Here is a 228,385-nt window from a genome sequence, read left to right as displayed (position 1 = left end):
ATAATTTTGAACCCTGTCATTGGGTGTCCTCTTATCTTTTTATCACTACTGATGATTTGACTCTGCTCTTTAAGTTGTCTGGAAACTCTCCATTTTTAAAAAATATTTATTTATTTATTATGTATACAATATTCTGTCTGTGTGTTTGCCTGCAGGCCATAAGAGGGCACCAGACCTCATCACAGATGGTTGTGAGCCACCATGTGGTTGCCGGGAACTGAACTCAGGACCTTTGGAAGAGCAGACAATGCTCTTAACCACTGAGCCATCTCTCCAGCCCCGAAACTCTCCATTAAATTCTATAAAAATGTAACACGTGAAACAGAATCAGGTTATTAGCTTATTAAATAATGCGACTGCTAGATCGGTGGCTCATAGAAATAATCTATTACTGATTAAAAAAAACTAATAATTATTTTTCCAGTAAGTTATTAGTTCCACGTTGTTATTAATTGACAGGTCAAATTAACATATTACTTGGGATCTGAAATATTCTATTTTTAAGAATTTATGGGTCCGGAAGTGGTGGCACATGCCTTTAATCCCAGCACTCAAGGGGCAGAGACAGGCTGATCTCTCTGAGCTCGAGGTGAGCCTGGTCTTTGGAGTGAATTCCAGGAGAGGCTCCAAAGCTGCACAGAAAAGCCCTGCCTCGAGAAAAACAAAAACAAACAAACAAACAGATTTTGAGTGACTGGACTGATGACTCAGGTTAAGAATACTGGCTGATCTTGAAGAGGATCTGAATTCTATTCCCCGCACCCACATGACTGTTTACAATTGACTATGACTCCAGGTCTGGGGGATCTGACACCCTCATCTCACACTGCATGCAAATCCCCAATGTATGTAAAAAATAAATAACTCTTTAAAAAAAGAATTTTTAAAAATATCCTCTGGTTATTGCCTAAAATTACATCTAGAAATCCTATGGAGATTGCTTTTAATGCTTTGATAGATGACTCTTCAAAAGGACAAAGAGCTTATGTCTTATGTATGATTTCCTCAGGCTCCACACACACAAAAGATTGTATTCACTCTGGGTTATACACATCCGCCATCTAAACTGGCCGTCATCAATCAGCTGTTATTATTTTAACTGACTCTGCTATTTATTTCAATTCGAATGACAGTTTATGGGAGGGACAAAGGAAGGAGTATCAGAGCCTTCCAGTCATGGTGGGTCGCTTTGGAACCCCGGTTTGCAAAATGAGCATTCTTAAGGAAAGTTAAGATTCAACATTAACTGACCTCATATATAAATTAGCACATGATGGATAGAGGTGCCCTGAGAAGGGAAAGGGATCTAATGAGAGAAACAAAAATATTGCAGAACGATTGTGATCGTAGAAAGGATACAGTGAAAGGAAACATTTGGAATGAGATTCTTGGGAATGGAATCTAGCTAACAGAAAGTTAGGATGGATGGGGTGTGAGTGGTTTGGAGATAGAATCCTTCAACTCAGTTTCCTTGCTTAGAAAAATCCAGTTTTATTGAAACAATAAGATTGCTGGTTCTTCTATCTCTAGAAAACACTAGCAGGAAAAACCTGCCCAGGAGAAAAGTCAGGAACAGCTGTGGCTGTTATTGGCAAATGCAGCAACCTATAAGATACTGAGCTTTCTCTCGCTCTCTCTCGCTCTCTCTCTCTCTCTCTCTCTGTGTGTGTGTGTGTGTGTGTGTGTGTGTGTATAAAGTTGTTATAAACTTTTTATTTATTTATTTATTTATTTATTTATTTATTATGTATACAATATTCTTGTCTGTGTGTCTGCCTGCAGGCCAGAAGAGGGCATCAGATCTCATTTCAGATGGTTGTGAGCCACCATGTGTTTGCTGGGAATTGAACTCAGGGACCTTTGGAAGAGCAGGCAATGCTCTTAACCTCTGAGCCATCTCTCCAGCCCTGTTATAAACTTTTGAAAGATAATTAAGACTTAAAAATTAGATCCTGGAGAGATGGCTCAGAGGTTAAGAACACTGGCACTGACTGCTTTTCCAGAGGTCCTGAGTTCAGTTCCCGTCAATAACATGGTAGTTCACAACCGTCTGTAATGAGATCTGGTGCCCTCTTCTGGCCTGCAGGCATACATGCAGACAGAATACTATATACATAATAAATAAATCTTTAAAAAAAGAAAAGATGGCAAGATAATATGGCCATTCACCTTATTGTTCAAAATCTTTTTTGTTATTTCGAGACTGGTTTGTTTTTTCTCTGTGTAACAATCCTAACTGTCCTGGAACTCACTCTGTAGACTAGGCTGGCCTTGAACTCACAGAGATCTGCCTGCCACCTGCCTGCCTGCCTCTGCCTCCCAAGTATATGTGCCAACACTGTGCCAACACCACGCTGCTGATCAAAATCTTAAATGTTCTAAAAACTGTTCGTAGTCATACTAAGTACAAATATGATTCATTTGAAAAAGGCAAGCTTTGGCCTTCTATATATGTTTTCAAGATTAAACCCAAAGCAAGTAACTAAAAACAAAGTTTGTTTAAAACCAGGTATACTTACTTAACAGGTTGCCTGGTCAAATTATGCATCCATCCAGTAATAGCAACATTGGCAAAATATTTTTTTTTTTTTGAGACAAGGTGTCTCTGTGTAGCCTTAGCTGTCCTGGAACTCCATCTGTAGACTGGGCTGGCCTTGAACTCAGAGATTCACCTGCCTCTGTCTCTCTAGTGCTGGGATTAAAAGTGGGGACCACCACTTTCTGTCTACAAAATAAGAAATTTTATCTTGTCTTTTATTGCTAAAACTTCATTTTTAAATTTATATTTTTGTATCATAATAAAATTAAAATAATAGCTTAAACAAGCTTGAGATGGATTTAAAAAGCAAAATGGGAATAACTTGGAATCAAAGTATTTCTAAAATATTTTTTCTGGATAATATGGTGGCAAAAAAAAAAAAAAAAGGAAACCTTGCCAGACATAATGGTACATGCCTCCCAGTATTTGAGAGGCAGATCTCTGAATTCAAGGTCAGCCTGATTTACAAACTTAGTGCCAAGATAGCTTGGGCTACACAGAGAAACCTTTTTTGAAAAACGAAACAAACAAACAAACAAACAAAAAAGCAAACAGAACTGTATGCTTTTTAAATCCCCTTGGAGGCAAAAGAAGAGTTTAACCCTTGAGAGGCAGAGACAAGTGGATCTCTGTGAGTTCGAGGCCAGACTGCTGCTGTACAGAGTGAGTTCCAGGTCAGCCAGGGCTACAGAGAAACCGTCTCAAAAAAACAAAAACAACAACAAAAAGAGGAGTTTAACCAAAAATATAATCAATAAAAATTAGGTTATTTTGAAGTTTTCACCCAAAATTATTATTGGTTTGGTTTTTCGAGACTTGGGGGAAACAAGGACTAACCAAAAAAGAAAAAGCTAGTTTGTTGTTGTTTTTTAAAAAAAAGATTTATTTATTATAGTGTTCTGCCTGCATGTATGCCTTCATGTCAGAAGAGGGCACTATATCTCATTACAGATGGTTGTGAGACCCACCATATGGTTGCTGGGAATTGAACTCAGAACCTCTGGAAGAGCAACCAGTGCTCTTAACCACTGAACTATCTCTCCAGCCCAAGACAGTTATTTTTAATGACTGTATGACATGTTAATTCTTCTCAGTGCAGAATCCAAATGTTTTCTGTTGGGGGGGGATAAAATGCACACCTCCGATAGGACATAGTATGATATTGTTTTGCCATGCTAAGGATTATTTATCCTTATTTAGGTGGAACAGGTCATATTATGCCCATTTTGCTCACAGCATAAATATTAGCAGAAATTAATCAAGAACTGGTTGCATGGAGGATGACTTTCCCCTTTCCTCTCCTCTGTTAGCTATTCTTACGGTTGGTTTGCTCACACTTGCCTGCATTAATTAGTCTAGCTATAGAGGCAATGCATTCAATCTTGGCCTCTATTACAGCCACTAGTTTTTCTTAAAAAAAAAAAAATTAGAAGGGAGAAGATGTTGGGGGCACAGAGGTCCTTGCACTCACTGAGAGAACCAGGAAGGCTCATCACACAGGGGTGTCTCCTCAATGGAGGAGATAAAACTCAAATACCTGCATTCCATCCAGAAAGCTGAAAGAGGATTTTGTTAATGAGCTGGTGACCTTTCGTTATCTGTGGTGGCACACCTCGCCCTAATTTCACAGGATGGTTATTACAGACTCTTTTCTCCCTGGACCATTACCCAACCTCAGGGTAGATGTCACATGTGCTTTATGGCCTGTTGACCTGTACGCGATTGGTCAGAGACCACACCAGATTCTAGTTACAGAACCCACCTCCATGGTCACACGAACTTTGTAAAAGACTCTCCATGTAGTTACACCTTAAGCTTTATTGCGCACCTGGAATTGGACTGATTGTTGTTTGAAAACCTTCTCCCAAACTGTGTTTTAAATATGCTGACAGTGAACCACTTGGCATTAGACTTCCCAAAGTCTAATCCAGGTTGGCAAAGTCAATCTGGACTGTGATTTCATTCTTGTCTCTTTGCGAACTATTGCCTGCATTGACACTTGTAGGGTTCCCCTCACTCCCGGCCCCCAGCTTTGAACACCTCCATGCCTGCAGGTGGGCCCTTCTGTAGGGCGTGTGACTCTGAGCCTCGCTCTACACAGATGATTTTCCACATCTCTCTCTCTCTTTTCCAAGACAGGGTTTCTCTGTGTAGCTCTAGCTGTTCTGGAACTCACTCTGTAGATCATGCTGGCCTCTAACTCACAGAGATCCCGCTTGCCTCTGCCTCCTGAGTCCTGAGTGCTGGGACTGAAGCTGTGTGCCACTGCCACCTAACTGGTCCCCCACATCTTCTCCCAGGAAGAAAAACTTGATGAAGGGCATCTATGAGTAGAAGAAATTATTGTAGGCTGGGGATGCAGCTAAGTGATTAGTGCTTGCTTAGCATATACCAAGCATGTACCTAGGTTCAACCCCACTACTGCAAAAAATGAGGGGCAAGGGAGGGAGTGGATCATCCTTGTTAAAATAACAAGACTTGAAGACTTTATTTAAGGCTGTCACAAAAGGGGAGTGAGATCAAATGCAATCGAGACAGGAGGAAATTTACCGCTAATGGTTGCAGTGGCCAGAGTAGGAAGTCACAGAGACATTAGGCTTGGGAGAGTGCTTACAGAGATGACTTCACTGGGTTCTTGCTGGAGGCAGGCAGGTGGAAGAGAGGCCTCTCCACGAGCTGATTTACAGACTTTGTTTTGCAGTGGTGGGTACTAAACCAAGGGCTTCATATAAGCTAGGCAAATGTTCCACCATTATCTCAAGGCAACCTGAGTCTGGTTAAGAGGGCTGGTCAGCTTCTGGGCAAGGGGCTCACATGGGCCAGGATTTAAAACACTTGGATTTTTTGTTTGTTTGTTTTTCAAGACAGGGTCTCTCTGTGTAGCTTTGGAACCTGTCCTGAAACTTGCTCCGTAGACCAGGCTGGCCTCAAACTCACAGGGATCCATCTGCCTCTGCCTCTTGAGTGCTGGAATTAAAGGCACGTGCTATCACCTTGGATACTCTTATAATGAGGATCCAGCAGACAAAAGCAATTTGCCTGGGCAGTGATAACTTGGAGCAGGGAATAGGACAGCAGACATGTAGGTACAGTGAGGACTGAGGGCGAGAGTCCTAGGTTAGAAGCCAATAGAATTGATACTGCATTCAATGGGTTCCCTATGCAGCTGTGCTGAACCACCAGCAACCCCGGTACTACTTAAAAGGTAAGCTGCAACAAGCCTTTTCTTAGCTACCTTTCTGATGTGTTTTTCCCTCTCTCTCTTCCCAGGGAAAGTCAGCTCTAGGAGACTGCACACTCTCTCCAGTGTGTCCTGCGTGCTACTTGCTCAGATGAGGGTGAAGGTTCCCTGGAGAAGGCTAGAGTCATGACCTTCAAAGCCATCAAGGGTGGGTACTGGTGCCTGGCTGGGTTCTGGAGGAGAGAACGATTTTTAAGTGTAAAAACAGCTAGAAAGGGGTGGACTGGGGAGGGCTGCACTGCCCCTGAACCTCTGCATGGGGGCATTGCGAGGTAGTCGAGTGTAGCCAAGCGCAGTGTGAGGCTGGCATCACACCAGATACAAGGGTCATAACTGGCAACCTCCTGACACGGCACAAAGATGCCAGTGGTCCTCCCCCTTCATGGCAAAGTTCTAAGGCTCAGGGGCCTTGACTACCCATGGAATTCTAGAGATCAACCTGCAGGAGGTCTGGGAGTCCACGCTGGAAGAACGCAGAGTGTTGGTGGAAAGAGGTACGGGGGCGACGGCAGGTGCTCCTGGGAGAGAAGACCTCTTGTGCTGAAGACCACAAGGGCTCAAGAGAAGTGGCAGGTTGGACCTTGCCAAGGATCCAGGGTACCAAGAAGGGTCCTGGCAAGTTTGGGTCTGACTCCTCATCTTTACTCCAGATCCCATGGTTTGTCTTCACCGCCCACCTACCTTTCCCATTGCCTTTCAGGGGTCACAGGACACATGATTCAGGGGTTTGCATCAGGGGCCTCTCTAGTTCCCATTCACATGCCTGCCAGCTGCTGTTGACCACCACAGCCCATTCCTTCTATGAACACAGGGACTTGGTGCTTCTAAGTCCTGACCCTGGCGAGCCCCTGCTGTGCCCAGACCAATCGATCCTGGACCTGCTTGGTTTCTTCCAGGCAGCCTGCCTTTCTGTCTTGCTAGGCTCCTATTATACCACCTCCTATCACAGTTCCTGTTTTGGCCTCTCTATGCACGAAGGTCTCTATTCTAGCAGTGAAGGGACTGAGCCAAACGGTGTCCACTGGGTTCATCTTGGAAAGAAGATAGTTGCCTGAATTATACAAACCCTGAGTAAGGACAAGGATGGGGGCCCAGAGGGGCACTTTCAGGATGCTGCTAACTGGGGATCACCTCTGATCACTCAACAGGTGACTCTGAGCATTCATACTGTAGTCACTGGGGCGTGTCGCTGACCCCTGTGTGAATGCCTATACATCTGGAGTAATGAAGCGTGCGTTCCTCCGGGGCGGTAGGAGGGTGGTGCTGGAAAGCACATGTGAGAGCGCTGTGAACAGTTGCCAAGGGACAAACAACTCTTTTGGAACCCTGTGTTCTGACCGGACAATTGCAAGGTTTGGGCGAAATCACATGTGTGAAGAACCTGTACCAAGTACCTATTTCCAGATTGTGATTGATGCCCACTCTACTCCCCCCCCCTTTTTTTTTCAGAGTCTCTGTAGCAAAGGCTGGTCTTGAACTTGTAATTCTGGTCGGTTCAGTTCTCCTTGTCATTTGTGGTCCCTCTCCCCTTCTTGGACTCTTGGCTAAGAACAAAGGAATAAGTCTGTCAGACTCCACTGTCCCTACTTCTGATCCTGCTGGGTGTCCTTCAGGGACTGGGAATGGGTAGGATGTGGAGACACCTTTGTTTAAATAATGCCTCCAGCTTTCCTGAGATAGGCTTGGGTCCCCTTTTCCCCCCCTAATTTGGGGTAGTTTTGTTGTCTGAGACAGGGTCTTGCTATATTGGCTAAGCTGGTCATGATTGTCATCCCCCTGCCTCATTCTTCTGGGACAGCAGGTATGTGCCACCCACCACCTCTTGCTCAGTGGTAGAGCATACTAAGACTTTTGGAGATGGGACACTTTGCCTTATCCCCTGCCCTGGCCTGAGGATGAGAAGGGTTGCTCTGTTGTACTTTATTTCAGAATGTTCCAGGAGTCTCCATCACCACCGTGGCCTGGGCTCCAGGTTGGCAACAGCCGCGGGAGGTCTTTTTTCTCTACCCCAGTATATAGCCCCTCTTTCTGCCCCTCCTGCCTCAGGATGCAAACAAGGAAAAGTCACAATTCCAGGTCAGTCACAGAAGAGCAAACTGTACAACAGAGTGACCACGGCTTCAGCCCACAGAGAGGCTTTAATTCCCAGTTGGGTGGGGGGATCCAGGGGCCACTCTAGCCTTTCTCCTGCTTGGTCATAGATGGGGCCGTGTTTAAGGCTCTGGCTTTTGCTCTATTTCTTTAGGCACACTCCTTTCGAGTTCTTTGTGGCGTGTGATACTGCCAACACTTCTGCCAAGCACCTGTTCCCCGAGTGTGCACAGTTCTGGGATGCACAGGTCCCTGGCGGTGCAGCTTCTATAGCCTGGATCCACATATCCTCATAGGTTTAGGTTTACAGTCTCCAAAGCCATGAGGACTTGCTGCCCGCAGGACCTCCAGAGAACTGGGCCAGGGTGTGGAGCTCAGCTGCAGCTCTGGGATGAGAGTACAGCACTCCAGTGGTCCAGTTAGGACCCACCTCAGCCGTAACTGTGGGGGCTGCTGGGATCGATGGGAGCTGAGTCTCGCTGGCCCGCAGGTCTGACGAGTTGCCACAGGCGGTGGCTGAGATTCTGCACTTGGCAAGTGCCCAGGACACAGCCCACCCGCAGAAGCTGGGCATGGGGTCTTCGGGGTCCCAAGAGTCTCTGGGGACCTGGGTGTCGTGAGCCACCATTCTGAAGCAGATGAACCATAGCAAGGGTCGGGTTGCCCCTTCCCTGTGGCTGGGGAGCGCGATGAGACTTCCAGGCTGCAGACCGGAGGGAAGAGTGTCCAGGCTGCAGGTTACTGGATGGAGCCTTTGCTGGGGAGTCTCTGCGGAAGGGAAAGAAAGATGCAAATTCAGTGGACTGGCATAGCCTTCCAAAGGTCCTTAATCCCATCTACTTCTTTATACAGTCTTAGGGCACTGACAGGGGAAGCCCACAGCTTCCCTAAAAGCCTGGCCTCGGACCAGGGGAAGCCCAAAGCCTGACCCTGTCTCCGACCTGAAGACTAGAAGGGGAAGCCAATTAGCCCGCTGAGCTTACTGGCAGCCTGGCCATCAACGTAGCCCAAGTCACATGTACCATTATCAGCACCACTCTGGGCAAAGGTCTCCAAGTCACATAGGCTCTGTGGGCCACTGCTCTTAGAATTCAAGAGACCTCCCCAGGTTCTTCTCTGAGAATGCTTCTAGTCTCCCTTGCTCCAGGAGACCTTTTGTGTAAGAGCTTGTTCTCGCTCCCTGCCCTTCTCTCCTCTCCCTCTCTCTTCTCTTCCTCCCTCTCTCTCCCCCCACCTCTGTCGTGCGTGTGTGTGTGTGTGTGTGTGTGTGTGTGTGTGTGTGTGTGTAGGGTCAGAATAACTATGCCAAGTAGAAAGATTCAAAGAAGAAAAAGTCCTCGTGCCTTTCTCAGGCAACACTGAAGATGGGAAGGTGGCCCTTGATCTGGTAGATGTGCTCTAGAAAACTTTTGTTCCCATGAGGAGGCTGGTCCAAACTTTGTACTCACTTGGGTCTCAAAAGCTTCAGTCCTTTGCCTAGGCCGCCAGACTGCGTGCCCGGGAGCAGGTAGAGGAGGCTGATGCAACCGAGGGTTACCGTGACCATCAGGAACTGGGCCATGGCGGGCTGGGCTGTGGAAAAATGCGGAGAAGTCGGCAAATGGGGTGGAGGAGGGCAATTCTGGCCTGGAGCCAACCCTCTTCACCCACCAGTTGGGGAGTCCTCCTCAGCCGGGGGTCGCGGGACGTGGGAAAATTGGTACCTGTGTCTGTTGTCTGTCGGGTCACTGGTTTCGGGTCTAGAGACAGCAGGCGGGGCTGGGGTCTGTTGCGAGTTCCGAGAGCACTCAGTTGGCCTTGTGGGTCAGGTCGTTGTCTCCTGGGTTAGTTCGCCTTCTGGGGTCCAGCGGAAGATCAGTTTGGGAGGCACTTCCAACGCTAAGTAGTCTTTGGAGCTGAAGGCGGGGCCCGCCGCTGACGGGGCGGGGCGTTCTCCACCCGGGTGGGCTGATGGAGCCGAGCTCTCCTGGTAGCCGCTCCTGCCCAGCAAGAAGCGGTAAAGCCACAGGGGGTCACTTCTAGGGGTCCAGCCCTCCTGGGAAATGCTTAAGAGCAGGCCAGGAACGCGCCCCCACCCCACCCCCGGCAGAGGAGGTGTCTACCACCCTCACTTCTGTTACCTAATTCTGCTGTGCGACCAAGTCTAAGAGACTAGTGGAGCCCAATCGACCCACCAGGCTGAACGGTGAGTGCTGGGGGTAGAATTGTGTTCTGGCCTCAAAGGCAATGACCTGTCACCTCTTCGTGAAAAGTAGGCGCATGACTTGATCGCCCAGCATCCCCAGGAAGTAATGGTAGATTCTCGATGACTGCTTACCTGTTTTCCAGACTGGTGGCTTCTCATTACCAAATACTGTAGTACAAGTACGAACTGAGCCCCCACCACAGCAGTGTTCTGGGTGAGAGACACATTCCTCTTCTCTGCATATAATAATCTCTGTACAAGTTATACACACATGCACGAACGAGTAATATATATAAATATGTGTGACCATAAAGGCACTCATGGGTGGGCATACTTGAATATGCAGGTACTCTATGAATTGCTTTTTTTTTTAAAATCAGCCCCTCCCCCTCCCCACCCCCCATTGTGGTACTGGGAAGCGAACCAGGCAAGCACCTACCACTGAGCTACATCCTCAAATCCTCAATTACCTTGCTTGCCTTTGAGTGTTGACAGAGGTAGGGTCTCCCTAAGCTGCCCAGTACCCTCTGTAGCCTAGGGAGGACTTCAACTTGAAGTCTTCCTGTCCCTGTCTCTTGAACAGCTGGGATTACAAGTCTGTGTCGTAGCCCAGCAATTGGTCCCCCCTTTTTTATTTTGTGTATCTTCTATTACTTATTTGTATTAGACTTTAGCGTACAAAATCATGGATTTCATTATAACATGTTCACAGACTTACTGTATTTTGCCCCTCTTCACCCCATCAGTCCTTCATTAATCTAAATTTCAGTGATTTTCAGGCTTTCCACAGCTAAAAGCCCCGCCCCTGAGCTCATTTACATGCTGTATATACCGAGTTGCTCTTTGCAATGCTTGTGCTAGTTCACCATCCACCTATGGATTCTGTGCCACTGGTTCTTAGCCTTTGCCGGCCTGATGGCCTTTTCCCCCCTTAAACACCCCATCACTGCCATAAGCATTTCTCTTACTGCAAGAATATTTCCGTATCCATCTGTGTTTCTTCTTCTACCTCATCCTGTCCCTCTGTGGGACTCCCCGGACTTGGTCACTCTGACCCTCCTGCTGAACACTCGTGGGTGCTCAGGTAAGCATTTGCCAGATGAGTCCATCGAAGAGTGTTGAATGTAGGCCATGCTGAAGAGCTTGCTTTACCTCCTGAGGGAAATTTTAGCAGATAATCACTCATTTGCCTGTTTGCAGATGCAGGGAAAGTGGTTTTGTTTATGTTACAAAAGAAACAGGTAGGGGGAATCACTAGCTTAGGACCAACCTGGGCTACATAGCAAGACTCTGCCCCCACCAAAAAAGGAAACAGAGACCTGGAAATGTACCTTAGTGTGCAAGGCCATGGGTTTCATCTACAACCCCTTCAAAAATAAAATAAAAGGGTGGCCAGGTGGTGGTGGCACACGTCTTTAATCCCAGCACTCTGGAAGCAGAGGCAGGTGGATCTCTGAGTTTGAGGCCAGCCTGGTCTACATAGTGAGTTCCCTGTCTTGGAAAAAAATAAAATAAAATAAAAAGGTGACTCTGAAAGCTAGTGAACATGGGGCTGAAGCAGGCACTAGAGCATCTAGAAGGACCAGGTGCTGGGTTAACAGAATAGCAGGTCAGAGGAGGGAGAGCAGGTCAGTAAGCAGGAGGGAAAGGGACCAGAAGGTTGGAGGTCTGTACACAGTCTGGTGCAGGCCGCTGTTGAAGAGCACGTGGAGGAGGCTGCAGCATGGGCATGCCCAGGACACGCCGGTGGCTAGAGGTGTCTGGCCAGGATCAATGCTGGAGGGCAGGCTGGAACAGTTTCGGGCCTTCAGGGATCATTAGGTTCTGAGAACTATTGTAAGCATCATCTAAGAGGATGAAGAGACAATGTGGTAGAGTTCAGAATCACTACGCCAGCTCCAAAGGACAGGGGAGAGGAGGGTGGAGGATGCTGAGACAGGCTCAGTTCTTCAGCTGTGCCCCCTTTCTCTAGCCCACCTCCACCTTTGTTATGTCTCCACACTGCTGCTGGCACTGCCTTTCAAAATACAAATGCCATCATGTTATTCACCCACCAGTAAGTACAATATACATTCGGTGAGCTGGCAAGATGACTTAATAGATAAAGGTACTTGCCACCAAGCCTACTAACTTGAGTTTAATCGCCTTAAACTGTTCTTCCAGAGGTCCTGAGTTCAGTTCCCAGCAACCACATGGTGGCTTACAACCATCTATAATGAGATCTGGTGCCCTCTCTGGTATGCAGGCAGAACAATGTATACACAGTAAATAAATAAATCTTTAAAAAAAATTAAAAAATTATATATTCTTCCAGGCCTCTGACCTAGAGTAATACATGTGTTGTAAACATTTGCTGAAAAACAGTCAATAGTTAAAAGCAACATTATACTATAAACACCTAATATAAAACAGTCAATAGTTAAGTTATACTGTAAACACCTAATACAATTGTTGCAAATATCATGGGTGTAGGCTGATAGCATCTGTTTGCAGTTTTTGTTTACCATCCTGGGCTAGTTGGGAGCAGTAGTTTCCTCCTTGTAAAAACTCTTTTACAGTTTTTGTAAAGAGACCTCATTCCTTCCCCACTGATTCTTTCTGTGCTCTTCAGTAAATACGGAGCAAAGCCTTTTTTAGGGACAGGTGGAAGACAGGAAGAGAAGTAGAGATTTCAAATTTGAGTTCACTCTTGGTCAAACTAATCCAAGAGGAAGTTTGCTTTCTCATTCCTTAATGCATTAACTAGTACACTTAAAAAAGAAAAATGTATTTAAATTGTCTATTTTTATCAATGTTTTATTTTTTCCGGTTGGCTTTATTGTTTTGGGACAGAATCTCATTCTGGAGTCCCAGAACTCCTGACATAGCATAGATTAAGATGTCCTCCAACTCATAGAGATCCACCTGCCTCTGATTCCCATGTGCTGGGCATAAAGGAGTACACACCATCATGCCCAGCCTGTCTTACCAGGTTTTGTGTGTGTGCGTGTGTGTAATACTTAAAGTTTTTTTTTTTTATTACAGATAGATAGGTGTATATGTTGAACCACATTGCACATGTGGAGGCCAGAAGGACAACTGGCAGGAATCAGCTTAGCTCTCTCCTTCTACCATGTAGGTCCTGGGATCAAACTCAGGTCATAAGGTTTGTGAGCAAGTATTTTTACCTGCTGAACCAACTCACAAACATTTTATCAATTTTTTGTTTTGTTTTGCTTTGTTTTTGTTTTTTTGAGACAGGGTTTCTCTGTGTAACAGTCCTGGCTGTCTTGGAACTTGCTTTATAGACCAGATTGGCCTTAAACTCACTGAGCTCCACCACCTGCTTCTGCCTACCAGGTGCTGGTACTAAAGGTGTACACTACCACCATCGCCTGGCTGCTCTTTACCAGTTTTGAAAAATTATTTTATATATAGAGATTTTTGCCTGCATGTGTATCAATACAGTGTATGTATACAGCCGGTGCCCTCTGAGGACAGAAGAGAGCATCAGATCCCCTGGAGTTTGAGTTACAGGGGGCTGTAAGGTACCTTGCAGATGCTAGGAAGCGAGCCTGAGTACCTGTAGGCACTAGGAATCAAATCCTCTGGAAGAGCAGCCAGTGCCTTAACCACTGAAGCATCTTTCCACCTCAATCAGTTTTAAAATTTAGAAACATGACATTTATTTATGTGCTGGTTTGTGGGTATGAGCATCCCAAAGTCAGAAACTAACTTGTAGGAATGAGCTATCTCCTTTACCATGTGGGTCCCAGGAACTGAACTTCAAGAACTCAGGGAATTGTGCTTGGTGGGGAGCACCTTTGTCCGCTGAGCCATCTCACTTGTCCCAGATTTCCTTTCTTTTTCTTTTCTGAAATACGGTCTCAGTATGTTATGTACCCCAAACTGGCTTTACTATGAAATCCTTCTGCCTCGGTTTCCCAAGGGCTGGGATTCCTGCAGTGCACCGAGACACCTAGCTTCATGTGGCTTTTCGGTTGGATAGCTGGAAGTGAGCCTTGGAGAAAGCGATGGAACCAAAGCTCCCTATGTTTTTCCTTTCAAACAATCGCTGCCCCCTTGAGCTTATCCCATCTTTCCCCAAACCCATGGCAGTAGGTGAGAATGGGGTATTCGCTGACCCTTGAGCTTAGGCCTATGTGCTTATTTTGCCCCTTTTCCTCCCACTGTGGTCCCACCTATATCATTTGGCACCTATTGTATACAACTGCCCATGTTAACTCAAGGAGAGACACTAGGACCTTTTAAATTTACCGTTAGCTGGAGAAGTTGCCTTTGGGAGAATGTGCGTTCTGGCAGGAGCGGGGAAAGCAGACAAGAATTTGCTGGGGGAGTCGGCATTGGGCTCATAGAGTTGAGAGATGGCTCAGTGGTTAAGAGCATTGCCTGCTCTTCCAAAGATCCTGAGTTCAATTCCCAGCAACCACATGGTGTCTCACAACCATCTGTAATGAGGTCTGGTGCCCTCTTCTGGCCTGCAGTCATACACACAGACAGAATATTGTATACATAATAAGTAAATAAATAAATATTTTAAAAAAAGAGTTGATTGGTGTTGGTGTCCTTGGGGAAGACTTTAGACCAATGGTTCCCAACCTTTCTAATGCTGCAGCCCTTTAATACAGTTCCCTATGTTGTGGTGACTCCCAACCAAAAAATTATTTTCCTTGCTACTTCATAACTGTAATTTTGCTACTGCTATAAATCTTAAAAACTCACGGTTTTGATGGTTTTAGGTGATCTCTGCAAAAGGGTCATTCAACCCCTAAAGGGGTTGCAACCCACAGGTTGAGAATTTCTGCTTTAGAGAAATTTTCTTGGGGCCAAAAGGATGGCAACTTCATCAAAAGATATTGTTTTAAGGAATAAATTTGAGGTTTGATTCCAATGGCAAGGGTTTTGAAGATAGGGAAAGACTGGGTATGGCAGGGGAACTCATAGGGAGCAGTGGGGCATGGGTAGATAGGTAGGAGGGGCAGGTGTCTCTGGAAGGAGGGGGGTGTAGACTGGCAGGTTTGGGGGTCTATCATATGATGGGTACGCTTTTTTCTAGGAAAAGTCAACTCAAGCAGTGACCATCCAATGAGATAAAAGTAGACTCAGAAGATAAAGACTAAAAGACAACTGTATATATCAGCAGGCCAGGTAGTATATTTGGGGAGTGCCCATTCATCACAGACTAGGACATTGTGTCCCTGTGGGTCACTCTGCTCTATAGGGGCATCTATCCTTTTCAAGCTGAGGCAGTGGTGTCACCATGGGTCACTCTGCCTTCTTAGGTCTGTCTGCAGGATACAGAGGGTTAAGATAGTACATGGCTGGGTTAGCCATGACTAGTGAAACGCTGAGGCAGCAGTTTGCAGGAAGGCAGGCATTTGGAGACGTGCATAAGTGTAGAGGTTAGGTAAAAGAACAGACAGAGGGAGCCCAGGAGCCCAAGGAAAGAGTGTCTTCTTGAAGGAGGCCGAACTGGTTGGAGAAGGGAGCATCTGAGGAGACTACAGGTCCTTGAGAAGAGGCCAACAACAGGTAGGTGACAGGGGAAATGCGATGGTCAGGGTATTCAACTTAGTGGCAAGGCACTTGAGGATAGATTGGAAATGACCTTGCTAGGATCAGGGTTCTTTTCGGTAAGGACACTGAGCCTGTGATCATGGCCATGGGTGGCAGGGCCCCACTAGTTTCTAAGAGAGTCAGCCTAGGGTTCAAGCACCAAGTCAAACGTGCCAGTCACCACTTCTTCACTCAGTGGTGTAGAGAGAAGTTTTGGTGACTGACAGAAACCAGCTCAAGCAAGTTCTGACATGTTAAGAAGAAAGGAAGACGCCACAGCCCATATCACCTGGAAGTGGCAAGGGAGAGCCAGGGCTATGTCTCCGTTTCTGGGAAAGTCTTTCCCTCATCCCTCTCTTTTAAAAAAGACATTTTCATTTTATGTGTGTGGGTGTTTCCCCATGTACGGCTGAGCACAAGCAGTGTTCCTGGTTGCCAGAAGAGGGCGACGGGTCCTCTGGAATCAGAGATTACAGATGGTTGCATGCTGGAAACTCAACACAGGTTCTCTGCAAGAACAAGTGCCCTTATCTGCTAAGTTAATTCTCCAGCAGGCCTTCATGCCCCCTGTTTTTTTGTTTTGACAGAAGGTTTCCCAGTGAAGCCTAGGTGGCTGGATTGGAAGCAATGATCTACCTGCTTCAGCCTCCCAAGGGTTAGATTATACACCACCAATTGAACTTCTCTCTTCTTAAATTTGGTTTCATTCATTCTCAGATCCTGCAGTTAGAGGGAACAGGATGCTAGGCGGCAGCTTGTCTTTCAGTTCCCACAGAAACTAAATTCATCTACAAAAAAAAAAAAAAAAAAAAAAAGCCCCGTCTTTGATCCTCCCTGGTCAAGGACTTTGTCTCCCTAGTGTCCAGATCTTTACCCATTTCTGTGTCACTGCTAGAGGCCCGGTTAACCCCCGACCTCCAGGGTGGTCTGACCTCCCAGGAAGGTGACCCACGTTGGGAAGGGAGCAAATGTTGTTTTATTTTGTTTTAATGCAGGTATTGGACATTCCACTCATCAAAAAGTGAAGCTTTTCCCTTGGCTGTCGCAAGTTTGGCAGCGTTTGAGGCGAAGCCCTGGTCCTCTGACTTGAACCTCTAGTTTGAGAGACTCACAGCACAAGGCCTGGTCTCCAGCGGTTTACCGAGCTGAAGCCTCGGGACCACGCCCCTGACCCCGGGGATTAGGATCTTCCAAGGGTGAGGTCCAGGCCTCTCTTCATTCCGGGGCTTCAGTTTCGACGGGGGAAATACGCTCTGGTCCTAACCAGTGTCTCAGGTCGAAATGTCGGCCGCGGAATAAGGGTAGCTGACCCGCCCCGGCCGCCGTCCGCTTCACCCGCCCAAAGGGTTGAGCTGGTCCTTGAGCGTGAAGTAGTGGGCGGAGCAGCGCCCTCGGGACCCGCCCTACGCCGAGTGGACCAATGGATGCGTGTTTCACAAGACCCCGCCTACACGGGAGGGGCAGAACTGCGCAGGCTCACCGAGCGCCCGGGCGGGCCGGCTGGCTGGGAAGATGGCGGCGGAAGCCCTGGTCAGCGGCGCTGCAGAGAAGCGGGCCGGGGGCGTCCCAAGTGTGCAGCTTAGGGCCAGCGCCGGGCCATGAGCGCGCCGCCATCGAATCCTCGAGCCGTGGAGCCCGCCTGCGCCCCTTGCCATGGCGCGGCTCGCGGACTACTTCGTGCTGGTGGCGTTCGGGCCGCACCCGCGCGGTGAGTGTCGCGGCTGAGCGCCTAGGGACGAGCTGGGGGCTGAGGGATGGGGTCTAAGGGCTCGAGGCTGAGAAGACCCCACCGGAAGCAGGATTAGGACTTGGGGCCGAGCTCTCCGGGCCTGCGAGAAGAGGTCTCAGAGGTTATTGGCCACCGTGACGTCCGGGGTAACCCGCGAGGACCCCGGACTGTTTGGTTTGTGTAAGGGCCGTCTTCCCACACCTGGGCACCTGTGTCGGTCTGCCTAGGTGAGCAGGGGCGTGTGGCCCGGGCGTGGGAGGTGGGTGGGCCCTGCTGTAGTTCAATCTCCCCGATTGCAAGTTGGGTGGGATGGGCGCACCCCGCCTTGGCCGACTGCCGGTGGCTGTGTCTGGGAATTTCAGAGAGGGGGGCGGAACGTTGGTTTTCCAGCTTCTCTGATCCAGTGCTAGTTCTGAAACCTGAAGCACGCTTGATGGGGGGCAGTGAAGGGGGAGGGGTTCAGAAACTGCCCGAATGGATAGGTGGTATTGAGTTGGACTTCAGAAGAAAGTATCAGACTTGGAGAAGAGCATTCCTGGTGCTCGCCCTGCCGTCCAAGCCTGCAAGCCAGGCCCTCAGTGGGGGATCAGTGTGTGGTGATTGGTGCTCATGTCTAGGAGGCCCTGATCTGGGGTGAGCACCTGTGTCTGAGAGCCCTTCAGCCCAGGGGGTAGGAGAAAACGGAGCCTGACAGTGACATCAGCAACAGCCATGGAGACAACAGTGTTGGGGTGTTGGCTAGAGTCCTCAGTGTGCCAGGCCCTGCACAACCCTTTGTGTGTATGATCTCATTCCTCCCAATAGCCCACTGAGGTTGCTTTGCTGCTGCCCCTATCTTTAGAGAGAATCGGGCACAGAGAAGTCGAGTGCGGTTCTGGGACCGAGGCTGAGGATTTGCACTCTGGCAGTCCGCTTCCACCTGCAGAGGGACAGTGTCTTAGGGACAGCTGTGTGGCCAGACTAGGCAGCCCTGAATTCCTAGAGGTCATGCCTCCTAGCATGTTCCAGTTATCTCTTCCACGCAGTTATCCTGCCGCTTCTCAGTCCAGCTGTCACTGTCACCGTTTAGGACCTAAACTTTCCTCTTTGCCTTTCTTCTTGCTAAGCCCTCACTAGGACAGTGCCTCTGTTTAATGTCCACATGCTGGACCCTACACCCACCGGAAAACCTCTTCACCACCATCATCTCTGCCTCCAGACCTTTTCAGGACCCTCTCGCTGAGCACCCATTGCTCTCTGTTCTCATGTATTCCAGTATATCTCTTTTGGCACTCAGTCATGAGCAGATGTCTTCCCTCCAGAGAGGGAGTTCTACAAGCAGAGACCACACTGTCTTCATCCCCCTTCTTCTTTGAGCAGGAGGCTTGCCACCAGTGTTGTACTGGCTCACAGAGGGAGAGCCTGTGCTGCTGGAGAACAGGGAACCAAAGCTGGCTGAGGGCTGCTTTACTCTTGAGGGTCTAGTGCTGTATACTGGGCCCAGGCTGGAGGAACAAAATGGACTTCAATGGTGGTGAAAACAGTGTGAAAAATGTCCCACGAGGCAGGGATTGCAGCCAGAGACCAGGTCAGATAAGTGTGGTGGTGGGGTGAAAGTTGAGAGTGATATAAGGAGGGTTAGGTGGTCTCTGTGAGACACTTTCTGTGAACATTTGGGCTTGCTCATAGAACCACACATGAGATAGGTACTTCTGTCCTCTGAGCAGGACAGCATAGAAGGCTCAAGCCAAAGGTGTCTGTTTTTCCTGAATGGTGTGAAGGAGTCATTCTCAAATTACCCATCACTGTGGACACAAAAGGCCATGGAACCCTCTAAGCATTGCCTTCTAGGGTCAGAATTGGTAACCACCGAGCCTTGAGGCATTTCTTTGAGGAACCAGTCCAGAATTGGGTCCCTGGGTGTGGGCTGAAGTCAAGGGTTATGTGTATTGGGAGCTAAAGACTTAAAGCTGAGGAGCACACTGAAAATTAGTTTGCTGTGAAATACTACTTTGGCGATGTAAAGATGTGTTGCGTTTGTTTATGTAGTGGAATACTTGTTTAACTATGTAAAGATATGCTATATTTGTTTATACTGCATTTGTTTAATGATGTAAAGATGTCTTGCTTTGCCTGCCTAAGGCACCTGATTGGTCTAATAAAAAGCTGAACAGCCAATAGCTAGGCAGTAGGGGGATATGTGGGGCTGGTGGGCAGAGAAAATAAATAGGAGGAGGAATCTGGGGGAAGGGAGCAGGGCCGGCCAACCAGGCAGCTGCCAGCCAGACATGGAGTAGGACATACAAAATGAAAGAAAGGTAAAAAGCACCGAGGCAAAGTGTACATGAACAGACTAATTTAAGTTATAAGAGCTGGTGGGACAAGCCTAAGATAAGGCCGAGCGTTCATAACTAATAAGAGGTCTTGGTGTCATGATTTGGGAGCTGGTTGATGTGTCAAAAGAAAGCCTGCTGCATTAGTTGTCACTCTGTTGCCAGTCACTGTGCTCTCTCTGCCTCAGTTTCCTCTTCTTGAGATGGGATGAATCCCACTAATCTAAGCTACTACAAGGCTGTCAGGAGCATCCACATGTGATGCTATAGCACGGGACAGGCCCAAGGAAGCAGTTTAGTCTACCTAGACTCTGGGTAGCAGATGTGTGGACATTGCTAGATAGTGCCTCTGAAGAAGGTAAAGGACCTGCTGTACTAATTGCCCAAGGACATTGGGGCGGGCATGCAGGGGCCTTTGGGTTGAGGAGTATGAGTGAAAAGATACCTTATTTTTGTTCTGAAGGAGAACTTTTTCTTTGGAGCTGCTTGGTGTAGGACCTGGGTGCTGGATACCTTTTTTAAGTTGCTGGTTGTGTTCAGAGTCCTACCTGAGGTAGCATCATGGTTGCTAATGGTTACAGTTGGTGACCTCTCAGGGAAAGTAGGCAAGATTACAGACAGTAAATGACTGGACTGTGTGTGACCTTTTCACTTTATACTCTAAAGTTTAGAGGATGCCAGCTGGTACAGCATAGGCCCCTCACCAGGTGAGTCACAGTGCATCCTGTATATGCCTTGTCTTGTCACTGAACTAGACACCTTCCTTAGCATAAGGACCAGTCAGCTTAACTTGAGACTCCTTTCTCAGCTTCCAAAAGTGGTCAGTTAATTATGTGACGCTTGGCTAGTGCTCAGTATGAGACACTTTACCTGGCCTAAACCTGGCAGGTACCCTCCTGCTACTGCTGGGGAGGAAAGAGCTAGATCTCCATCACCCAAGAAAACTACTTCTGTTCCATGACCTGGCCTCCTTCAGCCCTGATGGTAATGAGGTGGCCACATTCTTGGGCCCCATCTATTGTCCCCACCCATGGCCCTGCCCTCTCTCTAGAGCAGGTTGGAGCTGTTTGGGATGGCTGCAGTTCCCTCCCAGTCCCCCACCCTGGGAGCTTAAGGGTCCAAGGTTTTGGATTAAAGCTTCTGTTTATGGACTGGGGACAGGTCAGAGAGAAAAACTGAAAAAGCTGTAGGCTCCCTCTGCACGTGTCCTCTACTGCAGCTTGCCTGGGGCATTGTCTTCCTGTTGAGGTCTGATAGTTAGAAAAGTAGGAAGGTAGTACTCTTTTGTTCCCTCCCTTTTCCTATAGCTGGGCTCCCTAGATGCAGCAGCTAGCTACCTGGTGCTGTCCAGCATGTAATGTGGTGGGTCAGTCAAGGGAAGCTGCTGTTCTTTCGTTGCCTTCCCACAGTCCACACTATCTGTGGCTAGCCCTCCAGGCATCGGAGCCTGGCACTGGTGATGGGGTGCTGCCAGCAGATGACAGAATACATGGTCTGTGTTCTGCCTCCCAGCCTGCCACTTAGGCCCCCAGTCTGCATAAGCCTGGTTTCTGGAGGACGCTCTTGCTGAGGTTCTTTGAGTACAGGGATCGCAGTGTGTTTTCCTAGTATGGGCCTACCTAACCTGTGGAATCAAGAGTGGGCCAGGGACTTCCCATTCCTGCTTCAGCGGACCTTGGTTTCTCTCCCCCATAGGCTCCCCCAAAGAGTAGTGCTTTGCAGTGTATGGCTGTGCTGTTGGAATTAGTCCTAGCTCTGTTGGGACAGGGAGGCAGGGTGCTCATTTTCTTCTCTACCCAAGGTGGGCAGTACTTTGGTGGGTCAGGTACAGCCATTGCAGGTTCCTCTTGTTGCCAAAAGGTTTTAGTGGATGACTGAGATAGAGGGAGCATGGGAAAACCCCTCACCAAAATGCAAGCCAGCAGTCTGGGGTCTTAGAGAAGGAGAGTGAGAGTTACAAAGGAGAGAGTTACAAGGCTGTTTCATGGTCTTATTGGGAGGGCCTGCTGTGCCTTAGGGCTCCGGAAGTTGTTCTGCACTTCTGACTGAGGAACCTGTTTGTTTATGAGGTTTGAGTTGGGTTGGGTGTGGGGAAAGATGGTTATGTAGCTGACTACATGCATTCAACAAGCCCTAATTAGGCTGTAGTCTGTGCCATGCACGGGAACTTGTTGTCTGGTCAGGCTACTGACAAGTATACCAGTTTCCTGGAGAGGGGGTTATACTTTTTAGGTGGAAGACTTGAGGGTCCTGCTGCAGGCCCCAGATCTAGGTAGAGAGTGGAGAGCAAGCTTCTTAGAGGAGGAGGCACCAGACTGAAACCTGGAGGTCTGATCCTGGGTTGTTGAAGGTCCAGAGAAGGTGCTCAAGAGAGATGCCCCCTGGCTGTCTACCCATCTACCTTTATGAGGCAATTGGAAGTCTCAGGAAAGAAGCTCTTTAGAGTGTAGAACCCTCAGAAGACTTGAAGGCTAGTAGGAAGTGGAAATTAACCTTTCACAGGATGAGGGATGCTGGTAATGGATGATGACCGTCCTCTCTGTACCCGTTCCCCTGGGAGGAGAGGCTGCTAAAAACAACCCTCAGAAGGCTACTAGCCTTTCTGGCCTTGAGGGAAGGCTGCAGAGCAGAGGCTGCTTTCCCTGCCTGCACACCTCCCTTCCTTCCTCCGCCTGCTGCCTCGTGGCAAGAACTGGGTGAGCCCTGGGTGCCAGCCAGGGCTGGGCCCAGATGGTGGTTTAGGGCCGAGCACAAGGAGGCTCTTGCCTGAGTGGGTGGGGGGAGGAGCCACGGCTGGAGGAGTAGTTTGTGTGTGTGTGTGTGTGTGTGTGTGTGTGTACACACGTGTGCATGTCTTTGTGCATACACTGCCCAGGCTTGTTAAGGGTTGGACCTTAGGGACCCCCTGGGGGGTTTTGTCTTGGTGGACAAGTGCGTGGGTGTGTGTAGGTAGGCATGACACCAGCAGACACCTGTCCCTTCCTTGTCTGTTGCCTGTCGCCTGCAGGGTGTTAGTGGTGGGAGGAGGGGAGCAGGAAGCTGAGGTTTTGTGAGTCATAATCGGCCCCTGCACCCCACCACCTCCAGCTTAGCAGCGACCTTCGTAGTAGTCACATCCTTGATATTTTCTCCATGATTCTAGAGGGATGGGTGTTCTCCTGTGGTTGCAGCTCTTTTGCTTTTAGGGAACCTGGGGATTGTGTATTGTTGTTGGGCTTAGGGGTTCAGCACAACTGTCCAAGTGGACCAGGATTGGTGGTTGTGAGATCATATCCTAGCAGGCCCATTGCACATTGAAGTTTTCTAGGACTTAGACTGAGGTGGGGAGGATCCATGAGAAAACTTCTTTTCTTCTTTTCTTTTCCTTTTTTTTTCTTTCTTTTTTCTTTTTTTTTGAGACAGGGTTTCTTTATAGCTTTGGCTGTCCTGGAACTCTCTATGTAGACCAGGCTGGCCTTAAACTCAGAGATCTGCCTGTTTCTGCCTCCTGAGTGCTGGTCCTTGTAAAGGGTGGGAGAGCACTATGTCCTAGGGATCTTGAAGTTGTATATGTAAGAGGCAAAAGTGAGGGGGCTTGACTTTCTTTCCATACCACAGAGGTTCTCAACCTATAGGTTGTGACCCCTTTGGGGACCACACGTCAGATATCCTGCATATCAGATATTTATATTATGATTCATAACAGTAGCAAAGTAGCAAAGTAGTTACAGTTATGAAGTAGCAATGAAATAATTTTATGGTTGGAGAGTCACTATAATGTATTAAAGAGTTGCAGCATTAGGAGGTTGAGAACCATGCCATCCCATATTTCATCTTCAAATGAAGTCATCATATGTCATCATTGTTACCATCGCTTTGCTTCCTGATTTGGTGATATAGGGGTGAGCCCAGGCAGGAACCTTCACTCCACCTACATAGGCTGTAGTTAGAAGTACATCCCTGTTGGTACAGACAGAGGGAGCCTGGGAACACCAGTGTTCAAAAGGGCAGGTACCTGCTAAACTCTTGAATTCTGAGACTTGTGCTCTAGGAGGAACTGTCTCTAAGGTACGGTGCATAGGTAGCAATTTGGAGCCCTGGTTGGTGTTTCCACCCCTAGCATAAGAGAAGCTGAGGCTTGAATTGCACACAGATAACAGGCATGAGCATGGACCCAGAGCAGACAGGTGACAGGGATCACCGAAGTACCCAGTGTGTATTCAGACATGCCCACTGTCTGCATGGTGCTCACTGTCTGAGAGGGGCTGAGGGCTAAAGCTGCAGGTTGACAGTCAGGGAAGATGGTGAATTAACTGGAAGTACTCTGCTCCTCCTTGAGAGGATCCTATACAATGAAAGGTTAGGCTGGACTGTAGTTGGGAGGAGGGATCTAGGGGCTTCTCTATTTTCCTTATGGTGGCCTTGAGGTCTGTAGTTATCCAATGGCTTATCTGTGTAAAAGTTTGTTTAGAGAAATGGTAGATCTGGGAACCTAGGCTTGTCTGGTGCCAAAAGAGAAGGAGATGTTTCCATCCTGGGCCAGTCTTGATAGTATGAGGGATGGGGAGTGGGAAGTGGGAAGGTGCTCTGACCACCTGCTCTTGTTCTCAGGGAGTGGGGAAGGCCAGGGCCAGATCCTACAGCGCTTCCCGGAGAAGGACTGGGAGGACAACCCTTTCCCCCAGGGCATTGAGCTGGTGAGTGTGGAGGCATAGCATAAGGGTTATCAGGTCTACTATTGGGGTAGCTGGCCTCACAGGCAGGGTGTCTTGCTCATGTCACTGTGTCCCTTGTAAGCTTCACCCTTGATAGTGAGGCCAGAGTCCTCCTTCAAGAGGGCTAAGGCTAGGAGGTTAAGGTATTCCCTGGGTAATAAAAAGGTACTTCATATGCCCCGCAACTCCAGGCCCTGGCAGTGCAGATGCTTGAGGGCAGGTGGTGGGGAAAAGGGGGCTAATTCTTACTGTAGGTATGGGTGCAGGCACTAACTACTGATCCCTCCCTGCAGTTTTGCCAGCCCAGTGGGTGGCAGCTATGTCCCGAGAGGAATCCACCAACTTTTTTTGTGGCTGTCCTTACTGACATCAACTCTGAGAGGCACTACTGCGCCTGCTTGACCTTCTGGGAGCCAGTGGAGTCTACACAGGTCAGCGTAAGCTCTGGTGTGCAACATGTGAAGCTGAGCCTTGAGCCATGGCCAGCTTGCTCTACCTCTGGGGGTATGTTCCTGTTGGGGAAGGCTGGGTCTGAGTCACCTCTGTCTTCCACTTGGGCTCATGGAATGACTCTGATGAGAGCCAGGAGAATGGGTTTCTGTCTGCAGGAAGTGGTGTGCGCTGAAGATGCCACAGAGAAGGAGGAAGAGGCAGATGAAGGAGGCCAGGCACGGCTGTCATCCACAGCACCAGCCCATCCTGGCCAGCTTTTTGCTCCAAAGACTCTGGTGCTGGTGTCTCGATTGGACCATACAGAAGTGTTCAGGGTGAGGAGGGCCACCATAGCAGCAAGGCAGTGCATGGGGTAGCCCTGTCAGCTGTACCACTGTTTCCTATCTGGTTGCAGAATAGCCTTGGTCTCATCTATGCTATCCATGTGGAGGGCCTGAATGTGTGCCTCGAGAATGTGATTGGGAACCTGCTCACATGTACCGTCCCTTTAGCTGGGGGATCTCAGGTAGGTCTTGGAGACAGCTGGATGGCCACAGGCCCTCCTGGTACAGCCATAGGAGGCAGAAGGGGGTGTGGTGGGGAACCTGTTGTGCACTCAGTCTGACTGGTCGAGTACGCATAGCCCAAGGCCTTAGATACTCCCTTCTGCTTTTGGTGCCATCCTTTGTCATCTCCTTTTAGCCCTGTCTACTTATTTGGGCTTGCCTTTTCTCTCTCTGTTCTCTTGATCATTGGGTGTATGCCTGTCTCTGGATGCTGTTGTCCATGTATCTGTTTCCTACTCTGTGCCCTTGTGTCTAATGGTGTCTCTCTGTCTGTCTGTCCTGTGCAGCTGGACTCTGTTGAGGAAGGAGCGGTATGAATTCTTTGTTTCTTCTGCCCACTCAGGCCCTGCCCCATTCAGATCAGAGGCAGACCCCACCCCTTACCTTGAGTTTTCTCTGCAGCACCGCTCAGCCAACAGAGGCAGGGTGTGACCTTTCCCTCCAGACGTCTAAGGCAGTCCCATCTCAAGATTTGTCAGCTTACCTGGGGCCAAGCGCTCAGATCTGACACAAGACCATACTCTAAGCTCTGGTCATTTTTTTTTTTTTTCTGCAGAGAACCATCTCTTTGGGGGCTGGTGACCGGCAGGTCATTCAGACTCCACTGGTAGACTCCCTGCCTGTCAGCCGCTGTAGTGTGGCCCTGCTCTTCCGCCAGCTGGGTGAGACTACCTCTTAGCCCACTCCCAATTTCCTGTTTTGGGACTGATGCTCAGAGGTGAGGGTGCTCCCTGTGTACTGGAGTAGGAACACAGGCCCTCCCTCACCAAGCTTGTCTTTCTTCAGGCATCACCAATGTGCTGTCTTTGTTTTGTGCTGCCCTTACTGAGCACAAAGTCCTCTTCTTGTCCAGGAGCTACCAACGTCTTGCAGATGCTTGCAGGGGCCTCTTGGCACTGCTCTTCCCTCTCAGATACAGGTACTTTTCTGCCTAGCCTTTCATCCTGGCCTCCCCTGATCCCTCTGTGCACCCTGTATTCTCTGGAGCTTACAGTGTCTTCTGGGCCTGTTGCAGTTTCACCTATGTGCCCATCCTGCCGGCACAGCTTCTGGAAGTCCTTAGCACACCGACGCCGTTCATTATCGGGGTCAATGCAGCCTTCCAGGCAGAGACTCAGGAGCTGGTAAGGACTTGGCCGTGTGTTGACATCACTGCCTAGGCTTGCTGCTCTCTCACCACTTGCTTCCTTTGGTGCACAGCTGGACGTGATTATTGCTGATCTTGATGGAGGGACGGTGACTGTCCCTGAGTGTGTGCACATTCCACCCCTGCCAGAGCCACTACAAAGCCAGACCCACAATGTTCTGAGCATGGTGAGGGTTGGGGCCAGGGTGGGGCTGGTGCCTTGGTCTTGTGGGAGCCATCACCTGACAACCAGGGAACCAAGAGCCTAAGGTCACCATACAGTTGTCCCTGCTCCTCTCTGCTTCCACAGGTCCTGGATCCAGAGCTGGAGTTGGCTGACCTTGCCTTCCCACCCCCTACAACATCTGCTTCCTCCCTGAAGATGCAGGTGGGGGTCACTACTGTTTTGGTGTAGAGATTCAGTGCCTCTAATGGCCAGGCTGATGGTGCTCAAACACTCAGCCTCCCTCCAAGCTGACCTTGGGCTTCTCTAGCCTAGGCAGGAAGGAGATCTACAGATAGTTGTGGTGATTGTGCCTGAGTCAACGGTAGACAAGAGCTGTTTGTTCAGTACTTGTAGGACTCACTTGACTAAAGAGCACTGTAGGGAAAGGCAAAAGGGGGCAAGAGAGGTGCCTGGGAAACCCTGTGTCTGGCTATAAATGGGTGTGGAGAAAAGTACCCAAGGTCCTTTAATGGACTTGATACTCACTTTCATTGACTTGTTCTTTCAGGACAAGGAGCTTCGTGCTGTCTTTTTGCGGCTTTTTGCTCAGCTCCTACAAGGTTACCGCTGGTGCCTGCATATTGTGCGCATCCACCCAGAACCCGTCATTCGCTTCCATAAGGTAGGCTGTGAGGCTGGAATTTGAGCTGGCTCCATGTGTCTGTGAGGAGCTAACTTGTTGGTGTTCTCCAGGCAGCATTCTTAGGCCAGCGTGGGCTGGTGGAGGATGATTTCCTGATGAAGGTGTTGGAGGGCATGGCCTTTGCAGGCTTCGTATCAGAGCGAGGGGTCCCTTACCGTTCCACAGACCTGTTTGATGAGGTACATCCCTGGCCCTGCCTGTCTACTTGTCCCTCCCTAAACCCACTCAACTGACCCTCATCATCTTGCCTCCTTCCCCCTTAGCTGGTGGCTCATGAGGTAGCACGGATGCGTGCAGATGAGAACCATCCCCACCGTGTCCTGCGTCATGTCCAGGAACTGGCAGAGCAACTCTATAAGAATGTATGGTGGGTGAGATAGAGGGCATGCTTCCACTTTGGTCCTGGCCCAGTAGCCAATGCCTGCCTATGTTCCCTCAGGAAAACCCATACCCAGCTGTGGCAATGCACAAAGTGCAGAGGCCAGGTGAGGCCAGTCACCTGCGGCGGACCCACCGGCCTTTCCCCCGGCTAGATGAGGGCACAGTTCAGTGGATTGTGGACCAGGCTGCGGCCAAGATGCAGGGTGCACCCCCAGCTGTCAAAGCTGAGAGGAGGACCACAGTGCCTTCAGGGCCCCCCATGAGTATGTAACTTGAAGGGGAAGACACGCTGGTTTAGGATGAGTACAAGGCCAGGAGTTAAAGTAAGCATGTCCTGTCTCTTTAGCGGCCATACTAGAGCGATGCAGTGGGCCTCATATCAACAGTGCGCGTCGCCTGGAGGTAGTGCGGAATTGCATCTCCTATGTGTTTGAAGGGAAAATGCTTGAAGCAAAGAAGGTAAGACTTGTCAGATGGAACCTCTAATCTGGGCTTGGGGAGACTTTAGGAGACTCAGTTCTTCCTTTAGTGTGGTAAATGCTGAGCCTGTGGATAGGAGGATGCTTCTTCATCTGCGTGGACAGCAGTCTAATGTACGCTTTTTATACAGTGTAGACCTGTACGTGCCATGGTGTTTTGGAGTGTTTGTTTGTTTGTTGTTTGTGTGTGGGAGGAGTTTTTCAGATAGGATCTTTGTAGCACAGTTGGCTTTGCTCTTACTCTGTCTCGGCCTCTTTCATGCTGAGATTACAGGCATAAGTGACCATGCCTGACTTGGTTACTTTAATAATTTTTTTGCATCCCATCTTCCCTTATTGTGTTCATGTACACGTCTGGGATTTTAATAAGAGTTGTGTGGTGTTCTTGTGGGGCCTCCCTCCAGAGCACATGTCCACACTTGCATGTCCACTATGCACACCTTCTGTCTCTGTCCTCGTGAACTGTCTCTATGGAGCTCCTGGGTCTGCTGGATGATTTAGTCTGCACTAGTCAGTGAAAACCAGAACCTGAGCACACCTGTTACATTGGCTTTCAGTCTTTTCTGTGCTTGAAGCCTGTGCTTGGCTGCCTACGCTTTTGATGCTGGGTACTGCCTCCTCTTCTCCATTTCCCCTATCTCTGCTTCCAGCTGCTTCCAGCTGTACTCAGGGCCCTGAAGGGGCGAGCTGCCCGTCGCTGCCTCGCCCATGAGCTTCACCTGCATGTACAACAGAACCGTGCAGTTCTAGACCATCAGCAGTTTGACTTTGTCGTCCGCATGATGAATTGCTGCCTGCAGGTGAGGCTGACCTTCATCCACCAGTGATGTCATATGGTGGGTAGACATGGGTTCTCTAGTGGCTCTGTGACTCTGACAGTTATGAGACTCTGATCATGATGTGAGAGTGAAAAGGGGGTGCAGGGATCTCCCGTGTGATGCGAGGGAGGTCAGTAGTCTATGGAGAATGGGAGCTGAAGGGAGTCCTTGTTGCAACTGACTTTGAAGCCTGAGGCAGCAGTGGTAGGAAATCCTAGTCTGTGATGGCCAGAGAGGTAGGACTGACGTGGACGCCCTCTAAGAGGGGCTCCCTATCACTCACGGCTCTGCTCACAGGACTGTACTTCCCTGGATGAGCATGGCATTGCGGCTGCACTGCTGCCACTGGTCACAGCCTTTTGCCGGGTAAGTGTTGGGAGTGTGGTGGGGCTAGGCTTCCTCTCTAGTCTGCTCCTGCCTATGTGCACATAACCTTTCCCAACTTCATTTCTGCAGAAGCTGAGCCCAGGGGTGACACAGTTTGCATACAGCTGTGTGCAGGAGCATGTAGTGTGGAGCACACCACAGTTCTGGGAGGCCATGTTCTATGGGGATGTGCAGACCCATATCCGGGCCCTATACCTGGAGCCTTCTGATGATCATGTGAGCCCCTCCCAGGTGTGCAGGACTTCTTGGGCCTGGGCTGGGTTGGGGGCAGATACTTTGGTCCCAGCTTACTCATATGGTACTGTGACAGGAGGTTGGGGAAACACAGTCTCAGGATGATGAACGATCTGCCCTGGATGTGGCTTCAGAGCAGCGGCGCTTATGGCCGACCCTAAGCCGTGAGAAGCAGCAGGAGCTGGTACAGAAGGAGGAAAGCACTGTGTTCAGCCAGGCCATCCACTATGCCAACCGCATGAGCTACCTTCTGCTGCCTCTGGACAGCAGCAAGAGCCGACTGCTGCGGGAGCGGGCAGGGTTGGGAGACCTGGAGAGTGCCAGCAACAGCCTGGTCACCAACAGGTGGGGTGGGGCCAGTGGTGAGGCCTGGGCCAGGGATAAGGCTTCTGGTGGGGGTGTGGTGGTGCTGGTGCCCACACACCCCCTCTTGGCCCAGCATGGCGGGCAGTGTCGCTGAGAGCTATGACACAGAGAGTGGCTTTGAAGATGCAGAGACATGTGATGTAGCTGGGGCTGTGGTCCGCTTCATCAACCGCTTTGTGGACAAGGTCTGCACGGAGAGTGGGGTCACTAGCGACCACCTCAAGGGATTGCATGTCATGGTACCAGGTATGGTGGAACTGGGCTTGGGAGTACTCCTCAGATGGGTGGCTGTAGGGGCCCAGGGTATGAGACCTGCTCTCCCCTAGACATTGTCCAGATGCACATTGAGACCTTGGAGGCTGTACACCGAGAGAGCAAGAGGTTACCCCCCATACAGAAGGTGAGTGGTGGCTGACAGGCTGTGGGTACTTGAGGCCTGGATTATGCTCTAAGTTTTACTATTTCCTGAACAGCCCAAGCTTCTGAGGCCACGCCTGTTGCCTGGTGAGGAGTGTGTCTTAGACGGCCTTCGAGTGTACCTGCTGCCAGATGGGCGTGAGGAGGGTGTAGGAGGCAGTGGAGGGGGCCCTGCACTACTCCCAGCCGAGGGTGCTGTCTTCCTTACCACGTACCGCGTCATCTTCACAGGGATGCCTACTGACCCCCTGGGTAAGCCTTATTTCTGTGCCTCCCTAGCTCTTGCAGTAGATAAAACTCCCTTTTCCCTTCCCTTTTCTCAAAGAATCAAAGCCCTATAGGAGACAGACCAATGTGCTCCTTTCCTACCCACCCAAAACGTCCATATCTGGTACCCTGAGATTATGTATCCTTTTCTTCTCCTTTCTCCTCCTGACTGCTTAACCTGTTTAAGTGGGGGAGCAAGTGGTAGTCCGCTCCTTTCCCGTGGCTGCATTGACCAAGGAGAAGCGCATTAGTGTCCAGACCCCTGTGGACCAGCTTCTGCAGGACGGTCTGCAGCTCCGTTCCTGCACATTCCAGGTGAGTAGACTTTTGTCCCCTGCAGCTAGTGTGGTTTCCTGCCAGTGGGTTGTTGACGTGGGGCTGTCACATTGGCTCTCAGCTTGGTATCATGTGACCTTTTGAAATAGTGGCTTCTGCGTATTTGTCTTTATCCTGGGGGCATTGACCTTTGAGTCCAAGTTTTGCGTGAACTGTCTAAGCTGAGACCTCATCAAGTAGCCACTGAAATTTTCAGTGTCTATGCATTGGACCCTGAGTTGCATGGACATGATGTCTTTCCTTAAAAGGCACAGTTTGCCTGCCTTGTGGTATATGTACATGCCATAGGAAGGGAGTTTGTGAAATGAATGATGTCTGATGGCCACTTAGAGCCCTGAGGGTTTATTTGTCTGACCCAGCTGCTGAAAATGGCCTTTGATGAGGAGGTGGGATCTGACAGTGCCGAGCTCTTCCGCAAGCAGCTACACAAGCTTCGGTACCCACCAGATATCAGGGGTACCTTTGCATTCACACTTGGCTCAGCCCACACACCTGGCCGGCCGCCACGGGTTGCTAAGGACAAGGGTCCTTCACTCAGGTATGGAGTTGGGTCCCAGAGCCAGAGCAGCAAGGTGCTCGCTGTGCACCTAGTATAGTCTTCTGGACTTCCTGCCTTCTCATTGCTCTTGGACTTTTATACCCCAGAACCCTGTCCCGGAACCTAGTGAAGAATGCTAAGAAGACCATTGGGCGGCAGTATGTTACTAGGAAGAAATATAACCCCCCTGGCTGGGAGAATCGGGGCCAGCCACCCCCTGAGGACCAGGAGGACGAGATCTCAGGTGGGAGCAGGGTCAGGGAAATCTGTGTGTTCTCTATCAGAAATGATCCCCTGGAGGCTGGGCTGGGCTGGGGGGGTCTTTAGAGATGGTCTCATGGAGGCTAGGCTGGGCTGGGGCCGGGGGGGTCTTTAGAGATGGTCCCATGGAGGCTAGGCTGGGTTGAGGGTCTTTAGAGGAGATGACTCCTAACTATACTGTTTGTAGTGTCAGAGGAGCTGGAGCCCAGCACACTGACCCCGTCCTCAGCCCTGAAGCCCTCTGACCGCATGACCATGAGCAGCCTGGTGGAGCGGGCATGTTGCCGTGACTACCAGCGCCTTGGACTAGGTACCCTGAGCAGCAGTCTGAGCCGGGCCAAGTCTGAGCCCTTTCGCATCTCTCCTGTTAATCGCATGTATGCCATTTGTCGCAGGTGAGGGCTGGCTAGGACACGCCAGGAAGATTTTTCCAGGGCTGACTAGGGTGGTAGGCAGTGCTTGGATATCTTCCCTGCTTGCTATGGGTCCTAGCCATGGATCCTGGAGAAACAAGGAGCATGGGCAGGAGGTGGATAGAGGGTTGGGTTGTAGGTTTGTTGGAGGCACCCGGATAAGTATAAAGTACCTTTGGCCTTCAGATTCTGAGAGCCATGGATCTGTTCCATTGTGCTTACCCTGTTGACTCTTCTTACATACTGTATGTAAGGCTCTGTGGGTGGGCAAAGGGGCAGGTCCTTAGAACTACCCTCATGATACCTCCCACTCCTGCAGCTATCCAGGACTGCTGATTGTTCCCCAGAGCATCCAGGACAATGCCCTGCAGCGTGTGTCCCGCTGCTACCGCCAAAACCGCTTCCCTGTGGTCTGCTGGCGCAGTGGGCGCTCCAAGGCTGTGTTGCTACGCTCTGGGGGCCTGCATGGCAAGGGTGTTGTTGGTCTCTTCAAGACCCAGAATACACCTTCTCCAGGTACTCCTCCTTTGTTCTGCCTGTGTCTGCCTACCCTGCCTGTCCATCTCCATCTCCTTCAGCTGCAACTTCAACTTCACCTTCTCCTTTTTCAGGCCAGGCCCAGACAGATTCCAGCAGCTTGGAGCAAGAGAAGTACCTGCAGGCTGTGGTCAGCTCCATGCCCCGTTATGCTGACTCATCAGGACGAAACACACTTAGTAGCTTCTCCTCCGCCCACATGGGTGGTCACGGTGAGAGGGCGCTTTTGGGTGGATGGTGGCCATAGAGCAAAGAGGACTTTGAGGCTGTGGCAGTGTTCATGGTGGGCTAACCAGGAGGGGCAGAATTGTCTTGATTGTGGATGTTGGGTATGGGACAAAGAGAGGGACCCTTCTCCGTGTTCTGGGACAGGGCAGGAATACTGCCCAGACCAGGTGAGTGTCCTGAGGCCCTCTCTCCTCTGACCATAAGCCTGTCCATTCCCTCTCCTTCCTTAGACCAGGATATCTACCAGAGGCCTCTAGGTCCAACAGATGCTCCCTCCATACCTTGCTATGTTTGCTTCTGCCTACAGCCTTTGGAACATCCTTAAAGTCATTTTCTTATCCTTGGTCTATCCTGTCCCCTTACAACTGTTCCTCTGTCCATTAGTTGGCCTTCATGTTTTTCTGTCCTGGCTCTTTGGGTCTTGTCTCCACTGCTCTAACTGTCCTTGCCATCCCCTCTCCAATATATTCCTCCATGGCAACCTGAAAGCACTTAAAGGGGTACCAGGCTAACCTTCTTCCCATGCTGACCTCTGCTTGTGAGGCACCCACACAATTCCATGCCTGAGAACTGCTGTCATCATAATTGTGTGCAGTGTCTTCTGTCATTATGAGTTGGGTCTGTTGTCTGAAGGAAGCCCAGAGATCAGGTGTGTGCCTCTGGCTACTAGTTGAGCCCTTTCTTTTGCTGCCTGGGACCTGCTGCCCAGCACTAGCTTTGGGCTGGACTGTGTTTGCATAGTGGGTCTGGGTGCCAGCACTAAAAGAGTGGCGTCCTGTGTATGCTCTTGATGCTAATCTATGAGGGCAGATGACCTGCATCCAGTACTGGTTGACATGTGAGTTGTGGGTTATGGGCACTGATTCTCACGGCCTGGCTGGTAGATGTTGGGGTCCTTAGCAGTTGATTATTTGATGTACAACTCTAGCCACTAACTTGCATACTAAGCCTAACGTGTGTCAAGCTGGGTCTTTTTGCTTAGAAATCTCTTAGCACTAGGTCTGCCAGGCTCTTGAACCATAAGCTACAGAGTCCATCTTACCAAGCTAATGCGACATTATCACTTGGGAGTAAGTTGCCCCAATCCATCTTGTATGCTCAACAGATGGTAGCTGTATGCCAGGCCTTAACCTCAAGTCCCCTGTATCCCCCTCCCCCTTGAAGTTTTGGGGCTTCATATTCTCTTTCGGGATTAGTTCCTGAAAGCATAGTGGTTCTGATGGCTTTTAGGCTAGTAGCACCTCACATGAACACAGCCATCTTGTAGCCCAGGTCCTAAGTCTGTCTGTCTTGTCCATCTGGTTCCTATAAGCTGACTTCCCAGGTCTGTTGTTCTTTTGTTGTTATTTTGAGACAGAGTTTCTTTGTGTAGCTCTGGCTGTCTTGGAACTCACTCTTTCTTTAGACCAGGCTGGCCTTGAGCAGAGACCCACCTTCCTCTGCCTCCCAAGTGATGAGATTAAAAGTGTGAGCCAGGCTCAGTCTATCATTGCCTGCAGCTGTCTGCCCTTAACTCTGTCTGTACCCACTCTGCCCCAGGCTTCTTCACTCCCTGTTGAACCCATGCTTCTCATCTGTTTTCATCAGTGTTTGTTAACATTTGCTGGCTACCAGTGCTGAGGACACCAGTCTGAGGACAGGCCAGATTGACCCATGGTGCAGTTCCCTGGAATATCTGATTTCTGTGTGGTTAAATGTGTCCTACAGTCTGCTTTTCTGCCAGAAATCCTGAGTGGCACCTTCAGGCAGCATCTTCCTCTCAGAAAGTGTCAGCCTGCACCTTCCCTAGTGTCCCCCTGGACATCTCTAGCCTTCTCCAATGCTACTGTTGCTAGCTCTGGTGTAAATTCAGGGTATAGGGCCGCCCTCCCTGACTGTCCTGTGATGATCAGGAGTCTGGCTTCCCTCAACCCTATGTGGGTTTCCAGCTTGCAACCTAAGAAGTCTGTTGCTGTCTGCACTGCAAGCTGGGTAATTGTCATCTGTAGTGTGGGGTTGTCAGAGAGGTCACGGTGTGGAAGACTGGCCTTGAGTTTGGCCATAGTGATCCTTGCATTGGATGGGGTAATGTTGTCTTGCCTCACACCTTTTTCTGTGTCCTGCATGAGGCCTCTACATACTTAAACCTGAGGTGTGACTCAGACTCCTCCCAGACATTGCCACATTGTCCTAGCCTGTAACTGTGCCTGGTGCAGTCCTAGGACTCAGATCTGCTCGTGTTGTAGGTTAAATTGTTCTCCTAGCCCTCTGGCCTTTCTTTCTTCCTCTTCCAGTTGCTTCTAGGTCTCCTCCAGGCTGAGGCTCTCAGGTACTTCTTGTGATTTTTTGAGGGTGGGCAAGGCTGAACACTTCTGTCAAGAATTGTCTATCAAACAGTCCCTGGCTTAAACTAAAGGAAGAGGGTCTAGGAAAAATCTGAAGATAAGGTTGCTTGGAGCTGTTTGAAGAAGAGCCCTGCATTGCAAAGCCTGACCCTTCCCAGCATCACAGACCCTCTATGCCTAGCTGCCCCTGGTGGGAAGAACCCTTGCCTGGACCAGACAAGGGGCCATCCTGCTGCTGACCCTTCGGAGTGGGGCTTGGTGGGAGCTTCTGGCAACCTGGGCCTGGGACCAAACCTGAGCCTTCTCTCTGCTGTGCCCTCAGTGCCCAGCCCCCGAGCCAGGGTCACCACGCTGTCCAACCCTATGGCGGCCTCGGCCTCCAGATGGACTGTGTCCCGAGGTACCGTAATGGGGCTCTCCTCTTACCTGGCACTGATGGCTCCCTAGTATGAATATGTCTTAGGCACTAATATCTCCCTCCACACCCAGCACTAACGCCCCTTTGTGACAGACTAGCACAGCTGCCTCCTCCTAGCCCTAGTTACTTACTTGCCCAGCACCTGAGCCCACTCCAGACACTAACATAGGCCACACCCCATGTGCCTTAGCATCTGTGTGTTCCAGCCCTGCTCCCTCTCATGACCTGCTGACCACACTGCCCTGCCTGGAAACTCAGTCCCCTCCCTGGAGGCCAGGCCCAGCCAGCCCCAGGTAAGTGGTGCCCGGACCTCAATCTAGTGCTTACTTGTTATCTCCTTTGCAGGTAAATGGAGCAGTGTCCGAGCCAGTGGTCGCAGCACTGGGCTTGGTGCTGACGTGGGCTCTAGGCTAGCTGGCAGAGATCTCCTCAGCACTCCCCACACCAACGGAGCCCCACCTGATTCTGGCTTCCTGCGACCACAGCGGGCAGCCCTCTACATCATTGGTGACAAAGCTCAGCTCAAGGTAACTGGGATAGGGGCACAGAGCTAGGCAAGGGAACCCAGGGCTAGGTTTGGCTTACAGCTTTTCATTGGCCTTCTTCCAGGGTGTGCGCCCAGATCCCTTGCAACAGTGGGAGCTAGTTCCTATTGAGGTGTTTGAGGCAAGGCAGGTAAAAGCCAGCTTCAAGAAATTGCTGAAGGCCTGTGTACCTGGTTGCCCTGTCGTTGAGTCCAGCTCAGCCTCCTTTCTGCGCTCACTGGAGGACTCGGAATGGCTGATTCAGGTCTCTGCACTGTCTCTGCCTCTCTGCCCACCTGAGTGCTAGGTCTACCTTTAGGTCTGAGTTTGCTTATTTGATATGTTGGGTACTAGGAGGAGGGGGAGGTGATGGGCATTTCCTATGTAGTATTATGGTGTCTGGGAGGCAGCTGACAGTCTGGGCCTATAGGAAATTGGGCAGACCAACAGTGAAAGGGATGTTGGAGCGCCAGTTTGCTGTGTTCAGGTGGGGGGTTGATGTGGAACTCAACTTGTGAGACAGGGCCCTCTGCTGCTTTGTCCTTTTTAGAGAATGGAGATGAGTATCGTGTCACTGGTGCCCTGTGACAACTAGAGCACTGAGGGAGGACTTCTGGGCACTGAAGGGCAGGGACTTATTCTTATGTAGCACTGGCTGACCTAGAACTGTGGCAATCAGTCCTCGTAGGTGTTGGGATTATAGGTATCTTCTACCACACCCAGCAAGGACAGGGACGTCTGAATCTGTCTTCCTTGTCACTGGGATTCTGGAAGGGATGGACAGACTGGGGGAACGATGCAAGCATGAGCCGAGCAGAGCGGGTTGTTTGTCCCTGCAGATACACAAGCTGCTGCAGATATCGGTGCTGGTAGTAGAGTTGCTAGACTCAGGCTCCTCTGTCCTGGTGAGCCTGGAGGATGGCTGGGACATCACCACTCAGGTATGTGGCAGATGCCGGGAAGAGGGTGGGGGAGGGTCCTCAGATGTCCTCCTGATATCTGGTGGTGCTGGCAGGTGGTGTCCTTGGTGCAGCTGCTCTCAGACCCCTTCTATCGCACTCTGGAGGGCTTCCGCCTGCTGGTGGAAAAGGAGTGGCTATCCTTTGGTCATCGTTTCAGCCACCGTGGGGCCCACACCCTAGCTGGGCAGAGCAGTGGCTTCACACCCGTCTTCCTCCAGTTCCTAGACTGTGTACACCAGGTGGGTAGGTAGCCTTGAGGTAGGCAGGTTTCCATGTGGGTAGGCTTGAGCAGTGCTTCCCTGACCTGACCTCTGACCCGCTGCTTCAAACAGGTCCATTTGCAGTTCCCCATGGAGTTTGAGTTCAGTCAGTTCTACCTCAAGTTCCTCGGTTACCACCATGCATCCCGCCGTTTTCGGACCTTCTTGCTGGACTCTGACTATGAGCGTATTGAGCTGGGTATGTAGGAAGAAGGAAATCTGGGGCAACCCTGGCTTAGAGGGGCCTAAGCTCAGTGCTGCTCTTGTGCAGGGCTGCTGTATGAGGAGAAAGGTGAACGCAGGGGCCAGCTGGCATGCAGGTCTGTGTGGGAGTATGTGGACCGGTTGAGCAAGAGGACCCCCATGTTCTACAACTACACATATGCACCCGAGGACACAGAGGTGAATGGGGGCCTGGCTGGGGCAGCAGCTCCTGCATGGCCCAGCTTCTGAACATAAGGCTTGCTCCCAGGTGCTGCGACCCTACAGCAACGTGTCCAATCTGAAAGTGTGGGATTTCTACACTGAGGAGACGCTGGCTGAGGGCCCCCCGTATGACTGGGAGCTGGCCCAGGGGCCCCCTGAGCCTCCAGAAGAGGAACGGCCTGATGGAGGTGCTCCTCAGAGCAGGCGCCGTGTGGTATGGCCGTGCTATGACAGCCGCCCTCGAGTCCAGCCTGATGCCATCTCACGCCTGCTGGAGGTACGTGCTGCTCCAGAGCGGGGCCTGGTCTTCTTTTTCCTCCTTCCACTTGTTCAGACACCAAGGCCATGCCTGTACGTATGTGCATATGTCCCTTAGGGACTAGAGTGGCTCTGACTCTGCCACCATATGAACTGCTTGCTTTCTTGGGGTAGTTGTGGTTCCTAGGTCTCTGTCCCATGCTAACAGATGTTTGCAGATAGCAGTGATGAGAAAGCATGTGTCAGATACTCTCAAGACCCAGGACCTGGTTTTTGGTGTTTGGCATATGTATATCCCTTGACCTGGTATATTAGTCAGCTTTGATCACTATAAGGAAATACTGGAGATAGGCTAATTTACAAGGTAGAGGAATTTATTTAGCTTGCAGTTTTGGAGGCTCAAGGGCATATACTCAGTTCTGATAAGTCTCTGGGCTGGGTCATATCATGGCAGAGTCTCCCAAGTTCTCTATGTGACCCAAGGACCTTCCACCAGACCCCACCCCTTAAGATTGCATCACTTCCTATTCTGTTACCCAGGGACAAATCTTACTTTTCCATGGACCTTTGTGGTATAGACCACATCTACACTCTAGTACCTTGCTTTAAGTAACTTAGGCAGCACCAGGGCATTAGTGCGGGCAGGGTTTCTCCAGGAACCATTCTATGTCTGCTTAGTTGTTAGTGAGTAGCAACTGAATTCCAGCCCTGGACCTTAGAGAGTCACTGTCACCTCCCACTTGCCACCTTTTCTGGGCATATCTGCTCAGGAATCAGAATCAAACAAGGACAGAGAACTTTTGAAAGGAATAAGGGCCAAATGAATTGTTAGTAGTTGGTGTGTGGTAGTTGGGACAGTGTACAGGGTGGCAGGTCCTGTCTGTGGCATGGCCTCCCTCATTGGGTCATTGGGCTGAGTAAGAAGGGTGTGGGCCTCAGATCCTAAGCAGGAGAGAGTTTACACTCCTCTGTGCTGGCTGTGTTTCCTTCATGACTACGTGAGTACCTTAGAGGGACCTGGTCCAAAGGGCTTATTACTGGAAGAGACATGGAGGGACGGGAGGGAGGGGGAGAGGGAGAGAGAAAAGAGGGAAGAGGAGAAAGAGAGAGAGAGTGTTTTGTGAATGAAGGTACAGAGAATGATAGTACAGAGATCAGCAGAGTCCTTTATTTTTGTTGTCACCTCAATCAGCTCGACCTGCTGTGCCAATCCAAATTCCCACTCCCTCCCCTCCCCATTCCTTCTACACACCCTCCCATCCCACCACCATCTAATCCTAAGAGAGGGCAAGGCACTTTGCTTTGTGGAAGGTCCAAGGTCCTCCCTACTACATCTAGGCTGAGCAAGGTATCCATCCAAAGAGAATAAGATCCCAAAAAGCCAGTACATGCAGCAGAGATAAATCCCAGTGCCACTGCCAGTGGCCCCTCAGTCTGCCCCAGCCATACAACTGTCAGCCACATTCAGAGGGACTAGCTTGGTCCTATGCTTGTTCCTTCCCAGTCCAGCTGGAGTTGGTGAGCTCCCAGCCACTTAACTTTTCTATGGTATCAATGCACATAATACTTTATTTTGTTAACTTTGTTTTTAAAATGAGAGAAAAGCTATTTTTTTGACATTCTCAGTATCTTTTCTCTCCTCTCCTCTCTTCTTTTCCAGTGCTGAGATTTGAACTCAGAACCTTATATATGCTAGACAAGTGCTCTACCAACTGAGGTATAACTATAACTTGAGTCTTTTTTTTTTTTAAATTTAGAGACAAGGTCTCTCCAAGTTGTTCTAGCTGGCTACAATTTGATATTCTTCTGCCTCAGTCTCCTCAGTAGCTAGAAGAGCAGGCATATTCCAGTCTAGCTTCTAATAATCACTTTTTTTTCCTGTTTATATCTAGCCTAATACCAGTTTCTTTCAGTCTTAAAAACTTTCAGTATCCTGTAATAAAGATTTGCTGGTCATACATTCCCTGAAACTTCTATTTTTGTCTGAAAATGTCCCCCTGCCCCTCCTTTCCTTTTGGTGGTGTTGTAGATGAGTGAATCAGGTCCAGTATCCTGTAAGTATGTACATGGGAAGTGCTCTGTCACTGAGCCATGTGCATGCATACAAGGTACATGGCTGTTTACATATCTTATCCTGTCTGTCCGTCCGTCCATCCATCCATCCATCCATCCATCCATCTGTCCGTCTATCCATCCATCCATCCATCCATCCATCCATCCATCCATCCATCCATCCATCTATCTATCTATCTATCTATCTATCTATCTATCATCTATCTACCTATCATCTATCTAGAGTGTTTGTTGTTATTTTGGTTTGTTGGTTTTGAGTCAGGGTCTCATTCTAGCCCAAGTTGACCTGGAACTCACACTTTATTCCAGGCTGGCTTCGAGGTATGGGACTAAAGGCAAATGCCACTGTGCTCTGCTATTTTTATTCTTTCAGACAGGTCTGGTAGCTAAAGAGGGCCTGATCCTTTTGCTTCAGCCTCTCCAGTTTAAGGGTTGCATTTGTAAACTAACACCTCAACTCTCATTGGTTTTTAAGAGGGGGCACTGCTGTGTTTCCCTAGGCTGACCTTGAACTCCTGGGCTCAAGTGATCCCTATTTTATTTTAACCTCTCAGGTAGCTAGAAACATGGGAAAGAAACACAATGCCTGGTTTTGCCTACCTGCTTCTCACTCCTTTCTCCTTTTAGTTATGTAGTGGTGCTGGATATTGAGTCCAGGACTTTGTGTGTGAGAAGCAAGTGCTCTCCCACTGAACTGTACTACACTTAGCCCAAATGTTGCTGTTTTTAAAGGGTATTTTCTCTAAATACACAATTCAGATGTGGCAATTTTTTACATTCAAGCTCCCACTCTACCCCCCACCCCCACTGAGAGAATACTGATTAAACCTACACACTACACTCTGTTTTAAGATATCATTATATTGTTTTCTGGCGTGCGTTACTTAAACTAAAATCAGTGTTTATTCATATCCTTATGAACTATATAATGCCATTTTTATTTTTATCTTTTGAGATAGGATCTTGCTGTAGAGCCCTGGTTGGCCTGTAACTCACAGAGATTAGCCTTTATCTGCCTCCTGCTTGCTGGCATTAAAGGTGTGCGCTACCACTGCCCGGCTTACATTTACTTATTTAGTGTGTCTGTGTATGTGTGCGGGTAGAAGGTCAGAGTCAGCTTTCAGGAGTCAATTCTCATAGTCCATCATGTGGGTCCTAAGGTTGCACTTTAGTCGACAGGCTTGGTGGCAAACACCTCTACTGGGTAAGCCATTGTGCCCTCCCAGTCTGGAGTTTTTTTTACTGTCATTTGTTTCATTTTTAAATATTTTTTAGATTTAAAAAAATTCTTAATGTGTATGATTGTTTTACCTGCGTGCATATATATGTACCGTACGTATGCCTAGTACCTACAAAGGTCAGAAGAGGGTGTCGAATCTCCTAGAGCTACTTATTGGATCCCTGAGACTACAGAGAGTTGTGACCACCATATAGATACTGGGCATCAAACCCAGCTCCTTATTAAGAACAAGTGTTCTAAACTGCTAAACTATCTTTTCAGCTCCTGGATGTTCTTTTTGTCCACTAATTCTCCCCAGGAGCTGCAGCGGTTGGAGACAGAGCTAGGCCGACCTTCTGAACGCTGGAAAGATACCTGGGACCGGGTGAAGGCTGCGCAGCGCCTTGAGAGCCGGCAAGATGGACGTGTGAGTGCGGTGGGGATGGTAGGCTGGGCCGAGGAACACCAAGTATGTGTGTTGCCAGGAGGCTGGTCAGCCTTGATGAAACTCCATTCTTGCTTCCTCCAGGGAACCCCTAGCTCACTATTGGTGTCAACTGTGCCCCACCACCGCCGGTCATTAGGTGTGTATCTACAGGAGGGACCTGTGGGCTCTACTCTGAGCCTCAGCCTGGACAGTGACCAGAGTAGCGGCTCAACCACATCCAGCTCTCGTCAGGCCGCCCGACGGAGCACCAGCACCCTGTACAGCCAATTCCAGACGGCTGAGAGCGAGAACAGGTGCGAGAGGCAGCTCCTGCTGCTGCATAGCTACTTCTGGACTGGGGCCTATGCATGACTTTCTAGCGGGGCTAGGCTCTTTGGGGAACTTTAGTATTTTCTTTAGGTAGAAGGACTTGTAGAAGCTATGACAGTTGCCTAAGCAGAGGTCAGCATCAGAAGTTTGGTGACTGTAGCAGGGCTAAGACAGAGCTAAGGGGTACCCATGAGACTGCCACCAGAGGAAACCGGGGCCAGGCAGGATCCATTCTACTCTGAGCCTGGAAGGGTCATTTTACTCTGGTGGCCTTCATAGATTTGACTGTTTCTTCTCCCTCTCTTTGGGGATGGGGAGTGTATGTGTCTCATGGGGCTGCTTCTCCAACACCATTAAAGTTCTGGTGTTTGGGGCCAGCGTCTGTCACATGATGACTATAGAGGGACTGACCCATCATCTAATTTTTAGACGTAGCCCCCCACCTGACAGTTAATTCAGCCCTGATTCTGATATAAATGCAGGTCCTATGAGGGCACTCTCTACAAGAAAGGAGCCTTCATGAAGCCCTGGAAGGCCCGTTGGTTTGTCCTAGACAAGACCAAGCACCAGGTGAGTAATGAGTGGCAGGGACAACGGAAACAATGGAAGATAAGCCTGTGCTAACTCTGTGCCTCTTACTCCTCACCCCAGCTGCGTTATTATGACCACCGAGTGGACACAGAATGCAAGGGTGTCATTGACCTGGCAGAGGTGGAAGCTGTGGCACCTGGCACACCCACCATAGGTGCACCTAAGACTGTTGATGAGAAGGCCTTCTTTGATGTGAGCCTCTGCCAAGGGGTGGGGAACACCTGGGGCAAGGGGCTTGGCATTGTAGGGTCCGTGGAGTCAGTAACCTGCTCTTCCCAGGTGAGGACAACACGTCGCGTTTACAACTTCTGTGCCCAGGATGTACCCTCGGCCCAGCAGTGGGTGGACCGGATCCAGAGCTGCCTGTCGGATGCCTGACCCCTCCCGGCCCTGCCCGGGCTGCTCTGCTTCCAGTCGTTACAGACCACTAGGGGTGGGCAGGGCCGCCCCGGCCATGTTTACAGCCCCGGCCCTCGACAGTATTTGAGGCCCTGAGCCCCCCAGCACTTGTGTGTACAGCCCCCACCCCGCCCCACCTGGCCAGCTCTAACTTATTGTGGTGTCATGGCTGAGCCGTTTAGGGACGCGGCCATGGTACAGCCCTGCATTGGGTTTGTAAATAGTCCACCCCACCCGGCCCATCAGTGTGCTGGCCCTGGCCGGCTGGCTGTGCTGTTGTTTCTAGAACCAGAGTCTATATAAAGAGAGAACTAACGACACACTCCCGTACCTGCATCAGCCAGTGTGTCGTGAGTCTGCCCACAGAGGCTCCTCTGTCCCAACCTTGGGGTTTTCTGAATGGGCAAAGGGTTGCTGAGTGGGCAGAGGGTTGCCATCTTCCTTGGATGCCTCTTCTGGAGCCTAAGTCCATCTTCCTCCAAGATCCTGTAGTCATGAGCAGCTTTGCTGCAAGAGGGGACTTCATGACACCCTTGCTAGTGCATGGCCACCCAATTTCTGCAGGCCTCCATGCCAGAGAAGAAAGCTGTCTTTCCTACCCAAATAGCTCTGGAGCATCAGTTGACATCAAGGAGGCTCCGGCGTATTGTAGAGGAAGAGTGAAAGACTTTGGAAAACTTTGAAGCCTAAGGAGAAAGGCCATACACCCTGGGCAGAAAGGAACATGGGCTCATAGGGAGAAAAGGTCTTCAAGGCAGCTAGGAAAACAGAAATGTGGCTAAGAGGCAACACCCATAGTGATCTATAGGTCACAGATCATGGGTCTTATGCCGTCTACACCTACTCCTCTTCCTCCCCTGGGGTTACCATGGAGGTCCCTGACCGTTCCATCTCAGGTCATTGTGTTGTTGATTTTTATTGCTGGGCTTGTTACTACTCTCCTTTCCTACTTGCCTGTGACCCCCACCAAAACTAGACATCATTAGACATGTACTTGCAGCCAGGGCTGGGGAAGAACATGGGCAGAGAGGTATGGGTACTGCAGAGATTGGAGAAATGTCCCAGGATTGGCTGTTGGTGTTGAGGGCTAAACACTGGTGATCTGGACCCAGCCTGTCTGTAAGGGTGAGCAGCAGGTGCAAAAGGGGAAGACCCAGTGAAAATGCCAGAAGTGTGACCCTTCTGTGGTGGGAGGTTGAAGCCACCAGTGACTTTGAACCCCCATGAGCTCTGGTGCTATATCATCACTACTTCTGTTCCCCACAGCTGGGCATGGGATGATCTTAGTTCTTCCCTGGAACCGAGTTGGACCAGGATTCAGGACATCCATCAGTAGGACACATTCTGGGGAGGAAAGGCCCTGCTTTTTTGCACATTTCAGGTTTCAAAACAGAAATGGGGGTGCAGCGGAAGTACTACTACTACCTGAGCAGGTGAATGCTGGCGGAGAGAGCCACAGGGCCCACTGAAGACAGATGTAAAGGTGCTGCTGAGAGGGAGGAATGTGACCCTTGGGACTGAGTCACTTTACTTCCAGGATGAGCCTGGGGTTGGGTTGGGGAAGCCTTCAGAAAATGGATGTCACAAGTCTGACTGTTCAGGTAGAGCTTTTCATTTCTGTTTCAACATGAGACCCAACTACTGTGAATGAACGTGGGATAGCAAAGGTGTCCACAGAGGTGTGCTGAACATCTGCAGCTTAACAATACACAGTTTTTCAGTAAGAATGATACTTTTTATTGGGGGTTGGATGCCCTGTCAGAAGGTCAGAACATTTAAAAAAAAAAAAAAGTCAACATAGACTTTGAGACTCTTCCTGGACAATCTGGGCCTGCTCTGTCTCAGCCTCCCAGATCCCTGTTGTGTCCACTCTTACAAGGCTGATGTTGGCTACTACCAGGCACCTCTAACCACCCACTCCAGTGTGCCAGTCCGCCCTGCTGATCACAGAGACAACCTATCTGGTCCAGAGGGTCTTTTGTTTTTAAGGCAGTCAAAATTTGCAGCCTGATTCAGTGCCAGCTCCCAGGAACCCCTGGGCAGCTAGAACTGGGGTTTGACCTTATGTGGCCAAACTAGTGCCAGACCCCCATGCATTTGTGGGGATCAGGTCTCTCCAACTCAGGCCTTTGCATCTGCCCTGAGCCAAGGGAGACCCTGTACTATATAGCTGGGTACAAAGTGCAAAAAGACGGCTTTTCCTCCATGCGTTCATTAAAAAATACAGGTGAAACCAGAGCCTGTAGATTCACACCCTTCCTGCCCATCTGATCGTGCTGGCACCTCAGGATCTTGTTCCCTTCCCAACTCCTGCAGGTGGAAGCTGCATGTCAGGGACTTCATTGCCGTACCAAGTGCTGGACTTAGGGGTGGCCAGGAGCACCCTGTCTTCCAGTGGGACCAAGGGCAGGCAGGAGAGATGTGAGTTGGGTCATCCAACTGGTTCCAACTGCCAGCTTTACCAAATGCAGCATTTATTTTAAATTAAAAAAAAATTGCATCACCAGGTAGTTTTCTTGATAAAGGAAGCAGCCTGACCAGGGCGGGCCATAGCTGGTGGCAGCAGTTACACAGGACCATTTAAGGCAGCTCCTTCTGGCAGGGCATCTGTCTTCCTGCATAAATGGGGAAGGGCAGAGTTGGAAGCATGTGGGCTCTTGGGGTTCATCCAATCCCACCCTACCCTCTTTGACCAACCTACTCACCTGTCCTTTGTTACTGTCCCCAGGGTGGTAACTATGGCTGGGGCTGCTGTGGTTACCACCATGACCGGCCCTGGGGGCACTGCAATAGCCACTGAAGAAGAGACAACTACAGTGGCTGCGGGAGGACCTGCTTTGCTTGGTGCTGTGGTGGCCACAGCAGGACTGACGGTCACTTCTGGAGATGCAGGGCAGGCAGGGGCTAATACGGTGCTGTCCGTACACTCAGTCCTGTATGGCAGATAGGCTTTAGTTATGGATGTCCCAACTTCATTGCTGCCTATGTCATATACCCAATGACTACTTGATCTGGCAAAGGGTATGGGAGCAGCACAGCTCCTTTCTGCCCCTTTCCTCTGGGGTGACTCAGGAGCTACAGCCAGGTGGCTCTGGGGCTCTGAGTCCCAACAGTGGGACAAGGTACATGACTACTGTGACCTCAGTCCTCCCTACAAGTAGCACTCAAATCCTGACAGGTGTGGAGCTTTGTTTACTGAAGTCCCCAATGTTTCTGCTTAAATTCAACTCCACTGTTACTCTATTGAAAGGGTCCCAGAGGGCTGGACATGGTGGTACATGACTTTAGCCCTGCACTTAGGAGGCACAGGCAAGCAGGTCACTGAATTTGAGAGGCCAGCCAAAACTATTAAGTAAGACTTCTTTAGAAAGTGGGGGTGGAGTTCGGGGAGGGACTTAAAGGCACTAAGGGTCTTCATACTCAAGGCCAGGCTAGTCTAGCCACAAGTAGCAGATGGATCCACTGGCCTGCAGAACAAAGATCTCTAGTTCTGTCCCAGGCAGGGGAGGGGGAGGGAGCTCTCTTGTAAAGGCTGAATAAAACCTGGCAGTGATGCAGTCATCTAACAAGAATGGCCTTGGAAAGGGTTTACTTTGCAGAATAACCCTGTCTTTTTCAGCAGGTTTAAAGTAGTTCCCTAGGAAGGATTCAGAAAAACAGAGCTATGGTTTTACAAATCTCAGTAATCCTAAGCTTTTAAGTCAGGCTATTAGTTGGGCATGGTGGTACACTTCTGTGATCTGCACTACAAAGATGGAGACAGGAAGGTTGTGAATTGGTGAGGCCATTCTAGGCAACATAGCAAGACTGTCACAAACAAGCCTGTGTGTACTCTCAACCCAAGGAGCTCTAGACTAGGTTGTCCTTTTGGTTAGTTTCATCACATTTGACCGTGTGAGCCCCTCTCCAAGTCTTGGCTCTACTTTTCTGCAAATCTTAGTATAGTGTTAGCTTTAGGGCTATGTCTTGCCTGGGGTTTCTAGAACATTGGGTCAGGGGCTCAATGAGCTTTGGACATACACAGCCAAGGGGCTGTGGGCACAGAGTATGTGACTATGAACTCAACCTGGACACAATGGTTCTCAACCTGTTGGTCGTGACCCCTTTAGAATTATACTTCATAACAGTAGCAAAATTATAGTTATGAAAATATTGTGTGGTGGACATGAGAAACTATACTAAAGGATCACAGCAGTAGGAAGGTTGAGAACCACTGTGTTATACCAACCACGGATTCCAGCTGGTTGAGCTTCCAGCTTTCCTGAGGGAAACATTTAAGTCCCAATATCACAGAGGGCCCTCCAGAACCACACAGGATGGTGGGCAGGGCCCTCTGTGCTTATGGAGGAGGAGTAGGCAGGGCTGGTGAGATCTACGGCTTGAATGCATCATGGTGGACTTGTGCTAGGTAGGCAGTCTGGCTGGTGCCCAACTGTCAGGTACAAGCCAACCTTAGAAGTGTAAACAGTACACAGGTAATATTCAGAGCAGATACAAAATCCTTCCACATACGGGGCTAAGGTCAAGATTCTTGTGAGTACCTTGTCTCCCGGTAGGGTTCAAAATGGGGGCTTCCTCCACTGCACCCTGAACTTAGGTGGAGGTCCTGCCTCAGGGTCTTTGTATAGCTGCAAGGTATTTCCAGTATCCTGGTCAATAGGCAGCTCCTATGCTCCCGTTCCTCAACGCTCACACTCTAGCCCCTTAATGCCAGGAGGCACATCAGTTCATTGGTGGACCCCAGTGACTCAAGGGGCATTCCCTGGAGCCAACTCCTGGGACACCTTGGTCCTATCTTCTCATCTTAACCACTCAAAACGGGGGGGGGGGGGGTAGAATGGTCAGAGATTAAGAGCACTGGCTGCTCTTCAGAGGACCTGAGTTTAATTCCCAGCAACCACATGGTAGCTCACAGCCATCTGTAATGAGATCTGGTGCCCTCTTCTGACCTAAAGGCATACATGCAGACAGAATACTGTACACATAATAAATAAATCTTTAAAAAACAAAAACCCCTACACTGGGTTTGCTGGAGGGGCTGGCCTCTTTGTAAGGAGGCTATGACAGTCTCTTCTTCATACACTTCAAGGAAACTTTGGCTTGACACCTGCTTCTACCTTCTAGCCAGGGCTCAGACTACAGACCCAACCCCCAACCCTAAGAAATGCTTTATCCTACTATGTGAGTGTACAGGGCACCTGACTGGAGTCCACACATGTCCTACCACAAAGGAGCAGCAGAGGAGGGCTGGCCAGCTCCAGAGTCATGAGCTTGCCATATAGAAAGCGAAGGGCTGCAGGCCTTTCCTCCACTGTCTGGAACAACCCAGAGCCTGAAAACCAGCTTTTTTCTAACTGGCCTCTGTAGTGGAGGCTGTCCTTTCAAGTTTTTGGCGAGCTCTTCTATTATTCTGAATCACTTAAAGCAGGAAACATGCACTATGTCCAGCCTTCCCCTTAGTAAAGAGACATTGTCTTTTCTAGAGATGGCTTCACAGGATCATTAGCCACTGGTACAGCAGCAAGGGATTCCAGCTTGGCCGCCACTTGTTCTCAGAGAGCTGAGATCTGGTGACTGAGCCTAGCTCTTAGTAGTTACAGGAGCAGAGTATAAGCCACACAGTATTCACTGGGCCCCCAGGCTAACTTGCCATTCCGTTCACACCTGCTGGTAGTAGCTTCCTCTGTCCTGGGTAGTGGGGGGGCTTTCCCACCATGACCTGTGCGCACGGCTTCCACAGTACCAGCTGCCTTCTCATCGTCTTCACTGTCAGATCCCCCAGAGGAGCTGCTGTCAGAGGCTACCAGTGGGGCCTTCCGAGTGACACACACATTCCAGGTACAAGGCGAGGTAGGACCAACTGCAAAAGAAGGAACCCTGCGATATTTGTGAGGGCAGAGGGGCCAGAGCACACAGCTACCATGGCTTGAAGGATCCCAAATTTGCATGTACCAGGTGAAATGAGAGGCAGAAACGGCTCATGTTGGCCTCATGAGTGTTACACATGTGCATCTGAATGTTCACAGGAACCACACGAATTGTTGTGTACCCTCTATGTGTACCCCCCCTCCATAAGATAGGGTATATGTGTGCTGTTCTCAGAGGCGGAAGGCATTTCAGGAGACTGCCATCACTCTCCCTCTCTAACCTGGTCTAGTTGCTAGGAAGAAGGGGATGGAGGCCAAGGACTTTTTGATTAGGTTTCATATTGGCTTTCCAACAATGACTCATCTACATACTTGGCAATATGCCTCAAGGATGCAGATGGGTTCAGACCTGGGTGGTGCAGCCTGATCAGACCAGGCTCTGAGGGCAGTATAATGGCCATGTTGCCCTGTCCTAGAAGACCTCCATTTAGAAATGACAATTCAAATCCCGCAAGTATATATGGACCCCAGTACCACAAAGGCATGGTCACACCTGGGACCTTGACCACTTCCTATTTTCCCAAGGTGATCTGGCCTTGCATTAGGCCTGGGAACTACACAAGGCAAGTGCTGCTACTCACAGGCTTTCTCTGGGCCTGGACTCTGGCCACCCTCAGCATGGCTGTGGTCCATATCCACAGGAGAGCTGCACCGGGGCCCTGACTCAGAGCTACAAAAGAAGAAAGGGACAAACTGAACCCATGGGGCAACATTGGTCCTGACACCAAACAGGCATAGCTCTACATGCTGATGTGTTTGTTACCAGCAGAAAGGCTGGAAGTCGGTGAATTTGGCCCAGCCTTTCTCCTCTGGAGCTGAGGGACCAGCTGCCCATATACTAGAACCCACATCCCTCGCAGCTCCTGGGGCTGCAGACATCGGGTTCACTGGCTCATCAAAAACTGCTGTCCATGTAGTACCTGCCAGGGGAAGAGACAACAGTCAAAAACAGGCAAGGCTAGTATATGATAGACAAGGGAGAAGCAGCATCATATGGAGGTGGGTAGAGGGATCAACAGAGCTCAGCAGGAATACAAGATGCTCCCAGTTAAGAAACTCCAGAGGAGCCCTCTCTGAAGTATCAGAGAGGACAGGACTCCCTAGCTGGTGCCTACTGGCCCTTTGCAGAGGGTACTATGGCCTCAGACCCTGGGACACTGGGTGTAAGGGCCTCTGGGGTCCTGATACATCATCCACTGCAATAGAGCACATGTATAGGCATCAGTGCTTGCTGATGCCGTGCTTCACAGGTACCTGTGAGGTCTCATCTGGCCTCCAGGAAAGCTGATGGTACAAAGAAGGTACTGTCCCACCTGTCCCAACCAAGGTCACGTGCACTCTGCTCTCTCCTTAACCTTGGATTGGGTGAGGTGTTCTTGCCCTTGGCCTTGCAGCTTCTTGTCAGCCCCAGCTTTTCCAGCTGGCTTCAGAAAGCTGGTTCTTGCCCATGTCCTGAGTATCTCAGCACCCCAAAGCAGAAGCAATAAAAAGGATATCTCTCTCTCTCTCTTTCTCTCTTTGGTTTTTCAAGACAGGGTTTCTCTGTATAATCTTGGCTGTCCTGGAACTCACTCTGTAGACCAGGCTGGCCTCAAACTCACAAAGATCTGCCTGCCTCTGCCTCCTGAGTGCTTTAATTAAAGGCACACACCATCATCACCCAGCAAGGGGTCTCTTAAGAGGTAGTTCATGGGATAGGTTATGCTACTGAGTACATCCAAGGGGTGGCAAGCAACAGCATACAGATTACATAGGGTATGCCTTCCCTAACAATGACAATAGATACCAGCTGTGCAAATGCAGATGCAGGGACCACAACAGAACAGAGTAAGAACACTTTGCTCTTGATTCATTGTAGAGCAGAACCCCACCGATGATGATCAGACCTCCCAGAACATTTAATGAAACCACGTGTAAATGGGGAAGTAGGTCAAGACACACAATGACTCCAAAGGGAGCTCATAAGATATACAAGTCAAATCATGTCCCCAATACCCATGTCCCTTGCTGGATACTACCTTCTGAATCACTCTCTGAGCGAGGACCTTCTTTCTGTGTAGGAGATGAAGGAGTGGCCAATCCAGGAACATTCCTAGCTGCTGCTAAGCCAGCCTTCCTGTCCTGGCCTCCATGCTCCAGGGCATTCTTTGAGTAATTTTCTAAGACATGAGGGGCTCCAAACCTGGGCAGACACAAAGGTAGTAGATACATGGTGAGCCTTGGTTAGACACTGGAGAGCCCGTGGTAACTCAGGAATTGGGGCCAGGGAAGGTTGGGCACAAGCTATACAGATAAGCACTGCTTGGCTCCCACCAGCTTCTGGTCTCTGCAAGAACGGCCCCTGCCTCTCTGGGTGTCCAAGAACTTTAACAGAAGCTGGATATCTAGTGTTTAATCTTGTGCCTGCTCCCTACTGGTGGAGGCTTTGGGAGAACGGGTGAACCCCACACCTGGCTCTGGCCATCACCCGGGCAGTGCATCGAGTCTCCTCATCCTCCCAGATGTCTTCTTCCTCCTCATCATCGAAGGGCTGGATTCGATCACTGCAGCAGGCTTCAAACAGAGCTGCACTAGGCTGTAAGATGGAATAAAGAGCTGGTTTCTAGAGAACCTGGGGAAGCCTGGGTTCCAAATAACTCCCAGAGGGGCTTAGCTCACAGAACAAGGCTGACAGACAGTATGGGAGGAGAAAGGAGGAAGCTCTGCTCTCAGCTCCCATGGAGGGATGCCTCCCAGTCCTGACACACAAATATACTGGCCAGGGCCCCCATGGTCCCATCCATCTGTGACAAGGACCAAGTTGTGGGCATAGTCTGAGCTATCTGAGCAAAGGGAATAAAATGATGCTCTTCCTCCCTGCAGGAGCCCATCACTCACACTGTCCTCATCGGCTTCAACGTTGAAGTTGATCTCTGCAATCCGGTCAAATGGGGCACTGCAAGAACAAGGTCCCTCAGTACCTCCTCTGGTCCAGTGGGCCTGGTTGCCCTCAGACAGTAGGTGGAACATTCATTATCTCCTCAGGGACAGTGGACCCCATTGCTGGCAAGATCACTGGGAACTTAGGGAAGAGGAATCACTAGCCTTCGTGACGTCTGCACTCACTTGATGTTGTCATCCTGCTCTGCAAATTCCTCATCATTGAAGCCAAACTGATCCACAAAGTTGGCTGTCATCTGCTGGATCTGGTACTCAGAGAAGGCCTGGGAGGAGAGGATGCTGTTACAGAGCAAGCTGAGCCCTGGAGGCTGCTCCTTGGAACCCAGAGCTCTAGTGCTCAGGAGCTCTGGCAAAGCAGGCAGTGAATTTTCCCTAGGTTGAACATTCAGAGTGATTGAGCAGTTGTGTACAGAAGAACACCTCCTTACTCAACTCTCAAGCTCAGTGTCCCCAGGAGTCTCACCAAAGTGATGTGACTTTGGGGGTGTCCCCCCAGGCCTCCCTCTCCCCCAGATATGCTTGGGGATGAGTTACTTTTCTCTTTTTGCTATGCAATGTCATGGGAACTAAGCACTACCAAGGACACAGGCTCCAGAAGGGCCTGGCAGGGTGCAGAGTGCCGGCCATCCCTCACCTGCTGAAGGGACAGCTCGTTAGGGAAAGTACCCTCAATGTCCTCGTCCTCACTTGAGGAGTGAAGGTGGTGAGTGCTCACCTAAAACACAGGCCAGATGGGGTGGGCATGTGAGCTAGCCAGACCCCACCCTGTCCAGTCCAGCCAGAGCCCCAGGCCCCCCCCCCCGGCACCCTCCCACACCACCAGCCCCCTGGTACTTGTGGGCCTGTGCAGCTTACTGCAGAGATGCCAAGTGAGGTCAAAGCCCCATGAAAGAAAGCCCATTCTCCCTGAACCAGGCAATAGCCCGGGTCCTGAGAATAAAGAGGACTTCACAAATAAGCTATAGCTGTGGGAGGGAGCAGATGAAGAGATAACACCAGCTTTGCAAAGAGATCCTCAGGGAGCCAGCTCTGGTGTGACCTGCAGGCCGAAGGCTGGACTGAATGCGCCGTTCAGTACTACCCTTGTGCTTTCCTCCCCACCTGTGCTGCAGAGTGGGGCGCATGGGATTGTCAGTGGTCTTAGCTGCACCTGTGCCATGGAAGTAGCCCCAGCTTCCTCACCAGGTCCACAGTGTTCCTGCGGTTGGTCTCCATCAGTGTCTCTTCCACAAAGCTCTCCCAGCGCCCACGGCAATCTGCAGGGAGCCCTGCAAGGTAAGCGCTACCTTGTAAGTCTTTGGGATCTGTAGACCGGGGAGGGCACTCAGGAGCCCTATCAGGCAAAGGCTGGTCCAGGGAAGGACAAGCTACACTTCTATGATCAGCCCACTTGAGGCAAACAGTGGCTGCGGATGGGAAGTAAACCTAATACATACAGCAAAGGAGAAGGCAAATGTCCTGCAGGGCCTGAGACTACAGCAACCCTGAGCAAGGCAATGTTCACCTTGTTTTTACAGAGGTTTCAGTGGCAGGAGAGTTCTGTCACTTTATTTATTTACTTGCAATTCATAAAAATAAATTTAGTATATTGACAATATCTTGTTTGTCTGGTTAGTTGGTTGGTTGCTTTTTCTTTTTTTTTTCTTTTTACATTTTTTTTTTTTTTATTGGTTGGTTGCTTTTTCAAGACAGGGTTTTTTCTCTGTGTAGTTAGTCCTGGCTGTCCTGGAACTCAATTTGTAGACCAGGCTGGCCTTGAACTCAGAGATCTACCTGCCTTTACCTCCCTAGTGCTGAGATTAAAGGCGTGAGTCACCACTGCCCAGTTTATTTTGTTTTTTTGAGACAGGGTTTCATCATATAATTCTGGCTGTCCTAGAGATCTACCTGTCTCTGCCTCCCAAGTATTGGGATTAAAAGCATATGCCATCACACCTGGTGGCATGAAAATTTTGAGTCTGCTTGCTGGTGTATGTTTACCTAAAGATTTAAAGAAACAGCCTTCCTAGTAGCCCTGAATCAGTCACAAGTCTACAGCCTATGCCTGATCTGGAAACAAGAACTTTCCGCTCACTCCTCACCTCCCTAAACTGCTCTGTCTACAAGGGAGACACCTTCTACTTACAAGGGAGCCACCCCTGGCTTGCTCACTCTTCTGTCTTGCTGCTTCTCATCATGTGTGATGATGGACCAGCAAATTCAGTTTCACCAGGGACTACTGAAGTATAACTAGGAAGAAGGTGCACTGGCAGGTGGCCTGAAATACCACAGAGAAAGAAATTCCTCTGGTTCTGGGTCATGGGGAGGACCACCTGGAGCCTCCTTACCCAATACTTGGTGGGGAGATACAGCACAAAGCGACCATGAGGCTGAACAAGGTCCTCAACCACAAATGTGCACAGGACCCATAGTTATCTCTAGTACAGTAAAAATATCTTTTCACTTTCCTAAGACAACTCCCCACCAGCCAGCTCAGGGCCCTGATCAAGAATTAACTCAAGTCTGTGCACAAACTAGTTCCTAGACATCTCAGAGGCTCCCTGCGTGTCAGTTCTGGCCAGGCTGCAGAGGATCTGGTATACCCTATTCAGGCTTGCCCGCAATCTCTCCTTCCCTCACCCAGTTCTCCCCTCACTCATGCACTTACGTCAAATAACAAAGCATATGGCATAAGGGTGAGAGTGTGGTCACAGAGCCACACTGTGTTCAGGACATGAAAGGGTTGGGAAGAAGCGCCCTGTTTGAGAGTTATGCATGAGGGGCACAGAGCAGTGAACACCATGGCTGAGGGCAGGGGCTCTGTTGTTCTGATTGGGTCCAGAATGGTACTGCCCATCCTGTAGGGCTCAGGGTTCCAATCTTGGTGCCCACAACCTGCTTCTAGCGGCAGGATATCACCTACACTGATGGCTTCTAGATATGTATACTAGGAAGGTCCTCCAAATTGCCTAAGTTAAAAACAAAAGCAGGAAGGTGGGCCAGGACCTCTAATGAAGGTACAGCTCTGGGCAGCTCATGAGAAAAGAGAGCCTGGTGATTGGTTCTTGGCTTCTAAGTTTAGCACTGGAGCCATGAACTGTCCGTGACGGCTGCATCTCCAATGCCTGTTTCATGAAGAGAGCACAGCTCACACTGAGAAGATGACAAAGAAGGCTGCATGGTTTGTTCCCTATCAGTGTAGTTCTCACTGCTAGGGACAGAGGGCAGAGGGAGAGGAAAGTAGTGGGCTCACCTCGGATGACTTCACTGATATGGGTCTGCACTGGGCCCTGCTCCAGGTTCTGTACAACTGCATTGGCGATCCGTGTGAGGTGACCCATATTCCCACGTCTCATGCCACCTGCTGCCCTGAAAGTGAAATGAACTATCAAGGTGGTCACTCAGTCCAGCTCTGCCCAACTTCTTGCTGGGAGGGCCAAGTAACAGGATTTCTGAAGCTCACCTCTAGTGTCACCTGTAGCTTAAGCATTTGGCTTCTTTGTGGCTGTCACTCCAGGTTAACTTCAGGGGTAACAATCTGACCAGTCAGTGCCTGAGCGACAGCCTTGCCTCTAGGATACTGCTGATTACTGAGCATTAAGTTCAGCCCCACCTCCCCCATCAGACCAAGAAACAGTAACGAGACTGCTTACTTCATGGCCCATTTATGGATATCAAGATGGAGGCACAAAAATCACAGTGTTGGCCCAAGTTCCACCAGTGGTAGTGAAAGAGGAACTGAATCAGGACCGAAGACAGTACAGCACTGGGCACACTGTTTCCAGGATAATGCCCACTGCTGGAGTTGGGATGGAGTAGGCCTCCACACCAAGTGAGCTGCTCTAACTTCTACTTGTGCACCACACAGATCTTGGGTGACAGTTCCACAACTCTTCTCAGAGCCCTCTGGGCTTCCATGAGCCCTACCCAACACTGCCTGGAGCCCACCTGTCCTCAGCAGGGCAATAAATGAATGAGTGGCCACTGACTCCTGGAAACATTGTTTCTGAGTGGAGGGTGGGCTCAGACAGGAGTTGCAGAAAAGCTAAAGTGCATCACTGTGCATGATTCCAACAAAGTATGATCTGACTTTAGTAAGATCCGGAGTGGTTATAGAGATGGCTCAGTAGTTAAAGAGTACTGGCTGCTCTTCCAGAGGACCCGGGTTTGATTCCCACCACACGGCAGCTCCAGTCACCATCACTCTGGTTCTAGGGGATCCAATGCCATCATCTAGCCTCTGAGGGTACCAGGCATTCGCCCATAGTGCACAAACATGAGGCAAAACCCTCACACATAAAATAATAATTTTAAAATAAAAGAGATAAGAATGGCTGCAGCCAGCACATGGGAAGCTGAGGTAGCAGTATTAGAAGTTCCAGACCAACCTGGGCTATATAACAAGACCCTGTTTCAAAAAACCAAGACAGTGACTAGTTGTGGTGGTACACGCCTTTAATCCCAGCCCTTGGGAGGCAACAGCAGGTGGATCTCTGAGTTGTAGGCTAGTTTGGTTATGTGGTGAATTCCAGGATAGTCAGAGCTATATAATGAGGCCCAGGTATTGGAAAAAAAATTAGAGAAAAAAATCTTCAAAAAAAATGAGATAATAAATGCACAAGGTCCAAGCAAGCCTGGGTGGTGGTGGCACAAACTTTAATTCCAGCACTCAGTGGCAGAAGCAGGCAGATCTCTGTGAGTTCAAGGTCAGTGTGGTCTACATAGACAGTTCCAGGACAGACAGGTACACAAGAAAAACCTGTCTCAAAAAACCATACCAAAATAAAACAGAGTCCAAGCAAGATAGGTTGGGAAGGGTCACCTACCTACAGTGTGTGGCCCAGCCATCCATCTCTCAACATGCGACTCTCCATGCCTCCCTGCATCCTCCTTCCTGAGCAGCCCTTATTGCTGTTTACCCAGTAGCAGGATCCCTTCCAGAACAATCCCAGACACATATCTAGGTTACACACTGCTGATGCCTGACTTGGAACATGGAGTCTTGCAGTGTCCAACATCCCGGTGAGAAGCATGTCTACATCCCTAACTGACCAAGAGGGTTCCTCAGGGTCCTTACTGTGTGTGGTCGTTGGCTTCCCAGGCTTCCAGGATCCTTTGTACCAGGCAGCACTTCTGGAACAGCTGTGAGAGCAGAGCGGCAAGCAGTGTGAGTGGGAGCCCAAGGTTCACACTGCCTCCTAGGTGCTGTAGGTAGTGAGCAGGCAAATCAGCACTGAAGACCCTGTGGCCATGACATCACTGATGCTCAAGGGCTCCAAGTCTCATGCTATTGAATGCCCTGAGAATGAAGACCAGTAAATATAGTAAAGGACAGTCTATGCTCCTCCATTATGCTAGAATGTCTTCTGCCTCCCCTCCTGTGGGCCTCCGTCTACCTCTGGCCACTCTCCCATCAGCTCTCTGGGGCCCTTAGCATTTTCTTTTCCCAGACACAGGCAGTTTTCTTGTATATGTGATGTGTTATAGATCCCAACTCACACCTTCTCTGTCACTATCTGGGGGGTCCCTGTTGGTCTATATGCCCCCCCATGAATAGTATTCTCGGTTCCCCAGAAGCTCTGGCCATTGCAGGCACCTGTCTCATGGCTCTTTATTCACTAGGCCATAAACTGTGGACCACAATGAATACATCTTACCCAGTATTGGCTCCTGCTAGGTTTGTTTGCACACAGGTTGCCAGGATACCTTCCCAAGCAAGTAGCACTGAGACCTTCTAAACCCAATCAAACACTGTTGTCTATGAGGCCTCTGAATAGAGACCTAGGAACCCTGTCCCAAACTTCTGCCCTCTGGTCAGCCCTGTAGCATGGTCCAGAATGTCCTGTACCACTGTAAAAGAGGGTAGCAGTCACGGTGGGTCTCAGCTCAGGTACAGCTTATGATCCCAAGCTATTTTCTCCCTTTCTTCCCTGGCAAACATCCACTGGGGCTGCTCTCTACCAGGGACGATATTAAATGCTGCTATCAAAAACGGGTTGAGCTGCAGACTCTTAACTCTAGGGTGACCGACCCAGATGAAGTGTTAGGGTGACCACTGTATAGTTATCCTATGGAGAATAAGGGAAGTCACAGAGAAAGCTGGTGCACTTGGCTCTAGAAGGTCCAAAGTTCCAGAAAGCTCTCTCCTGAGAATTCAACACTTGTGTTTAGTTATAAAGGTGGACTGAACAGAGCAGCGGGATGCTTGTGAGCACAGTAGGGAGAGCATGTCCAGATAGCTGCCTTTCTAGAGCCAATACCCACAACCACAAGATCATCTTTGCAAATGCTGGCTTGCCTTCTATGTCACCAACTATGATCCTGTCAAACCTGAACGTTTCTTCACAATGTTGTGTTCCTGTGAGTAGCCCCTCTGACCCATGAGGGTTAGGAGGTAACACACCAGAGTCTGGGAAGTGTTGGCCTGGGTCTGCTTCAGCTGGCAGTGATGAACAAGGGCACTGGACTTACATGGGTCACCATCGTGTTCTCAGGAAGGCTGGTGATGGATTGGGGGTTCTCTGGCTTCCCAGTTCCATCTCCACTCCCCTGAAGAGGCTCCACCTTGCCATCTGATCCACTAGCTTCTGCCTGCTCCTCCCGGGCAGCATGGGAAAGAATAGCGGCTATGCATAGTTCCACTTGGAAGTGTAAAAAGTTATTCCAGGTGTACTTAAAAAACAAGTCCTGGGTAAACAAAGGACAGAAAAAAAGTCTTTAGATAGGTCTTCTCCAACAGCTGAACTACAAGGTGAAGGGGAATCAGTCTCAAAACTTCATCTACTGATCTTACAAGCATGCAGCTGTTGTGCTTGGGCACATCCCTGAGGCCCACTTCTCACTAAGGAAGTTCTGTGAGGATCTGCCCTGCCCACTGCCCTCTTGCTTGTTACTTTGTGTACATCTCACTGACCTCAGACCTTATCCAAATAACTGTTGTCTACTTTCTGTTTCTTTGTTCCTTAAATTAGAAACTTAAGTAATTTGGAGTATTTTTCTTTTATGGTGTCTTTAAAGGGCTATGTATTTTCCTATAAAGTCTACTTTATATATTTTATTACACACTATTTTTAAATTACTATTTAACTCCAAGAATTTAAAATCTCCCTCTACTATTTTGTCTCTCACCAGTGTGTAACCAGAGTATGCTAAACTTGGAACTCCACCAGGATGAGTGACATACATCTTTCTCATGAACATGCGACTGAAGCATGCCAGGCATCCTGCAAAAAGTTGGCACTGAGGCATCATTGGTAAAGCCTAGACAAGGAGACTCAGACATCCCGTCTCCAAAGAGCCTTTTCCAGCTCCAGATCTTCTCCACTACTGCCATCTCACACAGGCCAGGGTCGCAGCAGCCCACGGCCGCAGACCCAGCTGAGCAAACAGGTGTGTGCTAGGTAGAGGGATGGGATATAATTTTGGGTACCTCCTTTATAACAAAGATTACATCAAGCAGAGAAGTCATATGTCTGACATACTTCTTCAAAAGAAACACATTCCTTTTGTGTGTGTGGCACACACCTTTAATCTTAGTACTTGGGAGGCAGAGGCAGGCAGATCTGCATGTGTTCGAGGCCAGCCTGGTCTACATAGCAAGTTCCAACATCTAAGGCTACATAGTGAGATCCCATCTCAAAGATAAAACAAACAAACAAACAACCCCAAATCTTAGCTTTACATTTTTTGGGTATGTGACCTTAAGTTATGCAGCAGACTATGCTACCTAGATCACCTTTCAACAACAAAAAGTGAGAACACATGACCTAAATGGTGAATGCTACCAAACATTTAATTAAAATTTTTAATTTTTATTTCACATGCACTCGTGTTTTGCCTGCATGTATGTCTGTGTGAAAGTGTCAGATTCCCTGAACTAGAAGCTACAGGCAATTATGAGTTGCCATGTGGGTGCTGGGAATTGAACCTGGGTCTTCTAAAGGAACAGCCAGTGTTCTTAACTGCTGAACCATCTCTCCAGACCCTTAAAAATTTTTTATGTCCATAGATATCTTGCCTGCATATTGTCTATATACCATCTGTGCCTGATGCTTGTGAAGGCCAGAAGGTGGTGTCAGCTCTCCTACAACTGGAGCTATAGATGGTTGTTAGCCACTGTGTGGGTGCTAGGAACCAAACCTGTGTCCCCTGCAAAAGTAGCAAGTGTTCTTAACTGCTGAGCTGTCTCTCAGCCCCTCTACCAAACACTTAAAGAAGAACCAATACATATTCTCAAACTCCTCCAAAGTGGAAGAGGCAGCAGTATTATGTGACTTGTCCCATGAGGCTAGCATCGAACTGATACTAAAACGAGACAAGGATATGATATGGATATGCCTTATACATACTGATGCAAAATACTAACAAAATGAATCCAGCTTCTCATTAAAATAATCATTCATGCCTGATGGTGGTGGCACACACCTTTAATCCCAGCACTCGGGAGGCAGAGGCAAATCTCTGTGAGTTTGAGGCCAGTCTGGTCTACAAGAGCTAGTTCCAGGACAGGCTCCAAAGCTACAGAGAAACCCTGTCTCAAAAAACCAACCAACCAACCAACCAAACAAACAAACAAACAAAAGAATAAAATCCTTGAGAATAAACTAAAACCAAAGAGTCAAAAAACAGTGAAGCTAAAACTACAAAACAGGCTAGGCAGTGGTGGCACACGTCTTTAGTCCAGCACTCCAGAGGCAGAGGCAGAGGCAGGCGGATCTCTGTGAGTTTGAGAGCAGCCTGATCTACAGAGTGAGTTCCAGGGTTACACAGTGAAACCCTGCCTTGAAAAACCAAATAAGAAAAAAGAAGAGAAGAGAAAAGAAGAGAAGAAAAGAAAAAAGAAGAGAAAGAAGCATCAGAAATCCGACAGTGATGATCTGGGAATTCGATCCCTGGGACCGACGTGATAGAAGAGAACCTACTCCCACAAGCTGTACTCTGACCATGACATGCACCTGGTGGCACCTGGGACCACACACATGGGCGCATGCGCACACACACACCCACACACAGATAAATAAATCAATATAATATATAACATGCTAAAAGAACTCAAAACACCAGATTTATATATTTATTATTTATGTCACTAGGAGTTGAACACAGGGCTTTATTGGATTTTGTTTTCTTTGTTTCATTTTATTTTACTTTTTTTTTTAAATGAATAGGTGTTTTGCTTACATATATGACCTTGAAGCCAGAGAGGGCATAAGATTTCCTGGGCCTGGAGTTATTATGAATAGTTATGAGCTGCCATATGGGGCTGAGAATTGAACTTGAGTATTCTGGAAGAGCAGTCAGTGCTCTAAACCCTGAGTCATCTCTCTAGTGCAAATAGGGCTTTGTATATTATATAAGTGCTCTGCCACTGAGCTATATATCCCTAGTCTCCCCAAAATCTATTTAAACAAATGGAAAACCCACCAATATTCTCTTAATTAATATTATATTACATGATAAAAATAGAGGAAAGAAAACACAAACATCTATACAAACACAATCTTAACAAAACATGATAGAAACACTCATTCCAACTATAATCCTCATTTCTGCAAGTGGTCACATGGCCTTAGCTGGTATTTGGATCCACCTTCCTCTACTACCCATTTCACATTTCCTCTACCATCAGTAAGAACCTCAGCAGGTCTTGACTCTGAAGGGTCTGTACTTTTTGTCATCCTGCCTGGATTAGATTGTTGTAGTCTCCCATTGGCTTTAATCACAGGACATGGTAGCACTAAGATATGCCCTAAAGAGTCTCTTATACTCCATAATCTTTCTTACCTCCATTGTGGATAAATAATTCAAATTCCCCTTGGTAATCTGGATCAATTTCCCCCTCATAACACCGTTATTCCTTCCTTAGCCTGTTGGCTTAAGGACATTAGAAGCCAAAGTGACAAGGGGCAAGTCTGAGCTTCCAGTTTAATGCAATGTTTGTTGCGGCTCCTAGCAGGAGCACTTCCAAATCTGGAATTAAAACTTCCAGCTCATCAGAATTTATAAAGTTGCAGAAACAGGAAGCCAGCAATTTTCTAAAGTATCACTGGCAGTGATAATGAGTTGAACTATTCTTTTGCCACCCCTTGACTCCTGGGCCCATGGATCCTTGCCATATATTGGACACTGATTCCAAGCATATACCATTTTCTGAAGAACCCTGTCCCAGTCCTCCAGCCACCTAATTGGTGCTGTAACTTGGTCATTCCGTCTTTTTACCAAGCCAGCTGCTTCAGAACAGTTGGAACATGGTAAGACCAGTGGATTCCATGATCATGGGCTCACTGTTACACTTCTCTGGCTGTGAAGCGAGTTCCTTGGTCAGAAATAATACTATGTGGAGTTCTATGATGGCAGATAAGGCATTCTGTTAAGTTCATGGATGATAGTTTTGGCAGAGGCACAACCAGAATAAGTATCTATTCTAGTAAGGACAAAGTATTGTCTTTTCCAGAGGAAGTAGTCCAACTAGTCAACCTGCCACCAGGTCACTGGCTGGACACTCCAGGGAATGGTGCCCTAACTGGAGCTCAGTGTTAGTCTCTATTATTGGCAGATTTGGCTCTCAGCAGCAGTTGTAGCCAAGTCATCCCTGGTGAGTGACAGACCATGTTGTCAAGCCATCTCTGCCACCATGGCCACTTTGTTCATGGTACACTGGGCAATGACAGGAATGGCTGGGGAAAAGGGATGACAGAATAAGTCATCCTATCTACTTGATTACTCCTCCTCAGCTGAAGTCACCTTTTGATAAGCATTTACTATCTTCACACCCTTTGCCCATTTGGTAAGGTCTATCCACATACTTCTTTCCAAATACCTTTTTTGCCAATTTTCTAATCATGCTCTGACCATCAGCTAATCCATTGGCTACAGTCACGAATCAGTGACTGAGTATCTGGCCATGTCTCCTTCCAGGCAATATGTATGACCATGTGTGCTGCCCACAGTTCTGCCCCCGTGAAGATTTCCCTTCACCAGTGTCTTTCAGTGTTGTCTCAGAAAGGGGTTATAATGCTGCAGCTGAGCACTTCTGGGTGGTGCTTGCATAATGAACGGAACTGTAAGTAAGGTCCTAGTCTTTTCTCCCTCAGTCAACCAGTCACATGGCACAACCATGAGGCTATAGGTTCATGCTTGGCAGTAGATAACATTGTAACAGGAATAGAAACCGTAAGCATTTGGGCAACTTCTTTATATAAACTGCTTGTGCCTTCAGGACCTGTTTGGGCCTGATAAAATATACACCACTTCCATTTGATAACAGATTGCTGTTGTGCACCCAGCTCATGATGGACAGCTCAGGTAATATGGTAACTTGGTAGCCCATTGTCAAATGTTCAGCTTCACTTTGATCTAGTAGCAAGCTGAGAGCTGTTTCTCAAAGGGAGAATAGTTGTCTGTAGATGATGGAAGAGCCTTGCTCCAAAAATTCTAAAAGTCTCTTCTGTGATTTACCTATAGGGCCTGCCAAAGGCTACAGACAGCATCCCTATCTGCTACTGACACCTTAAATACCATCGGGTCTACTTGATCAAATGTTCAAGTGGTAGAACAGCCTGCACAGAGGTCTGGACCTGTTGAAAAGCTTCCTCCTGTTTCCAAGCTCCCTCCACAAAGCTAGCAGCTTTCTGAGTCACTTGGTATATGGGCCAGAGTAACACCCAAGTGGGGAATGTGCTGTCTCCAGAATCTAAATAGGGCACTAACAGTTGTGCTTCTTGCTGATGGGAGGGGCCGGTTGTAATAATTTATCCTTCACCTTAGAAGGGATATCTCTGCATGCTCCTCACCACTGGATTCCTAAGGGTTTCACTGAGGTAAAAGGAATTTTGACTGGATTTTTTTCTCATTCTCTGGTACACATGTGTGTTACCAATAAGTCCAAAGTGGCTGCTACCTCCTGCTCACCTGGTCCAGTCTGCATATTGTCATTAACACATTGAACCAATGTATATTTTATGGAAGAGACAATCAAGATCCCTTAAAAATAAGCTGTAACACAGGGCTGAAGAGTTAATAAATCCTTGAGGTGAAATTGTAAAGGTATACTGCTGGCCTTGCTAACTGAAAGCAACTTGCTTCTGGTGGTCCTTATGGACAGATACACAGAAAAAGGCATTTGCTAGCATGTACCAGGAGATGTGTTAATTTGCTCAAGTAAGGATACCACATCTGGTACAGCAGCTGCAATCAGTCACTACCTGACTGAGTTTTTGATAGTCAACCCTTATTCTCCACAATCCATCTGTCTTCTACACTGGCCAAATAGGAGAATGAAAGGGAGATGTGGTGGGAACCACCACCCTGCATCTTTGATGTCCTTGATGGTGGCACTGATTTCTACAGTTCCTCCAGGGATGGGAAACTGGTTTTAAAAAACTATGTTCTCTGGAAGAAGCAACTCTGAAGGCTTCCATTAGCCTTTCTAACCAAAGGAGCCCTCAGCCCAAGGTCAAGGAACCACTGTGAGAACTGTCAACCCCTAAGTATATCTATCCCAGTTATACATTCTGGAACTAGGGAAATAGCCACAGGATGAGTCAGGACCCACTGGATGTATTATAAATCAGGTATCAGACAAAACTATAAATTACCTGACCTCTCTAAGCCCCCTACTTTAACTAGAGGGCACAATGTTTTTTTTTGGGTCTCCCAGAATTAATGTCAATTCAGAACCAATATCCAGTAGGTCCAGGAAAGTCTGATTGTTTCCTGTCCCCCAGTGTACAGTTACTCTTGTGAAAAGCTGTAGATTCCCCTAGAGATGGGCTGGGGAAAGGCTAATAGTAAAACTTTTAAGAGCCTTCATCAGGAAAATCTGGCTGTTCCTTCATTCAAGGAGTTCTGTGCTGTGAAATAATCCTTCCGTACACTGGTAAATTATGCTGTGATTTGTTTAATAAAGAAGCTGACTGGCCAATAGCTGGACAGAATAAGATCAGGAGGGAAAAACCGGAATAAAGACATTGTAAAGAAGAAGGGTGGAGTCAAAGGAGTCACGAGAGATGCAGAAAGAAGCAAGATGAATGTCCTGTGTTGAAAAAACATACGCCGCCGGGCGGTGGTGGCGCACACCTTTAATCCCAGCACTCGGGAAGGCAGATCTCTGTGACTTCGAGACTAGCCTGGTCTACAAGAGCTAGTTCCAGGACAGGCTCCAAAGCTACACAGAAACCCTGTCTCGAACCCCCCCCCCCCAAAAAAAAAAATAAAAAAGAAAGAAAGAAAGAAAGAAAGAAAGAAAGAAAGAAAGAAAGAAAGAAAGAAAGAAAGAAAAAACGTACAGCCATGTGACAGAGGGTAGATAAGAAATATGGATTAGTCAGGAGGTGGTGATGCACGCCTTTAATCCCAGCACTTGGGAGGCAGAAACAGGTGGATCTCTGTGAGTTTGAGACCAGCCTGCTACAGAGCGAGTTTCAGGAATGGCTCCATAGCTTCAAAGAAACCCTGTCTCAAAAAAACAAAATAAATTATATATATATAAAAATTTAAAATGTAAGAATTAGCTAGTAACCAGCCTGAGCTATTGATCAAGGATTTTTTTCTTTTTTTTTTAATTTTAACTTTATTTTATGTACATTGGTGTGAAGGTGTCAGATCCCATGGAACTGGAGTTACAGACAGTTGTGAGCTGTCATGTGGGTGCTGGGAATTGAACCCAGGTCCTCTGGAAGAGCAGCCAGTACTCTTAACCATTAAGACATCTCTTCAGCCCCATAATCAAGCATTTATAATTAATATTGAGTCTCCATGTTGGTTATTTGGGAACTGGAGGGCAGGAAAGAAAAGTCCACCTACAGTTCTGGGTCTTCAAATTGGTTCAAGTCTGGAAATTAGTTCACAAACTGAGATTCCCTTTTGCCACTATACAATGGAGCCTTTCTTTCATTTGGTTAAGAATTTTTCCACAGATTTTATCTAGATCAAACAAAACTGCAGGAGACTTTTTATCTGTTTTGTGCCTGGAGACACCCAGTACCAGTATGAGTGACATCATCATAAAGATCACTTTGCCCATTATGGGTTAGACCATTATGGACATTGTTTTGTCTGTGCTACCCATTAGCCTCCCAAGTACTGGGACGACAGGCATACACACCGACCTAACTCTCATCTTAACTGTTTTTACATGTACAATTTAGTGGCATTAGGATGTTGCAACTATCTATCTCCAGCACTTTCTCCCCATCCCAAACAGAACTATACCAATACTAACCCCCCAGACCCATGGCAACTTCCATTCTTTCTGTCTTTGCATTTGACTATTCTAGGATATTATGTATAAGTGGAACCATAGATTGCTTTTATTGTGACCGGCATATTTCACTAAGCACAGTGGCCTCAAGGTTCATTTCCTTTGCAGCATGTGTCAAGACTTCCTTTCTTTTTAAGGTTGAAACATTTATAATCATATGTATATATTTTATTTAATCACTTTTCTACCAGCAGATGCTAGGACTGTTTACATTTTTTTGCTGTAGTGAAAAGTGTGCTGTGACCTTGAGAGATATCTGTTTAAGGTCTTTAGATGTATACCTAGGAGTGGATGTACAATATCTCATGGCAGTTTTACAGCTAACATTTTGAGGAACCACCAAATTTTTCCAAAGCAGCTATATTGCTTTGCAGACCCACTAACAGTGTATAGTATTCATGCTTTCTAATTTCTCTGCTTAATGATTTCCTTAAAGTGGGGCAAGTAGATAGTCCAATGGGTAAAACTGCTTATTAGCAAAACTGAAAAATCACAGTTTGATCCTAGGACTCACATGGCAGAAGAGAAACCTATTCTTGCAAGTTGTCCTGACTTCCACATGCACACCATGGCATTTGTAAGTGCACATGCAAACACATACACACACACACACCCACTCCCCACAATAAATACAAGATGAATGTGAAAGGAAAAAGCCAGGCATAGAGGCACATGCCTTTAATCCCAGCACTCAGGAGGCAGAAGCCCCCTATATGCCCCCCAAAAAACTATGATTTGGTATATAGTTCAGTGGTAGAGTGCTTGTCCAACATACGCAAGTCTCTGGATTCAGTTCCTAGAATTGTGTAGTAGATGAATGAATGAGTATACATGTCTATAGGGTAGATTAATGACGGACTACTCACTTGGGTTCTAGTCCAAGGACTGAGACACAAACAGTAAGTAAGCAAGGACTGGGAAATGGATAAGTCAGTAAAGTACTTGCCATACAAGCACTAGAGACCGGAATTCAATCCCCAGTGTCTATGTACAAGTCATGCTCAACAGCACACATCTGTAATCTCGGCACTCAGGAGATGAAGATGACAATCCCCTTGCTAGTCAGCAAGTTCCAGACTCAGTAAGAGACTGTCTCAAAAAGTAATGTGGAGCCAAGTGTGGTAGCACAACCTGTATTCCCAGCACTTGGAAGGCAGAGGGAGAAGAATCTCTATGAGTCCAAGGCCAACTTGGTGTACTTAATAAGTTCCAGGCCATCCACGGCTACATAGTGAAACCCTGTCTTAAAAAACAAGCAAGCAGGATCAGGGTGAGGGGTGGTAGTGGTAAAAATTAAGATAGATTTGTTTTAGAAAGAAAAGGGAAATGAGTCTTTTATTAACAAGATACAAGCTGGAATCTATCTTAGCAGATTTAAAGTAACTTTTGGTGGTGGTGAGTGAGTGACAGAGAGAGGGAGTCTCATGTAGACCACTATCTCCAGAGTCTATTGGACACCACACTTAACATAGACATATTTGAGGGCACTTCCTGCTTTCTGGGAGTAGAGGCTGAAGACATGCCAACAGTACCCAACAGGGCATCTCAATCTATATCTTCCTGCTCAAGAAAACAGCCACCAGCTCTCTGAGATGGCACCTGCTGCTCAGAGCCAGTACAGGCAGGTTACCACTGCCAGCTCATCTCTCTTATTAGAAATCAGCAGAATTCTGGCCAGACATGGAAACACATGCCTTTAATCCTAAGCACTTGGGAGGCCAGTCCGGTCTACATAGCAAGTCCCAGGCCAGCCAAGGCTACATAGAGATATCCCATCTCAAAAGCAACAAACAAACAAAAAACAAACACCAAAATACTAAAATACTAAAATACTACTACTACTACTAGAATAACCTCCAGGCCACTGGTGGTTCCTACTGACGGAGGCACATATCCTACTGGATTTGACAAGAGTCACAAGGATGACAACTATGAAAGATAAAAGACAAGGGCCTTCTCCCTTTTGTTTTGCTATTTATTTCCTTCCTTCCTTTTTTTTTTTTTTTTTTTTTTTTGACAGGGTCTTACTATGTATCTCTGATTGTCCTGGAATTCACAATGTAGACCAGTCTGGCCTCGAACTCACTCAGAGATCTATCTCTTAGGATACTATGACTTAAGAGACAAGATCAGATACCTGCCCTCTGCCATCAGGAAGTTCCTAGGATGTCAGGTTACTGTGAGCCTAAGACTGACTCACATCCCTATATTGCTCAGTGTGCTACATTAGAGACCCATGATCTGGATATCAGCACCTCTTCTTGGTAGGTCTTTTTACCCCAAGTGCCTGTCCTGATGAACCCTGTCCAGTGCTCCTGACCCATCTCCATGTTCAACTGAAGACTGTGCTTGGCTCATACAGTCAAGCAGAGCTGCTATGGGCGCTGACTCACCAGCAGTAAGTCCATGGTGTTGAGTCGGCAGAGCTCCTGGTTGATGCTGGGCGTGTTTGTGTGCAGCAGTGCAGCCATGAGGCGTGCACCATGAAGACGAGCATTCCCCAGGGGCTCCTCTAGCACGCCAATAGTGGTCAGGATTGCTTTTTTCTGCAAACACAGGAGGCACCACCCAGTTGGAGTCTTATAACAAACGGCCACTCACCTATGATATGCCTGGCCTGGAGAGAGTAGGGTGTGATCAAGACAGGGCTTCCTGCAAGAAGAAGTGAAGAAATCCACAGGATGAAGGACCCTTTTCTCCCCTCATGGCTAAAAAGAGTGGATAAAGGGACCAAAGGCTCCTAGGAAGCCCAGGGACTCTTGCCTGCGCCTACCAGGCCAAAGGATCACTACTATGGCACATAAAATGTATCCAGTATCCATGATGAAGCTGGTAGTAGCAATCTGAAGGCAAGTAGCAAGACCCAACTGTGGGCTGAAGCCCTGGCTCTGTATCCCATAGAATTCTTTAAAGGATTCTGAGCTAAGAGCTTGCCTCATTAGTGAAATAGCTTTTTCCCAGTTTAAAAAAAAAAGGTTCATGTGTGTATATTTATTGTATATGCTTATGTGTGTACTGTATGTGTCACAATACATGTATGAAGGTCAGAGGGCAACTTTGTGGAGTTGATTCTTTCCTTTCACCTTTATATAACCCAGGAATCAAACTCAGGTCATGAGGCTTGCATAGAAAGCATTTTACCCAATTAGCCATCTCACTGGCCCAAGCTTGCTTCATTAGATTGGATTCGGGAATTTTCTGATCCATCTGTGTCCACTTTTCCACAAACTGAATGTTTAAGGCTGATAAAACAGTTCTTGCCTCTATAAATCCTTCCTTATTAGTGGGGGAGACAAAACAAAAAACAAGCAGTAAGTAAGGTAGGTGTACTAGGAAGAACTGTGTATGGGAAAGGACTATAATTGTGGAGTCAGAGTGCCAGAGAAGACCTGGTGGGCAGGAGGCAGTTGAGGACCTTTGTGAAGGTCACCCTCTTCAGCCTAACCCAATAACTACCCTGAGCTGTTGACTCAACAAAGAGCTTCTCTGGGATCTTGGCCTCCAGGAGCTGAGCCACCCTTGGCTAGGAGTGCTCTGACCCAGAGACTAGTTAACCTGATGCTTAGTTACCTGTGGAGTCTGCAAATGTCCTGCCCCCAGGCCTCTCCTAGTAGAGCGACATGGGTATTCCTAACTAGTAGTATATCTTTTTTTTTAAATATTTATTTATTATGTATACAATATTCTGTCTGTGTGTATGCCTGCAGGCCAGAAGAGGACACCAGAACTACCATGTAGCTGCTGGGAATTGAACTCAGGACCTTTGGAAGAGCAGGCAATGCTCTTAACCGCTGAGCCATCTCTCTAGCCCACTAGCAGCATATCTTAACATCTGCTCAGAGGTTGGTTCTCCAGTCAGTATCTCAAAGGGTAGGTCAAAGCACACTTAACTCCATACTCTGCCTTATCCTGTATATTATATCATCATATGTCTCTCAAGATCCCTAATAATCTCTCCGGCCATTTACCTTTGGCGGGTGGAGCAGGAGCTGATGGAAGTTCTTTAGCCATGGCTCGATGCCACGCAGGATGCTGCTGTTGACAGAGTATGACTTTTCCAGTCCCTGAGAAAAGGAGTCCACCAAGCCTTCTGTTCTGTGGATAAAGACAGCAGGCAGTCTTGGTATTTGCACCATGCCTTGTGCACTCCCCATTCTCCCAGTCCCTCTCCCCCTACCTCTCCCATTCACCCCTCCTCCATTTCATTTCCTCCAGAGACAGGGCTGGAGAGATGGTTCAGAAGTTAAGAGCCTGTTCAATTCCCAGCACCTACGTAGCAGTTCACAACTGTCTGTAACTCCAGTTCCAGGGGATCTGACACCCTCACACAGACATACTTGCAGGCAAAATACCAATGCACATAAAATAAGAATAAATAAATCACTAAGAAATGATTAAAAGTCAGGTGGTGGTGGTACATGCCTTTAATTCCAGCACTTGGGAGGCAGAGACAGGCAAATTTTTGTGAGTTTGAGGCCAGCCTGGTCTACAGAGCAAGTTCCAGGACAGGCTCCAAAGTTACAGAGAAACCCTGTGTCTCAAAAAACCAAGAGAAAGACTGCTCCCATTGTTAGGAGTCCCACAAGAAAACTAAGCTACACAAAACTGTCACATATATGCAGAGGACCTAGGTCAGTCCCATGCAGGCTCCCTGGTTGTCAGTTCTGTCTCTGTGAGCCCCTATGAGCCCATGTTGGTTTATTCGATGGGTTCCTTTCCTCTTTAAAAAAAAAAAAAAAAAAGAGTTGAAATAGGATCCCTTGGTTGGCCTGAAACCCACCTCTCTTGCCTAACTAGTGCTGCAATTAAAGGCATTGGGCCACCATGCCTGGTCCTATTTCTGTTTTTCTAAATTTCACATTGTTCCCTCCATCACATGCAGGGCTGAGTTTGGCTTTCAGAAGTAGTCTAGGCTTGCTGGATTTGTAATCATCATCATCATCATCATCATCATCTAGTTATATAAGTAGAGAAAATGACTAGTTATTTTTAGGCAATACACCAATATTAAAGTATTGAGGTAGTTTTGTGTAACATGAGAAGGGCCTGCTTGTTGGGGTTTTTGTCCTGCCCGGCCCCCCAGCTGTTTAGTCCCAGAGAAAAATCACACACAGATTGGCCCATTAGGTCAGGCTACTTATTAGCTAACTCTTACATCTTGATTAACCCATTTTTCTGATCTATTTTAGCCATGTGGCTCAGTACCTTTTTCAGTGGGGCAGCTTCCACGGTGTTCTGGGCAGGAGTGGAAGGAATCAACTTCCTCCTCCCCAGAATTCTCCTGCTCTCCTTGCATCATTTCCACTTCCTGTCTGGTTTTCCCACCTACACCTCTTGCCTGGCCAATCAGCATTTATTTAAATCATGATTGACAGACTACAGACAATTCTCCCACACCAGTTTTGGAAAGAGATTTACCAAATTTCTTGTATTTTCTTGTGTATGTGTGTGTTTAAAAGCACAAGGCTATCAGTACCAGAGATAATGAAGTACTCCCCAGCATGGGGAAACATGACAACTGCCTTGAGGGAAAGTTGGAACATCACCCCCAACATGTAATAGAACAGTTCAGAAACATCCTGGGGATGGTTTGCTGGCTGCAGAGAACCTTCATCTACCTGATGGAGCTTGTAGGCCCATTGAAAAGACTGAGTGGAGGGGTCAGTGCTTAGCAATATCAAGAATTCTCCTCCATTATGCCTTCCAGGGGACTTCTTAGCCAAGAAACTGCTACTGACTCTCCACATCTTGTCTCCTCTGTGGCTCATAAGGTAAAATCAGATCATCTTTGTTTAAATGGCTGTGGCTGCATCTATCCTGATGGGATCTCAGGGCCAGCCTGGGCCCCAAAGAAAGTTTCACTTTCTAGAATTTATATTTGGGGTCCTAGAAAGTTCTCAATCACTTGCATTCCCAAACAAATTCAACCTTTCACACCAACTATGTCTCCTGTTTTCTCCTGTCTTAGGAAATGGTATTTTGCCTCAGAAGGCTTCCAAGAGCAATACTGAGGATAACCAGTGTGGTGACTTTCCAGCTTTGCACCTTTCAATCCATATATCAGTAACTATGCTTCTGCTTAAAATGGGATCCTCTTCTTATCAGAAATTATCTTTGACTAAATGGGGCCTCTCAGAGGAAACCTCCCTGACCAGCATAGCACGTCTCTATCTTCCAGGCCTATATGGACTTTTTTTTTTAAAGGATCATGCATTTTCCATACTGAACCTGTCCCCATAATGATCTCCTGGGACAGAGAGGAACATTGTAGGAAAGGAGGCTATGTTTTGGTTGTCTTTGTCTCTTAGGACTCCATGCTAGGTATTCCAATAGCACCTGATGGATGAAAAAGTGGTGAAGTATAGGGGCTGGAGAAATGGTGCAGTGGTTAAGAGCACTTATTGCTCTTGCAGAGAATTTGGGATTGGTTTCTAATGCATATATGGCAGCTCATAATCATCTGTAACTTGGGTTCTAGGAAAATGTTGCCCTCTTCTGGCTTCCACAGGCACTGCACCCATTTGGTGCACATACATACATGCAGGCAAACATTCATATACATAAAAATAAATACATCTAAAGGAGGGGAAAGGGAGGTGGGGAGGATGTGGAAATTTTTTATAAATAAATTAATTAATTAAAAAAATAAATACATCTAAAAAAAGAAGTAGCTGGGCAGTAGTGGTGTATGCCTTTAATCCCAGCATTCAGAAAAGAGAGACAAGTGGAACTCTGTGAGTTCGAGGCCAGCCTGGTCTACACAGAATGAGTTCCAGAAAAGACTCCAAAGCTACAGAGAAACCCTGTCTGGGGGGAGGGGGGAGTGAAGGACAGCCCCAAAACAAACTGTCTTACTGAACACTTAGCAGAGAAATTAGCACCTGTGGACAACAGATAAGACAGCATCCTTCCTTCTCTACCATGTGAGATAGACATGTAAATAGCAAGCAGCTACATGGTAGCCCTGCAGGAGATATACATGCATACACACCCATACATTGTGGATAATGGCCAGAGCATTCCTAGAGAAAACAACACATATTCCATATGCATCTATAAACATATTGCAAACTGACAACAGTTGAGTGCCATCAGGCTAGGGTGAAACTATGCCTGCTAATGAGGATCAAAGAGGACCTAGCTACAGCCTGCAAAGGAGACCTTTCAATCAGGATGTCTACCTATATTATAACTTGTATAACCAAAACTTAATTAAAAATAGAGCATTTTCTGGTCCCTCCTAGATACCCATATCCTGTGGCACAGGGGCAATGTATACTGCTTTTCAAGGATGTTTAATGTATGCTCACCCAACACGCCTTGGCTCCAGTAAGGCAAGCAGCACCTGCATCCCACTGACCAGGCAGCTCTCCATCTGATCTCCATCAAACATGTTCTTCAGAAGCTGCTCCACACAGTCCTGCCTGTAGGGCACATACAGAGGTCACTGCCTGGCAGAGCAGACACACAGACATAATTCAAAGACACTCTCTTCTCCAGAGGACACCACAGCACCATAGGACAGGTGTGGCCTCATTTTTACTTTGTTCAGGTTCAAAGCCAGGTACTCAAAGCTTGCATAATACATAACCCCATTGGCCCCAACTGTCTGAACCACCAAGGCTTCTAGTGGTATCCCTTTCTGGGCTCTGAACCTGAGATTCTGAATTACAGATGGCAGCAACATCTCTTGTGTTCAAAACAAGTTCCAAACCATGCCTATGATTCAGGGAAACCCACCATTCCATGGCCCACTATCACTCACGACTCCAATGTTATGAGGAGGGGGTCTGGCTCCACAGCCTCCTGCAGCTGACTGCCCTGGTCTCTGCCCAGTCTGATGATGTCACAGAGTGCCTGAGAAGCATTTGACTGCCTCTGAAAAGACAAGGGAAACAGGTTCCCCTCAGCAAAAGACAGTCATCAGTCAAGAAAACCCAGATAATATATTTGGACTTTTTAAAAAAGATTTATATATTATGTATACAGTGTTCTGCCTGCACATATGTTTGCCTGCAGGCCAGAAGAGGGCACCAGATCTCCTTACAGATGGTTGTAAACCACCATGTGTTTGCTGGGAACTATACTCAGGACCTCTGGAAGAACAGCCAATGCCTTTAACCTCTGAGCCATCTTTCCAGCCCCATATATAGACTTTTTATGAGCCAGTTTCCTATAAAGATTTCTGAAATGGCTCATTTGAAAGTAGTGTGTGTCTGCTTTGTTCATTATCAAGATGTGGATCCAGTTATATTTTTTTTAAAGATATACTGAATTCATTCCCAGGAATTAAAAATGGGGCCCAAGATAGCAAAGTATGTTATATGCCTTTGTAGCTATTCTATACCTTTGATTCACATTCTAAAATTATTGAATATGTAACCATGTTATTTTATATTTTAAAGTTAATATTAGGTAGTTACTATTATTTACAATTAGTCCCATGGGCAGGATAAGCCACTTGAGAAAAAAATAGAGAACTCAACATTCCTAGAGAACATCAGTTCTGACCCCACAATCCCAACTAGAACATGTGCTTGCTAAGAACACTTGTGGACGGAGATGAGAGTAATCTAGAAAGAAACAGCTTGATCTTTACAATATCATACACACACAGTAAAAAAAAAAAAACTGAGATTTTTTTTTAAAGCTACTTGCAAGGCTTTCAAGGAAAATGAAAGCAAGCAGGCTGGTTCTGTGGCCTTAAGCTTACCTTTAGGACCAGGGTTAGGCCAGTCACCCTACAACACTCACACCACTGGTAGGCTCTACCTTTTGGGACACTAACACAAGAAAACTTCTACACTTCAACATTTTTTCCTCCCAGCTGTTTGGTAGGCTCAATGGGCAGACAGCAGCCAAAACAGAATGGTCAGGCAGCAGTGAAGACTTGTCAAGTATTGGCTGAAGACAGTGTATGTGTGTACAAATATTTACACTGCATAGCAAAGCCCTTATAAGAATATGACTCAAGCTCTCACCAGTGATTACTGTAGGGAGGACAAAGATGGCTCAAGACATCTGCGATATGTTAACATATATTTTTTTGCTCTTTGTCCACAGTTCCTGGCTCATGGTCTACTCTGATAGTAGATTATAATACCCTCAACATCCTAGAGAGCTCCTGCTCCATGACCTGGATTGGGTAATGTTTCACACAGTCCAAGAAGAAACTGAACAGACAGGTCTTACTGGGTTTGCCTCAACCAAATCTATTATCAGAAATGCCTATGCATTTATTATATTTAGGTATGATCCTCGTATACCCAATCTCTCCAACACCTTTATCATAAAGGGGTGTTGAATTTTGTCAAATGCTTTTTCAGCATCCAATGAAATGATCATATGGTTTTTTTTCTTTCAATTTATTTATATGAGGGATTACATTGATAGATTTGCGTATGTTGAACCAGCCCTGCATCTCTGGGATGAAGCCCACTTGATCATAATGGATAATTTTTCTAATGTATTCTTGGATTCGGTTTGTCAGTATTTTATTGAGTATTTTGGCGTCAATGTTCATGAGTGAGATTGGTCTGTAATTCTCTTTCTTGGTTGTGTCTTTGTGTGGTTTTGGTATCAGGGTAACTGTAGCTTCATAAAAAGAGTTTGGCAATGATTCTTCTGTTTCTATATTGTGAAATACATTAAGGAGTATAGGTATTAGCTCTTCCTGGAAGTTCTGGTAGAATTCTGCATTGAAACCATCTGGACCTGGGCTTTTTTTGGTGGGGAGGTTTTTGATAACAGCTTCTAATTCTTCGCGACTAACAGGTCTATTTAGATTGTTCACTTGCTCTTGATTTAACTTTGGTAAATGGTATTTATCTAAAAACCAATCCATTTCTTGTACATTTTCCAACTTTGTGGCATATAAACTCTCGTAGTAAGATCTAATGATTCTCTGAATTTCCACTGTGTCTGTTGTTATGTCCCCCTTTTCATTTCTGATCTTATTAATTTGAGTGTTCTCTCTCTGCCGTTTGATTAGTTTGGCTAGGGGTTTGTCAATCTTGTTGATTTTCTCCAAGAACCAACTTTTTGTTTCGTTGATTTTTTGGATTGTTTTCTGTGTTTCTATTTTGTTGATTTCAGCCCTCAGTTTGATTATTTCCAATCTTCTACTCCTCCTGGGAGAGTCTGCTTCTTTTTTTTCCAGAGCTTTAGGGCAGCATACCTGGAAAAGAAGGGAAGCTCCACACCCATTCTTCCACACATTACACTATGCACCTCTTCATACTCATATGTATCATAATAAACCAGTAAAAGCAACAAATTATTTGTATCTAAGGAGGAGTGTATAGAGAATCCAATGTCTATCTGGCCAGTCAGAAGCACAGATGTAAGGCAGCAGCAGGTGGGACAGTCTTGGTAACTAAGTCCTGAGACCTGTGCCATCTGCTACTACATAACAAGGGTCAGAGGTGAACTGAATTCTAGGATGTCTGGATGGAGACCTTACTCCTCACATGCATCAGAAAACAGTCTTGTACAGTAAAAGTTTAGTAGGAGATAATGAGTGGAAGTTGGCTTTTCTTTCTATGATTACATTATATGCTTCTAGGGAAGCTTCCAAAAAGGGCCCTAATTAACCCTTCCTGGTATTCATGCCCTTATAAGTCCACGTCCTTGAATATAGGCTAGACCTAGATGTTCAAGTCTAACGGGCAGAATTCATTAGAGCAGTGGTTCTCCACCTGTGGGTCATGACCCCTTGGGGGATCACATATTCTGCATATCAGAATCACATTACAATCCATAACAATTGTAGCAAAATTTCAGTTTTTGAAGTTTATGAAGTGGCAAAAAAAATAATTTTATGGTTGTGGGTCACCACAGCATGAGGAACTGTATCAAAGTGCCATAGCATTAGGAAGGTTAAGAACCACTGCATTAGAGGGAAGGCCATCATTTCCGAGCTAAATTTATAAAGTCTGGTATGAGTCCAAATCACTCCTCAAAGTCAGCTACCTTAGTGTCAGCCCTACTGTCCACTCTGAAACCCACCTCACACACAGCTGAGGGGTTACCTGGATTAGCAGCCTCTGAGGAACTGAATGCTGTTAAGTCACGTGACTATGAAAGTGGATATTCTTCAGTAGGGTCCTGAAATGACTGAGACCTTGTGAGAGACCCTGAGCAGAGGAACCAACAAACCATGGCCAGATCCCTGACCAGAGAAACCAATACTGACAGAGATAAAAGGTACTTGTTACAGACAACTCAGCTACAGGGTGACTTGTCATTTAGCCACGGTTAACTAATACAACCCTGTTAGAACTGTTTCATAGCCGGGTGGTGGTGGCGCACGCCTTTAATCCCAGCACTTGGGAGGCAGAGGCAGGCAGATCTCTGGGAGTTTGAGGCCAGTCTGGTCTACAAGAGCTAGTTCCAGGACAGGCTCCAAAGCCACAGAGAACCCCTGTCTCGAAAAACCAACCAACCAAACAAACAAAAGAACTGTTTCATTATACACATTTATGAAGTAATAAGTGCATATATAAGTGTGTAGATATATACATGTACACACACATATGCATGTGTATGATAGATACATAGATATTTTTTTAACTGTTTTGGAGGCAAGTTCTCACTATGTAGCCCTGGCTGTCCTAGAACTCACTATGTAGACCAGGCAGGCCTTGAACTCACAGAGATTCACTTACCTCTGCCTCCCAGGAGTTGGGACTAAAGGCGTGCACTACAATGCCTGGCCTGTATTAATTTTCAGTAAGAACAAAATTGCCTAGACATTAGAGAAAGAAAGTATCTAACGGTCCTCTTCAAAGGAGAGAAGTGCCTTGCCCCTCCCCACAGCACAGGAGCGGGACTTCTCGTGAAAGAAGGTGGGCTTTGTGAGCACCACACTCACATCTTCATCCTGATGAGGATGGATCAATTCCACAAGTCTCTGGATGATCTTCTCCTCATTAAGCCACTAAAAAGAGAGAAAATAAGTCCAGTTCAGTATCTGCTCATATCTAACTAAATGGAAGAAAGTCCTTTGGTATAGCAGAAACTCATATGTCCCCGTCTTCTGGATACTCTGACATGCCTATCTAGACCCAGGAAGAACCAAAATGATGCAATGAGCCCTGGGAATGGCTCAAAGAGTTTAAATGGGCAGGCCACTGACCATCTGTCTTAATAGCACAGGATACATCATTTCTGCAACCTAAAGTACACCATGAACAGAATGGAGTCCAGAGGCCAACCTGATGTAAAATGAGACAAATTTCAGCCCCCTGTGGCATGAGGGCCTTCCTAGGATCTGGAAGGCAGAAGGGCTGTGGTGTGGCAGTAGGAGCACTGTGAAGGCTGAAGTCAACACTTTTCAAGGTCAAGGGCAATGGAGACCCAGCAAAGTGATGCCAGGCCACAGCAGAGCTGGCAGGTAGGTTCTACTAGTGCACTTTGTACCCTGCACTTCAGATTCCTCATGCAGAGATGAAATGCCCCAACAGGGATGCTTTACAGTGTGAATGAGGAGCACAGTGAAAGGTGAAAGGCAAAAGGCTGTGAAGTCCTCTGTGGTAGTTTGAAAGAGAATGGCCTCCATAGGATCTTATGTTTGAATACTTGGTCCCCAGTTGATGGAACTGTTTGGAAAGGATTAGGAGGTGTGGCCTTGTTGGAGGAGGTGTGTTATTGGGAGTGGGCTTGAGATTTCAAAAGATTTTTGCCATCCCCAGTGTGCCCTCTCACTGCTGTCTACTGATGGTTCAAGATGTGAGCTCTGGCTGTTTCTGCCACCATTCTTTGCTCCACCATCATGGACTCTAACCCTCTAGAACCATAAGTCAAATTAAATACTTTCTTTTAAATTGTCTTGGTCACACCAGGTGTGGTGGTGCATGCCCTTAATCCTAGCACTCCAGAGGCAGAGACAGGTGGATCCCTGTCTGGTTTACAGAGCAAGTTCTAGGATATCCAGGACTACACACAGATAAACAAACTTCAATAAATAAAAACAAACAAAAAAGAAAGAAAAGAAAAAAATTGCCTTGGTCATAGGGTTTGTGATGGTTAGTCTTGGTTGTCAACTTGATTATATCTGGCATTAACTAAAACCGAAAACTGGGGCACACCCGTGAAGATATTTTGCTTAGTTTGAAGTGGGAAGATTCACTTCTAGTCTGTATGTATCTGAGTTGGGAAGACACACCTTTAATCCAAAGCTTCTGAGATGGGAAGACCCACCTCTAATGTTGGGCCACACCTACTGCTGGCAGTCTACATAAAGGACATGAAAGAAAGAAGCTCTCTCTGTTTGCCTGCTTGTTCTCACCTCCCTACCAAGTCCATTCCTTCTCTAGCATTAGAGCCCACTTCTTCAGGATTCCAGCATATACTGAAGACCAGCTGAGACATGGATTGCACAGTTACTGGATTCTTGGACCTTCTGTTCACAGGCATCCATTGTAGCAGCCCTCGCTGTCTTGGAACTAGCTCTGTAGACCAGGCTGACCTCATACTCACAAGAGATCTGCCTGCCTCTGCCTCCCAAGTGCTGGGATTAAAGGCATGTGCCACCGTAGTCCTGTTTTTTTAAAGGAAAGAAGAGGAGGAGTTGATCTGGGAGAGGGGAGGTGGGGGAAGGGACTGGGAGGAGTAGAGGCAGGTAGCCCTTAGTAGCCTGAAACTCACAATTCTACCTCTGCCTCTCAGTTGCTGGGATTACTGTCTTGTAGCACCATGCTCAGTGAGAAGGGGTGAGAAGGGCCATCTAAGTGACACTTGATTCTCAGAGTGAGAAAACGGACAAAGGTTCAATTGCTTGGCTTGCCCACAGCAGGCAGAAGCTCACACTGCAGGCTGGGTACCTGCTTTTCTCAGGAACTAACTACCACAGTGTATTTCCCAGCAGCATCCACACTCCATATTAAGAGACACACCCCAGCCTGAGCTAGTCCAGTCAGCTTGTACTTTCCTCGCAGTAGACCTGAGTCTGGAGCCCACACCTCTAAGGCCTGTGTAGGTGCCTGGGTGAGGTAAAGGGCAGGAGGGAGCAAGGGGCCATGTTTTGGAAGAAGGCACCAATGCTCTTTGCCTCTGAATGGGCTAGAGCAGGACAAGAGTACAGATAAACAGGCCATGTTGAGAGACTGAGTGAAGAGCTTGGGGACGCGCATCTGATGCTCCCCGACACAAGTGGCCTGGCCTGGTGCGCCTTCCCATGGAGAATGAGATGGGGTTCCCACACATTCACACACAGTCCCTGACACTCACATGTAGGACCTCTTGCCGGAGACCAACTGGTTCCACACAGCTGACCAGGCGCAGCAGCAGGTCCATGAGAGCTGAGGTGCCTATGTGCTTCAGCATCAGGCTGATAAACTTCTCCTTCTTCTTCAAAAACATGATCACCTGAAGTCAAACACACCTGTTAAGTAAACAGGCCCCTGACAGGAAGGAACACTCCTTTAAGAACTCTGATGAGAAAGATAATTAACTTTCAATGATACTGAGAAGAAATGATAGAAAGACCATGTAAAGGCTATATGAAAAAACGCCCTCCCAAGACAGGCAAGAGGCCAGTGATGCAAGTGCAAACTGGCAGTGCTTCTAACTGGACATCATGTCTGGAGAACAGTACACACTACCATGCAGTCACCACTGAAAGAACTAAGCCGGGAGAAGAGAGACATTGCTTCAGCGCTACACAGAGTGACCCTGTCTGAAAAACATGTTGTCCTCCCACCTCTACATGCTGTGGTGTGCACCCTGTCTCACACCACACATATAATGATAACAATAAATAAGTAAGTGTGTAAAGCTGTCATGCCGTTAACATAAATAGTTTTATATCAATCTGTATGTATCTCAAAAAGATAAAGAATTTTCTGGGTGGTGGTGGCACACACCTTTAATTCCAGCACTCAGGAGGCAGAGCCAGGAGGCCAGCTTGTGAGTTCGAGGCCAGCTTGGTTTACAGAGTGAGTTCCAGAACAGTCAGGCCTATGACACAGAGAATCTGTCTCAAAAAACAAACTCAAAACAAAACAAAGAAACAAAGAAACCAAACCAAAACAACAACAACAAAAAAAAAAAAAAAAGAAAATTAAAATTAAAAAAATTCAATTAGCCAGGACAGTGGCCCATGGCTTTAATCCCAGCATTTGTGAGGTAGAGACTGGTATCACTGTGAGTTCAAGGCCATCCTGGTCTACAGGTCTACATAATAAGTTCCAGGACAACCAGAGCCACTACATAAAAGAGACTCTGTCTTACAAAAAAAAAAAAAAAAAAAAAAAAGAAAAAATGGGGGAGGGGCAATGACAAACAAATAAATCTAATTAACCAGGGTACATGACAGCAATCTCAGTACTTGGGAGGAAGAGGCAGGAAGATCAGAAGTTCAAAATCAACCTCAATTATATAGCAAGTTCAAGCCCAGCCTGGACTACATGAGACATAATAAATAAGGAACACTGTCAAAAGGGGATGACTTCAGGGCTCAGTGGATAAAGGCACTTGTTGCCCAGCCTGACAGCCTAAGTTTGATCCCTAAAACCACATAAAGGTAGAAAAAGAAAAATGACTTCACAAGTTGTCTTCTGACCTCCATACATATATCACAGCACATTGTATACCCCTCCCTCAGCATCACACGCACACACAAAAACATACATTTAAAAACATTTTTAATCTTTATTTTTATTTACATGTATAGGTGTTTTGCATGCATGAATGTATGTATACCATATTTATGTAGTGTCTGTGGAGACCAGAACAGAGTGCTATACCTCCTGGGACTAGAGTTACAGTTCTGAGCCACCATGTGGGTGCTGAAATTTGAACTTGGATTCTCTGGAAGAATAACCAGTGCTCTTAACCCCTAAGCCATCTCTCTAGCCCCTTTAAAAAAATTTAAAGATTATCTAAACTGGCAAGAAAAAATATGAATTCAGGTGAACATCAAAAGAAATACAACTCACTGGGTGTGGAGGCGCACACCTTTAATCCCAGCACTCAGGAGGCAGAGGAAGGTGGATCTCAGTAAATTTAAGGCCAGCCTGGTCTACGGAGTGAGTTCCAGGACAGCTAGGGCTACATATGTCTCAAAAAACAAAAACAAACAAAAAAGAATAGGAAATTAAAAGTCATTTCACTATAGATCATAGCATAAAACTCAAGGCCAGCTGGACTGGGACTGAACGAGCATGTGATCAAACCGGAGTCTTTAAATGTGACTGACATGGGGGCTGACTGAGAAGCCATTGTCAATGGCACTGGGTCTTGTTTTGTCTTCATGTACTAGCTTTCTGGGATCCTAGTCTGTTTGGATGCTCACCTTCCTAGACCTGGAGGGAGAGGGGAGGAACTTGAACTTCCCACAGGACAGGAAACCCTGACTGCTCTTAGGACTGGAGAGGAAGGAGGGGAGGGAGGGGGGGGAGGAGAGGGAGTGGGGAGAATAGGAGGGTATGGGGAGGAGGGGAGGAAGTGGAAATTTTTATAAACAAATAAATTAATTAATAAAAAAATAAAAAAAACAAAAAAAAATAGAAAAGAAAAATAAAGCCAGGCATGGTGGTACACGCCTTTAATACCAGTGCTTAGGAAGCAGAGGTAGGCAGGCAGATTTCTGAATTCTGAATTCTAACATTGAGGCTAGCCTGGTCTACAGAGTGAATTCCAGGACAGCCAAGTGTACACATAGAAACTCGGTCTCAAAAAAAAAAAAAAGAAAGAAAGAAAGAAAGAAAGAAAGAAAGAAAGAAAGAAAGAAAGAAAGAAAAAGAAAGAAAGGAAAGAAAAACATACAATAATCAAGTTCAGTGCATTCCAGGAATATAAAGTCAGTTTAACATTATAAGAAGAGCATTTCATTAATTTAAACAGTCATTGCTACTATATACACTTTTAAAAACCTAGGGCTCAAGAAAATGCCTTTAACTTGTTTTTTGTTTGTTTGTTTCTGTGTTAATGATTAAACCCAGGACCTTGTACATGTTAAGCAATACTCTACCATTGAGATATAACTAACAGGTCCTTAGGGTTAACTTTTAAAAATTTATTATATTTATTTATTGTATGTAGCAGGGTATGAGTGTGCCACAGCACATTTGGTGGTCATATGGGTTCCAGGGATTGAACTCAGATTGTCAGGCTTGCCAGAAAGCGTCTTCACCCACTAAGCCATCTCTCTGGCTCCTTAGGTTTAGAACCGCAGACATAGATCAGGTGGTACAGTACTTGCCTAGCATGCATGTAGCCCTGAGCTTGATTCCAGGCAACACAAACAGCATGCAATGGGACACGCCTATAATCCCAGCATGGATAATATAATCCATGGTGGAGTTAGGAATTCAGGGTTATCCTCAGATACACAGTGGGTCTGAGCTCAGCCTGAGAAACAGGAGAGAGAACTTGTGGTTATGATCAAAAAAATGCTTTATATATGTATGAAATTCTCAATGAATAAATAAACAAATTAAAAATTAGATCAAGCCGGGAGGTGGTAGCACACACCTTAATCCCAGCACTCGGGAGGCAGAGACAGGTGGATCTCTGTAAACTCAAAGTCACCCTAGTCTACAAAGTGAATTCCAGGACAGCCAGGGCTGTTACACAGAGAAACTCTGACCTGAAGAAACAAAAATAAATAAAAAATTTAAATTAAAACCCCAATAACCTTATAATAAACATCTTACTTAAACATGAAACTTTTCTTCTAAGGTAACACAAGGATATTCACAATTAGCACCTCTAGTCAATATTGTACTAAAGGCTCCAGTCAATTCAGTAAGACATGAAAAATAAAAGGCATATAAATTATAAAGCACAAAATAAAACTGTCAGAAATTTGGGGCTGGAGAGATGGTTCAAAAGTTAAGATTACTTGCTCTTGCAGAGGACCCAAGTTCAGTTCCCAGCATCCACATGGCAGCTCACAACCGTCTACACTTGATCTTAGCCAAAAGGCCAAGAAGCAAAACAACTGTCTATAACTCTAATCCTGGGGGATCCAACACCCTCTTTGGACTTCCATGCCTGTGGTGCACATACATGCATGCAAGCAAAACACTCATATACTTAAAAAAATGAGATCACCATTAATTACAAATGATAAGATCTTGTAAATAAATAAAACAAAAAGATATAAATTATCAGAATTAATAGCCATTTTATTTCTCATCAATAAAAAGGGAAAGCAGAGTGGATGCTCTCCAACACATGAATGGTTAAACTGTGGTTCACCCACACCATGCAATATTACATAGTAATTTTAAAAAAGGAACAAATCAACTGGGTGGTAGTGGCACACACCTTTAACCCCAGCATTTGGGAGGCAGAGGCAGGAGGATCTCTGCGAGTTCGAGGCCAGCCTGCTCTACAAGAGCTAGTTCCAGGACAGAGTCCAAAGCTACAGAGAAACCCTGTCTCAAAAAACAAACAGGAACAAACCATTGATACACAACCTGGATGACTCTATTTTAACTTGGATGAAATTATACTCAGTAAAAATGCTGAGTCCTCCAGTCCACAAAGCACAAGGCTGGAGATAGAGTTTAGTGGTTCAGCTCTTGCCCTGAGTTCAGTCTCTAGCATCATAAAATAAAAATGTGCAATTTAAGTTTGACATCAGCCTGGTTTATACTGCAAGTTCCAGGGCAGCCAGGGATATATAAAGAAACCAAAACAACAAAATGTACAGTTTATGTATTAGTGTAACTCCTAAAATATATTTTAGGATTTGTGTATATATATATATACACATATATATACATATATATGTATATGTATATGTATAAAGTATATGTATTTCCTAAAGAATAAGGAAAAAGCAACAGTATACCAGAAGAGGCTCAGCCAATCTATCTTATAACCAAAAGCAGATACTGTACTGGCTAGTTTTTTGCTTGTTTGTTTTTCAACTTGACATAGAATCATTTGAGAGTCAGAACCTCAACTGAGAAAATGCCTCCGTAAGATCAGCCTGTAGGCAAACTGATAAGCCATTATTTTCTTAACTGATGATTATTGTGGGAGGGCCCAGTGCATTCTGGGTGGTGTCATCTCTAGGTAGGTGGTTCTAAGATACATAATAATAAAAATAAAACAAGAAAAAAAAAAACCCTGAGTAATCCAAGAGGGTGCAAGCCAGTAAGAAGTGTTCCTCCACAGCTTCTGCTTCAGCTTCTGCCCTGATTTCCTTTGTAATGGACTGTGATATGGAACTATAAACTGAAATAACCACTTTCCTTCCCCAAGCTGCTTTTGGTGTTTTATCACAGCAACAGAAACCCTAAGACAGAAATTAGTATGAGGTTTGTGGGACATTGCTGATAGACCAGACCGTGTTTTGAAAGAACTTTGGGTGAGAAAAGCCAAGGAGTGTTCAAAGCTTGATGAGCTGTTTTGTGGGGACTTAAAAGAGAATGTTGAGAGCAGTGCAAACAATGGAGGCCTGCCTTGTGAAGTTTAGGAGGAGCTTTGAGAGTTCCTTTAACATTCAACAGGGGTGCTTGCTTCAGCAGCACATACACTAAAACTGGACCAATATAGAGAAGATTAGCATGGCCTCTGCGCAAGCATGACATGCGAATTTGTGAAACATTCCATATTTTTTTTAAAAACTTTTTTTAAGATTTATTTATTTATTATATACACAGTGTTCAGCCTCCATGTATGCCTGCAGGCCAGAAGAGGGCGCCAGATCTCATTATAGATGGCTGTGAGCCATCATGTGGTTGCTGGGATTTGAACTCAGGACCTCTGGAAGAGCAGTCAGTGCTTTTAACCTCTGAGCCATCTCTCAAGCCCCAACATTCCATATTTTTAGGATGCTGAAAGGTAGCTCTCCACAACTGATGGCTTCTGGCAGCAGTGGGGGTGGAGAAGGACTCACTTTTTTTTAAGGGGCAGGGAGTTTGAACACGCTCCAGTGAGTATATGGACAACACAAATTGGACCTTCTTTCTTTCTTTTTTCTTTGGAGGGGGGAAGTAGTGTCACAAGGGTAGGGGGTGGGCCTTGGAGAACTAGGAAGTGTGATCAGGGCTCATGATGTGAAATTCCCAAATCATCAATATTAAAATTAGGGAAAAAAAGCTCCATCAGAGTTATCAAATATATTAAGAATCTGTGGTTCTGATCAGATGGAGCTGAAAAATAAAAAAACATAACCACTGACTAAAGCAAAACCTTTGCTTCAGGGAGGTGGAGAGATGGCTCAGAGGTTAGGAGCACTGGTTGTTCTTCTGGAGAACCCAGGTTCAATTCCCAGCATTCACATGGCAGTTCACAACTGTCTATAACTCCAGTAGGCAAAATACCAATGCATATAAAATAAAAACAAATTTAAAAAAACCCTTTGCTTCACTGAAATAATTGGTGCTGGTTAGCTAGAGCTAAGAAGTCAGTTGTGATTAAGGGAAGAGCAGGGGCTGGAGAGGTGGCTCAGCGGTTAAGAGCACTCACTGCTCTTCCAGAGGACCTGGGATCAACTCCCAGCACCCACATGGCAGTTCATAGCTGTCTGTAACCCCAGTTCCAGGAGACCTAAAACCCATGGCAAAAAACACCAATGCACATTAAATCAAACAAACAAACAAACAGCAGCATCACTGAGGCAGAGTTCTGGGAAATATTTCCTCACGGTCAGTGTGCAGAGAGCTTTGTGCTATAGGTAAGACTTTCCTAGGTGGTACTATTTTTTTTTTTGGTTTTCTATTGTATATGGATGTTTTTGTGTACCCGTGATGTGAGTTCAGTTTCCATAGAGCTGAGAAGAGGCCATCAGACCTCCTGGGACTTCAGTTACAGATGGTTGTGAGCCTCCAAGTAAGTGCCAGAAACCAAACCCAGATCCTCTGGTGGAGCAGCCGGTGCTCATAACCTCTGAGCCATCTCTCCAGTCCCTGAAACTGGGTTTAAAGCCATGAAGGAGTCACAGAGACACAATAAGGCTTTAAGCATCATGTAGCAAGGTCAAATCCCTGAGAAAGCCCGAAGGAGGCTACTGATGAAGGTGTAGTCAACTGCAGTAAAGATCCCAACATTTTGGAGATGCTAGTACCATAAGATGACCACCGAGGACAGCAGCAGGTGTGGAGACAGCCTGAGACTGTGTGTTGCATTATGTGTGCTGTGGCTTGCCCTTTGGAGTCCAGAAGATTATGAGTCCCAGAAATCTGACACTGAGCTTTATACAGTTGGACTCTGGTTTGATCTGACTCTAACTGTGCTCTGGCTCTTCCCTTTTTAAGTAGGAAAAGATGTAACTTATTTTTTATTTATAGGAGTGCAAAGTCCAGGGGGTGGTGGTGCACGCCTTTAATCCCAGCACTCAGGAGGCAGAGGCAGGCGGATCTCTGTGAGTTTGAGGACAGCCTGGTCTACAGGAGCTAGTTCCAGGACAGGCTCCAAAGCTGAGAGAAACCCTGTCTCGAAAAATTTTTAAAAAAAATGTGGGGGGAGTGCAAAAGTTGAGAGACTTTGAAAGTATAATGATGGGGAATCTCTCAGCCAAAGAACTTTAAGGGGTGGGACCATGTTAGGGCATGACTTTTCAGGTATCCAGAGAAAAATGCCAGGCAGCCTGGGGTTTGCTCTCTCTCGCTCTGTGGTTCCTGCACTACACAGCTGAGCTTGGACTTCTCATTCCTGTTTCATGAGTTTGCCCCTTATAATAAAGAAAAATATAATTGGTCTATTTTTTTAATATTTATTTATTAAGTATACAATATTCTGTCTGTGTGTATGTCTGCAGGCCAGAAGAGGGTACCAGACCCCATTACAGATGGTTGTGAGCCACCATGTGGTTGCTGGGAATTGAACTCAGGACCTTTGGAAGAGCAGGCAATGTTCTTAACCTCTGAGCCATCTCTCCAGCCCCCATACTTGGTCTATCTTGTAGCTAGCCTGGTATTTCTCGACCTGCGATAATTCAACAGTAGCGCCCAACGTGGGGCTCAGGTACCCCGTGGCTCCAGTCAGCCACTGCCAAGCTCCCCATGGTGCATTTGGGTAGGATCCCTATGCGACAGCAGTGTCTCAGAGTTGCTTTGGGTCCCCAGACACCTGCAGCACAGTTGGCTTGTGGGTCCAGCTTTCCCAGCACGCCCTGGAAGCTCAGGCGGGGTACAGGCATTAAATTCTTGGGACAGAATTGAGGAACCAGGAAAGAGAATTAAATCATATATTAGGGTTAAACAGGGTCAGAGAGAATCCTTTAGTGACATTTTACAAAGATTAACTAAGGCTGTACAAATAGGAGTAACAGACCGAGAAGCTAGACATGTATTAATTGAATCTTTGGCTTTTGAGAATGCCAACTTAGAATTCAAAAAGATTCTTGGGCCTTTAAAGGTCAAATCAATACCAATAGATGAATTGATCTTATATATAATAAATGTTGAGACATTTGACTATAGTACTGAAGTTTGGGCAGGAGAAGCAATTTCCAATAGTAAGGGAAACACCAAAATGCCAAATGTTTTAATTGTGGTAGAACAGGACATCTGAGAAGGGATTGTAGACTAGGAATTCCTAGGAATAATATCTCCTCTGGGAAAGATATTATAAGGTATTACAGACAAAGGTCGCCAGCCATTCAGGCTGCACAAGAACATAAAGCAACTGACAAACCTTCAAAGGTACTAACGGCCTTGCCTTTAAAATGGTTAACTGTGTCCATCAAAATCCCAGCAAAATTTTTCAAAGACCTCAAAACAATGGTTGGTACTCAACTTCATTTGGAAAAGCAAAAAACCCAGGATAGCCAAAACAATCCTGGGCAATAAAAGAACTTCTGGAGGCATCACAATCCCTGACTGCAAATTCAACTACAGAGCTACAGTACTGAAAACAGCCTGGTACTGGCATAAAAACAGAGAGGAGGACCAATGGAACCAAATAGAAGACCCAGATATCAATCCACACATCTTTGAACACCTGACTTTTGATAAAGAAGCAAAAAATATAAAATGGAAAAAAGAAAGCATATTAAACAAGTGATGCTGGCATAACTGGATATCAACATGTAGAAAAATGAAAATAGACCCATATCTATCACCATGCACAAAACTCAAGTCCAAATGGATCAAAGACCTCAACATAAAGCCAGCCACACTGAACCTTATAGAAGAGAAAGTGGGAAGCACATTTGAATGCATTGGCACAGGGAACCACTTCCTTAATATAACCCCAGCAGCACAGACACTGAGAGAAACAATTAATACATGGGACCTCCTGAAACTGAAAGACTTTTGTAAAGCAAAGGACACGGTCAACAAGACAAAGACAGCCTACAGAATGGGAAACGATCTTCACTAACCCCACATCAGACAGAGGTCTAATCTCCAGAATATACAAAGAACTCAAGAAATTGGACACCAAAAGATCATATAATCCAATAAAAAAAATGGAGTACAGACCTAAACAGATAACTCTCCACAAAGGAATCTAAAATGGCTGAAAGACACTTAAGGAAATGTTCAACATCCTTAGTCATCAGAGAAATGCAAATCAAAACAACTCTGAGATTTCATCTTACACCTGTAAGAATGGCCAAGATCTACCAAAGAACTCCTACAGCTGATAAACACCTTTAGTAACGTGGCACCTTTAGTAACTCCAAAAAATCAGTGGCCCTCCTATACACAAAGGATAAAGAAGCTGAGAGGGAAATCAGAGAAACATCACCTTTCACGATAGCCACAAATAGCATAAAATATCTTGGGGTTACTCTAACCAAGGAAGTGAAAGACCTATTTGACAAGAACTTTAAGTCTTTGAAGAAAGAAATTGAGGAGGATATCAGAAAATGGAAAGATCTCCCTTGTTCTTGGATTAGGAGGATCAACATAGTAAAAATGGCAATTCTACCAAAAGCAATCTATAGATTCAATGCAATCCCCATCAAAATCCCATCAAACTTCTTCACAGACCTTGAGAAAACAATAATCAAGTTTATATGGCAAAACAAAAAACCCAGGATAGCCAAAACAATCTTATACAATAAAGGAACTTCAGGAGGCATTACCATCCCTGACTTCAAACTCTATTACAGAGCTACAGTATTGAAAACAGCTTGGTATTGGCATAAGAACAGAGAAATCGACCTTTGGAATCGAATAGAAGACCCGGATATTAACCCACAAACCTATGAGCACCTAATTTTTGACAAGGGAGCTAAAGGTATACAATGGAAGAAGGAAAGCATCTTTAACAAATGATGCTGGCATAACTGGATGTCAACCTGTAGAAGGATGAAAGTAGATCCATACCTATCACCATGCACAAAACTCAGGTCCAAATGGATTAAAGACATCAACATTAATCCGTCCACTTTGAACCTGATAGAAGAGAAAGTGGGAAGTAGTCTACAAGATATAGGCACAGGAGGCCTCTTCCTAAGCAGGACCCCAGCTGCACAGACAATAAGAGAAACAATGAATAAATGGGATCTACTGAAACTGAGAAGCTTCTGTAAAGCAAAGGACACTGTCAGTAAGGCAAAAAGGCTGCCTTCTGACTGGGAGAAGATCTTCACCAACCCCTCATCAGACAAAGGTCTGATCTCCAAAATATACAAAGAACTCAAGAAACTAGGCACTAAAACTCTAATTAACCCAATTAAAAAATGGGGTACTGAACTGAACAGAGAATTCACAACAGATGAACTTCGAATGGCCAGAAGACACTTAAGGTCATGCTCAACCTCCTTAGCGATCAGGGAAATGCAAATCAAAACCACTTTGAGATACCATCTTACACCTGTCAGAATAGCCAAACTCAAAAACACCAATGATAGCCTATGCTGGAGAGGATGTGGGGTGAGGGGAACACTCATCCATTGTTGGTGGGAATGCAAACTTGTGCAGTCACTGTGGAAATCAGTGTGGTGGTTTCTCAGGAAACTGGGAGTCAATCTCCCTCAGGACCCAGCAATTCCACTCTTGGGAATATACCCTAGAGATTCCCTAGCATACTACAAAAGCATTTGTTCAACTATGTTCATAGCAGCACTATTTGTAATAGCCAGAACCTGGAAACAGCCTAGGTGCCCCTCAATAGAAGAATGGTTAAAAAAGGTGTGGAACATATACACATTAGAGTTTTACTCAGCGGTAAAAAATAATGACATCTTGAATTTTGCATGCAAATGGATGGACATAGAAAACGCTTTACTGAGTGAGGTAAGCCAGACCCAAAAAGAGGAACACGGTATGTATTCACTCATAAGTGGATTCTAACCATAATTTAAAGGTCTTTGAGCCTATTATTCGTGATCCTAGAGAAGCTAAATAAGAAGACGAACCTGATGAAGATTATTTAGCTATCCGCCAGGAGGTAGGAAATAGTCAAGAGTCCCAGGTAACCTTGGGTGCATGGGGGGGGGAGGGTTGTTGGAAGGGGAGAGGGTTAGAGAGAAGGGAGTAGGGGAGGAATGGAGAAAGCTTGGTTGACCGGGATGGGGGGAAGGGAGGAAGGATGAATATGGGATCAGGGAAGAATATATTTCAACTAAGGGAGTCATTTTAGGGTTTATAGGAAACTTGATTATATATGGGATCCCAGGTCCAAGGAGAGATCCCCAGATTGTTCTCTGGACAGAGGAGAGGGTGCCTGAACCGGCCTTGGCCCATAACCATACTGATGAATATTTTGCTTATCACCATAGATCCTTCATCTGGTGATGGATGGCGATACAGACGGAGACCCACATTGGAGCACCGGACTGAGCCCCCCAAGGTCCAAATGAGGAGCAGAAGGACGAAGAAAATGACGAAGGACTGTGAGGGACGCTATCACCCACTGATACAAGGGGTCGGATCTAATGAGAGTTTACCAAGGGCAGTTGGACTGCAACTGAACGAGCACGTGATCCAACCAGATTCTCTGAATGTCACCGGATTTTCTGAATGTGGCTGGCCCGGAGTCTTTCTGAGAAGCCATTGACAATGTCACTGGGACTAGTTTCCTCTGCATATACTGGATTTTTGGGATCCAGTCCGTTTGGATACTCACATTCCTGGACCTGGAGGGAGGGGGGACGATCTTGAACTTCCCACAGGGCTTGAAACCCTGACTGCCCTTAGGGACAAAGAGGGAGGAGGAGAGGGAGGAGGAGAGGGAGGGGGGGAGTGGGAGGGTGTTGGGAAGAGGGGCGTAAATGGAAACTTTTATAATTTAATAAAATTACTTAAAAAAAAAAAAGAATGGCCAAGATCAAAAACACTGATGACAACTTATGCTGGAGAGGTTGTAGGGAAAAGGGAACACTTCTGAATTGCTGGTGGAATGCAAGCTGATACAACCCCTCTGGATGTCAGCGATTTCTCAGAAAATTAGGAAACAACTTTCCTCAAGACCCAGTAATACCACTTTGGGGTATATATCCAAAGGATGTTCAATGATGCCACAAGGACATATGCTCAACTATGTTCATAGCAGCTTTGTTTGTCATAGCCAGAACCCAGAAACAACCTAAATGCCCCTCGATCGAAGAATGGATAAGAACAATGTGGTACATTTACACAATGGAGTATTACACAGCAGAAAAAATAATGACATCTTGAATTTTGCAGGAAAATGGATGGAGCTAGAAAACATTATTTTGAGTGAGGTAACCCAGACCCAGAAAGATAATTATCACATGTACTCACTCATAGGTGGTTTTTAAACACAAAGCAAAGAAAACCAGTCTACAAACCACAATCCCAGAGAACTTAGACAACACTGCGGACATTAAGAGAGACTTACACAGATCTAATCTATAGAAAGTAGAAAGTATAGGAAGTAGAAAGTAGAAAAAAAACAAGATCTCCTGAGTAAATTGGGAGCATGGGGACCTTGGGGAAGGGTTGAAGTGGGGAGAGGAGAGGCGGTTAGGGGAGCAGAGAAAAATGTAGAGCTCAATAAATATCAATAAAAAAAAGGAAAAAAATGATTAACTGAAGAACCAATATGGGTTAAACAATGGCCTTTAACAGAAGAAAAGCTGCAGGCTTTAGAACAGCTGGTACAGGAGCAACTAGATGCTCACCATATTAAAAAAATCTACCAGCCCTTGGAATTCTCCTATATTTGTTGTTAAAAAGAAATCTGGGAGCCTGGTTTGTTTGGATGCTCACCTTTATAGAACTGTATGGAGGGGGGGAGGACCTTGGACTTCCCACAGGACAGGGAACCCTGACTGCTCTTAAGACTAGAGACGGAGAGGGAGGGGGGGTGGGGGGAGTGGGAGGGAAATGGGAGGAGGGGAAGAGGTGGAAATTTTTAATAAATAAATAAATAAATAAAAGAATAAAAAAAAGAAATCTGAAAAATGGAAAATGGTTACAGATCTTAGAGCTATCAACAAGATTCTTCAACCTATGGGCCCTCTACAATCGGGAATTACTCTGCCTTCTCTGTTACCAAAGAGATGGCCTCTCATAGTTACTGATTTAAAGGATTGTTTCTTCACTATACCTTTACAAGAAAAGGATAGAGAAAAATTTGCCTTCAAAGTGCCCACTTATAATAATTCTCAGCCTACTAGGAGATTCCAATGGATTATCCTCCCATAGGGGATGCTCAACAGCCCAATCCTGTGCCAATACTTTGTCAGTCACCCATTAAAATTAATATGTAAGCAATTTCCTAAGTCTATAATCTACCACTACATGGATGATATTTTGTTATCCGATTCAAATGCAGATACTTTAAAAAGAATTTTTTTTTTGATTTTTCAAGACAGGGTTCCTCTGTAACTTTGGAGCCTGTCCTGGAACTAGCTCTTGTAGACCAGGCTGGTCTCGAACTCACAGAGATCCGCCTGCCTCTGCCTCTATAGTGCTGGGATTAAAGGTGTGTGCCACCACCACCCGGCAAAAAGAATGTTAAAAAGTAAAAAAAAAAAAGTTTTGCCTAAATGGGGATTAGAAAATGCTCCTAAAAAGATTCAGAGAGGAGATTCTGTCAATTACTTAGGTTACAAAATAGGTTAAGAAAAACTAGAACACAAAAGGCACAAATTAGGAGAGATCGATTGTGGACTCTTGACTTTCAAAGATTGTTAGGAGACATTTCCAGTCTACAACTGGCTGTTGGGATAACACCTGATATAATAATTCATTTAAACAAAACCTTAAATGGTGACAAAGACTTAAATAGTCCCAGAATGACAGCTGGAAGTAATTCTAGAAGATGATGTCCCCTTTTCCAACGAAGTTATCCTCAGGGTTGGGGACACCATTTGGGGTTGATTATTACTTGTATAAGGTAGAGTTGGGGTGAAAACTATGTAGACCCAGAGATAAAAAAAAAGAGGAAAAATTCAATGAGATAATAGATAATTTAGTGTGAACTTACTAACACTAATAATAATAATAGTGGGTAATATAGTAAATACCTTGTGAGCTATTATTTATGGACAATTTACACTGGTATAGTTTTTTGTATATTGATACAAGTTCAAATTATATCTGTTATTTCTGTTTACAATATTTGTCCATTTATGCAAAGTTATTTTGTCAGATTGTATGCACGCATGTTTCTATCTCTGTTTAAGACTTTTTGTATATTAATAAAATTTTAATATATATTCATATTGCATTATATACTCCTACCTCTGATCAAGACACTTATACATTGTTTACATTTTGAGGTCATTTTCCTCATTTACTGCACAGCTGTTTACAGATTATTTAATATTCTGATATGAATATATGAATGTCTTTAAGTTATACAGGTATTATAGGTCACTAGAACTCAGGACCTCTGGCAGCCTAGGGTTCGCTCTCTCCCTCTGTGGTTTCACAGCTGAGCTTGGACTTCTTGTTCCTGTTTCGTGAGTCTGCCCCTTATAATAAAGAAAAATATAATTGGTCTATCTTGTAGTTAGCCTGGTATTTCTCGACCTGAGATAATTCAACAGTATAGTGGCCATGGATTTTTTTCCTTTCCTTTTTTTTTTTTTTTTTTTTTTGTTTGTTTTTTTGTTTTTCAAGATAGGGTTTCTCTGCAGCTTTGGAGCCTGTCCTGGAACTAGCTCTTGTAGATCAGGGTGGCCTCAAACTCACAGAGATTCGCCTGCCTCTGCCTCGCCAGTGCTGGGATTAAAGGCATGCGCCACCACCACCACCCAAATGGCTTTGGACATTTTAAAGCAGCTTTGAACTTTTGAACTTTGAAAGAAACTTCATACATTTTAACTGAACTTTTTGTTTTGTTTTTTCAAGACAGGGTTTCTCTATGTAACATCTTTGGCTGTCATGGAACTCACGCTGTAGACCAGGCTAGCCTCAAACTCACACAGATCTGCCTGCCTGGGGTTAAAGGCGTGCACCACCATCGCCCGGCTGAGACTAAATTTTTAAAGTGTTTGAATGGTTTTTATTGATTTTTTTTTTTAGCTCTACATTTTTCTCTGTTCCCCTCCCTGCCTCTCCCCTCCCCTCCCTCTCTCAAGGTCCCCATGCTCCCAATTTACTCAGGAGATTTTGTCTTTTCCTACTTTCTACTTCCCATGTAGATTAGATCTATGTAAATCTCTCTTAGTGTTCTCATTATTGTCTAAATTCTCTGGGATTGTGGTTTGTAGGCTGGTTTTCTTTGCTTTGTCTTTAAAAACCACCTATGAGTGAGTACATGTGATAATTATCTTTCTGGGTCTGGGTTACCTCACTCAAAATAATGTTTTCTAGCTCCATCCATTTTCCTGCAAAATTCAAGATGTCATTATTTTTTCTGCTGTGTAATACTCCATTGTGTAAATGTACCACATTGTTCTTATCCATTCTTCGATCGAGGGGCATTTAGGTTGTTTCTGGGTTCTGGCTATGACAAACAAAGCTGCTATGAACATAGTTGAGCACATGTCCTTGTGGCACCAATGAGCATCTTTTGGATATATACCTCAAAGGTCTTGAGAAAGATTGTTTCCTAATTTTTTGAGAAATCGTCACACTGACATCCAGAGGGGTTGTACTAGCTTGCATTCCCACCAGCAATGCAGAAGTGCTCCCTTTTCCCCACAACCTCTCCAGCATAAGTTGAAAGTGTTCGAATTTTTAAGACTTGGACTTTTAAAAAGTTGGAATGTTATAGCCAGGCATGATGGCAGATCTCTGAGTTCAAGGCCAGCCTTGTTTCCAAAATGAGTTCCAGAATAGCCAGGACTGTTAGACAGAGAAACCCTGTTTCAAGAAAACAAAAACAAAAGCAAAAACAAATACAAGCAAACAAAGTTGGGATGTTTTATACTGTGGTATTAATATGAAATCTTAGGGATGAACAAGATAGAAAAGGTTATAGTTTAATAGTAATGTGTTTATGTGTCAAGTTGACAAAGGATCAATAATTAGGTTTAGGTTTTTTTGTCTACTTGACACAAGTTAGAGTCACCTGAGAGGTGAGAACCTCAATTGAGAAAATGCCTCTATAAGGTCAGCAAACCTATAGGGCATTTTCTTTTCTCTTCTTTTCTTTTTTAAGATTTATTTATTTATTATGTATACAATGTTCTGCCTGCAAGTATGCCTGCAGGTCAGAAGAGGGCACCAGATTTCATTACAGATGGTTGTGAGCCACCACACGGTTGATAGGAATTAAACTCATGACCTTTGGAAGAGCAGGCAGTACTCTTAACCACTGAACTATCTCTCTAGCCCAAGGGCATTTTCTTAATTGATTATTGAAATTCATTTGTGGATAGTGCCACTTCTGGTATGTGGTCCTGGGTATATAAGAAAACAAACTGAGCAAGCCAGGAGGGAGCAAACTAATAAGAAGTGTTCCTCCATGGCTTTTGCTACAATTCCTGCCTCTAGGATTATACCTTGAGTTCTGACCCTGACTACATTTTATGATGGACTGTGATAAGGAACTTTAAGATAAAATAAACCCTACTTACCAGTTGCTTTTGGTCGAGGTGTTTTGGCTGAGCACTAGACAGCTGAACTGAGACACAGACCATTTTGAGATATCAAAGGCAAATTTGTATACTGTTTGAACATTTAACAAAATTAAGGCATTATTGTTCATATTTTATGTGTGATAATGGTATTGTTATAACTATAAAAGACGTTTCATTTTTCATCTGTATATCTCATCTGACATCTGTAATTTTCTTCAAAATAATCTGATGAGATTGAAAATAAGAAGATTCAAGCCAGGTGGTGGTGGAACCCACCTTCAATTCCAGCCCTCACTCTACAAGTTTGAGGCCAGCCTGGTATATAGAGCAAATTCCAGGACAGCTAAAGCAACACAGAGAAACTCATCTCAAAAAAACAAAAAACAAACAAAAAAAAAAGAAAAAGAAAAAAAAAGGAAGAAAAAAAGAAAAGGAGAACCAGAAAAAATACTGGCCTCTAACAGTCCTGTCTCTGGGTCAGTCTATTCTTTCAGGAAAGCTCAACCTGCTTGCCAACCCTAGGAACAGATCAACTCCTGGGTGACTGGTATAGCAATACAAGGGACTGTCTAAATGAAGCAGGTATTTCTATAAGAAAAGACGAACACGACTTATGTATATATGAGAAAAGCAATTTGTAGTACTCAGTATGATACTGTTATATGAAAATTAACAACTATGTGCTATCTACTGAAAAAGTAATTATTGCAAAGAGTACAGAACCTAAATATTTCAGTCTTAACTTGAATTCCACATAAATGTGTTACATATTTGTCAGCACAATACAAACTTTTAAGAAGTTCATTTCATTTTACTCTAATGTACTAGGCACTAGAAAGGAAGAAAAGGGAAAGTAAAATTTTAAAGAAAATCTGAAAGTGGCAAAAGAATACGATCAGGTTACAGTAGTAAATTAAGAGATTCACAAATCCATCCATTGGGCTGCAAGGTCTAGGCACAAAGGGTCTCTCTGAAACCCACAGTGAAGGGGCTGGAGAGATGGCTCAGTGGTTAAGAGCATTGCCTGCTCTTCCAAAGGTCCTGAGTTCAATTCCCAGCAACCACATGGTGGCTCACAACCATCTGTAATGGGGTCTGGTGCCCTCTTCTGGTTTGCAGATAGAATATTGTATACATAATAAGTAAATAAATAAATATAAAAGAAAAAACAAGTTAAAAAAAAAAAAGAAAGAAACCCACAGTGAAGACCCAACACGGTACCTTTCTTGTAGTAGGGCATCTGCTCACATTCCTTCCCTACATTACTGCCACCCCCATTATACACAGAAGTGGGAAGAGGGTATGTACGTACACACATCCACATATACACACATATACACGTACATATACACACATATACACGTACATATACACACATATACACGTACATATACATATGGCACTGTCACTCTTCATTTCTGCTGTTTGACAAACAAGAGACAAGACAATCCTCTGGAGTCCCAGGACTCAAGATATAGACAACATATAGGTCTGTTTGCTAAATGGATAGTTGATGGGATTAAACAATTATGGTTAATATTAAAAAGAAAAAAGTCCTTATTAACTTAGACACACTAGACTATTTACACAAAGAATTATGACATCTGAGGTGTATGTTTAAATTATCCAATGGTAATGGGTAAATGAGGTGAGGAAATAGATGCTGAACACAGCAGGAGGGACAAGCCACCATTATACTTCCCCTATTCATATCCACACTTTATTCTATTTATTTATTTTGATTTTTTGAGACAGGGTTTCTCAGTGTAGCCCTAACTGTCCTGGAACTCGCTCTGTAAACTAGACTGGCCTTAAATTCACTCCTGAGTGCTGGGATTAAAGATGTATGCCACTACCACCTGGTTTCACATCAACACTTTAAATATAAGGTTAAACATAAATGTTGTGGAATATTATTTTAAGGTGTGTTATGTTTGTTTATGCTGTGGAATATTTGTTTAATGATGCAAAAATGTGTTGCATTCTTTTATGTTGCATTTGTTTAACTCTGTAAAGCTGTGTTATTTTGCCTGTCTAAAACATCTGATTAGTCTAATAAAGATTTAAACAGCCAATAGCAAGTCAGGAGAAAGGATAGGCGGGCGGGGCTGGCAGGCAGAGAGAATAAATAGGAGGAGAGAGCAAGAAAAGAGGGGGAGAGAGGACACTGGGAGGCCAACCATTCAGCTACACAGCACGTCACAGAGTAAGAAGTAAAGAAAGGTATGAAGAATAAAGATAAAAGCCCAGAGGCAAAAGGTAGATGGGGTAAGTTAAGAAAAACTGGTCAGAAGCAAGCCAAGCTAAGTTTGGGCAATCATAAGTAAGAATACGCCTCTGTGTGATTTATTTGGGAGCTGGGTGGCGGATCCCCAAAGAGCCAAAAGATTAAAACAACTAACCACAATAAGGTAGGAGAAGGGCAGCGTTACAGCTGAAATGCTAGCTTGTTTTCCCACAAAAGTCCAATTCTAATTAATTAGTTAATTAATTAATCAGTGAGCTGAACATTATCTTTTGTTTACTTTGAAGCAATCACTATTCTGACCACACAGACAGGCTACTTATAAAGACCTCAAAATGTAGATGTCTCCGGCCCCTCCACAGTGAAGGCATGTTATAGGACCTCACGTTTATGCCTGATCTGGGGCTCGCAAAGCACCCAGAAAGGACAAGAAGTACTGCTTATTCCAGAGCTGGCTACGAAAACCTCTTTGGAAAGGCACTTTGCTTAAACAACAGTTCACATATCAGCCACTTATACTGTTCATCTGTGTTCTGTTAAGCAAACAAAATGCTGTCTCAAGAGCCTGGTGACAGTTTCACAGTGGCAGCAGTGATTGTCCAATGCATTTAGCTTCACATATCATTACCTGTTCAGTTTTCCTCGCAATAAGATTGCCAATGGTCTTGCTGAAAAAACTGGCAAGCAGTGGGTTGAGTGGTGGCTCCTGATCCAGGAAGTCATACAGAAGGTTCAGCAGACTCTCGTCCTCGCCTAGTCTGTCGCTGATCTGCGGCACATCACAAGTCAGAAGCTCACAGGCTGTGTTTGGATATCTAAAAGGGCACAGTTCAAGCACTGGAGGTGAAATTAGACTTCTCCAACTTTTAGAAAGCAGACACGTCATGGCTGGAGAGAGAGCTCAATGGTTAAGAGTATGGATTGCTCTTTCAGAAAACCTGAGTTCAACTCCCAGTGCCCATATCTGGGGGTGGAGTCACCTGGAACTAGCCTCTAGGCACCCAAAAACATGGCACACTCTCCTACAGACACACACATACACACAACTAAAAATAAACACACTTTTAAAGAAACAAAGCAGACCCATGTGATAAGAGCAAATTACTAAACAGGCCTCTGAACAGAATGTAGCAACTGGAATTTGACTACTGGAACTCAAAGTTCTTAACAAATCTTTTATAGGCTCCATATATCCTGTTCTCTAATATTCTAAATTTTCTGACTCTACTTCCATTCTGTAAATAACTTTTAATTTTTTTTTAAACAGGATTTCACATAGCCTGGACTGGCCTCAAATTCACTATGTAGATGAGGATGACTTTATCCTCCTGCCTTTACTTCCTAAACCTGGGATTACAAGTGTGCACCAGCAGAACAGACTTAAATAATCTTTCTTTTTCTCCTGGATTCTTTCTTCATGATCATCTGCCAAGCTTCTCCCTGTTGACTATCAGTAAGGCTAAGTCCCAGTCATGTTCATGTTTCTCCTTAGGAAACTGCCTTTCCTCTTCTTCTCGCTTCCTGTGCCTTCGAATCAGTAAGCAAAGACCAAAACTGTTCTACACTAAGACATATCATGTCTGCAGCTATGAAACAGTATCAGTGAGACATCATATAAGTAATTTACTATTAAGAAATGCTAGTATGGGGGCTGGAGAGGTGGCTCAGAGGTTAGGAGCACTAGCTGCTCTTCCAGAGATCCTGAGTTCAATTCCCAGCAACCACACAGTGGGCTCACAAGCATCTATAATGAGATTTGGTACCCTCTTCTAGTGTGTAGGCATACACACCAGCACACTGTATAAAGAATAAATAAATCTTCAAAAAAAAGAAAGAAATGCTAGTATGTGAAAATATACTTTTCATTTAATGAAAATGACTACAGACAAGATAACCCTTCCTAGCCCATTATGTGTGATTCCATGTTCACTGATTCTTCTTTAGAAGCTGGCCCACACAGGATAGAAGACAACCAATGCCCCCAGAAACAGTTCTGCACTGATTGTGGGTGCTCTCTCTCTCAGCCCGACAAAAAGGAACAACCTTCAGAGCCATGACGAGCTGTCAGTCATACAGATCCAGCAAGAGTGGGCCTTTGGACAGGAGAACAGTATAGGCAGTGTTCAGGGCACCATAGGCTGAGTGTGGGAGGAGCCTAAGGGTTAAGTCAGTTCTGGCATTGCTCCTTCCTGGCTAACTCTCTGGTCTTCATTGTCTTTGTCTGTGATGTGGGACAGTCAGAGCCCCACCTCATGGGATGGCTGTAATCCCACACAAGTGTTTAGTGGAGGGGATCATACATGACCAATGAGGGCAGGGAGACCAAAGAGAGCAGAAGAAGAGGGTTAGGTCAGCAGCAGTGAAAGCCACAGTGATGCTCTACCAGACACAACATGCTGGGGCAGTGCAAGAAGTCAAATCCTACGGGGGAGGAAGCAAAGGAAAGACTGCACTTTGAGGACATTTTCACAGCAGGGAATAACCAACTTGTCCAACAGAGCAGATGGAGCTAAAAGTCCTGGCTGTACTAGAACTTACCATGAAGACCAGTCTAGCCTGAAACTCACAGAGATCCTCCTGTCTCTGCCTCTAAAGTGCTGAGAATAAAGGTGTGGCTACCACATCTATCCAAAAGAAAACAATTCTACATCTAGGTAGGGCTAGGGTTTTTTCTTTATGCATACTTACTTTTTTATAATTACTTACTGACAAATAGGCACTGCTCTAATAGTTTAAAAAGCTTACAAAAAGAATAAGAACTCTACTTAAACATGACAAACGGCTCATGTGACCTTGTGGATATTCCCTCCTCAGATCTTATTCCAGTCATAGAGAATTAAGAAGGCAAGAAGAGCAGCTGGCTGAAGAAACACTGTAGTAGAGTGCCTGCCTAGTATCCAGCATGCAAGAGGCTCTGAAATTAATCCCCAGTATCACATATCAGGCATGGGATGGGGGAGAAGAAAAGAGAAGAGGAAATGATACTGCCTTAGACTAAGCCCAGGGAAAACGAACTCTCAGGTGCTCACAGAGAGAAGTGAGGGAAGGGTTCAAGCTACACAATTCCAGAGAGGTATGACCAGTGTCCTGATTGCTGAGGGCAGGGTGGTCTGGAAACATCTTAGGCTTGAGTTAATTCGTTCTCAGGAAAAGTGAACAAGTCCTGCTATTAATTTAGGAATACTAAATAAAATGGAGTGATGATGAGATGCTAGCTAGAAATAGGAAACTTGGCATGCTTACAGGCCTACATCCCACAGGTAAGAACTAGAAGGAGGGAGGTGTTGGTGCATGCCTTTAATCTCAGCACTCGGGAGGCAGAGGCAGGTGGATCTTTATGAGTTCAAGGCCAGCCTGGTCTACAAGAGCTAGTTCCAGGACAGGCTCCAAAGCTACTGAGAAACCCTGTCTCAACCCCCCCCCCAACACACACACACACAAAAAGATCTAGAAGGATTCTTTTCTAAATGGAATGCTGAGGTAGCAAAGGCATAGATAAAACAGTAAGAGCAAAACCAAAAAAAATGAGGCCAGCAGGGTGGCTGAGCAGTGAGGGTGCTTGCTATACAAGCACATCAACCTGAGCTCTGTCTAAGTGAGGATGGAGAGAACTGACTCCACAAAGTTGCCTGTGGTATGCACACAGCCACATTCACATATACCATGCACATACACAAACATTTTGAAGATTTAAAAAACAGGTATTAATTTTCAAAAGTTAATGCTCAATTAGATGCCCAGAAAGAAAACAGGAAAAACTAGAGGGGAAAAGAAATAATGTAAAAAAATATTCTACTACACTAAGATCTTTTCATTTTTAATTGAATAGATCCATGAAATGCTTGGCACAATAAATGGGGAGAAAAACCTGGTGGGCTGGAGAGATGACTCGGTAGTTAGAAGCATTGGCTGCTCATGTAGAGGATCCAGGCTCAGTTCCTAGTATTCACATGATAGTCTCAGAGAATCATGGCCCTCTTTTGATCTCTATAGGTATTTCACATACATGGTGCACAGTCATACATACAGGTAAAACAGCCATATACATTAAAAAAAATCTTTAAAGAAATATACCTGGGGCCAGGTGGTGGTGGCACAAGCACTTGGAAGGTAGAGAGAGGTGGGTGGGTCTCTGGGTTCAAGGCCAGTCTGGTCTACAGAGTTCCAGGGCAGCCAAGGCTACACAGATAAACTCAGTCTTAGAAAACAAAATAAAAACAACAACAACAACAACAATCTGGTGTGAATATGTATGTGTAACCCACAACTGAACTGTTGAGTCTGCTCTGTCCCATTTGCTTGTTTCTATGTATCTGGCTCCCGAGAGCCATTTGTTTTCTCATTGCTTTCTTTGCTTTAACTTGGTACCTGTACATTACTAATCTCTCTCAGACTCTAACTCTGCCAGTCTGAAGTCATTAATGCTATTCTGAGAATCCCTGTTTTGGCCCAAAATCCCCGTACCTGTCATTTTGTTCTAATTGGTCACCCAAACTGGGAGACACTTGTAGAGAAGATGACAGGCAGTATAGTGATATTGAGAACACAACAGCCTCCAGTTGTTGTCACCCTATCCATAAAGCCGTGGCCTCTAACAACAGTTCTTCCTAGAACTGTTTCTCATCATGGGACCCTTGTCAGACTGACTGACTGCCCAGAGGAAGCACTGACAGCCCACCACTCAGACAGACAGACTGACTGCCCAGAGGAAGCACTGACAGCCCACTACTGGTTGCTTCATTTTCCAGGCCTGCTCTGTTTTCTTCCAAAGGACAAAGATCAGCAAATATTTGTTGTGAAGGGCCAGGTTAAAAACACTTTTGTTAGTCTCTTTTGTGACTGGACTGTGATTGCATATGGATTAGTGTGACATGTCCACCACCAAAAAGGTCATCAACATGGGTAACAAAGTACTCTCCCTTTAACTTTTTTCAAGCATTTAAAAATGTAAAAGCTGCCAGGCGTGGAGTCTATCTGAGATCCTAGCACTTAGAAGATTTTGGGAGGAGTACTGGAAGTAGATTAGTATGTGCTACACAGTAAGTCTTTGTGTCAGAAGGAAGGAAAGAAGGGAGGGAGGAAGGGAAGGAGGGAGGGAGGGAGGGAGAGAGGAAGGGAGGGAAGGAGAGAGGGACAAAGAGCAAATCATGACTTACCCTATGCCAAGACCTTCCTACCATACATGCGTACAGTAGGCTTCCTCATAAGCACCTAGATCTATGTCTGCTGTGTTACTTGTCCCTAGCTCTCCCCAGACACACTATGGATCATGTGACCTATTCGTGGAGCCAAACTTTCTTGGTACACAAAGCATCCTCCCACTCCAGACTCTGCCCTTACACAAAGCTCCAACTGTCTTATGGGGACACTGTCCCTTCCCTTTTGTCAGCTCCCAACACTCTGGTCAAACTTAAAATATTTTAGGAAAAATTTCTGAAGGTAATGATAATGACATACTCCATCTGAACTGGTCAGGCATCATACCTCTAACCTGTCTGCCATCTCTAATGATGATGTGGTACAAATCTGCAATCTCGGGTATCTATTTATCACGGGGTCTTTCTTTCATCAAATTGTTCCAACATGTGTCAACTTAATATAAACTCACTTATACCACAGAATGAGAAAACATATATACAAGAGATTCAAAACTCTTAATCCTCACAAACAACAAACTTCACAACAGCCTCCTCACTTCTCATGTGGTAATGCCCTGTATCTAGTTGACCTTAGACATTACCCACAGCCTCCCTAAGCACTACCCAGCAGGTCTGGGAAACAGCCTCAGTACATACTTGAATCGGACCTTCTCTTCCATGTCCAGGGGTGGGTCCTGTGTGATGAGATTCACCAGCTCCTCCATACACTGCTGCCTGCACAGAAAGTCCAGCAGCTTCTGGTTCTGAGCCTTACACTCCTGCAGGATGTCATCTTCATCCATTAACTCTTGCAGTGTCACATGTTCCTTGTCGAGCAGCTTGTCAACGTGGGACGTGGTATTCAAGTCAAATTTCCAGAACATGATGGTGGCCTCAGAGCTGCAAGTAAGGACAAAAGAGGAGCTCACTCCTCCATACTCTGTTAATCCACCCTCAGCTGGGCTATACCAAAGTCTAAAGAGTTCATCCCCAACATACACACAAGCGATCCTGGGGCCTAAGTAATTGCTCTTATCTATAGGGCCCTTACATTCCTCTCCCTGACTTCCTTCCTTCCCACCCACAGTATCCCCCTCATCTGACCTAGCTCTCCCCTACCCACAGTGCTTAAATCCCTAGAGGCTCTCATTTCGATCATGGCTCTGACCGGCCCACACATCTTTCTCCCAAGTATCAACACTAGGAATACCCCTCCGTCCCGAAAATGTTAACTCAAACCAGAAACCTACCCTCCCAGTGCTTAAACCCTCCTGAGTGAACTGAAAACTGGACACGTGTTCCCAGAAGACTCTCAGAGCTTATACTCAGCAAACCAAACTAAGGACAGTCTGTTTTGCTTGAACTTGCCATTTTCTGCAGCCATGTGTAACCTAGTCCCTCAGTTTATGGCGGCCATCTTGCTGAATAATATCAAGGTTATCAATAAGACAACCTATCTCCTTCACATGCACACAGCTGTGCACAGTCTTGCCATAGCAATCTGAAGATCACCACTAACCCAGCCCTTCCTCTGCCTCTTCAGCCCTTCTTCCAGCTTTTGCTGTCATACCTAGACAAGGCTGACCATCCCCATGGGGCTCATTGTCAGTGTACAGGCCAGGGTGAGTCAGCCAACAGTTCTTACTGTTGTGATAACAAAAAGAAAATATGAAGCTTCATCTTCAACAAAGCTAAAAGTTTATCTTTAAATATGAATCTTTTAAAAACATTTTTACACTTATTTATGTGTGTGTGCACATGTGCACACCATCCAACCAGGAAAGTATACATGGGGACAAGCTGTGGGAGTCAGTTCTCACTTTCTATCATATGGGTCCCAGGGACTAAACTCAGATCATCAGCCCTAACCCGGTAAGCCATCTCACTGCTCCAAATTATAGATCTTTTTAATGTATATGAGGTTATTTACAAACTATAAGATCTGAGGGGCTTATCTTACTTGGTATTTTTACTTTAAAAAAAATCTAAAAGATTGGGGCTAGAGAGATGGCTCAGTGATTAAGTCCTGGCTGTAGATCCAGAGGACCTGAGTACTAAATTCTAGTATCAAAACCATCACTCCCAACAGTCTGTAACTCTGGCAGGTGATATAACACCATCTTCTGACTTCTGTGGGCATTGTACATCTATGATACATAGACAAAATGCATGCAGGCAAAACATTCATATATATATATATATATATATATATATATATATATATATATATATATATATAGTGCTTTAAGCCACATTCTTACTGTGCTGCTCTGGTTGACCTGAAACTCATTATGTAGACCAGGCTCAACTCAAACTCACAGAGGTACACTTGTTTCTTCCTTCCAAATGCTGAGATTAAGGATGTGTGCCACCACACCTGACACTAAAATAAACTGTAAATGAAAAAACTAAGAAGCTGGCTGTGGTTCTTAGATGTGTTTGCCTGTTTGTGAATCTGAGGTACTGGAGTGTAGCTCTGACACCAGTATGTATTCAATTAATCTTCAATAAATGTAGAAAATCAATTAACTGGAAAAAGGTGTGGTGTGTGTGTGTGTGTGTGTGTGTGTGTGTGTGTGCATATGAGTATGTGTGTGCAGTCATTTAAAAAATTATTCCAGAAAACTAAATATGCGTAAGTAAGCTCAATCCTTACTTCACACCAAAATCCACATCAACAAGAAATAGATCACAGGTTTTATTATAAAATCTACAACTAGAAATTCTAGAAGACAATGTTTTAGAGGCTGGGAATGTAGCTCAATAGTAGAGCCATTGCCTAGCATATACAAGGTCATAAGATTTGCTTCCAAGCACTACAGAGGCAGGGGGAGGGAGAGAAAGAGAAAGTCAGCAAGATGACGACAATGACTAAGAGCACTTGTCACCTGTCACCACACATGAGAACCTGAATTTACACAAGTCCTATAAACTGTCCTCTGTTGGTCACATACAAATCAAAGCAAGCACATGAATACAACACACACGAACACGTATAAATAAATGTGGTATCCTCCGGACATAGTGGTACACACCTTTAATCCCAGGACTTGGGAGGCAGAGGCAAGTGGATCTCTGTGAGTTCAAAGCCAGCTAGGTCTACATAAAGGGTTCCAGACCAGTCAAAGACACATGGTAAGACTATCTCAAAACAACAACAAAAAGTAATGTGACAGAGTGTTTTAAAAAGCAAGAAATGAGAGTGGGAGGAGAAGGAAGAACGGAAGGGGAAGAGAAGAGGAGTAGGGGAGGAAGGAGGAGAACTTGAGGGAACGGGATAGACGGGATGGAGAAAGGACAGAGATGAGAACAAGGAAAGAGATATTTTGATTGAGGGAGCCATTATGGAGTTAGCAAGAAATCTGGAACTAGAGAAATTCCCAGGAATCCACAAGGATGACCCCAGCTAAGACCCTAAGCAATAGAGGAGGGAATGCCCAGACTGGCCTTGCACTGTAGTCAGATTGATGGATATATTAAATATCACCGCAGAACTGATGGAAACAGAGGCAGAGACCCGCAGTGGAGCACTGGGCTGAGCTCCCAAAGTCCAGTTGAAGAATGGGAGGAGTGCTGGGCGGTGGTGGCGCAGAGGCAGGAGGATCTCTGTGAGTTCAAGGTCAGCCTGGTCTACAAGAGCTAGTTCCAGGACAGGCTCTAAAACTACAGTGAAATCCTATCTCAAAAAACAAACAAACAAAAAACAAAAGAATGGGAGGAGTGAGAATATGAGCAAAGAGGTCAAGACCATGATGGGTATACCCACTGAAACAGTTTACCTGAGCTAATGGAAGCTCACCAACTCCAGCTAGACAGGGAAGGAACCAACATAGGACCAAATTAAACCCTCTGAATGTGGGTGACGGTTGTATGGCTGGGGCAGACTGCGGGGCCTCTGGCAGTGGCACCAGGATTTATCCCGACTGCTTGTACTGGCTTTTGGGGAACCCAATCTCTTTGGATGGATGCCTTGCTCAGCCTAGATATAGTAGGTAGGGCTTTGGCCTTTCCCAAAGCAATGTTCCTTACCTTCTCTGAGGAGTGGATGGGTTGTAGGCAGGAAGGTAGAAGGAAGGAGAGGAGGGGAGGGAGTGGGAACTGGGATTGGTATGTAAAATAAAAAGACCATTTGTTTTCTCTTTTTAAAATATAAAATAGGGGCTAGAGAAATGGCTCAGCGGTTAAGAGCATTGGTTGTTCTTCCAGAGGTCCTGAGTTCAACTCCCAGCAACCACATGGCAGCTCACAACCATCCATAATGAGATCTGGTGCCTTCCTCTGGCCTGCAGGCATAGATGTAGGAAGAACACTGTATACATAATAAATTTAAATATATATATATATATATATATAAATAAATGATATAAATAAGAAAAAAAGCAAGAAATGAAGGCCAGGTGGTGGTGACACATACCTTTAATCCCAGCACTCAGGAGGCAGAGACAAGTGGATCTCTGTGAGTGCAAAGTCAGCCTGGTCTACAGAGTGTGTTCAAGTACAGCCAGGACTTAACAGAGAAATCCTATCTTGAAAAAAAATGAAACAAAAGTTGGAGGTTCATAAGACACACTAAACAATTTATGAAAGAAAAAGTAAGAAGTAAGACCCCTATAAAATTATGAACTTCTGAGAGCCAGCATGATGACTCAGTGGTTAAGGGTGATTGCCACCAATTGTGACAACCTGAGTTCAATCTCTGGGACACACATGGTAGAAAAGAACTGAGTGTCACTTGTTCTCTGACCTCTTTATGTGTGCTACTTGCACACTCACACACACACACACACACACATACACACACACACAATAAATGAAACTAAACTTTGGGGTTCATAGGATATAAGAAAACAATTTGTAGAAGGAAAAGGAATGAATCAGACTTTCACAAAATTATAATCTTCTGGGACTGGCAATATGACCTAGTGGGTAAGATATCTTAAGGCTACACCTGACAATGAGTTGGAATCACAGAAACCCAGAAAGGACAAATCAACTCCTTCAAGTTGTCCTCTGACCTCCACACTTGAGTGTTGTAATATGTGCATGTCCCCCTCACTAAATAAATAAGCAAATAAATGTTAAGAGAGAGGCAAATAGACAGAAAGACAGAGAAAAGAACATTTCTGTTCCTTCAGCCACATCGCCACTCAGGAGGCAAGGCCAGATTACCACACACTGAGAGCATCTCTAAAAAAAAAAAAAAGAAAAGGGGTGGGGAAATTTCTGGGACCAGTCAGCAGGAAGAGACTGGCTGCCAAGTCTGATGACCTGGGTTCAATTCCCCAGGACCCATATAATAGAAGAGGAGAATTTATTCTCTGAAAACTTGTCCTCTGATCTCCACAAACACACCACAGCATATATATGGAATAAATAATTAAATGTGAAAAAATTAACTCCTTTATACTATTAGTAAAATAAAAAATATAAGTCACAAGCTGGGGGAATTTTTGTTTTGTTTTGTTTTGTTTTGAGACAGGGTTTCTCTGTAGTTTTGGAACCTGTCCTGGAACTAGCTTTTATTTTTCCCCTGAGACAGGGTCTCTCTGTAGCTTTGGAGTTGTCCTGGAACTAGCTCTTGTAGCCCAGGCTGGCCTTGAATTCACAGAGATCCACCTGTCTCTGCCCCCCAAGTGCTGAGATTACAGGCGTGCACCACTACCGCCCAGCTGAAAATATTTCTTAATATATAATTTAGATATAAAATCTATACTTATTTCTGACATATATCTGAAAAGCTACTCATATTCATATCATCAAAAATTTTTACAACTCAGGCTCAGGCTGGAGTGATGGTTCAGAGGTTAAGAGCACCGATTGTTCTTCCAGAGATCCTGAGTTCAATTTCAGCAACCACATGGTGGCTCACAACCATCTGTAATGAGATCCAGTGCCCTCTTCTGGCCTGCAGCGATACATGCAGGCAGAACACTGTATACTTCATAAATAAACAAATCTTAAAAAATTTTTACAACTCAGCTATAAAACGATAAAACATTCATTTTAAGCCAGGCAGTGGTAGAACATGACTTTAATCCCAGCACTTGGGAGGCAGAGTCAGGTGCATTTCAATGAGTTCGAGGCCAGCCTGGTCTACCAAGCAAGTTACAGGACATCCAGGACTGTTACACAGAGAAATCCTGTCTCAAAAAACAAAAAAAATAAAACAAACAAAAAACATTTAAAAACTGGAGATTATTTTAAAAGATATAAAAATATGCATGCCAGTTTACAACTTTTATCTCAAAATTAAGGATATTGAGGCAAAAGAACCATGAATTTGAAGCCATTCTTGGCAACATAGTAAGATCCTGTCTCAAACAGTTGACCCAAGCTCACAGATTCTAAACTGACAGCTGGGGAGCCTGCATAGGCCCAAACTAGGCCCTCTACATGTAGGCAACAGTTGTGTAGCTTGGTGTTTGAGGAGCCACTGGCAGTGGGACCAGGATCTATCCCTGGTGCATAAGCTGGCTTTTTTGGAGCCCATTCCCTATGGTGGAATGCTTTGTTCAGCCTTGATGCAGAAGGGATGGGCTTGGTCCTGCCTCAATTTAATGTTCCAGGCTTGTTGATTCCCCATGGGAGGCCTTACCCTCTCTGAGGAGTGGATGGGGGAGGGGGTTAGAGGAAAGGTAGGAGGGGAGCAGGAGGAGGGAAGGGAGGAGAATCTGTGACTGGTATGTAAAATAAATAAAACAAACAAAAACCCATCTAGTAAGTGCATTATTATAGGATCAATATCATAGGAACCAGAAAATCTGCAGTGAGGCTCCACTGCAAACCAGCCAGTGATCTGCAATGAGGCTCCACCTCACACCTGGCAGTGATCTATAGTGAGGCTCCACTGCATACTGACCAGTAATCTGCAGTGAAGCTCCACCTCACACCTGCCAGTGATCTGCAGTCAGGCTCCATTGCACACCTGGCAGTGATCTGCAGTGAGGCTCCACTACAAACTGACCAGTGATCTGCAGTGAGGCTCCACCTCACAGCTACCAGTGATCTGCAGAGGCTCCACTGCACACCTGCCAGTGATCTGCAGTGAGGCTCCACCTCACACCTGGCAGTGATCTGCAGTCAGGCTCTACTGCATACTGACCAGTGATATGCAGTGAAGCTCCACTGTACACCTGCCAGTGACCTGCAGTAAGGCTCTACTGCATACCTTCCAGAAGGACTAACATCAAAAGCCAGCCATGTGCTGATGAGGATACTGAACAACTGAAACTTCTATCCACTTCCTAGAAGGAAGCTCTAATGTGGCACAACCACTTTGAAAGGAATTTAACAGTTGTTTTTTTTTTTTTTAAAAAAAAAAAAAAAAGAAGTTAGGCATATTCTTACCATGTGATCTGCCAAGTCTACTCTCAGGTCCAATGTAAGAAAAATTAAATTCTATGTCTATTCAAAGATGCAGTGAAGCTTGACAGTCACCTTATTCACAGTGGTTATACACAGGAACTAGTTCAGATGCCTATTAACGGGTGAATGATCTCCGCATACAATGGAACCTTATTCACTACATAAAACAAGCACAACACAGATGAGTGACAGGGTACGAAGGCCAATAGTAGATGGTTCCATTTATACGGGAGTTCAGAAAAATGTAAAACATACCTGGGGCAAGGAGAATAGAGGTTGTTTAGGACCAAGGGTACAGCATAGAATAACTACCATGATAGGAGGGAATTCTGGGGTGATATAGAACTGTGTCTTGATTAGGGTTTTTATTGCTGTAATAAAACCATGATCATAAGCAATTTTGGAAGAAAAGGGTTTATTATTATTATTATTATTATTACTTACACATCACAGTCCATCATCAAAGGAAGTCATGGCAAGAACTTGGGACAAGGGGCTGGAGAGATGGCTCAGAGGTTAAGAGCACTGGCTGCTCTTCCAGAGGCCCTGAGTTCAATTCCCAGCAACCACATGGTAGCTCACAACCATCTGTAGTGAGATCTGGTGCCCTCTTCTGGCAGGCAAGCATACATGGAAGGAATGTTGTATACATAATAAATAAATAAATCTTTAAAAAAAAAAACTTAGGGCAAGAACTGATGCAGAGGTCACAGAGGAACCTGCTTATTGGCTCCGTTCTTGTTTGCTAAATTTGGCTTGCTTTCTTTCTCTCTTTCTTTCTTTCTTTCTTTCTTTCTTTCTTTCTTCCTTCCTTCCTTCCTTCCTTCCTTCCTTCCATCCTTTTTTTAAAAAAATTTATTTATTTTGTATTCAGTGTTCTGCCTACATGTATCCCTACAGACCAAAAGAGGGCACCAGATCTCATTACAAATGGTTGTGAACCACCATGAGGTTGCTGGGAATTGAACTCAAGACCTCTGTAAGAACAGTCAGTGCTTTTAACTTCTGAGCCATCTCTCCAGCCCTCAGTTTGATTTTCTTATATGCCCCAGATACAGCCTCAGCTCCCTCTATACCAGAGCTTCTGTGTGCTGACATTCAGGAAAAAACTCCCAGATATACAATTCTCAATGCTACTGGTCTCTTCTTAATCACCATCAATTTCTTAGCTCCAGCTAACCAGTACCAATTATTTCATCAAAAGAAAGGTTTCATTTCAGTGGTTCTGGTCTCTTGTTAAATTACAGTCAATTCTTCCACCTCAACTGACCAGGACCACAGATTCTTAATTCAAAATATCATGTAAATTGCCCTGAGTCTCTGTTTCCCTCTGAAACCTCACAAGCCAGGCCTCCATCACAAACTGGGCTTCCACCATTATCTTCTACACTCCTACAGAACAGCCCACAGAGCTCTGAGCACTCAACAGCTTCTCCAGCTCAAAATCCAAAGCTACCATAGTCCTCTCAAAACACACACGGTCCGGACTGTTAACGCAATATCCAAGGCCTAGTACCAATCCATCTTAGCGTTTCTGTTGCTGTGACAAAACACCATGACCATAAGCAACTTGGAGAGGAAATGGTTTATTTCAATTACACTTTCACATCACAGTCCATCATTGAAGGAAGTCAGGGCAAGAACTCAAGGCAGAAACTGAAACAGAGGACTTTATTGGAATGCTCTTTTTAGTAGCTTGCTCCTCATGGCTTGCTCAGCCTGTTTTCTTATAGCACCCAGGACTACCAGTCCACAGTGAACAGGGCTCTCCCACATGAATCATCAATCAAGAAAATGCCCCACAAGTTTGCCCACAGGCTAATCTATTGGAGGCATTTTCTCAATTGAGGTTCCCTCTTCCCAAATGGCTCTAGCTTGTGCCAAGTTGACATAAAACTAACCATCACAAACAACAAAATAAAATGGATCTGCTTATTTACTACAAATAATACTTGTGTGGTATACAACTAAAACCAGTAAAGAATTATTAAGAATAGCTGGATGGTGTGGCACACACTTTTGATCCCAGCACTTGGGAGGCAGAGGCAGGTGGATCGCTGAGTGAATTCAAGGCCAGCCTGGTCTACAGAGTGAGTTCCAGGACAGCCAGGGCTACACAGAGAAACTCTGCCTCAAAAGTAAATATATATATATATATATATATATATATACACATACATACATACATACATATGTATGTGTATATACATATATATAGATAATTATTAATAAAATACTTTGGAAATTATATATAAGATTTAAAATGAATTCAAAGAGCAGACAGAGGTGCTTAATATAAAATAATCTTCAATTTAGTATCTGTATGATTTAATATCAGCAGTTAAGAGCAGTTTCTGCTCTCCCTGAGAACCCGAGTTCTCACAACCTTCTCTAACTCTAGCTCCAAGGATCTAACGCCTCTGGTCTCCACTGGCACTGAATGCATGTGCACATCCCCACATGCAGACATATACACCTACATATAATTACAAAGGAGAAAAATAAATCTTTTTAAAAGAATTCGTGTGACTGCTGGGGATGGTATTGTACACTTTTAACCTATGTAAACTCAAGAAGCAGAAGCAGGAAGGTTTCTGTTAGTCCAAATCTAGCCTGATCCTCATGACCACTTCCAGCCCAGCCAAGGCTAAATACAGAGAGCCTATCTCAAAAAAAAAAAAAAAGAAAGAAAGAAAGAAAGAAAAAGAAAAGAAGGAAAAAAAAAGAAACAACAAAAATCTGTATGACTTAAAAACAGCAAGACAGAAAAATACCTAGCTCATCTCAGGCAATCTATTTTGTTTAGTTTTGTTATTTGAGATTTGTTTTTCAGATTGGCTTATATAACATACCTAGAGTTTGCCTCAAACTCAAAATTCTTCTTTGCCTCCACAAAAGCCTAGGATTATAGGCATGTGCTATCAAACCCAGCTAGCACTGTTCTGTCAATTAAAGAGTCATTCCTTTGGACAGCCATTTATATGGCCAGATTAGTAGATACTTCTCTACCAGCTGATATGGCAAGGAAAAGGGGCTGTGTTATTGGGAAAATGAAAGGGATATTTTTATACTTAAAAATAATATAAGTGAAATAAAGGTCTTAATATCCACGACAAAAGAAATATAAAACTAAGAAAATATTAATAAAGCAAACAAAACCAAAACTCAAAATGAAACATCTACCATAATATAGACTGTGAAAAATAGGAAAGAAATAAAAACAAAACTAAAATATTAGTAAGTAGAAAATATGAAATAAAATTAAAGAAACTAGCATTAATAATATCAACAACACATGTGGGATAAACGTATCAATGAAAAAGTCTCTCAGACTAGATATAAAAAATTCCAACAATGTTTACTATAAACAATATACTTTAGCTGGACATAGTGACACACACCTTTGGTCCCTGCGCTTTTGGAAGGCAGAGGCAGGCAGATCTCTGGGAGTTCAAGACACAGAGAGTTCCAGGACAGCCAGGAATAGAGAGAGAAAGCCTGTCTCAAACAAACAAAGATATACTTTTTAAAAAACTGAAAGATCCAGAAATATGATAACTGAAAAACACACAGAGGGGGCTGGAAAGATGGTTCAGAGGTTAGGAACACTGACTGCTCTTCCAAAGGTCCGGAGATCAATTCCCAGCAACCACATCGTGGCTCACAACTATCTATAATGAGATCTGGTGCCCTCTTCTGGCCTGTAGACACACTATACATAACAAATAAAGATTAAAACACACACACACACACACACACACAGAAGGCAAATATGAACCAAAAGCTAAGATACAATTTTAGTATCTGATATACTAACTTTAAGGCAAAAACCAATAGGAGGCAATGTTATACACAGGTAAGAAACAAAAGGTTCGAACATGATAAACATACAAACCTTAAGAGATTCTGCAACCTCTATGAATGCAGCAGTGAACAGAAATCCATACAAATAAAACTGCCTTGGCCCTGGACATTGATCCTAGGAAAACAAAAACTTAAATTCACACAAAAACCTTCACATGAATGTTGACAACATCTTTATTTGTAACAGTCAAAAGTCAGAATAACAGCAGGGTGTGCCTTTAATCCCAGCACTCAGAAGGCAGGGCAGGCAGATCTCTGAGTTTGAGGATAGCCTAGTCTACATTGTGAGTTCTAGGACAGCCAGAGCTGCATAGTGAGACCCTGTATCAAACAAACAAAAAGTTAGAATTACATTTCTTGTATGCTAACCAAAAAGGAGGGTGGGAAGGCTGGAATCAGCTTGGACAGCCTTCAAAATGCAAACTGTAACATAGCATGTGGTACCAACACAGTAAGGAAAATAGGGCAATATAAAGTGCTATTGTGCTCACTCTGATAGCTCATATACTAAAATCAGAATGACACTGGGAAGGTTAGCATGGCCACCATGCAAGGAAGTTAGGAAAATGTATCACTTTTCTTATTTTCTTGCCAACATGCAGATGATATAGAAACAGTACACAAGAAAATAACTTTAAATAAAGGTTACTCTTGCTTAATGCCACATGAAAAATTCATGTACAATTCCAAGCCAACTGTTAAGAACATATGTACTAAGTTCATGTAAGTGGAATAAATATTTTATGATTAAAAAAATATTTTTTTGAGACAGAGTCTCATGTTTGACAGAATAACCTCAAACTTGACATGTAGCTGAGGATCACCTTGAACTCCCAATCTTTCTACCTCTGCCTCCCTGGTACAGAACTGGACTCAAACCCAGGGTTTTCATTCATATTAGGTAAGCACTCTACCAACTGAGTTATATCCCCAGCCTCCAAAAGGAATTACTGATGAGTACAAAATCTAAATATGTGTCTAGAGATTTATTACTGGACAAAGTAAACAAATCCCCAAAGTTTTTATACTATGATTCCAATGATGACTTGGTGGATTTGGTATTGTTTTGCTGTTTTATTTGTTTGAGATATTGTCTCACTATGGTGCCCAGGTTGGTCTTGAACTCTTAGATTCAAACAATTCTTTCATCACAGTCTCCTGAAAGCTTAAGAGTACGCCAACTTGCCTAGCTCCAGTATAACATTTTTAATTGATAAAAATTTTGGAAATGGCTTGGTGGTACACAATCAGAGCATTTGGAAAACAGAGGCAGGTGGATCTCTGTGAGTTCAAGGTCAGCCTGGTCTATACAGCAAGAAAGTTCCAGGACAACTGGAGCTACTTAGAGAGACCCTGTCTCAAAAAAATAAATAAAATTCTAGAAACAGAAGCTGAAAAGATGGCTCAGTGGTTAAGAGTAGATCTTGAAGAGGAGCTGGGTTTGAGTTCTAGCACCCACATGGTGGTTCACAACCTTGTGTGACTCCAGTTCTGGAAGATCTGATGCCCTTGCCCTCTTCTGACACCTGAAGGCACCAAGCATGCATGTAGTACAGACATACATGCAGGCAATACACACACACACACACACACACACACACACAAAACAAACAAACAAACAAAAAACTTCAAACAGTATTAGAAATGGGAAGACAGCGTGATGGCTAATATTAACTAACAGGATCTAGTATTACCTAGGAGACAAGCCTCTGGACATACTTGTGAGGGAGTCTCTTGATTAGGTTAACTGAAATGGGAAGACACACCTAAGGAGTGTGCCCAGTTCCCTAGGCTTGGGTTCTAGAATGCATAAAAATGAGGAAGACAGCTCAGCATAAGCATTCATTCATTGCTCTCCTCTTGCTAACGAACTGTAAATGCAACAAGACTGCTTCAAATGCTTACAGCCTTAACTGCTCTACCATGATGATCCCTATCCTTAAGCTCTGGACCAAAATAAACTATTCCACCTTAAACTGCTTCTATCAAGATATTTTATCACAGCAACAGGAAAAGGCAGATTCTTGGTTCCAGTGGTTGGGAATTAGGAAAGAAGCAAAAGGGAAGCAAATATGGTTATAAAAGTGACATGACAACTGGGCGTGGGAGTGCACACCTGCAGTCCCTGCCCTAGGGAGGCGAAGGTGGCAGGATCAGTTCAAGATCATCCTTCACTACAAAGCAGGTTCAACTCCATGACCACACACACACACACACACACACACACAAACACAGTGGAGTGTCAAGTTGAGTATGGTAGCACACACTTGTAACCCCAGCATTTGGAAGGCTGAAGTAGTCAGATTTCTGTGAGTTCCAGGACAACATGAACTACATGCAAGTTCCAGGCCAGCAAGAAACAGTCTAAAAACAAAAATCTGGGAGGTGTGAATAAAATCAGTAGATTGTATTAGTGCTACTTCCTGGTTACAACTAAAACATTTCTGTTAGTGCTGGCTTGCAATGCCACCACCTGGAAGGGGGCAGAATAAAGAGTAGTTCAAGTTCAACCACAGCTACATAGGGAGTTGAAGGTCAGCACGGGCTCCTTGAGAGTCTGTCTCAAAACAAAGTTCCTATCCGGGGGGAAATGGGTAAAAAGCACAAGGGATTTCTCTGTTATTTCTTAGAGTTGCAGTGACTAAGCTCAGGTTGTTAAGGAAACATAGACACCTAAAAATGGAATACAAAAATTTTCAACATCCAATGTATTATTTACAAATATAAGCCACTGGGCAAGGATGATGGCTCAGCCATTAAAAGCTAGGCTCACAACCAAAAATACAAATATAAGCCCCAACACAGGATGACACAATAACTTCAGAAGATCACTGTAATATAGATACTTTCTTTAAAAAAAAAATTGTTTATTTTCTATATAGTGTTCTGTCTGCATGAATGCCTGTGGCCAGAAGAGGGCACCAAATCTCATTACAGATGGTTGTGAGCCACCATCTGGTTGCTGGGAATTGAACTCAGGGCCTCTGGAAGAGCAGCCAGTGCTCTTAACTGCTGAGCCATCTCTCCAGTCCATAAATTACTTTCTCTAAAAACAATAAGATATGGAAACTAAAGTCAAAAGTGTTTTTTTTTTAATTTCTGTTTTTACTATTTTGTTTTGTTTTTCCAAGACAGTGTTTCTCTGGGTAGCCCTGACTGTCCTAGAACTCACTCTGTAGATCAGGCTGGCTTCGAACTCAGAGATTCACCTGCCTCTGCCTCTGGAGTGCTAGAATTAAGGCAAACACACACCTACAGAAGCCAGAAATGGGTATCAGATGCTCTGGAGTTGGAGTTCTAGGTAGTCGTGAGCTGCATAACACAGTGCTGAGAATCAACCTCTGGTTCTTTGGAGAAGCAGCAAGTGCTCTTAACCTTGAGCTATCTCTGCAGCCTAAGATTGCACTGTTGTTTTTTAATGAAAGAGTCTTCTGCAGCCTGTCCTGGTTGGCCTAAACTCTCTGTATAGCTGAGAATCATCATGAATCCTGATCCTGTGGCTTCCATTGCTTAAATGGTGGGATTACAGGAGTGTGCCACCACTGCATTTAGCTTATGTTTCTTTTTTAAGCCAACCTGTGGATAGGATTATAGACATGTGACACTATTCTCCACTTCGTTTTTTTTTTGTCTTGTTTTGTTTTCTTTTTAAATACTACCTATGATCTCACAAGGTATTACTAAAATTAATACAGAAATGCAAGGAATTCAGCAAAGACAACACAATAGTAAAAAGGAAAAACAAATCTGGAGGACTCAGGTTTGGCTTCTTTTTTTCTCTTACTCTATTCATACTGACTTTATTTTTTTAACCTTGTTTTCAAAAATAAGGAATATTGACAGAATTTAAAGACATAGATACTTCACTGAGGAGCCCACTAGGCTCCAATGCTTATTTCCAAATTGATAGTCACTGATTAAGACATCAATGCAGGTAGAAAAGGGATTGTGGAGTCAGGTAAAGAGGGTAGGGAGGGGTTCAGAAAAAGTGGGGGTGACAGTAAGCAGAATGCACTATGTATTTGGTGGTCTGAATGAGAATTGCCCCAACAGACTCAAAAATTTGAATGTGTGGTTCCCAGTTGTTAAACTGTTTGGGAAAGCTTGGGAGGTTTGGCCTTGTTGGAGGAGGTATATCACTGGAGGTCTCAAAAGCCCACGCCAGACCCAGTGTCTCTCTTTCTATCTTCCTGCTGCCATGCATCAGGATGCAAAGCTCTCAGCCACTACTTGAGTATCATGCTTGTGTGCTTCCTGCCGGAGGTCAATGGGACCCAGTCTCACAGATATATCTATAACACAGCTCCTGCATCTGTGGCTCAGAGAATATCTCAGAAGAGCTAATAGAAAAACTGTAAGAGACAAAATACCAAGAAGTCTGTGGTGAAACAGCCTCTCCTACAAATGGCTACATAAAAAGATTGCAATAATGACAATATCAATGGACATATTAATGTGGAAGGAGGAAATCTCATGGAATTCCACTCTAGACAAAGAACTACAAACAATAACTGTGAGGAGAAGGAGAATTAGCCTCTCCCAGAGATAAGCCCCTTAACTGGTTGTTCAATGTACAGTGGTCAGCCTTGAAGCCATGTACACACAAACAAAAACAGACTCATTAGGTTGTATTTATATATTTGTGTATAAACACATATACACATGCACATATACGTAACAATAATAATCCAAAACAAACAAAGAAGGCTGTCCAGGTGATGGTGGCACACACTTTTAAAAAAAGATTTATTTATCTATTTTATGTATATGAATGTTCTATCTGCATGCATACCTTTATGCCAGAAGAGAACATCAGATCCCATTATGGATGGTTGTGAGCCACCATGTGGTTGCTGGGACTTTAACTCAGGGCCTCTGAAAGAGCGGCCAGTGCTCTCAACCATTTCTCCAGCCCCGGTGGCACATGCTTTTAAGCCCAACATTTGGGAGGCAGAAGCATGCATATCTCTGTGACTTTGAGGCCAGCTTGTCTACAAAGAGTGTTCCAGGACAGCCAGAGCTATTTCACAGAGAAACCCTGTCTTGAAAAATGAAACAAACAAAAAAACCCAACGAAACGAAACATATTTTTTAAAGTAAAAAAATTATTTTTATTTATGTGTGTTTGTGAGTATTGTATGCCACATGTGTGGTTGCCCTTGGGCCAGAAGTGTGAGTCAGATCCCCTGGAGCTGGAGTTATAGTTATATTTGTGAGCTACCTAACATGGGTGCTGGAAAACAATCTCAGGTCCTCTGGAAGGGAAGCAGTGTTCTTAAACATGATCCCTTCTCTCCAGCTCCTAATTTTTTTAATGTTTATTTATTTATCTGAGTATGTGCGTGTGGTGTGTGTACACACATGTGCATGCCTACACTAATCAGTTTTCTTCTTTCACTATGTGGATTCCAGGGATCAGATTCATGTCATCAGGCACAGGCCATCATGTAGTCTGGAGGTCATAAGACAACTTTAAGGGGTCAACTCTCTCCCTCCACCATGGGTTCTTGGGATCAAACTCAGGTCATCAAGCTTGTGCAATAAACATCAAGACGAGGGCTGGAGAGACGGCTCAGTGATTAAGAGCACTGACTGCTCTTTCAGAGGTCCTGAGTTCAATTCCCAGCAACCACATGGTGGTCTACAACCATCTGTAATGAGATCTGGCACCTTCCTCTGGCATGTGGGCATACATGGAGGCAGAATGTTGTATACACAATAAATAAATAAATCTTTAAAAAATAAATAAATAAACATCAAGCCATCTCGCCAGCCCATTTTCTCTTTTTAACTCATATTAGCTGAGATACAACATGCTTCATAAATCTGTGGGCTTACATATTATTAGTTTTTGAAAAGCTCTCAATACTTTGAATAATACTGTGCCTTCATTTTCCCTATTTTAAAGTGGAATTCCAGCTATCCATTTACATCATTTCTACAGAAACCTCTATATTTGCTTAATCTCATTTTCGATTTCCCATCTCTCAGTTCAACACTCTGAATAGTTTTTTTCAGATACATATTACAGATCAATAATTCTGTCTTCATATATGTTTAATCTGTTTAAATTCACAAGTGCCTTTAGCTGCTTAGCCATCTTGCAGGCCCAATTCTTGAATATTTCTTTTTCAAACTTTCGTTGTTTGTTGTTTTAATTGAAGCAGGGTCTCATTAGCACAGGGTGTCTTGAACTTATGGTGATCATTCTGCCTCAGCCTCTCAAGTCCTGGGATTACAGGTGTGAATCATCATGTCTGGTCTCTACACCCTGTCTTCCATAGAAATGTTTAACTATGGGGAAGGTCATATTCTTCCTTCCATAGATGACCTGTTGGTTACCACTGAGAGCATCCTTGTTTATAAGGCAGCTTTGGACTTAGTAATCAACACAGCAGGATGCTCTTCCCATTGTGACAGCTGTCCTTGAGATTCTTCCAGGCTGTCAAGAACAACATGATATGGCCAACATCTCCTACATGCTTACCCAATACTAAATGAATGAAAGGACAACATCTACCACGTGCTTACCCAGCACTGAATGAATGAAAGGAGCCTCAAGTTCTGCTTCTTTATTTTTCCAGGGTGACGCACTCGGAAGACAGAGGGTAGGACTCAAACACAAGTGTTGCTACAATTCCATGAAAGAGTCTAATGGAACATTCTGTCTGCGGTAGAGACTGTTGCCAAGAGAGAATAGAATCTAAACTGCAATTTATTATCTGTCTAGCCACAAATCGGCTCTTGTTTTTTTCTATTTTAACTTTTTAAATTTTATCATTGCCAGGTATAGTGGCCCATGCCTTTAACCCTAGCACTTGGGAGGCAGAGACAGATGTCTCCGTGTGTTTGAGGCTAGCCTGGTCTATATAGCGAATTCTAGGACAGTTGGGGCTAAATAGATTCTGTTTCAAAAAAATAAATAAATAAATAAATAAAATAACAAGTTTTATTTATCATTATTGTGTGTGTGCGACTGACATGGGATTTCCCTCTGTATGTTGTAAATATGTTTTATTACCATTGGTTAATAAAGAAGCTGCTTTCAGTCAATGGCTTAACAGAATATAGCTGGGCTGGAAAAGATATAGAGAGAGTAAGTGGAGCCAAGTAGCCACCGCAGGAGATAGACGCTGGACACCAGACTGAACCTTACTGGTAGGCCACATCCACATGGCAATATACAGATTAATAGAAATGAATAATTTAGGATATAAGAGCTAGCTTAGAAATATGCTTAAGTTATTGGCCAAACAGTATTGCAATTAATACAGTTTCTGTGTGTTTATTTTGGGTCTGGGCAGCTGGGAAATGAACAAGCAGCCTCCATCTACATGTGACGTGTGTTAGTATAGTGGCATATGTGCCATCGCACATGTCTAGAGATCAGAAGTCAACTTTTGGGGGTCAATTCTCTTCCTCCATCTACTGTGGGTTCCAAGGATCAAACTCAGGTAGGCCATCAGATTTGTGCAATAAGAGCTTTTACCCACCGAGCCATTTTGTCAGACCATTTTCTCTCTTTCATTCATATTAGCTGGGATACAGCATGCTTCTTAAATCTACAGACTATGTCTCATTCATTTCTGAAAAGTGGTGCTTTATCACAGCAACAGAATAGGAACAATACAGTGAGCAAACTTTATAGTGAAGAAAACTAATGCTTTCTTCAGTACAAAGCAAAAGAAAGTTGTCATAATGCTCATGTCTCATCTTCTCTTTTGCCCTTTGGTGTGCTATTTGAACTTCTAGTACAGCAAAATGCTGGCAAGAAATTACATGAGCCAGCATTCAGGGCACAAGGGAGAAGAATCATAAGTTTGAGAACAGTTTTGATTACACAGTGAGATCCTGTCAGAGAAAGAGAGAATTCCAACATCAAGTTGTATTATAATAGAAAGACTTTCAATGGGTCAGTGAGACTCCACCTCAAAAAACAGAATCAAAGGTTTCATTATCATCCAACCTTTACACGTCCATCTATACAATGTTACTGAGTAAACCATACAATCAAGTAGAATTGACCTGAAAAGAAATACCAGCTTACCTTCTATTGCTGTACCTGGTTTAAATCTTGTGTTCAGGCAAAATAAAAAGCATTTAGGTTTTTTCTTTTGTATATATGCAATTTTAAATAAGATTTTTTTTTCATTCAGGGAAGAGTTTTGGTTGGTTTACCTGAAAAATAAGAGAAAAATATTTAGGAGAGATGACTCAGAGTTTAAGAGCACTGGCTGCTCTTCCAGAGGACCTGAGTTCAATTCCTAGCAACGATATGGTGGCTCACAACCATTTGTAAGGAGATCTGGTGCCTTCTTCTAGAATGCAGGCACACATACAGGCAGAACAGTGTATACATAATAAATAAATAAATAAATCTTTTTTTAAAAAGGAGAAAAATAATTTTCCTTTATAACCCAATTTTCTTAGTTTCTTTTCCTGTTGCTGTGATGACATACAAAAGTCACTTAAGGAAAGCTTATTTTAGCTCATAGCTCAAGGTCCATCATGGAAGAGAAATCAGCACGGCAGGAGCTTAAAGCAGTTAGTCCATTACATCCATAGCCAAAGAAAAGAACAGCAAATACCTATACTCAGCCCACTGTCTCCTCCCACACAGTCGAAGACCACTGTCCACAGAATGGTGTCATCCATGGTGGGCAGGTCTTCCCATCTCAATTACTACATCAAGGTAATCTTCTGCAAAAATGCACTAGAAGTCCATTTCCCAAGTAATGCGAGATCCTGTCAAGTTGACAATTAATATCATACTAACAAAAAATGTTGAAGGTTGGTGGTGGCTTGAGCCTTTAATCCCAGCACTGGGGAGGCAGAGACAGGTGGATCTCTGTGAGTTTGAGGCCAGCCTGGTCTACAAGAGCTAGTTCCAAGACAGAGACCAAAGCTACAGAGAAACCCTGTCTCGAAAATCAAAAAAAAAAAAAGCAAGAATTGTTATTTTGATTGCCATATTGATTGAACTGAATCAATCATATTGATTGATGTACCTAGGAGAGCAATAAAGTACCTCGGGGTGTACCTGAGGGTATTTTGAGAGATGATTAATTAAGGTGGGAAGAACTGCCTTGAATACACGTGTAGTTGACACCATCTCATAGGCTGAGGTCCTGGACAGAATAAAAGAGAAACTGGCTAAACAGTCATACTTGCCTTATCTTTCTATTTCTCTCCCTCCTTGCCCTCATTCTTTTCTGTCCTTTCTGGCTCCCGTGATGTAAGCTGTTCTGCTCTACCATGATATATATAGACTATGATATGATAGACTATGAGAGACTAACACCACTCAAACTAGGAGACTAAATAAATCTCTTACGTTGTTTATATAGGTACTTTGTCACAAAAATGTAAACCAACATTAAAAATTGGTACCAGAAGGGGCTAGAATTATGGCTCAGCTGTTATGAGCACTAGATGTTCTTCCAGAGGATCTGGGTTCAATTCCCAGCACCCATATGATTCTCAACAATCATAGCTCCAGTTCTGGGGAATTTGTTACCCTTTTCTGGCCTCCAGTTACTCAAAAAATACATGGTATATAGACATATACATGCAAGCAAAATACTCATTTAAAAAAATGATATGGGGTACTGAAGTAGGTATTTTGTTATTGTTGTTTTTAGAGAACATTAACTAAGAGCTATTAAGGTCTGCCCTGGGCAGTGATGGTGTATGCAGAGGCAGACAGATCTCTGTGAGTTTGAAGCCAGTCTGTTCTATAATGTAAGTTCCTGGACAGCCAGGATTATACAGAGAAACCCTATCTCAAAAAAATACAAAAACAAGAAAAAAAAAGCAAGAAAGGAAAAAGAAGAAAAGGAAGGAAGGAAGGAAGGAAGGAAGGAAGGAAAAAAGGAAGGAAGGAAGGAAGGAAGGAAGGAAGGAAGGAAGGAAGGAAGGAAGGAAGGAAGAAGTAGGCAGTACCTCTTTTTGATCTAGAAATCCAAATGGAATAAAAGGAGAAAATGGAAGAAGCCCCCTGGTACAACCATTTTCTCCCTGTTTTCTTATAAGCATAATATAGCTATTTTGTTCCACCATACCCTCCCTGACAAGATAGAAAATAGAGAAACTGTGAGCCAAAACTCATCTTTTCACCCTTGTACTGCTCAGCTCTCTGGCCATGATGACGTAAAACTGATACATTATCTTTAGTTGGTATCCAAATCATCAGAACATTTCATAATTAAGGAACTAAAAAACTCTTGTTGCTTATTCTAAAAAGTAAAAAAAGCACTAATAATATAATCTACTCATATTTGACTACCTGGCTCGGTGGTCAGAATGCCACACCAAACAATCCAAGGAGCGGGCACTGTGAGCATGATTATAGTGCCACCACTCAGGAGGCTGAAGAAAGAGGATCTCTTGAGGCCAAGGAGTTCAGGGCCAGAATGGGCAATACAGCAAGACGTTGTTTTGTTTCCTTTGCATCTAGAGACATTCATATTAAGTGAATTCATAGTAAGTGTCAGTCTAAGGAAGACAAATGGTGCACACCTTCTTTCATTTATGGCTCCTACACTTACTTTATAAATAATGTCATATATGTACTGATGACAAGAAAGTAGATGTAAGTTTGTCTCAGGGAACAAATGGGAGTGAGAAAAGAAAAGGGAGAGAGCAGTAAGGTATAGAGAGAATGTGCTCAAATATTATATACTCGCATGAAAATGGTTTTTGGTAACCTTGTATAATTTAAAAAACAAAAAGAACCTAAGGACATGAGAAGGTTTTTTGAAGTTGCCTGTTTCCTAACAGTAGACTGCTAATATTAACAAATGTACACTCCTGGTGTGATGGTTTGAATGAGAATCGTCCCCATAGGATCAAATATTTGCATGTTTCCTCTCCAGTAAGTGAACTACTTGCAAGGATTGGGTGTGGCCTTGTTGGACTAGTTGTGCCACTGGGGGTGGGCTTTGAATGATCTCTCTCTCTCTCTCTCTCTCTCTCTCTCTCTCTCTCTCTCTCTTTCTCTCTCTTCCTCCCTTGCTCCCTCTTCCTTCCTTCTTTGCTTGCTTGCTTGCTTGCTTCCTTCCTTTCCTTCCTTCCTTTCTTTCGGCTTTTTCCAAGACAGGAACTCACTATAGAGCTCTGGCTGTCCTGAAACTCACTATATGAACCAGGCTGATCTTAAACTCACAGAGATCTATCTACCTGCGTCTGTCTCCCAAGTGCTGGAATTAAAGGCAGGTTTCAATAGCCCACACCAAGCCCAGTGACCTTGTCTCTCTGTCTGAAGCCTGCAAATCAAGGCTGCAAAGCTCTCAACTCCTTCTCTAGCACATGTTCCCTGCCATGATAATAATGGACTAATCTTCTAAAATTAAATTCTTATAAGAGTTACTTTGGCCATGGTCTCTCCTCACAGCAAAAGAACACTAAGATACCTGATCACAAGCTAACTGATAAACCCTCTCAACTTCTAGAAGAAAAGCACTATAAATTGTGCTTTTTAATCACCATTTTCAAATATAACAACCGACATTCCTCAGAGAAATGACTAACTCCAAGGACTGGGGCAAAAATAAGTATAAATTGCATGTATAGTAATAAAATACAAGCAGCTAGGAAAATTGGCACACACCTGTAATGCCACCACTCAGCAGTCAGCTCTCTATGAGTTCAAGGCCAGCCTGGTCTACTTACTGAGTTCTAGGCCAGCTAGAGCTATACAGGGGATCCTGTCTCTGTAAGAGCCAGGCATGATAAGTTAAATAGAAACAGACCACCCAAAGAAAGTTCTTTACGTCCAACCAGAGTAGAACTCAGCCATTGATAAGTTCAATGGAGGCCTGAGTCTCAGCAGTTTACCCTGAAGCAATACCTGTTTGCAGGAGGAACCACAAGCTGAGAATACCCGAGCAAGACCCAAGAACAGACCATCCAAAGGAAATGTTCCAACTGTTGTAGATAGGATCACCTGCCAGCACTCTCATCTGGACACCGCTAGACAAATGTCAGCCAATCAGGGGTCTTGAACCTTAGAACTCCCTCGACCCACCTCTACTACTATAAAAACCCAACTCTAATGAGCTCGGGGCTCTCCAGTTACTGCAATACATTGGACATGCGGAGAGACAGAGTTTGCAAACTTGCATAAAATAAAGGCTCTTTGCTTTTACATATGGGACTTGGTATCCTTATTGGTTTTGGGGGCATTTCGCAGATCTGGACATATAGTCTCAAGGAAATTTAAAAAAAAAGAGGAGGCTATCCACCCAGAGGGGTGAGTGTGCACCCACCTGGCCAGAGGGGAGTGCAGGACACCTCCAGCTCCTGCTGCAGGGGCTTCTTGATTCCACACGACCCTCCCCTCCCCCCAAGTTCGTCTTTTTGTCTGCAGGGTCCTTGAACCTCCAAGAGTCCTGTCCCTGTGCTGAAGACAACCTTTCAGACCGAACCTTCATCTGGCAAGGGATGAAGATAGAGACAGAGACCCACATTGGAGCACTGGACTGAGCTCCCAAAAACCCAGATGAAGAGCAGAAGGAGGGAGAATATAAGAAAGGAAGGCAGGACCGCGAGGGGTGCATTCACCCACGGAGACTGAGGAACTGATCTAGTAGGAGCTCACCAAGGCCAGCTGGACTGGGTCTGAATGAGCATGTGATCAAACTGGACTCTCTGAATGTGGCTGACAATGAGGGCGTACTGAGAAGCCAAAGATAATGACACTGGATTTTGATTCTATTGCATGTACTGGCTTTTTGGGAGCCTAGTCTGTTTGGATGCACACCTTCCTAGGATGGGGGGTGGGGACAGGACTTGGACTTCCCACAAGGCAGGGCACCCTGACTTCTTCCTTTTTAAAAAAAAAAAATGCTTATTTATTTTATTATGTATACAATATTCTGTCTGTGTGTATGCCTGCAGGCCAGAAGAGGGCACCAGAGCCCATTACAGATGGTTGTGAGCCACCATGTGGTTGCTGGGAATTGAACTCAGGACCTTTGGAAGAACAGGCAATGCGCTTAACCTCTGAGCCATCTCTCCAGCCCCCCACCCTGACTTCTCTTAGGACTGGGGAGCGAGGGGGATGGGGAGTAGGGGAGTAGGAGGGAAATGGGAGGATGGCAGGAGGTGGAAATTTTAAATAAATTTTAAAATAAAAAGAAGAAAGAAAGAAAATAAAAAAGAAACAATTTTTTTCTGAAATTGAAAACAAGATATAAGCAAAATATTTCCATAGAAGATAAGGTCATTTTCCTTTTTTCTTGCAAAATTCAAGGTTTTCCTTACTGTCTAATTCATATAACTATATACAGAATACAAAAGTAGAAGAGGAACTATGTAGGGAAAGGAAGAAGTCAAACTTGTAAGTTTTCTCATACAGAATCTAAATATTTATATATCTAATGCATACATATATACACATAAAGATGTTAGCAAAAAGGAGGAACCATATGAGAGGAAAGGGGATCAGCAGGAGGAAGGAGATGGGAAGGTGATAGCATATGAATATAAAGAAGTACAATAAGCAGTGGTGGTGCACACCTTTAATCCCAGCACTTGGGAAGCAGACAGGCAGATCTCTGTGAGTTTGAGGTCAGCCTAGTCTACAGAGTGAGTTGCAGGACAGGCTCCAACGCTACAGAGAAATCTTGTTCCAAAAACAAACAAACAAACAAACAAAAAGTACAATAATATATACATATGAGAATATCATAATGAAATCCATTGTTTTGTGTGTCAAAACTAATATTTAAAAAGTGGAAAGACAATGTCTTCTTAAACAAAAAAAGAAGAAAGGAAGAAAGGAAAAGAAGAAGCTAGAAGACAAAAGACAGAAAGTAGAAACAACCCAAGAGTCTATCAACAGATGAATGAATAAACAAAGTAAGACACAGGCAGCTGAGGGGTGTAAGTGTATGCTTAACATACATACATTGCATTCAGTCCCCAAAACCAAAGAAGAAGGGTATAAAAAATGAAATATTACTCAATATCAAAAAAGAATTGAGTGGCAGAAGGATCTCTGTGAGTTCAAGGCCAGTCTGGTCAACAGAGTGTTCCAAGAAAGCCAGTGATACACAGAGAAACTTTGTCTCAAAAACAAAACAAGACCAAAACATAAACAAAAACAAATAACACACAACTCCATAATATGAGGAAATTAAAATATTTTCAAAGACAGAAAATTCAACAGTAGTTGCCAAGGGGCTTCTGGAGGGGTAAATTAATAGCTATTAGATAGATAGTAAGTACAAAGTTTCAATCTGACAAGATGGGGCAGGGTTGTATTTCCAAGATGAAGTGGTTGCTTTGCACATGCTAGATCCTAGGTTCATCCCTAACAGAGCAGAAGCCTCGGGAATGTTTCTGGAATAAGCACTCCAATGCCAATGAGAGTAGACAGAGGAAATGTATTCACCAGTGGACCAAAGCCCAGATAGTTCCTGAAAGGCCTAGGTTTTGAGTCCAGTTTGCAGACTCATTTACACTCAAAAGCCACAAGGTGGGGCGAGTGAGCAAGATTGGGCAGGCTGTTACTGAGCTATTTCTCCAGGTCATTCTGTTCTAGGTACCAAGTGAAGTCATGCTTGGCAAAAGGCAGTACAAGCAGTGCTTTAAGTAAATCACTAAATAAATCAGTGTGCAATAATTGGTCTTTCCTACTTTATTCTATTCAAGGGGATAAAGAATTAAGAAGATAAAAAGTTCTGTAAAAATAATTTTTTTAAGTTCTGGGGTTGAATAGTGAAGATATACAGTATGGATTGCTACAGTGGTGGATTTCAAATTACATTCATTTTATCACAACTAACTTAAAATTAGTTGAACTTGGTAGTCCAGCTACTTGGGAGACTGAACCAGGAGAATCACTAATTAATCACTAACCTAAGCAACTTGATCAAACACTCTCTTTTAAAAAATTCACTTAGGGGGGGCTGGAGAGATGGCTCAGAGGTTAAGAGCACTGACTGCTCTTCCAGAGGTCCTGAGTTCAATTCCCAGCAACCACATGGTGGCTCACACCATCTATAATGAGATCTGGCACCCTCTTCTGGCATACAAGCATACATGGAAGGAATATTGTATACATAATAAATAAATAAATAATTCACTTAGCGCCACACACCTTTAATCCCAGCACTTGGGGAGGGGGGCAGAGGCAGGCAGATTTCAGTGAGTTTGAGGCCAGCTTAGTCTACAGGACAAAGCTGTCCTGTAAGTTCCAGGACAGCCAGTAAGTTCCAGGACAGCCAAGACTATTACACAGAGAAACCTTGCCTTAAAAAAACAAAAAACAAAAAAAAAACAACATTTAGCTATGCATGATGATTCACACCTTTTATTTCAGAACTCAGGAGGCTGGAGCAGGTGAATCTGAATACTTCAAGGCCAGCCAGGTCTACAAAGTGAGTTCCAGGTCAGCAGAGTCACACAGAGAAACCCTGTCTCAGAGAGAGAAAGAGAGAGAGAGAGAGAGAGAGAGAGAGAGAGAGAGAGAGAGAGAGAGAAAGAGAGAAGGGCCCTGACCAAATCTAGTAGCCTTTGTGTAATTTAGCCGATATGGTGGGCACACCTTTAATCACAAGAGTTCAGGGTCAGTCTGTTCTACAGAGAGAGTTCCAGAACAGCCAGCGCTATACTAAGAAACCCTGTCTCAAAAAAACAAAAAGACAAAAACAGATAATTTAATAAAAACAATTTAGAACAACTAATGTACAGAAGGCCTTTAAATACACAGTTTTACTTTTTATTTTATTAACTTAAAAATATAACTAAGAATTAAATAGCTAGAGAATTTGAATATAGTAGGGTCAGCTCTCAGTGGATACAAGGTATTTTAGTGTGCAAGTCTGGCAGTCTGAGTTCAATCCCCAGAACCCACATAAAGGTAGATGGACAAAGGCGGGCATAGTGGTACACATCTTTAGTCTAGCACTTAGGAGCAGAAGGTGGGGTGGAGATGTGGGATCTCTGTGAATTCTCGGCCAGCATGGTCTACAGAATGACTTCCAGGCCATCCAGGGAAGCCCTTCTTAAAATTAAAAAAGGAAAAAAAAAAAGTATGTGGAAAATGTGGAAAGAACCAACTCCAAAAAGTTGTCTATGTGTCTAAATGACATGCATGACCTCCTCACACATATAATGCACAGACACACACAATAAACAAAAATTTTAAGAGATTTTATTTTAATTTTGTTTATTTATTTATTGAGGCAGGATCTCTCAATATAGTACTGATTATCCTGTAACTCACAGAGACCTGCCTGACTACTTCCCAAGTGCTGGTTTAAAGGTATATGCCTGGCCCAAGATTTTATTTTATTTTTAATTACAAGTATGTGTGTATCACATAAATGAAGGTACCCACAGAAACTTCCAGTCCCCTTGGAGCTAGAATTCCAGGTGGTTGAGCTGCCACTTACCAGGGTCCTCAGAATTCAAGTTAGGTCCTCTGCAAGTGCAGTGCATGATTTTAACTTCAGTCATCTCTCTAGCCCCCTAGCACTGGGGTTTTGTTTGTTTGTTTTTAAGAATTTGAATGAGGGAACTAAAGAAATAGCTCAACAGTTAAGAGCATTGACTGCTCCTCCAAGAAGACCCTGGTTCAATTCCCAGTACCCATGACAACTCACAACCATCTGTAACTCCAATCCCAGGGCCTCCGAGGGCAGTGCACGCACATGTTACACAAACATGCATGCAGGCAAAACACTCATGCACATAAATACTTTTTTTTTTAACTAAAAAAGAAAGTGGTTGCATACCTTTAATCCCAGCCCTTGGGGGCAGAGGCAGGTAGATCGCTGTGGGTTAGAGGCCAGCCTGACCTATATGAGTTCCAGGACAGCCAGGGCTACAAAGAGAGACCCTGTCTCCAGACAACAAAAAAATAAATCAAAAAATTTGTTTTTTAAAAGAATTTTCTATGGTTTCTATGGAGCAGAGCTAGGGAAAGGGGAGGATCACAACTCTAATTTTAAAATTCTAACTTAAAAAAGGATTTTAAAATTAGAAGCCTTGTGTTTTTGTTCTTGCCAGGCAGTGGTGGCACATGCCTTTAATCCCAGCACTTGAGAAGCAGAGGCAGACGATCACCTGGTCTACAGAGCAAGTTCCAGGACAGCCAGGGCTGTTACACAGAGAAACACTGTTTCAAAAACAAACAAACAAACAAAAGACATGTTCTCATGCCAGGTGTAAAAGTGAATTTTTGGGGGGTGGGGGTGTTGATAAAGGGTTTCTCTGTGTAGCCCTGGCTCTCCTACAATTCACTCCGTAGACCAGGCTGGCCTTGAATTTAGAGATCCACCTGCCTATACCTCCACAATGTTGGGATTAAAGGTGTGTGCCATTGTCAACTGGCATAGCGCATGCTTTTAATCCCAGTACTTGAGAGGCAGAGGTAGATACTCTCTAGTTCAAGGCCAACCCAGTGTCCTAGTGTACAAAGTGAATCTAGAACAGCCATAGCTATATGGTGAGATCTAGTCTCAAATATAAATTAAATTAAATTAGAAGTGTGTGTATGAAAGAGAGACAGAAAGCCTCAGCCATTAAGAGCACATACTGCTCTTGCAAAAGACCCAAAATTAGTCACCAGCATCCACACTGAGTGACAAAGAGTGACTACAGCCACTTGAAAGTCCAACTCCAGAGGATCTGACGCCTCTGGCCTCCAAGAACACCTGCACTCAAGTACACAGACATACATAAACACATAATTAAAAATAAAATTAAAATCTAGGGCTGAAGAGATGGCTCAGAGGTTAAGAGCATTGCCTGCTCTTCCAAAGATCCTGAGTTCAATTCCCAGCAACCACATGGTGGCTCACAACCATCTGTAATGAGGTCTGGTGCCCTCTTCTGGCCTGCAGGCATACACACAGACAGAATATTGTATACATAATGAATAAATTAATATAAAAAATTAAAATCTAGCCAAGTATGATGGTGTACACTTTTAATCCCAACACTTGGGAAGCAGAGGATGATAAATCTCTAGTTCCAGGCTAGCCAGGACTACAAAGTGAGACCCTCTCCAAAAATAAAGTTAATTAAGAATTAAGTTAAAATTTAAAATCTTTAAAAAATATATATGAACAAACTTGTTTGAGTATTGAACCAGGAGCAAGGAAAGCACAGTCTAGACTAACTCCAGACACACACACACACACACACACACACACACGAGAGAGAGAGAGAGAGAGAGAGAGAGAGAGAGAGAGAGAGAGAGAGAAAACGGGAATACTGGCTTTAATCAGAAGTGACCATCCTAAAACTCTAGACCTCTGTAATGAAAATCTTTCTTACTGTGGCAATAAAATAGTGCCAGCCACTCAACTCTTGATTCTCCTGTCACATCCTCAAACAAGGATTGCAACTCAGAGCCCTTTAGTACAGGGCAGTTTAGGGGACGGAAGAAGCCCTGAGATGTTCTGATGAGAGGCTGTTTGACATGAGCCTGCCATGTTAAGGACCAAGGCCTGTGATTCACAGGAAATTGGAAAAGTCTTTTCTCTGGGTCAGGCTCAGAGTAGCTTCCCTCTTTCCCAGTGTTTACAGTCTAAAGTCTCAGGTATCTGCAGAACTGGTACTCCCTGTGCTGTACAAAATAAACATGTTGAACTTCCCCAATGTGGCAGTTGGTGCAACTTCATCAGAGTGCACATAACCTCCTGGCCCTGATATCTGTCCTTTCTTCATTCTCTCACTGCCCTTACTCAGGGTTCTAGAGTCAAGACACCTTGGAAGAGGAAGAGCAAGTAAAAGCGGAAGGAAGGAAGGAAGCTGGATGGAGCAGACAGAAAGGATGAAGGCTACTGGACAGTACAGATGGGATGTTTACCACAGAAACACCAGGGAGATGACAGTCAACAGAGATATAAAGATTTTTCTTTTTTACTCTCCAAAGTTTTTGTTTATTTTTGGTTTTGAGACAAGGCCTCACTATGTAGCCCTGACTGGCCTAGAATTTACAGAGTGCTGCCTGCCTCTGCTTTCTGATTAAAGGTGTGTGCTACCATGCCCAGAATAATCTCCAAATCTTGCTGTTGTTTGTTTGTTTGAAAGAGTCTAGAACTATAACACAGGCTCAGTCTAAACTCTGCATCTACTGGGATTACAGGTATGCGTCACCACCACCACATCTGGCCCAAAATCTTCAAATGTTAATAACTACTTTACTTTTTAACACTGCCCATGCCAATATTAAGCAGGATATGTTCTGAAGCCAACAGAAGCTCTGAGACCAGCAGGTTTTCCTGCCCACCCTTTCAATCCCAGCCAATTAGATTCTGAGTCCTCCATTGACTGATAGCTCAACTTGTGATGCAAAACACAGGCTGGAGCATTAAAACAGCATTTATTTCTCATAATTCAAGAGTCTAGCAGAAGTCAAAATCAAGGTGCCAGCTGGTTTTCTTCCTAGCACAAACAGTTGCCATTTTAGCTAATGCAAATTTGAGATCCTTACCCTCATGTCTTCACCTATCTCAATTCCTCCCCCACTTTGGTTTTTTTAGACAGGGTTTCTCTGTGTAGCCACAGCTGTCCCAGAACTCACATAGATTGCTCTGTAGACCAGGCTGGCCTCAAACTCATAGAGATCCACCTGCCAATGCCTCCTGAGTGCTGGGATTAAAGATGTGCACCTCCACCACCCGGGTCCTTAATCATTTCTTAAAGGCCCACCTCCAAATATGACTAGATTGGGGGTTAGGGCTTGAATATATAATGGAAGAGCACACAATCCAATCAAAAGCACCCTGCCTACCTTTGTATTCCCATCCCACCAAGGTGACAATGTTAAGACATACAGGTACAGGGGCTGGAGAGATGGCTCAGTGGTTTAGAGCACAGACTGCTCTTCCAGAGGACCTGGGTTCAATTCCCAGCACTCACATAGAAAACAAACAAACAAACAAGACTTATAGGTACAGTATCTGCCTTGCAACTACTCTACAGTGAGGACTAAGCACCTGGCAGTTGGATCCAGTATTAGCCTAGGGTTGGCTTGTGTGTGGTCGCAAGCTCTTGGGTAGTCCAACAAAGTAGTTCAGCAAAGACAGGTGACTTCAACACAAATTCCCACTAAACATCAAGGACTCTGCCAGGCTCTTCATATCTCTTGTTTTTCTCAGGAACTTCCTCCTGTGCGTTAGATACGACGAAGACACAGTGAAAAGTAAAAACTACTATTAACTGTTTCAGCTCTTCCAGTTAAGGACAGAGCTGGCCAACGTTGTGAAGACACTGCTGTTCAGTGACTTGGCCCATCGTGAAACCAAACAATGACACCCAGCCAGAGAACTAGAAGCAAACAGGCCAGAACATAACAGTATGCTTCCTGGCTACAAAGACCACACATAAAGGCCAGTTTCTGTCACTGGTCAACTTTATCATCTTTGGAAAATGCCTGATGCGTGTGTAATAGGAAAAAAACACATGGCTCCAGAAAAGAGTACCACTGCCTAGAACAGTGCAAATACCAGACACCTCCAAGGAACTTAGAAAATGAATCAACTACAGAGAACCAAAGATGCATCATAAGAGAAAGTACCTACACTATTGGAGCCCTTGGCTAAGAATTGGCAGGATAGTGCACATTGTGGCTGAGATTCTTAAGGAAAAACAGCTAGAGACAAATTTGATAAAAAGCATTACCAAGGCCAGAGAGATTATCTCAATGGTTAAGAGCACATACTGCTTTTGCAGAGGACCTGAGTTCAGTTTCCACACCCCAGTGGGAGGCTCACAACCTCCTATAACGCTAGCTCCAGTGGAACCTGATACCTCTGGCCTCCAAAGGCACCTGCACTCACATGCACAGACACACAGACACGCGTGCAAGTGTGCACGCACATGCACACACACATAGAGATTAACAAACATATACACCTAATTAAAAATAGTAATAACAATAGCCAAGTGTGGTGAAACATGCCTTTAATCCCAATACTCTGGAGGCAAAGTCTGGCTGATCTCTGTGAGTTCTGGGCCAGTATGGTCTACATAGTGAGTTCTAGGCCAGTTAGGGCTCAACAGTGAGACTTTGTCACAAATAATAACAATATACCCAGCAATGGTGGTGCACACCTTTAATTCCAGTCCTTGGGAGGCTGAAACCTCTGAGGTTGAGGCCAGCCTGGTCTACAGAGTGAGTTTTAGAATAGCCAAGGCTACACAGAAACATTGCCTCAAAACTAATAAATAAATAAATAAAATTACTAAACAGGCATAAGATAACACTAAAAAGCACCAAAAAGGAAACTAGGGCAATGAGCAAAGCTGAAGTGCAAACAGGAAGTACAAAAGAACTAAAAGCCAAGGAACTCCAACTTTAGGATTATTCCAGCCAGAAGTAATCTCGGGGACTAGAGACACGACCCAGCGGTTAAGAGCACTGGCTGCTCTTCCAGAGGACCAGAGTTCAATTCTCAAAAACCACATGACAGCTTACAACTGTCTGTAACTCCAGTTGCAGTGGATCTGATACCTTCACACCAATGCACACAAAATAAAGTTAACTAAATTATTAAAGAGAGAGAGAGAGAAGTAATTGCTAGCACTACATGGACCTTTCAATGTGTGGGCACTGCAAAGGCTCAGTTGCTCAAAGCTCAGAACAACTCAGTGCTTCAGGTTGTCTACTGTAACGCCCATGCACAGGCAAGAAGCAGAAGCCTCAGTAATTACACGACTGGCTCACCTTAGTCATTTCTTTTATTAAATGTGCTAGAATATGGTTACCTTCTTGAGAGAACATGCCATCAGCCACTCCTTAGGTTCTCCAAGTCCTCAATTCTGTGTTATGAGTTTTAATATAGGAATCAGATGATGACAATATATATTTCACAAAGTAATCTGAAGCCAGGTGTGATTACTCATGCAAGCCTGAAATCCCAGCACTCAAGAGGCTGAATCAGGAGCTTTGCCATGATTTCAAAACCAACCAGAGCTATATATTGAGTTACAGGCCAGCCTAGGTTGAGAGTAAAACTGTGTCTGAAGAAATAAAAACTAAAAATATCCACCAAAACAAAATATAATTTATATAAAGTGCCCAACACATGCATGGTGTAGTTGTTTTACTCTTTGGGGGCCTGCCACCCAGCTCCCAAATAAATACACAGAGACATATTCTTACTTATGAATGTAGCCTTAGCTTACTTGTTTATAGCTAACTTTTCTAACTTAAATTATTCCATTTCTCTTTAAATATATTTTGCCTCTGGGCTTTTTACCTCTCTTTATTCTGTATATCCTTCTTTCCTTCTTACTTAGTGGCTGCCTATTTCTCTTTCCTGCCTAACTATTGGCTGGTCAGCCCTTTATTAGACCAATCAAGTGTTTTAGGCAAGCAAAGTAACACAGCTTCACAGAGTTAAACAAATACAACATAAGCCGTGTAGTGGTAGTGCACGCCTTTAACCCCAGCACTCGGAAGGCAGAGGCAGGTGGATCTCTGTGAGTTCAAGGTCAACCTGGTCTACAAGAGCTAGTTCCAGGACAGGCTTCCAAGCTATAAGGAACCCTGTCTCAAACCCCTCCCCCAAAATATATATGAATGCTGCTGTGGGACAATGGTCTTGTACCCTGTAAAGATTTGTCAGTTGTATTGGCTTAATGAAATGTTGATTGGCCAGTAGCCAGACAGGAAGTATGGTCAGGACAACCAGAACAGGAGAACTCTGGGAAAAGAAAAGGTTCAGTTTGCAAGTGGTCACCCAGACACAGAGGAAGCAAAAGAGAAGGCCTCACTGATAAAAGGTATCAAGCCACGTGGCTAACACAGATAAGAATCACGGGCTAATATAAGTTATAAGAGTTAATAAGAAGTCTGAGTTAATAGGCCAACCAGCTTATAATTAATGTAAGCCTCTGTGTGTTTCTTTGGGACTAAACAGCTACAGGAACTGGCAGGACAGAAACCTCTGTCAACAGAATGCTTGGTTAAACAAATATTCCACAGTATAAACGAGTATAGCACATCTTAAACTAATATTGTCATTAGGCATAAGCAGGGGAGGATGATAGGGTAAGCAGTAGCCAGAGAAGACTTCCATGAATAAATCCAGCTTTACTGCAGGATCCCCTTCCGCTCCTTCAGCCAATAGCTGTTGAAATACCACCCACTGGGGCATGGTCTCTCTCTCCTTAAAAAAGCAACAACAGCCCTCTTCTTGCTCTCTTTCTTCCAGCTCCACTTCCAGCTACTAGGCTCCTTTCCTGATCGCACAGAGGGCTGTTGTCTGGGACGGTGATCTGTAAGTTTTTTCCCCTTTAAGTAAATAACCATTCTATTAATCATAATTTCGAACCGGTGTGGGATTGTTTCTGACTTACGCCTTCACAGCTTGAGCTTTATTCATTCTAAATGAATGACCATAAACCTCAAGGAAACATTAAATATAGCCTAGATTCCTATTCTTTCTCTAGGAAGTGGTTTCCCACTCTTACAATAATAGTGATGAGGTGAAACACAGCTCCTTGCCTCAAGAGGTGAAGTCTAAACCAGGTATAGTGGCACACCTACACACCTGTAGTCGCAGCACTCTGGAGACTTGGCAGGAGGATTACCACAAATTTGAGGCAGCCTGGGCTATATAGCAATTCTGATGTTAGCATGGGTTACATAATCAGAACTTATCTAAAAATAAACGAGAAGGTAAAGTCTCTTTGCACATCCCTTCTCTGTCAGCAGTGCTTATCAACCAATATAACCAACAAAGCTATAAAGACAGGTTCCAGAACCTCATCCCCAAGAAGCTTCACAGTTCAATACTTTTGAACTCTCTGAATAAACATGGACAAGCTTCCTCTGGCCCCGCCTAAGGACTAATGGCAAAACCCTAGAGAGAGGCCAGCTGAGACCCAGGTCTACAAGTAAACCAAGGTGACTACATGGGGAACAAAGAGGAAAGTTCTACTGTGCACAGCCCACACTGCCAATCTGGACTCATGACCAAAGCAGAATTGGTGTGGGTTATGAAGAAATAAAATAAACTGCCTTAATCATTTTAATGTTTCCTCAACTTTCTGATATCCTTATTCCTTAATTCACAGAAAAAGCAAAAGATCTCAGGTGTTAATACTTCCCCTCCCTTCCATCAAGTGCATCAAATCTCCTACTTCCCTTCTGTCACAAAGAAAGGACCATCAAAGAGTAGCCCTTCCACCTGCAATCTAGACTCCACCCCATGTCCTCCCACGGCTCCATCCGACACCTTTCCACCAGTATCTCTAGTCTCTCTTCCTCCTCCAGAGCACACATATATACACACACGACCTCTTTGAGTTCTACAAACATCTCTCCAATCTCAGACTAATGGCAATATTTCCTAAAGGAACTACCTTCCTCACTGTCCCCAACCCCTCTCTTCCCACAATTCCAACAAACTGTTTCTGTCAAGAAAACAATGACCACTAAAGATTGCTTCTCATTTCTCACCTCAACATTCAATATAGTGGATCAACCCTTCCTCTGAGGAGTGATGGTCTTGCCTGCTCTGAACATTTCAATATAGTGGATCAATCTTTCCTCTGCGAAGTGATGGTCTCACCTGTATTCTTTGCCATGCTCAGAGCTACTCCTTGTCAGCCTCTACTCAGCCTTCTTTCTCTCTTCAGGTCACATGTGTAATATCATGTTAAAGACCGCTGGACCGTGTCACCTCAAAACTGCCTTTTGGATATGATTGCCCTGTCTGGTGGGCTCAATTAGGCAATTAGGCTAATAAAAATGTTGTGGACTTGAAAGGAAAAATAAGAGTCTAATCCTAGCACTTAAAGGGCTGAGAAAAGATGAGTTGGTCACTTGAGCCCAGAAGTTCAGGGCCAGCCTGATAACATAGCAGGATTCTATCTTTCTAAAAACAAACAGTTGAGTAAGGTAGCTGTATTGGGGTTCTTTAGAGGAACAGAATCAAAGAATGAATCTATACATATTAATGGGAAATTTATTAGAATGGCTTAATAGCTACAGCCTGGCCAGTTCATCAGTGTCTGGCTAAGAATCCAGTAGTTGTTCAGTCCATGAGGCTGGATGTATTGGCTGATTGTTAGTCTAAGCTGGAATCCCAAAGTAGCTTCTATTATTAGTGAAGTAATGCCCAGAAGAACATATGAACTTGCCATCAAGAGTGAGAGCAAGCTGGCAAAAAGCAAATGCTTCCTTCTTCCACGTCCTTTCATGCAGGTCATACCAAAAGATGTGGAATTAGGGTGGATCTTCAGATATCTACTAAACCAGATTTAGGGTGAATCTTCCTGCCACAAATGATCTAATCAAGGAAGTCTTTCACGGGTGTACCTACCTGCTTGGGTTTTAGTTGATACCAGATGTAGTCAAACTGACAACCAAGATTAGCCATCACAGTGGCACATACCTTTAATGCCAACATTCTGTGAGTTTGAGGCCAGTCTCATATGTAAAGGTCATCCAGGACTATTATAGTAAAACCCTGTCTCAAAAATATATTTATTACACACATACACACAAATCTAAGACTCTGGTTCAGAAAGAGTGTCTTTTCTGCAGATAATAATTATATATAAACTCTGAACAAAATATTAAAAACAGATATCTGAACTCTAAGGGATCTGGTTTCTGGCCTTTGCAGGCCCCTCTACTCATGTATGCATAACACATACCCTAAAAATAAAATTAAAAGGATTTTCCATTATAATCCAGAAGGGTCACACACTGAGCATGCCTGAAACAGTATGACTACCCTGGGGCACAATGGCAAGGATACCTCCAGAGGATGTAATACCCCCCTATTTAAGACCACTCTAGGGCCTGGTGGTGGTGGCACATACCTTTAATCTCAGCACTTGGGAGGCAGAGGCAAGCAGATCTCTGTGAGTTCGAGGCCAGCCTGGTCTACAAGAGCTAGTGCCAGGACAGGCTCCAAAGCTACACAGAGAAACCCTGTCTCTAAAAATCAAAGAAAAAAAGAAAACAAAAGAAGTTCTCCAACCAAGCCAGAGAGTGATGGCACACACCTTTAATCCCAGCACTCGGGAGGCAGAGGCAGGCAGATCTCTATGAGTTCAAAGCCAGTCTGGTCTACAAAGAGAATTCTATGACAGGCTCCAAAGCTACAGAGAAACACTGTCTTGAAAAGAGAGAGAGGAAGAGGGAGAGGGAGGCAGGGAAAAAGAAAGAAACCCTCCAACCTCAGTCCTCTGAGCAGCATGCACCACATCTCACAAGATTGAAAACTGTCTAAGGGAAAAGAACATAAACCACAGTCTGTAGAAGGTATCCATAATGCCAGTTATACAACTGAAATTCCTAGAGCTGTGGAGAAGAAAATGTGACAGTCAAGGGAAAGGTAAACAATAGGACTTACAAATGACCACACATTGAAACTGCCAGATAAGAACTTCAAAACAGCATTAATAAATCTGTTAATAGGATTTTGGAAGAGACCAGAGACAAAAGATGAAGATTCTCACCAGATACATGAAAATGCATGTAACTCCAGCACCTGGGAGGTTGAGGGAGGGGAAGTTACAGTTTTAGTCCAGCTTTGCTACACAGAGAGCTTTCAAAAACAAAAAGGCAGGGGCTGGAGAGATGGCTCAGTGGTTAAGAGCATTGCCTGCTCTTCCAAAGGTCTTGAGTTCAATTCCCAGCAACCACATGGTGGCTCACAACCATCTATAATGAGGTCTGGTGCCCTCTTCTAGCCTGCAGGCATACACACAGACAGAATACTGTATACATAATAAATAAATAAATAAATATTAAAAAAAAAACAAAAAGGCAAAGGCTGGAGAAATGGCTCAGATGTTATGAACAGAGACTGCTCTTCCAGAGAACTGGAGTTTGATTTCTAGCACACACACATGGTCACAACCATCTGTAACTCCAGTCCCAAGATCGAACAGCCTCTTATGACCTCCATGGGCACCACACAGGGAAATGGTTCACAGACACTATTGCCAGCAAATCACCCATAAAATAAAAATGTAAACATATAAAGAGAAAATTCTAGAACTAAAAAACAGTATCTGAAATGTTACTGATTGTGCTTAATAACAGACTTTTTTCTAAGTAGCAAAGTTCGAAGATAAATAGAAAGCAAACAAGAAACAGAAAAAAAGTTTAAAATTTAAAACACCAACTCTCCCTCTCTATGCAGGCGCCCGCACAAACACACGCACAAACACACACACACAGTCCCAAAGGAAAAAAAAAGAAACCGAGGCCCCAAAAGTTACTTAATAGCAACAGTAAAAATGGGAGGGGGGCGCAACCCTGCCTTTAATCCCAGCTCTTGGGAGGCAGAGTTAGGCAGATCTCTGTGAGTTCCATCCCAGCCTGCTCTCCTACACAGAGAAACGCTGTCTGGAAAGAGAACAAAAAAAAATGTTTCCAAAGGTTTTTGTTTTGTTCTGGTTTTTGTTTGTTTGTTTGTTTAATTTGTATAAGTGGGTTTTTTTTTTCAGTACATTAGATACCTGCCTACTGTCCACAGGAGCCAGAAAAGAGCATCTGACCCCCTAGAATTGGTGTTGTTAGCCACCGTGTGAGTTCTGGGAACCAAACCCAGGCTTTCTGCAAGAGCAGTCAGAGCTCTTAACAGCTGAGCCATCTCTCCAGCCCCCAAAAGTAATACAAATAATATCTTTTGTTGTTTGTTTTTTGTTTTTTTATCTAAGACAAGGCCTCACAATGTAGCCCTAGCTGGCCTGTACTCTCTATGTAGGCCAGGGTAGCCTTAAACTTCCAAATGCTGGGATTAAGTCTGTGCCATTATACCCACTTTTTGTTCTTTTTTTTTTTCTTTTTAAAACAGGGTCTCATTTTGCAGAGTCTGATCTCAAACTTCAGATTCTCTTGTCTCAATTTCAACTAGGATTAAAGGTGTGTATACCACTACACTCAGCCATTTTATAGCTTTTAAATATATCAACCTACAGGACAAAAGGATAAATATACCTAAATACAGTTAAACTAAAGGGGGAGAAAATATCTTAAGCACAGCAAAAAAAAAATTGATTAGATGAACAATTATAACTGACATCATAAGTAGGGGCTAAAAACAAATAAGTTCTTTGAAGTTCTGAAAGACAAAAGGTTGTCAAACAAGAATTGTACATCCAGCATAAATGAAACCCTAGATGTGCGTTAATCCCAGCACACAGAAGGTAACAGCAGAAGGACTAAGCTCAGAAATTCAAGGTCATTCTCTGCTATTCAGACAAGCATGAGGTCACCCTGGGCTTACATGATACCATGCCAATAAATAAATACATACATACATACACACACACATAAATCACAGTATTCACAGGGCTGAAGCAGGAGGATCCTAAAACCAACCTGAGCAAAGCCTCACCTCAAAAGTAAATCAGGAGCTGGGAACTATGGCTTGCACCTCTGGTTCACACTCTGCATTCCAGAGGCTCAGAAGCATCCTTGTGATTTCAGGCCAGCCAGGAATATAGAATGAGACTGTCTCCAAAATCAAACCAAAATAAAAACAAAACCAAAGACAGGCTGAGAATATATAGATCAATGGAAGAGCACCTACCTAGCATACAGAAAGTCCTAAGTTTGATTTCCAAAACTCCCAAAAATGATTATGCAGATATTTATATGGGATTTTGCCTAGAGTGATGGCTCAATTCTTTTAGTCCCAGTACTTGGAAGGCTGAGATAAGATAATCACTTAGTTCAATGCCAGTCTGACTACAAAGGGACACCCTGTTTCAAAAAAAAACAAAACCACAGAGGAGGTGGTGGTGCATGCCTTTAATCTCAGCACTTGGGAGGCAGAGACAGACAGAGCTCTGAGTTCAAGGCCAGCCTGATCTACAGATCTACAGATAAAGTTCCAAAACAAGCAGGGCTGCACAGAGAAACCCTGTCTTGGAAAAAACAAAAATTAGAAGACAGCACTGTCAAGAATACACAAGGTTTGATCCTAGCACAGAAAGGAAGAAAAGGAAATAGGGAGAGGAGGGAGAGAAAAAGAAAGAGGGAAGAGAGAAAAGAAGACAGACGGAAAACTGGGCATTTATAAATATCCCTTCATAAATTTGCAAAGATCCTCAACAAAACACTAGCAAACCAAATCATACACACAAAAAGAACGTACATCATGCCAAAGATAATTTATTCCAAGAATGCAGTTATTTTTAATATCTGAAAAATCAATCAATATAACATACCACAAATCAAAGAAAATCAAATAACCATCTGAATGGATGGAGAAAAAGTATTTGACCAAATCTAACACTCTTTCATTATAAAAACATTCGAGGGGCCAGTTAGATCACTTAGCAGGTAAATTACTTGCTGCACAAGGCAGATAACCTTGATCTTGGGAACCCACTTAAAGGTGGAAGGAGAGAACTGACTTCACCAAGTTGTCCTCAACTCCCACATACACACCATGGTATGCACATATTAACATATTATACTCACAAAATAATAATAAACATTAATTTTTAGTTCTACAAAATTGAAACAAAGGCAACTTTCTCAACCATTGAAGGCCCATTATTATCAGTTTTATTTAACACTATTTGGGGATTTCTCTTTTTTTTGATTTTTTTTTCAAAGTTTATTAAATTATAAAAGTTTCCATTTCCGCCCCTCCTCCCAACACCCTCCCACTCCCCCCACTCCCCCTCCTCCTCCCTCTCCATCCCTAAGAGCAGTCAGGGCTTCCTGCCCTGTGGGAAGTTCAAGTTCCTCCCCCCTCCCTCCAGGTCCAGGAAGGTGAGTATCCAAACAGACTGGATCCCAAAAATCCAGTATATGCAGAGGAAACAAGTCATTTGGGGATTTCTACTCAATACAATCAAGAAAAGTAAAACAGGGAATACCAATTGGGAAGGAAAAGTAAAACTATCTTTATTTGCATATATAATGATTTAAGTAGAAAATCCAAAGGGCTATACTATGAGAACTAATAAGTTACACAATGTTGCAGAGTATGTTACTATTATACATAACCCAAATATATGTTTGTACACCAACAAATAATTTAAAACAATATAAAAAACATTTATGATACTATCAAAAGACAAAACAGTTCAGAATAATTCAAATGGAAAATGAAACTTTACAGTGAAAACATAAAATATTGCTAAGAAAAAAAACTAAATAACTAGAGAAACAAAATTAAATGCATAGATAAAAAAAGATTCAATAATTCAACTCTGAATTTGAGCTACACATTTTATATAGCACCAATCAAACTCACAGCAAAAATAATAACATAAATTTGAGAGCTTATTCTAAAACTAGCAAGACAAGCTGGGTAAAAAGGGTTTTTTCGGTTTGGTATTTTTATACAGGGTCTTGTATACACATAACCCAGGGTGGTCTCACAGTTCTCCTGTCTCAGATGACTGAAATTCCAGGGGTGTGTCATTCTCTGCAAGCATATACTTTATAATTTCATTTAAACTCTAAGGAGCTAGAAAACTAATCTATAGCGACAGAAATAAGAACATCAACTACTTGAAGATTGAAAGGATGGTTATAAGGATTGGGAAGCAACACAAGAAAAATTCCAGGGTGATAGAAATGTTCTATGATTGATGTGAGAGATGTCCACACTAAGTTTTTGTTTGATTTTGAGACAGGATCTCATTGTGTAGCCCTAGCTGGCCTAGAAGTCATTATATAAATTAGGCTGACCTCAAACTCAGAGATCTGTCTGCTTCTGACTCCTGAGTGCTGGGATTAAAGATATGAGACATCTTGACTGTCAACCCTAATAATGATCATACTTGTTAACACTCATTAAATTTATATAGATAAGATTTCCCTGGGTATGAAATATCCCTTAATAATTTTAAATGCAATATTGTAAGCAAAATAAAAACAAGACTAAACAGCTAAAAGGATGAAGGCTGCTTGCTATATATAGATACAACATAATTTCCAAAATAATTGAAAAAAAAAGTCAGGCAGAGGTGGCACACACCTTTAGTCCCAGCACTTACTAGGCAGAGGCAGGAGGATCTCTGTGAGTTCAAGGCCAGCCTGGTCTACAAAGCTAGTTCCAGGACAGCTAGGGCTACGTGGAGAAACCTTGACTCGAAAAAAAAACAAAATAAATAAACAAATATAAATTCAAATTAAGGCTGGAGAGATGGTTCAGCAGTTAAAAGGACTGGCTGTTTTTCCAGAAGACCCAAGTTCAATTCCCAGCACCCAAATGGCAGCTCACAATTCTCTTACCCCAGTTCCAGGGGATACATAACCATCACTCAGATATGCAGGCAAAATACTGATGCACATAAAATTAAAAATAATTATTTAAAAATTTTAAATTAAAAAAAAAAGACACAGGGAGCCAACAAGATAGCTTAGGATCTGAGTTTGACCCCAGAAACTCACATGATGGGAAGAACCAACTCCAGCAAGTTGTCCTTTGACCTCCACACAAAAAAGTAAATGTAAAATAATAATAATAGTAAGATAAAGGACAATGTGTGAAGTATCCTTTTGTTTTGTCTTTCATGACAGGGTTTCCTTCTCCTGCCCCCCAGACTGGGTTTCTCTGTACCTTTAGAGCCTGTCCTGGAACTAGCTCTTATAGACCAGGCTGGCATTGAACTCACAGAGATCCGCCTGCCTCTGCCTCCCGAGTGCTGGGATTAAAGGCATGCACCACCACCGCCCGACTTTGGGCTTTGAGGTTTCAAAAGCCCATAGCATACCCAGTTAGCTATCTCTACCTTATGGCACCAGCTCTCAGCTACTCCTCCAGTGCCATGTTTGCCTACCTGCTGCCATGTTCCATGCCATGACAGACATGGACTTTAATTTACTGGAACTAGGAGTCCCATATTAAATGTTTCCTTTATAAAGTGCCTTAGTCATGGTGCTTTGTCATAGCAACAGAAAGTAACTGTTGTTAGTTAAGGTTTACTATTGCTGCGAAAAGACACTATGACCACAGCAACTCTTATATGATTATGAATGGGAGCATGGCAGCATGCAGGCAGACGTGGTGCTAGAGCTGAGAGTTCTACATCTTGACTCAGAGGCAACAGGAAGTCTACTGACACACTGGGCAGTATTCTAAGCACAGGAAACCTCAAAGTCTGCCCCCACAGTGACACATTTCCTCCATCAAGGCCATACCCACTCTAACAAAGCCACACCTCCTAAGAGTGCTACTCCCTATGAGATTATAGGATCATGGGGGCCAAGCCAATTACATTCAAACTACCAAAGAAACTAAGGCTGATTCAATGTAACTCATGGCTATCCTGGAACTTGCTATCTAGACCAAGCTCCTTGAACTCTCAGATCTACCTACCTCTACCTCTGGGTGCTGGGACAGTGTCACACCATGTTATGCAACTCATTTCTATAAAATGTACATCTCTTTCTCTCAAACATATTTATGTACCAAATTATCTGGTTTTTAAAAAAGATTTGTTATATATACAGTGTTCTGCCTGTGTATATGCCTGTAAGTCAGAAGAGGGAACTAGATCTCATTACAGATGGTTGTGAGCCACCATGTGGTTGCTGGGAATTGAACTCAGGACCTTTGTGGTTTTTGTTTTTGTTGTTTTTTGCTGTTGTTGTTTTGGGGGTTTTGTTTGTTTTTTCGAGACAAGGTTTCTCTATAGTTTTGGAGCCTGTTCTTGAACTAACTCTTGTAGACCAGGCTGACCTGGTCTACACCACCACTGCCCTGCGAACTCAGGACCTTTGGAACCTTTGGAAGAGCAGCCAGTACTCTTAACCTCTGAGCCATCTTTCCAGCCCCCGAATTATGTATTAATAAACTGTTTAGAATGACACACACACACACACACAAAACAAAAACAAACAAACAAACAAAAAAACAAAAAGCAATGTCCGGGCAGTGGTGGCACATGCCTTTAATTCCAGCACTCAGGAGGCAGAGGCAAGTGGATCTCTGTGAGTTCGAGGCCAGCCTGGTCTACAAGAGCTAGTTCCAGGACAGGCACCAAAACTACAGAGAAACCCTGACAAGAAAAACAAAAAGAAACAAAAAACAATGTCAACTTCCTTGAGAGAGGATGCTACACACCCTGAGAGGTCATATTATCCATTCGTATAAGCTGCCTAGGATGAAACAGTGAAAGGCACAGGCTCTGGGGTTTGGGTTGAACCTGAACTCTCTGGTTTATTTGTTTTGACCTCAGATATGTTACTTACTTTGTGTCTCAGTACTCTCATATGATTATTGTGTATGTGATGTGGATCTGCATGTGTAGGTGTGTGCAGAGGCCAGAAGACATTCTCCAATTTTTTTATTATTTTTTTTTTATTTATTTTTTTATTTTTTTAGATAGAGTATCTCACTGAACCAGAAGCTTATCATCACTGGATTTTGGGCTCAGGTTTTTTTGTGTAGGCGGTCCTTTTATCTATGTGTTGTTCTCATTGGTTAATTAATAAAGAAACTGCTTGGCCTGATAGGACAGAACATAGGTAGGTGGGGTAGACAGAACTGAATTCTGGGAGGAAGAAAGCAGGGTCGGAGATTGCCGCCATGGAGCTAGCCGCCAGGTCAGACATGCTGAATCTTTCCCAGTAAACCACGACCTCGTGCTGACATACAGATTATTAGAAATGGGTTGAATCAAGATGTGAGAGTTAGTAAATAAGAGGCTAGAGTTTATGGACCAATCAGTAATTTAGTTAATACAATTTCCGTGTGATTATTTCCGGTGTAAGCTAGTCAGGCGGCCGGGATGAAAAGCAGGCCCTCTCTCCTTTCAACAGGTTTTGATGAAGCTGGCTGGTCACAGAAACCCTGGGATCCACATACCTTCAACCTGCACCCTTTGGTTTACAGGAACACAGAGCTAAGCTCAGCTTTTATGTGGATGCTGGGGATCTGAACTCTGGTCCTCTTCACAACAGTGTTCTTACTCACTGAGCCATCGCTATAGCCCTCATCTAGTGACAGGAATAGTAAAAGTAACTACTGGCCAGAGATGGTAGCATATGACTGTAATCCCCATACAGGAGGGTGAAGCCGGAGGATCAGAAATTTAAGGCCAGCCTGGACTACATGAAATCCTTCTTTCACGAAAAAAAGTGGGGGGGGGGAAGGGACTGTGATATGGCTCAGTTGGTAGAATGCTTGACAGCATACATGAAGCCCAAGGTTTAATCCCAAGCACTATATGAATTAGCCAAAGTGGTACAGCCTGCAATCCTAGCACTTGGGAGGTAGAGGAAGGGGAACAGAAGTTTAAGGTCACCCTCAATCTACACAGCAACATTTGAGGTCACACTGGGCAAAATTAGATCCTGTCTCAAAAAAATAAAAAAAGAGGGGGCTGGAGAGAGATGGCTCAGTGGTTAAGAGCACTGACTGTTCTTCCAGAGGACCCGGGTTCAATTCCCAGCACCCACATGGCAGCTCTCAACTGTCTGAAGATCTAGTTCCAGGGGATTTAACACCTTCACACCCATGCACATAAAATAAAGTTAAATAAACCATTTTTTAAAAAAAAATAAATAAGAGAAAGAAAGAAAGAAAGAAAAGAGCTGAAAAAAGAACAATTACTGTAAAGATTAAATGAGAGGATATGGATTACATACTTTAAAAAGTGTCTGGACCTGCCAAGCACAGTAGAACATAACTGCAATCAGTCATCACTGTTATTAGTTTAAACGCTGTAAACATTACCCTTTGCTTAGAGAGAGAGAGAGAGAAGGGATGCAAAGCCAAACTGCCTGCAGTACAAATCTTGATTCTCTTGCCTCAGTCTCTTTATCTCTGAAGCAGGGAAATTATAGCCCCTATAGCCTATGGTTACCCTGAGGACTAGATGAAAATTTCCCATATGAATTAAATATTGAGATGGGCATGGTTGTGTATGCCTTTAATCCTAGCACTTGGGAGGCAGAAGTAAGTAGATCTCTGCTAGTTCTGGTTCTATATAGCAAGTTCCAGAACAGCTGGAGCTATACAGAAAAACCTTGTCTCAAAAAAAAAAAAATTAAATGTAATGGAACAGTATAAATACCCAAAGATTATGCTGTATGCTCTAAGTAAATGGTTATTTCCAAATCTTTAAACACCATCTCCCTGCTCAAAATTGTATGTTCAGCCTTATCTCTCCTTTGAGCTCCAGATTTTTCCATAAGATATGTTCTTCCTAGACTTCTTAGATGCCTCCCACTACTTTCAGTCAAAGAAAGCCTTGCCTTCTCTAACATCTACCACTATCTCAACCTAGCTTCCCCATTTAATTAAACAATGCCACTGCCCAACCATTTGTTCAATCAAGAAGCCTCGAGTCACTCTGAGCCCTCCCATTCCCTCATACTTCTCAATTGTTATGTGCCAACAGCTCTACTTCCAAAATACTGCCCTAAGTCAACTGCTGAGGTTTAAACCACAACACTCCACTCCCTAGTCATGTGACAAAATTCATGAAAACTCAAGACCCAGCATTTCACCAGTGTCTGTAAGATTTACCAGAAGACCAGCTTTCTAAGCCAAGCTCCCCCTTAACCTAGACACATCAGTATTATCTAGTTCCTGCAAGAGATCTGGGCCTTTCCCATCTCCTCTCTGCATCTGGGCTCTCTCACTCAGGAAGGCTCAGCTCTGTCCTGCCCTCCCATTCCACCTCTTCATTATGGTTAGCTTCTTTTTTTCTTAAAGTTATGAACACTGACTGGTGTTTTACCTGCATGTATGTCTGTGTGAAGGTATTGGATCCCCTGGATTGGAGTTATAGACAGTTGTGAGCTCCCATGTGGCAGCTGGGAATTGAACCTGGGTCCTCTGGAAGAACAATCAGTGCTCTTAACCCCTGAACCATCTCTCCAGCTCCTAGGTCTTCAAGATCTTAGCTTACATGAGAATTAGAGATGTCAATGGGAAGACCCAGAAGGGAAAAGACATCAAGAGATTAACAGACTTGGTAGGAAAAAAAAAATTTTAATCCCAGGCAGAGGCAGGCAAATCTCTGTGAGTTTGAGGTCAACCTGGTCTACATAGCCAAGGGTACATAGCAAGACCTTGTTTCAAATAAAACAGAGAAAGAGGAAATAACTTGAACAGATAAGAATGGGGAATGAAGACAGTAGTGGTGCACACCTTTAATCCCAGCCCTTGGGAAGCAGAGGCAGGCAGATCTCTGAGTTTGAGGCCAGCCTGATCTACGGAGCAATCTAGGGCAGCCAGGACTACACAGAGAAACCCTGTCTCGGGAAAAATAAAAAATAAAAAAGGGAGTGGGGATGAAATACTAAGAAGCCAGCAGCACTGCCAAGTAGGACACAGCTGACGGTGAGTGAAAGTCTAAGAGTCTGAAATATGGCCTGAGGACAAGGTGGGTGAGAACGGAGACAAACTGAAGGGAGGGGCTACGGAGCAAGGCGAGAACTAGAAAAAGTGACAGACTGAGAGCTGGCGGTGAATGGCTAGAGATCAGTAATAAACTGGAATCAGTCCTTAACCGGGTAGTCAGTCGCCAGGATCCTAACTAGCAAGCGGGTAAAGAGGTTCCCTAATGGAAGGAGCTTAGAGAAGAGTATGGGAGAAGGAAGAGGTGATGGGAGGAGGTGGGGACGCACCAGGGAAAGTGGCAGAATGGCGGTGGGTGACTGATGACAACCGGGGAACGACTGGAAGAAGAGAGAGATGGAAATAGGTGACGAAAACAAAGTCAGGGCTTGGCAGTGGGCACTGGCGGGGAGGAGAGTGGCAGCGAGGGGGGTGGGGGGCACTGGTGGAAAGGTTACTAGCGGCAGGCCAATGAGGAGGAAGGAGTCTAAATGAGAGGGAACACTGACGACTCCCCCCCACCCTATATCCAAGCTCCGTCACACCTTTACAGGCGTCAACAGAGGGGAGGGGCCTTGACAGGGACGAGGAGGCCCCTGACAGGCTGAGACCGATTCTGAGAGCGGGGAAACTGGCCCACCACTGGCAGGCATGAGAGGGTACCTTAGCTGAGAAGGGGGCTGACGGACAGGAAGGGTTAGTTGAGGGAATGGGGAGGGAGGAATGAATGAATGAATGAATGAATGACGGGAGTGGAGAGTGCTGGCTGACAGGCTGACAAGCGAGTAGACTGGCGGAGGCGCTGACCCCCAAGGAAGCGCAGGGTGACAAAGGCGCCGACTGCAGGTGCTGAGTGACAGCAGGACGCGGGCTGACGGGGAAAGGGGGGGGGGGGGGCGTCCCCTCCTCTCCCCGGGCCAGAGGAAGCAGCGGGCGCGCGGGCGCACTCACCTGCCCCGCAGCCTGGGGGTCGCGGCGGCTCCTCCAAGGCCCGAGGGAGGCCAGGACGCTCGTAGAGGTGAAGTGCGGACGGCCTGGAGAGGGCCGCACGCACATGGGCCCGGTCCCGCGGCGCGGCGCCTTCGGACTCGGGCGCAGCCGGCGGGAGGCTCGGGACCCGCTCAGGACTGGCTCGGGGCCGCGGGCGAGATCGCTCCAAAATGGCGGCGGCGAGAGCGCGCGCGCTCCGGGGACCCGCTTCCGCGCAGGGCCGCGCGCGCGGACGGGGTCGGGGCGCGGGCGCGCCCCGGGGGCGGGGCCATCGGAGGCGGCGCCGAGTCGCGGCTACCGGCTGGGGTCTGGCCGAAGGCTCTGGAACGTCGCGGCCTCTGGGGCTATCTGTCCTGAGACGTCTCCGCGATCGAGCTGGCTGTGCTAAGTTCCCTGGGCATCTTCAGTCACCCAAGAGCAGCGGCGCGCTGTGGCCTGCTCGGGTGGGCGCGCGGGTCTCCTCTCCGCCCTGTTTCTGAACTGGGCAGCGAACAGCCCTACTTTTTCTTTTTCTGAGTGCCCCGTACATGTTGCACAGTGGTTCAGCACGTTGCATATGTGTTCATCTAACATGGGTTGAACTTTGTTCAAATGAAAATTAGACTGATTTCCGGTGGCAGGGTAAGCCGTGGGAAAATATTAAAAATAGAGACGAAACATGTAAGGAATGTCAGCACATGCTAGTTATGAATTCACTGCCTTTCAGCTGCAAGTGTGCGAAAATACAACCCGGCGTGAGTGGTGCACTTGGGAGACCAAAGCAGGAGAGCAAGCAAAACATTGTCGCTCCGGACGTAGTGGCGCACGTCTTTAATCCCAGCACTCCGGAGGCAGGGGGAAATCTCTGTCAGTTCGAGGCCCGCCTGGTCAACTCAGCGAGTTCCAGGTCAGTTAGGACAGCATAGTGAACAACGTCTGAAAGGGGTTGGAGTGAGTGAGGGCTTCTGGGCCAAGTATTTTGCCTTTGAGGTGGTACTGCTGTGCTTCTTCAGCAGAGGGCGCCAAAGAGACACTGTTTGGGAAAAGGGAAAGTGTTTCCTTCTAGAAAGCAAATTTGGAGGCACCTGGGTTCACGCCAAGGTCTCTTGCGGTGGTCCGCAGCACAGCTTTTCCCAGACCACACTGACTGAAAGTGACTTTGGTAAGATTTACCCTGAATACAGAAACTGAAGGTGCTACAAAACCGGTACTTGTACTGGGGTACCAAATACAGGAGATGACCCATAGTCCTAAAAGCCGCAGCAGTGAGCAGGTGCAACCCTGCACTATTTTTGTGCCCAGGCCAGAGTTCGTGATTCAGCAACAGCTCCATGCACCCTGCACATGCGCGCGCGCGCGCGCGCGCGCGAACACACACACACACACACACACACACACACACACACGCCATTTTTGCAGTGCTAAGCAAGCACGGTGCTGCTAAGTTGCATGTCTATCACTTCTTTCTTTCTTTCTTTCTTTTGTTTTCTTTTTCTAGTTTTGAGCTAGGCATTTAGTCCAAACATTTGGGAGACTGAGGCAGGAGGATCAGTAGGTCAAGACTGGTTTGACCACATGAGACCTTTGTTTGTTTACTTATTTTGAGGGGTAAGGTTTTGATAAATTGCTCTGGCTGGCCTTGAACTTGCGGCATTCCCCTGCTCCTTTCAAACCCACACAGAATCCCTCAGCAAACCTACTGTACCTTTCTCTTCAATATCTAACCTGTAAGGCCAGTTTCTCTTGTCTGACACAAAACAGTCTAGATGGGCCCCCTACTTTTATCCCGGAGGACTTGCTGTAGGCCATTCAGCATGGGGTTCAAAGGGATCCTATTAAAGTAAGTCAGATCAGATCTATGACCTCAGGGCTTGCTGTCTCACCCAAGATGAAAGCAAGAATCCTTGCTGTTGCCCACGAAGCTATTTGTGATGTGATCTCACTTTATCTACTCATTTCATTTCGCTTCAGTCATGATAACCTCCTGCCCCGGGTCAATTGCTCACACTGTCTGTATCTTTTCAGGCATCTCCTCTTGTTATTGCTTTGCTTGCTGTCTTGCCTCAGACCTGCTCATCACCTCCTCCACCTCTGTGAGAGCCTCCCCGACTGCTCTGTTTAAAGCCTCAAGCTGATATGGCTCTAACTTCTCAGCCTCCTCTCCTCTCCTTCCCAGTGGTATCACTCGCTAGTCACATCCACTAAAGAGACCTGGAACCACACAATGATTTCAATGGGGGGAAGTTCATTATAAAATTATCAGTTATAGGATTATCATGAAGAAAGAAAACTATAGTCAAGAAAGGAAAATCTTAAAGAGAGTTTATTCTCCCAGTGGGAATTTATTCTCTCTTAGAGAAGTTTGGCGGCAGCATTCCTGCTGAAGACAGATATTCCCTGGGCTGTCCTGAGCTTCCCGGGTAGAGCCAACTGCCACACACTGCAGAATAGAGCTTATAAAGAAATACATCTTCCAAAGAGCAAGCAAAGATGCAAACTAACCCCTGAGGTGCCTGTGAGCATCACCGGGAATTACATATAGGGGTAGCAGTCAAAGGGAAGTGCCAATACCTGATGGGAATGAGAATAATACATGTCCTTCCCATACCCCTGCAACAGGAGCAAGGTAGAGAGTGCACATGGGAAACCAGTTTCTCCTGTCAGAAGTTAGTGTGCTGGATCAAAGTGGGCCTGGGGCTGATGTGGCAAGAGGAAAACTGGACAGTCAACTCTGTGGACACCCTTCTATACAACAACACAACTACATTTCCAGCTAGCGGTGTTGCTCTTGGGGTTGGCTAGATGGCTCAGTGGGTAAAGTCAATCACTCCCAAACTGATCATCTGAATTTGATCCCTAGAGCCCACATGGTAGAAAGAGAAAGAGAGAGAGAGAACTAGGTAGGCACGGTTGTGTATGCCTTTAATTCCAGCACTCGAGAGGCAGAGGCAGGTGGATCTCTGTGAGTTCAAGACCAGCTTGATCTACAAAGGGAGTTCCAGGACAGCCAGGGCCGTTATACATAGAAACCCTGTAAAAAAAAAAAAGAAAGAAAGAAAGAAAGAAAGAAAGAAAGAAAGAAAGAAAGAGAGAGAATTGGAGAATTGACTGCTACAAGTTGTCCTCTGACATCCACACTCTGACATCCACACCTATCACTGGCTACTTTGATTATTCTTCAAGTGTAGTTGCTAGCCCACTGAAAAGTTTCTTACACCAACACTAAATAGTGGTGTTACCATCTAAAAGCTTGTTTTTATTTTATTTTATTTTTTGGTTTTTCAACACAGGGTTTCTCTATGGCTTTGGAGTCTGTCCTGGAACTAGCTCTTGTCGACCAGACTGGCCTCGAACTCACAGAGATCTGCCTGCCTCTGCCTCCCAAGTGCTGGGATTAAAGGCATGCGCCACCACTGCCCGGCAAAGCTGGTATTTTTAAGAGAAAAAAATATGTACAAATATATAACAAATGATGAAAAATATGTAAAATGATGAAAAGAATTACCTTCTTTCCGTAATTGGTGCAGTATATAACTGGCATGAATTGTCTTTAACCATTTATGATGTACACAAAATGCCTAGAACAAAGGCAAGTATTTCTGACACAAAAGGACCAAATAGAGTAAACTCTATCCCTAAGAGCACTAAATAAAAAAGTTGTTCAACAATAAAATGGAGACAGAAAAGCTATGATATAAAATGAGTGCTGCCTCAGAGCACCTCAGAACAGGACTAGTGGGGGCCTGCATTGTCCTTCCCTCCAGAGCCCCTGCGTTTCTATGCCAAGATAGACTCAGAAACCAGAATCTCTAGAAAGGACAAATGGCAGAACCATGCTTATATACACCATTATCAAATCGCTGGGGGCCAAAGATAGAAAAACCATGAAAGCAGAAAGAAAAAATGACTCACCAACATTAAGGGAACAACAATAAAGTTTATAGCTGAGGGCTCATAAAAGATCAAGGAAGTGATAAAATAACCTCCAGAGTGTGAAGGAAAAATAAAACCTGTCAGTGAAAAACCCTATGTCGGGCAAAACTATCCTTCAAACACTGGAAGTGAAAAACTGGGGGGATAGCTCAGTCAGTAAAATGATTACTGACTCGTGTGTGAGCATGCGGTCCTGGGCTCAAACCCCAAAACCAACATAAAAAACCAGGCCAAGGGACGGGAGAAATGACTCAGTAATTAACAGCACTGGCTGCTCTTCCAGAAGATCTGGGTTTGATCCACAGCAACACAAGTCAGCTCATAACCATCTGTAACTCCAGTTCCAAGGGTTCAACACCAGTCATACTCTTATCCTTGTGGCATATACTTACACAGATACATACTTACATATAAATAAATCTTTAGAAAGAAAGGAAGAGGGCTGGAGAGATGGCTCAGAGGTTAAGAGCATTGATTGTTCTTCCAGAGGTCCTGAGTTCAATTCCCAGCACCCACATGGTGGCTCACAACCATCTGTAATGAAATCTGGTACCCTCTTCTGGCCTGCAGGCATACATGCAGGCAGAACACTGTAAACTAAATAAATAAATCTTTTAAAAAAAAAAGAAAGAAAGAAAGGAAGAAAGAAAGAGAGGACAGAATTCAAGCTTGACTGAGCACGCACACACATACAATTTTTTTTATGTTGATGAGCTAGCAGGTGGCAGTGGTGTACGTCTTCAATCCCAGTACTAGGGAGGCAAAAGCAGATGCAGTCCTGTGAGTTTGAGGCCAGCATGATTTACAGAACCTGTTCCATGACAGCCAGGGCTACCTGAAGAAACCCTGTCTCGTTTTGGGAGAAAAAAAATGAGGGTGAACTAAAAACATTCCCAGGCACATCAAAGAGAAAACACATTGCAGGTACACCTATACTCTTCCTGGGTATTGGGGAAAAGTGTAGAGTCACCACAATATTGCTTGCACTCCCAGATTCATTGTGGAACTCTTCAGAGCCGCCAAAATATAAAATCAGCTAAATCCCCATTGAGAGATGGATGAACAAAGAATATATGGGTTGGGGCTTGGGAGAGGGCTCAGTATTGACCACACAATGGACCATTAACTATAATGAAGAAAAGGTGACGAACTAGAGAACATCGTACGAATTCAGTTGGACCCTAAAAGCCAGGTGTCATCTGCATTTTTTTCAGTCACTGTGTAGTCTTGGAACTCACTTTTGTAGGCCAGGCTGACCCAGAACTCAATGAGATCCACCTGCCTCTGCCTCTCAAGTGCTGGTATTAAAGGTATGTGTCTCTCTATATGCATTCCTTCATAAGCAGAAATTTTTAAAATGATGATCTGAATGTAGGAGAGAGACTATTAAGAGACTGGGAAGGATGCCAGGGGGAGAACAGATGGAGAGGAGTTAAGTGTGAGCTAACATGACATATAGATATATGGAAATATCATGGCAAAACCACTAATTTGGCAGGGGTAGTGAAATGGTGCACACCTATAATCACAACAGTTGATAAGTGCAGGCAGGAGGATCAGGAGTTCAAGGTCATTCTCAGCGGCATACCAGCATACCTAGGTAAAGGCCATCCTTGCCCGCATGACACCCTGAATCAAGAAAAAAATTTACTTTGTACAATTAATATATGTTTATAAAGACTTCATTATAGCACAGTTCAAATAGTACATAAGTCAGAGGTCATCTAACGGCACAGAAACTAATGAAGTGTTCCAGTGTAAAATTCAGTAACATAGAAAGGGTTGTGTACCAAGAATAATGGGTTTTATCCCATTATTTGTCTAGCATACAAAATTCATAAGGCTTTTTTTGTTTGTTTGTTTTTGAGTCAGAGTTTCTCTGTGTAACAGTCTTGGCTGTCTTGGAACTTACCCTGTAGACCAGGCTGGCCTCGAACCAGCTGGCAACTTTTTAGATCTTACTAGTGCTTGGGTTACACAGTTTGACTGATTTGATTCATCTGTCAAATTCACTGAAGCTTCATGCATTTTAATACATATTCATGCCAGGCGATAGTGGCCCACACACCTTTAATCCCAGCACTCAGGAGGCAGAGACAGGAAGAGCTCTGTGAGCTCGAGGCCAGCCTTCCAGGACAGCAGGGCAACACAGAGAAACCCTCTCTCAAAAAACTAAATATATATTCATTTTACTTAAAAGGAAAAAAAATCTTGAAAACAAATACTAATTAAGGGTAAACCCATGAACACCGTAGTTGTTTGTTGTTGATGTTTTTAGAAATGATCTCACTGTAGTTTAGGATGGTCCTGAACTCTAGTTAATCCTCACTCAGCCTCCCAAGTGCTAGTATTACTATAACCATGTGCCCCCACACCTCACCAACACTACAGTTCTTAGGATGAGTGTGTCAATGCCTGCAGTTGTCTTTTAAGTTGATCTAAGTGGATCTCCATGCATCATGGTGTATGTCTGTAATCCCAGCACTCAGGAGATGCAGACAAGAAGATTGTAAACTTGAGGTTAGTTTGGACTATTTAGCAAGATCTTATGTCAAAAATAAAAATGAGGGCCGGGCGATGGGCCTGGTCTACAAGAGCTAGTTCAGGACAGGCTCTAAAACTACAGCGAAACCATGTGTCAAAATAATAATAATAATAATAAAAGATTAACACTTGCCAGGTAGTGGTGGCACATGTCTTTAATCCCAGCACTTGGGAGACAGAGGCAGGCAGACCTCAGTGAGTTCAAGGGCAGCCTGGCCTACAAAGTTAGGACTGTTACACAGAGAAACCCTGTCTTGAAAAGTCAAATAAATAAAAATAAGAATAAATACATGAAGGTAATTAAAATTTCCTGGGCTTGGTACTCTTTAATCCCAGCACTTGGGAGGCAGAGGCAAGTGGATCTCTGTGAGCTTGAGGCCAGCCTGATCTACACAGTAAGTTCCAGGACAACAAGACTACCCACAGAGAAACTCTGCCTCAAAAAACAAAACAAAAAAACAGAATAAAAAATTAGTAGGAGGGGTTGGAGAAAAAAAATTAGTAGGAGGGGTTGGAGAAATGGCTCAGTGATTAAGAGCATTCAACTGTTCTTGCAGAGAGGCCATGGGTTCCATTCTTATCTTACAACAATCTGTAAGTTCAGTCTGAGGAGATCTGACACCTTCTTCTTGCCTTTGCAAACACCAGGCACATACATGATACACATACAAGTGGACCAAACACGTGTACATATAAAATGAGATAATATTTTTTAAAACTTAAAAGATAACCACCAACTTCAAAGGTGCAGATAACACCTCTGACCTGTGAATCCCAAAAGTGACTTGTTTAACTAACTACACTGGCATGAATCACCCCACTTCTATTTCCCCCAATTTCCACCAATAAAGATACCTACCAAACTCTCTCCTGGGGGGTCAGAGTTGAGACTGACTCTCATCTCCACTTGCAAAGTTAGTCCTTTCTGGCATACTGCAGGTAGGCAAAATGGGCTTTGAATGACTGTGCACTTGGTAGCAGTTTTCTTAGTTATAAAATAATTGTCTTCAGCTCAACACAATGTGGTAATTAAAAAAGACAATGACTTTGTAGCTCATAAATAACCATCCGCTCCCATCCTGCTTGGAACCTCGTGACTACTTTCAGCAGACGGACTGCAAGCGCATAGTTTTTAGGCAGTTGAAAGGCAATGACCAGCAATGGTGACAGAAAGGTGTGGGGGAGACCTTTCTATTCTCTTCCTCTTTGATATGTGCTCCAGCAGTCCATTTGGCCTTCCCAGTTCATGTGAATGAAAAAACCATTTAAGACTTGAAGATTAAAGCTGGGATGCCTTTAATCCCAGCACTCGGGAGGCAGAGGCAAGTGGATTTCTGTGAGTTCAAGGCCAGCCTGGTCTACAAGCAAGTTCCAAGTCAACTAGGGCTAACACAGAGAAACCCTGTCTCCACCCACAAAACCCCCCAAAAAACAGACTTGGAGATTGTTGCTGAAGCCTAGTCTAAGACAGTAATTTTGAAAGAAAGGTTTAAATGCTTAAAAACTAAAACACCTAAAATATATAGTATAATATATAGATAGAGTATTGCTATACTGCCATTCTCAGTAGCCTGAGTTCTAGACCTTTAGGGATCTCAGCTAAAACCAGACTTGAATTTGTGGCTTTGACAAAGAATGACATTTCGAGACTAGCCATTTTATGAAGCAGAATTTGAGTTTATTTTTTATTTAATTTTTTATTGATTTTATTGAGCTATACATTTTTCTCTGCTCTCCTCCCTTCCTCTCCCTTCCCCTTCAACCCTCTCCCATGATCCCCATGCTCCCAATTTACTCAGGAGATCTTGTCTTTTTCTATTTCCCATGTAGATTAGATCCATGTATGTCTCTCTTAGGGTCCTCTTTGTTGTCTAGGTTCTCTGGGATTGTGAATTATAGGCTGGTTTTCTTTGCTTTATGTTTAAAAACCACTTACGAGTGAGTACAGATGATAATTATCTTTCTGGGTTACCTCACTCAGTATGATGTTTTCTAGCTCCATCCATTTGCCTGCAAATTTTAAGATGTCATTATTTTTTTCTGCTGTGTAGTACTCCATTATGTAACTGTACCACGTTTTCCATATACATTCTTTAGTCTACGGGCATTTAGGTTGTTTCCAGGTTCTGACTATGACAAATAATGCTGCTGTGAACATAGTTGAGCACATGTCTTTGTGGTATTATTTTTTATTTTTTAATGGGAACAAAGGATTATGACAGGCATTTCCATGACAAAAAGATGACTCAAGACAATGAAGAGTAAAACTGCAACACATGGGCTAAATACTTCCCACTCTCATTATCTCCATCAGCACTTTGCTCCAACTTCCAACAAAATAAGAGCTGGGGCTTAATAAAAAAAAATTTAGGGGGCTGGAGAGATGGCTCAGTGGTTAAGAGCATTGCCTGTTCTTCCAAAGGTCCTGAGTTCAATTACCGGCAACCACATGGTGGCTCACAACAGGTCTGGTGCCTCTTCTGGCCTGCAGGCATACACGCAGAAAGAATATTATATATACATAAAAAAATTTAGTATAGACTTAAGCACAGTGGTTAAGAGAGACAATGCAAGTGTGATAATGGCCGCCTTTAATCCCAACAGATGCAGGCAGAGTTCTGTGAATTCAAGACGCGCCTGGTCTACATATCAAATTCCACCCAGGCCAGGACTACATAGGGAGACCCTGTCTCAAATGAGGGTGTGTGTTGAAGTGAGTATGACATCCAAGAATATAGATGTAGGCTTCTTGAGGAGTCAGTAAGATAAATCCATAGTTATGGGCTCTGGAAGGGAGCAATATAATTATTTAGCATTGATCATATATCCCATCTTGATGGCTCTTAGGCTGTGTCTCAAAAGATTACTATTGTGCCCTTCCCATAAGTAGGATGGGCAAGGAAGCTCTGGGAATGTCTTGGATGGCAGTCTGGTAAAGTAAAACCAGAAATTACTAAGGTTACACAAGAGATTTAGTTTATTGTTCTTTCCCTGTTAACCAGGTTTCTGATGAGATTTCTGGAAACTTGCAGGTTTATTGCTTGGAAGAGGAAGACCTTAAGCAGTTGTTAATTGTGCTAGATTTCTTGCTTCTCTACTGGCAAAAGGCTGGGAGTGGGGAGGAGGAAGACTCTCCATTTCTCATGTCCCCCTCCCCAGTTTTCCCGTCTTTCTCGCCTGCTTCGTTGCCTCTTGGTTCTAAACTCACTCTTCTATATACCTGGCCTCCGAGTTAGGGACTGCAAACTTCTTTACTCCTAGAGGCAGCAGCATTAGGTCACTAGGCTGCCTGTTTGCTAGCGAAAGTGGGCACACCAGCATAGAGTGGGAGTGAGTCTGGGGCAGACATGCCAATTTGGCTAGAGTTGTAAAGAGTGGGTGGGTGGAGATGTGGTCTATCAATGGTGCCAACCCTGGACAGGGAACCCTAAGGAAGTACAAAAGGGCTACACATTCAGACACAAAACTGTGAACTTAAAACATTGAGGTGCTTTTTTAAATATTTGTTTTTAGAGTGTTTGCCTGTGCACCACGTGCGTTCATGGCGCCCGTGGTGGTCAGAAGAGGGCATCGAATCCGCAGGAAGAGCAGTTACAGGTGTGAGCTGCCATGTGGGTGCTGAGACTCAAGTCCAACTTTTCAGGAAAAGCAGCCTGCATTTTTATTCGCTGAGCCATCTCTTCAGGCCCAAACATCTCCCCCCACCCCCACGCCCACTTGTTTTATTTTGTTTTGTAGAGACAGGGTTTCTCTGTGCAGCCCTGGCTGTCCTGGAACTCCTCTGTAGACCACGCAGGTCGAAACTCAAGAGATCCGCTTGCCTCTACCTCCTAAGTGCAGGGATTAAAGGCCTGCGCTGCCACCACCGCCCGGAAGTGGTTTTCACACTTTTAAAGGATTGAGCTCATTTTGAGGTTTGTCTATAATTAGCTTGGTCAATTGTCCGATGTGAATGCTATAGATGACAAGGTTCTGTAGCGATGACACGCAAAATGAACATTAAGCTCACAACCCTCGGCCGGGGTGGATACCCCTAGGTGGTCCAATACAATTCTACGTGGTTCGAAAAAGCGAAAACGTCTGACGCCCCCTGGTAGGCACCACTACACGCCCAAAGACCCATCGATTCAGATGCAGGCCAGGGATATCAGAACCAGCATTGCTCGCCGGCCAGACTGACAGCCGCACTATCCCCCCTCCTCCACGGGCGGACCCGGGTCACTCATCCTCCACTGTCGGGAAGGGCCACCAGCTCTAGACCCCTCTAACCGACTGGGGCCTTTCTCGCTGGTACATTAGCCGACGCCCCAGGGCGGACGCTCCTCTGGCGCCAGGGGGCGCGCGGCTGCTCAGGGGACCTTCTGGCCTGCGGCGGCAGCTCGACTGCTCCGAGGCGGGCCAGCTGAACCCCTGCGTTTCCCCGCAACGTGCGGGTATCGCATGATCTACTACCATGGAGGTGCAGGTGGATACCGGGCCTCGGCAAGCTGGCGGAGGACTAGGCGTGGCCAGATCCACGTCCTCCGGCCGTGCAGCGCGGGCCTCGGCGATACCCTGGGCGCGCTTCTCTGCCTGGCTGGAGTGCGTGTGCGTGGTCACCTTCGATCTGGAGCTGGGCCAGGCGCTGGAGGTAAGCTATGGGCTGGTCAAGCCTCCCGAACTGTCCCCGTGCCTCTTCTTCGGCGACCTGAACCTCTCCCGTCGCCCCTCCTCTCCGGACGTCCCTCCTCTCCCGATGCCCCTCCCCCCGTGCTCCTCCCTTCCCTCGCCTGCACCCCCGCTGCTTTTTTCCTCCCAGTCATTTCTCAACGCCTCGCGCCCACCCTCCAGGAAGCACATCCTATGGCCTCCTGGCCTGTAGCTTTCCTGCTTGGTCTAGGGTCCTCTTAGACGCCTCTCTGAATACTTTGTATCCTCAGGCTGACCTTTCCCCCAATTCTTTGGTCTAGTGACTAGCTTAGCGACCTCCTCTTTCTTAACCCTCTTTCTTATTGACTGCCACCTCTCCAAGAGGGGCCTCTTTAGAGTTCTAAGAGCGCTTCCCTGACCAAGAAAGAGACGGTCTCCAAGGCCTGACTGCCTACCCATCAATATATCTTCCGCAACATTTTTCGTGGCCCTTTCCCAAAAGAGGCAAAAATATCTCCTGCCCTCAGTTGCTCAAGCCAGAGACAACCCCAGGTTTCACATTGTGTTTGCTGCAGTCTCCAGTGTCAGACACAGTTCATGTCTGATTTTCCTGCTAAAAATCCTATGGCATTCATCTTTCCCTTAGAATCAGATCCAGACCCTGTGAGGCCCTGCTTGGCCCCTCTGTTTTGAGCTCTTCACAACCTTTGGCATCTGGTCACCAGCTGTGTGCAGCTGGGCAGGGCCTTAGGCTTTTGATGTAGTCTTCCGGCATGAGGGCCTCCATTCCACCTACACATAAAGGCAGCCTTGAGAATATCAGCCAGACATAGTGGTGTATGCAAACCCAGCGTTCAGGAGGCTGAGGCAGGATTGTGAGTTTGAAGCCAGTATGGTTTATATAGTGAGTTCCAGAGTAGCCTGAGCTACAGAATGGGACTTGTATCTGAGAAAAGAGAAAGAAAAGAAAGAAAGGGAGGAAGAAGAAAGAAAGAAAAAGAAAAGCATAGTAGCACGTGTCTTGAATCCCAGTACTCTGGAGGCAAAGGCAGGCTGGTCTCTATGAGTTCAAGATCAGCCTAGTCAACTTAATGAGTTATAGCCAGGGCTGCATGGTGAGACCTTGTCTCAACAAAAAAAGAAAACAAAACAAAAACCACCAGAAAGACAGGAGAAGAGGAGGAAGAAGAAAATGTTTCCGGCTCATTGACTCAGGCTTAGTCAGTGAGCCCTTGGCAGAGCAGGTCTGGCCAAGATAATGTCTGTGTTCTAAAGGCAACTGACCATCCATCTCAGTAGGTCTGCTGTAGGTGGAGGTGTCTCAGAGGCAGATCCTGATGTCAGAGGGACCTGTGAGAGCCTGAGAGGTAGTGAGCGTGACTGAGGTAAGGCTGAAAAGTGACCCTTGAGACAACTGCTGCAAAGGACCTTTGTGGTTGGGAAATGCTATGGCCCAGATGATCTGAGAAGCTAGAGATCTAAAATCTTCTAAACAGAAAAGTATAATTCTTTTTTGTTGCGGGGGAGTGTGTGCTTTGGGACAGGGATTCTTCTGTGTAGCTTTGGCTCTCCTGGAACTCACACTGTAGATCAGGATGGCTGCAAACTAACAGAGATCCACCTACCTCTGCCTCCTGAGTGGGTGCTGGAATTAAAGGTGTATACCACCCCCAACCGGCCACACATACTTTTTTGTTTGTGTTTTTTTTTAAAGATTTATTTATTTGTTATGTATACAGTGTTCTGTCTGTCTGTATGCTTGGACCAGAAGAGGGCACCAGATCTCATTATAGATGGTTGTGAGCCACCATGTGGTTGCTGGGAATTGAACTCAGGACCTCTGGAAGAGCAGTCAGTGCTCTTTACCTCTGAGCCATCTCTCCAGCCCCCTGTTTGTTTTTTTCAAGACAAGGTTTCTCTGTAGCTTTTGGTGCCTGTCCTGGAACTAGCTCTTGTAGACCAGGCTAGCCTCAAATTCTCAGAGATCCGCACACCTCTGTTTCCCGAGTGCTGGGATTAAAGGCGTGCGCCACCACTGCCCGACTTCACACATACTTTTTTGTTTTTTGAGAGTCTTTGTAGTCAGGGCTGTCCTAAAACTCACTGTGTAGACCAGGCTGGCTTTGCATTCACTTATATTGGTTTTTTAAGGGATGAGTCCCCTGAAACAGACTTTCTTCAGGCTCAATGCCTTGGCCTCTGAATACTGGGATCGAAGGCATGCACCACCATGGTTGGCTGTCAGTTAGGTTTCTTATATCACCCAAGACCACCAGTCAAGGGGTGGCAGCACCAACAACAGGCTGGGCCTTCCTACATCATTCACTAATTAAGAAAATGTACTTCAGCCGGGCGAATCTCTGTAAGTTCGAGACCAGCCTGGTCTACAGAGCGAGTTCCAGGACAGGCTCCAAAGCTACACAGAAAAAACCCCACAGGCCAGTCTTATGGAGGAATTTTCTCAATTGAGAGTCACTCTTCCCAAATGACTCTAGCTAGTGTCAAGTTGACAGAAAACTAGCTAGCACACACACGGTATATACTAGGGCTGAAGGTCATAGAGAGGGGGAATCGGACTCCAGGAGAAGGTTCTGATGTAAGACAGCGTGTATGGAAGGAGGTCACAGGAGGCCAGAAAACGGGCCAGATAAACAGCCCGCCCTTGCACACACACGCTTATGGCATCCGCTGAGCTGTTTTAGTGGACGGTGTTACCGCAGGCAGATACAGATTCACCAAGTGCTCTGTCTTCCCCTACAGCTAGTCTATCCAAGTGACTTCCGGCTCACAGATAAGGAGGTAGGTTCTGGACTTCTTGGGAATGGGTGTCCCCAGGAGTGAGCCAACCCTCACTGGGCTCTGTTTGTTTCAGAAAAGCAGCATCTGCTACCTGTCCTTTCCAGACTCCCACTCAGGTAGATAATCCCATACTTCCCGAACACTGGCTCTGGGGCTGGAAGGTCGTGGGCAAAAAGTGGAGTGATGGGGCCAGTGGTATGTAGACTGCTAGCAGTAGATGAGGTACTGTAAGGATGGACCCTCACCAGATCCCAGCTGCAGCAAGATAGCCAGGTTCTCTAAAACCCATAGACAGCCACAGATCTGGGCAATTGTATAGTAGATTCTCCTGTCCCAGGCTGACTGAGCCAGGCTCCTGCAGGGAAACTGAAGATGGTTCTCTGTATGGATTCATCCCAAGACCCTTATGTGGTGTATAGAACCAGGATAGGAGTCTGTTGGGAAACAGATTGTCAGTTTTCCCTTGTGCGACAGTCCTCACCCCAACAATGGAAGGAGAGTCTCCCATTCATGAATGTGTGGTGGGGCTGCCTCTTTTCAGGATGCCTTGGAGACACTCAGTTCAGTTTCCGCATGCGTCAGTGTGGAGGTCAGAAGAGCCTCTGGCATGGTGACGACAGGCCTTATAACAGCAAGGCCCCCTTGGCACTGCAGGTGAGTAATGGGATGTCTCATCTGTCTTCTTTCCTTTTACTAAGGCTCCTGGCTGTGAATATCTTCTTTAAAGCCCCTGGACTTGTGGAGTAGAAGTGCTGGCCAGCCCCACTCTGGGAGCCCTGCTCTGATCATGCGCTGGGGTCTCCACCTGGGCCAGCTCTTACGTGGTTCACTAGGATCAGTAAAGTTGATCCTGTTGATCATGTTGCCCTTGCTGGGCACCTGTGTGATTAAATAAGCCGTGGCTCAGTGAGCAGAGGCCTGCAGGGACTTCTGAGACCTTGAGGCACTCTCCTGTTGTCTAAGTCTTTCTGTGCCAGCAGATGTCCCCTAGACCTTCTGAACTAGAGAACCTAGGTCCCGCTGTGGTAGGGAAAGGGCAGGAACTAGTCTCGGACAGCTGCCTCCTAAATCTCCTGGATTCTTAGGTTTGCTTTCTTTTGTTTTGCAGGAGGGGGTGTTCAAGACAGAGTTTCTTTGTATAGCCCTGGCTGTCTTGGAACTAGTTCTGTAGACCAGGCTGGGCTTGAACTCATAGAGATCCACCTGCCTCTGCCTCCCAAGTGCTAAGGAATAAAGGCATGAGCCACTACCCAGTTTTTTTTGTTTGTTTGTTTGTTTTTTTGTTTGTTTGTTTTTAAGACAGGGTCTCTCTACATAGCCCTGCCTGTCCTGATTCACTACTTAAACGAGGCTGGCCTTGAACTCATAGAGATCCACCTACCTCTGCCTCCCAACCCTAACCCTGGGTGCTTGGACTAAAGGCATGTACCACCATGCCCAGCCTTCGGTTTCCTCCTTAACAGCCCCTGTGTATGTCACCCTGGATCTTGTTAATGGCCTGTGTAGGGCATGGTTTAACACTGCACTCCTTACAGAGAGAGCCAGCGCACTACCTGGGCTATGTGTACTTCAGACAGGTGAAGGACAGCTCTATGAAGAGGGGCTACTTCCAGAAGGTGAGCTGCCTGCCGCTGGGAGGTAGCAAATGGTGGACAGTTGGGGAACAACTAGTGAGGAGCTCTGAGGAGCTCTGCAGGGTGCCTACCCATCTGCAGCCCGCCTGGGTAGCAAAACCAAGGAGGAGCTACCATGGGGCCCAGTTCTTCCTGAAGCCTTTCTTGGCCTAGTATGGCACTTGAGGCCTTTCTGTCCTTGGGCCCAAAATATCCCAACTCCTCGAGTCTTGCTGATGCCTTCATACTGCCAGGGTAAGGACAATTTAGCCAGCTCACATTTGCCTCTGCAGGCCCCAGGCCCAGTCCTAACCCTGCTTGTCACCAGGGGTTATCCACCCTATGGTTATCTATACCAACTTAGGGTGCAGACATCAGGCTTTCTCTTGTCCAATCCTGATACATGAGTTAGGTTATTCTGTGGCAGCTGTCCCATGGGATGGTGGGGATGTGCTGCCCTGACCAGCTCTGGGTAAGCATGGCTTCAGGGCTGCCACGAGCTACTGAGTTATAGGAGCGATGCCTGTAGCTGAATGCCCTCTGATTGGCCCTGCATCATTACAGTCTTTAGTGCTGGTGTCACGCCTGCCATTTGTCCGGCTGTTTCAGTCACTCCTAAGCCTGATCGCCCCTGAATACTTTGAGAAGCTGGCACCCTGCCTGGAAGCAGGTAAGTGGCCATCAGACATGGCCGACATTGTCTCAACTCAGTCCCTTGGGAGGGCTTCTGACATCGGCCACCTGTGTCCACAGTTTGTAATGAGATTGACCAATGGCCAGCCCCCGTGCCTGGGCAGACCCTGAACCTACCTGTCATGGGAGTCGTCATCCAGGTGAGGACCAGCTGAAGAGTAAGCCATGCTGGTGTTGGTGGTAGTGACACTCTACTTCCTTTCTGGCAGCTGCTTCCTTCCTCCCTAGGTGCGCATCCCATCCAGGGTGGACAAGCTGGAACCCAATCCGCCAAAGCAGTGTGACCAAGAGGTGGGGGATGGGGTAGAAGGAGCTGGGTCTTAGCTTGAGCCTTGTCTCTGGGCTTGGGTGATTATTGCCTCTGCCTCACCAGCCTACTTTGTGGGTGGCCAAACCTAGGCAGAGTCATGGTGGTGACCAGCATTTTCTGTATGGAGCCTGTGCTTGGGGGAGGGGGATGGCATGGGAAAGGGGCTGCAGGATTGTCATCAGATAGAACATTCACCTTGGCCTGACTTACATTCCCTTCACTTCACAGAACCTGCTGCCAGCCCCAGTTGTCCTCACTAGTGTCCATGAACTGGATCTGTTTAGGTGAGCCCTGTAGGGTACTGTAGGCTTCTCTGAGGGAGCCTACCCTCAGTCATACACATGCAAATGTGTATATCATGCAGGGCACAACTTGCCAAAAAAGGCTGCTCATCCAAGTGATTCTTGAGAAGCCCTCTTACCCAAGTGTCTGACTTAGGGAAAATGGACACAGTGGACAGGAAGGTTCTGTGCCTGGAGAGGTTGTTAGGGAGACGTTTGCTCTCTAAGGCTGCCCTTTGAGCCTTTCTAGGGATCTTCAAGGGATTCTGGACTTTGAGATTATCTTGTTCCATTCTGGGCCCAATAGGAACCAGGACTTTAGTCTGGAGTCATAAGAGGAAATAGGAATAACAGAGCCTTTGATTGGTAGATTCCCTGGGGCTCTGGGTCTGCAGCCCCTCACAGGCAGGGTCCAGGTCAAGCTCCCTAAGCCAGCACTAGCTCAGGTGGTCTGTCAGAACATGGGGTAGCTTTGATGACTTGAGATCCCTTGCACTTGGACCATCCTTACTACTGTCTTTGGGAGAGGTAGTGCCCTATGCGCACCACAGCTCCTTTGTAACGGAGCTACCTGACTGACCCAATTGCTCTCCTGAACCAGGTGCTTCCGGCCAGTGCTAACTCATGTGCAAACCCTGTGGGAGCTCATGCTCCTTGGGGAGCCCCTAGTGGTCCTGGCACCCTCGCCTGATGTGTCTTCAGAACTGGTGCTAGCCCTGACCAGGTACAAACTTTACCTACTAGACTGTCATGGTTGTGCTTGGTTACCCAGCTGTATACATTCTTTGTTGCCCTACCCCACAGCTGCCTACAGCCCCTGAAGTTCTGCTGTGACTTCCGCCCCTACTTCACCATTCACGACAGTGAGTTCAAGGAGCTCACAACACGGACACAGGCTCCGTAAGTACATGTCCTCCCTTCCCAGCCTCACACACTCCTCCCCTAGGCCTCTCTCTGCCTCTTCTTTCTTTCTCTCTCTAGACCAAACGTGGTCCTAGGAGTCACAAACCCTTTCTTTATCAAAACACTCCAGCACTGGCCTCATGTCCTCCGAATTGGGGAGCCCAAGATGTCAGGTGAGAAGACCAGGGGCTATAAGCCTCACTGGCTTGGGACCTAAGGTGAGGTTCTATATCCAATACCGCTGAGGCCATAGGCATCGGCAGAGTTGTGGGTCCAAGTCTTGGCTACTGTGTGTATTTCACAGGGGACCTTCCTAAGCAAGTCAAGCTTAAAAAACCCTCACGGCTGAAGACCCTCGACACCAAGCCAGGTCTGTGCTTCCTCCTTGGGCTGCAGCCCCGTCTACTCTGTAAAGCCTGTCCTGGACTTGGTAGATTCCTCCAGTGGTGATGGCCAGGCCTTCTGACTCTTTTTCTTTCTACTCAGGCCCCGTGGTGGCAGGTGGGGGGACATTGTCTTCTTTAGCAGGTCTCTTGAGTCTCAGGACGGATGGGTGAGAGATGTGCAGGTTCTGTCGAGGGAATGGGGCTGTAGGCAGATCAGACAACCATCTTCATCATCAATAGAGCTGTGGGAATGTGGAAGGGAGGCTGAATGGACAGCCACAGCTCTGACCTCCTGTCAGGCCTCTACACCTCATATACTGCCCATCTCCACCGGGACAAAGCACTGCTTAAACGGCTGCTCAAGGTATAGGCTATTGGGTAGGGCCTGGACGTGGGTCCTCGGTGTGGTGTGAAGGATGCTGGATATCAGCCAACGCTGAGACTCAGTCCCCTGCTTCCTGTTGCAGGGCGTCCAGAAGAAGAGGCCTTGGGACGCACAAAGTGCCCTGCTGAGGCGGCACCTCCTAGAACTCACACAGAGTTTCATCATTCCCCTGGTGAGATGGGTAGGGTGTGCCAGCAGTAGGCGTGAGGGAGAGATAGGAGGGATGGTGAGAGCAGAGGCTATGACAGCAGGGCTCGTGGCTCACATTTTCCTTGTCCCTTACCCTCCAGGAGCACTACATGGCCAGCCTCATGCCACTGCAGAAGAGCATCACACCCTGGAAGGTAGAGCCAAGGGAGTTCTGGGGAGGGTCATTTCAATCCCCATACCAAGAAGGGAAGGCCCAAGAAGAATGTCCACGTGGAACAGAGAAGGTGGCTGTGATGCAGAAAGCCACCAGGGCATGAAGTTGACCTTGTGCCTGCCAGGCATCCCGCACAGGGCAGAGAAATGAGGACTGCAAGGAGGGATACTGACAGAACTCCTGAAGGGTGATCCAGGGATCTGCCCCAAGCAGGATAGGGTGAAGATCTTCAGATACATCCTGGAGGGAGGGTTCCATCCCGCTGAAAGGTATGACCTGTCTGCCTGTGCTCTTTAACACCCAGCTCATCTTAACTTTGTCTCAGAGCCCCCCCCAGATCTGCCCCTTCCGCCAGGATGATTTCCTGCGTAGCCTGGAACACGCGGGACCCCAGCTCACCTGCATCCTCAAGGGCGACTGGCTGGGCCTCTACAGGTGGGGAAACATCAGGCACAGGCTGCTGTGGGCGCCCCAAACACATAGGCCAGCTCCTCAGCTGCCTCTTGCCCATCACAGGCGTTTTTTCAAGTCCCCCCATTTTGATGGCTGGTATCGGCAACGGCATAAAGAGATGGCCCAGAAGCTGGAGGCTCTACACCTGGAAGCTATTTGTGAGGCGGTGAGGGAAGGCAAAGGGAGGGGATAGGTACAGACCCGGGGGAGGTGGGAAGCCTGGTGAGAAGAACTGGAAATGTCCCTAGCAGGACATTGAGGCCTGGATGAAGGATAAGTCGGAGGTGGAAGTGGTAGACCTGGTCCTGAAACTTCGAGAAAAGCTGGTGAGAAACCTCCTTTACTACCCAGCCTCCACCTGCCAGGCCAGAAGTATGCCCAGCCCTTACTGCCACTGTTCCTCCAGGTGCGTGCACAGGGCCACCAGCTCCCTGTGAAGGAGGTGACACTGCAGCGGGCTCAGCTGTACATCGATACAGTTATTGGCTCCCTGCCCAAGGACCTACAAGCAGTCCTGTGCCCTCCCTAGGACAGAGCCAACTTGTGTGGTCCTGGAGGCCTAAGTCTGCCGAGTTCCCTCTCCTGTGAAGGCAGGCCTCCACCAAGCTGGGGGCTCCCAGCCTTGGGCTCCTACCTCAGCTTCAGCCCCCTCCTGGAACCACCTCTTTCCCAGCAGTAAAAATGACATTTGGAATGACAGTCTGGTCCCTGACTATGGGGGGATTCTGTGCTGGCACTGCCTCCTTCCTTCCTGGACCCCACCTGTCCTCTGCAGCTGGAGGTGGGAGTGGGCTAGCAACCCTCACTGATGTAGGTACCTTCACCACCTGCCCCTTCTTGGCGCCCATCTGCCCACACTTCAGAATGCCTTGTGTTGTGGGTCCTTTAGCCCAGCAGGCCTCCCAGCTCAGAACAGAGGGAGGCAGCTGCCAGGGCCAGCCCCTCTTCTTTACACTCCACTCATTCCGTCTTCTGGGGAGTGATGGGTACTTTGACTAGTCAGCTCCTTGAGCAGGCAGAAACTCTTTGTCCTGCTAGAACCTAAATCTCCTTCCCGCTGTGACTGGTCAGCATGAGACAGAGAGGAACAGCTATAGGACTGGGCACCCACTCAGAAAGCAAGCTCAGGCTGGTTTTTTTTAGGTCCTCACCACAGTCCATGTTCCCTTCCTTGGAACACCCCCCTGGACACCTGCTCCGTGCATCACCCAGGCTGCCAAGGGAAACTCCAGCTTTCCCCCTCATGTCTGCCCCTCCCCTTGAAGCTTGAAAGCTTTGGGCTATAGCTTAATGTTGCATTCTCTGCTGTCTTGTCCTTAGGGTACAGTTGGTCTCCTTGGCCGAGGTGTTTCTTGGAGGTACCATTCTATGGTCTTCTTAGGAAAGGGCTAACCTGTGTGATCCCAGGGACCTAAGGCTGCCAAGCCTCCCTCCCCCTTAAGGGTGTATCATGGTTTCAGCACCCCTTCTACAAATACTTTGGTCCCAGCAGTAAATATGGCATTTGAAACCACAGCCTGGTCCCTTAATGTTGGAGAAGTCTTTGCTGGCCCTGTCTCACCCCTTCCTGGATTGGATACTGTTGTGCAATGAACCCCAAGCCCGAGCTTGGTACAATGAGCTACAATGTTGCAACCCAGCACAAAATTAGGGCTCTTGGGATGATGCAGACTAAAGTGAGGAACCAGAGTTGCAGCCAAACCCTGCTGAGTATCAGAAGCCTGTAGGAGGGTTTCTTGACCACCCAGACTAAATCTGTGAGATCAGGCCACATCACTGGGCAGTATAAGGCAGTAGCAGGGAAAGAGGGCCATTAAAAGGAGTGGGCTGTATAGCCTGTAATGCTTTAAGGGTGTTGGCAAAGTAAGCTGATGCAGAGCTGTACGATGAGCTTTTGATTTTTTTCTAGAGTTCCCATGTAGCATGACTGCAACCCATTCTGGGTTCTTTGGACTACTTTGATCAAACCCTCAAGTATGTATTGCCTTGCCCTTCTGCACTGATCCTGGCTAAAGTAACAAAGGCAGTCAGTCCATTGTAAACAGTGCCAGCCCTGTTTCTAGATCTTTGTATGCCTTCTCTTGTTTACCCTCCTGACCTCAGCCTATAGCTTGTCACATTGTATCCATTTTACAGACGAGGAAAGAGACAAGATAGATATGATAAAGGTATACAGTGAGTTAGATCAGTCTAACTGGTGTCTAGTTAGAAAACTGAGCAGAGGCAGGTGGAGGTGGAGACCTTGGCATTAGTGACCCTGAGTACCCGCTGGAACAGGGGTGCAAGCCTCACCACCAAAAGCCTGGTCTCTAAGGGATCTTCAGAAATTGGCATCTTCCACTGTGACAGATGGAGCTCCCAGGCTATGGGGACAGCAGAGTGCTAGCCATTTGGAGTCTGCAAAACTGTGCTTTTGGTATACTCAGCCTCCTATCCAAGTATACAGTGACCAGGTCTGAGGCCTCAGGTCTTAGTGGTCCCACCCTAAAGAGCATGTCTCAAATGCCACTGCAATGTGCGTTTCTCATGTTTTCCTTTCACTTTCTGAGGGCTGTTATACAGTAAGATTCAGAGTGGCCCCCATGGACCTCAGCCACCAGCCACCTAGGATTATAACTAACTTCTGCCCTAGCAGTAGGCGATGACCAGAACACTGGACATGGGACTCAGGAAACAGATTTAGGGGAGGTGGGAGGGTGTGGACACAACAGCACTGCCTAGGGCATAGACCCACGGCTGACACATGTAGGACAAGGAAAGTTTCAGTCCCTTTTAGGGGCTTGTCCTGGCTACTGGGTAGTTTACAGCCTGGGGCCTCCTACCAGCTACATCCTCTTCTACTCTTGCTCTCCCAGGATGGGATCAGCTCTGAGTTAGAGGGGCTTCTGTCCAGAGTAGGCTTAAACCTTCCAGTCCCTGCCAAGGACAGGGCCTGGAGGGAAGAAGACAGATGGCTACAAGGAGGTGCTCCCCTCCCCCCAAGCCCAAGGTCCCTCATGGTTAAGATGCCTGGATGCCTGGATAGAGGAAAAACTAATCCAAGAGGCTGTGGTCCCCAGGGCTCCCTTTTGTGGCAAGTAGGAGAGAGCTGTGAGTGAGCATTCAGGAGATCTAGGAGGGCTGGGTGGAGGTCATGAGGCATCCAGCCCCAGGGACAGACCGGAAGGACAGGAGGGTTCTTTTACCCTCCTGCTTCCTGCCTTCTATTTTGAGCCCTACTCAGTTTGGAATACTGACTGGCCTTCCCACAACTTTGGTATTAAAATATCTTTTTGTCATACAATACTTGTCTTAATTTTTTGATACAGAGTTTGCAGCCCTGTAAATCGCTGGGTGTTTTGGAGTCCTTTGGTGTGTATGGGGCGGGGGGGGGGGTTGGTGGAGAAAGATAATGTGAATAAAGCCTGGCTGCTCGGCAATGGAGCAAGTCCATCTCAGAGAGAACCGGTGAAGACCTCAGATTGTAAAGTCTTTTGATTGGGGAAGGCTTAAGAATTAGGGCAGATCCCCAAAGTTTGCAGAGATGTCTGAGGAAATAGGAGGAAGTTGGCAGTCTTCAGGGAAGGCACGTTTTGGTGGAGGGGATAGATATCCCAGTGTAGACACGAGTTGAGACTTGGGGACCAGTCCCAAACCCTGTTCTGAGACAGTGGGATCATTGCCATGTTACAAATCCATGGGACCTCAGCATTGGTGACTTGGAGACCAGAAGTAGGACCCCTACGGAGTGGTCCTGTCCCACCTTATAGATGAAAGCTTGGGGGTCTGTAAGGCCTAGATATGCCGGGCCGGGGGACTAGGAAGGAGAGCAACAAGGGCAGAGTTCCAGCTATTCTGTAGGAGACTGAGCGGCTAGGATCCTGAAGAAAGAATCAAGGTCCAGCAGCCCTCACCAACGGGAACGGCGAGAACGTGGTCCGCCTGTTGCCAATCTGGTGGTGAGGTTCCTTGCGCCCCGCCCATCTCAAAAGAGGAACACTTGAGGCCTCGGTCTGGCCCAGCCGAAGCTACCCACTAATGCCGGGCCGCGTGCGCCTTTCAGTTCGGCCTGAGACATTCCCGGGGTGGTGCCCAGCCTCAGCAAACTCCTCTGATGACGGGGCGGTGGGGGTGGGGTGGGGGACGCAAGCAACTGCAGCAGGCGAGGCGCGCGGATTACTACAGGGCGCGAACCACCAAGCAAAGCATTGCGCTTTAGTGGCTCTGAGCCGGGGGGAAACGCGGGGTACACTAGGGAAGCCAGCCGCCCCTCCTAACCTCCCTCGGCTATCCTCTATCCCTCAGTCTCGTCCCTCCCTCTCGCCCGCCCCCGTCCTCCCCGCCCTCCTTCTCCCCTGGCAGGGGCGGGGCCGGCAGCTCCCGCGCGCTCCGGCCCCTCCTCGGCCACACAAAGGCCCGTCTCCATGGCAGCCGCGCGGGCCGGAGCGCAACGCAGAGCGCGGCCCCGGCGCCATCGAGCGACGGCTGCGGAGGAGCAGGTACCGCACTTGGGGACGGGAACTGCGGGGGGCGTCGCACAGGCCCAGGCTTCGCCGTCCACGCCGCTCGGCCTCGGCTTGCGCACCCGGACGCGGAGGTGCTAGGGCAGTGCCGCTGCGCGGAGGGCGACGGGGCCCTGCGTCTTTGCCCTGTGTCTGTCTGTCCAACCGGCTGGGCCTGGCTGCTTCTGCCCCACCGGTTGGCTACGAGGCCCTCGGTGCCAGGATGTTGGGAGACTGACCTGGCAGGCCGGGTCCCAGGGGCTGCGCTCTATCCGGTGTAGTTTCAAACCCTCCCTCGCGTCCGGCGCCCCTACCTCTTCGCCGAATCGATGGACCAGAGCGAATCATCACTGTTGTGCCGGACCTCCAGGCCCCAGTTTTCAAGCTAAGCCTGCGCGGACGATGGGCTCTGTTGGGACTTTTTTTCCAGAGGCGCACAACCACAGCAGTCCTCATACCTTCTGGGACAGGGAACAAGGGACAGAGAGAACCAATACCCAGTAGTACCTGGTGAGGCCCCACGCCTCCCGGCAAGGTCTTCGCAGCTTCTAAGTGTAGTTCCTTGGTGTGGTGTTTGGAGAGACTCCTAGGACAGAGGGCTTAGAACTTGGAAGGTGCTTCACAGTTCCATGTACCTTCTGCAGGGAGCTCTCATGCATGTGCCTTTACTGTATTCCTCTGGTCAGGCTGTATGACAGATTTGTGGGGGCGGGGAGTCCTTTCACCCTGTGTGGGGGTTTCTGAGCCTAAGAATCCTACCAGAGTTTCTGGCCACGTCACTTAACTCCTTTTTCTAACTCTTTGGAGATAGGCAGGAAGGGAGGTCGGCCAGTGGCCACCATGGTGGTGGTGGTCAGAACTGGAGCTGAAGTCAGGCCCCAAAGCCAGTGTAATGTTCTGAGGAACGGAGGCTCTCAGGGCCCTCATTTGCCTTGAGGAGTGCCCCGTCTAATGTCTATTCTTCGGTCTGTATTAATGGCTTTAAAGCTGAACTCCTCAAACTGCCCACACACACCTTGAGGGTGGGAGCTGTCAGCCTGATTCCACACCCAGATACTTCCCTGGTTTATAGGAATGCCATCAGAAAGTGCCAGTGGGAAGAGTTCTTGCTCTTTGGTCAGGAGGTGACGTTCCTACGAAAGTAGGGCGAGCATGTGAGGTGTTTTGTGGAATGTGCCAAGCCTTATTGTGTTGTATCGAAATTTCCAGAGAAGACCGAAATAAGCAGGTAGACTACGGAGCCCTGGGCACCTAGTCTCACAGCCTTCCTTGGAGTCGGGGAAGGACCGAGGACTGGCCAGTGGTTCCTAGCCCCAAGAACTCAGGGAAGTTACTTAGAAAAACAAGAGTTTGGAATGTGAGTTCCCCCCTCCCCCACGGGCTGCCTGCCAAGGAGGAATTATTTTGGATTATCCAGCCGAGTCCAGCGATTCCAGCTACCCTAAGAGGAGGCTGAAGCTGAAGGGAGGCTGAAGGGACCCACTTCCGGGCCGTGTATTGAGAACCCCAGGAGGGCGGGGTTGAGAACCCCAGGAGGGCGGGACTGGCAAGTCCGGGCAGCTCCTTCACCTCCCTCCCAGAGCTGCTCCCACCAGTTAGGGGCGGGGTAGGAGGGCATGTGTCACCTTGGGTTGGAAAAGGTACTCAAGGTCGGCTCATATGCCAAGGCTCCTCTGAGAGAGCCCATGGGGCAGGAAGTACTTCAGACCCATGTGGAAGACCGGGTTCGCTCCCCAAAACCATGCACACTGTTTAAGGACATCTTGGACGGGTCCCACTCCTGACAATGGCTTAGATCAGGAAACAAATCCCTGGGGTCTTCCTGGAGCTAAACCTCAAGACTACCTTCCTGTCTTCTCATTGGCCAGCCGCTCCCTGAAAGACTACCCCCCCCCAACATTGGGATGTGATACTGGTCAGGATATCCCACAGGTGAACAGATAAAAATCCTTACAAGAAGCCATTGGGGTGTTCCTGAGTTGGCTCCTAGGACTCTTGACTGCTCAGGAGCCTACATGGAGACCAACCACATTGGGAGGTAGAGCCAGCAGCTGATGCCCAAGGGCAGGAAGCCCAGGGACTTGGCCCTAGCCCCTGCTAGTCAAGCAGAAGGAATTGGATTGGAAGGGATTGGGCTGGGCTGGGCTGACAGCCTACAGAGGCGCCCATATGGCTCATGTCCCCCCTACCTGATCTCTAGCTATTGTAGAACATCTCCATGTCCTGTCCATTGTCTGGTACCTCTCCTGACGGTTAGTGCTAATAGTTCCTCAGGGATGTTGGACGGGCACATAGGCAAGAGTCACTGGTGGAAGGATCTCCTAACACTATCCCTTGATTGTCGCCTAGGCAAGACTATTTGCATACCTGTCTGCCGCAGAGGACTGTCACCCTGCAATCCGCCACTCCTTGCTTAAGTCCTCTTCTGTCCCTCTTGCCGTCTCCTGCTCCCTGCTTTGCTCTTGATATTCAGGGAGTAAGCTTTTTGTCCCTGTTGTGTGCCTCTTGTTAAAGGACTGGTTTGGTGAGGGAAAGGAGGTAAGTTGGTTAAAACTCTAACCAAGGCCTGCAGTAGTCGTTGAGGCTCTGGAGAGCCTGTGGAGGAGGCTGAAGCTGCCCCTACAAGCCTCACCACCCTTCTGTGCCAAGCCATTGGGTGATTAGATAGGGGTAGGGGCTGGGTAGAGCCCCTCCCCTAGGGCTAATGGCTGTTTGTGTTTAGGGTGGGGTTGTGGGGTGGGGTGGGGCTGGGTTCTGACTAATTATAGTCTGGGAAGGGCTGTAGTGTGTGTGTGTGTGTGTGTGTGTGTGTGTGTGTGTGTGTGTTGTGGGGGGGAGGTTTGAAATAGGGTATTGGGGCAGCTGCCCCAGCTCGTCTCTTCCTAGACCTCATGTGACTCCTTTCTTCCTTTGCACAGTTTCACATCCCCAGACAGCTCCTGCTCCCCTCGGTTAACATAGCAAGGACTCTGCCCTGTCCTGAGCTCTCTGGCTACGGGTGCTGCCTCTGGAACACCCCACTGACCCTTTCACCCCATTAGAGCATCTGAAAGGATAGGAAAGTTCCCTGCTGTCTTTCCTGTGTCCCCACCCTAGAGGGCCCTTCCTTACTCTGAAGCTCATCAACCTGTGACAGTGCCTGGACTCAGCTCCCCGGGGGTCGAGGATGGTGAACTCTTCTTGGAGGCGATCTGAACCACTTCACGGTGACAGTCTTGTCACTGGGAAGATCCCAAGCTGATCCAGACTTGGAGGTGGTAGCACCACTTCCTGTCTTTTGTCACTCTCTGGTCCCGCCTCTGCAGCTCAGTCTCCCCTCCCCCAGTCTGACTCCTTGCCTCCCTCACGCCTGGCAGCCTTCCCTGGGATGTCCCCATGGACTGCTGAGTTCACACCTGAGCTGCCTGGGGTCCCAGTGGACTACACACAGAAGGGGCTCAACCCAGACTGGGACACTGCCTGGGGCCAGGGCTGGGCTTGGTGCCCACACCCTCTTTCTTCCTCAGATCCCTAAGGTCTCCAGACTTGAGAAACCCAGCAGTTCCCCATTCTGGTGTCACCTGGGTCCTGGCTCCAGGCCTTAAGGAGAGGGAGGGAGGTGGGGGAGGTCCTACAGGTGTAGCCTTAGTTCTAACTCCAGCTCTGCCAGCAGCCCAGCAGTCTGGCCTGGGGACATGTCCTGTCTGGACACAGGGACCAGGTACTTGGAGGTGGGGGTCCCTCTGACACAGCTGTTCAATACTTCCCATGGGGTCCCTGAGTGAAAAAGGAAGGAAAACGCATTAATGTTGGTCTTTCAGATGGTTACCTGTGTCAAGACAGCTCTTGGGAACCCTTCAGAGGCAGAGTAAGAGAGTCAGGTATGTACAGGGCTAGAGCTTTTTCCACGAGCTGCTCTGATCTGTGGCCTCTGAACCAGCATACCCTGTGTCCTGCATTGGTCCACCTGTAGAATTGCTGATGGATTTGTGCCAAATGTCGGGATATATACCTGGGGATGCACTAGAAACCTATTGTCTTTGCGGAAGAATAACACTTCCTATTCATGTGCGGAAGTCTCAGGCTGTCTTGGTCTTGGAGTTTCTCAATCAACAGTAGGATATGTAGGCAGCATTGGTGACTGTGGTTAAGAGGGTGTTCTGTGATTGACACATAGCCTCTGAATGCCACTCCATTCTCAAGAGCCCTAACCCTTTTGTAAGCTAGGCAATTGTTGGGTCTTAGGATAGCTCCACAAGAGTGTGGGTCTGTCTTGGGAGGAACCAGGTGGCTTTTGTGTGGTTCAGAGGCTGAGGGCTCTTTGTGGAAGACAGCAGATACCCTGGGACACAGAAGAACCCTGCTGTGGGTCACATTGCCCCATCATCATGCGTTTGATACTGGGGGCACCTCTTCCCTGCCCAGCAAGAAGGAAAAGCTATTTTTAATTGACCTGGGTAAGATGCAAGGGATGAGGGGTGCATGACAGAGGGAAAGGAAGGGCTCTAGAATGACCCACTCACTACTCCAGCCTCAGAAATATTTCTCTACACTCACCTTAGGAGCAGAAGGTTCAGCCTCCCCAACTCCTCCTTACCATCAGGCCTGATTTGGAATATTACCCTGGGATGCCTCTGCCACAAAACCTGTGTCAGGAGGAGGGAGGGATCTAGGCAGCCCCTCCCTCATCCAGGAGTGCTCCCTGGAACACATCTCTTCAACTCTCTCAGGTGCACCATGTAGACTTGAAGATTCCAGCGGGGCCTGGTATGCCATGCTTCTTACCAGAGGAAAGAACTGGAACTAGGAGCTCCAAATTCCCAACCTCATGTACACACCAGTATCACCTCCCATTCCAAGCTGGGCATTTCCTCATTGGAAAACCCCAGGTCCTCTTCCCCTAAGCCTGGAGTGCTCGCCCCATTGTGTCACTGGTACATGGAGCCCTGTTCACTGTTTGACCCTCAGACTCTTTCAGCACTCATTAAAGTACCATGCGCCTACCAGCCCCCGCCCCCCCCCACTTAGTGTGGGTGAGAGAATCCAATGAGCAGCTCCCTCCCTTAAGGCCAGCCCCTGCCACCCAGCTCCAGCAAATCTCTAGGGCATCCTGGGATGGACTCAATATGGGGACCTAAGTATATCTCACATTTGCAAAGCCCCTTAGGTCATGCCTGGGAAGTGATTCTAGGTGTTGGGGCAAGACCTTCCTGCTGGCAAGACTCTGGCAACATCATGGACATGTGTGTGCCTGCACATGTGTGGTCATGAGTGGTGGCTGGCACCCAGGCTTGGCGAGGTGCCCTAAGCTAATTGTAGGGTTCAACAGTGATGGGGGAGGAGGGACTAGGGTGACCGATGAGACACTGACAGGCTGACAAGGAGATTGCAGGCCTTGTTGGCTCCTCACTCACTCAGGCCCTCACCCATCCGCCCCCATGCCACTGAACTGTACCCCCCAACCCCCACCCCTGCTGAATCCCGGGAGGTACTGTAGAACTGGTTCTGAGCAAACTGCAGCCTCCATGAGCTTCAGGCTGCCCTGGCTAGCAGCATCTAGCCAGTACTTGGGCAAGCTGGGAAAGGGGACTGGGAGAAGAGGTGTAGGTAGGGCAGGAGTAGAGAGAAGTGGAATAGGAAGGTAAACATTGTAACCAGCAGTGGAGGGTCCTCAAGTCCCCATCCCCGCCTTCCTATGACTGGCATCTGTCTGGACTTTCCCAATCCTTGATGACTTGACTGATGGTGGTGGTGGCAACCACCATTTGTGACCTCCCTCGGTTTGCCGAGTTTGGGGGGGGTTCTCTAGGAGCACAGTACGTCCACAGAGGGTGACTCGCTGCAGGGTGATAAGTCTGGAGGCTGGCTGTGTAGATAGGTAAAGAGGTGAATGCTGGAGCCAGGAGATCCTAGAGTGGATCTCCCATGCCCAGGCAAGACACTGTGGTGGCTGGGGTTTTAAACCGAGGGATGGGGGGAAAGATGGTCATGGGGGGCCAGCCAGTTCAATGGTTGCCAGTGTGGGGAACCCAGTCTAAGTTCCCCATAATATACAGAGACTGTAGCTGGCTCTGAGGGAGGCCTGAGGAAGCTCTTGGGTTTTGACAGGTTAGCAGCTCTTGAGGCACCTGAGGGCCAGGGCCAGTAGTGGAGATCCTGGGAGATGGAGCCTCAGACAGAAGGATGACTTGGTTGGATTCACTCTGAGGGAGAGGGAAAGCAAGTGAATAATCTAGGCTGTGCTGGCCTAGAGCCTGTAATGGGGGAGGGGGGAATAGGTGGCCTAAACCTGGAACCTAATCCAGGGGCTCGCATTTATGGGGAAAGGCTGCATTTATGGGGAAAGGCCGGAGACACCCACTGCTTGGGTGGCGTTCTTACTCTGAGCCCTGAGAGGTTCTGAGCCCTGACTCAGGTTAGCGTATCTGCCTTTCCCTGGAGCCCCACCCCTGCTCCAGGTCAGGTGGCATAGTTTCCTTAGGGCTGGCTTTTCCCCTAAGGAGTCTGGGCGGATATCCCCGTGGTCTGGCCTGAGGCTGCTGGAAGGCAAGGTCGTGCTTGGTTAGCTGACCCCCGGTAAGGGGGCCGAGCCCGGGAACTGACCCTGGGAGGGGGCGGAGCTACAGACAGTGGGGCGGAGCCGCGCTTTGCTTTCCTTCCAAGGCTGGGGAGGGCTTAGGTAGGTAATGGCCGGTTCTGCTTTCGGCTGTTTCTGACTCCAGATTAGCACTGCAAGGATATGGCTCTTGACTTTTGACGATTGCGTCTGCTGCCATTGTCACCCGAGGTTTGGCTCCCACCTGCCCATCGCCTTGTGAGTTTCCCCGACCTGGTGAGGCTGGCGCCAAAAGCGCAGTCCACGTGTTCCCTCTAGATGTGCGCTGGGGTGCGGGGCCAAAATTTGGAAACGATCCTGATTAGATCGTGGGGGTCTGATCGCTGGGTTCTAGGACCGTGGGCGTGGCCAGGTCCCTGGGGGAGCTTTGGCCGCGCGTCCTCGCCCACATCTGGGGTCCGCCTCCAGTGCAGTTCCCAGGTAACCGTCTTGTGATCCCCGAGGAGTCTGGCGGAAACGGCGCTGGGGGAGGGGCCCTGACACCTGGGCCTGCCTATGAGGAATGAGGCCAGGGCTGGCTCCGGGGTGCAGGGATCGACTCAACCTCTCGGACTGTACTCTGACCAGGTTGTCAGGTGGGTGGAGCCGGGTACTCGGGCACAAACCGCGCCTCTCCGCCCTCCGGGGTCTTCTACGCGATCCAGTTGTCGGTTTCGGGTGCAATACCAAGTCTGTGGCTGCGATGCTCCTAGAGGCGTCGAGCTCCGCGCAGACCCTTGTCGCAGCCCCTCCCTCAGGCTTGTTTTGAAAACAGCGGAGGCTTGGATTTGCGGGCGCCGCGGCCTGTTTTGTCTCTCCTGATTTGTTTAACGCTCGCAGCTAATTGCAGATTTTCGTAGCTTTCTGAGAGCGGACGCCCCGCCTCATGGCTGCCAGCTGCGGCGGGGGAAGGGCAGCTTCGGTTTCTCTGTGGCCCTGCGCCCCTAGAGTGTGGTCCGCTGTTTAGGCGTCCCTATCCTTTCCTGGGGGTGAGGCAATTCCCACTCTTCTTGTTAGAATCCTGGCTTTAGCGGGATCGTTCCCGTCTCCCTACCAGTCCCTGGTGTCCCTGGTTTGCTGTCTTGGTCTCTGGGGGAGATCCAAGCTTTGCTCTTCGGTTGGGCCACACTTCCACAACGTTAATTTGATCTGAGCCTCAAAAAGCCACTCATACTAAGAAACGAACCCCAGCTCAATCTAACTCTGCCCTGCGAGGCTGTTCTAGAGTAAGGGAACTCAACTGGTTGTGTCGTGCCCGCCCCCCAACTCCCGCCGCGCCATGGAATTGGCATCAAGAGAGGCCTTGAGAAGAGGAACCCAAAGAGGGAAGCCTCAGAGCATCCAGCTGACGAGGGGCTTTTGTTGCTTCCCAAACAGTCCAGGATGTGCTCGCCCTCAGAATTCTGGCTGAGGAGAGGCTGTTAAGTTCCAGACCTGGGAGCTGGCACTGGCTGTGTGTGCTCTTATCCCTCAACATTGTATTCCCACTGGTTCTCCCCGCCCCCACTCATCCCTGTGTCAGACCTGGCCTACAGAGGGCTCCCTGGTAAGATCATAGAGGATGACTGTTGTCAGGGTGCTGGAGGATAAATAGTTGGCCAGCTCTCTGAAGTGGATATTATTATTATACCCAACCTACATACGGGGAAAATGCACAGAGCAGCTTTGTAATGTCTATGTAACTATGCCAGAAGGAGACAGCGCTAGATCTGAACCAGAGTAGTGATCTTGAAGTCCTACAGTGCTGTGGCAGAGTTCTTTGTCTCGGCTGTTGGGGAGAGAGCAATCCTGGGAGACTGAAGTGTCTGGTTGGGAGCATCAGCCCAGGACTTGGTGACCTAGAGGGTATTAGTGATGTTAGTTTTAACACTAAGAAGTGTTAGCTCAGAGGGTCCTGATACAGGAGGAGATAGCTGGTCTGCCTTCAGTGGAGTCTGTGGGGGGGCCCTGATCGGTCAGTGGGTGGGTCATCTTCCCTTGGCCTTGCCTTTTGGGAGACACCTCCCCATCCCAAATGGAGAGCTGGAACCTAGGTGGTCTACTGTGAGAATTCTAAAGCTATAGGAGGCCGACAGGCAAGGGCCAGAGAAAACTAGAGCTGCCCCCAGGCGCAGAGAGGCTGCAGGTGGCATGTCTGCACGTAGGAGTGGCACAAGGCTTCTGCTAGCTGCCGTCAATGCCTGCTGGGTCCCAGAATTCTCCTGGGGCTGATGCTGTCCTGTGGTTTGGCTGCTGTGTTGAAGAGCAGCCTGTTGGTTCTTGACACAAAGGCTGTGTTAAGTATTGGGGACAAAAAGATGCCCTCTGCCCCTTGACCGGGTTATGGGCTGAGGACACTGGCATGTGGGGGACATGATGTCCTACTTGGACTCACTGTAGATCCAGGCCTGGGTCAACTGTCTGAGGGTATGGGCTAGGAGAATCCTGGAAAACTGCTACACAAGGCAAGTGGAGAGTCTTGGTGGGATTGGAGGTGGACATTGCCTAGAAGTGTAGCCAGTTGGGCCAGCAAGGCTAAGGACAGGCTTGTAGTGTCTGAACTATGGTTGGTTGTATCTTCCTCCTTGCCCCTAAAGTTCCCATAGTTTGCAGTTTGGGTTGAGGGCTTTGAAAACCCAGGAACTAACACACTGGAGCATTGGGTGATATGGAATCTTGGTGGGTCGGCATAGACTCTTTGCCATGCATTTTCTCTGGAGTATCCTCTGACTGGCAGCTGGGTGAGTTGCCAAATTGTTCCCTCCTATAAACCTGCTAAGAGGTAAGTACCCTTGGTCTATACTTCCCTTTGGGCCTACAGGGACTGTTTCTAGGGGGAGAAATACAATACAAGAGCCGTTGAGTGCTACAGTGTAATACTCTCAGGCTTTCTACGGATGAATTCATTTACTCTTTATAATGCCTGGGGTTAACTTATATTCTGTGTGCATTTTGCAGATGGGGAAATGAGGCACAGAGAAGTTAACTTGCCCAAGGTCACACAGCTAGTAAGTAGATTTGCCCTGTTGTGGGTCTGCATGTTTTTCAGAAAGCAGCTATGCATATTGTGTTTTGGGGTTTTTTTTGTTTGTTTGTTTGGTTGGTTTTGGTTTTTTTGAGACAGGGTTTCTCTGTGTAGCTGTGGCAGCCCTGGAACTCAATTTTGTTGTCCAGGCTGGCCTCGAACTCAGTGATCCACCTGCCTCTGCCCTTAATCCCTGAATGCTGGGATTAAAGGCATGTACCACCACTGCCTGGTTATGCATGTAGTTTTAAAAAAACAGATAGAACCGTAGACTTACTGAAAAGAAGCTGCCTGCTTCTGAGCAGAAGACAAAGTAGCACGGCTTACATTTTGCAAAGACCAGGTGAATGTGCTTGCTTTAGAAGCTGGGCTGGATGCCTGGGAGTGTCTCAAGGAGGGCCTTACCGGGAGTGAGAAGATGGAGGAGACAGGTGGCATTAGCCACCAGGGAGACTGCTATCTCTTTCTTTGCCTCCTCCAGAGTCCTGATGCCAGCCTACAACAGAGACTGAGACCACTGGAGCCTTGGTGAGTGAACGCAGTAAAAGCCCAAAAGTGCCGAAAATCACACGGGGCCCCACAATGGGGCCCTGGGCTGTACCTCTGTATATGTGGCTTCTTGGAAGTGTACCTCCAAACTTCAGGAGGAGGAAGGCTAACTGGTACCCCTGAGGAAATCCCCACTAGCCAGGCAAACAGGGGTCCTGGATCTAATCCAAAACAGGAAGTTCCTGCACTTGCCCTCCCATTCCAGGAACATCAGCGGCAGGAAGCTTTAGCTGGCGTGCCCCGCGCCTCTGCCAGAGTGCTGTCAAGGTCAGGTGCTCTTTGCTCCTGGGCCTGGCCAGGCAGGTCACTCACAGCCTTGTTTGTCCAGGAAGTAGAAGGGAGCTGCTACCTATAGACTACAATCCAGGTCCCTTTAACCACCCAGAAGACACGGGCCTGGCGCTTCCTTAGCCGACTACCTTGGTGTCTGGGTGTGTAAGATTGCTGAAGATGGAAGCTAACAACCTTATATATGCTAGGCAAGTTTCAGCCCCAGCCTTCTGGTACAACTTTATATGTAATCAGGTTTCCCCTCTGGTGTGCGGGCTTGGGACCCAATCTAGTTACTGGTGACCAGATGTCTGGGAACAGTTTTCTCCCAGTGACCCTACAGCCCTGTGTGTGTGCTTCCCAGAGTATGAGCTCCAAGCATGGGGAGGAGGTGGCCAGTCCGCTGCCTGAGATTAATGGAGAGAAGCCCACCTGGCAGGTCTCCTAGGGAGGCGCACGGAGGGCAGTTGGAGAAGGTACTATTAGGGGTCCAGATAAGAGTAGAGGGTTTCCTAGCTAGTTAGCTCCAGGTCCAAGCCTTGAGTTTACCAGCAGAGGTCAGGGGCGGAGGCTGGCACAACCACATTTCAAAGAGGGTGGTAGGTTTCAGCTGTACTGAGACTGTGGCTCCTCCCACGCCCACGCCTCATCCCCCCCCCCCTCCACCCCCTCCTGGCTGGGAACATTCCATTCATTCTCTGCTCCTGGGAGCTGACAAGCTGCAGTGATTTGGTGAGTTAGAGAGCCGGTGAGCCCAAACAAGCAGGCCATAGCGATCAGGCCTTGGTGTGGTGGCCTATGGTGAGTGGACGAGTCTGGATGCTGCTCCAGGTTCTGAGCCAAGCCTTGAAATCTTAGACTGGGCTAAGTCGAGGTCTTGAAGGACTTGTGAAGTCTTCCTGTCTTTGACTGAAGCCACTGACACCTCCCTAACCTAGTCTCTTATGAGGCCTGGCTTGCCTTGCACTTTGCTTCCCGCGCCACACTTTCTGCTGGACATGAGCTTCTTCCTCTGTGGGTTATACCTCCCAGGTCTGAGGAGGCTTAGGGGGTACAGGATAGAAATGGAGGACAGCTGGTAGAGCTGCAGTGCTTGTGACAAAAGCCACGACCTCATGCCAGTATACTCAGCTTCACCCACAGATCGAAGATGTCTTTGGCCACAGGCAGAGCAGGGTCCTCTCTGAGGAGAGGGATACCAGCTAGGGGTTCCAAAGAGAGAGCAAAGTCAGTAGTTGGAGGTAGGTCAGCCTCCTGGCCCACCCACCTCGTCCAGGCTGCCTTCAGGCAAGTTACTTCCTCTCTGTTCCCTCATCTGTAACTGGAAAGTTACCGAGCCTGGGTAGTGTGACCTAGAATTGTTTTATGTTTAAATTTTAATTTTTTTATGGGGAATAAGAATATGTAAGAGGTGATGTTTAAGGTACTTTTTAAACTTAAATTTATTTTATGGGTATGGGTATTTTGTCCGCATGTCTATCTGTGTATCACCTGTGTGCCTGGTACCTGTAGAGGCCAAAAGAAAAAATAAAAAAGGATGTTAGATTCACTGGGACTAGAGTTACAGATGGTTATGAGCTGCCATGTTGGAGCTGGGAATTGAACTTGGGTTTTCTAGAAGAGCAGCCAGTGCTCTTAAGTCTATTCCAGCCCTAGAGCGGTCTTTTGTTTTATTTTCCCCTGATTTTGCAAGACATGGTTTCTCTGTGTAGCTTTGAAGTCTGTCCTGAAACTCTCTGTGTAGTCCAGGCTGGCTTCGAACTCATAGAGATCCTCCTGCCTCTGCCTCCCAAGCGCTGGGATTAAAGGCGTGCACCACCACCGCCAGACCCTAGAGTGGTCTTAAATAGGGGGGTATTACATCCTCTGGAGGCATCCTTGCCATTGTGCCCCAGGGTAGCCAGACTGTTTCAGGCACACTCGATGAATCCTGAAGTTGAGAGTGTTTTCAGGCATCTAGGAGACAAAGCTGAGTTGTTCACAGGGTCTACCCGTGGGACCCTAGATTTTCCTCCAATTGAACTCTTAACCCAGGATCCTGGATGATGCGTGCATCCACGTCACAACACACATACACGTGCGCGTGCGCACACACACACACACATTTACAGACACAGAGACAGTCCCACACAACCCCCGCCTCCAGACACACACCTCTAACCTAGTGGATTTAATGCTGCTTACCCCTCCCCAGGAGGCAGCAAATGGAGGGCTATGGGAGTTGGGGCCATCCTGGGCCAGGGAGCTTTGGAAGTGGATATAAATAGACTGTGTTTGCCTGGGTCGTGTGCATGGCCATTAGTAGCAGCCCTGGTCTCAAGCAGTATGGGTCTACATGTCCACAAGTTTGGGTTTGTACCCCTGAGACCACCTTTAGCTTCTTGAGAGGAATATGTATAAATAGCTAGGGATCTTCCCAGAGCTCTCCCTTGGGTGCTCCTCAGGAGATTATGTCCCTCTATGGCCTGTATTCTGGACATTCAGGGTAGGACCTGAATGAGAAGAGGCCTGGGCTTGTCTGACCCTTACTGTCTCTCCCCACAGAGTTCTGGGGGCAATGGCTATGTCACTCTGGGCCCTGACCTTCCTGGGTCTGATGAACCTAGGGTTGAGCCTACGGTCCCGCAAGCCGGAGAGTTTCCGCAGTGACACAGAGCTGAACCACCTGGTTGTGGATGAGGCCTCAGGTGTGGTATATGTTGGGGCAGTGAACGCACTCTACCAGCTGAGTGCTGACCTGCATCTCCAGCAGCATGTGGTCACAGGCCCCGCCATGGATAACAAGAAGTGCACACCACCCATTGAGGCTAGCCAGTGCCACGAAGCAGTGCTCACCGACAACGTCAACCAGTTGCTGCTGCTCGACCCGCCTGGGAAACGCCTGGTCGAGTGTGGCAGCCTTTTCAAGGGCATCTGTGCTCTGCGTGCCCTGAGCAATATCTCGGTGCGCCTCTTCTATGAGGATGGCAGCGGTGAGAAGTCCTTTGTAGCCAGCAATGATGAGAGAGTGGCCACAGTGGGGCTGGTGAGCTCCACACAACGTGATGGTGATCGAGTGCTGTTTGTGGGCAAAGGCAATGGGCCCCATGACAACGGCATCATCGTGAGCACCCGCCTGCTGGACAGGGTTGAGGGCCGGGAGGCCTTTGAGGCCTACTCAGACCATACCACCTTCAAGGCTGGCTACCTGTCTACTAACACCCAGCAGTTTGTTGCAGCGTTTGAGGATGGCATCTACGTTTTCTTCATCTTCAACCAGCAAGACAAGCACCCTGCCAGGAACCGCACACTGCTGGCACGCATGTGCAAAGATGACCCCTCTTACTATTCCTACGTAGAGATGGACCTGCAGTGCCAGGATCCCAGTGACTCCGAAGGCTCTTTCTTTGGTACCTGCCTAGCGGCTTCCGTAGCTGGCAGAGTACTCTATGCTGTCTTCAGCAGAGACGGCCGGAGCAGTGGGGGGCCTGGTGCAGGCCTCTGTGTTTTTCCACTAGATAACATCAATCAGAAGATGGAAGACAACCGTGATGACTGCTACACAGGTACCCGAGACCCAAGCCGTGAAGATACCTTCTACAAACCCTTCCACGGAGACATCCAGTGTGGTGGCCATGTGGCAGTACGTGTCTTACCTGTTCATGGGTGTATGTTTCCCCCCTGAGTGTCGGAGTATCTTTGTGTTGTGGAGGATAGGGTCTGACTCCTAGAGCTTGGAGCCCTAGTAGGGAAAAGTCTGGGAGACAAGGACTTGTCCTAATGCTGTGATCCACAGGGTGCCAGCAAGAGCTTCCAATGTGGCTCGGAGCATCTGCCCTACCCACTGGGCAGTCGTAATGGACTCGTCACCACAGCCCTGCTGTACCGTGGGGGCCTGAATCTGACAGCAGTGACCGTAACTGCCGAGAATGGCCATATTGTCGCCTTCCTGGGCACCTCAGATGGCCGGATCCTTAAGGTACTGCCCCAGACAGCAAGGTACCTAGAGGGGCCAGTTGGGCACGATACCCCCGTTCTCATGGACCGCCTTGGTGTTTACAGGTGTACCTTGCCCCAGATGGCACTTCTGCAGAGTATGGCTCTATCCCGGTAGACATCAACAAGAAAATCAAGCAGGACCTGGCGCTGTCCGGAAACCTGTCCAGTCTGTATGCTATGACCCAGGACAAGGTCAGCCTAAAGATGGCCCCAGTGGGCCATTTTGAAACAGCCTTAAAGGATGTGCTGGGCCTTGCCTTGAACTGTTGGGCAGAGTCTGGGCTCTTGTCTCTGAGTCTTCAGTTAGCACCATTGTTATCTGAAGGTTCCTTTTAAGCACTAGGAGTTAGAACTTGAGTCTTTTTTGGCTTTTTGAGAGAAAGTTTCTCTGTAGGTTTGGAACCTGTCCTGGAACTAGCTCTTGAAGACCAGACTGGCCTCAAACTCACAGAGATCTGCCTGCCGCTGCCTCCCGAGTGCTGGGATTAAAGGCATGCGCTAGTCCAGTTTAGAACTAGGGTCTTATGCTTGCGAGTCAAGTGCTTCATCACTAAGGCTCCAATCTTCCTTTTCTCAACAAGGTTTCCTTTTCTGATCCTGCCCTGAGCTCGTAGGTGGTTATGAATCAAGCTGGCCCAGGGGATTCCCTGTCAGTAGTCGCAGAAGAGCATAGTGTCTGTTAATCACGTTTGCCCAAAATCCTGCTCTTTCACCCCAGGTGTTCCGGCTCCCAGTGCAAGAATGTCAGAGCTATCAAACCTGTGCTCAGTGTCGTGACTCCCAAGATCCCTACTGTGGCTGGTGTGTCGTCGAGGGACGGTGAGCAGTTTGTCTCCTCCCCTCCCCCAGTGGCCTGGAGGCCAGGGAGTACTGGAGCTGAGATGATTCTCTGTCCTGGCAGATGCACCAGGAAGGCCGAGTGTTCACGGGCAGAGGAAACTGGCCACTGGCTGTGGAGCCGGGACAAGTCCTGTGTGGCCATCACTGATGCTAACCCACAGAACATGAGCCGGCGGGCCCCAGGAAAGGTATGTGACAGGTGGCAAGCAGTGTGGTGCGGGGCCAGGCGGGGCTCCCCTTACACAGCTGCTGGCTGGGAGCTATCAGAGAGACAAGGAAACCACAAGGTGCCTTGTACCCAGGACCACATGAGCCCTAGACAGAGACACGTCCTAGGGATTGTGTCTCCTCCTGCAGGTACAGCTGTCTGTCAACCCCCTACCCACCCTGACTGAGGAGGATGAGTTGCTCTGCCTCTTTGGTGAATCACCACCACGCCCTGCCAAAGTCGAGGGGGACGCCATCACCTGTGACCCCCCAAGCAGCATCCCTAGCACGCCACCTGGCCAAGGTGAGATCCTTTTTCCTGTACACAGCTTTTCCTTATATTCTATCTACTATCACATTTTAGTTCATTGAGCACCATGTATGAACCAATCCTGGGTGCAGGTCGCTATTATTGGGGAGGGGGAAACATTTTCCAATTTTGAAAGTACCTTGGTCTTGGCCTGAGGGCTGAGTGCTCTGTTCCGGGGAAATCAAGGTCAAGATCCCCCACAAGTTATTTGCACAGATGTCCATCCTCCTCATTGCTGTGTCCAGCCCGATGCTGCTGGAGCTGTCTCCTGAGGCTGACGGCCTCAGTCTGGGCTAAGACAGGTGCTACAGCTGTCCAATCCCTAGAGTGTTGGGGGTAACAAGGCCATGAGGCCACAGAGTGATAGGGACAGGGACCTGGGAGGCCCTCCCGCCCAGACTCGGTGGAGCCACTGCCCTCAGCACTTGTAGGAACAGAGAGAGGGTACGAAAGCAGCCAAGCCCAGGGGAGAAAGATGAGCCTAGGCCTGGGAGCTGACACCAGAGCCCAGATTTGACAGCATCAGCAGGCCACTTAACATGCAGCAGGCCAGCTGAGCCTACAGACTGGGGTATCCATATTGTATCCTATGGCCCCAGCACAGGCCTGCTTTCAGCTGGGCATTGGGGGAGGCCCAGCTCCACCCTTTTGCTGCGCCTTCTGCTACACCTGACCCTGTTCCCACCTACATTCTGCAGACCATGTGGCTGTGAGCATCCAGCTCCTCTTCAAACGTGACAGTGTCTTCCTCACCTCCCACCAGTATCCTTTCTATGACTGCAGAGAGGCTATGAGCCTGGTGGAGAACCTGCCGTGAGTCCTGGCTGCCTTTTGAGGCCCCCACCCCACCCCTAGGTTTCTCTCATACTCCAGGCCCCTTATACTTTTACGATCCTCTCTCCAGGTGCATCTCTTGTGCTAGCAACCGCTGGATGTGCCAGTGGGACCTGATGTATCACGAGTGTCGGGAGGCCTCACCCAACCCAGAAGATGGAATCATACGTGCCCACATGGTAAGCCAGCGACTCAGATGTAACTGTGGTTAGGATCACAGTTGGTAAGAGACGCTCCGTCTAACCAGCTTTGCTCTCTCACAGGAGGACAACTGCCCCCAGTTCCTGGCCCCTAGCCCTTCAGTCATCCCCATGAACCATGAGACAGAAGTGACCTTCCAGGGCAAGAACTTGGATCCTGAGAAGGTAGAGAGGCCTGGGGTGAAGTCTAACTGAGAGTCATTCTCCCGAGGTTGGGATCCCTGGGTGTCCACTCAGTACCGAGAGCACTCAGGAAGCATTAGAGATAGGGATAGAGGCAGAGGGTCATCAGAGGTACCTGAGCATGGAACAGACTCAGTGGTGGGCTTCTTTGGGAGCTTTTGCAGACACAGATTCTCTGCCTCTGGGGGGCAGGACAGTTGACCGGCTTGCCTAGAGGATGCTGACTGGACTCTCTTTAGGTCTCTTCCCTCTGTGTGGGCAGTGACCTTCTGAAGTTCGAGGCGACTGTGACCATACAGAAGTCAGGGGACTTCTCTTTTAAGACTCCAAAGGTACGACTACTGGTCTCGGAGCTGGAGGGTGGGTATTACCTCTATGACTGGAGCCTACTCAGAGTCTTGTCTCTCCTGTTCTGTGCCTTGTGGTCTCCGAGCACCTCTGTGTCCCTGAGCTTACCCACGTTCGGTGTATGTGTGTCTGAAGTGCACCGATTCCTGTCTACCTGGCACACTTCACTGATCTTTGGCAGTGCAAGATTCCTGTGGCTTTGGGGGTTTTAGAGGGGCAGGAAGTACATTTGTCCCTGTGTGTCCCACGCAGCTATCCCATGATGCTAATGAGACGCTGCCTCTTCACCTGTACGTTAAGTCCTTTGACAAGAAAATTGACAGCAAGCTACAAGGTAGGTGGAATCTGGGGAAGGTGGGGTAGGGGCCAGAACGTCCACTAACTGTCCATTCTCCTCCACAGTGACTCTCTACAACTGCTCCTTCGGCCGCAGTGACTGTAGCCTGTGTCTGGCTGCCGATCCTGCCTACAGGTGTGTGTGGTGCGGTGGGCAGAACAGGTGTGTGTATGAGGCTCTGTGCAACAATGTTACTTCCGAATGCCCACCACCAGTCATTACCAGGGTGAGTTTTACCGCAGCTTGGTGTATATCCCATCCCCACGTCTTCATCTCCCCAAGCCATTCCCTCACTGGGCTTCTGCCAATTTCAGGTCCAGCCTGAGACAGGCCCGCTGGGTGGGGGCATCCGCGTCACTATCCATGGGTCCAATTTGGGTATCACAGCGGATGATGTCAAGAAGATCACTGTGGCTGGCCAAAACTGTGTCTTCAAACCCAAGTGGTACTCTGTATCTACCCGGTGAGTGAGCTGTCATCGGCCTGAGCTCCCAGCAGCTGCGCTGATCATACAGCGGTACGTAAAGAGCTACCTGGGTTCTGTGTATCGACAGGATCGTGTGCGCAATCGAGGCTGCGGAGATGCCTTTCACAGGAGGGATTGAGGTGGATGTTAATGGAAAGCTCGGCCATTCACCGCCACACGTCCAGTTCACTTACCAAGTAAGCGCCTGACCAAGCTGTGAGTTCAAGCCTCTGCTACTGACCCCAGAGCAGTTGGCTTCTAACAGTAACCACTATCGGGTGACCCCTGAGTCCTTGGCACTAACTATGTCTGTTGTTCTCAGCAACCCCAACCTCTCAGTGTGGAGCCACGACAGGGGCCACAGGCAGGTGGTACCACATTGACCATCAATGGCACTGACCTGGACACAGGCTCCAAGGAGGATGTGCGAGTGACCCTCAATGATGTCCCTTGTGAAGTGTATGTGTTGCCCATGGCCGCTGAGCCTTCCTGGCTCTGGGAGAAGGTTGGGAAGGCCTGAGTCTGCCATGGAGGGGGCAGTGGAACTGGCCTGACCTACTGACAAACACCTCCCACCCTAGGACGAAGTTTGGGGCTCAGCTGCAGTGCATCACGGGTCCACAGTTGGCTACAGGCCGGGCAGTACTAGAAATTTCCTACGGGAGCTCCCGAGTACCCAGCTCTGGCATCTCTTTCACCTACAGTGAGAACCCCGTGTTACGAGCCTTTGAGCCACTGAGAAGCTTTGTCAGGTGTGGCCTCTCCCCTTCCTGGCTAGTGTCTCCCCACCCCCGCCTGCTGACCTGAGGAATGTGGCAGAACTGGGCTGGGCAGGGCAGAAGAAGGAATCCTCTAGAAAACCCCACTGCACCCTAATAGGCTTCCTCCTCAGAACCCAGATAGCAGGGTCAGATCTGGGCAACTTCTCCCCTTCCCCTGCCTCTGACTGGTCACATTTTTACTGTGCCACCTCCCACCGGGGGTATGAGCTGGTGGAGTGGAGCCTGGAAGCTGGCTGAGCGTCTCCATTGCCTAGCTGAACTCACTCAATTACTGCTTCTCCCCAACCCCCAGTGGTGGCCGAAGCATCAGTGTTACTGGCCAGGGCTTTAGCCTCATCCAGAAGTTTGCCATGGTTGTCATTGCTGAGCCCTTGAGGTCCTGGCGGAGGCGGCGGCGGGAGGCTGGATCCCTGGAGCCCATGACGGTCAGTCCTGCTGTCCTGCCATGGGCTGAGGGCTCAGTTCTAATGGGAACATGGGCAACTGGGGATCAGTAGGGGCAAGGTCTTCATCAAGTGGCCTGAAGTTTTTGGATGCATTCCACAGGTCATGGGCACTGAGTACGTGTTCTACAATGACACCAAGGTCGTTTTCTTGTCGCCTGCTGTCCCTGAGGAACCTGAGGCTTACAACCTCACTGCATTGATACAGATGGATGGTCATCGTGCCCTGCTCAGGACTGAAGCTGGTGCCTTCGAGTATGTGGCTGATCCTACCTTTGAGAACTTCACAGGTGGTGTCAAGAAGCAGGTCAACAAGCTCATCCACGCCCGGGTAAGGAGACCTGCAGCGCGGAGACCCAGTACAGGACAGGGAGTCTTGTTGATCATCCTGACCTCTGCCACCCGACCCTCTTTAGGGAACCAATCTGAACAAGGCCATGACGCTGGAGGAGGCCGAGGCATTTGTGGGTGCTGAGCGTTGCATTATGAAGACGCTGACTGAGACTGACCTATACTGTGAACCCCCAGAGGTGCAGCCCCCACCCAAGCGGCGGCAGAAGCGAGACACAACACACAACCTACCGGAGTTCATTGTGCGTGAGAGCGGGAGGGCTGTGGAGGGCCTGGGCACCCTCAGGAGAAGCCACCGCTGCCTACACCTGCCTGCGCTGAGCCCTAGCTTCCACACAGGTGAAGTTTGGCTCTCGAGAGTGGGTGCTAGGCCGGGTGGAATATGACACACGTGTGAGTGACGTGCCGCTCAGTCTCATCCTGCCTCTGGTCATGGTGCCCATGGTGTTTATCATTGCCGTATCCATCTACTGCTACTGGTGAGTCCTGCCCCGGGTGGCAGTCCCCTCATCCCTCCCACTCCAGCCCTTCCGACCCTAGCAGCTGACCGATAGCTGAGAGCTGTTCTGTGCTCCACAGGAGGAAGAGCCAGCAGGCTGAGCGTGAGTATGAGAAGATTAAATCCCAGCTGGAAGGCTTGGAGGAGAGCGTGCGTGACCGCTGCAAGAAGGAGTTCACAGGTAGGGGCTGCCTCCAGCAGTTCGATCCTCAGGCTGCCCGTATTAGAATCCCTGGATCTTTTAGGCCACCTTAGGGCTCAAAACTGCAGGAGGGTAGGAGTAGCCGAAGCAGGAGTAGGTGGCCAGGGATGCCTCACTCTGGTTTTCCCTTCCTTTCTCAGACCTGATGATTGAGATGGAGGACCAGACAAATGATGTGCATGAGGCGGGCATCCCCACGCTCGACTATAAGACCTACACCGACCGCGTCTTCTTCCTGCCCTCCAAGGACGGGGACAAGGATGTCATGATCACTGGCAAGCTAGACATCCCTGAGTCACGGCGGCCCGTTGTGGAGCAGGCCCTCTACCAGTTCTCCAACCTGCTTAATAGCAAGTCCTTCCTCATCAATGTGAGCAGAGGGGGGCCGGGCCGTGACGGGGCTCAGAGAGTCAGAGTGGGGCGAGGCTGTAGCACAGGCGCTCAAGTGTCCCCTTTCCGGCTGTCCTGCAGTTCATCCACACTCTAGAGAACCAGCGTGAGTTCTCAGCTCGTGCCAAGGTCTACTTCGCGTCGCTGCTGACGGTGGCCCTGCATGGGAAGCTGGAGTACTACACAGACATCATGCGCACGCTCTTCCTGGAACTCATGGAGCAGTATGTGGTGGCCAAGAACCCCAAGCTGATGCTGCGAAGGTTTGTGGGTGACAGCGCCTGTGTGAATGACAGGTGGGGTAGGGTGGGGCTCACGTGGACAGACACAAAACCAGACCCCACTCGGTACTACCCTTGGTCTGAGCTGCTACATAGCCCTTCTGGATGGTTACGCCCCCTCCACAGGGGCCATACTGTCTTTCTGTTCAGATGTGCATTGTGGTGGGGTCCTGGAGCCGGCTGGGTCTTGGTAATACGAAGCCTCTGTGTACCCTCAGGTCTGAGACAGTGGTGGAGAGGATGCTGTCCAATTGGATGTCCATCTGTCTGTACCAGTACCTCAAGGTGAGCTCCAACCCCTAGGATCCAGGGTGGATGGATTGGTACCGTCCCTCCCAATGCCTGCCTTTCTGGTGCCTTGAAGGAGGACCTGCCCCACCGTGCATATCCGTCCTATGCCTCCCACTCACACAGCCCCCTTGCTCCAGGATAGCGCAGGTGAGCCCCTGTACAAGCTCTTCAAGGCCATCAAGCACCAGGTGGAGAAGGGGCCAGTGGACGCTGTGCAGAAGAAGGCCAAGTACACCCTAAATGACACGGGGCTGCTTGGGGATGATGTCGAATATGCCCCTCTGGTGAGTTCCCCAGAGCCATGGGCTGCAGAGGGGAAGCTGAGCCAGGAGCAGGGTGAAGCCAACTTTTCTTGGGTGAAGTCTCTCTGATGCCGAGGTGTGGTTATGGAGTCCTCCCTTAGCTGGGTCTTAATCTTGTGTTTCCTGGCAGACGGTGAGTGTGATCGTTCAGGATGAAGGTATTGAGGCCATCCCAGTTAAGGTCCTCAACTGCGACACCATATCTCAGGTCAAAGAAAAGATCATTGATCAGGTGTACCGTACTCAGCCCTGCTCTTGCTGGCCCAAGCCTGACAGCGTGGTCCTCGGTGAGTACTGCCTGTTCTGAGGCCCATGTGCCCAACCCTTTCTGGGACCGGGCAGCCATACAGCCCTAGGTTCCAGAAACTTAGCTATATCCTTCTGCAGAATGGCGTCCTGGGTCCACAGCCCAGATTCTGTCCGACTTGGACCTTACCTCTCAGCGGGAAGGCCGGTGGAAACGAATCAACACCCTTATGCACTACAACGTGAGTGTGGAGACACCCAAGCAGGGGAATAGTACTGAATCCCACCGGAGAAGCATAGCCTTCCCTCATGACTCTATCCCCAGGTCCGGGATGGAGCCACCCTCATCCTGTCTAAGGTGGGAGTCTCCCAACAGCCAGAGGACAGCCAACAGGACCTGCCTGGGGAACGTGAGTCTCTGCTGTCTTTCTTGTCCTAGTGAAAACCGCATCCTCCCTTTGCTGCCACCTAGTGGACCCTGGGACCCTACATCCCAAGCTCAGCTCCTTGCTCCCCACAGGCCACGCCCTTCTGGAAGAGGAAAACCGCGTGTGGCACTTGGTGCGGCCAACAGATGAGGTGGATGAAGGCAAGTCCAAGCGTGGCAGCATGAAGGAGAAAGAGCGAACCAAGGCCATCACAGAGATCTACCTGACACGGCTGCTCTCAGTCAAGGTGATGACGCTCACGCACAGGCACACACCCACACACCCTGGTGCCTGTGTCCCAGGGGGTCACACCCAGCTGCTCTCCTCCACAGGGCACACTGCAGCAGTTTGTGGACAACTTTTTCCAAAGTGTGCTGGCGCCCGGGAATGCCGTGCCGCCCGCCGTCAAGTATTTCTTTGATTTCTTGGATGAGCAGGCCGAGAAGCACGACATCCGGGATGAGGACACCATCCACATCTGGAAGACCAATAGGTGAGGCCCTGCCCTCTCTGCCCCCTGCCATCGCCCAGCGCAGCCCCTCACTCTCTGTCCGTCTGCTCCAGTTTGCCACTTCGGTTCTGGGTGAACATCCTGAAGAACCCTCACTTCATCTTTGATGTTCACGTCCATGAAGTGGTCGACGCCTCCCTGTCAGTCATTGCGCAGACCTTCATGGATGCCTGTACGCGCACGGAGCACAAGCTGAGCCGTGTGAGTAGGGCCTGTGGGTCAGCTGCGCGGGTGGGGTGGTGGGCCTGATCTGGACAGCGTCCCTGGCGAGAAAGCTGTGACTGAGATGGGGTGAGTTCGGATTATGCCCAAAGCTTGTCTTAATGTGGTTTTGTATGTTTGGGGCGTAGAAGGTGACCAGGGCTTCAGGGCTACTGGGAGAATGACCACCTCCTTTCCTTTACCTCCCGTGGAACTTCTGTTCCTTTTTACTCATCCCCACCCCGGCCTTCAGTGCTTTCTGACTCAGAGTCTGAGCAGGAGCCCCGCTCCCACTTTGAGGACTGAGTAGCTGAGCCTAGCCCGGTGTCGAGCCTTTTGTCTTCCACAGGACTCTCCCAGCAACAAGCTGCTGTATGCAAAGGAGATCTCTACCTACAAGAAGATGGTGGAGGAGTGAGTGATGTGGAGGAGGGCTGAGGAACAACTGGGACTCCCTGAGAAACCCCAGGGTCTGTCACCCCCCTTTTCCCTTCCACTCACTCCCTGCCCTCATCTACAACCCTTCTCCCGTAGCTACTATAAGAGCATCCGCCAGATGGTGCAGGTCAGCGACCAAGACATGAACACACACTTGGCGGAGATCTCCCGGGTAAGGGCCACTGAGCTCGGCGAGAGCAAGGGTGCTCTCTGCTGCCCACGACTGAGCCAGGCGCTGAACTGCAGGGCAGGTTGAGACTGCTAGGATGAGAGCAGCGGAGGGTGGCCGAGTGGGCATGTTGGTCAGGCAAGCTGCCTTGAGTGTAGCTGAGTCCCAGGAGGGATGAACAAATGTGTATGTAGAAGCTGACGTGTAGGCAATGAGTCACTCAGAGCCCTGACATACTTACTATACTGGCTATGGAGGGGCAAGCTTCTATGTTCATGGGCTTTGCATGTGGCCTTACCACGGTGAAGCCCTTTTACTGGTGTATCTGTGATGTTGCATACAGCCAATGCATTACAGCCTGCTATTCTGTGGGACTGGTCTTGGGGCTCCCATAGCTCCGTCTCATGCTGGGTAATACTGTCATCCTCAGGCACACACAGACTCCTTGAACACACTTGTGGCACTGCACCAGCTGTACCAGTACACACAAAAGTACTATGATGAGGTATGGTCTGGTCTCTATGGTGAAATGCAAGGACAGCCTGCCCCCGTCCACCCCCAGCCTGTGATCTGACGGGTCTCCTCTGTCCATTTCCATCCCCACTCCTACCACACTAGATCATCAATGCTTTGGAGGAGGACCCTGCAGCCCAAAAGATGCAATTGGCCTTCCGCCTGCAGCAGATCGCTGCTGCACTTGAGAACAAGGTTACAGACCTCTGACCTCTCAGTGCTGCCTCAGGATGCAGGTGTGTGGTACCATGGCACTGGGCAGCCCCTTGGCGTGAGATTGCACTGGCTGTAGCTGAGTTCTCTCTCTCCAGTAGAGGATGCACCCAAGGCGTCTGGAGTGGGCATAGTGGGCCCACCTCCTGTAGACTATAGCGTCTTTCTCCTGAGCAATACTGCCCGGGCGCCCGAGTAAGCACCAGCTCCTTCCAATGGCACCAGCATCGGGTGTTCTCCGTGTTGTCTCCTGAGTAATTCGCAAATGTGCCTTACAAAGCCACACTGGGCCACTGGGGGCGGTGGGGCCTTGGCCTCTGCTTCCCATGCACCAGCAGCCTAGCCTCAGATAACCTGGGTTTGGCCTGTAGCTCCCATGGCCCGTTCCTGGACTGTATCTGTCTGCCAGATGGAAGGAGAAGAAAAAGCGGTACGATGCCTTCCTGACCTCACCTGAGCCTCCCCAAGGGCCGCAGGCACTCCAGGAGGACTTTGAGGGCCATCACTGGCTCCACCTCTAAGGTCAAGCTGGACGTCAGACGTCGGGGCCCAGGTGGCCAGAGGGACCCAGAAAACTGAGGTCCTGGTCTCAAGCTGTCAAACAGGCTGTCCTGGAGGCCCTGCCTGGATCTGGGGATGCTGGAACAGCATCTCCCCCAGGATCACCCACCCCTTTTTGTAAATCTTTATTGTAAATCCAATACAACTGTCTTTTTCACTCTGGTTGACTGGGTTTCTCTTTGGGCTGCCCATTTGTCCCTATGCACCTTGCCCCATCCCTTGGGCCTGTGCTACTCACAGCCTTTTTCTGGATACAAAATCAGCCCTTGTGTGGGCCAATCAGGGATCTCTCTGGTCACAGGGATTAGGCTAGCTCAGCATCTTGAGCTTCAGCAGCCTTCAGCTCCCACACCCTCTACTGACTTTCCTCCACCTTTTCTCCACTGGGCTTTCCACACGACAGAAAGGGGAGGAGCCTTATCCTAACCTTGTATTCCCCACACTTGTTTCTGCTGGAGTTGCTTCTTTCCACGTTGGTGCTGGGGATCAAACACAGGCTGTCAGGCTTGGTGACCAGGCAAGCGCCTTGAACCTCTGAGCTGGCTGCCTGGCCCTCCGTACCTGTTTGTAAGGTGTGGTGGCACTTACAGCACATTTTCTAGGCACATATGTATGAAGATTGTGTGCGCACAGAGTTTCAGGGGGGCCTTGAGATCGGCTTCCACTCAGCGCCACAAGATGTTGAAGGATACAAAGTCCATGGCCAGAGAGCCAGTGGTGCATGAATTCCAGGACTCTGTTAGTGTGTGTCTTAGCTCCTGTGCTATTGCTGGGAGGAGATCCATGACCAAGGCAACTTACAACAGAAATCACTTATTTGGGAGCTTGCTTACAGTTTCAGAGGGTTGATACCTGTCCATCATGGTGGGGACCATGGCGGCAGGCACACGAGGCACTGGAACAGTAGCGGAGAGCTCACAGCCGGTCTGAAAGTAGCAGGCAGAGACAGACTGCAACCAACGTGGGCTTTTGAAACCTCAAAGCCCACCTCCCATTGACAAACCTCCTCCAACAAGGCCATACCTCCTAATCCCAAACAGTCCACCAACTGGGACCAAGCATTCAGACATGAGCCTGTGGGTCTGTTCTCACTCAAACTACCGCATACAGAGCTAGACTAGCTGTCTGCCTGGTCTACAGAGTGAGTTCCAGGGTAGGCCCCAAAGTTCCAGAGAAACTGTCTCAAAAAACCAAAAAGAAAAAAATTACTCCAGGGCTAGTGTGAGTTAAACTGAAATACACACAGTGAGAGAGCCTCATTTGTTCCATAAAGTTATCAGTACGGAACCCTGGCTGGCCTGGAACTTGCTTTGTGGACCAGAAGTGGCCTTGAACTCAGATCTGCCTGCCTCTGTCTCTGAGATGAAAGGTTTGTGCCACCACACCCAGCTCCACAAACGCTTCTGCTGTGGGCACTGTACTAGATAGGCAGAGCCCAGGAGCAAGCTGGACCATGGGTCTGTCCTTAGCGAGCCTCCCATGCTCTCCAGAGACCTACTCAAGTCACTGTTCCGCAATAGGAAGTGAAATGGCCGTTTAATTTTGTCTGGATCCAAGTGCTGTCTGTGGGTCCCATCCTTCTGAACTATTCCCACAATGCACTGGCATATCCTATGTCTGGGTAGTCCTGATCTGCAGGCCAACAGCCAATATCCCTCTGAAGTGATGCTTCTACTGTGATCCAATACAAGACTCTCCTGCAGAGATGGCTGGCCAGGAAATCTGAACTAAGTATCATTAAGCCAGCAGGGGTGAAGGGGTCATAGTTTTGGAATGCAGAGCTGGGATAAAAGAACTGGGAACCTTGGGGCCTGGCATCCAGAACGAACCCTGAAAACCATCTTTTCATTTGGCAGAAGCATATACACTGCTAAGCTTGGGGGCACCTGGCAGTCCCAACAGGTTCCAGGTGGGGTATCCATCCTTTCTCCTCACATTCCTTCAAGGGTAGACAAGTGTATGGAGAGATTCGGGGCTTGTCCTGCACTGGGAACCAACAAGGGGTAAAAACTTGGCGTCTGTGTTGGAGTGCTTAGGGGTGGGGAGAGGCATGAGACCAGCCTAGAGTTGTACCAGTATCACCAACGATCCCAGGGAGGAGCTTGCCTATGCATCCTCATCTTCTTTCCATGGTACCAGAGACAGAGGAGGAGGGTGAGAAGGGCCTGTGGTCCGCAGCCTCTAGTCCCTTCCTCTAAACCAGCACCTTCCAGAATTATCTTTTACAAAGTGCACTCTGACCCACTGGCAGAATCTGTGAGATCTGAGTGGGCAAGCTAACCACTAGGGAATTGTCACAGCTGTCTAGTTGAAAAGGAGGGGTTGAGCATAGGGAGGCAATAGAAGATGGGGTTGATATTTAGGGGTGGCACTGAGTCATAGCAGAGGATGGAGACAGGGTCCTGGGCTTTTTAGGTTGCAGCCCCAGCCCCCGCCCCTGCCCTCTATTGCTATGCTGACTTGTTCGTGCTTCACAGTTACCCTCACTACCAGCTTAAGCTCAAGTGGTTGCTGCCTGTAGTGTTTGTTTTGGTCCCACACAATCCTCAGAAGGCACTTGATACCTGTGGGTTGACACGGCAGGTGGCGAGGGGTGTTCAGAGCCCATCACTGAGGATGAGAGAATCACCATTGTAGGAGAGCTAAGCCTGGCTAGGCCTAACCCCTGGCTAACAGCAGTCAGCTCTGACCACCTGGACTTGTTGGGGGCAGAGGTCAGGAAAACTGATTGGAGGCTCTCCTGGGTAGGTGGCCACTATCCACCGAAGCCGTCATCCTGCCCCCTTCCCCACTTTTCCAGTTGAGCCAAACTGGGCATCCTTGGGAATGCAGAGGAGACAAGGCAGGTTACCCTGGTAACTGCCTGGCCCTGCCCTGCTGCTGTACAGACAAAGGCCACCACCCTCCCCCCTGGCCACTGTGTAGGCAAGTTTCCCAACCCCCCACCATCACCCTGGCTCAGTACCCCCCTCCCCCGCCTTTAGCTGAAGCTCCATTAGCTTTGCACAAAACCTCAACCCACCCCTGGGAAAGGTACTTTCCGAGCACTGCATTGTCCTGAGCAGTGGGGGCGGGGGCCACCCTCAGGTTCTCTGGCTAGGCTCCAGAATTGAGAATGGTTCCCAGAGGGGAAATTGGTGCCAAGGATGGCCTGGGGCTTGGGCGAAGTCTTGGGAGAGGGAATAGAGACCTAGGCTTGGAGCTGTTTCCTTGGCCACCTACTGTGTCCCAGGATTCACAGTAGATACTTCTAGTGGTTCATATTTCATTAGTTTGTTTTAGGTTAGCTGGCAATTTTTGTTTTGTTGTTTCTTCACAGGGTTTCTCTGTACAGCCCTGGCTGTCCTGGAACTCTGTAGATCAGGCTGGTCTCTAACTCACAGAGATCCACCTGCCTCTGCTTCCTGAGTGCTGGGATTAAAGGCATGTGCCATCACTGCCCAGCTTGTTTCGTTTGTTTGTTTGTTTGGGCTTTTTTTCGAGACAGGGTTTCTCTGTAGCTTTGGGGCCTGTCCTGGAACTAACTCTTGTAGACCAGGCTGGCCTCGAACTCACCGATCTGCCTGCTTCTGCCTTGCAAGTGCTGGGATTAAAGGTTTGCACCACCACCGACTGTCCACTGCCCATCTTGGTTGACAATTTTTAATTTATATTTTACATGGTTATTTATTTACTTATTTATTTTTGAGACAGGTTTCTCTATGTTGCCCTATCAGTCCTAGAGCTCACTCTGTAGACCAGGGTGGCCTTGAACGCAGAGATCCATCTGCCTTTTTCTCTGGGATTAAAGGCATGCGCCATCATACCTGACTTTTCCCTCTTTCTTTTACCTTGAGACAGGGTGTCACTCTGTAGCTCAGGTAGCTTCAAATTCACTGTGCAGCCCAGAAAGGCCTTGAACTTGCTACGGTCCTCCAGATTCAGCTTCCTGAGCATTTGAATTACAGATAGAAGCCACCATACTAGGTCCATGTTCACTTTCTTTATTGAGGGGAAGCAAGGTTGTATTTTCTTTCTTTCTTTCTTTCTTTCTTTCTTCCTTCCTTCCTTCCTTTCTTTCTTTCTTTCTTTTTTTCTTTCTTTTGTGACAGAGTCTCTATTATATAGCTCTGGCTCTTTTGGAACTCACAATGTAGATGAAGATGGCCTCAAACTCACAGAGATCCACCTGCCTCTGCCTCTTGAGTGCTGGGATTAAAGGCATGCACCATGATGCCCGGCTCCATGTTCACCTCTAAATGTGAATAAAAGTAGGGCCTAGAGCAGTGTTTCTCAACCTTCCTAATGCTGAGACTCTTTAATAGAGTTTCTCATGTTACGGCAACCCCCCCAACACAAAATTATTTTTGTTGCTACTTCATCTTCATAACTGTAATTTTACCACTGCTATGAATTGTAATGTAAATATCTGTATTTTCTGATGGTCTTAGGTGACCCCTAAAGGGTCGGGACCCACATATTGAGAACCGTTGTCCTTGAGTGACACATAATGGTGAGGCCTTGCTGCACGTGAGAACATCCACCTTGGACCCCAGGAAAAAGGAGTTTTCGGTGTTTGGTGACAAACTGAGCTGCACCTGCCTGGGTGGCAGATTTGCGGAGACATCTTGTACTAATGCCCTGAGAAAGTCAGGACTGGGTGCCTTTTGCGGGTGTCAAGCGAGGTGGGTGCTTCATACGAAGAAAAAAAAATACCCAGTATCAAAAAGTATCCATTTGGGGACCAAACCTTGTGGCCCCAACCATGGTGCTGCTGCTGTCCCTGGTCCTGACTGGCCGCCGGGAGCTCACCTCTTCCAAGAGCTTCTAGACCCAGGTTAGGGCAAGATGCGGGGTAGATATGTCTCCTGAAGGCTGTCGTCAAGGTAAGTCTACTAGGAGGTGAACCAGTAATGCTAAACGGAGGCGTCCTCCTCGTCCAGGCCACAACGCGCCTCCCACAATGGGGACCTGGGTTAGCGCCACGGCGCTGTCCTTTAGCCTAGAGCCTTTGGTTTTTACGTGGCTCGTGTTTTTTGTTCTGAAAGTATTCCTACCATGTGCTGTAGCTCGCTTTTGACAATTTCCCCTCATTTCTGAGTAAGGAGTCTGAGCTGGGACCTGGGGAAGGGCAGGGAGAGTGTGTGGCAGAAGGTGAAGGTGGGAAATACAAGCGAGAGGTCTGTTAGTCACCCCCACGGGAGGGAAGACGGCTTTCTCCTTTGTCGCCGCCTCCGAGGGGCAGAAAGCTGCGTGACTGTCTGTCTCTGGAACCCCCCCTTCCCCTCCCATCCTTCCCCCCACCCCCACCCCGCTACCCCGCCTCCGGTCGCCAGGCTGGGGAAATCCGCCTGGCCTCGGCCCCGCCCCGCCGCCCCGCCCCGCCCTGCTGCGCCGCAGCCCCCCACCCCCCCCACCCGGCTTTGCTCAGCGGAGCTCACGCCTGCTGGGCGTGGGGTGCGGGCCGGGTGCTGCGCGGGGTTCCGGGGCAACTCTCTCCTGCTGCCGCTGCGGATATGTCGGGTCCGCGCGCGGGATTCTACCGGCAGGAGCTGAACAAAACAGTATGGGAGGTGCCGCAGCGGCTGCAGGGCCTACGCCCGGTGGGCTCCGGCGCCTACGGCTCGGTCTGGTAGGGGCCGGCAAGGATCTGGTGGGAGCTGGGCGGGAAAATGTGCGCGACCCTCCAGCGCGACGTGGGGTTCCCGGCGTGGGGAGGGGCCTCGCCCTGCCTCCGCCCCCGGCCGGCACGCTTCCGAAGAATGAATGGGGGGGAGGGGACACGGAGGAAACTTTCCTACTAGATTCCACTCCTTGGCAGGGAGGGGGGTCCTCTAACATGCCCCCATCTCTGATTCCTAATTTCTCCCAGTAAGGCCGAATCCCGCGGCGTCACAGCTGGCGGGAGAGCAAGTCTCTGGGGGCCGCTAAATGGAGCAGCCATCAGGCTTATTTGGGGCAGAGTCTAAGTAGTTTCAGGATCTAACATGCCCCCCAGACCCGAGTATTTGAAAAGGGGGCACCCAGCGAGGTGAGGAGACCTCTCCTCTTCGGAAGGCATCAATGTGTCCCGTAGATCCTATACCCCCTCCTCCAGTATCCTAAGGAATCTCAGACGGCGGCTTGAGCAGAAATCAGACATCTACCCTCCTGTCTACACCCTACCCCAGTTAACCCAACAAAGGATCTCGGGATATAACTTGACAGTTAGGGCTTTAGGACCAGGGGTTAGAGTCTTGATGGGGCAGAGTTCAGGTTGGCTGAAGCCAGCTAGCTCCCAGGCACCGGGACTGAAGAGTGGGTGCAGATAGTCCGTGTTGACAGACTGGTCAAAGGGTGTGGACACCGATATGTGCCCCACACCCCAGCACTGGGAATGGGGGCTGAGGCTCAAATCTTGGATCTTGTGCTGTCATTTGCCTATGTCATATCTCTCACGGCAGGGCTGCTGATGAAATCTTATAGACTCTTTAATATAAAGGAAACCAGTCCTGCTTTACCCGGCCCATAGTGCGCTGGGTCGTGGAATTGCACCCCATGTCTGTAGCCTGTAATTCCAGCACTCTGAGATGAATAAGCTTGTTCTCCCGTTAACACCTTATCTTCTTTTTGCTTTTCTTTCTCCCGGGTGTACCCTCCTCTACAGTGAGTAGAAACAGGATACCCTCCCAAAATAACCAAGGAGCAGAACAGAGAAAAAGAGGCTGTGTGGGATGCTTATGGGCTCAGCAAATAGAGGATGAGGTTACAGAAAATCCCGTTAAAAAAAATAATGCAATAAATTAGATGGAGGGAGGGAAGGAGAGAGAGGGAGAAGATTGGGTGGGTGGGAAGGTGGTGAAGACAGCTTGCAGAGGGCTTGGACACTGACTCAGACGGAGTCGTCAGGGACTGACTGTTTAGAGTTACTGGGAGATAGCCAACTTTCCCAAGTGAATCCCAGGTCGGGCTCCACTGATCTGTGACCTGGGTTTGTTCAGTTGCACTACTGAGGTTGGTGGTAGGATGCCAACTCCTTGTAACTCAATTGCTCAGATGTGGTGGAGCAAGAGGATCTGTTGCTCTAGTGGCCACCCCCTTCGCACCTCATCCCAGCAGTTAGACATTTTGCTTATCGCAGGGAACCAACTACTATCTGCTACTTTTTAGTCCCATGAACATCCCAGACCCACCATGTCCTGTCCTTACCTTCCCTCATCTTGTGGAATGGGTGGAATCCTGTCTCCACTCACTGCAGCAAAGGGTACACCCCGGGATGAAGAGACTCAAGAGCAAGAGACTGTAGCCAGCTGGGCTCCTTCAGTGGATTCACAGCTGCTCCAGTCTTGAGGGCAGTGGGACCCTAGGACCACAGCTCATGCCCATGCTGGTCTAGGTCCCACCAATCGAGAGGACATGTCCTCATTTGCTCATTAGAGGCTCTCCAGTGAAAGACAAAAAGATGATGAGGAGTCGGGTGGTGGCGCAGGCTTTTAATCCCAGCACTCAGGAGGCAGAGGCAGGTGGATCTCTGTGAGTTTGGACTCAGCCTGGTCTACAGAGTGAGAGCCAGCACAGCCAGGGTTACATAGAGAAACTATCTCCAGAAACCAAAATCAAAACAAACTAACATAAAAGGGTACAGAGGTGGAGAGTTCTCTAGTCACTGGGGAGTGGTAGTGGACCAGAGAGACCCCCTCCAACCCACTCAGGATGAACATTCTCTTCCACCCAGTTGTCCAGTTCTAAATTGTGTGTGTGTGTGGACTTTGTGTGTGTGTGTGTGTGTGTGTGTGTGTGTGTGTGTGTGTGTGTGAGAGAGAGAGAGAGAGAGAGAGAGAGAGAGAGTATTTCACCAGCTAGTGTTTCACCAGCTAGTCTTGAACGCATCTCAAATCTCTTGCTTCAGTCTCCCCGAGAGCTGGGATTACAGGCATGAACCACCGCATCCAACTTCATTTATAAATTAGGATGCAATAAACACCTCTTCCTTCCGCAATCTGATGTGCAGAGGCATGGGGGTAGGGAGTCATGGCTTGCAAGGTAAGCCTCCCTTGTTCATGGCGGCCGTGAGGAAGGTGGAGAGCTGCTTGCTGAGGAGTGTACGTGGGCATAGTCGTAGCATCTTTTCCATGCAGCGGCCTCGTTCTGAGTGGAGGCTTAGGTTTGGGCTAGAATAACGAGAGAAAATATTGAAAAAAAAAGGGGGGGGGGGTCTCCTAAGGCAGGTCCAGAGGGGCGGCGGGGGAACAGCGCGGGGAGAGCAGGCAGGGACAGGCTTCCTAGGTCTTGGGACCAGCAGCGGAGGCTTGCTCTCCTGCACTCCGGCGCAGGGTGGACTCAGGCCAGGCGCTTGCACTCGCCCACCTTGCAGCTCGGCCTACGACGCGCGTCTGCGCCAGAAGGTGGCTGTGAAGAAGCTGTCTCGGCCTTTCCAATCGCTGATCCACGCGAGGAGGACCTACCGGGAGCTGCGCCTACTCAAACACCTGAAGCACGAGAACGTGAGAGGGCGGGCCAGTGGTGTAGGGTTTGAACAACGGACACCGCCCGGTGGGGGCAGGAACGAGTTGGGTGGGTCCTTTGGGGACACGCCTCCACGTGGGCGGGGGTCGGGCGTTGCCTACAGCTGTGTTGTGGTCCGTTCTTGATTCCCTGCCCAGGTCATAGGGCTCCTGGACGTCTTCACGCCGGCCACATCCATCGAGGATTTCAGCGAAGTGTGAGCGGCCTGGGCAGATGTGGCGGTGGCTTTGGGAGCTTAGTCGGGAAGGGGGTAGCGAGACACTGTCCTAACTCCTGACCCTGGCGCAGGTACCTGGTGACCACCCTGATGGGCGCTGACCTGAATAACATCGTCAAGTGTCAGGCACTGAGTGATGAGCATGTTCAGTTCCTCGTCTATCAGCTGCTGCGTGGGCTGAAGGTGGGGCGCGTGGGCTCTGGGGTTCCCTCGAACGTCCTGGGTTGGGGCAGAACGGGTTGGAGCCTGGGCTCAACCAGTCTGCCCTCCCCTGCAGTATATCCACTCGGCAGGCATCATCCACAGGGTAGGTGCAGCTGTGGGAGAGGGCGAGGGTCAGACACTACGCAGGCTCATAGGTACCACACTCACGCCGGGTCCACCCCGCAGGACCTGAAGCCCAGCAATGTAGCGGTGAATGAGGACTGCGAGCTTCGGGTAAGGGTGGGGTGGGGTGTGAACAGTGGGGATGCAGAGAGAAGTAGGTGTCCTGTGTTACATAACACCTGTGGTCCTCCAGATCCTGGACTTCGGGCTAGCGCGCCAGGCTGACGAGGAGATGACCGGATACGTGGCTACACGGTGGTACCGGGCGCCAGAGATCATGCTGAACTGGATGCACTACAACCAAACAGGTGCTGTCGACCCTCAACAGTCGCCTTGTCCTATAAGGGTGGGCAGGCAGTGCTCACACCAATGTTGACGGAAGGTGACAAACCGGTGGGCATAGGAAGCAGGGCTGGAAGGGAGAAGAGCATGCCTGGAGCTCTGAGTGAGGGGCAAGGGCTTGATGGGACCAGCTTTGACCACCAGCTTTTAGAAAGGCCCATAGCTTGGTGGGTGTCCTCATACCTCTTCTCAGGGTAGGGTACAGAATAAGGGCACCACTGGTCTCTTTGGTCCTGGATATGATGAGGGGTCACTGGGCAGGTTTTTCCCCAGCTCCACAGGAAGGCTTTGGGGTGGCATACTGATAGAGTCTCCTTGTTCTCCCCCAACAGTGGACATCTGGTCTGTGGGCTGCATCATGGCTGAGCTGCTCCAAGGGAAGGCCCTCTTTCCTGGAAATGACTGTATCCTTGGGAAGCAGGGTCAAGCTGGGGTCCCATTCTACAGGGTAGGGGTGGTCTCCGGCCCTTTTTCAAAGTCTTGTTTCTTATGCCACGACACATGGGGCTCCCTGTCCTGAGCCACAGTGCCACATTGTACTAGGGGCTGGGGCTGGAAAGGCTGGCCTCCGTGTGTTTCCTGAGCTAGGTAGACATCGACCAGCTGAAGCGAATCATGGAGGTGGTGGGCACACCCAGCCCTGAGGTTCTGGCAAAGATATCCTCGGAGCATGTAAGTTAGTGGCCATCCGTCCATCCATCCGTTTGTTCTGCTGACCAAGCACCAGTCATGTTGGGGAGGGTGTGGTATGCAGATAAATGGGCAACATATCAGGGTCATGGACAGAGCAGGAAAGAGCTTGTACTAGAAACTCAACCCCTTCAGGGTGAAGCAGGTGAATCAGGAGGACATTCCAGGTAGGAGAGACAGTGGAGACAAACTGACCAACACCGACAAAGCTCCTCTGGCTATAAACAGAAGCAGGTGAGAACAGAGAAAGCTTAGAATATTTGGCTTCTGCAGACATTGTCAGAAGCCAAAAGGAGGTCTGGAGTCCCTAGCCATTTTTGTTGTTTGTTTTGGGAGACAGGGTTTCTCTGTGTAGCCCTGGGTGTTTTGGAACTTGCTCTGTAGACAAGACTGGTCTTGAACTCAGAGATCTGCCTGCCTCTGCCTCCAGAGTGCTAGGATTAAAGGCGTGCGCCTCTACTATCCAGCTAAGGAGCCCCCAGACTTCGAGAGCAAGACTCTGGCTTGCTGGGGCACCTGCCAGGCCTGTTGGAATGAATGCATCAGGGCCGTCTCCTGAAGCCTTCTGTTCAGTTTGGGGCCATGGAAATAGAGGGTAGTTAGCCCTCCAAGCCCTTCTTATGTGTCTCCAGGCCCGGACATACATCCAGTCTCTGCCTCCTATGCCCCAGAAGGACCTCAGCAGTGTCTTCCATGGAGCCAACCCTCTGGGTGAGGACTGTTCCTGGGTCTTGGTTGGGCTTCAGATCTAGGACTGGATGTAGTGTTGACCCTTGCTCCTCTAGCTGTAGACCTCCTTGGAAGGATGCTGGTGCTGGACAGTGACCAAAGGGTCAGTGCAGCTGAAGCCTTGGCTCATGCATACTTCAGCCAGTACCATGACCCTGACGATGAGCCAGAGGCTGAGCCCTATGATGAAAGTGTTGAGGCCAAGGAGCGCACCCTGGAGGAGTGGAAGGGTGAGCACAGGGTGAGGGGCACGGGAGAGGGGGCGGAGCCCAAGAAGTCTGTGGGTTGCATTTTCTCAGAGCAAGGGTTTATGTTTCATGCAAGAAACTCCCCCAGAACTTTCCCCCAGTGACCTGGGATGGGGAACAACATGGCTGTACTCCAGAGTGAAGCATGTAAAGAGGTGTGTGTGTGTGTGTGTGTGTGTGTGTGTGAGAGAGAGAGAGAGAGAGAGAGAGAGAGAGAGAGGGAGGGAGAGGGGGGAAGAGAGGGAGAGAGAGAGCGGCTTGGAGGACAGCGTGGGGGCATGCTCTGGTTCTTAGCTTAGGCAGTGGTAGATGTGGGCTGGGAAGCAGATGCCACACATGTAGGTGGGGAACTGGGTTGTGTGGGGGAGGGCAGGGACAACAGAACAATCTCACCCTTTTTTCTTTCCCTCAGAGCTTACTTACCAGGAAGTCCTTAGCTTCAAGCCCCTGGAGCCATCACAGCTACCTGGCACCCATGAGATTGAGCAGTGAGGCCTGAGGGGAGGCCTGAGCCTGCCCCCTTTCCTCAGCTTTCCAGTTTTCCTCAGGAGGTGCCTCTCAGGCAGCCCTGACACTTAACCTGGGACCCCTTGCCTTGAGAGAACTCTACATACATACACACACGGATGCACGAATGTGTACATATGCCTGCCATCATGTGTTGGAGCCTGGGCAGTAGTGCTTCTGGGCCTACCTTGGTCCACCCAGGTTCTCCTTGGTACCTCAGTGTGTGGGATCTTAATGGGTCCCTGTCTGGATCTCTTCTGCTCTTGAGGACTCTCTGGACTGGGAGGAAAGCAAATGGGTCATGGCACCTGGAGACTCTGAGGGGCTGGGAGTCACAGTGGTTGGAGCAGCTCAACCTGGAAGTGAGTGGGTGGAAGCTGAGGCTCCACCCAACTGAGTGGCATTTCTCCTGGGGGGTGGCAAGGCAGAGGCCATCACTAGATACTGAATCGGAAAAGCTGGCTGCAGGTTTGTGTTTACCTGTGATATGTGGGCAGATGGGCGTGAGTGTACACTCCCGGTGCACACATCAGAGCATATGTAGGTGTGTGCTGGTGCGTATGAATCTGTGAGCACCCGAGGGGTCAGCAGCCATTTCTGGGAGGGCACCTAAGCTGGAGACACTCTTGTCTCCCCTCCCACAAGTTCCTGTTGCCTGCTGGGTCTGGAGAGCCAGCTGAGAATTAGACTAGAACTCTTGAGAGGTGCCAAGATCCATCCGAAAGCCTGGAGTTTCGGCTAGAGTGTAGGAGCTGCTACAGGATCCGGAGGCAGAAAGACACACTGCCAGCTGGGTGCTGATGCTAGGTGGAGAGCACCCATGGATATGAACTTGGACACTCTTGCCCCTGGACCTTGGTTCAAAACTGACGAACGTCTGTCCACACTCTACCTCCCCCTACCCTTGTAGCTCTACAGCCGGTCTGGGGTGCTGTGGTCTGTGAGTCATCCCTTATCTGCCCTCTCCCCAGAGAGGAGCTGCCCAAGTGATTTTTGAGGTAGGACCCTGTTTGAAGACACACTGGGGTGTGGCTCCTCCCTGAAGAGACGATGATCTCTTGTTATCAGGGACCAGGGGGCTCTGGATGTCAAGTGCCTGCACCAAGAGTGCACAATAAAGGGGCTTCCCTCTTGCTCTTATTTGTGTGGAAGGCTCCAGACCCCATTGCTTCTACTGCTCCCGTTGTCTGGAGGGCTGGTTGGATCTTGTGCTTGGCCACTTGCAGCTATCCCCACGGACTTGACACGTGTTGCACCCCCTTGACCTCAGTGAGAGCAGTGGCCATTTCTGGTACCATCACAGCTCTGTAGAGAGGTCAAGAACCCAGGGACCAGTGCAGGATAAGACCCACAGGTTAAAGGGGGAAAATGGTGTGATAGCCATCACACATTGGTCCCTGCTGTTTTATGTACTTTGGGATTCAGTGGACAGGCTTGACTCCTTCTTGCTCAGTGATGGGGCTGGCTCTGGGGTGGGGTGATGGGGTGGGATTGTCTCTGGAATAAAGGCCAGTTCCTCCTCAGGGATTGGACAGGATACGGGAAATAGCTGTCCTTTCCTTCCTGGCTAAGGCAAAAAGGTTACTTTATTTTAGCCCAGGATACAGCCAGCACATGTATCAGGCCCATGTTCTGAATCTTGGACCTCCAGAGGCCTTAGCCTGGCAGCTGGTCCAGGAGAAAACCTAGAAGATCAGAGCCAAGGCCGGTGTTGGGGGATCAGACATGGAAGTGGAACCAGATACGAGGTCCTAGTTCCCAAGCCTGGTCTGAACTGGTCGCCTACAGAATACAGAAGGAAACTGGGGAGCTTGTTGTAGGATGTGGGTGGGTAGTCAAAGCCTCCCAGCGGGCACAGGATACAGGCAGATGTGGTTTGAGTGGCCCAGAGCTTCCCTGCCCGCTCTTGTCTGCTGGCGAATGTGCCACATCACCGGCAACAGCCCAGGTGTAAAGCTGCCCTGGCTGGCCTTGAGCTGCTGATTCACGGCAGCAGGCAGGCAGGCATGGAGGGAGGGGGAGAGAATTCTGAGGGATCTTGTTACTACTCATCAACCCAGTGGGATCCTAGAATGGACTCTGGTCACCAGGCTGTGGGAAGGATGGTTGCTTTATCCTCCCGGTTCATCTGGTTCAGGTCTTGGCCAAATCCCAGAGAGGCTTCAGGCTGAAAGACCACATAGGATCCCCTCTTTTTTTTTTTTTTTTTTTTTTTTTTTTTTTTTTTTCTGGGGGCAGGCACACCTTTAGCTCATTCTGATTTGAAGGCCAAACTGGAGAGCAGGTAGGGTAGATACAAGGGCCTGTCCTATTCAATGCTTAAAGCAGACACCCCACATACCAGGCGGGGGCCAAGGCGGGGAACAGAGGGGCAAAGGGGCCCTAGAAGGGTCTATATGATCAATTCCTCTGGTTCCTAGATTAGGAAGTGGAGAGCCAGTGCTCACAATGGGGTTGGGAATGCAACCTGAGATGTCTGGGAGACAGAACCAAATACCTCCTCCATAGAGAAGAAGAATGGATCAGCCCCAGGGGCAGTGCATCCTTGAGAAAGAAGAGTTGAGCCAGGAAGAGCAAAACAATTGGGTTGGGGTGTGATTGTTAAGTGGGCAGGTGGACTTGACCTGGGGCTGGAGTAGAAGTTGGTGAACTTAAGTTGCCTAGAATGGGCCCGACGCTCTGGAAGATCAGGAAAGGTTGGAATTCTGAGAAGCACCTGCTAAGACCCCAGGGCCGAGAAGTCTGTTGAGGATAAAGCATGGCTAGGGTGTTTCAGCGCTACCTCCCGCCCCAGGTCCGGAGTGAGCTATGGGGCAATTCCCCCTCCCTTTCCAAGCCTTCCGCCCAACCCCGGAGGCCTCCTCGGGTTTCCGCAGGGGCCGGAGGGCAGACGGGGGTGTCACGTGCTCAGGGCACGAGGGCCCGGTTGGTCAGTGGGCCGGGAGGGACCACTTTGCCGGCCAGAGACAAGGGTCGGGTGGGAGCTGGCGGTTACAGAGAGTTCAGGGTGACGACCCCAAGAGAAGAGTCTGTAAGGGAAAGCCCCACAGGCAGGCGGGCCGGCGGCGCGGAGTCCGCCCTGTGCTACGCAGTGACCCGGGGCGCGCGGGCGGAGCCCCTGATCCCGGGTCCAGTCCTGGGGCGCAGTACTCCGGCCGGGGATGAGCTCCCCGGCACCCGCCCGCAAGGGCTTTTACCGCCAGGAGGTGACCAAAACGGCCTGGGAGGTGCGCGCCGTGTACCAGGACCTGCAGCCCGTGGGCTCTGGTGCCTATGGTGCAGTGTGGTGAGCGTTCGCAGGACGGGGTGGCAGGCAGGGCAGGCGGCTGCTGGCGATTACCGGGCGGGTTCTCTAGCCAAGCTGTCCGCCCCGCAGCTCTGCAATAGACAGCCGCACTGGTAACAAGGTGGCCATCAAGAAGTTGTACCGGCCCTTCCAGTCGGAGCTGTTTGCCAAGCGCGCCTACAGAGAGCTGCGCCTCCTCAAACACATGCGCCACGAGAACGTGAGTCCAACGCCCGCCCCAGATGCGGACACTGTGCACTGGCCACCTCTCATCCTGCCCTCCCCTGCAAATCTTGCCCACAGCCTCCGCTTCCTGGGGCCTGGTACCTCCTTCCTACTTAGCCTCCAGCTTGAGTAAGCTATCGGCAGCTTCCAGGAGGGAGGTGGAGGCATCCCAGACCTCTATCGGGGCGACACTACAAGTTTTCAGCCTCCCGCCCCCGCTTCAGTGACTTGGTTTCACTTTTGGTCCACCTCTACTTTCTCAGCCCAGGCAGTGGTCAGGGTACGTTCTAGGCCTAAGGGCTCCTCAGGGCTCACTCCAAACCCTGTCTCCCCTCAGGTCGGTAGGAAAGAGGATTTTCCTGGAAGAGCATCTCTTCCCCACCCTAGGTCTTCTTTTGCCCACATCCTGAGTCTTCTATTCCAGGCAGGCAGGTCGCTAGAACTATGCACCCTGGCTCTATCATCCGAAAGCCTCCAGTCTCTGTGGATACAGGGCTTAAAAGGACCAGAACATTACTGCCACCATTGTGGGTGTGTATTTCTTCCCTCAGGCAAAGCATCTCATTTCCAGTCCTACCTGCCCGTGGTAGGATACTGCACGTGGCTGCCCCAGTGCCTCTCATATCGGCATTGCTGGCCATCAGAATCCTTCTCTCAGCCAGGGAGCTTTTTCTTCTTATCTTCCTGAGGCTGTGAGTTCTATTCCCCATCTGGATTGTTGTGCTAGCCCTGTTTTTAACCTCCTGGGTCATCAGTCAGTAGCCCCATGGAACAATGAACTCCCTGTGGCTAACAGCAAACTGACCCCCACTGCTTCATCACTACCGCTTTGGCTGACGTGATGGATCTTTACTTATTTCCTTCGTGAAACCTGCTTACACTGAATGCCAGTCCAGCTTCGTCTGCTTCTCCACTTCCCTGTAAACCCGTAAACAGTAAAACAAACAATCAAAAAACAGTAAAAGGCTTTGTTCTCATGGGTGTAGCCACCCCTGTCCTCAGAGCCCCCAACTCCCACCTATCCACCTACCTGTCCTTCACCCTTCTCCAGCCAAGGGTTGTGGGCTTCTCCGTTCTGCCTTGCCAAGGGTCTTCCACCCAGCTATGCTCCTGCCCTCACCTGGGTGTGCTAGCTTTCAGGATGATCCAACACCTTCTAGGAGGCTGCGGTTGTAGCTTCCTTCTTGTGGAAACTGACATTTACACAGGCTGTATGCCCCGCTCACCAGAGATGAGACTGCTATAGATCTAGCCCTAACCTTCCCCCCTCCTTCTCAAGCTTTGGTCCTTGGCTGTGGGTCACATTCTACACCATTAAAATGCAGAAGAAGCTTTATTCCTTTGACGGACTTCCCTTGACCTCTAGGACACGATTCCCTGTCTGTTCTGCAGAGTGGGCTAAGATCTCGGGTCACATCTGTGGTTTGTCTGTCCCCAGGCCTTTCCTATCCTTGCTCTTCCTCCCAACTTTGGCCATGATCCAAGTGTTCACTCATCTGCCCTTTACTCTCTGACTATTCTTGCCTCATTCTCTCTGTCTGTTCGTTAAACTCAGAGGACATATTCAACATTATATCTATTTTTTTTTCACTTGGATTTTTGAGACAGGGTTTCTCTGTGTATCGGCTCTGGCTGTCTTGGAACTTGCTTTGTAGACTAGACTGGCCTCAAATCCACAGAGATCCGCCTGCCTCTGCCCCCCCACAAGTGCTGGGATTGCAGGTGTGCATCACCACCGCCTGGCCTCAGCGTTACATCTTTGTTTAAATCCTTCCTTCCACAGCAGCTCTGTGGATCGAATCCAAATCTTCCTCTGGGATGTGAGTTTGAGGCCTTCCTTTGGCTTCCTCTGTTCTCTCCTTAGTTCCTTCTCAGCCTGGGCTTCAGCCACTTGGACTCCCTCTCTGTTCCTTACTCTGAAGATGTTTCGCTCCTGCTTTGGCCATCAGGCATCCTGCCTCTCTTTGCTCTTTTATGCATCCCTCCTGATACTTGGATATGCAGCCCTCCTCAGGGAAGCCTCCCTTGACCCTAGAACTCCTGTCCCCCAACCAAGTCCTGGAAAACTAAAGTCACACTGCCCGTCTGTTGTCCAACTCCCTCAACCAGAAGCTGTGTTTAAACTGGTGCTTCCCCTTGGCCTAGACAGCCAGGGGATGGCCCCAGGAAAGACTTATCAGGTGCTTGTGCCTCTCAAGGGACTGTCCCCACTTTGGTCTTGGGTCTGCTTCATTGGGGGAGCAAAGAAGCGGGGAGGGAAGACTAAGGGGTTGGATTGCTGGGAGGCCTGGAGTCAACCCAGACTTGAGACTGCCCCTCCCCCCAGAGTGTCCCGGCTGTCAGCATCCAAAAATAGCCTGTGTCTGTGGGCAAATGTACCAAGGTGGGGGCTGAGCTGACAGTGGGCACAGTGGAGGAGACGAGGATTGTTATAGGAGGGTTTTCTACCAGGAGTACAGTGCCACCCTGGGTGTGCACTGAGTCCTTGCATCTGCCGTGTGCTCTGCATCCTGTCTGACACTTGTTCCCCAGGTGATTGGGCTACTGGATGTGTTCACTCCTGATGAGACTCTGGATGACTTCACAGACTTGTGAGTGCTGGCCTGGGCTGGCTCAGGGTGGGAGGAACCTAGGTGGCTTCTAGGTGTCAGCTTAAGGTTCTGGGTCAGGTTGGGGGCCTTCTCCCATAGCCCAAATGAGGGATAGGGTACACACTGCCCACCCACTCCTCTTACCAGAATCCACTTCACACTCCTGCATGCTCCTGGGAGCTATGAACCCTGGCATGCCCTGGTAGAGCCATGGCTCTTTCTTCTTCCAAGCTTGGTACTTAGACCCTCACATTGCCTCAAGTTTGAACCTTGGGTAGGATGTTTGTGTTCAAGACCCTGGCACCCAATATGTGGTCCCAAATCTGAACTATTGCTGCCTTTTACTGGCAGATAGGACCTGTCCTATCTTATGGTTGGTCATCCCTGGACTCATACTGTAATCAACCAAAGGGCTAGAGTGGGTGACAGGTTCTTCATTGCTGACTGGCAGAAGTCAAGATATACTATGGCCACATTGTCCCCTTTGTCTATCCCTCCAACCACCTGAACATCCAACCTTGCAGCCCCAGCTCCTGCCCCGGATTCCTGGTTACCCTGTGTGTGGCAGGAGGGACCTGGACAGCCTCTGGGTACTGGCTTCAGGTTCTAAGCGGGCTGGAGGCCTTATTTCCATGGCCCAAGTGAAGGCTGAGATGCCTACTGCCCACTGACTCCCCACCACAGTCCCATATAATATAGGTTCCCCCTGGATACTGACATGCCCTAGTAGAACCAAACCTTTTCTTCCTCTTATGCCTGGCATTTGGGCCCTCACAGTGCCTGAGATATCAATGCAACTAAATGATCTTCAGGTACAGCCCTAGCTGCTCCTGGCATATGAAGCTATTCAATCAGGAATTTTAAACCCCTGAGGCAGAGGGTGGTGGCACACACTTGTAATCCCAGGGAGATGGAGGTAGGAAGACCAGACATTTGAGGCCATTTTAGGCCACATGAGACCCTGTCTCAAACAAAACAAACAAACAAACAAAAACAAAACAAAACAAAACAAAAAAACAAGAACCAAGGGCTGGAGGGATGGCTCAGTGGTTAAAAGCATTGGCTGTTCTTTCAGAGGACCTGAATTTGATCCCCAGCACCTACATGGTAGCTCACAACTGTCTATAATTCAAATCCCAGAAGAGTTGATACCCTCTTTTGGCTTCCATGAGCACCGCACACACGTGGTGCACAAATATACACGGAGACAGAACATCCAGACATGTAAAAAATAAATCGAAAACAAAACAAGACCAAAGGTGGGGATGAAGGTCTTTAATTCCAGCTCTTAGGAGACAGAGGCAGGGGCAGAGCTCTCTGTGTGTTTGAGGTCATCCTGGTCTGCACGGTGAGTTCCGGACCAGAAAGGACTGCAAAGTGAGACCTTTCCTCAAAATCAAAGTCCCCCTAAACCCTGCCTGCCATTTTGGAAAGTGGGGATATGAGCATGCATTGAGATGGTATAATTGCCCAAGATAGGTGTGGACAGAAGGTAGGAGGCTAGCAGGGCACGGTGGGATAGAAGCATCACAGGATGGTAGGACCCCAAAGCTAGTGAGGAATGGGTGCTATGGAGTAATACTGTAATGGCTCCTGCTGGGATGGGGTTTTGCAAGGCCCAGCGGTGTTAGCTTAGGTCTGGGGACTAGCCCTGCATTGGCCGTATCCCTTGTTTCCACAGCTACCTGGTGATGCCGTTCATGGGCACTGATCTGGGCAAGCTGATGAAGCATGAGACTCTGAGTGAAGACAGAATCCAGTTTCTTGTGTATCAGATGCTGAAGGGGCTGAAGGTAAGTTGAGGTGGCCGTAGGGAGGTGGGCAGAGCTTCCTGGCTGGGCAGGGTAGAGCTCTGAGGCTTGGAGTACCTGCTGAGCTGACGGCCGTACTCCCTCTCTCCCACAGTATATCCACGCTGCTGGTGTCATCCACAGAGTGAGTCCTGGTGGGGCTGGAAGATTACCCACCTGCTCCTCCCCACCTATGTAAACAGAAGTGCTCAAACTCAGCTTCCATTGCTAACCCATAAAAAGGCAAAAATAGAAGTACGGTGGGAATGCATAGAATCAGTCCCCAGTTGAAAGCCTGCTCTGGGGTCCCCAGCCCTCTGCCCTTCCTCGAAAGGGCCAGGCCTGTTTTGGTGGCCCTAGGAAAGTGCTCCCTGGGCCTTGCTCTAGCAGGGGAGTCACGGTGACCATCTTTCTTCCCTCAGGATTTGAAGCCTGGCAACCTGGCTGTGAATGAAGACTGTGAGCTGAAGGTGTCACTGGGTGGGGAGAGTGACCAAGATGGGGGTGGGGGCCCAGGAAAATGGACAGATCTCAGGCATCTGAGGCTGAGCAGCTAAGGGGTCCTGGGGTCAGGTACCTGCTTTAGGTAAAGAGTGGCTAACGTCCCTAGTCACCCAGGGTAGGAGTTTGGAGGCTTCTAAAAGTGATCAGGGTTTGGCAAAGTAGAGAAAAATCCTTAGCACTTGCTCCTGAGGTGGGTAGGGCCAGGTGAACTGACCTCAGGGAGAAGCCTGGGAGAACCAAGAGCAAGGTGGGCAAAGCTCCCGTGTGGAGACTTCAAGCCCAGCTCCTTAGAGTCTTCTGGACCACATTTGGCCTGTCCTCAGTGTCTTAGTTCCACCTCCAATACTTCTTCAGATCCTAGACTTTGGCCTAGCCAGACAGGCAGACAGTGAGATGACGGGATATGTGGTGACCCGGTGGTACCGGGCACCAGAGGTCATCTTGAATTGGATGCGCTACACACAGACAGGTAAGAAAGAGGCTATCTGAAGATCCCAGCGCACACTCACCACCTGCATTTACCCATTTATTTTTATTCGCTTTTGTAGTGTGTGGGATGGAACACAGAGTCTTATTCATGCTAGGCAAGTGCTCTATCATTGCGATACACCTCAGTTCAGTCCTTCCTTCATCATCATCTTTATTATTTTATACTCTTTGGTTGTTTTGATTTTGAGATATAGTCTCACTGTATAGCTCTGGCTATTCCTGGAGCTCACAATGTAGACCAGGTTGGCCTTCAATCCACAGGGATCCACCTGTTTCTGCTCCTGCTGGAATTAAAGACATGTTTCATCAGTCTCCGTTTTTAAAAATTTTATTTTGTGTGTATAAGTACTTATCTACGTGTGTACTTGGTGAGTGCAGAGGCCAGAAGATGGCACTGGATCCTCTAGAACTGGAGTCACGGATAGTTGTGAGCTGCCATGGGGTTACTGGAACCAAACCAAGGATTTCTGGAAGAGCAGCCAGTGATCTTAACTGATTAGCCTCTCTCCAGTACCCTTCCTCATTTCTTGATAGGGAGCTTTTTGTAGGCACTGCCTCCAGGAGGCTCCTGAGCTGGGGCGGAACTCTGCTACTCTCCTCAGTGACTCCCTGTGCTTCGTGCCTGTGTATACCCCTCCTGGTCATGTATACTTGTCTTCCATATATGGTCTCTTGCATGTCCTCTTCTCTTGACTCTCATGAATATGAATGCTATGCTTGTCTGTGGGGCACTGATGTGTATCTCAGTGGACATTTGGTCTGTCGGCTGCATCATGGCGGAGATGATTACAGGAAAGATTCTGTTCAAAGGCAATGACCGTATCCTTCTATGTAGAGCATCATGGGACTTCAGCCCAGGTGTGGGTGCTGGGCGGGCCACCTTCTGCCCTTGCATTGTGTTCCTGACCTTGGTACAGATCTGGATCAGCTGAAGGAGATCATGAAGGTCACAGGCACACCCCCTCCTGAGTTTGTACAGAAGTTACAGAGTGCTGAGGTCAGTGGGAAGCTGGGTGGTGAGCTGGACTTGGGTTTGGGAGCTGGCCTATCACTCTTCCCCTGACCCCCATAGGCCAAGAACTACATGGAAGGTCTTCCTGAGCTGGAAAAAAAAGATTTTGCCTCTGTCCTGACCAACGCAAGCCCTCAGGGTAGGGCTAGGTGGGGTGAAGGTCTTAAGCTTTTGGGTGTGTCCTGTTCCGTGGCTTGGCCTCATTTGCTCTCCCCATAGCTGTGAACCTTCTCGAAAAGATGCTGGTGCTGGACTCAGAACAGCGGGTGACGGCAGCTGAGGCACTGGCCCATCCATACTTTGAGTCCCTGCAGGATACTGAGGATGAGCCCAAGGCCCAGAAATATGATGACTCCTTTGATGACGTAGACCGCACCCTTGAGGAATGGAAGCGTGAGTGTGGGTTCTACACAATGTCTGGCTTTGGACCCTGTGTGCCCTGTGTGGATGACCCTCTGTCCCCTGGACTGCAGATGAGATAAAAGATTGAGAAGTTAAAGGGCATTGTGGCACAGTACAACTTGGCCAGGCTGACTTCTGGCTAGAGCAGAAGGCAGTGGGAAAGAGTGTCCGTTATGGCAGCGCCTTCAAAGGCTGGCACATGTCGGGTCCCGAGAACAGTGGAGCATCTATGTGCTCAGGACAGCAATACCCTTGGCCTCCTCTCCCCTGCCCGTGTTGCCCAGCATCCTCATGTCTAGACCACACTGGAGTCCTCTCTACCAACCACTTATCCTTATGACTTCCTTCTTACCCCTTTTGAATTTACCCTTACCCCTTTTCAGGACCCCTCCTGAAACAACTACATCTTTCTCATATTCTGGCCATGGGGGACAGTCTGTTCCCATGCAGTCCCAAGACCTATCCTTTTCCTCACATCATCAGCCCCAGATCCATCCATGGCTGTGTGTTGAACCTCCAGGTTCTGAGCAGGCTGTCCTCTTACATTGAGGACCCTTACTATATCTTTGAGAACTGGCCTCAGACTGCCCACTGGTCCATGAGCTGGAACTAGCCTCTGGTGTCTGCTCCAAATTGGCAGTCCAGCCTGGGGAGTAGGGATGAGAGGACATGTCGACTGGGACATGCTATCCCTTGTCCTGCTTGCTTTAGTTCCCATCTTTTTTGGTTTTTTGAGACAGTTTATATATATGTATACACACACATAAACAGCCGTGGCTGTGGCTGTCCTGAAACTCACTCCATAGACCAGGCTAGCCTCAAACTTACAGAGATCCACCTGCCTCTGCCTCCCGAGTGCTGGGATTAAAGGTGTGCGCCGCCACCGCCTGGCTTCAGGTCATTTTCTTGCACCTTGATGTGGGAAAGACTGGACGGGTTAAGGTTCTCAAATCATACCCTGCAAAGTTCTTCTGCAATCCTAGCAGGCATTCTTCCCTTCTGTGTTGTCATGTGTTTGTGAATTTGGTTCTTTGTGATGAAACCCTTCTGCTACTAATCAAAACAACTCCCTTAACCACAGGCCACAGATCTGATCTGTGGTCTCCACCTACACACTCTGCCTGGGCGCTTTTGCTTTTACCATAGACCACAGAGGACATACAGCTAAGTCTATGGACAGGAACACAAGCTTCCTTCCTCTTTTTTTTTTTTTTTCTGAACATAAGTTCTCATCACCTGTTTTCCTGGAAATGTATCTTTACAGCAGTTTTCACACAAAGTGATGCCCCCCCGCCCCTCCCCTCCCCACTTTACTCCTCCCTGCCTTCTCCTTCCCCCGCCCCCAGAGTTTCTCTGTAACAGCCCCCGATTATCCTGGATCTCTCTCTGTAGACCAGGCTAACCTCACAGAGATCCACCTTCCTCTGCCTCCTGAATGCTGAGATTAAAGGCATGCGCTGCCACCCCTGCCCAGCTCACACTAAGTGTTTTTAAGGGGATTGGCCCATTTAGGATTAAAAGCCCATGGGGTGCTGGGTTCTCCCTTTAGGTGAATGTTGGACTAACTTCTTTATCATCTGCTTCTCACTTTCTGCAGGTGTTACTTACAAGGAGGTGCTCAGCTTCAAGCCTCCCAGGCAGCTAGGAGCCAGAGTCCCAAAGGAGACAGCGCTATGAAGTCCTTTGGATAGTTTGGGGTATCCTAAGGAGCCCGGTTGGGAGCCTCACAGGCACCTTGGCTCCCCTTCCCTGGAAGAGGAATCCTGGTTAGCACTCTGACAGTTCCTGGGGCTTGTGTCCCAAGTCATCTACTTGGAGAGACTGAGTAGACCCTCAGATCCTGGACCCTGCATCTCCAGATCTGCTCCTCTGCTTCTGGGTGCCCCGGATGATCCTGGAAGAACATCTAAGCTTTTTTTTCCAAGACCCCTGCCCAACACGAAACTGGCATTTGAATTCTGGAGTTGTGCTCCCTTCACCAGTGACAAGGTCTCAGATCTGGCAGAGCTTAGTGTTATTCCCCGAGCTCTGCTTGCTCTGGACAGTGTCAAGGCCAACTCCCGAGAAGGAAGGAGATAGAGGTTTTGGGGACACTGACTCAGGGATATCATCTCTCCTGTGATGGGGGTAGATTCTCTTACGCCCTTAGCCTGGAATGTAAACCAGTCATTTTGTGTGCTTAAGTGGCTGGGAGCAAATAAATCCTTTTGTAGATCTCCCATTCTGACTGTGTGGCTCAATGTCTGAGCTCTGACCATTGCTCTGAGCTGCTGGTCTGTGCACAAAAAGAGGCAGCCTGAGCTCCCTGCTCTCCACCTAGTAGAGGTGGCATGCCCCTGACTCTTCTTAGGTCAAAAGTACCACTTATTATGTATACAATATTCTGTCTGCAGACCAGAAGAGGGCACCAGACTTCATTACAGATGGTTGTGGACCACCATGTGGTTGCCGGGAATTGAACTCAGGACCTTTGGAAGAGCAGGCAATGCTCTTAACCACTGAGTCATCTCTCCAGCTCCTCTTTCTGACTTTCTGAGAGTGTAACATTTTTTTTGTTGTTGTTGTTTTTGTTTTTGTTTTTCAAGACAGAGTTTCTCTGTGTAAAAGTCCTAGCTCTATAGACCAGGCTGGCCTTGAACTCACAGAGATCTCTTATCTCTGCCTCCCAAGTATGAGTGCTGGGATTATAAGCCTGTGCCACCACCACCCAGCTGCATTTGTCTTCTTATGGTCAAAGCTTCTAGAGAGGAATGTTATCTCTGGTCTTAGCAGCTCTCCGAGATCCAGAGAGGTGGGTTCTATTCTCTGACCAACAACTTACCTCTACGGCATCACTCTGTCAGCTTCCATGAACCTGCAGTGTCTGTCATTTGCAGGCCATTAGATCCTAACTGCCTAGTTAGATGGTCCATATTCTTCCTCATGTCCCAAGGACAGGTACATTAGAGCAAGACATAAGGGTGGAGCCTTGCATTCCCCCTCATCTGCCAAGGAGTTCTGGGCAAATACACTTTGCCCAGGCTAATCTGGTCAGAGGAGATGCCATGACCATGCCTTCCTCTGCCCGAACCCCTTGAGATAACCATGGGCCAGGACTTTGAATATTTTACTCTATTATGGAGGTGTGGCTCACACCTCTCTGCCCCATAAGACACATAATCCAGGGCGAGTCAACAAGGAGTGCCTCTGCCTGATGCCTTTGGTCTCTAGAAGCTGGAGAGGCCTTAGGACTAACCAGAACCTGGGCCTGCACTCCAACACCCAAGTGTGCAATGGCACCTCCTAACTGCTCCAGGACTCCTTGGCTCCCCCTGCACATGACAGTCGTGTGCATCCCAATCATAGATATCAGTGGTAGCTTTGTCCCCCTTCCCCTTCATTGTCCTGGGAGGGTGTCTTAGAGGCTCTCCGAGATTCAAAGAAGTGGGTTCTACTCTCTGACCCACAACTTACCTCTACTGGCATCACCAGGCACCTCTCTCCATCTTGGGACCTCTTGCTTCGGGAAGCATGATGGGATACATCTGTAATCCCAGCATTCAAGAGGCTGAGGTAAGGACTTCAGAACTGGCGACAGGTCTGGGCTACAAAAAACCAAACCAACCAAACAAAAAACATACACGGACAACATTAGTTCAGACTTGAATTCACGTCTTCTTTGATCTGTAATGCTTCTGTAAGCACTGCGACTTGAATGAAAAGGGATTCTAGCACTTGGGAGCCAGGGATTACTGAGTGTTACAGCTCAGATGGAAAAGTATTCTGGAGGCCAGGGAATACTGGGTATTACAGCTCCGGTGGAAGAGTATTCTAGTAGTCAGGAGCCAGGGAATAACGAAGGTCATAGTAAGTGTAGCAGTTTACAGTCCAGCTCTAGGGAAAGGTTTACCCAATGTAACATTGCTGCCCCTGCAGGAGAGGACTTCCCCTGCCAAGTTGTTACAGTTTGGTTCTGGTGCCCCAGATTGTAACAACTCTAGGGGAAGGTTTCCCAACAAAAGTGTTACAGCCTTGCTCCACTTCTCCAGTGAAGTTGTAACAACTTGGCACTGCTAGGGGAAGGTTTTCCTAGTGAAAGTGTTACAACTCCAGCGAAAGAAGGTCTCACCCAAAGCTCACTCAATGAGATTTATCCGGAGGGAAGAATTCAGGAGAGTGGCTGCCTCTGCCAGGGTGGAAAAGGGCAGCAGCAAACTGAACAGGTGCACAGATTATATAGGGCTTCTTAGGCGGGAGTTTTCCCAGGGAGAAGAGGGATTGGTTAGTTTTCCCTGCTCAGGGATTGGCTAGTTTAGTTGGTCTGGTGCAGAGGTAGATGGCTGATTTCAAGGCCAAACTGTGTTTCTTTCACTGGCCTTTTAAAACTTTTTGGCTCTATTTTCAGGATGAACACGTATTTATTTCACTGACCGATTCTAGGGCCAAAGAGTGTTTCTTTGGTACTGGTTTCAGAGTCAGGGTGTATTTACTTAGTTCTGAATTCAAGGCTAAAGTATTTCTTTCACTGGCTCTGATTTCACAGCCAGGGTGGGCTTCTTTCATTGGTTCTGATTTCAGGGTCAGGGTGGGTTCCTTTGGCTGGCCCTTTTACCTTCATCCCCAGGTCCATGGTCCCCTTGCTTCATCCCCCTTCCATGCTCAGAACCCTCTGCCCTTCTTGGCCCTGTACTGTGCTGCAGGGTTCCTTCCTGACCTGGCCTCCGACATAATCCTTCCATTCTGGTGGCCTCTTTCTCACCTGTGATCTTTTGTCAGTCCTATTTTGAAACTCTGGGCCATGATGCAGCTCAGGTCAGCTCCTGTGCGGGCATGCATACACACCTTGCTCACCTCCCTTCCTTCCACC

At 47.3% G+C, this 228,385-nt stretch overlaps 7 protein-coding genes, 1 long non-coding RNA gene and 2 other non-coding genes across 36 annotated transcripts; 7 read left to right on the top strand and 3 right to left on the bottom strand.

The window, feature by feature from the left end:
* Positions 1-7,889: 7,889 nt before the first annotated feature.
* Adm2 (adrenomedullin 2) lies at positions 7,890-9,775 on the bottom strand. The gene is made up of 3 exons (XM_048444851.3): positions 9,575-9,775; positions 9,320-9,443; positions 7,890-8,639 (listed from the first exon to the last, which is right to left on the bottom strand). Exons 2-3 carry the CDS (start codon positions 9,430-9,432, stop codon positions 8,303-8,305), a joined length of 450 nt encoding a protein of 149 aa, XP_048300808.2. The 5' UTR covers positions 9,433-9,443; positions 9,575-9,775; the 3' UTR covers positions 7,890-8,302.
* A 7,332-nt stretch (positions 9,776-17,107) lies between these two features.
* On the top strand, positions 17,108-43,533 carry Sbf1 (SET binding factor 1). 5 transcript variants are annotated; one of them, XM_087899168.1, is made up of 42 exons: positions 17,108-17,320; positions 24,244-24,329; positions 24,641-24,778; positions 24,956-25,114; positions 25,195-25,305; positions 25,633-25,656; positions 25,902-26,007; positions 26,132-26,264; positions 26,361-26,469; positions 26,546-26,659; positions 26,782-26,859; positions 27,206-27,319; positions 27,391-27,519; positions 27,604-27,702; positions 27,780-27,984; positions 28,068-28,180; positions 28,851-29,000; positions 29,316-29,384; positions 29,475-29,621; positions 29,716-29,984; positions 30,079-30,251; positions 30,332-30,405; positions 30,479-30,674; positions 30,877-31,004; positions 31,385-31,563; positions 31,671-31,807; positions 32,012-32,219; positions 32,557-32,753; positions 32,849-32,986; positions 35,649-35,726; positions 36,090-36,271; positions 36,354-36,533; positions 37,108-37,209; positions 37,284-37,469; positions 37,563-37,689; positions 37,762-37,892; positions 37,963-38,193; positions 41,786-41,893; positions 41,996-42,207; positions 42,706-42,793; positions 42,875-43,006; positions 43,094-43,533. In XM_087899168.1, exons 1-42 carry the CDS (start codon positions 17,266-17,268, stop codon positions 43,190-43,192), a joined length of 5,694 nt encoding a protein of 1,897 aa, XP_087755294.1. In that variant the 5' UTR covers positions 17,108-17,265; the 3' UTR covers positions 43,193-43,533. The 5 variants fall into 5 exon arrangements, with proteins under 5 accessions (XP_087755294.1, XP_087755293.1, XP_087755295.1 ...); XM_087899167.1 differs by having other exon boundaries at positions 17,109-17,320; positions 29,475-29,636; XM_087899169.1 differs by lacking the exon at positions 25,633-25,656 and having other exon boundaries at positions 17,109-17,320; positions 29,475-29,636.
* A 1,393-nt stretch (positions 43,534-44,926) lies between these two features.
* Ppp6r2 (protein phosphatase 6 regulatory subunit 2) lies at positions 44,927-153,185 on the bottom strand. Of its 12 annotated transcripts, none has more exons than XM_087899175.1 (25): positions 152,984-153,185; positions 123,832-123,962; positions 115,816-115,899; positions 105,224-105,455; positions 100,046-100,186; positions 80,549-80,686; positions 78,192-78,257; positions 74,085-74,197; positions 73,630-73,743; positions 70,288-70,414; positions 68,713-68,865; positions 58,531-58,746; positions 57,137-57,201; positions 55,313-55,428; positions 53,263-53,348; positions 52,715-52,795; positions 52,246-52,343; positions 52,018-52,075; positions 51,591-51,715; positions 51,159-51,322; positions 49,904-50,060; positions 49,722-49,810; positions 48,878-49,073; positions 45,919-46,146; positions 44,927-45,828 (listed from the first exon to the last, which is right to left on the bottom strand). In XM_087899175.1, exons 4-25 carry the CDS (start codon positions 105,437-105,439, stop codon positions 45,780-45,782), a joined length of 2,796 nt encoding a protein of 931 aa, XP_087755301.1. In that variant the 5' UTR covers positions 105,440-105,455; positions 115,816-115,899; positions 123,832-123,962; positions 152,984-153,185; the 3' UTR covers positions 44,927-45,779. The 12 variants fall into 12 exon arrangements, with proteins under 12 accessions (XP_087755301.1, XP_087755298.1, XP_087755303.1 ...); XM_087899172.1 differs by having other exon boundaries at positions 100,046-100,232; positions 105,213-105,455; positions 152,984-153,184; XM_087899177.1 differs by lacking the exon at positions 80,549-80,686 and having other exon boundaries at positions 100,046-100,232; positions 105,213-105,455.
* On the top strand, positions 85,788-85,894 carry LOC125407522 (U6 spliceosomal RNA). Its single transcript, XR_007234245.1, has one exon. It is a non-coding gene; the product is annotated as a U6 spliceosomal RNA (small nuclear RNA).
* On the top strand, positions 116,268-116,374 carry LOC146891040 (U6 spliceosomal RNA). The gene has a single exon (XR_014998204.1). It is a non-coding gene; the product is annotated as a U6 spliceosomal RNA (small nuclear RNA).
* Positions 153,186-161,651: 8,466 nt separating the features above from the next.
* LOC146891041 (uncharacterized) lies at positions 161,652-164,212 on the bottom strand. Its single transcript, XR_014997966.1, has 2 exons — positions 164,078-164,212; positions 161,652-161,963 (listed from the first exon to the last, which is right to left on the bottom strand). It is a non-coding gene; the product is annotated as an uncharacterized LOC146891041 (long non-coding RNA).
* On the top strand, positions 163,840-172,993 carry Dennd6b (DENN domain containing 6B). 4 transcript variants are annotated; one of them, XR_007234185.3, is made up of 20 exons: positions 163,840-164,108; positions 166,868-166,906; positions 166,980-167,022; positions 167,448-167,560; positions 168,442-168,522; positions 169,084-169,189; positions 169,273-169,352; positions 169,441-169,503; positions 169,751-169,806; positions 170,405-170,527; positions 170,608-170,703; positions 170,785-170,879; positions 171,011-171,076; positions 171,392-171,456; positions 171,560-171,649; positions 171,768-171,821; positions 172,167-172,276; positions 172,358-172,452; positions 172,546-172,620; positions 172,701-172,763. XR_007234185.3 is itself a non-coding variant. In XM_048444869.3 (20 exons), the coding sequence occupies exons 1-20, from the start codon at positions 163,932-163,934 to the stop codon at positions 172,821-172,823; spliced, it is 1,761 nt and encodes a 586-aa protein (XP_048300826.1). In that variant the 5' UTR covers positions 163,841-163,931; the 3' UTR covers positions 172,824-172,993. The 4 variants fall into 4 exon arrangements, 2 of the variants coding, with proteins under 2 accessions (XP_048300826.1, XP_048300827.1); XR_007234184.3 differs by having other exon boundaries at positions 172,543-172,620; positions 172,701-172,761; XM_048444869.3 differs by having other exon boundaries at positions 163,841-164,108; positions 172,358-172,460; positions 172,543-172,620; positions 172,701-172,993.
* A 3,654-nt stretch (positions 172,994-176,647) lies between these two features.
* Plxnb2 (plexin B2) lies at positions 176,648-201,858 on the top strand. Of its 6 annotated transcripts, none has more exons than XM_085678844.2 (39): positions 176,648-176,772; positions 186,287-186,336; positions 186,835-186,881; positions 189,717-190,794; positions 190,948-191,130; positions 191,214-191,342; positions 191,869-191,969; positions 192,052-192,178; positions 192,348-192,501; positions 193,206-193,320; positions 193,412-193,520; positions 193,605-193,706; positions 193,964-194,056; positions 194,325-194,406; positions 194,475-194,635; positions 194,724-194,872; positions 194,964-195,072; positions 195,198-195,334; positions 195,457-195,627; positions 195,950-196,082; positions 196,204-196,431; positions 196,517-196,693; positions 196,791-196,930; positions 197,031-197,131; positions 197,293-197,522; positions 197,624-197,805; positions 198,042-198,108; positions 198,252-198,398; positions 198,547-198,703; positions 198,804-198,904; positions 198,988-199,072; positions 199,183-199,337; positions 199,423-199,583; positions 199,655-199,802; positions 200,152-200,216; positions 200,337-200,412; positions 200,840-200,914; positions 201,028-201,158; positions 201,237-201,858. In XM_085678844.2, the coding sequence occupies exons 4-38, from the start codon at positions 189,730-189,732 to the stop codon at positions 201,130-201,132; spliced, it is 5,520 nt and encodes a 1,839-aa protein (XP_085534970.2). In that variant the 5' UTR covers positions 176,648-176,772; positions 186,287-186,336; positions 186,835-186,881; positions 189,717-189,729; the 3' UTR covers positions 201,133-201,158; positions 201,237-201,858. The 6 variants fall into 6 exon arrangements, with proteins under 6 accessions (XP_085534970.2, XP_085534968.2, XP_048300831.3 ...); XM_048444874.3 differs by lacking the exon at positions 176,648-176,772 and adding exons at positions 183,254-183,330; positions 183,477-183,568 and having other exon boundaries at positions 201,028-201,858; XM_085678843.2 differs by lacking the exon at positions 176,648-176,772 and adding exons at positions 183,254-183,330; positions 183,477-183,586 and having other exon boundaries at positions 201,028-201,858.
* Positions 201,859-207,080: 5,222 nt separating this feature from the next.
* Mapk11 (mitogen-activated protein kinase 11) lies at positions 207,081-214,380 on the top strand. 3 transcript variants are annotated; one of them, XM_048444876.3, is made up of 12 exons: positions 207,088-207,307; positions 210,029-210,158; positions 210,318-210,376; positions 210,469-210,580; positions 210,675-210,704; positions 210,788-210,835; positions 210,918-211,032; positions 211,399-211,470; positions 211,659-211,738; positions 212,389-212,467; positions 212,542-212,715; positions 213,146-214,380. In XM_048444876.3, the coding sequence occupies exons 1-12, from the start codon at positions 207,192-207,194 to the stop codon at positions 213,223-213,225; spliced, it is 1,095 nt and encodes a 364-aa protein (XP_048300833.1). In that variant the 5' UTR covers positions 207,088-207,191; the 3' UTR covers positions 213,226-214,380. The 3 variants fall into 3 exon arrangements, with proteins under 3 accessions (XP_048300835.1, XP_048300834.1, XP_048300833.1); XM_048444877.3 differs by lacking the exon at positions 210,675-210,704 and having other exon boundaries at positions 207,087-207,307; XM_048444878.3 differs by lacking the exons at positions 212,389-212,467; positions 212,542-212,715; positions 213,146-214,380 and adding an exon at positions 212,187-212,379 and having other exon boundaries at positions 207,081-207,307.
* A 1,785-nt stretch (positions 214,381-216,165) lies between these two features.
* Mapk12 (mitogen-activated protein kinase 12) lies at positions 216,166-225,760 on the top strand. 2 transcript variants are annotated; one of them, XM_087899165.1, is made up of 12 exons: positions 216,166-216,526; positions 216,617-216,746; positions 219,284-219,342; positions 221,024-221,135; positions 221,248-221,277; positions 221,555-221,602; positions 221,991-222,105; positions 222,873-222,944; positions 223,043-223,122; positions 223,198-223,276; positions 223,357-223,530; positions 225,137-225,760. In XM_087899165.1, exons 1-12 carry the CDS (start codon positions 216,402-216,404, stop codon positions 225,214-225,216), a joined length of 1,104 nt encoding a protein of 367 aa, XP_087755291.1. In that variant the 5' UTR covers positions 216,166-216,401; the 3' UTR covers positions 225,217-225,760. The 2 variants fall into 2 exon arrangements, with proteins under 2 accessions (XP_087755291.1, XP_087755292.1); XM_087899166.1 differs by having other exon boundaries at positions 216,169-216,467.
* Positions 225,761-228,385: the final 2,625 nt, after the last annotated feature.

This window comes from Myodes glareolus, chromosome 19, assembly GCF_982192425.1.
Source record: "Myodes glareolus chromosome 19, mMyoGla1.1, whole genome shotgun sequence".
Classification (NCBI taxonomy): Eukaryota; Metazoa; Chordata; class Mammalia; order Rodentia; family Cricetidae; genus Myodes; species Myodes glareolus.
The sequence above is the reverse complement of the archived record's forward strand: the minus strand, read 5'-3'. Positions and strand labels throughout refer to the sequence as shown.

Excerpts from the sequence above, each read along its gene's own strand:
- Mapk12 (XM_087899165.1), top strand. The coding sequence starts at position 216,402 with ATGAGCTCCCCGGCACCCGCCCGCAAGGGCTTTTACCGCCAGGAGGTG. Across the intron at positions 216,527-216,616 it reads GGTGCCTATGGTGCAGTGTG|CTCTGCAATAGACAGCCGCA; the intron begins GTGAGCGTTCGC and ends TCCGCCCCGCAG. Across the intron at positions 221,603-221,990 it reads ATGAAGACTGTGAGCTGAAG|ATCCTAGACTTTGGCCTAGC; the intron begins GTGTCACTGGGT and ends ATACTTCTTCAG.
- Plxnb2 (XM_085678844.2), top strand. The coding sequence starts at position 189,730 with ATGGCTATGTCACTCTGGGCCCTGACCTTCCTGGGTCTGATGAACCTA. Across the intron at positions 193,321-193,411 it reads AGCCTGGTGGAGAACCTGCC|GTGCATCTCTTGTGCTAGCA; the intron begins GTGAGTCCTGGC and ends TCCTCTCTCCAG. Across the intron at positions 197,523-197,623 it reads GCAAGTCCTTCCTCATCAAT|TTCATCCACACTCTAGAGAA; the intron begins GTGAGCAGAGGG and ends GCTGTCCTGCAG.
- Sbf1 (XM_087899167.1), top strand. The coding sequence starts at position 17,266 with ATGGCGCGGCTCGCGGACTACTTCGTGCTGGTGGCGTTCGGGCCGCAC. Across the intron at positions 31,808-32,011 it reads CCAGGAGGACGAGATCTCAG|TGTCAGAGGAGCTGGAGCCC; the intron begins GTGGGAGCAGGG and ends TACTGTTTGTAG. Across the intron at positions 38,194-41,785 it reads CCATCTCACGCCTGCTGGAG|GAGCTGCAGCGGTTGGAGAC; the intron begins GTACGTGCTGCT and ends AATTCTCCCCAG.
- Dennd6b (XM_048444869.3), top strand. The coding sequence starts at position 163,932 with ATGGAGGTGCAGGTGGATACCGGGCCTCGGCAAGCTGGCGGAGGACTA. Across the intron at positions 170,704-170,784 it reads ACAACACGGACACAGGCTCC|ACCAAACGTGGTCCTAGGAG; the intron begins GTAAGTACATGT and ends TTCTCTCTCTAG. Across the intron at positions 172,621-172,700 it reads TGAAACTTCGAGAAAAGCTG|GTGCGTGCACAGGGCCACCA; the intron begins GTGAGAAACCTC and ends CTGTTCCTCCAG.
- Adm2 (XM_048444851.3), bottom strand. The coding sequence starts at position 9,432 with ATGGCCCAGTTCCTGATGGTCACGGTAACCCTCGGTTGCATCAGCCTC. Across the intron at positions 8,640-9,319 it reads CTGAAGCTTTTGAGACCCAA|AGACTCCCCAGCAAAGGCTC; the intron begins GTGAGTACAAAG and ends TCCCTTCCGCAG.
- Ppp6r2 (XM_087899172.1), bottom strand. The coding sequence starts at position 105,439 with ATGTTCTGGAAATTTGACTTGAATACCACGTCCCACGTTGACAAGCTG. Across the intron at positions 50,061-51,158 it reads CTCAGAGAGTGATTCAGAAG|GTACTACATGGACAGCAGTT; the intron begins GTAGTATCCAGC and ends TTCCCCTGGCAG. Across the intron at positions 49,811-49,903 it reads GACTTCCAGCCTTTCTGCTG|CTCTGAGTCAGGGCCCCGGT; the intron begins GTAACAAACACA and ends CTTCTTTTGTAG.
- Mapk11 (XM_048444876.3), top strand. The coding sequence starts at position 207,192 with ATGTCGGGTCCGCGCGCGGGATTCTACCGGCAGGAGCTGAACAAAACA. Across the intron at positions 210,159-210,317 it reads AACACCTGAAGCACGAGAAC|GTCATAGGGCTCCTGGACGT; the intron begins GTGAGAGGGCGG and ends TTCCCTGCCCAG. Across the intron at positions 211,033-211,398 it reads GATGCACTACAACCAAACAG|TGGACATCTGGTCTGTGGGC; the intron begins GTGCTGTCGACC and ends CTCCCCCAACAG.